Source organism: Mesocricetus auratus, unplaced genomic scaffold (genome assembly GCF_017639785.1).
Source record: "Mesocricetus auratus isolate SY011 unplaced genomic scaffold, BCM_Maur_2.0 Super-Scaffold_100004, whole genome shotgun sequence".
Lineage (NCBI taxonomy): Eukaryota > Metazoa > Chordata > Mammalia > Rodentia > Cricetidae > Mesocricetus > Mesocricetus auratus.
In genome coordinates, this window is record NW_024429189.1 from 87,694,500 (window position 1) to 87,981,224 (window position 286,725).

The window sequence follows — 286,725 nt, forward strand, 5'->3', positions numbered from 1 at the left end:
GAAGAGAAAGTAATGATTACTGGAGGTGAAGGAGATGAGAGCAAGGAGTGAATTTGTTGCTACTGCTTAGTTATCACAACAAAGCAACAGTGAGCTGCTAAAGCCTGTCTTTGCTTGACCTCTCTGGCAAATCACACTGCTGTATGGATACCATAGAATCCCTGGGTGCTGAAGAGTCCTGGCAAGTTTGCAAACAGACCAGTACTTGGCTATCTCCAGTATCTCCATCGCTGCTGATGTCAGAGTCTATAAAGCCTTTAGTTTAAAATCTACAGGACCAGCATATCTCAGAGTTTATTTTTCTTTAAAAAATTTAGATTATTTATTTTTACTGTATGTGTATGAATGCATCCGGGCTCCCCGCCCCCATATGTGTTGATTGGATCCCCTGGAACTGGGATTACAGATGGTGATGAGCTGGAAAATCTAACCCAAGTCCTTTGCAAAAGCAACCCATGGTCTCAACTGCGGAACTACCTCCCAGACCTGTTTATAAGCCAATGTCAACATACACATTCCTGTAACCTTTGATGTCTTTAAACTTATTGCTCCTCAGATTAGCTTGGATCTGCCTTTGGCCACTCTTGAAAGGGACAGTCTTCAGAGTGATGCTGGCTTTGTGATGGGGTTTGAGGACTCCAATGCTGCAACAGAGAATGGAGAATGTCAGAAAATCCTTTCCTCCTTGCTTCCTGAACTCTGCTCTCCGATGTCCTGAGTCCGCCTAGCCTGATAATGCTGAAGGCAAGATACAATGGTAGGGGAGTCTGGGTGTTCCCCATACTTACAGAACTCTCTGCTGCTTCTTAAAGAGGCCACTTCCTTCCAAGGTCAGCACACAGTCCTCAACTGGCTCTGAGAGTGGGTTTGAAAAGACTACCTGGACAGTGAGTGGCTGGTTCACAAAGGCTGCTCCTAGAACCTAAACAGAGACCCAGGAAGGGAAAGAAGCAAGAGATCAATCATCATCTCCAATTCACAGGATGTTAGGACACAGTGTTGTTTTGTTTTGTAGGGTGTCAGAATATACCATCCTGAAATACGTCACTTTGACCTCAGGATTATTTTGAGTTGAAGCAATAAGAAGAAACAGACCCAAGAAATGCTCTCTGGCCTCTGTCCACTTACCTAAAGGCATACATTTACAAAGGTGTCTCCCTTCCCCTTCCTTTTACCTGGAAGGTCATCACTGAGACACTGGTCCCTGTGCTGGTTGTTTGTTTGTTGGCTTTTTTGTCAACTTGATAAAAGTTAGAGTGTTCTGAGAAAAGGAATATGAATTGAGGAGTTTTTTTCATCATTGGGCTGTGGGCAAGTCTGTGGTAGCATCTTCTTGGCTGATATGGGAGGGCTTAGCTCACTGTGAGAGGTACCACCCCTAGGCAGGTGTTCCTGGTTGTATAAGAAAGCAAGATGAGCAAGCCATGGGGGACAAGCCAGTAAGCAGCACCCCTTCTTGGTTCCTGATTCTATGTGAGTTCCTTCCCTGAGTTCCCTCAATGATCAAAATACCTTTTCCTCCCCAGGTTGGTTTTGGCCAGTGTTTTAGGGCACTGAGGAATCTACATGACACAGTTCCTCCCAGACCCTTGCCTCCCTTGGGTTCCCATCTATTTGCTTCTCATAATTTGCTACACCTAGAAACTCAAGGCCCTTCCCATCTCTTCTCACTTCTCTCATAATGTATTGCTGCTTTGCTAAGATGCTCAAGACTTTCAAATGCTATCAAGAGGGCCTCATAGCCTCACTTGGTAGGGATCCAGGAGATGGGTTAGACCCTGAGACAGCACTACAAAGAAAGAACCCTGAACACTTCCTCCTCAGAAAGGCACAGAACTTCAGAGGCCCTGTCATCTCGTCTCCTCCTTCAGCACTTCAAGAAGCAGAGGCCCAGAGGATTTGCTCAAGCACACACAGCCAGAAAATGGCAAATCAAACCCGATCTGGCCCTGAGGTGGACACTTCTCTCCACTGCTTCTCTCTCATCTGGACTGTTCCTCATGTTTGCCCCTGGAAGGCCAACACAGGAAGCAGCACAAGAAAGGACCTCAGAGCCTATGGCCTGAGCTTAAGAATTTACACTGTAGCAGTTTGAATGTAATTGGCCCCCATAAGCTCATAGGGAGTGGCAAGTATGGCTTTGTTGGAGGAGGTGTGGCCTTGTTGGAGGAAGTGTGTCACTGTGGAGGCAGACTTTGAGGGCTCATCTATATTTAAGCCACACCCAGTGAGACAGACTACTTCCTGTTGCCTTCACAAGATGCAGAACTCTCAGCTACCTCTCCAGCACCATGTCTGCCTGCATGCTGCCATGTCCCATCATGATGACAATGGACTGAACCTCTGAATGGTGAGCCACCCAATTAAATGTTGTCCTTTATAAGTTCTGCCATGGTCATGGTGTCTCTTCACAACAACAGAACCCCTAACACACACACACACACACACACACACACACACACACACACACACACACACACACACACACACGGCCTCTAATAGTACCAGTAGATGAGGACCTCTCAATAAACTGCTCCCTTCTGGGGGTACCAGAGTAAGCAAAGAAGGGATGTCCTCCTGAACAGGCCCGGCTGCCTCTCATTCAGAGCTCAGTGCCCCAAGACCATTTTTAAGGGCCTATTTATTTTTTTTTGCCTACATTAATCACGATGCCTGGGAAAGTCAGGGTGATGATCTTGTTCACCAGAATTTTCTCAGGACTGCTCTTCTCTTCACCCAGGGCACTGATGCGGATTAGCTTGTCTGTTGACAGATACTGGCTGTACTGGGAGTAGAGGATTTTGCAAGGGTAGGTCTTTTCTAGGGAGAGAGGACAAGAGGAAGTGAGAATGGCTGAGAAAGCCAACTGGGCCTGAGTTGGATCTGATGGCTCTTCTGTCGGGAAGAGGGAGTCAATGTTCACCATGGTCTGCTGGAGCAGAAACTAACTTTTCAGATGGAAAACTGCAGTTAAGAAAAGCAAAGCAAGCTGGGCATTGGTGGTGCACTCGGATGGCAGAGGCAGGCGGATCTCTGTGAGTTCGAGGCCATCCTGGTCTACAGAGTGAGTTCCAGGACAGCCAGGCTACACAGAGAAACCCTGCCTCGAATGAAATACCAAAAAAAAAAAATCAACATGGGTTTCCCAGAATCATTCCTAGGTCCAAAGTCTTGATGACTCCAAAGCTCAGGTTTTTACCAATAACTGGGCTACTTTCCTCAGGGGTCACAGGAGGAGGAAGAAGGGTGGGAGAGAGAAGTAGGAGGAGGGAAGAGAGAAGGGCGGCAGGAGAACTACACAAGTACCTTCTTGAGGGAACAGTGTGATGAATGCTACATCCTGCCAGAATGGGGCCAGGGGGCTGCCGTCGTGCAGCAAAGACTGGGCACTCAAATTGAGTTTGAGATCCTTGAACTGAGGTGACATGTTGACAGCCAACAGGACAAAGTTTATGTCTTGGCCCATGTTGGGTGGGTCAAGCAGCTCAAACTTCAGAGCAACCTGGATAACATCACTGGGTCGAAGGGAAGGCGTATCCAGGCTGCCAGAACTGTCTTGCCTTGGTGGCACAGAGCTGAAGGGATTCACATCTCCTTGGTGGGGCCCTTGAGACCTGACAGACTTTAGCTTTTGTAGAGCCTTCAGAAATACCTGTCTCTCTTGAAGGGAACCTGGAAGGATAGATAGGATACAGTATCAACATGGGCCATGCTGACCCTGGCTTCAAAATATATACAGGGGCTGTATCAGTGACTCAGCAGTGAAGACCCTGATTATGGTCCTCAGGGCTGGATATCTTTGCTTGACTTCCTAGAAGTTCCAGGAGTTCATCTACACCAGATAACATGGTCTCTCCTTTGACCTTGCTGACTTGGATAAGAAGCCCCTGACAGGACTGTTACCTCAGCATCACCCTCTGGTTCTGCTGGCTCCATGGATGAGTATGAGAGTGAACATTGGCCTTAATAATTCTGAGTGCTGGCTGGTGATCTGGCCTGTCTCCTAAACCCTAAACCAAACACAAATAACTAAGCCAGTGGAAGAGAGTTTACTAAGGTGACTGCCATCTTCAGTTGAAGGCTTGCGGGAAACTCGGAGAACTCATATTCTGTTGACAGGATGTCTGTAAATGACTGGCCAGTAGATATGAACACCCTCACTGCCTTACTTTCCCTTTCCACCTTTACCCCACATCCTATGGGCCAGAGACCTCCCTCCACATGCCCTCTGACTCCCTGGGCTATGGTGGGGATGGTACCCTGAACTTGGGCTCTCAGGAAGGTTGCTCGGCTGTACCTTCTTCATACTTGTAGCTCTCTGTGATGTCATCCCGTTCATCACTCTGGATGCTCTTAGTACTGATAAAATTCCCGACAGTAGCTGTGTCCCGGTGAAGTTTCTGCTCCTTCCCTCCATAGACAAGCCAGGACACACAGTCAGCATTCACCATAGAGAACGCAAAGCGTGTGTCATAGTTTAGATCCACTTCTCCCTCTTTGATTGCTTTGACAGAAGCAGGGCCACAGCAGTAGAGGCCTAAAGGGAAATGGGGAGGAAAGCTCTGGTGGTTAGTATGTGGTAGACAAGACAGAAGCTGGGGCTGGTCTGCGGGAGTGGGTCCTGACTCCTCTCTCGAGAGCCTCACCATTGCTGGTCTCCTGGGGTGTAGCATCCAGCACCTGCCAACCTCCGTATCCAGGAGGGAGGTCCTTGCGTGCCATCCAGCACTCATTCCACACATGGTAATTCCTAAGAAGCCGGGGGAGTCAGCGTTAAACACACCTAAGGCAGGGGGCTATCCTACTTGATTCCTTTCTAGACCAACAAGGATAAGCAAGTGAATTGGCTACAGAAAGACAGACTCACAGGGCTTAAGCATCTTTGGGGAAGGAGTGACAGGCCTTCCTTCTGTGGGCCTCAGTTTGTCTGCAGAAAAGAGAATCCCTCTGCAGACTGTGTGGACGGAGTGAAGACTTCCAGTTTACAGAAGTTAAAATTCCTTCAGGCTCTCTCAAAGGGGGCCTCATGGCTCCTTTCTTCTGTGTCTGTGTCTGTCTGTCTCTGTGTGTGCCCATGTGTCCATGTGTGTGTGTGTGTGTGTGTGTGTGTGTGTGTGTGTGTGTGTATGTTTGTGTTTGTGTTCCACACAGGCAGCCCTAGTCTTTGCCATGTTCACAAGTGAGATGTCAGGCCTCTGTGGACAGACCCTTAGGCTATTAGAAGAAGGTGACAAAGGAGTACTTCAACCCCAGTACAATAGCTTTGATGATGTGAGGAGTCTAAAACCACATCTGTTTTCCGTTCTGCTTTTTCTCAGCCCCAGGATAGGAATCAGGAGGATGTGGGGGCAAAGGCTATGAGCACAATCCTGCCCTACATCATGTTTGTGGTTTTGGCTCAGATCTGTGGTTCAAGAAATAGACTGAGAGGTTGTCTCTCACCAGACAGTATCCTTCTTCATATTCTCCAAAATTCTGCCCGAGTTGTCATAATACTCATCTATGATCAGGTTCCCATCTGTGTCATGGCCGGAGTCAAAGTTGGTGATCACACGGGTGGGGATCCCCAGGCACCTCAACACTGCAGGAAAACAGAGAAACCACCAGGGTGCTGTAGATCCTGAAACCATCCAGTGGGCTTCCTGGATCTAGTGAAAGCATCCAGGGATCTGTAGGACCAGATAGGGACTGTTTAGGACACTGGGCTAATAACAACTCCATCTCTCTTCCCATGTCCTGAGCTCATGGGATGACTGCTGCAAAGGTTAGGCTGACCTGGCAGATTGTGCTGCAGCCAAGAGAGAGTCTAGCAAGTTGTCATAGCTGCTGTTTAGGCCAACAGGGTGGGGCAGGCACACCTCTCTATTGGCAAGTCTCGGAGACCTGACTCAGCCTCACTCCTGTCCTGGCCTCAAGTCTCCCATCTTCAAACAAAAGCCTGGGATTCTGTCAGTAGGATTATTGCTGAGACCATCGTATTGCCAGGCAAAGGTTTCTGCGGCTTGGAGTTCCCTTTTATTCTTGGCAATATTATGTCAGAAACCTCTCTAGGAAAAGAAGGGCAATACAAGCAATGCAAGCTTAGAAAAAGTGAGTGTGTACCTGGTAAAATAATTCTTGGAAAGAGGTAGAATGTTGTCTTTATTCCCCTGGGGTGTCCATTTCCTTGGCCAGCTAATTCTCCTTTTCTGCTGCAACCCCATTCTGTGCTCTTTCAAGTGGGTGAAACTTCATCCCAGCTCGCCTCTAACTACTCTGAGGATGCCTGTCCCCTGGTACCCAGCGGTGCTGACCTGCCTAGTTCAAGACTAATAATAATTGCTAGTAACAGCAGCAAGGCTCTGGGCTGCCTGTCTCACCTTACTGTTCTCAAGAGAGCTCTGTTTAGTATCTGCTGTTATTATTTACATTCTGATGATAGAGGAATTCTCTCTTGACTGGCATACCTGAACACAGCCAAAATAAACTCGTGCAACAGTGGGCAGTCCTGATAAGTGGGTGGAATGTGGGGGTTACACAGGATACCCTCAGGAAGAAATGAGATAGAAATGTGGCAAGAAGGGAACACTGTGTGGGCACATTATGCTAAAAGTGTGGTCAGGAAGGCGGTTGCCACTCACAGTAGCAAAAGAACCTGCCAAGGCAGGGCAGCAGGCAGAGAGCGAAAAGCAGCCTCTGCCCTTTCCCACTCTGACCGATGAGTCCGGCAATAACCACTCAAAGTGTCAGTGCTGGTCCTGATAGCTGTGGCCTGGTGGGCCCTTTCCTATCCTAACACAAGGTTTGTAATGATTTGGTTACGAGTCTGCCTTCCTAAGGGCAAAGATTATGCTACTCATCTTTACCATTGCACAACCATTAACAATACAGGGCAAGGCCTTACATGTGGATACTTGTTGCATGGATGGATGGATGGATGGATGGATGGATGGATGGATGGATGATGCCCACTCTAATGATTTCTGACTTCAACACATACTGTCATAATGGCTATGTGTATACCCTGGGCACCAAACTTGCTTGAACTTATCATGGCCTATGAGAGGACTGAGAAGGGGGCTAGGTTATGGTAGAGGGACAGAATGAAGACAGAGAGGGGCAAGAATAGTTTCTCATCCTCCTCACCCTCCTCCTGCTCCCCTCCCTGAGTAAAGGGTTACCACACATGCTCCTGTCATCTTAGAAAGGTTCATACTTTCAGTTTGGATCTTTTATTGCCTACAGATCTTAGTTTAGTCTCTTTGGGCTGGGCTTGCAGGTATCGGTCATCAAATCTAGTGGTGCTGCAGACAAATCCAGGGCTGTCCTCCTCCTCTTATTGTAGTGCTAGGGACTGAGCTCAGAGCTTCATGCATGCTGGACAAGTGCTCTGCCACTGAGCTATAGACATGGCGCCTTCTTTATGGGCCTGGGTTCTGCCCTGTCCTTCTTCTCCTTGCCATGTGACCTCACCTCCTTAAGTATAAGGTATGGTTGCCTTTAAAGCCTACAAAAGCATACGGTCCTGGAGAGGATTAAGTGAGATGATGCTTACACTGTGCTTGACCTCATGGTCAACACCGACAGTGAAGACGCTGTGCCTTACTAAACAGATAGGTATATGGGGGAGGCTTAAAGACAGCTCAACTATAGGTGTGTTTAGTGACAGCGAGGACTCCATACAGGCACAAGATTCAAATCAGGAGCCCTGGGCAAGGACTTCTCTTCTTCCTGTGGTGTTGGGGTTGAACCTGGGGCTTTGCCTATACTAGACAAGTGTGCTATCACTAAGCTACAGCTCTGCCTCCTTATTTTATTTTTGTTGGGGTAGGGAAGTTGTTTTTTTTTTTTTTTTGAGGCAGTGTCTCACTTTATAGCCCAGGTTGACCTTATGCCTCTAGCAATCCTCTTGCCTCAGTCTCCTGAGTGCTGGGATTATAAATGGCAGCCACCATGCTGGCAAGAAGGGTTGCTTACATAGAGCAGGAAACACAAGAAGATGCACCTGAAGCTTGGAGGTGAAGTCATAGGGAGAAGAGTCGGCCAGGACTTGGGCTCGTGCTTCCCTTATCTCTTCCTTGCTCTAACTACAGGTTCTACCCTTGCCACTTCACTGGGCATCCCAGCCACCTGTGATCTCAGTACACCTTCGTCTTTGAAGTTTCTCTGACTGCTCTAGGTCACGTTAACCTCCTATTTATGCTATCAACATCATTCCAACCACCTACACGTTTTAGCACTTGATTAAGCGCTCTGTAATTTACCGTCTCTGCCTTATCTCGTTGGCCAGATTACAAATAACCTCAAAGTGAGGCGTCTTTCAGCTTCTTCACTCGCATTTCTTCATTCCTAGCACAGTGCAGAGAACAAAACATGCTCATTCATTTCTGTTCAACAAATTGCCTTCAGCTTGTGAACCAGACTGTCTATACACTGTCATTTCTGGCAACTCAAAATCTGATATGACATTTGGGTGTTTCTTTCAGTGACAAACTTGAGGGATTTGAATACCACACAAAAGAGGCCTATGTGGGCATTTTGTGTGCACACACATGCACATACCTGCATACTCAGGCAATGGCAAAGTACATTACAGCACACTCCAAATTGTTACTGAGAACTCTGATCAAAGCTTCTATGCAGTCAAAGTGGTTACATTTAAATGTTCTGACCTCTGTCACCTTTTCATTTCTGTCTGGATGCTTTCAGTTTCCAAATGATAAAAATATTACTCCCAACAACTCCTCTCAATTGTCCTTCATACCACAATGATTGCATAGCTTTGGCCTTTTAGATAATACTTTCATATGGTCATCATTCAACTATTCTCTTCTACTAACAATGGTAACAGAAGAATATAATATTTGTTTCCTTATTTATACTGGAATTTGAGCTAACATTTTTGTTGCTTTCTTTGGGGTTTTTGTTTGTTTTGTGGCTAAATTTGTTGTCCCAGAGTCTGTGGTATCACTGGATGCCAACTACTGGGCTCAGGTGAGCCTCTTGTGTTAGCCTCTTGAGTAACCCAAACTGTCATGTGCTTAAAACTCTTCCTGGTATCTGTTACATGTACAGGCATGTAATCTATTTTTTATGTTAGTACCACAGTCTTCTAGTCTTGCATTAGAGCCATACCCTACCAAATTACTATTTTTTAATTTTCTTGTTTACTTACTTGTGTGTGTGGTATATGTCTGTATGCATGTAGGTTTGTGTGTACATGTGGTGGCATATGCATGCCTGTACACATGCATGGAGGCTAGCAAGGGTATCAGGCATCCTCTTCTACCACTCTCTGCCTATTCTTTTGAGGCAGGGTCTCTCCCTGAACCCTGGAATCACATTTTCTCATCAAGGCTGGAAGCTAGCAAGCCCTAGTGACCTTCCTTTCTTAATCAAATAAGGGGTTCCAGGAGTGCACAGGAAACATCTGGGTTCTAATGTGGGCATTGGGAGGCATGCTCTAACTCTCAGGGCTACACAGGAAGCATTGTTAACTGCGGCACCATCTCTCTAGCTTCCCAAATATTCTTTTTCAAATTTAAGAACCTGATTTAAAAAAAATTTATGTGTATCATTATTTACCTGGATGCATGCATGTGCATCATGTGTGTGCCTGGTACCTGAGGGGGCCAGAAGAAAACTCTGGATGCCCTGGACCCAGAGCTACAGATGATTATGGTTCGACACGTGGGGCTGAGGATTAAACTGTGCAAGAGCAGCAAATGCTCTTAAACCCTGAGCCATCTCTCCATCCCCCACTTTTACTTTTCGATAGAAAGATGGAATTCCAACTAAATTGTGGTCCTTGAGATCCATCTGCTATTCAAGAAAAACAGGTGAACACTATTTATGGGAAAACAGGTCATGTTCTAAGAGGCTGAGAACAGAGTACGGAACCTATATAAGGTGAATTATGTATTAGGCAGAAATGGCAGCCCATGTAAAAGGATGGTATTTAGTAGTGCCCATGGGGCTAAGGCTACTCCATGTGGCTCCTTGGGGGAAATCTTACATGGTAAAAGAGACATCTTCATGGTGTCTGCCCTCTCTGTTTTCACAGAACTCAATATCGAAAGGACAGAAACTCTGGCTCCTCCTGTGAGTGTGGAAAATCAGAAGTCTGCTTGCAAAGGAGCTGCCTTTTCTCACCCCACGGCCCTAGCTGGGTAGGATACCTGCCTAGCATGCACATAGCTCTAGACTTGATGCCCCGCACCAGAAAAGGAACAGCCCCTAGTCAAAATGCTCAATTTGACACTTTACTTCTTTATGTCTAACTTCTGATGACAAAGCAAGGAACAGAGGCCCAAGAAGACCCACAGTAAAGTGAAGCCCTCAGGTGAATACAAAAGGCCACATATTAAAAAACAAATCTTTTCTAGATTAAATGAGACAGGCCTAAAGCATAGTTCTGTATTAGATTCTTGTCTGTGCAAACAAATTGTAAAAAATAATAATAATAATAATAATAAAGTATCCCTACTCCTGCCACCTCATAGCAGCAAAGGGCAAACCACCTTGACCAGGTATCAAGGTCAACGTCAACAATGATAAACTGCACTGGTGATATGATCCCCTGGTGGATGTGATGACAACGATACCCTCCTTTTTCAGTCTTTCTCCCCTGGATGCAACCATTTAACTCAATCATGAAAAAAATATCAGACCATCCCAACTGAGACATATCCTACAAGTAGCTTCCAGTCCATAGGGCAGGAAAGAGAACTAAGCAGAGTTCAAGGGATGAGATGGCAGTTCAGGGAAGGGAAGGCGGCTAGAACGTGTGGGGTAGCATATGACAAAAGAAGGACAGAGCTGAAGAGAGCTCTTTCAAGCCCTGCAGAGGAGTCCCTTCAGTGTGAGAACAAAGTTCCAGAAGGCTGGATGAAGTGACAGAATGGAGCACTCAGGAGCATGCTCAGAAGAGTCATGACCTAGAAATACAAGTTCAAACAGACCTAACAACTGTTCTGGACCCATCAAAACAAAGATGAATGCAAACATCCAAAGGCTGAAATTGATATACAAAAACATTATTGTTGTACCACAGCATAATCCCTTAATTGATAAAACAACAGTCAGTTCAACAATATAGTTCAATGACCAGGGTCCATTCAAAAATGAAGCAAAAGTACTGAGCCCAATTCCTGGAATCCAGTTGTAGAAAGGGAGGAGTGATGAGCAAAGGGGTCAAGGCCAGGCTGGAGAAACCCACAGAAACAGCTGAACAAGGGAGAGCTCATGGACCCCAGACTGACAGCTGGGAAACTAGCATAGGACTGATCCAGACCTCCTGAACATGGGTGTCAGTGAAGAAAACTGGGTAGCCTATGGGTCCTCTGGTAGTGGAACAGTATTTACCCCTAGTGTACAAATGGACATTGGGAGCCTATTCCATAAAGAGGGATACTCTCTCAGCCTAGACACACAGGGTAGGGCCTAAACCCTGTTCCAAATGATGTGACAGACTTTGAAGTTTCCCTGTGGAAGGCCTCACCCTCCCTGGGAGCAGAAGGGGGTTGGATAAGGAGGTTGGTGGGGGGGCAGAGGAGAACGGAGGGAGAGGGAACTGGGATTGACATGCAAAGAAATATTGTTTGCAATTTAAATAAAAATATATAAAAATTGAAGCAAACAGAAAGAAAGATGCAGCCTGTAACCAGGAAGAATAGAGACAGACCCAGAAACCATAGTGGAATTAACAGCCAAGGATCCAAAAAGTCAGTTTAAAATATTATAAAATATGCTCAAGAGAATACAGAGAAAACAGGAACACAAATGAAGGGAAACAGAAGTAGAAGAATAGGCCCACTAGCATTTCTAAAGAAAAATACAACACGTGACACGAAAACCATATTGAATAAAAGTTGTACCTAGATAGGGGGCTGGAAAGACAGCTCAGTGGCCAAGAACTCTTGCTGCTCTTGCAGAGCATCTGGGGTCAGCTCCCAGAACCTGCATGGTGGCTCACAAGCATGCTAACTCCAGTTCCCAGGAATCTAACACTCTTTTGACTTCTGCACCGCCACCTGGCATGCGCATGATGCACAAACACACACGCAGGCAAAGCGGTCATACACGTAAAACAAAATCTTAAGAATTTTAAGATAAAATGCACATTGATAATAATATATATATATATACATTTTTTTGGTTTTACGAGACAGGGTTTCTCTGTATTATTTTGGAGGCTGTCGGTCCAGCCTGGCCTCGAACTCACAGAGATCTGCCTGCCTCTGCCTCCCGAGTGCTGGGATTAAAGGCGTGCGCCACCACTGCCCGGCGATAATAATATATTTTTTGTGAGAATATTTTTCACTACAGGGCTGCATGTCACACAAATGAAGGTGTTTTGTGGGTAGGTACTCCCTGAAAGTGAGGTATTAGATAAAAGGAGAAAAGTAAGTGGTAGCTTTTAGGGCAGAAGCAGACCAATTATGATAATGCTGTAAAGTGAGGAATGTGGTCAGTTGCAACCTTAAATATATCAAGAAAGAGAGGAAGAAGATAAGGTGGGAGCATGGAGGACAGGATATGGAACTGGAGTTTGGAAATGGATGGAGAGTTCTTTAAACAAGACCCAGGCAAACCACTGAAGTCCAAGAAGGAAGCTTAAATCAGTATCCCAATTAAGACAGCAAATGCTTGTGTAAAGCTATGTGCCAGGCTTCTTTCCAAATAGGTGGTTATCTGTAAACCAACAATGCTATGAGGGAACATTCCATACAATGTCCATGCTCGTAAATCAATGGAAAATAACGGTAGATAAGTGTTCCAGCCAGGGCATTGTGCAAGTTTGGACTGAGATCCAAAGAAAGGTTGGGGGGAAAAAAAGTGTCAGGCCCTTGGATGAGGCTCCTGCATGGAGACTCAGTACTCAGTGGAAAGAACGGGAACAAGAGTTGTATTGAAATTACGATGAGATGCTTTGTAGAGATCCATACATAGTTAAGTTAGAACACACCTTAAAAAGCATTGAGCTGGGAGGGGTTCAAAAAGCTTTAAACAGAAGACACTGTTGCAAGTTTTCTCAAGGTAGAATCCAATCAATTAAAGACATACAAGTGGGGTTTCTGTGGTTGAAGAGAGGAGGACCCAGCCCCAGCCCACATCTCTCACATCAGCCCCTGCCTTGTCTTCTCAATGAGGTTCCCAAGGCTTAGGGCTCCATTTTTTATAGGCAGGGACAAGCTCCACAGACCGGGTCCATTTCAGTGCCTTTCTGCCCATGCTACTGCTGCCCCACCCACCCCAAATTCATATGGGTATGGAAAAAAGCAGGCAGGGCTATTTCCAGGATGCTTGGATTTTTTCTCAAGCAGCTTTCTTAAGATAAAACTCATTTATACTTAAGGTATAACTCATATGCTATAGTTCACCTTTGTCAGTTCACCAGTTGGTACTATTTGGACAAATTGTGCAACAATCTAAGCTCTTTAATTCTAGAACATTTCATCATCACCTCAGAAAGAAAGCCTGCTGAAGCTAAGCATGGTGGCATATATGTATGTAATACTAGCACTTGGGAGGCCAAGGGAGGAGGAGGAGTTCAAGGAATGCCTGGGCTACAGAGTGAGTCTCAAAAACAACAATTAACAGCACGAAACAAAACATGCCTACCCACTAGCAGGCATAGTATAAAACCACATAACCACCTGGCTTCTGGGGAGCGTTTTCAGACAGCAGAACCCCACTGTCCCTTCTGGTACCTTGTTATAGTGCAAGGCATCCAGGCTACTATTCAGACCCCACTAAAGGGCTGAGGGTGCTAATATTTTCTAGAAGAGAGGCCTAAAGAGAAAGATTCCAATGCCCTAGAGGTCTCTGGATCCAGGCCCTGGGCTCAGAAGTGTGGGCCAGGAATTTCCTTTTTTTTCCAGGAATTTTTCTTTAATTACCAAGTAACCACCTACAAATGGATGCCAAAGAAAACTCTATGATGTATGCATACCTTTGATGAAAACAAAGCCTCCTTTTGTAGTTTTTCTACAGGTAATTAAAATTATTATGTTTGATAATCAAAAGGACAACCTTGGGTCAGAGGGCAGTAGAGGGGAGAGATTACCCTTGTTTGGTTGTACTGTCTAACCTAAGATTCTGTCAAGAGGTACAACCCCAGTTTAAGAATGAATTTTAGGCCTGGCATGGTGGTGCACACCTTTAATCTCAGCACTTGAGACAGCAATATCTCCTTGAGTTCGAGGCCAGTCCTGTGCTACATAAAGACACCATCTCAAGAAAAACGAAAGGAAGTGTTTCTGACTCATTCATGGGGCACATGGTTACAAGCTCTAATGATATCTGCTTCACTGCTGGTGAGGAGGATTGGAAACATTAAAAGGTGTCCAGGGTGCTGGGCAATCAGCAACAGCTAGCCGTGCTCCTGGGCAGACAGCCTGGAGTTGAATCACAGCCTACCGTGCCAGCAGACTGGAGGGTGAGTCAGGCTTGAGCACTCCACTTCATTTGGCAGATGGAGAAGATGAAAAAGAAACAAGTCATTTGGGGAATCAACCAAGACACCCCTAGCTAATACTGAATACTCACTCTAGCCAGTCATTTTTCATGGGTGAACTTACACAGTCTTTTCAGCAACTCTTGGCAGACAAGGAAATCAGCATTTTTTGGCAAATGGACAGCATTGGAAATAAACTAGCCCCAGAAAGACAAATGCTGTATGCTTTCTCTTTTATGTGGAGCTCAACAGGCACTCACATGTGGGAGCTCGCGCGCGCGCGCGCACACACACACACACACACAGGCACACAAATGGAAAACAGAGGGTGACTCGTTAGGAAGAGGAAGGGGACAGAAGGAAGGACAGGAGAGGTAAGGACAGTGAATATAGTTAAGTACATGACATACTTCACACATCAAATATACACAAATAAAACTTAAAATAAATAAAATAAATAGCACCAGTTATGGTGCAAAGAATAGGGACAACAGATGAAGAATAAACCCTTTCTGGGGCTCTCACGTGATAATTTGTACAATTTCTTAGAGAATGTCTTATTAACTAATCTCTAAAATAGCATCTATGGAGAATAAGCCTAGGCCTCAGGTACCACTAATTTCCTTACCACATATCTGAGTAAACAGAGACACTAGGGACTTGCCTGAGGTTACTCAGATAGTTGATAATAGTGTTTTAGTATTTACACTCATGGTTCAATTATATATATACATATATATTTGAATATATTCAATAATATATTTCAATTTCTGAGGTTTCAGTTATTTCCAGTCAGAATGAAATTGCATAAATAACTATTTCATTAGATTTAAATCTGTATTTTTTTGAGCACACAATGGAATCATGTGCCATCCTGCCCACAACATGAATCATCCCTCTGTCTAGAGTGTCCGTGCTGTATACACTACCTGCTTGTTAGTCACTTCTAGGTCATCAGATCACCTGCTATTGTAGTGCTAGGCTCAAGTAGCCCACATTTTATTTAATAATTGCCCAAAGTTCAAGAGTAATATTGCTGGCAATTTTATTATAGTATAATGTTCTAACTAACTTGAGTTTATTTTAGTTATTATTCCCAATTTCTTGCTGTGCCTAGTTAACAAACTAAACTTTACCATAGGTAAATATTTATAAGAAAACACAGGCTTTGGTACTAGCTGAGTTTCAGGTACCTTTGGGGGTTTTGAACTATAATCTCTGTGGAGATAGGGACTGCAGAAACTCCAAGGAGTCTGCTCCTAGAGTTCACATGCTTCTCTTTCACCTCCCTTTGCCAAGGTTTTAACACAGTCCCTGGCACAAAGGAAATGCCCATTATCATTACAACAGCCTTGGAATAATAATGAGATAATTGTTTATGTGAGTGGCAGCTGTGTTGGCATCATTACTTTGGCTAAACCTTTATCTTTCTCTTTAGTGAGGAACTAAAGTGGCTGGGTCTTTTCCATCTTTATATCCAAGAATACGTATAACATGGCATCCAACACAGAGGATTCCTCTATGTATTGTTGGATGAATAGATAGGCTGTTCAGACTGGATATTTACCAACACATGACATGTTGGCCCTTTCAGGGATATCTGATTGGGCTATAGCTGGACTTGGCCACATTTGATCAATTGCCTCTTTGTTTGTAAGGTCATTGAAGGGTCATGATTCTCATAAACATTTTAATTGCTCTGTTGCCATTGCATTACCCCATCCACTGTCTCCACCTGTTTCATCACCCATTCCAGACAGCCACTCCCAAACCCAGCTCTCTCCTCTGCACACAAACTCAGTTTTTCCACACTGGAAGTTTCCTCCTTTATCTTACACAAGATCCATTCTGCTCTTCCATCTTGTGTGTGTGTGTGGGGGGGATCACTCTGCCTGTAGTCCAGGCTGGCCTAAAACTCCTTCCCTTCTATAGTCCAGGCTGAACTTGAACGCCCAGTGATCTTCCTGCCTCATCCTAAGTGCAGAGACTGGAGTTCTTAAGTCACTCAGACCGGTTTTCTGCCCAGCAGTCTTGCATCTGCTTCCTGGATGATTCAGACCCCCCATGTCATCCTGATCACCTTTGCCATCAAAGCTGTTGAATTATTTATGTCTTATCACTGGGCCATCAAAGCATCCAACTCAGGATCAGCAGAAGAGACAGGTACTAAGTAAGTACTAAAGACGCTATCACAATCTGTCAGCATTGACAGAGAGCTCCGTGTGCCCTTAGACTGAAGCCTGGTGCTGAATTCATCGGCCTCTCTGGCCTTCACAATTTGTCTGGAGTCTGGCCCAGCATACATGCCTGTCACAGGGAATTTCTACACAGGAGACTTAAACCTTCAACAAACACCAAGTTACTAGCAGCTCTGGCATTCCTGTATCCTACTAGAGTCCTGTGAGTGAAAGCCTGACTTGGCCTGTCTCTCTGGCTGGCAGGAATGATGACTAACTTATTGAGAGCAACTCATGGACATGGGCATGCATAACAAGAGGCTGAGAGTGGGCAGAGAGAGGGTGGGGATCAAGAGGAGGAGAGTGGCCCAGGGTAAGGCGAGGTCTTGCCTCACCACCTCCAGACTTCCTTCCTTTCTTCCTTCCTTCCTTCCTTCCTTCCTTCCTTCCTTCCTTCTTCCTTCCCTTCCCTTCCCTTCCCTTCCTTTCCCTCCTCCTCCTCCTCCTTCTCCTCCTCCTTCTCCTCTTCCTCCTCCTCTTCCTTCTCCTCCTCCTCCTTCTCTCTTTTTGTCTTTTGAGGCAGGGTTTCTTTGTGTAACAGCCCTGGCTGACCTGAACTTTCTTTGTAGACCAGGATGGCCTCGAACTCACAGAAATCGGCCTGCCTCTGTCTGTAGGATTAAAGGCATGTGACACCGTCACCCAGCCCAGATGTTACTTTTTTTAAAATTTCCTCCCCATCTATTTCTGCTTTGCCTACTTGCCACATACAAACCAATACTCTTCCATCTTCCTTTTTCACATTCATTCTCTTAGGTCCTCTTCTGTTGATGTGATTGATGTGATGACTAGTTCTATCTAAAAACTGATTTTCTATTTCTTCCCCATTCCTTAACTCTCTGTCCCAAGTTAGACCCCTAATGCCCTCTGAGCCTGTGGCAACACTAAAACCAAGGTCACTCTACTTGGGTTGCCTTGTTGCTATAGCCTTAAAGGTTGGGTGTTTATATCCCCTCTTTGTCCATATTCACATTAAGTCAGAAATGGCCCAATCTGTTTTTGTTCTATTTAATCATTTAGTATTTCATCTCAAGTCTCTCTTGGACCTGGACCATTCTCATTCTTGTGGGAACATTCTATTAGACTGCATGAGCTTAGAGGGCAGGATGCTCAGTCTTGATGTATATGATCTCTTCTTCAAAACCACTGTCTGATATGAGCCCAAACTGGTGAGGTTGGTGATGAGATCTCTTTGCAGGAAACAGCTGCCTTCCACGTGTTCCTTGGCATGAACTGTGAGACTGAGACAAAAATGGTTCCAAGAGCTCTTACACAGCTGCTCTAGTGTCCCCTGGGGCCTGTGTCATCTCCTACCTGTGCACATGACAGCAGCAAAGACCCAGCATTGCCCATATCGCACTGGTTGGCAGCCCGTGGCATGCCACTGCTTTAGGATGGCCACACTGCCAGTCCACTCTGCAGGGTTGGCACCATCCAAGTAATTCTCACTCCAATTGCCATTGAGCACCCCGTTGTCATCATTGCTGTTTATCTAAAGAGAAGCCATGTATAGAAGTGTTAGAAACACCTGTTCCCTCCACAGGATGTTATGTGGGGGGTGCTGATGGGAAGGCCCACCAGCCTGAGATGCAGAGAAAACCTTTGACCTCTGTACCTGGGCCCCTCCAGACCTGCTTGGGAGAGTCGAGGGTGGGAGGCCAGCTATTCTGACTTTGGTTTTTATCAATTCAGTATTCTATTTCAATCTCCTCTGGGGCAGGGGCTTGACTCTGAGAACAGTGAAAACACATTCAAACCAAAGAAACCTAGAAGCAATGAGATCATTCTCAAACTCAGTGACATTTGGCCTTTCCCCAAAAACATGCGATTTGAATTAGTAGAGGCAACGTAACACACCAGCTACTTCAGGGTTTAGTTGAGATAACTCATTTCCCACAATCTGCTGTCAGTCTCATTTAAAATGGTTGAGTTCTCAGGCAGTCCCTGTCTCTTGACTCCTCATCCTCCTATTGCAGGGAACAGCTGTGAGAAGGTGGGGGTCCCCCTACACAACTTCTTTCCTCCCAGGGCAGGACACACCAGGGACCTCACCATGGCGCACACAACTCTGCTGGTGTAGACGGGGCTTCCCCGCAGGGCACAGTCTGTGGATGGGTCAACCTGGAAGTTCAGACTCTTCTCTAGCAGCTCCAAGCAGATGTCTATGATATTCTCCTCAAACTGCAGGACATGAAGAGAAAGGAGGTACCACATACTTGGTGTGTAGACAAATAAATATACAACCTATACTGCTCAGCTTCCCAGTAGTGTGTGTCTGTAGAATACAACAACTCCTTTGCAAGGTAGTTGTCAATCAAAACAGCCATGAACAGCATCCCAGGAAGGTGCATGGTTTCAAAACTATGGTATCACAACCCACTTGGCACATATGTTCTACAACCAATTATCTCATCATTCATTTAAAGTGACTGTTGCTACTGAGTTATTTTCCCCCCAATGAGTTTACCTCATTGAAAAATCTATTTCTGCCTCTTCCCTTTCCATTTCTACAATCCTGGGGCCTTTAAGATGTTCTTAATAAAGCCATGTTTCCTATCCTTTCACACTTACTAATGACCCAACTTATCATTAGCAGCATATTGAAGGGAGAGCACCAACCTGTCTTGAAACTCACAACTCTGGGGTTCTGGACTGACTAATCATATGTGAGTTCTGGAACACTGTCCCCTATGGGTATGTCCCCTCTGGTTGTTAAACTTGGTTATACACTGTATTTAAGGCCCATCTTTCCTGCCTGAGTGTACACTCTGTCAATCCAGTTCTCTTTATAACACTCAAACCTGGACCTGGCATAGAGCTTGGTACATAGAAGAAACTCCACCTGTCTTTGTCAAATGAATATAAACAAACACACTTATTCTCATGGAACAATGGCCAGTAAGTAAAATTAGGCTTCTCTGGCATGCCTTTTTTAGGGAAATCTCTTTTCTAGTTTACAATGTTCAAAGGGCCCTATAACTTAAAAAATCAAGGTTAAGGCCTCCTTGAGGTGCCCTTCAAATCCCTCTCAGATCTGACTGTTGTATAGCTGTTTCCTCTGAGATTAAAACCTTAACCCTTCCCTCATAAAGGGAAGCTTCTTATGACACAGGATGTTAAATGAGAGGTAAAATATTAGATCCTACAGAGAAACCTAGGAAGTAAACAACTCAAAGGTTTCATGAAGTCCTTGAAATGGACCAGATTCACTAGGTCCCTCTTTCCCTAAGCATATATAAGCAATAAGGACTACTGATAGATAATCTTAGATCAGCTGAACTGCCTAGAAAGAAAAAGAGCAGCAAAGCTACCTGGAAAGCCACTCTCTCACCTCCCCAGGTTTCTTGTGAACCGTCACCCATACTGGGGTGGGCTTTTGTTGATACGGTGATTTTTTGGTCATTTTTGTTCCTATAAGTAACTCGTCACTACTAAGTAACCCCAATAAAATTATTTGGCTACTGAGTTAGACTTTGGTGATATCTATACTTTGGTCTGTCATGGGTTCCCCATCTATGATGAGTAGAAGTTTGTTCTCATCTTCCCAGCAATAGTGTCTTATAACAGAACCCCTTCTGCTTCTCCAGCGTCTTACCCTGACAAGCTCCCATTCCTGGCATTTTGCTCCAGCTATACCAAATTTCTGTAATATCTGCAACGACTCCGGTCCGCCCACCTTTGCTGATCCTTGGCCTTTGCTTGACTAATGCGGCTCAAGCATAGCACCTTCTCTCCTAGGAAGCTTCCTCAGGGTCTCTTGCCAAACCAAGAGCCTTCCTCCTGGTTCCCAGAACTTTCTGCCTCTGTCTCTCAGTCTCACGGTCCTATTATATGATAGCAACTGTTTATGTGACTCTCAGGGACAGTGCCTGACACCTCTAACACTCACCTCTGCCTGGTACTGAACCAGGCAGTATATGCTTGCTGGAGAAACGGAAAGTATATGCTTGCTGGAGAAACGGAAAGGGAGGGAGTCAGAGCCCCCCAAACAGCAACACCTCACTTCTGCTTCTCACTGATGACAACACTCCTATACGCCCACACTGAGTGAGGAGTCAGGATCAGTTCAGACTGCTGTATTTTCTCTGGGCTGCAGCTACCTTGGTGGTGAGTGAGCTTGAAATGCATGTGTACTTGGAGTTCTATTTAGGTAGGACCTGTTGAGGAGTTTTTATCCAAGTGACCCAGGGCTCCATGAGGACCCCCATATTGTCCTGGCTGTCACCTCTTCTGGGTGGCTAAAGGCGTATCCTCTCCCTCCCTCAGTGCTCCTAGCACTGGGATCAGCTTAGAGAAGCTCTCCCCTTCCTCATCTTGAACTTCCTGGAGCACCTACTGGAGCTAAACTTTAACCAGGAGGCAGGTTTTTCAGATAGACAAGGGTTGTCAAGCATTGCAGTGAGCTTAGATGTTTTACATACAAAGTCACTAGGGAATGTGTAGGTAACAAAGTCAAGAGGAATCAAGCTGGTAGTGGTGTTTACAATAACCTTCATGTTCTGGGTGTCCACTTTTGAAATGTTTCTTTGCAAAGGTTTTGTAATTTTTAAAAATATATTTGGTTGGTTTTGTTTTGTTTTCCAGACAGGATCTCCTGTGGCCTAGCGTATGTAGTGAAGGATGACCCTGAACTTCCGATCCTCCTGAGTTCTGGGATTACAGGGATATACCACAATGCCCTGTTCATGTGGTGCTGGGAAATCAAACCCAGGGCTTTGTACATGTCAAGTAAGTGTTCTCCCAACTGAGGTGTATCCTCAGCTCTGTTTCCCGAAAGGGTTTTCCTATGCATTGCAGGCTGACTGCAAACTTCAAATCCTCTCGCCTCAGGTCCTCAATCACTGGTATCACAGGCATGCACCACCACCACACCTTTGCAATGCTTTTTGAAAAATCAATTATATATTGCTAATAATAGAAAAGTCTATTGTCAAAACAAACAAACAAATAAAAAAGAATTGGCATAGGGTCAGGGAAGACTATTGTGTTCATCAGTCCTGTTTCTGGGAGAGATACTCAGGGGCACATACATACTGTGTAAGCATCAATATGACAGATCTGGTGTCAGGGTTCAGCACCAGGGGTTGTCAGGATAAAGTGAGAGAGCAAGATAAGACCTCACTGAAGACTCAGTCTGAAGCATATTTATATGTCAGGTGCACAATTTCCATTGTGACTGTGCCCCCACTCCGTCCTCAGGCAAATCTATGGCTGGGCTGCCTATAGCTGCCCTTTCCCTTAAGTCCCATTCAAGTCAGATGTGACCAGCAAGTAACACTCCCTCCTCCTTCCAGTGGCAGCTTCCTTAGCAACCCAAGATGCTTCTCATACGTGCTCTTTAGCTAGCTAGCATCATTTGTTGCCCTGTTCTGGCTCCCCTTTCCCTGTGAGTTTGGGGCTTGTGTGGTCTGGGACTCACCTGCCCATAGTTCCAGGGACATGGGAGGATCCAGCTCTTGCTTCCTTGGTAGATGAAGCCATAATCATTCATAACATACTCTTGCCTCTGGGGCTCACTGTCCAAGTAGACTGCATCCCCTGGGAACCAAATTGGCAGAAAGGTCACTTGCTCACTCCTGTCCCACAGTTCTATAGACTCTGGGATCTGGAGAGGCAACTAGACAAGTTCTGAAGGGCAGAGAGTGAGTGTTGGGACACCGCACTCCCAACACAGCTCAATATGAACATGGGGTAAAACAGTATTTTATGTATTATTATAAAGTTACCTAGGGTTCTTGATCCCATGTTAAAGTCAAAGAAATGAGCTCGGAGTGAAAGCAGCTTTCCAAACTAAATTTAATTACAGATCTGGAATTTGCACACAGAGTCAAGCAACTCAATAGTCTGAGCTTTATGCTTCACCCAACTAGTCTAGTTGCAAAAGAGCAAATTGGAGTGTAAGGTTTGGCACTGACTTCATCATCCTTGCGATCAGGATCTCATCTAAGCATTTCAGTTGTGCACAAGTTCCAGACTCTAAGCTTCTATCTGACCACTGTGTTTATTGTGGAAATAACTAGTATGCCACTTGAGAGGACTGGCTTACAAGCTTCCGGGTGTCTCCAGCACGGAATTTTGTATGGTATCAATGTAAGGTGGCAAATTGTATTGATGTACATGGATCCCTATGTATGATATAGTAAATTCAAACACACTGTAAAACGAGGATAGCATGAGTTAACTTCATTAATAACATATGTGTATACAAGTACAGGATTCTGAAGCTTTTCCTATAGTAACTGCTTATGTTCTTTTGTCTTGCTGATTGATATTTGGACACTTGTCACTTTTATGACCTAAGCATTACCTTTTAAAATAAACTTAAGCAAATCAAAGACTTTGGGGCAGGTGTCCTGGACCTGTCTGGAAGGCCCAGCAGATCCTGAGGTGAGAGCCCAAGTTGGTACAGGAAGGATCCCATGCCCAGGTAGGTTCTATCCAAGGTTTGGACCAGTGTGGTGAACAGTCATAGGTTCATGATGGAGGAGCCCATCATCCTGACCCTGTGATGCAGTAGCTGTTTACCTTGATGGCACCTGATACCTGCATCCATCCTAATGTTTGTCTTCTGTGGGATATGGGTACAAACTCAGGTTAGAAGCCATGTGGTCCTCCTGCCACTCAGACAGACCCTGTGTTTCTGTGTTCAAGTCTAAAGCCCAGTCTTGGAGGCCAAAAGTGTGTGTGTGTGTGTGTGTGTGTGTGTGTGTGTGTGTGTGTGTGTGTGTGGTGTGTGATGTGTGGTATGTGTGTGATGTGTGTGTGGTGTGTGTGTATGGTATGTGTGTGTGTGGTATGTGTGTGATGTGTGTGATGTGTGTGTGTGTATGATGTGTGTGTGTGTGGTTTATGTGTATTATGGTAGGAAGGGGGTGAGAGGGTGTCTGATGTGTGGAGTACATGTGCATGTGTGTGTGTGTGGTGTGTTACAGAGAAAGAAACTTAGAGACACAGAGACATACATGCATGGAAGACAGACAGTTTGCCCTCCATGATCCAGGGCAGGCAACATCACCCAGCAGGTGGATGACAGTCCTGAGAAACCAATGACAAGGAAGTAGGAGCTGGTGTGACACACACAGCCCAGCATTCTCGCCAGGATAAAACTGGAGATGAAAGTGGAGCAAGAGGCAACGCAGCAGGGCTCACTGTTCAGGCCAGGGGCGAGGCTTGGCTGGTTCGGCCTCTGCCTGAGCATGCCAGCCTCATTCCCACTCCCAGAACTCCCCAGCTTCTTCCAGGGTGCTCTGTCTAGCCTGTGCTGCATTCTACCCATACCACTTCCTCGCAGCTGCCTGTCTCCACCTTTAGAGTAGATTTAGAGAGAAGATGGTGTGGGGATATTTGCCATGGCTTTATTCAAGAGAAAAACCAGAAAAAGCTAAAACTAGCCTTCAGCAATGGGGGCTAGCTAGAAATGCTTGGAATGACAAAACAACTGTTAAGAAAGGTGTTCCGATAGGAAACCACATCCAAAGTTGGTACATCTGTTTTGACAGGGTCTCATTCAGTAGCTGAGTCTGGTATGGAACTCACTATGCGGTCCGGGCTGGTCTCAGACTCACAGTGATCCTCTTGCTTCAGCCTCCCAAGTACTGGCGCAGATGTGTATTTCAAAGATAAGTGCAAATTGGAGACTGGTATGTATAATCACACTCAGATATATGTCATAGAATCAACAACAAATAGACATGTTCAAACGTGTGCATATTTAAACATAAGATAGTTCTGTAAGGCTGTGCAAAGAACAGTAACAAGGTTTCCACTGAGAAAATGGAACTTAGAAATTGGCAGGTCTTATACCATCCAGTTCTTCCTTTCCTTCCTCCCTCCCTCCACTCCTCCCTCTCCTTTCTTCTTTTCTCCCTTTACCCTCTCATTGTCTTTCACTTTTATCGTTTACTTCTTTATGCAAATGTTCAAAATAGTGTACATTTACTTTTTTAAATGAAGAAGTCCAAATTAACTTCAAAGCAGATAATGAAGGAAGATGTTAATGATGGTTAAACTTAATAAGAGTTTTCTATTTAAGTTCAGACATAATTTTAAAATTCTGAATAAGTAAATAAACATCAAGGTCTCTCCAACCTGGTTGTTGGGGGTCAAGGGTTTGGGGGGCTTGTGATGGCCAAGGATCAGGGGCTGGAAACATTTGAGCTGGGATCTCTGGTAGTACTGGCAGAAGTGGAATAGCCCAAGTGGGTGCCCGCCTCACCTGGACACCAGGGATTGAAGAGCAGGATGAACTCCCCAAGCTGGTAGGCCGTGACAGAACCCTGGTAGGAGTCGATGCGAATCTTCAGGAGGTATCTACCCACGGCTGCCATGGGAGGGGCACACAGGCTCACTTCCAGGGAGGTGGCCCTATTGGCCTCCAGGGAAGCAATCCAGGGGCTTGGGCCACCACTGCCTGTGAGGCTAAACACTGCCCGTGTCCCTTTGGCCAGATCTGGCAAGGGTCCTAGGAGAGAAGAATAACTAAGGCTCTTTTTGGTGGTCTTCCATTCCTCTAAGATCCTGCTCAATGAGTATGCTTGTACACATACATGCTCACTTCACACACTTGCGCACACACATACACACACACACACACCACACACACACTCCACTTCACATGTACATATATACATGCATGTGCTCACACACATGCTCCACTTTACACACACACACATGTTCCATTTCACACATAACACACACATATCACACCCTACCCTACACATGCACACAAATACCACACTAAACATGCTCCACTTCACACGTACATACACACACACATGTATCACACAATGCTTCACTTTACACACACACATACATACTGTACTTCATGTACACACACACAAAGTGCACGCACATACACTCTCTACACACACATATGTTCCACTTCATATGTACATACATGCACACATATACACATTCTACTTTACATACACACACCACACCCTACATATACACACACATACACACACCACATACACACACACACACATTTGTGGGCCAATTCCTCACCAGTCTCAGTCACAAAGATGATACTGTCCATGCCTGGCTGGAAGCCCCGGTTCTTAAAGTAGAGGGTGATGCTGAAGGCCTGGCCACGGCGGACAACAAGGCGGTCAACACTGATCTCCTCCGTGCGGTGCCGCACATTGTTCCGGGAGCTCTGGAGGTCTGTGAGGGCCACCTCTAGCCCTGTGATGGGGCAGCCTGGAACAGACAAAAATCAGGGTTGTGAAGCCGAGTCCAGGCTTGTTCATTGCTCACCAGTTGTGTAAACTCAAGCAGGTAATTTGGCAATTGTGCTTGAGTGTCCATGCTGGTTGAATGCAGTCTATAACACTATAACAATAAGTGTGGTTTAAGGATTATGTGAGATGCCACGCACTGGGATTCCTCTTCCTCCCCTACTTCCACCACTCTCTACCACCTCCTTCCCTGAACACTTCTAGAGACACATGAGTTTTCTGACTGGCTTCTTGTGTAGACCTGCCTGGGTTTGATGCTCTCTTCAGCCCAGCATGCCTTCAGATGCATCCTGATTCCCACTTTTTTTTTCTGTTTTTTTTTTTTTTTGGTCTTTTGACACAGGGTTTCTCTCTGTAGCCCTGACTGTCCTACAACTCACTTGGTAGACCAGGCTGACCTTGAACTCACAGAGATACATCTGCCTCTGCTCTTGAGTGCTGGGATTAAAGGCATGCACCACCAATGCCCAGTTTGACCCCCACTTTCTGGGATTCAAGTTAACAGTCTCATTTGTCCTTGTAACAACCTGCAAACCTGAGGGCAAGCTTCTGGTTGGCTGCTCCTAGCACAGCTGCCCCACTTTTAGCAATATGCTGGCTCTCTCCCACCACCAGTTTGGATACTGAAAGTCAGAAAAGACACCCCCAGCCTTCAGGCTCTTCTGCTAACACACAGATTAAATACATTGTTCTCTAGCATGCCTCTCCCAGAAGTACTGTATCTGGCTTCCTGTTTGACCATGGTCTTTGACCCGGTCACCTGAGGGTGACTTACAACCCTTAAATTACTACAGGCTCACACACCTCCTCCTCAATGTGTGTCAGTTCATATGTAACCAAGTCCTTTCAGTCATTCCTTTACACTTTCACTGAGGTTGGTTGTCCCTTTCCAAGTGCCTATAATTTTCTACTGTCCTTGTCTCACCCTTAGTGACTATAACAGGCTCCAATAATTCTCCTGCCTCTAGTGTCTCTCCCCTTAACATACCATCCACCTTCCCTCAAAACAGTTTGATCATACCGTCTCGTTTTGCCTTAAATGTTCTAAGACAGTCTGCAGTCTGTGACACGTAGAATACTTGTTTACCCAACACATGACCCTGGTATCCAGTGTTAACTTCCAATAGCATTCTCACCACACCCAGCATCATCATTTACTCCAGGAAGTCTACATATTTTGTTTCTGCTATAGCCTCCGTTCAGAACATCTCCTGTCATAGTTAGTTTTTGTCAACTTGACACAAGCCTAGACATACCTGGGAAGAATGAATATTAATTGAGGAATTGCCACCATCAGATTGGCCTGTGGACATGTCTGTGGGGCATTTTCTTGATTGCTGATTGAGTTGTAAGGGCCCAGCCCACCATGGGTGGTACCATCTCTGGGCAGATGGTCCTAGGTAATATAAGAAAAGCAGGCTGAGCAAGCCAGGAGAAGCAAGGCAGCAAGCAAACTCCTCCATGGCTTTTGCTTCAGTTCCAGCCTCCAGGTTCCTGCCTTGACTTTCCTCAGTGATGGACTATAATCTGATAAGTCAAAGAAACCCTGTCCTCCCCTAAGTTGCTTTTGGTCAGTGATTTATTAGAGCAACAGAGAACAAACCAGAGTATCCCTCACTATTTAGTTAAATCCTACCTGTTGTAGGTATTTGTACACTGTGTGAAAATGTATTGCTGCGATTGGTGTAATAAAAGATGAATGGCCAATAGCTAGCTAGGATGGAGGTATAGTCAGGATTTCTGAGCAGAGAGAGAGAGAGAGAGAGAGAGAGAGAGAGAGAGAGAGAGAGAGAGAGAGAGAGAGAGCACAAAAACTATGGGAAGAAGAAGGTGGGGTGGCCAGCAAGATGCAGACAAAGCATGAGCAGTGTGGAGAGATGAGGTAATGAGTCACTGGATAAAAATGTAGATTAAAATAAATGGGTTAATTTAAGTTATAAGAGCTAGTGGACAAGCCTAAGCTAAGGCCAAGCTTTCATAATTAATAACTAGTCTCCATGTCATTATTTGGGAGCTGGCAGTACAGAGGAAGACTTGCTACACCTACCTGTCCCCCAGACCTCTCTCCCTCATGAAACCTGCCCCAGGTGGCCACTCTTCTTCACATTTTGTAGTGCTCTACAGCATTGAAATGAATTACTCTTAATCTTAACTGCTCACATGGACCAGTTAATGTGTGTATATGTTCATCTACATTGATACATTTATCCTGGGGTCCTACTCTTCTCAGCCTCAGCATAGGAATTCAAATGTTCTTTGTTCTTTCTTGTTGTGTCTACTTCTCCAGATCAGGCTGGCTGCAGACTCTTGATCCCCCTTGCTCAGTCCCTGGGGTTCTGGGACAGCAGGTTTGTGCCACCACACCCAGCGCTTAGCTACTTTTTTGTCTATATTCCAACACTAGATGTATGCTGAGAAGGACAGAAACCTACCTGCTTTGTCTTGGCTGTGCATTGACTAAAAAAATTAATTAATCAAATCATTTGGCAAAGACTAACACCCTTTCATGCTAAAAAAATTAAACAAGTAAGGAGGGAGTCCCTTATCATGATAAATGGTCTCTATAAAAACCCACAGCTAATCCTATTTAATAGTGAAACACTGGATGCTTTCCTGCTAAGATAAGGAGCAAAATAAAGACTGGTGTTCTTGCCTGCTCTTGTCTCCTTAAAGACAAAGTGTACTGGAGTTTCCAGCTAGGGCCAGTAGGCAAGGAAAAGAGATCAAAGACATTCAGATTAAAAATGAGTAAAGTCACCTCTATTCACACATGGCATAAGAATAATAATACTCAGTAATTAGAATTAACAACTACAGAAAGATTTCAGGATGGATGCAATACCAATAAGCAAATTCAACTGTATTTTCTTACATCACAATGAATAATCTGAGAAAAATATGTAAAAGTAATTCCACTTAGAGTAGCAAGACTGAAATAATTAGTAACATATTCACAACAGAATGCAAAACTTTTACCACAAAATGTCATTTAAAGAAATTCACTTAAATAATGGAAAAATATCCCATATTTATGGGTTAAAAGATGGTATCATTCAAATGACAACTAACAATAGTATCATTTTAATGGTTCTAGACTCAACACAATACTGACCAAACACCCGACTGCCCAGGGAAAATCATGAAAGAGAGGAGAGACTGTAAGAGCCAGAGGACCAGGATGTCTGCTGCTGTATTGTGTCTTGTAGATATGACAGGAAAGCTGTTCCCATGAAATCTCAACATTCCATTGCCTAAACAAGACCTGCATAATGAACAATGAACTGCTGTAGACATGACAGTGTGGATGGGGAAAACTTCACAAGGTTCTATCCTGAGATGAGCATGTACAGGCAATCAATGGCTGCAGAGAGAGGGAGAGGGAGAGGGAGAGGGAGAGGGAGAGGGAGAGGGAGAGGGAGAGGGAGAGGGAGAGGGAGAGGGAGAGAGAGAGAGAGAGAGAGAGAGAGAGAGAGAGAGAGAGAGAGAGAGAGAGAGTGATTGCTTAGTCAAACCCAAGTGGTCAACCCTAAACACATGTATATCCAAACAACACTAAATGGATTCAGAAGGTTTTATACATATGTTTATGTGTGCGTGACAATAACAATTAAAGAAGAGGTCATGGATTTGAGAGGGATGGGGGGCATGGGTGAAGTTGGAGGGGGATAAAATTCTCAAACTGGGAGGTGGTAGAAAGGAAGAGATAGGGGATGGGAAACATGAGGGATCAAGAAGACCAAGTTGGAGGAGGGACAGAGGGGGAGAACAATTAAAGATATCTTAATGGAGGGAGCCATTGTGGGTTTTGGGAGAAATCTGGTACTAGAGAAATTTTTAGGAATCCAGAAGGATGACCCAGCTAAGACTCCTAGCAATAATGGAGAAGGTATCTGAATGGGTATTCACCTTTAATCAGATCAGTGACTGCCCTAATTGTCATCATAGAACCTACATCCAGTAACTGATACCAGTTGCAGTGACCCACAGCAAGCACTGGGCTGAGCTCCTGGAGTTGAACAGAGGGACGAGGGATCTTATGAACAAAGATCATGATGGGAAAAGCCACAGAGACAGCTGACCCGAGCTAGTGTGAGCTCATGAACTATGGACTGACAGCTGGGGAACCTGCATGGGACCCAGGCAGACCCTCTGAGTGTGAGTGACAGTTATGTGACTTGGTCTGTAGGAGGAGCCTGGCAGTGGCACCAGGACCTAACCCAGGGGCATGAATGAGCTTTTTGGAGCCCATTCGCTGTGGTGGGATCGCTTGCTCAGCCTTGACACAGTATGGAGGGCCTTGGTATGCTAGATTTTGGACTCTCCTAGGAAGACCTTACCTCCTATGAGGAGTGGGTGGGGGTGGGAAGAGGGGAAATGGAGCAGGGGAGTAGGGGAGTGAGGGAACTGGAGTTGCTATGTAAACTGAAAATAAAACAATTTTTAGTCAAAACTTTTAAGCACAATTGCCATTTTGCAAAAATTGACAAGTGGATCATAAAATTAATAGCAAAGAAGAAAGGATCCATAGTAATCAAAGCAATCTTTTTTATTTCTTTTTTTGAGGGGAAGGATAACACAGTATCTTGCTATGTAGCCAGAAACTCATGGCAGTCCTCCTGCCTCGGCCTCTAGTGTGTTGGGAATATAGGCATGGCCCATGTCCAGCCCTAAGATAATCGACATCTTAAATCAGAAGGCTTGCACTTCTAAGTTTACTATGAAACTAGTAATCAAGGCAATTTGGGGTAGCATCAGCACAGACACAAATCAGCGGGCTAAACCTGAGAGTCTTAGAAAAAGAGGTCTCACATTGTACAAGACGCAGTGCCAAAATCACTCAGTAGGTTTTATATTTGTGTGTTTAACAATAAAAATGTAAGACGAGGCCATGAATTTGAGAGAGATGTAACAACATGAGATGTAAGCTAAGGATAGAGACCTACCACTTTTCTTGGCTGTGTTTTGATAAAGAAGAAAGGAGGAGGAAGATATCCACATGTAAAAAAATGAAGTGGTCTGGGCTGGAGCAACGGCTCAGCAGATGAGAGCACAGGCTGCTCTTGGAGAGGACCCAGGTTCAGTTTCCAGCATCTTCATGGCTGCTCACAACGGCCTGTAACTCCTGGTCTCAGAGATCTGATACCAACTTCTGACTTCTTTGGGCACCAAGCATGCACATGGTGAACATACAAATATGCAGACAAAGCACCAATACATATAAATAAATATTTAAAAATTAATGAAAAAGAATGAGATTGGTTGCCTACTTCACATGATATTAACTCAAAATGGATCAAAGATCTAAAACATGAGAGCTAAAACATAAAACTCAGAAGAAAACAGGTACATCTTCTTCTTGAAGTAGGCAATGATTTTTTAGACATGAAGGGAGAAGAAGAATCCGTGGGAAACCCCAAGTAAATTGGACCTCATCAAAACTAATGGTATTTCTTCTTCAAGGACATAATAAAGAGTGTAAAAATACCAGATGGATGGATGGATGTTCAACCCTACAACAAAAACAAGGAGCCAAAATGGAAACTTGGGTAACTGAAGCTACCGAGACAGCTCAGTAGGTAAAACACTTGTTGCATAGGCCTGACAACCTAAATTCAGACCCTGGGACCCATGTGATAGAAGGCAAAACCAACCCTACAAGATTGTCCTATGACCCCTACATGCTCATTATGCATGTCTCCCACCCAACATGGATAACTGATTTGAATAGATCTTACTCTAAACAAAATAAGAAAAAGACAATAAGCATATGGAAGGATGCTCAGGTCACTAGGAAAACACACATGAACTGTTACTTCACACCCATGAGGATGCAGTGCTGGTAGGATGCAGCGCTGTAGGGCACTCAGACCTTGCTGGTGGGTTTATAAAATGGTACAGCACTTTGGGGAACACTAGAGAACACAGAGTTAAATGTGATTCAACCCCTTGTTGTGTACCACCAAACAATGAATGCATATCCTCACAGAAAGTCAAAAGAATGGGTTTGTGTAAACTGAGCACATTACAGCATGAATGGACCTTGAAAAATTACTGTTAGTGAAAGGAGTCAGATGCAAGAGAACACATTTTGTATGACGCCATTTCTATGAAATGTCTAAGTAGTCAAGTCCATAGAGATTGAAAGTAGATTAGGGACTGCCAGGGACCAGAGAAAGGTGGAATGGGACCTGAGTGCTGCTGCTTCTCCTTCTCCTTCTTCCTCTTCCTCCACTTTCTCTTCTTCCCCTTCCTCTTCTTTTCTTCCTGTCCCTCTTCCTCCTCCCCCTCTTTTCTCCTCCTCCTTTTCCTCCTCTTCTTCTTCTTCCTCTTTCTCCTCCTTCTTCTCAACATAGCTGCATAACCCTGGCTGTCCTGGAACTCACTCTGTAAACTAGGCTGGCTTCAAACTCCCAGAGTTTGCCTCTGTTGCCTGAGTGCTGGGATTAAAAGTGTGCACAACCACACCTGGCTCTGACTGCTTCTTTTTGAGGTGATAAGAGTGTTTTGGAACTAGATAGTAGTGACACTTTCAGAACTATATGAATACACTTAACTGTATACCTCAAATGGATGGCCTTTATTATGTTTCAATAAAGCTGTTAGAAATAAATGTGACTCAAATCACTCATATAAAAGTTATCAAAATGAACATCAGTCTTTATCTTCTGTTTTAAAGAGTCAGACCACAATCACACAGGCTCACAATCATGCAGGGTAGCCTGAAACCACCAGGCTAACCACATGCACCATCCTGCCTCAGCATCCCAAGTTCTAGTATGTAGGCATATGCCACCACATTCAGCCCCAGCTTTGTCTTCCAACCCTCTCTAGATTATTTTGTTTACTGTTAACACAGTAACACATTAGGTAGTTGTTTATTGTTGTTGTTGTTAATGAATCACAAGAGTAACCATCAGCATATACAGATTTTACGGACATGGTCACTGTTTGACGAATTCTTTATCTTATGCAAAACCACTTCCACTTATTTCAAGTTTTAGATTATCTCAACACTTTATCTGGGTCATGTTTACTATTTAACTTTTACCAGAATCTTGAATAGATGAAATATCATGTCATCTACACCTAGGGGGAGAAAACAGAGCTTCTGATAGACAGAGAGGGTTTTGTCTCATGTTAAACTCAGATTTGTGACTCAAGTCAGGAGTTCTTCCTTGGCCCAACAGTGGCTGTCCATTACTAGCTTTTACTTATGTTCAGAAAGGACACTCCAACCCTGCTACTTGGGAAAGAACTTGAATTTTTCCTAATAATAAAAAAAAAAGAACCGGGCAGTGGTTACACATGCCTTTGATCCTATCACTTAGGAGGCAGAGGCAGGTGGATCTCTGTGAGTTCGAGGACAGCCAGGTCTACAGAATGAGTTCCAGGACAGCCATGGCTACACAGAGAAACTCTGTGTTGAAAAACAAACAACAAAAAAACCCAAAAGGCAGCAGTTCATCCTTTCAGAGACCAGTTGACTAGGCAGAGAGCACTAACTGACTCAGGTCTGGCGTGACTAAGGCTACCCAACAGGCCGGGCAACATTTGACTGATGGAAGCGCTTCAAATATATCCTACCCTCCAGAGATACCATGGGTCATGTCAACCTCCTCCCATGACACATGCATGCTTCCTTTTCAGGATCAAACAATATTCTGTTGTTTTGATATACTATGTTTAGTCCATCTATATTCAAATAGGATGTTCAATTTCAGAGTATTTCTTCCTGAAGGAGAGAATGAGGAAACTAGCAAGGGGGTGGTGGGAAGAACTCAGAAAGTGACCTCAGCATCTGTCCTAGGGAGACATTCCTTCACAAGTGCCAGAAGCATGCATAAGAATGCCAGCTGTAAGATTGCTTGTCTATCTTTAAAAAGGGAAGGACTTAAGTATCTATTAGAAGAGAGATGAACAAATCACACACTGTAGAATACCATGCACAATGAAAAATATTGAAGTAGGTGAAGAAATATTAAGTTGATATTTATAGTATGAGAGTATCTGGATTTATAACGACACATGCTGATCCAATCAATTACATTCAGCATATATATATATACTAATGTATAGACCAAAGACTAAAAACAATGGTTACTCAACATGACGTTGGGGTACTTAGAGTTTTATCTGCAATTATTGCTGTATTTTACTCCAAATGGATTTTCATATACTTCCTTTGTAATTAAAATTAGGTCTGGCAATGGTGGTGCACGCCTTTAATCTCAGCACTCGGGAGGCAGAGGAAGGCGGATCTCTGAGAGTTTGAGACCAGCCTGGTCTACAAGAGCTAGTTCCAGGACAGTCTCCAAAGCCACAGAGAAGCCCTGTCTTGAAAAACCAAGAACAAGAATAAAATTATATATAATTTATATAAAATTAAGGAAATAGTAAAATATTATATTACTTATAGTAAATAAAGGTTACGATATCACATGTGTAGAGTAAGTTTAAAAAAGCCCATCCCCTATAGATGGTGTCATCTAATCATTTCATCTTCGGAGTGGCTCTTTATCTAGAGAGGATGATGTCTACAGAAGATGACGATGATGACTTCCAAAGTTAAGCAGAAGAGAAAATATGAAGATTCAGAGAACTTCAGCACTGTAAGGAACCTTCAAGACTATGATTCAAATCCTTCTGGTTTTCAGGTACGGGAAGCAGAAACTAGAGAAATGAGTTGGCCAATGTAAAAAAGTTAGCTAGTGTCAGAGGACAGGAATCCCAGTGCCCTAATCCCTTGCCCTGCCCATCCCACCCTACTGTGGAGGCGTCACGGTAGCATGTTTATTTCCACCCTGCCTCTTGGTTCTCAGGGGACCAATGAATCCTGAGAGTTCTTGACTTCCTAGAGCAGCTCTGTCTTACTCCTTTCTCCCTCTGAATCACTCTCCTGCCCTCGGTGTCTCTGGGTCTTCATTGTCCCCATTTTCTTGCCACCCCATGTGGCTTCCCTACCTTGGGCCATGGTGGCTGTTTCTGGCTCCAGGGCTGCTCCCCCACAGACAGCTGGATGGACTGGAGCTTCAGGAAACTGATCCTGGAGTTTCTGCCTCCCTTTCCATCCCAAGGCTCCAGGAGACACTGGGGGTGGTGCCAGCTGCTGTGCTGCCACCTCTGACGGGGCAGATCACAACTGGTTTTCTCACTTGCCCTCTGGTTTTTCTTGGCAGTGTTGCTCAGCTGAGAGAGGTGTGGAGGCTGTGGAACCATCAGGGCCTTTGTGCTATTGGGCCTTTGATAGCTCTTAGGCAATAGGACTATGGTAAGGGAGCCAGGAGAATCTGGTGAATTGATGGGGCCTCCAGAGGGATGGAGGGCACTGTGATCCTTCAGCTAAGAGCATCAGGGTCCTAGACTATTGCTCACAACTAAGAGCCTCAGTGAGCCCTTGCAACTGAGACCTCTCTTTCTGGAGTTTAAGTGCAAACAGAACACACTCTGGACCATCCTTAATGACTTTTTTCTGGCAGTGACACTGTTTTAAGTGAGACCTTCCAAGCCCTCAATGAATCTCAAATAAAATTAGCAGATGTGGTGCTGTATAGAAGGCCCAGAAGTTAAGAGCATGGGCTACTGTTCCAAAGGACCTGAATTTGAGTCCTAGCACCTACGTGGGGGACTCACAACTGTCTTTAAGGCCAGTTCCATGGAATCTGATGCCCTCTTCTGGGTTCCTGCAGGCACCAGGCATGTACATGGTGCCAGACAAGCATGCAGGCATTCATACATACACATAAAAAGAAAAAGGCAAGATGATAGTGTAGCTTCATGGTAGAACAATTGCCCAGCAATACTAAGGGGGGTGGGTTGTGCTAAGGAGCAGGGCAGAGAGGCAGAAGGATCTTGTGTGAATAGTGTCTAGGAAACTCGTCCAATCTGTCTTCCCCACTGTGAGTTACTTTTTCCTGCATCCCTGATTTCTAGGTCCTCTGAGGAACCCATTCACTCATGTCATCTTCTTATGTTTTCAATTCTCTGGTAGCTTTCATAGTGTACAGGCGCACAATTATGGTTCTCTAAGGTTGCTGGTTCTTTGCTGTGCTGGAGAGTGAACCCAGGACCTCAAGCATGCTAAATGAACTCCTTACCACTGAGGCACACCTATGGCCCCAACTCACTAACACATCGGCACTTACCTTCAGTCCTCAACCTCATTAACTGATTGGCCCCTGCAGCTCTGACCATTTTTCCCAGTTCCATTTGCTCAATTCTCCAGTCTACGGCTTTGTTCCTCACCACTCTTCACCTCCACTCCATCTACTTTCCCTCCCTCCCCAGGCTCCCTGACACCGTTCTCATCTACTTCCTCTGAAGGCCAGGAACCCTTCCCTACTCTTATCTTGAGGAACCTTCTACAACTCAATACACATGCAGGCTCTTCTCTCTTGTTTAAGAAATTCCCCTTCTCTTTCTCTCCACCTCCCGACTCTTCTGTTCCCTCACTCCTCTTTCAACTCTCTTTTATTCTCCTACTGCCTGATCCAGTCTGCCATTTTCTTCTCAGACCCTGTGCAGGCTCCCTCCACTCCCATGCTGGTGCTTTCCAGGGGTGTGCCCGCGGCTCACCTATTCTCTCCCCACTCACCCCAGCATGGACTGAGGTGGTCCCCAGAACTGTGGCCTGCAGGCCCTGCTTCTCTGACAGCTGTTGACACTCCACACCCATTGTGCCCAAATGACTGCCTCTCCCCTTCCTCTCAGCATACATGCCTTTCCTCCTGTGTGAGGGAGGATATGGCACCCAGGCCACCAAGGTAGAATCTGGACCATTTCTTCTCTTCTTACCTCCCTCTAGCTCATCAGTCCAGCCCAAACCTTGATTAGCACCTAAAACTGGCTCTTCCTCTCTGTGTCCCTCAGCTCTACCCTCACTGAAACTCCAGCTTGTCTACATAACAACTCCTAACCAGCCTCCCACCCTCCTTTCTCCAAATTTAGCACTACTGATTTTTCAACATTTTTAAAATTATAATTACTTTATTTCTTTCCTTTCTCCAACTCTTCCCATATACTCCTCTGTCCCAACTTGCTCTGTCCTAAATCCAGGGCCTCTAAGTCTTACCACTGATTTTTCTGAAGAGCCAATTCAAACAAATAGTTCCCCTGGTAAGGATTCAACAGTGTGTGAAGCCTGAACTTCTCAAATCACCCTGAAAGTCTTTGAGGGTCTCCTTTCACCCCACCTGGAGCCCAGTTCTCTCTCTCTCTCTCTCTCTCTCTCTCTCTCTCTCTCTCTCTCTCTCTCTCTCTCTCTCTCTCTCTGTGTGTGTGTGTGTGTGTGTCTTTCTGTCTCTGTCTCTCTCTTCTCAATGATGAAATGTTCTCTCTCTGTCTACTTGTCTCCAGGCTAGAACATCATCCTGCTAGGAAGACTTCCCAACACTCTCCACCACCAAACTGGGAATTAGGGTCTTACTCCACTGGTCATCTCTATTAACCAAAACATTTCCCCATATCATGATACCATTGCCAGTGATTAATGGCAGTATACAATAGTAGTAATAATACCACTAATATAATCATTTTGGTGCTATATATTAAATTCTTGTGTTCATTATCTCTCACATCTCTGTGAATCAGGAGGGTTTTTTATAGTTTGATTGGTTGGTTGGTTGGTTGATTGATTTACTTGAGACAAGGTCCCACTATGTAGCACTGGCTGACCCCTTACTATGTAGACTAGGCTGGCTTCAAACTTAACAGAAATCCTTCTGCCTCTGCCTCCAGGGCTGGAATTAAAGACTGGATACACGCCTCTATGTCCCATCCAAAGATGTATCTATTTTAATGTGCATGAATGTTTTGCCTACATGTATATCTGTGTATTACAAGTATGAAGTGTCTATGCAGGCCAAGAGAGGGTTTCAGATTCCCTGGATCTGTAGTTACAGCTGGTTGTGAGACACCATGTGGTTGCTGGGAACTGAACATGGGTCCTCTGGAATAGCAGCAAGTGATCTTAACTGTTGAGATCCCCTGTCTCAGTCCCCTGTGAATTAGGAGTTCTTGCTGGTTTTATATGACAGATAAGGAAATCAAGACATTTGTTTTCCCAAAACCCTTGCAAAGAACTACTAGGCTAGCCTTGGAATGCAGCAGAGCTCCAGAGCTTTATAACTCTAAATATTTAATTCAGTATCTAAACTTGTATGTTTATTTTCAGAACTCACCATTTGGTATTAGAGAACCAATTGGTTAGTTTTTCTTAAGGAAAACTATTTCCCCCACTCTCAGCATTTCTTGGTTGTGTGTAGCTCCTTATTTAGCGTTGAGACCTGTGGACCTGTGTTCTAGCTCCTCACTCTGTCATGCTCCCCTCTCCATTTTGGCTGTCTTTTGTTGTTGCCCTTGTTCAGCTGATGTTTTAAAATAAGTATGTATGCATAGCTAAGCAGTTCCAAGCAAGGTGTGGTCACATTGTCTCCATTCCAAGTCTTTCCAGCAGGCTGTCAGAACTGTGTGAAATCTCTTTCCTCACTGGCTGGTGCCAGGATTCAACCTTCTCTTTCTCCCAGCATAGGATTCCTGGAGAAAGTCCAATTCCTTGAATTCATTTCTTCAAAGATCTGATAACCAAAGACATATCTGATTCTGTCTTTTAGAATATCTTCATTCCTGCTAGGACAGTTATAATCCCAGGAGCAGAGGACAGGGCATCCACACCGTCCTCCCCTAGGGACCTGTCATGGTCAAGGGACGCTCTAGACTGCTGTCTAGAGCACCCCCTGGAAGGAAAGGGGGTGAAAGTACAGTTGAGCAACTTTCTCAAGACTTCTCCCTGCTGCAGAGAGCTGTTCCTTTGCTTCTCAATAAATTTTGCTATGTGCCCTTCTAGAAAAGAAGAAAATCAACAAAAGATAAAAAGGGGGGGCCCTGGAGAGGTAGACAGTAAAAGAGCACTGGCTGCTCTTCCAGAGGACTCAGGTTCGGTTCCCAGCACCCACGTGGTGTCTCACAACCAGCTGTAACTCCAATCCCAAGAGATCTGATGTCCTCCTCTGGATTTGGCATCCACATAGTGCACAGGCATACATGCAGGCAACATACCCTCACACATACAACTGAAAAAATAAAAATAAAAGAAAGAAGGAAAGAAGGAAGGAAAAAAAGAAAAAAGAAGGAAAGAAAAGAAGGAATAGACCCACAAGGGCACAAGGCCCATTTGGGACCAGGAAACCAATATTGACTCTTTTGCCTCGACCTTGGTATCTGAATAAGACCTGGGATCTGAGCCTGAGGAGGTGACTTGTAGGTTTGGTCTTCCATTAGATTCTAGCAAATCATTAGTCACAGGGTGTGGGGAGGCAGGAAGGCAGCCCTGATCACAACAGGATCCCCTTGTTCAGAGAAGCTGGGCAAGATCACTGAGCATCGTCTTACTTTCCTATCAGGATTGAAGCAGGGCTGTGACCTCAGTAGAAGAGCACAAGGAAATTACTCACCTGTCACCCCCAAGGAACATGCCAACTCAAACTGAGTGGTACTGGGGAAGCTCCAGACCCTCCTAAGATCCACTGAGGCTGGGGAACTGACTCCAGCCCTGCCAGGAATTTCTGGTATGCCCCTGAGAAAGTCCTGGTCTCTTTGTAGCTCCTGGTGTAACACCCTTGTCCCCAGTCTAGGGAAGATGGTGCTGAGGGTCCTACAAAAAACCACAAAATCATCCAGAACCAGACAATCCAAGCAGAGCTTTCTGCTCCCTCCCCCTGCCACCCCTCAGAAATGGAGGCACCAAGAAAGAAAAGGGTACCTAACACTTTACAAAACACAATTGAATCCACTTTCCCATTTGACTTTCACAGCAACCTATGGCTGTCACTGTCACTTCACATACGGGGTTTCTAGGGTCTATCCATGGAATCAGGAACAAGTGCTTTGGTTTATTTGACACATTGCTGCTAGGTATCATGGACCCCAAACCTCTCAGTCCAAATGTCTCCAGTATGACATTCTGTGCACCTTGTAGGGACAGGAAGATTAGAGTCTGGAGCTATGCTACTGACCTGACTTGTGACAACTCTTTGCTCTATTGTCTGGGCCCACAGGAGTCCCTGCCTAGCTTCCTTGGTTGACTATACTGGGTTGCGGTGAAGGAAGGAGATGAACTCCCAAGACTCTGATTTCTGGGTACACCATGCAGTGGGATGAACCTCCTATTCTGGGACTAGGGGATGACACACCAGAAAGGATCTTTGAGATGACCTAGCTCACAGGACCAAGGAGAGGAAACAAAACCAGAGGGCCTGAAAACAAACAAACAAAAACCCTTTAAAACACACCAATGAGTATGACTTTGAAAGCCACTTTCTAGGTGAGAAGAAGGAAGTCATCTGAGACGCAGCCTAGGAAGACAGAAATGACTAGGATACAAACAGACCCCTTGGAGTCACAGCAAGAAGGACGCCTGGCTATACCAGTGATGCAGCCAGGAGAAGAGTGACCAAACCAAGAAAGACATCGGAAGAGAAGCCAAGTATTACATTTCTGAAAAAGTCAGGACAGGTGATTCTGTCCAGAGGTTAGGTGATACTCAGAACTCAGCAGTTATGAAGTAGTGACAGACATGCTCAGGGATGCTCATGGGGACAGGTACAGCTGGCACACTGGGTGGAGTAGGACATGTAGGCTCCTACTCTTGCACCAAGCAGCTGGGTGTGGGTGGAGCTGGGGAGATAAGGCCTGGGGGCCAGCCTGAGACTAAAAACATATCTGACAATGACTTAGGAGAGCAAATAAGCAAAAGAAGTAGATGCGGAGGATGTTGGTGAGAGGAGCCAAATGAGGACCCGGATTCCTAGATGTTTAAAAAAATTGCCTATTAGGGAGATAATAGCATGTAAAGGGGGAGGGGAGAGAGAAGGGGGAGGGAGGGAGGGAAGAAGGGAGGGAGGGAGGAAGGAAGGAAGGGAGAGGATTAGAGAGTGCCAGAAAGGTATATTGTAAAATGTTAGCAGAGATCTTCCCCTGAGTTGGGGAAGCTGGGTTTTTTGTTGTTGTTGTTGTTGTTTGTTTGTTTAATTTCTACTTTCCTGTTCTTTCCACATTATCAAGGATAAGCATAGGTGATCTTAATAACTACAGTGGGGAATGCAAAATGCTTGCCGCCTCTGTCCTAAAAATAACAAAGATGTAAAGGAAGAGACTGTAGAGAGCTAGGGTAGCAAGAAAGGATGGAACATGGCTGTGTTTGCAGAGTGCCTGCCACGCTAGGAGCTCTCAGAATGGCGACAGGGAAATTCTGCCTGGCAGCTTCTGGTAACTGGCCCTGCATTTGCTACCTTCTCAGGCTCCCCCTCAGCTCTGCCTCTGGACTCACTTAAGGGCATGTAAGTGGAGAGACCTGGCATTAGAAAGGATCCTGGAAGGCTTAACAGAAGAAAGAGAAGTCAGGGAGAGCAGAGAGGGCCCGCCCCACCACATGGTGAGCAGCCAGGCCAAAGGGAACAGTAAGTGCTTCTTAGCACAGGAGACAGCTAATGCATCTTTATTGTTTCTTCCCATGATGCACAGCGGTTCTACAGAGTTTCATTTGCCCCCACTATAGAGGTTGAACAAAGACAACACTTGAGAAGTAGAAAGCAGGCTATGCTGGGGATAGGAAGGGGAACTGGGATGGGGAACTGAGAAGGAGACTTGGGGGGGGGGCGCATTGGGAAGACCGGGCTCAGAAGCCTGGAGCTGCAGCAATGAAGACGTCCTTGTAGCCTTTGATCTCCTTGACTTCGCTACTGCTGATGAGGACTTGTAGCTGGTGGGGCCCAGCTTTGATGGGGTAGAGCTCCATCTGAATTTGGATGGTGTGTCCGGTCATCAGAGTCCCAAGGCTGAAAGTCAAAAGGAGCCTGTTGGAGCCTGGAGGATTGACTGCTTGGATGGGCAATGGGGCAGGGGGACCTACTTTAGTGAGTAGCACTCCCCTGTACCACCAACCCCCAGCTTTCCTGAGACTAGGAAAGTGGGGGCCAGAAGGTGACATCTGGAGACTGAGAAAGATCCAGTGGTCCCATGAGACACAGCTCTTCAGAGACCAACACCAGAGGAAGATTGATAAGAGTTCAATGGAAGCATTACTTACTCTTTTGTTATCTGCCCATTGATAAGGCCGCTTCCCTCCAGAACCATGGTGCAGTTATTCAGAGCCACCATTAGGGTGTTGGTGAGGGTGATATAGATGTTCAGGGCCTTGCCCACCTCAGCCCTTTCAAACACCTGTGTGGGAGGAAGACAGAGGTGCCCTAGGCCCCTGGCCACGCTGCCATTTCCCACTCAGTAAACTCCTGTGACCGCCAGGGACTGCTTAGAACTTAGGTGCCCCTAATGGTGGAGGCTAGCTCAAACTAACATATATGTTGATCTGTTTTAGAAGATCAGGACACTCTAGCAAGCTGCCACCTGTCAAGAATGGGCATAAGAGTTTCCCTTCCTATCATCTATTTGAAGATGCCTACTGAATTTAATTGATGTAATGGTCTCAAAAGGTTAGCAGTGTCTACCATGTGTGAGGTAGGATTCCAAGCACAAGTCCAGTCACTTATAGTTGATTAGTAGTGTCTAACCCATTCAGAGGACTAAGAAGGAGTGTCATGTGTGTCTTCTATGTGCCATTGATGATATTATTCCACAAAAAAAAGAATGATGAAGCCAAGATCCCATGACGGATTAACGACAACAAGGACCTAACTAAGGGCCTCGGATCCTAGCCCAGGATCTTTCTCCCATCCTATTGTATCCTCTCAGGTATCAGCAGAACATACTCGGTTTTCCCCATCTGTGGTCAGTGCTTCACTCTTGAGGTCTGTGCCATAGGGCAGCATGGCCTTAGCCTGTAATGGGAGGCATGGATCCCGTCCTCACTCCTGGAGCCTAGGACAGTGCCATATGGATGACGGGCATCTGTAAATGATTATTGAACCTAAATGAGCTGTCCACACAGACCACAACTGGGGGCATGTTCTAGCCTGGCCAGAGAACTGAAGAGGAAGAACACACCCTTACTTACCTAGAACTCAAGAAAAAGAACCAAGTCTCCAAAGAGGGTGTCAAAGTTAAATGGGTGAAAATAACTCTGGAACCCAGCACAATGACATTAATCACTCACAGGTCTTATAGCCACGGGGGCCATGCACAGCCTGCTGACACATGCTATGTTGTTTCGGGATCCCATGACAACCAGGACGCTGCTCTGGGTAACAAGTGGGGCCTTGGCTCAGCACCAAGCTTGTGTCTACACTTGCAGCTCTGCCCCACTGTTTGCCCACACAGAAGGCATCCATCACCATACTTGAGAACCTGAGAGTGTGCCCAGGTGAAAACCACAAATGTATCAGCTGACTTGCATCCAATATGGAACCATCCAATCATTGTTCTGCTGGCTAGTGCCAGGCATGCTGTTAACCAGGCTTCCAGGCATAGAGCTGGTCTTGGGGTAGGCAGTGGAAAAGTCTTTGGGAGAGGAAGGGAAAAGTGGGGAAGAAGCCTTTGGGGACGGACAACTCAGGTGACAGGAGATGGGGAGGACATGTGCTCTCTCCTCTATGGGGCTTTCTTAATGCCTTTCTTCTGTAAAAGCAACCAAGCCACTCTGGCATTGACTTTCTATGTCTGAAGTTCATTTCTTGTTCTTATTTCCTGTGTCACTCCACATCTTATCAGTGGTCATCTTTTGAACTTGACTGTATGCTCTGTCTTAAATCTGTCTCTTCCACTCAACATCCCAAATCATTGCCTCTTTATCTCTCCCTTTGTGAAGGGATCTCCTTACTTAATACACCTCCACAATAACATGCCTTCATCTGTTCTCGGCAGAGCACCTTCCTCAGCATCCTCTACAAAATGTGACTTCGGGAGATGCCTTCATGCCCCACCCTTTGTTTTATGCAGAACACCAGAGCCCACTACTTCTCAGCTTGTTGATTATGGCTGAGTAAAGTCTCAGAGACTGTACTGCCATCATGTATGACAGGGCACGGTACCGCCACCCCCCCCCCATGAAAAGAACATCTTAGAGTCTGTGGGTCCCCATCTCTGTGTAGAGACCTCACCTCAATTGATAACTGGGGAGGCTCCAGAGAGAAATCTTTTAGGATCAGAATGAACCGCCCTGTCTCTTCAACCTCAGCGATGCCAGACACATGGATCAGCTTTTCATCTGTCAGCTTGTTCCTGTAATTGCTGTAGGGCAGCAGGAGTGGCCACTGTAACTCTGAACATAGGCAAAAACATCATCTTGAGTCCAAGGAATGGGTTAGAAAAGGAATACTGCACTCAGAGGTCACTGATGTCTGATGTGTCAGGATGACGTCACAAGTACTGCACTAGCATCCAACTGTCCAGTGACACCATCTTCCCAGACTGGGATGTGAGAGTCTCCCTGTGATTTGGCTAGTGCAGGCCAGCCTGATTCACAGACCTAAAGCTCCACTGTCTACAGGTGCCTTCTCAAGCCTGCTACATACTCACCCTTCTCAATGTCCATATTCAAGTGTACCGCATGTCTCCAGAAGGGTTTCCGAGTGCTGCCCCCATGCAGCAGGGCCTGTGCACAAAAGCGTACCGTCAGTCCAATGGGGTCCTGACTATGGGCTCTGTCTGGAACCCTCTGGACATGTAGTGTGAGCATCAGGTCCTGGCCCCACATGGGTTCCCTAGCCAGGCGGAGTTGCAGCTGCACAGGCTTATCCTTAAAGCCCTCAGACCCTAGGAGATCCAGGAGGGATGAAGAGTCCCTTCTTGGTTCCAGCAATTTCCGGGAAGCCTTAATGAATACAGACCGCTCCTCAGAGGATCCTGGCAGAACAGATCCACACAGAACAAAGACATCAGTGGGGCAGAGCAGAGAGAACCAATAGCCTTCTTGGGAAAACAAATGCAGCTGCCAGCCAGAAGCCATGACAGTGAATAGCCACACAGACAGTCACGCAGCATCATGGCTCAGATGGGAATGGTGTTGCTCAGTGCACAGTCTCTTTGGCTCTCAGTGTTCAGTTCTGTCTTATGAAACTCAGGGACGATACTGGGTTGCCCAGAGTTACTGCAAAGTTAGGTCATGTAATTTCTGAGTGTAAGATTCAGTGTGGTCCTTTGCCACCAGTATCACCATTATCACCACCACCACCATCATGACTGTCACATTATCATCATCATCAAACCCAAAGGCCTCTCTTCCCTGCCTACATTCTCTCTCCTAAAATACAGATTCAAGTCTTTTAGATAGAACTTCACCTCTTTCTCTTAGGAATAATTCAACATCTGGGCTTAAAACCCAACCTTGCTCCAGGCTGTGGACTCCTCTAGAATACTTACTATGTTTCCAGTGAGTTCTGCACTCTAGCTCCTTTGAGGAGAGATATCTCATTTCACTGATAAGGAAGTAGAGGCAAGGGAAGAAGGTTCATACCCATCTACAGCACATCAGAGCATTGCGTAGTTTTCCAGTGGCCACAGTCCACCAAATCTCCCCATAGGACGGTCTACTCCCTTCCACAGGCTCAGAGCCCTCTCTCTCCCAAGTGTCCATCCCTCCCCTTGCTGCTACCCCTACTGTGATGGACATAGAGAGACAGATATGTGACCCTGATAGAGTTACTAAATAAAATTCAGGACCTCCAATTAAATTTGAATTTAAGATAAGCAAATAATCTTTATTGTAAATTACATGCAATATTTGGAACACATTTACACTAAAAACTATACCCAGTTAATTTGAAATTCAGATAAATAGTGAATTATTTGGAGACATACTAAAAATTACACCCAATTAATTTGAATTTCAGATGATCAGTGAATTATTTTTAACAGAAAGATGTCACCACATAGGGCTAGCATGATGGCTTAATGAAAAAGACATCTGTTGCCAAGCTTGACAACGTGAGTTCAATGTTCCTATGAAGGAAGGAGTTGTCCTCTGACAGACACACACACACACACAACGATACATGTTCCCACACACATTCATGCGCATGCATATATACATACACACAATAAATAAATGTAATAGAAAAAATTAAAGATGGAACATATTTAAAATAATGTATTTGTCTTAACTTATCTGGAATTCAAATTTAATTGAGCATCCTGTATTCTTATTTGCTAAATCTAAGCAAATCTATCCCAGGATCAAGTACCCAGGACCTAAAATCGCCCCCTGGGAGTTTTTCATAAGAGGGGGATGGTGTTGTTTTGACATGGGCCATCCAATGCTTACACCCACTCCCTCCCAAATCCAAGGCCCAGGCACCTTCTGGGTACTTGTAGGAACTGGTGATGTCCAGGCGCTGATCTGACCCTACCATCTTGGTACTGATTGCCTTCCCAATGTAATTGGTATTATGGGCCAGGATTTCTTGGACCTGGCCACCCTCAAAAAGCCAAATGACCTCGTCAGCATTCACCTCCGCAAACACAAAAGGGGTGTCGTAGGGCAAGTGGACATCCCCTTCCTTGATGGCTTTCACAGAGGCTGGACCACAGCAGAACAACCCTGTGGAGGAAACAGGAATCATGGGATGTAGATGAAGATATATGGGCCCAAGGCAGCTGGCAGCATTGGGAGGTGATGAGAAATGACGGGCAGTGGCAATAATGCCCCTCACACCTGGGCTTTCTCCAGTTTACCAAGCACACTGGTGTGGTTTATTTATCTGATCCTCACAGTCACCCCATTGGTGTGGCTGTTGTCAACACCATCTTCCTGACTTCACAGGAAAGAACAAAGAGACTTGTTATTCCAGGTGATCCCATTGTCAGTGGCAAAGTTATAGCTGCGATCTAACACTGTTTATACTACGTCCCTGGAAAGAGGGGGAAGTGGGCGACTACTGCACCTTTCTGGCCTGCTAGAGAGCCTGGCCCCTGCCACATACGCCCCACGCACCACTGCTGGTTTGCTGGGGGGTGGGGTCCAGAACTTGCCAGCCATTGTACCCTGGTGGAAGGTCTTTCCGGATCATCCAGCACTCATTCCAGACATGGAAGTTCCTGCAGAATGGAGGAAGAAGCCAGGGCTTATATCTCCTGATGGTTTTTTTTAGGTGCCAGACACTGTGCAGAATGTTTTATGCCTTTGTTCATAATTCTATTTTCCTCTAATTTGTATTAGAAAGTAATTATAATAGAGAAAGCTATCAAGGAGTCAGCCTTGGTGGTGCATGCATTTAATCCCAGCACTTGGGAGGCAGAGGCAGGCAGATCTCTGTGAGTTAGAGTCCAACGTGGTCTACATAGAGAGTTCCAGGACAGCCAGGACTATAATAGAGACATTGTCTGATTCAGTCTCGGCTATCATGATTTGTCCTCTACCTGGAACAGTGCTGAGTTTTTACAGACAAGAAAACCTCTTACCAGATTTTGTCTGGCTTCTGAGTTGGCAGCATTTCTGCAGTTCGGTCATAGTAGGTGTCAATGGTCAAGTTCCCATCTGTGTTGTGTGCAGAATGGAAATTGGAAACGACTCTTGTTGGAACGCCTAAGCATCTCATTACTACAGAGAAGAAGAGATGACTAAGATCATTTCAAGCAAAATTATTACTTTTTCATGCATAGTTTCTGACCTTCAAACTTGCAGCAAATCTTCTTGCAGAAGCTTCTGCTTACCTGCCCATCAGTGGTACCCATTCACAAAGTGGAAGACATCATTTGTGAGCCTCTTAAAACAATAATAAACATCCTTTCTGGCTCTTTTCTTTTTCCCAACAGCTCTCCAAGTTAAAAGCAAAGAGACTGAAATGCATGAGAATTCAAAAGAAGGGAAAATGGGTGGCCAGCTTCAAAAGAGAACTGTGTGACTTAACTGTGTGGCTTAACTTCTCTGGGTTAGTCCTGTGAGTAAGAAAGTGAAGAGTTAAAGTGGATGGCTTTCGGTTCTAAAATTCTGATTCTGCCGTTCTACTTAAAGACACAGGTTGAGAGAAAGAAGAAAATTAGAGGGCTGAGGATGTAGCTCAGTGGTAGAGGGCTTGCCCAGAGTACAAGGTTCTGAGTTCATTCCTCAGCACTGCAACATATACTAATAACTAAAGAAACAAACAAACAAGAGAAAGGCTATTCCATTGTAGAGACAGTGGGTGACTTACTGTCTTTGAAAAGGCAGCAGCTCCCTCTTGTGGATCCTCAGCATGGTAAAGCTAAGATTTCACAGGCACATTCACTCAAAGCAGGCATTATACCATGCTTACACACATACACAAACTAACTGCCTACAACCAGGTGTAATCAAGACCAGGCATGTCTTGGGACTAGGTCCTCACCTCTATCAACGCACTCAGAAGAGGTCTCTCCCACCCACTCTTCCTCAGAAGGAAAGCAGAGTTTACAGAGGGAAGGTCACAGTGCTTTTAAAAGTAAACTGAGTAGGAGTCCTTCTGTCTCCAGGCACTGTAGAGCCTACAGCAGGGCCCGATGTGGGTAGTTAGCTGTCTGATCCAGCACTGCACCTGGGCTTTCTACACATCTGCAGAGGGCGTGGGACTAAGACCTGGGCTGCAGGTGGCCAAAGGTAGCTTAGCAGTCACAGTGCTCTCCACTCAACAGTCCCGACACCCTGTGAAGTATGAAGATGGAAGGCTTGGGGAGGGGGCCAAGCCATGGATCTAGCCCTTTTCCTGTTCATCCTAGGATCTGAAGGTTCAAGGTGATCTCCATAATGCCCACCTGGCTACCCCTGGAGACTCCAGGCCAAGGTAGGACAGGACTACAGGAGGCCAGAATAGCCACAGCCCCACCTCATAAGTAAGCTGATGAGGTCACATTATGTGCACTCAAATTTAAATCTCTGCACCTGAGGCCCCTGAATATAGCTTTAAGACTGTGATTTCCCTCAAAGAGTAAAAGGCAGAAGCATGTTCTCACCTATGTCCCGTCCCCCTTCTCCAGTGGAATTTACCTGTTACTTCAGTAAATACCTAGGACACAATGTGACCAGGCAGGTGTGCTTTGCATGGGGGAGGCAGGCAACACTCCAGTAAGCTAGGTTCTTCAGCGTCCCAGACACTTGGGCCAAGAATTTAGCACTGAATTGTAAACAGTTGCGTATGTATTCAACGGAGTCAAGTGTCCATTCTCCTCAAGGGTAGTTAGCAAGGTAGCAAAGCTCTAATTGTAAGTCAAGTCTCTCAGGAAAGTCTATGTGTGAGGTCAGGCTATCCCAGAGTGTCTACTTAGTCCTCCTGCCTCCACCTTTGGCCCACTGCACAGGCTGGAAGAAGTGTTCTGCCTTTTGTGGGGACTACAAGTTGCTCTCTCCAAATGGCCACCTTTCTCTCTGTCTGTCTGTCTCTTAAGACAAGATCTTATCAAGTGCAGGTTAGTCTAACTCCCTATGTAGCCAAGTAAACTCCTGATCCAACTGCCTCCACTTCTCAAATGTTGTTATTAGAGGCATGCCCCACTGTGCCCAGCTCAGGTGCCCACTATTAATGTTCTTCATCAAAGAGACTGTGGAGTAATTGCAAAGCTCATCTCCTGGAGGCTGAGTAGTGTACAGGTTAAGAACTCATGTGCACACTGATCCTAACCATGGACCATTGAAAGCTCTGGGCCCTTCATGAGCTACAGTGGATTCTGAGAGTAGGGATTGTCGTGGTCTGACATGAAGGGGAAACCAGAAAGAGTCAGTGGGTAAGACTTCACTCACCTGTGCACATAACAGAGGCAAAGACCCAGCACTGTCCATATTTCACAGGCTGCCCACCCCTGGCCGACCACTGCCGCAAGATGGCCACACTGCCGTTCCATTCCAGAGGGCTGATGCCCTGGGAGTAGTCCTCTCCCCAGTTCCCCTGAAGCACACCACTGTCGTCATTGCTGTTGATCTGCAAAGAGCAGGCAGGTGGGTTTCCACAACACTCTGGAGATTCTCAAGCCGTCCTCGGGCAGAGGCAAGCTGTAGCTCTTACCATGGCACTCACCACCCTGCATACGTACACCACGTCGCTCCTCTGAGAATGGTCTCTGGACGGGTTCCTTAGAAAATAGAGGCTCTTGTTCAGGATCTCAAAGCAGATATCAACGATGTCCTCTTCGAACTTACAAGGTATTTGAAGGGAGAAATCAGAGAAAAGCAAAAATGTGTTGAGTCTAGAAACTTGGACGCTAACAAGTTTTTTTTAAGGGGTGATGTGTTTGTGAAGGGAGGGTAGCAGGATTTAACCATATGACAAGATCCTGTGTTGGATGTAAATCAAGTTGGAAATGCATTCGAATCAGAACTGTTTAAAAAACCAAGCTGTGTGGTTCTTGACAAAAAAAAATGCGAAGATTTGAGAGAATGGGAGAGAAGGTTTTTGAAACCCCAGCTTTAAAATGATAGCACAAACAGGAAGAGGAGCATGGAGACATTTCCCCGAGGTGTTTTAGCACAGTGGGTCCCAGGGGCCTACGTCATCTATATGCAGGACTTGCAGAAACAGGTAAGATCATATGGATGAGTATTTGCATGATCTCATATTTACATGTGAGGTCAGCATTTCAGAAGAGGGAGACACTGAAGGAGAGAACTGGAGTCAGGGGTAATGTTGCATGCTGCAAAAACCAGGGTAGGCTCATAAGACAACATGTGTCTGTGACAAATGTTGACCCTCTGGCTGTCAAATGCTACTTCCCATATCAGCTTCAGCAGTTGGGGGATGGGAGAGTGTGAGCTTCCTCAGCAAAACTCCCAGCATCTCCCACCCCTTAGAATAACAGGAAGGGAGAGACCATGTGGGGTCACAATCAGTGGCTGAGAGTGGAAAAATCATCCACAGCCAAAGTCCCTGTCCCCTCCCTCCTGCACTCAGTAATGGGGCTGCACTGTAACTGCATATTTGATGTTATTAAAGAGTTGCTGCTCACCTTTTCAGTTGTGATCATGAGTTGTGATAATGATTCTATGACTATATTGTGACATGTTACTGGATCAAATGATACGCTCTGTAATTTCTTCCCCAAAGTCCTGAGGGGATGAGAAGGGGAAGAGAGGTGCCTAGAGCGAGGCTGGTTACACCTTCCTGTAAAGGGTGGGTAGCAAGGATCTCACTCACCCTGGAAGCCCATAGGCTCTGCCTCAACTCTCCTCCCATTAAGCATAAAAGCCTTAGACACCAGCTATGTGAAGGAACATGTCTGAGTCCCGTGGGATGCTATTTGAGGATACTAAAGTCTAAACTTCACATACTGTCTAAAGCCTCAAAATAGTATTCCTTTAAAATTCTTCCCTACAGTTTTAAAGCATGAAAAGTATCTTTCACGGTGAGTCATACAAAAGCAGTAGAGTTGCAGCACAGAGGCAAGGGGATTTCAAGTTTAAGGCAGTCTGAGTTCCATAGGGCATTAAAGGCGAACCTGTGAAATCAAGTCAGTGAGAACCTGCCTTTAAAATCATTAACGAAAACCCTACACCAGGGTGGGATGGGTCAATGTGAGAAAGTGCCTCCCATAGAACCAAATGACAAGAATCCAATCCCAGGGCCCATATGGTGGATGGAGGGAAATGACTTCCTGGAGTTGTCTTCTGGTTTCCATATGTGCCATGGCATGCATGCACGAATACATATGTGCACACATGAATACATGAAATTAATTTAATTTCTAAAAATGAAAGCATTAGGAGAGGGATGGCCCCAGTGTTAGGAACACTACCTGCTCTTCCAGAGAACCTGAGTTTGATTCCCAGCACCTGCATGGTGACTCAGAATCTTCTGTAAATATAGTCACAGGGAATTATCACCCTCTTCTGGTCTCCTTGGGTACCAGTCACACACATGGTGCACAGATATACACATAGGCAAAATGTTCTCATAACAAAAAAAATTTTTTCAAATGAAGTGATAGGAGACATTGGCCCATGGGCTGTTGCTTTCAAATTATGGAAGAATGAAAGGCTTGTCACAAATCGGTCCCTAGTGGGGTTGGTAACTTGACATAGAAGTTTATTACAGTTGTTGGTAATTCTCTACTCTTCTTTCCTTCTCTCTCTCTCTCTCTCTCTCTCTCTCTCTCTCTCTCTCTCTCTCTCTCTCTCTCTCTCTCTCTCTCTTGTTTTGTTTTTTTGAGATAGGGTTTTTCTGTATTGCTTTGGAGTCTGTCCTGGAACTCGCTCTGTAGACCAGGCTGGCCTCCAACTCACAGAGATCTGCCTGCCTCTGCCTCCCAAGTGCTGGGATTAAAAGAGTGTGCCACCAACACCCAGTTCTTCTCTTTTCTTAATACAGCATAAAAACCTTGAAAACAAAGCAATATTTTCTTTGCTTGCCCTCTCATTGGAAGGGAAGTTGGCCAGCACCTCACACAGCCCCCAACAAGCCCATCCCAGGCCCACCTCCAGAAGGCCGTGTTACCTGCCCATAGTTCCAAGGCCTGGAGGTAATGGAATTTTCTTGACCCTTGTAAACAAAGCCGTAATCGCTCATGATATACTCCTGCAGCAGTGTTTCACTAGGCAGGTAGACATCATCCTCTGAGCAGTAAAGAGTATCAGAGAGATAAAGAAAATCACAAGGCAAACAACAAGCATGAAATTAAAAAACAGCAGAAAAGAAACATCATTCTGGAAACAGGAAGAAGAGTCAATGGATGACTGAGGTCAACAGAAATTAAGACTGGGTCTTCGTAAAAGTTAGACATGTGCTTTTCCAGAGACCAGCAACAAAATCTATGCTATAAAAATTATAGATTATGAAAATTATAAGATTATTTTAGAGTTTTGGAAAATATAGGAAAAAACTCAATCATTCCCAGTACTCAGAAATGCCCACTGTAACATTGTCTTTTTACTGTAGCATATGCATAAATAGTTAGAATCAAATTGAATTCACTTGCTAAATTATCTCACTTAACATCACAGTATGAATATTTTCATCATGTTATTAGGGGCTGGAGAGATGGCTCAGTGGTTAAGAGCACTGTTCTTCCAGAGGACCTGGGTTCAATTTCCAGCACCTACATGACAGTTCATATCTGTAACTCCAATTCCAGGGGATCTGATACAGACACATACACAGGCAAAACCCAAAGCCACATAAAATAAAAATAAATAAATAATTTTTAAGAATTCTTTGTGGGAGCCAGGCACTGGTGGCACACACCTTTAATCACAACACTCAGGAGGCAAAAGCAGGCAAATCTCTGTGAGTTCAAGGCCAGTCTGGTCTACAGAGTGAGTGCCAGGATAGCCAGAGCTACACAGAGAAACCCTGTCTCCAAAAAAAACAAAAAACAAAAAAGAAAAAAAGAATTCTTTGTGGGTCCAGGTGTGGTGTTGTACACTTTATCCCAGCATTCTGGAGGCAGAGGCAAGTGGATCTCTGTGAGTTTGAAACCAACCTGGTCCACAAAGTGAGTTCCAGAGTATGTCTCAAAACAATTACAAAACCAAAAAGTGAATTAGGGTGTAGTGGTGCATGCCTATAATCCCAACACTCCAGAGGCCGAGACAGAGGATCATGAATTCAAGACCAGTGTAGACAATGCAGCAAAACCCAGCTAACAAAAGGAAAAATATTAAATAAATATGTTTAAGGCTGGTGAGAGGATTGAGAAAGTAAAGGAACTTATGGCTAACCCTGGTAACCTGAGGTCGATCCCTGGGATCCACATGCTGGAAGGAGAGAACCAAGGCCCACAAAATGACGTTCACCCATGTAGGTGAACACACACACACACACACACACACACACACACACACACACACGAAAAGTTAATTTTTTTTGTTTCAGCACAAGGTAATATGTTGTACCGATATGCAATGATTATCAACCAGGCTTTGCCACAAGAACCTAAAAGAACCAATGCATCAAATTAACACTACAATCTGGGGGCAAGTTCTACCTGTACTCCATGGGTTAAAAAGCAAGATGAAATTGCCCAGTGGGTAAGTCACACCAGGACCCTGGTCCCGAGAAATCTCTGTCTTCAGTGTGTAATGGCCAATGACTGCGCTGGCTGGTGTGAAAATCGAAACTTGGAGAGAGTTGCTGTCAATAATGAAGTCAGAAGCACTCCAGACATTCCCAGGCCGGGTCTGAAGGAGCAAGAAAGTGGCTCGGGTCCCCAGAAGCTCTGTGGGCTCTGGTCCTGAGTAAGAGAGAAAGAAGATCCCAGAGGAGGGCTTAAAACTCTTATGTGATGGAGCTGAGGCATGATGACTCAGTGGTTAAACATGTATACTGCTCTTACAGAGAGAGGACTGCAGTTTGGTTCCCAGAACTCATGTAAGGCTACTCAAAATTACCTGTAACTTCAGCTCCAGGGGATGATCTGATGCCCATTTTAGCCTCTCAGTATGTGTGCGCGCACACACACACACTTAAAAATAATAAGATAAATGTGGTATGTAACTCCCTGTGGCCTGGCAGACTCCCCACCATCTCCCAACATTTGCTAAAGCCTTTTGTTTCAAGGCTTTTACTAACGTTTAAGCTCTTTGGGCCTCTGATTTTTTTTTTTCATTTCCAGTCTGTAAAACGAGAGCCTGGTGGTACCACCTTAAAGTCTTCCGTGAGAACTAAAAGGAGGTCACGTCTGGCGAGTTTTACTACTATGCCTGTGTACTTGTAAGTTGGCTGTTGTGACTAAAACATCAGTTTGATGACCTGGCCAAATACTTTCTTAGTAGACCTAACGGTACTGGTATGAGGATCCTGGAGGGGTTCCAGAAGAGGGGAGGACAGCTCAGAGACCGGTGACAAGAGCCCTTCCCCAGGTGAACTTTCCTAACTTTCTGTTTTGGGGGAACCAGAGAGGGCAGGACAAGCTCACCTGTCTCAGCCACAAAGGTGAGCTGGTCCTTCTGGGGCTGGAAGGGTTGATTGAAGGTCAAGGTTAAGCTGAAGTTCTGGCCACGGCGCAGGATGAGCTTCGTCAAGCCCATCTCCTGAGTGTGGTGGTTCTTGTTGTTCCTGGGGATCTGCAGTTCCACAGACCTGAGCTCCAAGGCTGCCACTTGGGGAGGGAGGACAGGTCACTGCCCCGCTGAGACTTGGCATCATTTTGATTAATCTGACTGATGTTAGCCTTGCTGCCCCCCTCCCCTGTGCCTCCTGATTTCACGACAACCTCAACGGGCAATGCAGCAGGTCCTAGCCAGGGATGGAGAGGGCTATTAGTCCTTGAAGCATCAGAGCTGGAGGATTAGTGTCCCAGAGGGCAAAACAAATTCCAGATAATGACAAGTCCCTCTATCATCTTGCTGGTTTAAGAATAAACACATTGGAATTTTGTATGAATGAAGCCAAGCTGTCTGGAGGCTGGACAATTGCTATAAGGCAAGTCCCTGATCTCAGTTAGCAGGACTATTTGGATTTACTTTCTGGTTCTCAGTTTTGTTTCAAGCCTATGCAGAAGGTATTCTCGACACACATCTAGTGTATGCTTGTAAGATTCCCCTAGCACAGTAAAATGTGTAAAGATTCTAGAGTGACTCGGCCCTAGGTCATCATCACCCTGGCAAGTTGCTTGAAAGACCTTGAATAGCCCTAGACATTAGTTTGTTCATCTAAAAAGTAAGGAGATGATCATGTTCCTACTTCATACGGTTTACATAGGCCTCCAGGAAGGAGGCCTACATGAAAACCTCTGGGCTAGGTCACACACAGAGAAAGTCCCTGGTATTTCTTAGTTACTCGAGTAGCAGCGATCATGAACTTGCTTTGCTGTTCTTGCTGACAATGTTCACTCACTAGGTCTTTCCTCTAACAAGTCTAACCTATTAGTACGTTGTGAGTGACTACCTCCAAGCCATCCTAGGGCATTCAGCTGTGCCTGCTAACAAAAGGATTATCCCAGCTGGGCTTTATTGACTGTTTACACCCGCTGTGGAAAAATGAGGAGGTCAGGAGATCCATACCTGGCAACTGCTTTATGCAACTCTGCTTTACTTGCATGCGACCTCCAGAAAGGTTACAGTGTATAAGTGAAGGAGACTGGCAGCAGGGTTCCATCTATGCAGTCAAGGGGAAGGCCCTGCTCAGTAAAGGCATTTCCAGGTACAGTCTGTTCAAGGAGGAACACCCTCACCCTGCAAGCATCCCTCCCCTGTGCTCTGTAAGGAAGCCCAATAAATTCACTTTTCCCCAGGATGAACTTTGTCAGAATCACTCCTCTGTTTGTCGTTGGGACTTTAGTTTTAGGAGAAGGGTGGATGTAGCTTATGTCTTATGCTGCTGGGAAGGAATTTTAGCAGCATAGATTATGGGACCTACTGTATGGAAGGTAAAAAGGCTCAAGAGACTGCTGCCCACCCAGGTAAGACCCCAGGGACCTACATGCTAGAGAGAACAAACTGACCCCCTAAAAGCTATCCTCTGACTCTGACATGTATGCTTAATATTAAAGTCACACACACACAAATACAATTTTAAAAGGTGACCAATAAGAGAAACAAAATAGACAATATCACAAAGCATGGAACACTGGAAAAGCAAGGACAATTTTATGTGTAAATGAGTCATAGTGTGAATTATGGGTCATGATAAAAAGTCTGAAAGCAGTTGGCCTAGATCCTGTTGAAAGGTGACCACATCTCGTATTTTCAGGGGCCTGAAATGTCCATACCAAGACCACTGAGTTTCCCGGGAAGGCGCTCTGCCCTACACATGCCTTCCAGAGGCCAGCCTCCCTTGAAAGCACCTGTACCCTGAAGAAGAGTGAAGGGCTCTGGGAGTCATCGTGTGTGCAGCACAGGAGAGAAGAGGCAAACTTTCCTGGCTGCTGTGCACTGCTGGAGCCCAGCTGGCTCCCTTTCTCCAGGCTTCTTCCTTCAGTTTAGGAAGCAAAGGAGAGGCAGGGATGTTGCCTTCTCTCAAGCCCAAGGCTGCGTGCCTGCCGAGATACAGTCACCATCAGACACTTAGGCTTTCTTTTTACTCCACTTAATGTAATGATGTGTTGGCTCACCCAAGAGCTTTTCATGTCAAGGAGACATGACTTATAATAAAGGAAAGGCTTCCAATGAAGCCAGAAAGGGAAGCTGAGGAAGCAGGAAGAAGCTCAACAATGCAGGAAATCCAGTAGAATCAACTAGAAAAACACGTCAGCACCCACAAGGCCTGACTTGGATGTGGTCCCACAGGAGGTGATGGTGTGAGTAAGAGAGAGGCGAGCCTCAGACACAAGACTCCTGGCGCTTACCTGATTAACACAATGACAAGGGTATAAAAGGATGAAATTATATCCGGGTATATTATCAGCCTTATAAAGGGGTGGGAGGAGACATTGAAACAGTTGCCTGCCTAGGAGGAATCCTCTGAGAAACCAAAACCTGAGATAGCCTTGCTCTCAGGCGGGGCTCCATCCCATCCCTCCACTTGGGTCTTGGTTCTGAGGGTATCACAATCATGTGTGGGACTTTCTTTAGCCACCAAAGATGCCTTACACCATGAGTTTTTGCTTTTACAACACCTTTAATTTTCTACAGAGCATTGGATAGCACCTAGAGTTAGCCCCACAAAAGCAGGTCATCTTGAACCTGGATTCCCCCATGTCCAGAATCAAGCACTTTCGAAAATCATGCTTGTGTTCAGAGAATTCCTACTACAAGCCAGTCCACTATCCATGTCCCAAATCATTTATTTTCTCACAAGTACTCTGAAATACAGTGTTACTATTGTTCCTGACAGGAAGGAGGGTTCTGGTCAGAACTAGGATTCAAGCCCAAGCAGGCTGGTTCTAATCTTCACCATCTCCTGCCTTTCCCAATAGGCAGGTGCTAAATAATGTTCACTAAATGGACAGGTGCATGTGCACAAAACTTCAAGGAATGGGGGCATCAGGACAGTCAAGGGGGCCACAGGAGTTCAAAACTTATAAAAGTGACTATAAAAATTAAGAACAGGAGTGGGCAGTGGTGACACACGCCCTTAATACCAGCACTTGGGAGGCAGAGACAGGCGGATCTCTGTGAGTTTGATGCCAGAGCAAGGTCTAGAACATCAGGGAGGGACTACACAGAAAAACCTGGTCTCAAAAAACAAAAATAAATAAAAAGACTAGAGCTTTACTGAGATCACGATTAAATACAAAACAACGAGATCCATATTTGATCTACTAAAATATTAAAATTAATGACAATACCCGATTTGTTGAAGGCATGTGGAAATAGATTGCCTCATATACAACAATAGAAGTATAGAATTCATACAGATACGGACCTTTTAGAGACAGGACCCTTGGAACAAGCTGGCTAGACCGTCTAGCTGAATCAACAAGTTCAGTGTGAAACCCTGCCTTAATATATGAGGTGGAGACTGGTCAACAAAAACACCCAATTTCACAGTCTAGCCTTTGACTATCTATGCATAGACATGAGTACAACGTATGTGTAACACACACACACACACACACACACACACACATGATCAAAGAATAAGGAGAACTCATTCCCTAGATGCCAAAAGTAAAACAAAAGGTACTGAAAATTATAGGAGAGGTTTCATCAAGTTTTCTAGTTTATCGAGTCTTTGTTTTGAACAGACGTTTCTTGTCTATAATGGGGTAGTGTTATTTTGATTGAGGACGGGTTTTTGAACAGGAGTGGCTCATCAAAGCTATACTTTGAAATGAATTTAGCTGTGGTGTTTAACCCAGACCAGAGTGGCAGAGACGGCAGTGACACTTCTGTTGCAATACTCTAAATCAAAGGCTAGTGGGAACTCAAAGACAGGTGATGGTAAGAGCCTGAGAGGGGCCACCCATGTGTTCCAGGGACCAGCCTCTATGGGCACACGGCTGCTAATAAATATGTGTTGCAATAATGTGATTTGCAGAGCTTCCTAAGTCCCCTGCAGGTGTAGGTGAAGATCAGAGCCAGCAACGGAATCCATCACCAAGGCCTGGGACACCTCACATAGACACACCAAAGGTGAGTTACATGTGGTACAACCAGCAAGGGAATTGGCCTCTGCCATCAAATTCCAGCCGAATGCAGAGCCTCCTTTCTGCCTCGCACTGCATTTGTGTTAGCTTTCTCCCTCTCCCCACTTATTATACCATCATCACTATTATTATTTGAGGACTTTGATACATACTTCATTCCTTTTCATTTCTTCAGTTTAAAAAACGAGAAAGATTACATTCTGTGCAAAAGTTTATGAAATGATTCCTATGTGGCGAGATTGCCAGAGTGTTCTGTAGGTATTTAAGTTTGAGAAAACAAAAATTTCTCATAACTCAAAAGCTTAAATCCAAACTCTTCCAAAGTGTGGGTCCAACATATTCCTATCTTATCTCCCAGGTACTCTTAAAATAACTCTGACTCTCTCACACTGTCCTCCAAATGGACCATGCCCATGTCTAGACAGCCCCAACCCTCCCTTAAGCCTTCTGTGTCTCCACAACACAAGTTTTCCAAGCAAAATTCAGCACCCACCTTCCTGAAATCCTTCAAAAGTACTTTGCTTTAGAACATGGGACCTGCCACAATATTTGTGCCTATAGCTCTGTAGCTGATATTTGGTGAGTGTTAAGAAGGCCCAGGCTTTCTGTACATTACCTCCTTTTATCCCTACAACTATCCCATGAGCTATTATCAACTCCATGTGACAGATAAGCAGAAAGATGATTAGTAAGGGGAAATGACTTGCCCAGTGTTACCTACTTATTGCCATTTAAATTTAGTTTGACTCATGCACCTGGAAGGTGGTCCTAGAGCAACAATTCCTGACCTTCCAGACAGCCATCTACATTTTTTGTGTTTTTTGGGAGTAAAGAAATAGACAGACCTAAGAGGAGTTGCTCTACTAAAAGAACTGGGGAGCCATCCTCCAGTCTAGGCTTCTCCATAGGACCCGAGGTGGGGGGCAAACAACAATGAAAAACCACAGCTCTATTTCCAATGCATCATTCAAAGGTACCAAAGAGTGTAGAAACTGGGACATTAGATGCGGCTCAAATAATAGAGCACCTGCCTTAATGTACACAGAGCCCTAGGTTCAATTTCCAGCACCAGTAGGGTATGGTGGTATGAACCTGTAATCATAGAACTTCAGAGGTGTAGGCAGTAAGATCAGGAGTTCTAGGTCATCCTCAGATACATAGTAAGTGTGAGACTAGCCTGGGCTACCTAAGACCCTGTCCCAAATGACAAATAAGACAAAAACAAACAACAACAACAAAACACAAAAAGTACAGATGCCCTCAGGTAGCTTAGGAGATTGGAACAGAACCAGCCCCAAGGCTTACCTGATCTCTTTCCATACTCTGCAATTCCTTAGGCTCAGAATCACCTATTTTTCAATTAATCACTTAGTGACAACTATACTACTTCCTTGAAATATTTTTGCTTAATAGTGTCTATATGACTAATTAAATGTTCACACCCCAAGCCCAGTAGTTTTAATAGCTGCTATCAAGCAGAAAGTAGTTCCTGGGTTGACTGCACAGGTTAAATCATTAAGTCTTTTGGCTCATGTATAAAAGAAGCTATAAATATTAGTCATAATCATAAAATTCAAGCTAAGACAATAATGAGACCCATAACTGCTTGAAATAACAATAACCTATTTTGTTCAAAGCATATGGAAACTCAATGCCTCATATAGTGAGAGTGGGATTATATACTCATACAGACTTAAAGTCAGCTGATGCCCATCAAAACTTAAAGTGGCTATTGCCCTTTCTCCAACATTTATTCTTTTAGAAATTTTGCATATAAAATACTTCTGTAATCTCTACTAAGTTTTACCAACACGGTCACCCATTGCAGCATGACTAGTAAGCATGAATACTAAGAGATGAATGGCCACCAGTAAGAGACAGTAACCAATTAAAGTGTTTACTAACTAAGCTGTGCTCGTATGTTCTACTTGGACTTTCTAAAGCCATTCCAACTTCAGATTTTAAAGGCTAGATAGTCTACAGCTTCAGGAAAGAAAATGAATGACTGTATGATATGTGCTCCAAGATCCAAATGAAGGTGGAGAAACAGGAGGAAGGAGACAGATTGCACAGTGAACCATCCACTGCCGGTATAGGCTCTCTGGTCTTCTCTGTACTCCTCCCCTCTCAAGCTTACTCCCTCTATTGACTTAACACCTCGTAAAAGTTAAATATATTGCCAGTACTCACCGGGATCCATCTCCCTCAGGTCAGTCAAGGCTCTTTAAGTGGCCAGCATTAGGATTCTGGTCCTGATGCCTCCCAGAGTGCTAGAGTCCTCCTGCCATCATGGAGTCGGGTGGGGCTGCCTTCCTCCTCCTCCCACGCCTTCCCTGAAATTTCCCGTTGTTCCAGGTGCCTTCTAGCTTAAGGAAAGAAGCCCTGCCTTAAGCCTTTAAAATGCTTGCTGAGGGGTTTGTTTCTGTGGCCTTCTGTTAAGCTGTGCCGCGCCCAAGTGACATGGAGGGCAAGGCTCCAGTCTGTCCATGAGCTCTTCTGTCACGTCAGGACTCGGGATCACATCATTCTAAACCCTCTAGACTGGCATCACCCAACAGAGTCAGTGTTGACACAGGAATGACTGGAAAACATGGCTCAGGTATATAACAGACATAGACAACGGGACGGTGCGGCCCACTAGGACTCATGCTGAACTTTGTATACTGAAGAAAAACAAGGCATAGTCAAACAGTGAATTGTCCACTAGATAAAGTGAAACTACTGACATTTCCAGTGCAGGGGACAAGCATATCTGACAAGTTGTTAACTAATAGGAGTAGGATATAAAAATGGAGCCGAGCGGTGGTGGCGCACGCCTTTAATCCCAGCACTTGGGAGGCAGAGGCAGGCGGATCTCTGTGAGTTTGAGTCTGGGCTGGACTGACAGCCTCCAAAACAATACAGAGAAACCCTGTCTTGTAAAAAAACAAACAAAAACAAAAAAAAGAAACACTAGGTCAATGAGATAGCTCAGTAGGGAAGAACTGAGGTTAATCCCCAGGACCCACAAGGCAAAAGAATAGAAGTAACTCCTATAGGTCATCCTGTATCCCTCATGTACACCAAATAAATAAATCTAAGAAAACTTAAAAATAAGAAAGCTTAGCAGGAAAAAGCTTGTGCAGCCAAGCCTTGCAATCTGAGTTAGATCTCAAGACCCACATGATGTGAAGAGAATCAGCTCTCACAAGTTGTCCTCTGACCTCCTCCAATGTCACCCACAGGCCTCCATTCACATGTTCACACATCAAATGAGTGAATAAATGAGGAAAAGAAGAAGGAAAAAATAATTTAAGAGAAAGTAATAGGTAAAAAGGCCATGGCAGGAGATCCAGGTGTGTGTGCGTGTACAAGACTAGTAATTTTTTAGGGTTTTTTTGTTTTTGTTTTTGTTTTTAGACAGGGTTTCTCTGTGGTTTTGGAGGCTGTCCTGGAACTAGCTCTTGTGCACCAGGCTGGTCTAGAACTCAGAGATTGACCTGCGGCTGCCTCCCAAGTGCTGTAATTAAAGGTGTGTGCCACCACCGCCTGTAGACTAGCAGTTTTTTAAAAAAAATCAAATTCCATTAAACACTTCAGGGGATTAAATTGGTCAAAGAATAAGCATTGTGAGAAAACAAAGACTTCACACATTTACTCACTATTGTCAAAGGTGTGTAAGAGGTTAATTTGTGTGACTCATTGAAAAGTCCTACACCTATTTAATCCCAGCTTCCTGGCATGTTCCCTGCCTGTTTTAATATGTAAAGTGTATTGAGAGAATAGTTCCCAATCAGATTTGTTAAAATCACTCACAACTAAGCATTTTTTGAGCATCCATAGGCTTTATTTTGTCAAAATTGCTCTACTTTGACTCAAAAGAATAGTTAGTTACTGGTGTCAAGAATACCTCCCCCCTCATCAGAGAAGGGGTATGGATTCTTTCTGAAACTCATTATGTAGCCAAGGCTAGCCTCAAACTCACACTTCCTATGTCTCAGTCTCCAAGTCTTGGGGTTACAGGGATGTGCCACTGCTCCCAACTTTAAGAATATTTTCAGCCAGGTGGTGGTGGCCCATGCCTTAATCACAGTACTTGGGTGGCAGAGGCAGGTAGATCTCTGTGAGTTCAAGGCCAGCCTGATCTACAGAGTGAGTTCCAGGACAATCAATGTTATGCAGATAAACCCTGTCTCAACAAAACATACTATTTTGAGGAAGACAGACTTTTTATATATAATTTTGTAATAAAATCCTCAATTCATAGTAAAGTTACTTTTTGAATGTGTGTTTGTATGTACAAGCTGGTGTGTGCACACAGTGTGTGTGTGTGTGTGTGTGTGTGTGTGTGTGTGTGTGTGTAAGGTTGGGACTCTGCACAATGCTCACCAGCAGGAAGAGCCTCACTAGGCAAACACCCAACCCTGCATCACCCACTCTGGAAATGAAAGCTGAATAAATCTCCAGGATTTCTATATTTCTCAGTTTGTCAAATTCAGTTACTGAAACAACAGCAACAACAAATGGACTGAGACAGAGGGGAATAAAGGTTTCTCTATGTCTAAATTATCTGTATAAGTTGGAGAATTTCCATTTGGTCAACCCTAAAGGCTCCATTATAAGACTGAGTGTCTTAGTTTCCACTACTATAGTGCCCACAGGTCCTATAACCTTGGATTCAGCCAGATACAGATGTTGGAGAGTGGGGAGGAGCTCCTGGAAGGTGCTGCTGTCTGTAGTGTACCTCTGGAAGGGGATTAGGAGAATTTTAAAGAAGAGAGGTGGAGTGAGAAAGGTCTTCCAGGCCGGAGGTGTAGTGTAAGCAAGGTCAGGAAAGTGCTAACAGCTGGGGATTCTTTTGAACCCGGCACAAGAGATGCCACAGCAATAAACACTCACTCCATACAGCCAGTGTTTCCATAGGAAAAGAGCTGCAGACTGCAAAGTCAGCACTATCTTTCTTTCTCTGTTTAGACCTCAGAGTTCTATAGCTGCAGATGACAAAAGAAATCAAGCTTTTGCAAACCTTTAGATGGGGAAGGTGCCACCAGCCCACACTAGTGTCTTACATGTCAGTTTTCTCTACCTGGCACTCAACTGGTCAGTTACATGGGAGAACTACTTTTTAACTGAGTTGGGATCAACTAAATTATGCTCAATACTCATAGCAGTAAAAATCCTGTTTTCCATTTTCAGTGCTAAAGATTGAACCCTTATGCATGCTATACCCCCAACCCCTCAAATCTTGTTCTTTAACAGATCATGTCATATGCAGTTTGCTCAATACATTTCCCCCCTAAGACAACACATGCCATGGGACTAGAGAGATGGCTCAGTGGTTAAGAGCTCTTGCTCATCTTGCTAGGGTTGTTCCCAGCACCCACATGGTGGCCCACAGTCCTCTGTAATTCCAGGCTGCTTTGATACCCTCTTCTGGCCTCTTTGAGCACTGCATGCACATACATGCCTGCAAAATACATACACACAAAAATAAATAACTCTTTTTAATGCCTCATTCGATAGCATTTTAAATTAGCTTCCAGATAAAAAGGGCCATCTACTACAGAATCATCACTATGTGGCTAGTGTTCATCTCTGCTAAGTTAACTAATCCACTAGGCTTTCAACAAAACAAGACAGCATGCTCTGTCTTGCATAGCTACACTGAAATCCTTCTCTAACTCCACACCCTAACACCCATTCCATGTACCTCCACTTCAAGATCCCACAGTCATTTCCAATCCAGAAAGTTCAGAATCAAACTCATTAGTTCTACTCACTAACCCAAATGTATGTATTCCTTACCACTGTAAATATTGTAAAAGTCCACTGGCTGAGTGGAACCTACTATTTGATGGTAATATGGTCAGGGGATCAGAGTAGAAGTTTGTGAATTAGAGAGCCTGGTTCAGGATCTTTCTCTGGCTTCTCTGAGCTAAAGTACTTAATTGATCTTAAGCATGTTAGTCTCACCAAGCCCCACTTTACCATACAAAATGAAGCTAATACCAATACCTTATTCATGGAGTTGCTTTAAACACCAAATAATATCAGAGCCCTGAAGTGTTATCTGGATACTAAGCACTTCCATTAGGAATAAAGGCTGGATTGGAACTGGAGAAATGGTTCAGTGGTTAAAAGAACATACTGAGCTTGGCAGAGGACCCAAGTTCGCTTCCCAGCATCCATCTCAGATAGCTCACAACTGCCTGTAACTCCAGTTCCAGATCAGATGCCTCTGGCCTCCTCAGGCACCTGAACTCATTGCACATACCCCCTTCATACATATAATAAAAAATTAAAAAATAAATAATAAAGGTAAGATTTATGATCCTATGCATTGTGAGATTCATATTGTGTTAGAGAATTCTTCAAAAGTTGTTGCCAGCTGCCCCCAAAGACACTCGTATCCAAGGAGAATTTGATGTAGTCCAGAGCCCAGCCTCCTGCTTGTTACTGTTCTCAGGAGATTGAAACTATCCTATTCTACCTAAATGCATGCGCTAACAGCCCTGCTCACAGCACTGCATTGCTCCAGTGTCCAAACTTAACTCAGCCCACAGGTTCTGCCACCTTCCCTAATCCTGACCACATCTCTAGCCACATTGCCCTTAATTTTATCTCTCATTAGCTTGCAGACGTCGGTTAAACTTCAAAACTGAAGTCTCTCCCAAGCCATTCCCTTCCCTGTCTCGTCGTTATCACAGAAGCTTTCTCTGGATAACGCAGGGCTGGCCCAGGTGCCCATATTGCCTTTCTTGGAGCACCACCATCCTTCTTGTCAGGCTCTGAAGAGCCTCCATTTATATGGTTTATCTTCCCCTCCAACCTCCTGTATGTTCATTCAGCTGATCTCATCCGAACAAGCTCAGCTGTCTACAAAACAAAGCCAGCTTTTTATGCCATCTGAGTTATAACACTACCAATCTTTATCCTGTAGAATTAGCTAGAAGTCAGTGGTTCCCAGGGTCCCTTCCTGGAAGTCCCAGAGAACCCTATGGTTGCTTACTTTTGTTTGCTGGCCAGTCTTGTTTTCACAACAACTGATTGGAGAACAAAACCTCAACCCCACTCTTCAAGGATGAGTTAGCTCGCTCCAGTAGGTTGGTCCTCAGCCAAGTCCACAAACCTGGGAGGTTTACAGTTATATAGACAGGAGACCAAGCAGGAGGAGCGTTCATATGAAACTAGCCACACCCTTTACCTAAGATGAGTGCCTGTGCCCCTGTAGTTGACTCTTGGGTTCTATTCCAGAAGTTCTTTCCTCATATGTGCCTGTACCTATCCTGACTTTGCCTTGCTGATGTCAGTTTGGACTATACAGTCCAAACTTTTTTTAATAACCAGTACCCAAGAACAATAGTTGTGTTTCACCTCCATTATCTTCCTCACTGTTGTCTTTTCTACTGGAAATTTTTAAAGGCAGGTTCTCTCTATGTAGCCAGGCTGTCCTCATACTCATAAATTCTCCTGAGTTATTCTTTTGAATGCTTAGATTGTAGATGTTCACCCTTCTAAGGATGTTGTTTTGCCTTTGAAAATGATGGAGGAAGAATATTGGAATTTTTTCAAGTTTCTGCATCTAAATCCTAGGATAGAAGTCAGTTCAGTTTTACTACCAAAAGCCTCATGAGCTTGCCTTGACAAGTATTCTCATACTTCCCATGCATTTCATTCATTGATTCCACAAACACTTATTGTATACTTGTCGTGCACCGAGTATAATGGAAAATGTGGTTTACATGGTATGCCTACAATTTTGTCTTTGGGAATGCCCTTGGAGAACATCTCAAGGAGAGAGACGGCCATCGTCAGAACATTGAAGATGGCAGGTACAGTGAGCAGCTGTAAGGGCTCAGGAGAAAAGAGATATGACTTGTGAGCTGCAATGAACTGGAGTGAAGTGCAGCTTCAGATTGGGGGCTCACACTAGTGAGTCCTTATTTGAGACCTCTCTGCTCATAGCCCTAGAGCTAAATATTCTAATGGTTATTCAGTAGCAATAGTAATGTCGCTGTTCTCAGAGGTTAAACTCTGCTACACTTGGGAGTTCCTGGAGCAACCTAGTTACTAATAAGGCCCCAGAAAGCCTTTCATGTATGTATTCAACAACTATTTTTATCAACTCTTCCCAGGGGCTGGGCTCTGAAGATGTGGTAGTAAATAAGAGGTGGGATCCCTCTGCACAGGGAACTGGCATTCTATCAAGGGAGATGGGTATCTCACAGTTAATTCCCTTCCAACTGAGTAAGTACAGGGTGATTTGAAACTATGTGTTTCAAAGCCCAGTGAATTCTGGGGGTGGAGGATTGAGATAAGATGCCTCTTTGAGCAAATGTTTTAAAAGATAATTGGAGATTCTGAGAATGGGAAATTGATGTTGAGTGGTAAGGATCTCCTGTAGCCAAGCAAACAGCTGCTCAAATGAACCAGAATGGAAAGACAGATGAAGGGACTTAAGGCACACCTCAGATTTCATTTTGGGTATTTTTCTAAGATCAATGGGAAACTCCTACAGGTTTTTAAATAAAGATTTATTTATATTATTTTATGTACGTATGTTGCGAACATACACCATGTACATGCCTGCCCACAGAGGCCAGATGAGGGTGTCTGATGTCCTGGAGCTGGAGTTATGGATGTTTGTAAGCCATCATGTGGGGTTGGGAACTGAACCAGGTGCTCTTAACCTGCAAGCCAGCTCTTTAGTCCCAGTAAGTGTTTAGAGAAGGATCATAAAGTGAGATTTCTTTTGAAAAGATCATCCTGGGATTAATGTGGAGGATGAATGGGGAGGCAGACAAGGTGGGGAAGAGATCCACTGGAGACTCTGAAGTAATCCAGGTGACATGAGGGAGACTCAGACCAGTGCAGCAGCTTTAGAGACATTCTCAGTGAAGGATTCTAGAGGCATTGTAAGCGAAACTGGCAAGCCATGGTGAGGCAGTCAGTTAGAGTTTGGAGCCCATGGATGAGCTTCTTCTGTGGGTGAATTTTCATCTTCTCTTTCCCATTGTAGGCAAACAATAGTCATCTCTCCTGGACAGTGAACTGTCTAGCTGTTCTCAAGGACATGTTTTTTTTACTCTTTGCCTTTGTGCTTTTTTCTTCCCTCCCTGTCACAGAGTTAGGGGTCTACCCCATCCCCAGACAAGGGCCCTTGGAGACAGCACGCTTGGGTCTAAATGTTGGTGGGGGAAACCCCAATTCCAGAGTCAACTTCTTGGTGAACTCAAACAACACGTAGCAATTAACCAAAAATACTGGATATTACAAAAGGATTTCCTTATTGTCCCTTTATTTTCAGTACTGGGTGTGGAGCTTAGTAATAGAACAATTGCCTAGCATGTTTCAGGCCCTGGTTTCAATCCCCAGGACTACAAAATCAACACAAACCAAAGGACACCAGGATTTAGCCACCACATGCCTCTGTTTCTGCCTTCTCTGAATGAAATATCGGGGCCTGCCTGCCTGCCTTCCTTTCTCTTTCATTATTTTTCACTCTCTTTTATTCTTTCTTTTCTAAATGTCCATATCAATATGGATCTCTGTATAGAAGAAAAGACACTCAGGGTTTCTCACACTGGGTGATTCAGTCAAAGAAGAACTAAGGTGCAAGTGCTTGGCCTGAACTCTGTCCTGGACCTGAACCCTTTGTCCTTCCTGTGGGCGGGGCCTGAACCCTGTGTCCTTCTTGTGGGCGGGTCTTTCACTGCTTTACATCTCTAATACACGAGAGCAAGTTGGCATGATTCTGATAGAACTTTCTCACTCACATTCTGAAGCATTCCATTTACTTTCTCACATTCTGAAGCATTCCATTTTTTGAAACAAGAGAAATAGCTTCTGAGAAGATGCAGTAAATAATTTGCTGTTGTTTCTTCTATTTTTCCCCCAAAGAAATAGGGGAAAAAAGCTCTTCCCTAGATGCTGAAAACCAGGAGAACTTCAGTCATATAAGGAAGAATTTAGTCAACCCAATCAACACTTCTTTCAAGTTTGGTTGAAGGAAGGATAGGACCTGAAGTATCCAAACAAGGGATCTTTCCTTAGTGGCTCATGATGACCTTCTGATAAGAAAGAATGAGAGAAGGAATAATTCATGGACCTCAAACTGAAATTTCAAGGGGGTAGCTAGGTAACACACATAATGGAGCAGCAGACTGGGAGGCACAGGCTCAAGGTGAGGGGAGTCCTGGGAAGGGAGTGACACAACTATTTTGGAGTGTGGATTGTGGCGTTAGCCAACAATTATAAAATTATTCACTATTCCAGTTAATTTTACCTGTGAAGAAAATGAGAAATGGGGTATCTAGGCCTCCAGAGAAAGGTGCCCCTCTGGGAGGGAGGAAAACAATCCCTCTGTCTGATAAGAGGAAAAGTGATGGAGAGTGCCAGACAGTAGAGGTTAGCAGCAGGGATTTGAGGATTTCTGACTTAATGACTTCTAGTTTGCCATCAAAGCAGAAGAGCAGGCAATCTCGGACTGTCAGGTTAGAAGTGAAGTGTAGATACTTGAGCAGGATGGTGGAAGTTTGATAGAATTACAAGAGAGAATGCACAAATAAATCAACGAGAAAAGGGCATCAGGATTCTTAGTATCTCCGGCCGTACTGTGGTCAGGAATTGTGCTTAAGACAGAAAAACAAAACAAATAGCAGCTCAAATCAAATTTATGACTCTTTCACATGCAAGAATTCTGGAAGTAAGATGGGATGACTTTTGACTACATCAAAGCTTGAAATTTTTTTCTGCTCCAGAATTTTTGCCTGTGATTTACATCTTCCAAGGTCATGTCATGGCTCCAGGTGGCCTCATAGATGCTGCACAACAAGAACCAAATCAACAGAAAGCCAACTGCTGAGCCAGTTCTCTCTCAGCAACCCCAAGCCTTCTTCCTCATTTGGTGAAACTTAATCAAATCATCTCACCTGCAGAGCAGGGCACCTGGGATGCATTCATAGCCTTTCACTCTACAACAATGTATACAGCTAGACAGAAAAGTCCTTGTGTTGAAGAAAGCATTTGGGTGAAGGGGTTGGTTTGTCAAGACAAGGTTTCTCTGTGTAGCTTTGGAGCCTGTCCTGGAACTCACTTTGTAGACCAGGCTGGCCTCGAACTCGCAGAGATTCACCTGCCTCTGCCTCCCAAGTGCTGCAACTCTTAGAAGAAAAGCATTTAATTGGGGTGGCTCGATTACAGTTCCAGAGGTTGAGATCCCACAACCCGGTGACCATGGCAACACTTATAAGGAAAACATTTAATTGGGTGGCTTAGAGATCAGAGGTTCAGCCCATTATCAACATGCTGGGACATGGTGGCATGCAGGCAGACATGGTGCTGGAGAAGAAGCTACTACATGTCAACTTTCAGGCAACAGGAAATGGTCTGAGACACTGGGTATGGCTTGAGCATAAATAAGACCTTAAAACTTACTTCCGCAGTGCACACTTCCTCCAACAAAACCACACCTACTCCAATAAAGTCACACCTCCTACTAATGCCACTCCCTTTGGGGCCATTTTCTTTCAAATCTCCGCATGTATATTGCAGTTACAGAAATTTGAGCAACTTGACATCACGATAAAGAGCAAGAGAACACACTTCAAACAAACCTCTTTAAAAGACACAAGGCAATGGCCCTTGAATCCAAGTGAACATCGGGGAGTGACAACCACTTCCTTGTCTATGTATCTGTGCCTGTAGAATTGGGAGAAGAGGATGTATTGTGTCTGACCTTTGTCGTACCTTAACTATAACTATGATCTGAAAGCACACTTTCATCAGGAATATCTCATGTTCTTCTACAGGACTCTAACCTTCTAGGCATTTGCACATGTTCAGACTTAGAAAGGAGAGAGAGAATATTGGCAGAGCATAAGAGCCTACTCCTGAACTCCCTGCTGTAAGGAGGTGAAGGCAGGAGGATTAAGAATTCAAGGTCAGACTGAGCTATGTAGGAAGATGATTCAAGAACCTACAAAAGTATAAGCACGGATTTATTAAGGGGTACAATGAAAAGACAAACTCACAGATGCAGTGCAAAGCAGACATGGCTGCTGATCCTGTTGCCTTTGTCCTGATGCTGTTCTGCCCAGGGGCCAAGAGCACCACCCACACTGCCTCTCCTCTGCCTGATCTCCCACCACTCCAAGCGCTATTGAGAGCAAGACAGCAAGAGACCCTTCCCCTCAGCTTATCAGTAGTCTCAAAGCAGACAAAACCACACCCTGGAGCTGATACCCCAAGGCTATGGGCTGAATGAATTCCTATAACAGGAAGATCCTGTTCCCCCCATTTTAAAAATCCCCCATAAAAAAGTAAAGGAAATTGACACACACACACCTATGAGCAAAACTTAGCCACTGGCATCCAAGATTTGTTGGTAAATACTTTACTGGCCTCCTTTAGGGAAGCCATTCTGAAATTTGTTTTACCTGACTCCTCAAAGATCCTCAGGGGACTGGACTCCACATGCCCATAGCAGTGATCAGCTTGAGGACACATTTATTGTGCTAACACAAAACATAAAACTTATCTTAATAAAAAGAGACACATCAATAGAGGGAGCCACTATAGATTTAAGGAGAAATCTGGCACTAGGGAATTATACAGAGATCCAAAAGGATGATCCCAACTAGGACTCTAAGCAATAGTGGAGAAGCTACCTTAAATGCCTGTCCCCTATAATGAGAATGATGACTACCTTAAATAACATCCTAGAGCCTTCACCCAGCAGCTGATGGAAGCAGAAGCAAAGATCCACAGCCAAGCACTTAGCCATGGACCCCAATCTGACAGCTGGGGAGCCAACATAGAACCAAACCAGGCCACCTTAACGTGGGTGTCAGTTAGGAGCACTGGGAAGTCTATGGGGCCTCTGGCAGTGGAACCAGGATGTATCCCTAGTGCACGAACAAACTCCAGGAGCCCATTCCCTATGGAGGGATACTCTCTTAGCCTAGATACACTGGGGAGGGCCTAGGCCCTGTCACAAATGACTTGACATATTTTAATGATCCCTCATGGAAGGCCTCACCCTCCCTGGGGAGTGGATGGGGAGGGATGGGGAGGGGTCCTTGGGGGTATGGGAGGATGGGAGGGAGATGGAACTGGGATTGATATGTAAAATAAGATTGTTTCTAATTTCAACAAAATTTATATTAAAAAAGAAAAGGGGAAAAAGGAAAGGAAAAATTTATCTTAATAAACTACTAATTTGTGTCTAGAGCTATGAATTTGCCATTTTGATACTACAAACAAGTGGAATCACGTAATATATGCCTTACAGAAGGGGAGTCAAATCAGGCCTCAAGGCAGAGGCCTGGAGGTGGAAACTGAAGGACTGCTGCTTAGTAGCTTGCTCCCTGAGGCTTGTTCAGCATCCTTTCTCACAGATTCCTGGACCACTTGCCCAGGGATAACACTGTCCACATCGGACTGAACTCTCCTGTATCAATCATTAATCAAGAAAATACCCCACACACTTAACTTGCCTTCAGGCCAACCTGATGGAGACATTTTCTCAAATGAAGATACCTCTTCCCACATCAACCTAGCTTGTGTCAAGTTGACAAAAACTGTCATACCTATTTTTCAGATTAAAAAAAAAACTATCCAAGGAGTGTGTAGCTTATCTCCAGTCACACAGTTGGGTCTGGGTTCTTGAATATATAGTTTTTTAATCTTCCATGTGACTGCCTTGAAGGGTCTTACCCATTCTCCACAAGAAATATGGCTCTCTGACCTCCTCCCTGTTTGACATTACTAAAGCAATAGCTTCCAGTTGCCTTCAAAGTATTCATACTTACACCCATAGGTAAGTGCAGCTCTCACCCCTCCTAGGAGAAGTTTCTTTCTGCAGCTGACAGAGACAAGAGAGAGCCACAACTGGTTAAAAATGCAGAGCACGAGTGATAGCGGGCTGCCCAGTCCCCTGTGGGCCATTGTAACACATCTGAGGCTCAGGACACATCATGGAACTGTGGAGCAGGACTGCTGAATGACAGTGTCTTCTGGGCAAGGATGCTGTTCCCATGGCTGCCTGTGTAAGACCTGCAAAGGACACACCAGACAACCTGCCAACATGGATGGAGATTTTCCCCAGAGGAAGAGGTACAGGCAGTCAGTAACTGTTGAGAGAGGGAGAACCAGTTCTTTGCTCGTTGTTTTCTGTGCTAAGATCTCAATGCTAAGTGGTTATTTCTAAATATATGCAAATAAGAATGATACTAATTGGATTCAGTGAGCTGCGTACATAAGACAAAAAATAAATAAGAAAAGATCGTAAAGTCAGAAGGGGTGGTTAGGGGAGGGATAGAGGAAGAATTGAACAGTAGAGGGGAGGGTAAACCTTCAAATATGGTACACTCGTGTATGAACTCCTCAAATTACAAAAAGGAAAATAATAAAACAAAATGTATAGGAAAAAAGAAGCACGTCTCTCTGATCGTCTTGCTGGTTGCCAAGTATATCCTCTAACTAAAGAACAGTAAACAAGGTATTTCTGTGATTAGACTTTGTCTGGGACCAAACGCCCCACTGATCCCTTCACAGGCAAATGGAATTTCCTTCCCTGACTCCCATCCCACGGCTCCAGGCTTCCTAAGTCCTTGTCACAGGCCTGAGACTCCGCCAGCGTCTGACAGTCCCCAGCCTATTGTTTGGAGATGGTTCGGCTCACCTGCGGAATGAACCCAAGCAACTGCCAGAACAACTTTTAAGCTAGAAGAAAAGCGTTCAGACTCTAGGTGATGGAAAGTTTATTCAGAGCCTGACAGGAAATCAGGTTGAGATCATTGTGAGTCAGCTTTCAACATTGTTAATGATTATTCTGGCTGGGATTTTTGTTGGTCGGAAGAGACTGTGCAAAAATCATTAAGCTGAGGTGTGGTTGTTAACCTAGGCTAACAAAACCCCTGTCCTAGGCAAGAGGCCAGGGCAGCATTTAAAGATGGATACATGGCTGTGCCACTGTTTCAAAACTTACCAGAGGCTCCAAGTGAGCGATGGTTTTGTCCCTGTTGTTTGGAGTGCAGAAGAACTTCACATCTTCAACAAACATCTTGGTCTAGTTTTGAGCCTTCGTCTTTCCCACTGTCCATTCATAACCCCATAAATAATTACAAATGAAGTAGTTAAGTGGAACCTCCATAGAGGGAGAAAGTCAAGATATTTTAAAAGACTTACTCTCATTGTTTTTAATTGTATGTAGATGTGCACGGGCATGTGAGTGCAAGTGAGGCAGGAAACTTCCCTGGAGCTGAAATTATGGGCAGCTGTGAGCCACACACCATGGGTGTTAGGAACCGAGCTCTGGAAGAGCAGCAAGTGCTTAACCACTGTGTGCCATCTCTCCAGGCCAAGAGTCCAGGTTTGTATCGGAGGGAGGGGAATGAGACATCTCATTTCTTTGTAAACAGTATCCTGAAAGTAAACTGGGCAGCTGTGATGGTCGGTGTACTAGAATAAGAAAAGGTGCTAGGAATGCCCTGTGACGGTTTCAGCAATGCTTCCAGGCGAGGGGTAGCCAGGTTCTGGGCCCTGTAGCATCATTAAGCAAACTTTCAAGTTTCAAAACAGAAGCTGCTTCTGCTCCACCCCAGGCTAGAGATTCACTCAGCTCCTCCGAAAAGGATACTGTTGTCTTGAGTTTCACTACTGAGACAGATGTCATTTCTTCCATGTGGACGGTCACCTCAGGATCTGAAAGTCAGGGTCTGTTCTTCACTTCTGACCTACAGCAAATGAAATTATCAATGTAAGACAGAGGCTTCAAGAAGTCTGATTTCTGAATCACTTGGTAAGACAATAGTGGCATGTCCAGATGAGGTAAATGTGGTGATATCTTATTTATATTGTAACAAAGCTTGCCTGAAGATCAGAGGGTAGAGCTAGCCACTAGTTAACCATGGAGGTTTGGAGATCAATACAGACAGACAGGAAGTGATATGACTGGGCAAAGAGAGGAAGTGATAAGGCATGTGGAAACAGGAGCTCACTCTCTTTTCGGCTGAGAAGTTGAGTAGGTAAGGTGGCTGTGGTTTTACTCCTTAGTCTGTCTGATCTCTCAGCATTTTCCCCACATCTGACCCAGGGCTTTTATTAAGACCTATTAGAACTTGTATTGGGTGCCACACATAGTTGAATGTCTTTTTCTGTTCCTCTGGTCTTCCTGGACCAGTTTCTCTCCAGCTTGTGGGTTCCCACAACTTCTTATGAAATAATCAGTCAGAGGCTAATATTAAATATAATTGGTTGGCCAATGGCTCAGGATTATTACGGGCTAGCTCTCTATTTTAAATTAACCTATTTTTAATAATCTGTGTGTCACCATATGGCTATGGCTTACTAGTAATGTTCTGACATTTTACCCCTTCAGCAGTGGCTACATGCATCTCTCCAACTCAACTTTTTTCCTCTCCATAACTCTGTTTCGATTTCCCACCTAGCTATATCCTACCTGGCCATTGGACGAACAGCTTTATTAGTCAATCAGTAAAAGCAACACATATTCACAGCATACAGGACATCCCATATCAGAATAACTCTCAGGGCAAATCATTTCTCAGTACAAACCTTCAAACTTTGTCAGCCTAGTCTCTCTCTCTCTCTCTCTCTCTCTCTCTCTCTCTCTCTCTCTCTCTCTGTCTCTGTCTCTCTCTCTCTCTCTCTCTCGTGTGTGTGTGTGTGTGTGTGTGTGTGTGTGTGTGTGTGTGCATGTGGAGGGGAGAGACTGGGGTCAGGAATCATCTTTAATGACTCTCCACCTTATTGCTTAAGGCAGGGTCTCTCATGTGAACCCTGTTGCCTTCTGAGTACTGGAATTGTGCACCATGTTCATATAGCACTTACATAGGTCTAGAGATCTAAACTCTGGGCCTCGTACTTGGCAGCAAGCACAAATATCTAAAGAACTATTCATCCACCCCACCCCACACCACTAGTTTTTAAGTTAAGATGCAGGCAGGACACCCAGAGTGACACCAACCTCAAGAAATACTACAAATTTCTATCATAGTTCCATGCTTAGGTAGTTGTTCTGAACAAAAGAACAATGGTTCTCTGATGGCCATGACAGAAACTGCTGACAGAACCAGTGCCTTATTATTTGATTAGTATTGCATGACATTCTGTCTTTCTAAAGCAGTAGAAACAATAAAGCATTTTATGAGGTTTAGTTCTGGAAGTGGGTTTCAGGTTGCTGGATTGGCAATGCAGAGAAAGGAGTTTGGGATTTTCAAGGGCAGGGTTGATGCTGCCAGTATGGCGAGTTTGACCAGCAGCACATTCCAGAGGTTATTTTCCTCATGTGTCAGCTTGACTCTTCCAGCTTGTGAAATGTAGCAGTGGCTGCCCTTACAGAAAATTTAAATATAATGTGTTTGGACTGAATCCACAACTCAGAGCTGGTGTGGAATATTACTTTATGTAAAGATGTGTCACATTTGTTAATGCTGCAGAATGTTACTTTAACTAACCATGTAAAGATGTGTTACATTCGTTTATACTGCATTTGTTAAACGATGTAAAGACGTGTTGCTTTGCCTGTCTAAGGCACCTGATTGGTAGAATAAAAAGCTTAATAGTCAATAGCTATGCAGAAGAGGGAAAGGAAGGAATGGCAGGCAGAAAGAATAAGTATGAGGAAGAATTTAGGCTTGAGAGATAAGAGAATGGAGGAGAAAGAGAGGGAGATGCCTGGGACCAGACAGGAGCTGCCAGACAGACAGACATGGAGAAAACAGTGAAAGCAGGACATACAGGGCAGAACCACCTGAGGCCTGGGGACTGCACACTGTGCATCCAATCCTGATGGGGTCCAGCACGCCCAGAGACTGCCATCATCTTAGTCCCTTTCTCCACCCACAGGACTAGGTAAGCATGGGCCTCTTTCAGACCTGTCTTCCAGAGCCCTCCTTGGAGCCAGCTGAGGCCTGGGGACTACACACTGCAGATCCAATCCCACCAGAGTTCAGCCCACCCTGAGATGGCCAAGGCCCCGGTACTAGGACTGCCACCAGAGTATTGGACCTGCCTGCACCCACCAGAAGGGAACCTTGGTCCTGTACCTACCAAGAGAGGAAGAGACTCCTTCTGTGTGGCGAGCTGGCGGTGTCATGGCTACAGAGCTACACTACTTCACAACTATCTGAGGCAAAGGGCTAAGGATGTAAATGAAGACAAAGACAGTGGCTCATTCTTACAAGAAGAACGGCATTTATTTAAAAAAAAAAAAAAAAAGGCAGGTATGGAAAGGCAGGTATGGTGGAAAAACACCGAGGTCAGGAGCCTATGTTTCCAGGGTCCTCCAGCAAAGGGTGGGCCAAAAACAGGAATTAGCAGTTAGACAATAAGGATGGGCAGAAAACAGGACCTCACATGCAGGCCTTACTGGGAGGAGGGGACAAGAAGTGTTTTGCTAAACTGGGCGGTGGTGGCGCACACCTTTAATCCCAGCATTCTGGAGGCAGAGGCAGGTGGATCTCTGTGAGTTCGAGGCTGGGCTGGACCGATAGCCTCCAAAACAATACAGAGAAACCCTGTCTCATAAAAAAGAAGTGTTTTGCTAAAAGCTCCTAGTAACAAGCAGTCAACAGACCCCCATAGGGTAAGGGTGCAACACTTCTGCACCCACTGGAAGGAGGAATGGGAAGGAAACAATATAAAAACACACTCAGCAACAGAAAAACCAATATGATACTGCTGGAGTCTAGAGACTCTATACCAGCAAACCTGAACATCCCAACACAGATGAAGCAGAAGAGAATGACCTTAAAAACAACGTCATGAAAATGGTAGAGGCCCTCAAATAGGATATGAGAAATACCTTAAAGAAATGGAAGAAAAAACAACCCAAAAAATACAAGAAATCAACAAATCTGTTAAAGAAAGAAAGGAAAGCCAAGAAAAAACAATCAAACAGATGAAGGAAACAATTTAAACAGTTCAAGACATGAAAACTGAAATAGAGACAATAAAGATAACACAAACTGAGGGAATTCTGGAAGTAGAAAAGCTGGGTAAAACATCACGAACTACAGATGCAAGCATAACCAACAGAATACAAGAGATGGAAAAGAGAATTTCAGGCGTCGAAGATACACTAGGAGAAATAGATTCATCAACCAAAGAAAATCTTAAGTCCAACAAATCCCTGATACAAAATATCTAGGAAATATGGGACACCGTAAAAAGACCAAACCTAAGAATAATAGATATAGAAGAAGGTGAAGAAACCCACCTTAAAGGGGTAGAAAACATATTCAACAAAATCATAGAATAAAACTTTCCCAACCTAAAGAAAGACATGCCAATGAAAGTACAAGAAGCCTATAGAACACCAAATAGAGTGGACCACAAAAAAATTCCCTCACCACATAATAATCAAAACCCAAAACATACAGAATAAAAAAAAGAATATTAAGAGCAGCTAAGGAAAAGTGTCAAGTAACATATAAAGGCAAACTGATCAGAATTACACATTACTTCTCCATGAAAAATATGAAAGCCAGAAGGTCCTGGATAGATATTCTACCAACACTAAGAGACCATGGATGACAGCCCAGACTACTATACCCAGCAAAGCTTTCAATCACTATAGATGGAGAAAACAATATATTCAATGCAATTCCCATCTAAAATCCCAACACAATTCTTCACCGACCCTTAAAGAACAATTCTCAACTTTGTATGGAAAAACAAAAGACCCAGGATAGCCAAAACAACCCAGGCATCACCATCCCTGACTTCAAGCTCTATTATGGAGCTATAGTCCTGAAAACAGCTTGGCATTGGCACAAAAATAGACAGGTAGACCAATGGAATTGAACTGAACACTCTGATATTAATTAACCCACACACCTACAGACACCTGATTTTTGACAAAGAAGCTAAAATTATACAATGGAAAAAGAAAGCATCTTCAACAAGTGGTGCTGGGATAACTGAATGCTGACATGTAGAAGACTGCAGATAGACCCATATCTATTGCCATGCACAAAACTTAAGTCCAAATGGATCAAAGACCTCAACATAAATCCAGCCACACTGAACCTCTTAGAAGAGGAGGTAGGTGGTACCCTTGAATGAATTGGTACAGGAGACCACTTCCTGAACATAACACCAGTAGCACAGACACTGAGATTGACAATTAATAAATGGGACCTCCTGAAACTGAGAAGCTTCTGTAAGACAAATGACACAGTCAACAAGTCAAAACGGCAGCCCACAGAATGAGAAAAGATATTCACCAACCCCACATCTCACAGAGGGTTGATTTCCAAAATATACAAAGAACTCAAGAACTCCTCACCAAAATACCAAATAATCCAGTTAAAAAGTGGGGTATAGAACTAAATAGAGAATTCTCAGCCGAGGAATCGAAAATGGCTGAGAGACTCATAAGAAAGTGCTCAACATCCCAATCAGGGAATGCAAATCAAAATAATTCTGAGATACCATCTTACTCCTGTCAGAATGGCTAAAATCAAAAACACCAATGACATTTTATGCTGGAGAGGATGTGGAGAAAGGGGAGCACTCTCCACTGCTGGTAGGAGTGAAAACTCATACAGTCACTTTGGAAATCAGTATGGTGGTTCCTCAGTAAAATGGGAATCAGTCTACCTCAAGATGGAGAAATTCCTCTCTTAGGCATATATCCAAAAGATTCACACTCATACAACAAGGACATCTGTTCAACCAAGTTCATAACAGCATTATTTGTAATAACCAGAACCTGGAAGCACCCTAGATGCCCATCAACTGAAGAGTATAGATAGAGAAAATGTGGTACATTTACACAATGGAGTACTACTCAGTGGGAAAAAAAACCAATGGAATCTTGAAATTCACAGGCAAATGGATAGAACTAGAAGAAACCATCCTGAGCAAGGTAAATCAGTCATAAAAAGACAAAAATGGTATGTATTCATTCATATATGGATTAGACATAGGGCAAAGGACTACCAACGTACAATCCACACTGCCATAGAAGCTAGGAAACAAGGAGGACCCTAAGAGAGACAGACATACTTGGTCCCCTGGAGAAGGGGAAAGGAACAAGATCTCCTGAGCTAATTGGGAACATGGGGGGGGGACAGGGAGTTAGAAGAAAGAGAAGGGGAGTAGAGGAGGGGAGAGGAGGACAGGAGAGAGCAGGTAGATAGAGTCAGAGGAAGAATAGAGGAGAGCAAGAAAAAAGATACCATAATAGAGGAAGCCATTTAAATCTGGCACTAGGGAAATGTTCAGAAATCTACAAGATTGACCCCAAATAACAGTCTAAGCAATAGCTGAGAGGCTACCTTAAATGCCCCTATAATGAGATTGATGACTGCCTTATATGCCATTCTGGAACCTTCATTCAGCAGCTGATGGAAGCAGAAGCAGACACCCACAGCTAAACACTGAGTTGAACTCTGGAATCCAGTTGTAGAGAGGGAGGAGTAATGAGCAAATTGGTCGAGACCAGGCTGGAGAAACCCACAGAAACAGCTGATCTGAACAAGGGGGAGTTCATGGACCTCAGACTGATAGGGAAAACATCAAAGTTAAGATACCAAACCAAAAAAAAAAAAAAGATACCAAACCAAAAGAACACTGACCAGATAATCAAGTGAGATGGTGTTCAGCGTGGGGCTGGCACATGCTTAGTCCTGGGTGCAGTCTTTTGATGATTTTATTATTACAAATGCCTGGAGTATGTTCCTTCCTTTGTTTTTTATTGCCACAGCTCTTTCAGCTGTTACCTTTAGCCTGGGTTACATACACTGCTGCTTACTGTTCTGTTTTGCTTTTTGACGCTTCTCAATCCATCCTGCACTGTACTTCCTAAAACACCATGGAAGTCTAGAAATCAGAGTCCACAATGGTTCCCTTCTTACAGCTACGGTGTCCAACCTGCATTTTCCCAAGCTTTTGAGAATTCACCCTGCCCAGCATCTGTCTGTAGTGTGGTGTTAGAGGACACAGGCTCTGGGACTCTGTTTGCTAACTATGTAACCTATCTGTCTGTCACTGTATACCATTGTTAGTTCAGAAACTCTATCCTGGGTACTTTTGTACTTTCAAGACTACTTTCCACTCATTGTTGTCTTCCTAAGATGGGTTTTAAGCATAAAGGGAGCTTACACACCCTCATATGCACAAAGGGCACAGTTCTTTGGCTCCTCTCTGGTCTTGGATATCATGTGTCTGGTTTGATACTACTGTGTGTCCTGTGTTAGTTTCTACTGAGATTTGGGCATTCCATTTTTTTTTGTGAATGTTGTACTGGATCCCTCTTTCTTCCACCAAAGCCTATGATCCCCCTCTGCATCTTTCCTTGGCCTGACTCTAGGCCTCTGCTGTCCACATATCTGATATCTCAGTACTTTTGTGATAGTCTCCTTTATTAAAGAACTTCTGTTTCTTGTCACACGCCAGCTATGGTGCTGTGCAGAACTATGGTGCTAGTTCATATCTTTATGTCCTTAGCAACTTGTACTAGACTATATCTTGGGCAAGCAAAATGATTCAGTGCGTAAAAGGGCTTGCTGTGTAAGCCTGATGACCTAAATTCAATCCCTACAATTAATTCTGGAAGTCGAGAACCAAAGTTGTTTTCTGACTTCTACATACTTGTGGCACACACACACACACACACACACACACACACACACTCACACACTCACACACACCAAACACATACATTCACACATATACATCAAACACATACGTAGACACAATAATGATTTTTGTTTTTCGAGACAGGGTTTCTCTGTACTGCTTTGGAGGATGTCCTGGAACTTGCTCTGTAGACCACGCTGGCCTCAAACTCACAGAGAACCATCTGCCTCTGCCTCCCGAGCACTGGGATTAAAGGCATGTGCCACCAATGCCTGGATTTAATTTTTTAAACCTCTGATTTCTTCTAACTCTAGGACCATATGTCCATACCAGCTGTTCTTGTTAAGTCAGGGCATTGTTAGATTGTAAGCTTCATGTGTTCTTGTGTGTAGAGACCATACTTCCTCCTACTGACCCAACAAAATTTTAAATAGTCATTGAATACTGTATGGACTGGCTAAACTTTGGGACAAAGCATTTGAGAGAGGTTGGAGACTATCCCTCACATTGTGTTAAATAGTATATTCACATTATCTTAAACAATTTCCTCGTCATTTTATAATTATTATTATCATTGTGTCCCTTTGGCAGATTTAGGAACTGAATTAGAGAGATAAGTAATTTCCTCAAGAATCAACTAGGAATCCAACCTAGGTCACATGATTCTAAAATACTCCTTTCACAGTTACTATTGTCTCAGCTGTTCCGTGTGAGTTTCTCAGTTCTTTCTAGTTAGATCTTCAAGACGCACAAACATTGGTTGAGGCTGTAGGTGACTATACCTCACCCATTCGTCTCAAGTTTATATATTCACTTCTTTTCTACCCAAAGTAGCTGTGCTTCCTTCCATTCATCACACATGAATATACACAAACACATAGCTCAGAGGACAATCTGTGGGAGTTAGTTCTCTCCCTCTACCATGTGAAAACTGGGGATCACACAGCATAGTCCAAGCTGGCTTTGAACTCTCTATCCTCCTCCTTTAGGCTTCTAAGTACTAGGATTACAGATAGATGCTGGTATGCCTAGATCCATGCTTAATTTCAGGGATTACATGAAAAAGGAGCAGGGCATGGTGGCACACATCTTTAATCCCAGCACTCAGAAGTCAGAGGCAGGCAGATTTCTGCATCTGAGGTTCACCTAGTCTACATATTGAGATTCAGGACTACCAGGACTACACCAGAAAACCCTGTCTCAACAAACAAACATCAAAACCCAACAACAACAACAAAAGAAAAAACCATATCTCCAAGAAAGAGGCAAATCACAATCTAAATGATCAGGGCCTTCAAGACGACTCTGAATAAAAGTGCTTGCCACCAAGCCTGAGGAGAGGGCGGTAGAGTCAGGAGTCCCCAGCCAGACACAGAGGGAACAGGAGATGAATATTCCATGCTAATAAAGGTACTGCCATATGGCAGAGTGTAAAAAAGGGAAGAGGCTAACTTGAAATGTAAGAGCTAGTTAGTAATAAGCCTGAGCTATTGGCTGAGCATTTGCAATTAATATAAGCCTCTGAATGATTATTTGAGAGAGGCTGCAGGAGAGGAAAACTCCACTTACACACACTATCTTAAAATGAGAAGTGGGGAAATGAGAGATTACCACCTGAAAATAAAAATAGTGAGCATGTTAGTCTCAAATTTACTGTGTAGCAGAGGTTGGTTAATTTTTAACTTCTGATCTTTCTGCCTCTATCTTCACTGCCTACATGCTGGGATGATGATGTGTGCTACCACTTCTGAGTCTTATGTGGTGTTGAAAATAGAATCCAGGCTTTGTATATGCTAAGCAAGCAATCTACCAACTGATCTGCATGCCCAGCCCAAGGGTCTTTTGTTTTGTTTTGAAAGAGTCTTGCAAAGTTTCCCAGACTAATCTCAAATTTATAATCCTTATGCCTTAGCCTAGGGTTGTAGCATGTACAATCATGCCCAGATATAATATCTGCTTTAAAAATTATAATTTACTGTTAATTCATTACTGATTTTAGCTTAACTAAACCACATAACCATTTTTGGGATTAAAATTTTAGCACACTTATTATGCTATGCTCTAGTAATAAAAATTTTGTACTTGTAAATGTAAATTTGATAAATTGAGGTGTGGATTCTACTTTTTTGTTTGATTTTCAAGACAGAGTTTCTTTGTGTAGCCTTGGCTGTCATGGAACTCTCTCTGTAGACCAGGCTGGCCTTGAACTCACAGGGATCTCCCTGCCTCTGCCTCCTGAGTGCTGGGATTAAATGTGTGTGTCACCAGTGCTTAGCTAGATTCTACTTTTTTAATTAAGTATTTGGGGGAGGAATCAAGAAGTTGGCTCATTTTTTCCTTAAATATAAGCCAAGTCTCGCCGGGCGGTGGTGGCGCACGCCTTTAATCCCAGCACTCGGGAGGCAGAGGCAGGCGGATCTCTGTGCATTCGAGGCCAGGCTGGACCGATAGCCTCCGAAACAATACAGAGAAACCCTGTCTCGTAAAAACCAAAATACACACACACACACACACATATATATATATGCCAAGTCTCTAATTTATTCATAAACAAGAATGATCATCTTGGCTAGCTTTCTGTCAGGTAGTAGATATAAATCTAAGATTGGAACTCTGATGGAAACCTAAAAATGTGAATAAACTAAGAAACAAGAGATACAGAGGGTTGTGAAATATCTCAAAATCATTCTTATTACAATTTAGTAGCTTTGATCTTCTTGTTAGGTAGCAAATGACTGCACAGAGAAATGAGGACAAGTCTTTCCTCTATTAAACTTACATTGAGAATTACATACCAGGTCATGCCCAGTGAAGCACCACAGCAATCTGGGGAGCTCCTGCATGTGCTCACAGGCATCTCTAATTGCATGTTCCTGGTCTTTCAGATTAGTTTTGTGGCCAAGTTAACTCATTTCATCTCTAAAGGATATGGGGTAACCATGGACCAATTGTTAAGCAAAGGAGGCTGAGATCAGCCAGAGACTGCAACCCAGGAGGACTGGATCCACTCTATAAAGCTAGGAGTGGCTGGTGAGATGGATCAGAGAGTAAAGGCATTTGTTGCCAAGCCTGATAACATATTCAGCCCTTGGAATCCATATCGCAGAAGGAGAAACAATTGTTTCAAGTTGTCCTCTGACCTCCACACCATGGCATTCCTATGTGTGGGTACACACACACCCAAACACACCCACACCCACACCACCCCACACACAAATTAATAAAGCTAGGAGTGACACCAGGCTAAGGAAGTTGACTTTGAAGAATTGGGGCTTGGGGAGATGGTGCAGTAGGTAAAGTGTATGAAAACCTACAGAAAGCCTGGCCCTGCAGTGCACATCTCTAGCCCCAGTGCTCTTACAGTAAGGTTGGAGGTGAAGGCAGAAGACTCCCAAGAGGCTCACAGGCCAGCTAGCCTGACATACACAGCATCAAAGAACAAAGAGATTGTCTTAAACTGGAAAGTGAGGCGATGCTTTTCCTGTGTGGGCACTTTGGGGTCGCCAGTGCTCTGTAAGGCCAGCTAGCCTGACATACACAGCATCAAAGAACAAAGAGATTGTCTTAAACTGGAAAGTGCGGCGATGATTTTCCTGTGTAGGTGCTTTGGGGGTCGCCAGTGCTCTGTAAGTAAGCCCCATAAACTCATTGGTTCCCAAGGTGAAATCTTTGGGCTTGTACTTTGATTTATCATTAGGACCTTAGGAGCAAGGTGAAAACATCATTCACATCTCCCCCAGGAAAGCAGTTTTCATAATAGTAAGGTTTATATTTGTTGTTTCTTTTGAGACTGGGGTTTCAATGTGTAACTGCCTTGTCTAGAATTTGTCACAATCCACCTGTCTCAATCTCCCAACTGCTTGGATTACCATCACACCCAACAAGCTTACTGTAGCCTTGATATCAAACTAGACATTGCTGGATAGTGCCTATGGTTAGGAATCCAACCAGTAACTAATTCTCAGAGTCATCAAATCTCCACAGAAAATATACTTCTCTTAAATATGGAGAGAGATTGGTTACATTTGGGGGGCACCTCATGGAATGAGCTAGAGAGTAAGCATGGGGCAATGAAGGTTGAGTTTGTGGCCACAAAATGCATGGATAATAAATGAGGACTTTGAGGTCTGAAAAAGATCATCAAAGAGATACCTGTGGAACAGATGCCTGGGAACATATCTGAGCCATCTTCCTAACCACTCAGAAGGATTAAAGCTGTAGAAAGATGAAAGGTGGGCTGGCCTGGACCAGTAGGTCATTCCTCAGTGACAGGGTCCTGAATGATGGCCAGGAGGTGAGAAGTTAAAGAAGATAGAAAAGTTTGACAGCAGGCAGGCTTGGACAAGCTGATGACTTGCAAACCTTAGTCAGAAGTATGGCATCTTATATGCTATTTCCAGGGGGAGAAATGGGACAGAGTGGCAGAAAATATCATATAGTGGGACAAAGTCAGCAGGAAGTTAATCAAGCAATGTTGCACAAAGGGAACACAGGGTATTTCAAGAGCATTACAGACCTAGCAAACAGCAGCCTTGAGACTGACTGACAGATAACTCTAGTCTCTTCAGGGGGAAAAACCAAGTTCCCAGGGAACTGAAACCTTAACTCCTTCGAGGCCCTGGCCACCAGCCCCAAACTGACCTTGCTGAGTCTGCTCTTCGACAAAGACACAGAACTAAATTCCTTTTGTCATTTCATTAGGGCCTCTGTGGGCCTGGCTCTCAATAATGGACATTAGTTGAAAACCTCAGAAGGCAGACAAAGAAGTGTTAGCTTAACCTCTGAAGAACGTATCTAAGAACAGTTGTGAGTTTTAGTGTTTGTTTTTCTAAAACTTCACAAATTTTCTTGTCATCCTTGCACAGGACCCATGCTTATCTTCTCTGGATCATTCCAATTTTAATGCATGAGCTACCAAAGTCAGCAGTAGAGCGGTTGTTCTTAGTCTTTTCTTCTTTGGAAAGAAAAATGTAAATGGGTGTTTTGCCCGCTTGTGTGTCTGTGCACATGTGCTCCTGATGCCTTTGGAGGTCAGAAGAGGGCATCGGGTTCTCTGCAACTGCAGTTACAGGTGGTTGTGAGCTCCCATATGGGTGCTTTGAACCAAACCTGGATCTTCAGTCCTCTTAACTGCTGAGCCATCTCTCCAGCCTCAAACCTTGTTTTCTTATTCTAATATGGTATACTGTTTATGAGACCCAGAGTAAAGATTCTTTTCTTTCCTTAATAGCTTTTCTGGTTTGGAAGGAAAGGAGAAAAGGAAAATCATGAAAAGAGGAAAGAATCACTAAAATTAATTCTCAAAACTACCAGAAAGCCTGGTGGCAGAATTTTAAAATTACAAAAAAAAAAAAACCCCAAAAATCAAAGACAGAAGCAGAAGTTATCATCCAATTCTAGTTCTCATGTGATCCATCTCACCAATTGCTGCGGGATGCCATTCATGAAACTAGCCCAGCACCTATGTTTAACCAGTACATACAGAGTCCTGCTCCAAAGCCATGGAGCAAATGCTCTGGTAAAACTACTAGGTGTTCTAATTAAGAAGAGTTTAGCTAAGCATGTTGCAAAAATACGGTTGAAGTTGGAAAGCATGCTAAATCTTGTAATTACTTCCAGAAAACACAGGTTAGTTCTGTTGAAGGAACAAGCCCAAACCTAATTACTCATAAAGAGCTGCCCGGCAGTGTTCAGCTTTGGTTCTGGCACACACCAGCATTCTCTTGATGACCTTCCTGCACCGTCTTATATGCACAGTAATGAAATTATAATGACTGATGACATACTAGCAGAATGGAATGGGTCTGTAGTCAGGGCTCTGGTTCTATCTGCTTCACACTGAGAACACTAATTTGATAGTATTCTCCTTTGGCTTGTTCCTGAAAGCTGGAGGTAGGCTGCAGTAAACTTACAAACAAGAAACATTCCAATCATGCTGCTGTCAATCATCTAGCACTTGGCACACTGAGAGCCACTTTGCCAGATGTGGGCGGCCCTGTATTCCAAGACTCATGCCTGGCCACAAACAATAACCTTTCCAGAAAGTTCCATTATAAAGTCTCATGTTAATTTAACATAAAGTTTATGTTAAGTTACAAACCTACTCAGTTTTAATACCAAGTACCCTTCACATCCATTTTATGTGCAGTCAGCAAAAAAACCTTTAACGAAAAGGGACTCCAAGTCATGAAGTTCATTGAGAAGTTAATATTAATGGTTAATAATAATCAGTTGGACACTTACAGAATCTCAAGACACTACCACATCCAGGATCACACTGGTCTAACAGTTCTATGAAGACACCAACCACCTCCTAGTTATGAAGATCATGTTATAACATACATGACAGATTGTCTCAAAATTTAAGAAAGGCCATTAATCTATTCAAAACTCAATAGAAACAGATTGTCCCATCTTTTTAGGGATAACTGAGGCAAGTTTAATAACTGTATATTATAAAATACACTACAATCCCAATATTTAATGTTTTTAAATCGTCACAAATTGCTAATTGCTACTTGTGATCCTTTGAATGAGAATAGGCTCATGAATTTGAAGACTTAGTCCCCAGATGGTGGTGCTGTTTGGGGAAGTTTAAGAGGGGTGTCCTTGCTAAAGGAAATGCATCATAGGCTGGGAATGGGTGCAGTGGGGGGGTGCGGCACTGTGCTTTGAGATCTCAAGGTCTCTGCCTATTTGCAAGCTGCTCTCCGCTTTGTGCTTATGGTAAAGGATATGAGTTATCAGCATTCTTGCTTTCAGCCACTTCACCATGATGGACTCTTGTCTCTAGGACCAAAAACCCAAATAAACCCTGCCTTCTGTAAGTTGCCTTGGTTATAGTGTTTCTTCATAGCAAAAGAAATATAAGTAACTAATATACTACATTGGGGATTGCAGCTCAGTTCCAACAAGGAGCAAGGACGTCTCCTAGGTCTGAACAAGTTGGGGAAAGGAACGATTCCTAAAACCTGAAGCAATGCAGTATTAGTGCTCTGCTTAATTAGTTACCGCATAGGTAACATGACAGCAGCTATGGCCTTGACAGAATGCACCATGTCAACCTGCAGACTGGCAGAGGAAGAGTCACACTGCTGTGGTTCACTTCCTGCTCCCCCTCCTTTCTTATAGTTCTCCTGACCTGTGGAACTCAACCAGAAACAAGAAGAGAGCTGACAATGCTGCCTATAAATCTAAGCTTCTTGGGGCTCAGAACAGTGATGGCTGGCCGAGAGAGATCTGGCAGGGACAAAATTAATTAAGGCATTAAATGTCTGGTTTATTAACATAAAACATTAACAGAAAAGCGATCAAAAGCACAATTTTCAAGTTGTACTTTTTCTCGTTGTTAAAGCTGGCCCTGTGTTCAAACTGAAAGCTTAAGTCTTTAAACTGCAGGGTTCATTTCAGATTTATACACACAGCAACAGGTCAATGCTGTATTCCTGATCTGTATTCAATCTTGTATTCTTACCAAGGATCTGTGGGAAACTTTTCCCAAAATATAATCTAGGTCACAGACCCAGGTTTGGGAAGTGTTTTACTTAGGCTAGAGGTTGTTGTGATTCAATAAATGGCTAAGATTTGAAAATTGGCAGAAACTCAATAAACTGGACACATGACACTGAGGCCCCTAGGAAGTATAGATACTCCTTTATTTTTGTACTATTTCATTGTTGGTATTTATTTTAGTGACCTTTTTCATGTTCTACACTCAATAGTGTGGTAAGAAAGGTGTGTATTGGGGCAGGGGTGTGGCAGTAGCTACAACCAAATTCCTTCTTAGGCCCTGAATATATCAAGAGTCCAGTCTTTACTGCCCTGTACTTAAGGAAGAAAGATCTAATGCCACTGTGTGGGGGTTGAAGTAAGTACCAAAGGAAAAGCAGTTCCCTCCACCTCCAGTGAGCAGGACCTGCTGCTCTTCAGGAAGGAGGACACTGCTGTGGCTGTGCAACAGTAGCGGCCACGGCACTGAAGTTGAGTCAAGCTGATACTCGGAGCTCGACCCTGTCGCCAAATTGATAACAGTCACTCCAGGAACTGAGGGGGAATGAATCCAGACCCCTCCAACCAGAAGCAGCTTTCCATTAAACACATGAGCGGTGTGAGAGTACCTTGGGGTAATGGGGGGCTGGATATCTACTGATTCCCAGAGGAATCCAGAGGGCTTTGGTCTGAGAAAGAGTACAGAGCTCAACGGTTCCTCAGAAGCCCCAAGACCTCCAGCGATAAGTGCGCCTCCTTGCCAACTGCAGGCACCATGGGAATGCCGACCCTCCGGGGCTGCCCCTTCTACTGGGATTCTGACCCAGGCCATTGTCTCTACATGAAGGAAACGGCAGTCACTTAGTACAGGTTCTACTACACTTCGGCCACCATACACAAATAAGTATCTTTGATTCTGATAGTATACTTCTGTTGTTGAATGCCGCCAACGTGACATGGGACCGTCTTCCAAGGCAGCTTTTGTAACTGTCACATTCTGACTCTCAGGGCAGTTATCCTCACTTGTGTATAAATCAAGTTGGAGAGCCCCGGAAGCTGGACTTACTGGCGACAGTCTCCCTCCGAGAACCAGAACCTGAGTATCTGAAAGCCTTGTCATAGTGCAATAAAGGCGTCCATCCCACTGGCCTCCGGTCCCCAAAGTACTTATTTGGCTGCCTTTCCATTCAGAGTCACAGCATCTTGAGAGCAAGTGGAACGTGCTCACTCGGCAGTGTCGTCCCTCTTGTTCTCCAAAGCCTCCTGCACTGAAAATAATGCCAGGGCTCAAGAGGATGGAGGTGTGGCCATATCTCTTCAGGCTTGAGTGCTGGTGGTCACTAGTGACTACTCTGGCAGGAAAAAACCCTGAAGTCGAAGCAGGATCTATCCGAAAAGATGCCTCTGAGGGTGGAAACACGGGAGTATCCGACAGAGTGTCTCCCCTAGATGCAGCCAGGATGAAATAGTGGGCACACTTCAGATGCCACTCCTCAAACTCATCAAAGGGCTCGAGGGTCTCGACCCGCTGACGCTCCTCTGCGGGAAGAAAGCGGCGATAGAACTCGTTCAGGTCCAGGGCGCTGCAGGCAGTCCAGCCAGCTTGAAGGAAGCGCTGTACCTGGGCCTCCACGTCGGGAAAGAGTTCCAGGCCGTGCAGGGGAGAGTGCAGCCGCCGAAAGTGCTGCAGCATGATTTGCCCAAAGGCGTCTCGCGGCTTCATCTGTTCATAGATTACGAAAAGGGCGTCGGGAAAACGCTGAGCGGCCCAGGCGATGAGGGCTGCGGCACCGGCGGGCTCCAGGTAGGTCAGCACGGCTTCGGCCAGGAGCAGCGTGGGTGAGGCGGCATCCAGGCCGGCGCAGTCCAGGACCTCGCCTAATCGTGGGAGCTCGCGCAGGTCCGCGCCCAGGATGCGGTAGTCCGAGCTCTCAAAGCACAGAGCGGACGCTGAGTCCCCGATCTGGAAAGGGCCGGTCAGCGAGCACAGCTCCGGGACGTCCCTGATCCTCTCCGCCTTGCGCCGAGACACGTCCGGGAAGTCCACCTCCCAGACGGCAGTCCGGGCTAGGAGGCCGGCAGCTTTCAGTCGAAAGTACAGCGAGTCCGAGCCTGCACCCAAAGATAGGATCTGTGCCCGGGTCGGGGCCGGGAGCGCGCCCGTGCGCTGGAGGAAGGCGCGCACGCAGTGACGCACGGCGCGCGCGCGCACGTAGTAGCCGCGGTGGATGAGCGGCGTGCGCCGCACAGGTCCGGGAGCCAGCAACGCCGCGAAGGCGTCGCTCACGTATCCGTGTGCGGCCAGCGATCGCTTGCTGAGGGCGCTGCTGTCGTTGGTGCTCTGGACCGTTCCCGCCCGGCGCTCGCGGCTTCGCGGGCCCATGACCAGAAGAGGCTCCGCAATACTACACAAGAAACACTCACCAGGCTGATGCTCATCCGCTTCCGGGTGCTAGTGTGCGTCACTTCCGAGCAGAGCGCGCTTTGCGAAAACCCGCGAGAGGCCTTTTGATTTTTTTTTTTCCCCCAAATCACTTTTTCTCGCGAACACGCGCTCTGCTTAGAGTGTGGGGACCTCGTTACTACTTTTCTATAGACATTTCGGCGTGAGGGAAAAAGTCCTGTAGGGTTTTGTATTTGAGAACATTTTAAGGCGGGTCCCGGCCTGACAACCTGACTCCCTGCAAAGGACCAGCACCGCGGATCTTTAGCAGGCAAGAACAGATTGTTCCTTGCACGAAAGTAATAGTTTCTTTCCGGCGGTGGTGGTGCACCCTTCAATCCCACACTCGGGAGGCAGAGAGAGGCGGATCTTTGTGAGTTCAAGGTCAGCCTGGTCTACAGAGGGAATTCCCGGACAGCCAGGAGGACTACACAGAATACTCCTTTATTGAATGTTCTCATTGCGAAGGAGAACTCGTTCACATCTTAAATTAGACCTTTACAGATAATTACTGGTAATTTAGTCCCCTGCAGTCATACATGCTATTGATTGTCACGTATTCACAGTTCTGTGCTAGGTCTACGGTGAGTAAAGTAGTCACACTCTCCCTTTAGCTATAAAAGGACACATTCTGTGATTCTTACGTGGTGTTGAGTATGTCTGCTGAAAATAGCTATGAAAGAGATGCAATTATTCCCTGTGACATGTTGCGCCCTCCCATCCCCCTTTCTAAAGAGAGCAACGCAGGTTGGAGTTTAAAATGAAGTTTCTACATTGGGTGCCTAGGAGTTATCAGTAAAAAAAAGCATCCCAGAGGTATGTAGAAACGTTATCACTTACTAATGTTGTGTCTGGCTGAATTAGGGAAGGAAAGCAGAATGATTTTAAGAATGCTTAACCCAGAGCAGTGGTATGCAACAACTAAGTATGAGTTTTGAAAATGTTAAATTTTGGTGTTCAGGAGTTCATTAGTGATCTTAGGGGAGCAGTTTCTATGGCAGAATAACTCGGTGAGTGCAAGGTATATTAATGGAGGCATTAGTACCTAGAGGAGAAGTTCAAGCCTCCATCCAGAGGATCTGGGCCCAAATCAGATTCTGGACAGTCCTAGCCCATTTAAGGAAGGTGTTGTTGCAGCATGAATGTGAAATAAAGAGTATTTTCTTGTGAAAGCAAATGCATGCTACATGTGCACGTTAACCTGACATTATCCAGTTGATAAGAAGTGAAAGGAACAAACAGGTAAGAAGTGAGATCCTCAGAGGCAGGTGGATCTCTGTGAGTTCGAGGCCAGCCTGGTCTACAAAGTGAGTTCCAGGACAGCCTCCAAAGCCACAGAGAAACCATGTCTCAAAAAAAAAAAAAAAAAAAAAAAGTGAGATCCTGACCTTTGATTAACTTTGAACATTAACACACCCCTTACTAGCTTGAATACTTTTTATTTTTTGTGCATATTCTTTACTAGTCATTTCCCCACTTCAGAAACACCTAAGATTAGCTGGGAAGAGGGTGGAAAAATAAAATAGCAGTGGTGTTTCTTTGTTTATATGTTAGCATCTGAAAATATTTACATCCATTAATATAGGTGAAATTGTAAAGTAATCTGAAGGAAGTCCAGGACCTCAGAAATTCTGACTTAAGTGTATTGTCCAAGCCAAGAGAGTGAAGAGAAATCTTTGCCTCCTACTAAAAGGATGGAGGCAGAAGGACAGAAGTGGCCGTGGAAGACAGACTTTTACGTGGAATTGCCAAAAGTGGTAAGAATTGACTTCAGAATTCTTGTTACATGATGACTTTCGTATTGTTTTCCACAAAAGAAAAGTAAATTTTATGGGTAGATACTGTAGAAAGGGCATAGCTAAATCAGATAGCTTGCCTAGAACAAACTACAACCAACCAACCCCTGGTATGGGACTGTGAATCTAATGGATACTTGGTAAGTTTTTACTGATTATATATTCTCTTGTTTCAGGAGCTTCATGCCCACTTGAATGGCTCCATTAGTTCCAATACCATGAAGAAATTAATAGCCAAGAAGCCACATCTCCAAGTTCATGATCACATGACCATGATTGACAAGGGAAAGAAAAGGACTTTAGAAGAGTGAGTTTGGGGAGGTCCTGAGAATTTTTGTCTGTCAATATTTTGAGATTGTAATATATAAGGATCAGATTTTAATACTTAAATAAAGTAGACATCTGGCATGGGAAGTACAGCCTAACATACAGCATTTTTCCAGCTGTCAGACTACTGAGAGTACTTGTAATGATTCATGTTGTTTGTTAAGTTATACTATATTGAGTTGCTTCTTAGATTTGACAATAAAGGCATATGGATTTTTCCCTATTTGCTGTTGCTGGAGGATTAGAGAATGGGAATTATAATTTCATACTTTGAAATATGAATAAATAATATCTTATTTTTAGCTATTAAATTGACTTTCTAGATCATTGGAATTTTTAAAAAGAATCTATCCTATAGTTCTTTGTAAATCTAATTATGTACTCTAAATTAACCTAAAACTTAGTAATTAGTTCCACGCAGGGAGTTGTTCTTAAGTACCAAGTTTTTGTTGACTAAAGTGTATTTAAACGTTTTGTTCATTTGTAGATGTTTCCAGATGTTCCGAGTTATTCACCAGCTTACTACCAGTCCTGAAGATATTCTAATGGTGAGACATGGGAGGGGTTTTAGGATGGTGAATTTTGAAGTAATGAACATCTCTCATTGCATATAATTTTTTGCTTCCATTAGGGCTCTGATGAAAATGTTTTCTTTTTTCCCTCCCAGTTTCTTTCCATTAATTTTTAGATTTTTTGTAATGATGATTGTTTTAAAAATCAATGTAAGACATTGGCCTAAGAGCTAGTGTAAAGTCTGTTATTGTTAAAGAAATGAGGAAGGGAATGAAAGGGAAAAAGGAAGTAGTGAGTAAAGAGCCAAGGTCAGCTTGTTCTGTTGGATACAGAATAATATAGACAGGAAAGCCTGGTCCTGTTTTCCATATATGACAAATCATAAGAAATATTTGAGAGCCAAAGAGGACACAGATTTGATTCCCAGAACCTATGTTGTAGCTCACAACCCTCTCACTTCAGTTCCAGGGGATCTGACATCCTCAGGCCACATGGTGCAGGAAAAACATTTGTACACATAAAATAAAAATAAACCTTCAAAAAGAGAAATATTTACCTGGGCTGTGGTGGTGCACGCCTTTAACACCAGCATTCTGGTGGCAGAGACAGGCGGATCTCCGTGAGTTAGAGACCAGCCTAGTCTGCAAGAGCTAGTTCTAAGACAGCATCCAAAGCCACAGAGAAACCCTGTCTTGAACCCCAATGCACACAAAAATATTTGACCTCAAATGGGTATTAGGTTATTCTCATTTCTCTCTCTCTCTCTCTCTCTCTCTCTCTCTCTCTCTCTCTCTCTCTCTCTCTCTCTCTCTCTCTTTTCATATAGCTCAGACTGGTCTCATGCATTCTCTGTAGTTGAGGCTGGCCTTATACTTCTAGTTTTTCTGCCTCCACCTTTCAAGTACTGGGATTACAGGTGTTTACCAGGTCATTAAGGAAAAATGTGACACGTGCTTGTAATTCAACTCTCAAGAGGATCGCAAATTCAAGGTCAGCCTGTACTGCATAGTAAGACTGACACCTCATCCCCACCCTCCCCACCCCCACCCCCACACGTGCACACACACACACACACACACACACACACACACACACACACACACACACAGAGGGAGAGAGAGAGGGAGGGAGAGAGAGAGAGAGAGGGAGAGAGAGAGGGAGGGAGAGAGAGGGAGAGAGGGAGAGAGAGAGAGAGAGAGAGAGAGAGAGAGGGAGGGAGAGAGAAGGAGAGAGGGAGAGAGAGGCATGCACAGGAAAGGAGGGAAGGAAAAAGACAGATACAAAAAATAAAAGGAAAAAATGGGTAGGTGAGTAGTTCAGTGGTAGAGGGCTTGCCAAGTATGAAAGAGACCCTGGGTTTGAAATCACCATACCTGCATGTGGGGGCAGAAAAGAAAAAGGCAAAAAATACAATGTAGGTTCTGGAGAATTAACCTTTGAACTAGTGTATTTCTTCCTTTTTGGAATAAGCATGCTAATTGTATTGATTCCCTTTTAAAGAAGAATTAACTTTAATAATTTGGTTCACCAAAAGTTTACTGTGTGCCCCCAATGTTCTAGGCACTATACCAAATACTTGGGGGCTATAAAGAGGTACAGATACAATCCCTGCTTTTGGGGGGTTTATAGGATGTTGGAGAAATAGTCCTGCCAGTAGATAGATTTATATAATATGGTAAGCTCTCTGTTGGGGACATGCACAGGCATTTATAGTTATCTAAAAGGATGTGATATTATTAGCTGTTCAGCAGATAGCAGAGAACACTGCTACAGTGTCTACCACTAAGGCTCAGATCTTATTTTATTAGTGGATATTGCAGAGCAAATAATGAGCTTAATACATCATTGTTAGAGTAGTGCTATGTTCGCCGACTTCATTTTGTTTCAGAATGAAAGTTGGTGAAAAGCTCTTAAATGCCAATATAATGATTCTATGCATTATGTTTAGTGCTACTGGTGTGAGCATCTACAAGTGATGACATTGAAGTAGCCATATAGACATATCTGGAAAGAGGGAATCTTTTTTTCCCACTGAGACAGGTTTTTAATGTGTAACAGTTCTGGCAGTCCCATAACTTGCTTTGTAGACCAAGCTTGCCTCAAACTCAGATTCACCTGCTTCTGCCTCACCAGTTTTGGGATTAAAGGTGTGCCCCAACATGCCTGGCTAAAAGAGAGAATCTTGATTGATAAAATGCCTCCATAAGATTGGTCTGTAGGTAAGTCTGTTAGGCATTTTTTGATTAATGATTCATATAGCAGGACTCAGCACTCTGGGCAGTGTATTCCTGCTAAGCAAGCCAGTAGGCAGCATTCCTCCATTGCTTCTACTTCAGGTTCCTGCCCTGACTTCTGTCAGTGTTGGAGTGTGACTTAAGAGTTGTAAGCTCCTCACATGGACCCCAGTCATAAAGCTGGAGAACCAACATTGAACTAAACAAGCCCTCTGAATGTGGGTGCCAGTTAGGAGGCCTGGACAGTCTATGGGACCTCTAATAGTGGAAGCAGTATTTTTCCCTAGTGCACAAATCAACTTTGGGAGCCCATTCCCTATGGAGGGATATATTTCAGCCCAGATACATGGAGGAAGGCCTAGGCCCTCCCCCAAATGATGTGACAGACTTTGATGATCCCCCATGGAAGGCCTCACTATCCTTGGAGAGTGGGTGGAGGGTGGGTTGGGGGAGTCAGTGGGGAGGATGGGAGGGAGAGGGAAGGAGGGATTGATATGTAAAATAAGATTGTTTCTAAATTTTAAAAAATTGTGGGGCTGGAGAGATGGCTCAGAGGTTAAGAGCACTGATTGCATTTCCAGGGGTCCCGAGTTCAATTCCCAGCAACCACATTGTGACTCTCAACCATCTGTAATAAGATCTGGTGCCCTCTTCTGGCCTGCAGGCATACATGCAGACAGAACACTGTATACATAATAAAGAAATCTTCAAAAAAAAAAGTCTCAATTCTTTAAAAAAAATTATAAAGAAAAGCTCCCCAAGTTGCTTTTAGTCATGATGTTTTGTCACAGCAGTAGAAACCCTAACATGGGGCTCACTTAAACTCTAGTCAAGATGAACTATATATAATATGATAATCAGGCACCACAAGGGCCACATATGATGGCCTACACCTTTAGTCTTAGCATTTGAGTGGCAGAGGCAGGTGGGTGTTTGTGAATTTGAAGCCAGCCTGGTCTATACAGTGAGTTCCAAAACAACTAGGACTTTGTACAGAGACTTTGTCTCAAAAACGCAAAACATAAAAGAGATTAAAAGTAACCTGGGATTGCAGCCCACTGGTACCCAGCTTGCATGGTGCCCTGTATTTACTTCCCAGCACTCTTCACCAGAAAAAGCAAGAAGAGAGAAATGAGATGTAGCTTACCAGAAGCCACACACAGTGACAGAATAGTGTCTCTTCCAGAGCCTGCATACTTTTCTCTGCGGGAATTTAACTGATTGGACTGTGTTCTGTCCAGAGCAAGAATCGGGGCAGATGAGAGAGCCAGCCCCTAACACAGCTGCTCTTAGCATCTGGTTTTCCTGTCGGTCTCAGGGGAATAGGGTAAGTTGGCCCTTCCTGGTTGTAGTTCTGGGAAATGATGAGATCCAGTTTTCTCAGCCTGCAAAGATGAGGTCGCACTTCATTATGGAAGAGGCAGCAAGTTGGTGTTCTTGGGAGTAGTCCCCAGAGGGTCCAGTGTCAATAGTGCTAGAAGTTCCAGTTCATACTCTGGTGAGGCAGCAGTGGCATCTTGTGTTATCTATGAATAACATGATTTTGAATACTTTAGTGTTTTCTTGAGCAGTGTAGTCTCTGTCTGATATTCCAGCCTGTGTTGTGAATCTGAACTATCCATTGTATTATTAAAAATTTCTTTTCCGGAGCTGGGCAGTGGTGGCATGAGCCTTTAATTCCAGCACTCATCTAAATTTGGTGTTTCTTAGGACTGGTGGCAGAAAAGAAAAATCTGCTTGTAGCAACTTTGGGATTTTTAGATTTGTACTGTATTAGATAGTTTTATTTATCACACACTTTCTTTGCCTAAGGGGAATTTTCCCAAATAGCTCAGAGAAAGAGATGGCCCTGCTAGAATTTGGTGGAAAATACAAGGCAGTCCTACATAACTTGTATAAGAACTATAAGCTTCGACCTTAGCTAACATACAGGTAATGTCTAATCATTACATCAGGAGAGCTGTGTACTTCTTTCTGGATATTTCCCAACACCATGCAAATGTTGCGTGACTCCAATGGCTTTGACTCATTTCTCTGTTTTATCTACTATATTATAAACATTAGGAAGTCAAGGAATGCTTTAAAGAAGGGAGAGGAAGCCAGGTGTACCACAAGGCTCACCTAGACTACCTGTCTTGAAAATTAAAAAAAAAAAATGCCAGGCAGTGGTGGCTCATGCCTTAATGCCAGCACTCAGGAGCCAGAGGCAGGTGGATCTCTGAGTTCGAGACCAGCATGGTCTAGAAGAATGAGTTCCAGGACAGCCTCCAAAGCCACAGAGAAACCCTGTCTAGAAAAACCAAAAAAAAAAAAAAAAAAAAAAAAATCAAAAAACAAAACAAAAAGTATGGCTAATATGCAGACTTAGTTTTCACATGGGAATGAGATCATGGGAACTGTTGCTGAACTGATATGGTCTGCATTAGGGATGACAAAGCAGGCAATCCCTACTACCTGGGAGATTTCCTACAGTATTTGCCAGTCAAGTTTAATAAGTGAAATCAAACTGTAGCACTTGTCCCTTTCACTAGGTACCTTTTTCTAGCATTGTCAACATTGTGTGCATTGCCTTTATTATCAGGTCACAAAAGATGTCATTAAAGAATTTGCAGATGATGGTGTCAAGTACCTGGAGCTGAGGAGCACACCCAGAGAAGAAAATGCTACTGGTAGAATTTAATTACTTCTCAGTGAATGTATTGTCCTGTTGCAGTGTGTTCTGATCACCCAAGTTTCATGTTTGCTTCCATTACTCAGCAAAAAAAAAAAAAAAAAGATGTACATTAGTGATGCTGAAAATGGCTTTTAAAAAATATATGTGATGGTGTTGAGTTTCAAGTCCAGGATCTCACATATTGTAAGCAAGTGATGTACTCCTGAGCCATAGTGATGCTCATTGTTTAGAAGTTATTCTTAAACGTAGAAAGCCCACTTGCGTACTCTGATAAAGAAGGGGAAGTAGCATTTCTTTTATCTTCTAATCCTCCTGGTTTAGGGTTTTGTTTTTGTCTCCTTCAAGAAAAGGACAACATGAGTAAAGTACTTGTCTTGTAAGCATAAGGGTCAGAGTTCAAGACCAAAAAGCGATATAAAAAGGCTGGGTACAGTGCTCTTACAGTCTCAGTACTGGAGAGGTGGAGACAGGCAAATTCCTGAGATTTGATGTGCAGCCAGTCAGCAGGTAAGCCCTTTGCTAGTGAGAATCCGTCTCAAAACGCAAGGTGAAACCCCTGAGGAGGAATAGCGAGGGGCGGCCTCCAGCCTCATCACAGATTTGCACATATCACCTTTGTACTGTCATCAGTAAAGGCTGTTCTTGTTCCTGAATTTGTGAAATTATGTCACTAAGTGGTTATGGAATACAATTTCATCGCTGTCATTGAAATGTCAAATATTCAGTGACTCCTTAGAGACTGATAGTATTAGGTTGGGAACAAGTTGTAAAATGTTAAGCCCTTTGGGGATAGAGTTGAGCTGGATATGGTTTGCAGATTTCATAGAACCTTCCTAAGAGCTGTATCAGGCCAGGCATAGTGCCTCACACCTGTAACACTCTAAAGACAGAAATGAGAGAATAGTATGTTTCTGCCTGCCCTTGGCTACATATGGCCAGGATCTCAGGGGCAGGGGGATTTGTTTTGTTTTGTAATCAGGAGATGTCATATGTTATCATTGAGTCCTTCTTGACCCGTAGAGACCTAGGTTATATTATACCAAAACCTGTATAGCTAGTTAAGAACTATTTGAAACTCCTAAATGTAAAAATGGGAAAAGGAGATTCTTATCTCACAGTTTTAAACTAGAATCAGTTCCAAGTTATACAATGTGGCATGTCCATGCCCATGTGTGGGAACACACACACGAAACACAAATAAATAAACTAAGAAAACATATTTGCAGCCAGATGTCGTGACACATCCCTTAATGAAACCCTATCTCAAAAAAAAATGTGTTTGCAAAGACACTTCCAGGTGGAATTTCCTAATGCAGTGTTAAATTACTGAACATATAAAGCTAGTGGCATTTCAGCTGGGTGTTGGTGACTCTGCCTTTAATCTCAGCACTCAGTAGACAGAGGTAGGTGGATCTCTTGAGTTCAAGGGCAGCCTGGTCTACAGAGTGAGTTCCAGGACAGCCTCCAAAGCAATACAGAGAAACTCTGTCTCAAAAAACCAAAATTAAATAAAATAAAACTAGTGGCAGTTCATCTGCTAAACATATGCATGTGTACACAGTAGTAAATAAGATGTATTGGTAGGGGGTTGTGGTTACTTTTTATTTATAATTTTCTATTATACTAAAAGTTTTCCATTAAAAAAAAAGCATGACAAGAATTGAGCGCTCTAAACTTTGAATGACTTCTTTGAGACCATGGATGAGAGGCACATCCTAAGCAGGGTTGAGGGAAAGGAACTTGGATTTGGTTTCTTGGTTTTTGGTTTTTTTCCTACAATAGAAGAAAAATATCCTGCTAAGGTAAAAAAAATCTTTTTACTTACTTATTTGGTTATTTTGAAACAGGGACTTTGTAGGCTGTGCTGGCCTAGAACTTCAGATCTTCCTGCCTCAGCCCTCCCCCCCATGCCAAGCTTAAGGTAGCACTACCGTGACTGGCTCTTGCTCATTTGTATGAGGAGTATGCCATAGCACACATGTGGGAGTCAGGACAAAGACTAATTTTCATTTGGGCTTGTATTGCTCATCATTTTGGTCTTTATTTTCTATCTTTTATTACTTTTATGTTTGTTCTGAACATTTTTTATAAAGTACTTATTATTCCTAAAGTTGCTTTTGCTTTTTTTCATGTTTTAAACTGTCTTTTAGTTTTCCTGAAGTCCATTCGTTAACTGACTTGGCCTGTTGTGATAGCACATAATGGTAGGATATTCTGAAGAGGTCATGTAGAAGCTGAAGGATCATGAATTTGAGGCCAGCCTGAGCCACATTGTTTAGGAATAAGAATGTGACTCAGTGGTAGAGCATTTGCCTAGCATACATGATGGCTTAAATTCAGTCTCCAGGTCCATCACAGATGAAAAATCCTATACTTAAACGTTCCGCCTTGGGGCCAGAGAGATGGCTCACCCAGAGGACCAATTTGGTACTCAGCATCCTTATCAAGTGGCTCACCACAACCTGTAATTCCAGTTCCAGAGGACTCTGGGTACTCATACACATGTGTGCATATGCGTGCACACACACAAGATAAAATATTGAAAAAAAGAGTTTCACTAAAGGCCAGGCTTTATTCACCTTTAAGCAGGCCCTAGCATAGCATAGAGTGGTGCTGTTTGAAGGGTGGAATAAATGATAATGTTTTTCTGTATGCTTCTCCTCATTCTTTCCAGGAATGACGAAGAAGACTTATGTGGAATCCATACTTGAAGGCATAAAACAATGCAAACAAGAAAACTTAGATATTGATGTTAGGTAAGAAGATGGTGCGTTAGTAATAGTTATCCTTTCAAAAAGCAGAGTGTGATGTTTTACTGTCTCCTAAAGGTGATGGATTTTGTAAAAATCAACTATTATCTGATTTTTACCTACAATAGAAAAAATAAGAATCAAGTCCCATGTTGTTTAAGGTGAGAATACAATTCTGAATTTAGTCACCTCCAAGTACAATTCTTTTATTTTTGCTTAGGTGAGTGTGGCTTCTTAATGCTGTTAAGCTGAAGGACTTCTAATAGCTACCCACATAGTCCCACATGATGTGGCTGCTCTCTCTCATATAGGCTAAGGCTATCCATCTCAGTGCCTTGCACTTACTGGTACTTATGACTTCCACCATACCCTTACACATCTACCTTCTTATTTTTCGGGTCTCAATTTGGCTGTTATTTTCTCAAAGAGACCAGTCTGTCCAACATGTTCCTGACCCCCAAATCCCTCCTCACCCATGTTCCTCTATGGCATTAGTTTGTATTGTCATGGAGTATGCACGACTGTTGACTGGAGTGTAAGTTTAGAGAGGCCAGAGTCCTTGTTGATTCACCAATACATCTTCAGTACTTTGAACAAAGCCAGCTTTTTGAGACAGAGTCCAGTAGCCCAGGCTGGCCAGGAACTTGCTATATACACAAGGTTGACCTTGAACTCCTGATCCTCCTGCCTTTACCACCCAGATGCTGGGATTATGGGCATGTGCCATGATGCCTGGCTTCATCACCTATTTATTCTTGTCAAAAAATTAATCTAGACTAGATCCAATTAATCAGTGTATTGAAAATACAAGAGGAGGCCAGGCAGTGGTGGCGCACTCCTTTAATCCCAGTACTGGGGAGGCAGAGGCAAGCGGATCTCTGTGAGTTCAAGGCTAGCCTGGTCTATAGAGTGAGTTCCAGGACAGCCTCCAAAGCTACACAGAGAAACCCTGTCTCAAAAAAAAAAAAAAAAAAAAAAAAAGAAGAAGAAGAAGAAAAAAAAGAGAAAAGAAAGAAATACAATAGGACATGTTCACATAGGGATGCAATAAACAGAATCTAAGCTTTGTAGGGCAAACAACAAATAAATTATAAGAAAAGAGGTTGGAAAGAAATGAGAATGGGAGAGAAGTGAATAGGAATAGATTAAAAGAGACTTATGGGGTTTGGGAGATAGCTCAGTTGGTAAAGCACTAGCCTAGCAAGTGTGAGGACATGAGTTCAAATCCCCAGAGCCCCCGTAAAAAGTCAGGTGTTCGTGCTATCATACTAGCGATGGTGAGACAGGAGGTGACAACAAGCAGATCCCTAGCTTGGCCTGCATGAGGAGGCTCAGGCCAATGGGAGACTGTCTCAGACAAAAGATGGAGGGTGCTTGAGGACCCGCACCTGGTTGTCCTCTGACCTTCACATTCTCAACACCCTACCTGTACTTTCATCGCTTACAAATAATCACTCACACCCACACACAAAATACACTGTAAGAAAAAAGCGAGATTAGAGATAAAGTGCCTAATGAAAACTACACACTTCATTTAGATCCTGAGTCAAACTAAAAACAAAGACAACACCCAAAGATACAAACAGAAAGGTGAGATTATTGGAAATTTGAACAGACTAGATACTCGTGCTACTTTGACATTCATGTAGCAAAGTACAGTGTCATGTTTAGACCCAGTGCCTTTCAGAGTAAGCTATATTCCAAGTAGCCAGCCACTTTTCCCCAGCAACATTCAGAATTGCCTTTTTTTGTGTGCATCATAGTTTTTCAAATGTTTGGTTGATGTTTTTTGTTTTTCCATTTTGTTTGAGACAGGGTCTAGACATGGTCTAATGTGGCTCAGGCTGACCTCAAACTCCACCCATTCTCAGATCTTTTTGTGGTTCTAAATTGCTCTTATTCTCTGGTGGCTTTGTACCTAGTAGCCTCAATGAACCAGCTAAGTTCGTGAGGAAAAGGCATGTGATTATAGGTAGCCCTTTCTGGGATTAGTTGATTTTAAATTAGTGGAGGTTTTTTGTTTTGGTTCTTCTGAGACAGGTCTCATGCATCCCAGACTGGCCTTAAACTCACTTTATAGCCCAGGATGGTCTTCCTACCTCCACCTTCCAGATGCTCTGATTATAGGCACATATGTACCCATTCCTGGATCCTACTGTGATCATCATAGCTTCCTGCCAGGTTAGTATTAACTGTGTTTTTCTTTTTTTATATTAAAGGTATTTGATGGCAATTGACAGAAGAGGTGGCCTGACAGTAGCCAAGGAGACTGTTGAACTTGCTAAAGAGTTCTTCCTTTCTACTGAGGATACCATTCTTGGCCTTGACCTCAGTGGAGACCCTACTGTAAGTTACTGTATTCTATCTCTTAGTGGCAGAATCGGTTAGTGGGTGAGGATTAGTTTGGAGCCTTATGCATTAGGGTCCCGCAGATACCTAATGAAGCCCTATTCTGCCCTATATCACCAGAATACATAGCATAGTGTTTCTTGAACAAATACTGTTAAAAAATTATAGATATTATTAGAAATAACCACTCTCTCCACTTCTTCTAAATATAGTATACAACTAGTAACAGTCTCTGTTCCAGAAGTTAATTCCATTATGTATGATGGATAGATAGGGGTTTAAGACTATAATTATACCCTAAAAAACCCCTAGAAAGAAAGATTGCATCAGTTTCTGAGTGAAAGATTCAAACAAGTCTTGACTTGTTATTTGGCCAAATAATTCTTTGCTGTGGATTATTCTCTGATTTTTGTCTGTTTTTGTGAGGTTTGTTTTGTATGTGTTTGTGTGCGCGCGTGCTTATGTGCTTCCTAACCTAAATGAGTTCACCGTAATACTAAACATCTGTGTGAAATAAAAATTTTGCCCCATCATACTCAACTTGCTTATTGACCTGAGCTCACTGGTACTGGACTTAAGATTCAAGGTCACGGATAGCTTTTCCATGGTGGATTCCTTAAAGTGTTCAGCTCATTAAAGACTCTCTATAAACAAGAGGTTTAAATGAAGCCAATCTGACATCATTTTATCTCTGATTGGGGCAGAACACCAAATCCCTTAGTTTGCTCAGTATTCTCATGCATACTCATTTTACCTTCAAGATAGGACAAGCAAAAGACTTCTTGGAACCTCTTTTAGAAGCTAAAAGAGCAGGCCTGAAGTTGGCGTTGCATCTTGCAGAGGTAAATAATACTGTCATAGAGTGGAGAGGGCAGATTATAATTTTTAAAAGTTGTTTGTAAATAACTAGTAGAAATAGACTTACCTTGGGGAAATCTTTTTTTTGAGACAGGGTTTCATGTAACCCAGACTGGCCTGGAATTCACTTTGTATCCAAGGATGTCCATGAACTTCTGATCCTTCTGTCCCCACTTCCCAAGTACTAGGGGTTGGAGTCTGGTGAAGTTAAATTTTCACTCTTACCCCCACCATCTCAGATTGTAAACAGTGTTTTCAAAAACATTTTATGTTTTTAACTAAAAATGTTATATACCAATAGAAATTTCAAGTATAAGGGATTGTAGCACTGAAAGAAAAGGATGTGGCCGGGCGGTGGTGGCGCACGCCTTTAGTCCCAGCACTCGGGAGGCAGAGGCAGGCGGATCTCTGTGAGTTCGAGGCCAGGCTGGGCCGACAGCCTCCAAAACAATACAGAGAAACCTTGTCTCGTAAAACCAAAAAGAAAAAAGAAAAGGATGTAAAGTCCTGCCAAGAGGCCATATTAAATAATAAAATATATGCTTCTCTACTTTTTTCTATTATGTGTGAACACATGTACATACACACATATAAAATTAATGGGTTTGTTTTGCCTGTGGAATTAAACTTTTCTTACTTTTTGTTTGCTTGTTTTTCAAGACAGGGTTTTTCTGTGTAGATCCAGCTGTCCTAGAACTCACTCTGTAAACCAGGTGGTACTTGAACTCACAGAGGTCTGCCTGCTTCTGCCTCCTGAGTGCTGTGATTTAAAGGGTGTGCCACCACTGGCCAGCTAGCTTTTACTTCTTTATGTTCATAATTCATGAGATTATTATTGGGCTGTAAAGGGTTGATAGATCTGAGGAGGTTTGAGAAGGTTTTTTTGTTTGTTTGTTTTTTGAGACAGGGTTTCTCTGTATTGTTTTGGAAGCTGTCCTGGCACTCACTCTGTAGACCAGGCTGGCCTCGAACTCACAGAGATCCACCTGCCTCTGCCTCTGGAGTGCTGGGATTAAAGGGTTGGTCACCAACGCCCGGCTGAGGTTTGAGAAGGTTTAAATAATTATATTTTCTATAAATGTTGGCATTCACTACTGAGGGCAGATTATAATACCTCAGTTCCTGACAGAGGCCAGTGATCCCCTCTTCTCACTTTTCTGAAGATTCCAGATAAGAAGAAAGAAACACAAATGCTGCTGGATCTGCTTCCTGACAGGATCGGGCACGGGACATTCCTCAACTCCCCTGAGGGAGGATCCCTGGGCCAGGTGGATTTTGTGAGGCAACACCAGATACCTCTGGGTAAGACTTAGAATTTCATGTCACCCAGACAGCCCTCTTGCCCTTCCTCCAGCACCCAGATTGCAAAATTTATGTGGAAAAGTGCTGTTCTAAAATTCAGATATTTACAAATTAAGACACAGTGTGTGCCCTTTCTGGGTCTCATTTACGTGCTGAAAGTTTTAGCTTCTACTAGAAGGTTTGTTTCACTGTGGCAGGGCTTTCTGTTTCTTATTCTGACTGTGTCCATCTTCCTTTACTGACTGCTACAGTACCTCATGCTGGGAACTTAGTCTGTTGTTGTTGTTTACTTAAGAAATAAAGGTCATTTAGAATTTTGAAGATGACTATAATAAAATTAACACATGGGTCCAATGAGGTGGTTCATAGGTAGAGATGTATACTGCCAACCATGTTGACCTGAGTTCTATCTGAGTGACTCACAGGGTCCTCTGATTCATTCTCTCTCTGTCTCTCTGTGTCTCTGTCTCTGTCCCTCTCCTTTCCCCTCCTTCCCTCCCTCTATGTAAATGTATAACATTTACTTAAAAACTAAGAATTGCAGCCAGGCATGGTGGCACAGGCCTATATTCCTACCATATGGGAGGCTGAGACAGGAGTGTTACTAGTTTAAAACTAGCTTAGATTACTCAAGGAAACCTGTCTCAAAAATTAGGAAAATTGGGGCTAGAGAGATGGTTGAACAGTTAAGAGCAATGGGTGTTCTTCTAGAAGACCATCACAAGGATGCTTACAACTGTGTCTAACCTCAGTTCCAGTGGATTTGACACTGTTTTCTGAACTCCCTCCTCAGGCACTAGGTGGACTGTAGTTGTTTTTTTTTTGTTGTTGTTGTTTCACTCTTTGGGGGCCTGCCACCCAGCTCCCAAATAAATGAACAGACATACTTATGAATGCAGGACCTTAGCTTGGCTTATTTCTAGCCAGCTTTTCTAACTTAAATAATCCCATTTCTCTTAATTATATTTTGCCTCTGGGCTTTTTACCTTTCTTTATCCTATATATCTTTCTTTCCTCCTTACTCTGTGGCTTGCAGGAAAGCCCCTGGTGTCCTCCTCTCTTTCTCCTTTTCTCGCTCTTCCTCACTGACTTCTCTAGACTTCACCTCCTATTCTCTCTGCTGCCTAGCTATTGGTCGTTCAGCTCTTTATTAGACCAATCAGGAGTTTCAGGCAGGCAAAGTAACACAGTCATTAAGCAAATGCAACATAAAAGAATGTAACATACCTTTGCATCATTAAACAAATATTCCACAGTACAAACAAATGTAACATATCTTAAATGAATATTCCACAACAGCGTACAAGTAGCACATAGACATACACAGGCAAAACATCCATAAGCATAAAATAAAAATTAAGAAACATGTTTAAAAATTAGGGAAATCTCCAGGCATTGGTGGCTCATTCCTTTAATCCCAGCACTGGGGAGGCAGAGGCAGGCGGATCTCTGTGAGTTTGAGGCCAGCCTGGTCTACAGAGCGAGTTCCAGGACAAGCTCCAAAGCAATACAGAGAAATCCTGTCTTGAAAATCCAAACAAACAAACAAACAAAAACCATTAGGGAAATGGTAAACCTATTTTTATATCCTGACTGACCATTGTACACTTGATTGTGCATGTGCTTATAAAGTGACTACTTTGTTGTTGTCATTACAGCATTTGCAGAGAATGGAGCAGTAAATCAAGTAGGCACTCTTCTCCTTACGGAGCTCATCAGAAGACAACAAATGTATCCCAAAAAATCAGTATCAGGCCAGGCATGATAGTGCATTCCTTTAATCTTAGCAGTACATAGGCAGAGGAAGGTAGATCTCTGAGTTCAAGGCTAGCCTAGTATACATAATAAGTTCCAGGCCAGCCAGGGCTACATAGTGAGACCTTGTCTTAAAACAACATCAATGGGTGTGAAGCTCTATAAAGGAATGTGACAGGCTCATTGTATTCTAGGCCTGTAGTCTTTTCTCTCATCTTGGTAAAGCAAGGGAAGCCCATCATTGTGAAGAAAGCAGTAACTCCTTGCCTGACACAGCTACTATCACAGCGATGACAGGTATCTTTGTACAAGTACATTATCTGAACTGCAGCTTGTGTGTTTGTGTGTAGTGGTGGAAGTGAGTGCAGAGGCTTGCACTGTGGGACAGGCTCTCTGCTAAGCTACACCCAAGATGGGAACTCTTTCACATTACAGATAGTGAGCAGTAGATTTTGTGGAGCAATGAAACTGCTTAAATCTCCTGAGTTTGGAAAGTTTTCTAGTTAGTCTGCGTGGTGCTTGCTTTTAATAGAAGGATTTTTCCCCTTTCATCTAGAACTTTGTTTGACTTCAAACATCAAAAGCCAGACAGTTCCCTCTTATGAGCAGCATCACTTTGGATTCTGGTACAGCATTGCTCATCCTTCTGTGATCTGTGTAAGAAGTATTCTATTCCTTTTTTAGATGCTACATTGAATTAAATCATGCTTATTATCTTGCCTACTGCCTTGAGTTCCTGAAGGAAATGCTCCAGTAGGAGAGCTCGAGGGGGATGGGGAAACTACAAAGGGCTCAGGTGATAACTGCTTTGGTTTTGAGAAGTAGTAAGCCAGTATCTGAGAAGGCTTTAAAAAAAAAAAACAATGCTAGTGCCCAGTACCCATCCAGTAGGACCCTGCTTTATTTGATCAGGGATGCGTTCTGGGCATGGATGTGCTTTAAAGCTCTTTATGTGCTTGTAATGTGCGGCTGGGGTTAAGTACTCTGGGCTTTTTGTTTTTAAGTATAAACAAGTTTGTTATAGATGCGCATTTATATGTTCCTTTTCATTATTTAAAAAAATCATGGGAAAATAGATTCTGAACAAAAAAGCCTGGTGGTGGTGGTGGTGGTGGTGGTGGTGGTGGTGGTGGTTGGTGGTGGTGGTGGTGGTGCATGCCCTTAACCCCAGTGCTCTCAAGGCACAGCTAGGTGGATCTCTGTGAGTTCAAGGCCAGCCTGGTCTACATAGTGAGTTCCAGGCTGTCTTAAAAAACAAAACAAAAAAGTTGATTTTTGCAAAGCACTTCTTTGTTTCATTTGAACTGTTCTTGTTTACATTGGCAGACCGATGATAAGGGTGTTTTTGCGACACACCTTTCTCAAGAATATCAGCTGGCAGCGGAAACATTTAATTTGACCCCATCTCAGGTGTGGGATCTGTCCTATGAATCCATCAGTTACATCTTCGCTTCTGACAGTACCAGATCTGAACTGAGAAAGAGGTGGGATCGCCTGAAGCCCAAAGTGTTACACTTTTAAGCTGTGATGAGGTGGACTACTTTGGATTGTATGTTGTAGCCAAGATCTTCTGCTATTTCCCACTCAGTGAAGTGTCCACTACTTCCCTTGAGGCTCAGTACCAAGTACTTGTGGGGTCTTGACACCAGCACCTTACATATGGTAAGTGTGCAGTAGTATCTAGACTAAGAGCCCTGGGGCCTTGCATGCTTCACCGACATGCTGTCTGCTGGAGGCTGGAGGGTCAGTAACTAAATCCCTCACCCTACTATTGACTTTCTTTTTAAATTAGCACACCTTCCTCCCTAGTGGTCATAAAACTTCTGAGAAGTTGAAGCTGTTTGTCTTCAGGAAGACCTCTATGTTTTGTTAGCTTTAATCAGAATCACTCCATTTCCTTTAACTCTTTCAAGTATTATTTCTCAAGACTGTTGATGCCAGGCCACATTGCACACCAAAACCATTTGTGTGGGTGCCTAGTTGTCAGCTGACTCGGATGACAAAGCTAGAATCTGGCTTTGCCCTTCTTGTAATATCTTTAGAAATATATAAAGGGAATTAAAGTAATTACTTCAGTTTAACAAAAAGGAAAGAGTTGCTGCCTCGAACTGAAAAAAGACAAAGCTGGAGCTTCCATTTTAAAATTAGCTTCTGTTTAGCTTTCTTTGTGGAAGCTGCCAGAACTTCCACAGTACCAGGATTCAGTTAAAAGGTCTTTCTAGCAATGGTAGCATTGTGGCTTCTAGGATTCTTAGATCTCTTATAAGCTCATGCCCACGTGATAGCCCACAGGCACAGGCTTACATAAATGGATACCATGGCCACTTTCACCAAAGACAAGGGACAACTAAGATTGACTCTGCATGGTAAGAAAAAGACTTTAACAGATAACAAATGCCCTGGTTAGTTTTTTTCAACTTGACACAAACTAGAGTCATTTGGGAAGAAAGACCCTCAACTGAGAAAATGCTCACACCAGACTGGCCTAATCAGTTGGTTGGCACATCCCCCAGAGGGTGATGCCACCTCAGGCAGGTGGTTCTGAGTGGAATAAGAAAGGAAGTTGAGCAAGCCACAAGGAGTAAGCTCTCCTCCACTGCTTCAGCTCCAGTTCCTGCCTCAACTTTCTAGGATGATGGACCACAAAATAAAAGAGACAATAAAATTCTTTCTTCCTCATATTGCTTTTGGTTATGGTGTTTTATCACAGCATTAAAACTCCTAAAACAGTAAAGTATGCTTGAATTGATCTCCTTCTTTGAACAGTTTTCCTGATCTCAGAGAAGCCTGATAATACCCTTAATTACTAAGGTTGAGATTTCTGTGTGTGTTTTAGGGTACACAGCAGAGGGAAGTACTTAAACTTTTGAAGTTCTTAGATATGTGTTTTATAACCTCACATTTCTAACTATATCCAGTTACACAGATTTTTTTGTTTTGTTTTGTTTTTTGAGACAGGGTTTTCTCTGTATTGTTTTGGAGGCTGTCTGGAACTCGCTCGGTAGACCAGGCTGGTATCAAACTCAGAGATCGACTGCCTCTGCCTCCCAAGTGCTGGGATTAAAGGCATGCGCCACCAACACCCAGCCCAGATTTTTTTTAAATCCATGAAATGTAATCTTTTTCCCCCAACATATTTTTATTGATTATTTGGTAGTTTCACATAACGTACTTTAATCACATTCACCTGTCTTCCTAGGTCCAGCTCCCTTTTGACCTCCCCCAAAGAAAAGGAAAAAAAAATACCAAGTCTGATTTATGTTGCCCATATACTACTCACTGGAACATGATCAAACTTCCAGTAGCCAGCCTCGTAAAGAAAACTAAGTCCTTCCTTATCCCACCTCTGCTAGAAGCCATCAACTGTGGAAACCATACCTCAGAATCCCTATCACAGTTTTTTTAAGAGTTCTCTTCAGTGGCTTCCTGTCTAGACTGGGGTGGGGGTGGGGGAAAGGTCACAGAAACCTGTCTCTCATTCTCAACTGAGTCTGCGTCATCAATTCCACTACAAAAAGAAGCTTCGTTGTGTTACAATGGAAGCTTCACCCCAGCCTAGCATCCATACTCAAAGTGTCTGGGATGTTATGGTGGAAGTTCCACCCAAGCCCCCTGTTTTCTCTCTCCAAACCCTGCTGCCATCTCAGAAAGACAGCCAAATGATGAACCCTCAAGAAATGTTCAAGACCACTCTCACAGGGTAAACTGCCTCCCAGAAAATAGACTTGTGGTTTTTCCAGTCTTCTTTTCCCGAATCCTCTCTGGGGGATTAGAAGGCTATCTGGGAGTATTATATATATTAAATGTGGGCTTTTTCTAATTCAGTTTGATTTGGATTGCTATGTCAGTGGAGAGGCTTACTGGGGTGTAGAAAATTTTCACCTTGTCAGTGGCAGCACAGATCATGGACATCTACAAGGACTCCTCTGGTAACATACACCATGGACACCATTATGGCCCTCAGCAGCAGTATTGGCTTGGGATATCAACATGGCCTTGGGCAGCACAGACTGCTGGGGAATTGAATACAGAGTCTTGCACATGCTAGGCAAGCACTTTCCCACCAAGCTACATCTTCACCCTCAAAGTAGGTATTTTATACCCTTTAAAAATGTTATAGGCTAAAAATGAACATAAAATTAAGTGTGTATAATATATTAAATGAGAAAATATGGGAAAGTAGTTAACAGTGCTAAGAAAACATGAAAGCAGGTCAGTCACTGTCATGTCTACTAAAGGCTGTAGTCTAATTAAAGGGTTAGAGGCCTACACCTCTTGCTTTCCTTAGTGTTTTCTCTTAGGCTTACTTTTGCTTCTGTCTACCCTCAGCAATGGCAGACTGGGCAGTATTTGTGAAGTAGTTTGCAATGGACTGGGTCTTCCTCTAGTAATGAGAGTTCACCCTGTTCCTTTTATCATGTCTCCTCATTTGGAAGTTGAAGGGTCCTGTGTAATTTAAAACCTGACTCATATTCCTTGCCCAGTCATTTTGATGTGATTGTAATTTGTTCCTTTGCCTACAATGTAAAATTTCAGGCAGGTAACATAACAAGAAGGGTGGTGGTGGTGGTGGGGGGAATCAGAGAATTTATTTTTACCATCTACGATTTGGTCATAACAATTTATGACCAAGCTAATACTTTATTTATATAATTTGGTCATATAAAATTCACACTGAAATGCCTGAAGAAACACAGAGAGCATTGTGGACATAACTTTTATTAGCATAATCCCTGAGAGGCAGACTTGGTGTAAACATTACTCTGTTTCACAGGAAGAGAAACAGCAGTTTAACATACACACAAGACATTTGGATCCATGTTTACTAATACCCTTATGCCTTTCCCACAGTACTATACACAGATTAATGCTAAAGACAATAATCCCCATTTTCCTTGACATTGAGTTCACTTCCAAAGCCATCTCAGACCCTGAGGACCTGCTTTAGACAGGGGTTTCTTATATCTTCCTGCTTGCTTAGGCAGCATAATTAAGATACCATATTCCCTTAATTTTTAGTTCTTTTAGGATTCCTTAATACCAGGACCTTAGTTAATTATTCATCCTAATACATCTTTTAAGTCTTATCTCCTTACTACTACCTCAGATGTTAATCTAGTTATGGGTATCTAATAAAAGTAAAACATGAAAGTTAGTTATTCCAGATCTCGGCCATCTTTTCTCTGACCTGCTCGTCAAAAGTATCTTCAATAGATGCTAATTTCTGATGTTTGTCTCTCAAAGGAGCTAGTCTAAAACTCATTTTCCTCTGAGCCAAGCTGCTGTCCTGTCTTCAGTAAGCACAGTACAGGGTCTCACTCTAGCACTCCCTGTCTCTGCTGATTCTCTGCCTACTGTACAGCTGTATCATACACTTATTAGGTTTTTCCTGCTTCAAGCTTTAGTCCTTTGCTTCGATGTCTTCCCACATCTTACCCACCTAGCACCAATTTTACAACTCGTTTTACAAAGTCTATCTCACTATAATTTATCTGCTTTTCTTCATTTCAATGCTACTGTTTTCTGAAAAAGTGCTTTCCAGGTTTTTCTCAGAGCAAGCTATGTTAAAACCTATCATGGTGAGTAATACAAACCTAACACTTTGAAGACTGAGGCAGCCAAATCTCTGTGAGTTCAGGGCTAGTGTAATCTCCATAGTGAGTTCCAGGTCAGCCAGTGAGACCCCGTCTTTAAAAAATAAATGATGAAACTATATATTTGTACTTATCTGTCCATGTACTATCTGTTTTCCAGTATAAGGACAAGGGTAGGGACTGTTCTGCTTATATAGGGTTTATCATAAGTCTATGAATATGTGGAAATTAATTCAAACCACCTAATTTTGAAAATCCATCAGCCATGGGTTGGGGCACAAACCTCTAATCCCATCACTCCGGAGGCAAAGGCAGGTGGATCTCTGAGTTCAAGGTTAGCCTGGTCTATAGAGTGAGTTCCAGGACAGCTAGAACTGTTTCACAGAAAAACCCTGTCTTGAAAAACCAAAACAAACAAGCAAAAAAGAAAGCCATAATTACTTTTGTATTTAAATAGATACTTTTATTTGTATAGTTGAGTGAGTATGTGTGTGTGTGTGTGTGTGTGCAGATTGATAGCTCCACCATCTTCCCTGTCATTTAGGGTAAAGTATATTTGACCTATATATGGGAATGTGGCAGTGGTTCTGCTCCTTGCAATTAGTATTGAGCACCTATAGGCTGATGTGGAATATGTATGTGGAGTGTAGGAAAAATAGACAATTGGTAGCTTTAAGTGCTCTTTCTGTCACCACATCCATCTAGTGTGCTCTTTTGGCTTTTAGTCCATAAGGGACAGATGAAATTTAGATGAAGAGGAGGAAAAGAGAAAATCAAACAAGATGCTATAAATACAGTATATTCTATTACAACCCATGTAGAATCTAGAAGAAACTAAGAAATTCAGTGTTTATAAAAGGCTTACAGTGTTTCCCTGATTCAACCTCTGTCTCTCTGTCTCTGTGTGTTACTCAGGATTGAACCCAGGACCTTGTGCATACTAGGCAAGTGCTCTACCACTAAACTACATCCCTAGCCCCAGATTCTTGGAAAAAGATAGAACCAAGAAGGACTTTAAACTCTCCTTAAAGATAAATGAAGAGTATTCTCACAAGTGTAAGTGAGCAGGATGGCCCCAATTAATGAGCATTCTCACAACTTTGACAAAGTGCTGAGATGCATTTTCCAGCTGAAGTGCACTGAATGACAGGAGTGATAGAAGACACACACAGGATATACTATCATATCTCTCAAAGGGAACAGCACAGGCACCTCGAGGGAAGACGTCATTACCATCAGTTCATCTTTAAACCCTGACATCTGACTCGGCTACATTTGGGAAGCGTAGGAACAGACAATGGCAGAAACCCTGAGAAGTGCCTCCTGAGCCAGTTGAGCACAGACAGGAGAGGCCTTGCCTCAGGAGCTCACTTACTGGGACAGCAGCTTTTCCCGTGTATGGATCTCTCCGTGTTTATTAAGGGCAGAGCTCTTACTGAAGCACTTGCCACAATCGTGGCACTCATAAGGTTTCTCTCCTGTGTGGGTTCTGTGATGTGCACGTAAGTCAGAGCTCTTACTAAAACACTTACCACAGTCAGGACACACATGGGGTCTCTCTCCTGTGTGTGTCCTCCTATGTGCATTGAAATGGGAACTGTTATTGAAACTTTTCCCACACTCTTCACACTGGTAAGGCTTTTCTCCTGTGTGGGTTCTCTGGTGAATTATAAGGCTTGAGCTCTGATTGAAGCGTTTCCCACATTCACCACACTGATAAGGCTTTTCTCCTGTGTGGATTCTCCGATGGGTAATGAAATTGGAACTGTCACGGAAACCTTTCCCACAGTCAAGACACTTATAAGGTTTTTCTCCAGTGTGGATTCTTCGGTGTCTGATGAGGCGTGCACTCCGACTGAAGCTTTTCCCACAGTCAGCACATTTATATGGATTCTCTACCTGATGAGACACTTGATACAGGAGATGGGAGTTTGGGCCAAAGCTTTTGCCATATCTGAGATATTTATAGGGTCTGTCTCCCAAGCCTGGTCTCTGATAAGTCAGGACTGTACCTATACTCTTCTCTGGGAGTGCCAGTTTTCTTTTTTTTTCTCTTTGAGTCTTTTCCCACTGGTTTGCTGATAAACATTCATTCTTACTAGCTTTACCTTGATTAACATGACGGGAAATTTTCCTTTCAGATCTTGCAATTAATGTCCTATGCAGCTGTACTTCCTCAGAAATATCTCGTTTTAGATTCTCTGCATTACCAAATCCAGCCTCAAAACCTAATACAAGAACACAATTTGAAGAGTCATTCATTTCCTTAATTATATGACCACAACAAAGCAAACCTGGGAGGAACAAGTATTACATTAGATGATTACAAATAAATCGTTAGTGAATTCCACATTTTGAATTTGTAAGTTCATTCTATTTAAAAAAAAAGTATGGGGTGGGGGCAAAATGGTTTAGCAGGTAGAGGTACTAGCTGATCAGCCTGATGACCTGAGTTCAGTTCCTGGAACCCACACAAGGGAATGGGCGAACCAACTCCATGAGTTGTCCCTCTGACCTCCAAACGTGTGCCATGGTATATGTGACCCTAAATAAAGAAACAAAAGTAGAAAACATGGGAGAGCTAGAGAGATGGTTCTGAAGTCAAGGGCATACACTGCTTTATACAGAGGACCTGAGTTCAGTTCCCAGCACCAACATCAGGTGGGCTCACAACCACCTGTTGTAACTCTAGCTCCAGGAAATCTGATTCCTCTGGCCTCCTTGGGTACTGTACTCACATGTGCATAGCCCACACATGCACAGACATAATTCTTTTAAAGTATTTAAAAATATTTTTAAATTGGGTATTATAGTATACACTTTTAATCCTAGCACTTGACAGGAAGAAGAGGAAGAGAAAATATATAAAGAACAAAGGTCCTCAAAAAAGGAAAGTTTCACTTGAAATTCTCTCTCCAAAACCTTAATGTTGCAAAAACACTGTAATTTAGTCCAATGAGACAACTTTTTAACATCCTAAAAAGCAAAATGCCAGCCTTTCAACCTAGGCTATGAGAAATTGCACTTATTTGAGTGTTTCAGGTTAACTCTGGATCCTGAATTCCCCGGAATACTGAGTGAGTCAGTATATATTCCCTTAAAACTTACACTTGTAAGGTGGTCCATAAGAGATTTGCTAAATTGACTTATTGAATACCTACTATGTGCCTTGCACTGTGTTGAGTGCTTCATATTACATCAACCATGTAATGTAGTTTTCCTTTCATTTTCAATGTAAATGATTAACCCAGAGCCTGGAGTATGTTCCAGCAAGCACTCTACCACTAAACTACAACCCCAGCCTAAGGCCTTAATGCATATGCAAATTTAGGGGTTAAATAACTTGCACTAAATCACTTGACTAATATTGAAGATTGGCATACACATAACTAAACATGTATGACTCCAAAGTAACAATTCTTCTTACAAGGAGGGAAACCATATTGGAATTTTTTTCCTTATGCAGCAGAGATTCAGTCAGTTCCACAGAAACCTGCAGATAAAAGTTTATCTGAAGGGGCTGGAGACAGACACATCTCAGTGGTGCTCTTACAGAGAACCTGGATTTGGTTCCCAGCATCTACATTACTGGGATCACAATTGCCTGTATCTCCAGTTCTAGTAAATACAACACACTCCTCTGGCCCTGAAGGACACTAAACACACGCTGCATATACATCCACTCGGGTCCATACACACACATAAGATAAAAATATCTTATAAAAAATATATCTGGGGCTGGAAAGATGGCTCAGAGGTTAAGAGCACTGTTTAATTCCCAGCACCCACATGGCAGCTTACAACTGTCTATAATTCTGGTTCCAGGGGATCTGACACCTTCATACCAATGCAAATAAAATAAAGTTAAATAAATTTATACGTGTGTGTGTGTGTTATCAAGTTTCTACATAGCCCTATAGTTGACAAACAAGCTAAAACTAGAAGAAAAACGTAAGCATGAACTATAAAAATAAATTTCCTTCTATAGAATATGTGACATACTACTTGGAAAATGCTTCCATTTAGATTAGCTGCTGTGAAAACTGACTAGAAACCTAGCAGCACATGAAAGTGGTAGCAAATCTACAATGTTTGCAACCAAGTGATGCTACAGTGTGCTGAAGGAAGCCACATTAATAATTTGCAGCTTTTGGAGCTGGAGAGATGGCTCAGCGGTTAAGGACCTGAGTTCAATTCCCAGCAACCACATGTGGCTCACAACCACCTTGAATGAGATCTGGTGTCCTCTGCTGGCATGCAGAAGACTGTATAATAAATAAATAAAATATTAAAAAAATAATTTGCAGCTTTTAACTGAGCTGTTTTAATAGATAGGAAACACGGGGAAGAAAGATAAGAACTCAGGAAAGAGGTATAGAGGTCAACTCTTAATCGCATGGTTTTTCTCCTAAATTGTATAGCCTCCCTTTTGCTATTTACACCAAAGAACTGAAAGAATCTTAGCTGGGCATGGAGGCACACACCTGCAATACAACCACTTAGGAAGTAGACTCAGGATGACCAGGAGTTTAAGGCCATCCTTGGCCATGCTGTGAGTTCAAGGTCAATCTTAGCTACATAGACCCTCTCTCAAAAAGTAAAAATAAAGAACCTTACCACTGGGGCTCTGGAATAAGACTGGGGCACGGGTTGCAACAGCCCCAGGGGGTATCTCAGTATCATCTTCATCATCTGAATCTTCTTCTGTGTCCTCGGCTTGCTTCTCAGCTTCAGCTTCACTGGTTTCCTGGAGGTAGCAAGAAGCTGTTTCTTTTTCCTGGTCATCACTAGGTGGGACAGCAGCTCGGGCACTGACCAGAGCATCCATTTCTTCAAAGAAGGGGCAGGTTTCTGGTGATTGACCATTCTTGACTTTCCGATAGCTGGTTTGTAGGCTTTTAAATTTGGTCCGACATTGCTCTGGGGTCCTAAGGAAGCCATATTCCCATAATCTCTCAGCAACTGCTCCATATAACTGGCTATTGCGGTGACAGTTCTGAAGGGCTTCATAGAACTGAGTCTCACTAAGGATTGCAAGGTAAGTCTTGGTTTCTTCATAGCCCCAGTGAACACCTGCACCAGAAGAGAAATGTCAGCATCACTTAACCCAGAGCTTTAGAGTCTCAACTCTTAAGTCTTACTGCATGTTTCAAAGAAACCCACATAAACTGGAGACATTAGCTCAGAGTATACCTTAAGCATGCATGAGGCCTGGGGTTCAGTTTATAGGCAAAGAAAAAAGGGAGAGAGGGAGGGAGGCCACCTAAGCTCAGGTTCCTAGATTTAAAATGTTCATGTTTCCCAAACTTTCACATGCATTATAGGTTGTTTTGTTTCTGTATCCTTTAGCAATTTCACAGAGAACTTTATTAGTAAGGTTCAGCCTTTCCACATGACTACTGGGACAGTCATTATGCACTGTGATGGTTAATCTTCATTATCAACTGGACATGTCCGTGAGGGTGTTTCCAGAAAGGTTTAGCTAAGGAAAGACCTACCCTGAATGTGGGTGACAGCATCCCATGGGCTGGGGTCCCACACTGAATGAAAAGATAGAAAGGAGAAAGCGAACAACACCAGCATGCATCCCTCTTTCTGCTCCCTGACTACAGACGCAGCCTAACCAGCTACTTCTGCTCCCACTGGCACACTGAGAGCAGCTCTTACCACCACATCTTCCCCAGAATGATGGACATACTCCAACTGGGAGTCAAAACAATCCCTTCCTTCCTTAAGTTGCCATTGTCTGGTATTTTGTCACAGTAACAAGAACAACTAAGTATAGACAGACTAAGTATGTGTATAGAGTGCATTTCTCTTCCATCTACTAATTTTTCTGGAATTCTGATTCAACTAGAAAAATCACTGGTCAGGAAAAAAAAGACCCACAATGCTGTCAGCCACAATTCACCATCCCTAACTTCTCTGATAAATTTTCTCTATACCTATTTTCTTCCTTCCTCTAGAATGATTTAAGATTTGATAGTCAAAGTGTAAAATCCAACGTGAAGCTTCATGGCTTCAGAATCAATATTCAAACTCATCTGGTTAATTTTGGTGGGTTTTTGTTTTGTTTTGAATTTACAAGTTTTTTACATAACATTTGTAAAAATTTAGATAATTAAAAAAAAAGAATGACTTAAAACTCCAAGGAGCTGCCTCTTTCAGAATCATACTGTTAGCAAACTCCTCTCTGGGCCTATCTTCATCTGTTACTATCTCCATTAAGCAACCCCAGCAAGAGCAAAGACCTGCAGGTCTTATAGTCATGTGCTTTATCTTTGGGTGGAGGACTGCGGAGGCCAGAACCAGGAAAGGAGCAAAGAAGACATGCTGCACTGCAGGTCTCACTTCCCTGCTTCTAGGAAAGACCAGAGGGCGGTAGACCAGGCTACTGTCTGAAGTATCCAAGGAAAGAGGAAAGTTTCACACGGTCCTCTCCCACGTACTGGGAGTAAAGGAGAACAGGAAAGAACAAAAAGATGGGAGGAAAAGTGGAGAGGCAGGAAAAGATGAGAAGAACAAAGATAATGAAAAGCATTTTGCTTCAGCCATGATTTATCCACATTTTTAAAAATTCATTGTTTAAAAAGGAATAAAACAACAAAGTGTCGTTTTTTTCAGTGAACCTGCTTTATAAACAGGAAAAGTATTTTTAAAATAATCATCCCCTTTGAAGATATTTGGATTATTTGAGTGTATTTCTTTGAAAAATCTTAAGTCTGAAGTTTGAGACATAACTTAATGGTATAGTGTTTGCCTAGCATGTGTGTAAGGCCCCAGGCATTAAAAAGAAAGAAAAACAAAAAACTCTATCCTTTAGTATTATCCCATTTGCTCCCAGAAAGGAATAAAATATACAGAGTTAAGAAGCACCTCTGTTCCCTAATAAAGTGGCCAAGCTAGCAAGCGACTGGCTGACTCCACGCCCAGCTTCACTGCTTCTCATACCTAATCCCAAAAGCCCAAGAAAAGCTTCTTACCACTTGGGCTTCGGAAGAGGACAGATGCAGGTGGGTTGTCAGTGTCCTGGGGGACTGCCTTCAGGTCATTACTGTCAGACCCTTCAGCCACCGTCTCTTCTCCATCCTCATGCTGCCAGACCCTCTGTCCTGGCTCCTCAGTCTCAGTGTCTGTCTGGCCAGATTGGAAAGTGGCCTCTTCCATGCTACTAATAGGCAATGCAATGACCTGGGCACTCATCAGGGCTTCCATCTCCTCAAAGAAGGGACATGTTTCAGGTGTATGACCACTCTTGACTTTCCTGTAGCTTTTCTGAAGGCCTTTGAACTTGGTCCGGCACTGTTCCAGGGTCCTGAGGAAGCCATACTCACGCAGCTTCTCAGCTACAGCCTCATACACTTGGCTGTTCCTATGGCAGTTTTGGAGAGCTTCATAAAATTCAGTCTGACTGAGAATTGCAAGGAGTGTTCTAGTCTCTTCATAGCCCCAGTGAACTCCCACCACCTTCTCATCATCAAAGCCCCAGTGATCCTGTTCTACCCAGTTACTTTTATCTCTCCTAGATAGTAATGGATCAGGATAAACTTGTTTGTCTCCTGTGCTGTTGCTTTTTGGGACATCTTTTTCCTTGGAGCTGAGCAGATCTGGGATCCATGGCCCTCCTTGATCCAACCTGGAGACTACATCAGATTTAGGAAATGGAAATCCTGTTTGTAGGGAAGAAACCAAAGTATCACAGTTTAGAATGATCATAAAAACAACAAAAAGAACTTTTAAATCAGCCCTGCCTATTTATTTATCAATTACATATTTACTTATTTATTATGTATACAGTGATGTATCCCTGCAGGCCAGAAGAGGGCACCAGATCTCATTACAGATGTTTGTTAAGTCACCATGTGGTTCCTGGGAATTGAACTCATGTCCTCTGGGAGAGCAGTCAGTGCTCTTAACCTCTGAACTATTTCTCTAGCCCCCAGCCCTGCCTCTTTCACCCAAAAGATTTTATCTTTTGTTTGAAATGGGGTCTCATATTGCCCAGGCTAGCCTGAATGAGACTATGTAGTGGAGGATGACCTTGAACTTCTGATCTTCCTACTACTACCTAATGCTGGGATTACAAGTGTGCAACACCATGCTGAGTTTTATGGAGTGCTGGGATCAAATGAGGCCTTGTGCACACTGTACTCTACCAACTGAGCTACATTCACAGCCTCTATCTAAAGATTATAAAGGAAATGTTTTCAGAAACCTCAAAGGATGAGAAAGAATCTGATTTCAATTCTGAGTTCAGCCTTTAATGGCTGAGCTATCCCTCCAGCCCGGGAAGAAAATATTGCATTGTATGTTTAGAGCAAGTATCTCAGTTCCAGGGGCTCCTAGCGTCCACACTGCTTGTGTGCAGGTGGCAGCACTTCTCCGTTAGTCACTCCTGTCTCTGTTTTTTTCACTTGAGTCCTGAGAATTAAATTCAGTGATTTCAAGAGATTGTGTGTCGGGGTGGGGGGCCGGGATCTGTCTTCAGCTTGACTCTGCTTCACTCAGTCACCAAATTCTAAGTGTTTCCTTCAGCACATCTTCCTTTCCATCCAAGTGCAGACCCTTAGTCCTCCCATAGCTGGTACCACAGTAGTCACTGTCTTCCTAGCTCTCAGCTCACGTCTATGCTGCTGAACCTTAACTGTGGTGTCTAGTAAGTTCCATCCACACCTCCTCTCTTCAGAACACGGTACATTTTATTCACCTCAGTGCCTCCCTTCCTCCTGTCCACACTCACCCATCCTTTTGGAAGCCCCTAGCTAACACCATCAGGTGTTCCCTACAGCCACATCCCATGGCTACACTGCCAAACCCTTATAGAACAACTGAACAAGCCCTTAACACTGTTTTCAGACAGCTGAGTTCAGTAATACTCATTAATTCACCGTGTGTGCAGGATACACACGGGAGTGCCTGAGCTATAGTCACTGGAGGTTGAGGACAACTTCGTGCGCTTTCGTCTACTCAGGTCACCAGGCTTGTGCAGCAAGGACAATTATCAGCTGAGCCAGCTCACTGGCCAGCAGTACCTTTTCTCACTGCAGTGGACATACCTGCAGCACGTGATAGGTGTTTAAAACCTGGTTAATCTGCAGGTTCGTAGGTTGAGGTTGAGGTATTTCTGATGGATGACTAATTACCAAACTAACTGAGAATGTTATTACTGGTCATCTTGGATGATAAGATCAGAATTCAAAACAACCTCAACAAGTTTTAACAATAAATACAAAATGTAGTTCTATACAAACCAAAGAAGAAAAACAAGTTCTAAAAAATCAAGTAGAAGTGACTGGGCCCAAAGGCACTGGACTCCAGGGGTTAGCACATGAACCATTATATAATCATATGCTGGGCTTTACTCTGCAAGATGTTACAAAATTCTAAAGTAAAATTCTTACTGTTTTTTATATAACAGAGCTCACAGAAACAATACAGATATAATTTCATCCTCCACAAATAACATATTTAGAGAACTTCCAAATTCCAATGGAGAGAATAACAATAATTTAGGTCGGGCGCCTTTAATGCCAGCACTCGGAAGGCAGAGGCAGATGGATCTCTGTGAGTTCGAGACCAGCCTAGTCTACAAGAGTGAGTTCCAGGACAGCCTCCAAAGCCACAGAGAAACCCTATCTTGAACCCCCCCAAAATAGATAATAGAAAAGAAAAACAACTAAAAGATATCTTGAGTATAGAAAAGAATTTATATCTAGAAAATAAGCATCTGCCACCAAGAAATAAGAGTATTCTAATTATAACAAGAACTGAGCAGCTGTTCTCTGGCAGAATTGTCAAAAGAAGAACTATAAGAATACGTACTGTACTAAAGGGTTGAACTACCTGTCTTCAGAAGGTCACAACAACCACATATTCAACAGTTTCCACTATTTCTGAAATCCCTTTCCCACTCACTACTCCCAACCCTACTTCCCAACTTAGAATGGCTCTATCTCCCCACATGAGTCTGCTCCTCACCGCTCCTTTGAAAAGGTCTGAGATTCTCCTTTGGGTTCATCTGCTCCTGTAGTCCCAGGGCTGGGCTTCTTGCCCCCTCTTTCTTGGATACACCCCTGGGCTGGGGTTCCACTGACTCTTGAAGAACACTTAATAACTGCTGTGATGATTTCAGGGGTGTCATCTTCTCCGAGTGCATTTCCTGCCCCTTCACAGAGACTGTGACCTAGAAATAACCCCCCATTAATTTTCAAGGTCATAACAAGGGGCATAACCAGGGGGAGATTTAGTATCTCCAAAGAGACCATCCTTTTGAGGCAAGGACGAAGTGGTAGGGGTGGGGAGACAGGACAAACAAGTGTTTATTCCATTATCATTACCTTACAGTGACTGGAACTACAGGAAGATCAAATAGAAACCCAAATACCAGCGGGGGAGGCGGGGAGAGAGAGAAACAACTTACCATTTCTTTTCTAATAAGAAACTGAATCCCAGCACTTGAGAGGCAGAGGCAGGCAGATCTGTGTGAGTTCAAAGCCAGCCTGGTCTACAAAGTGAGTTCTAGGACAGCCAGGGCTGTTCCACAGAGAAACCCTGTTCCCCCCCCCCAAAAAAAAAAACAATAAAAGAAAGAAAGTTGAAGTGAGATATGTACTGAAATAATAGAGTAGGCAGAGGCACACTCAAATGGCATCTCCAGACAAACCCTCCTGAAAAAGTCCCTTCCAGTCAGGAAAGCACAACAATCACCAAACCTCTTTACGCCTGGCTGATCTTAAGCCGCCCCTCCCCGGCCACAGGCCTCTGAATTTCCCTCCTTCTCACCGAATGTCCAGGTCGGCCAGGCTCTCTTTCTAAGTCTTCCACCAGTGTCACTGCCTCCTCTCCATTCTCTGGACATTGCTTTTGTACCCAGTTCTGGATCTCCCCAGGCAGCACAGTCAGGAACTGCTCTAGCACCAACAATTCCACAATCTGCGCCTTGGAGCGCGCCTCTGGCCTTAGCCATCCACAGCACAGTTCCCATAGTTGGCTGAAAGCCTCCCGTGGTCCGGCCACCTCTTGGTAAAGGAATCCCCTGAAGCGCTGTCGTAAGCATTCAGAGTTAGTGCCGTTTCCTCTCAGAGTGGGTTTGGCCATCCTTCACAGCAGAAAGCAGTCTCTCTCTTCTTAGTGTCTGGATTCCAGACTTAGTTCGCTATCTCCCCATACCCTTGCAAAGACATCTATCTGCAGATGAGTCTCTCTGTAAAAAAGGAGTTTCTTCCTAAAGAGAAACGGGAATATCTTCACATGTTTAAAGTCTTGCCAGAGCCGGCCTGAACTTCCCATATGTTCCAAGTGGTCTTCTGAGGTAGTGCCATTTCAGGACAGCAAATCAATGAGCAAGGAGAAAGTGACCTTTCAAAAGCTCCATTTCTGTGGGCGACTAGAGCATTCCCAGGAAGTCGCGGAGAATAGGAGACAATCCCATCTGCCTCACGCTCACCTCACCTAAATAAATCTGATCTTTAGCGTCCCAGATCAAAGTTGTAGAGTGGATTCGAACGGTATGGGACATCTAATGGATTCTAAAGGTAAGTCAACATTTGGCTGAAGACACAAAAGCCTGTCCAGCGGTGGCCGCTAATCTTCCCCAGAGCCTCTGCTGTCTGCCCCGCCCCCTTGAACGCCAAATTAAGATTTTCCAGCCCCAACCAAGGTCAAGTGCTGAATTTTGGGTCTCCTGTTTACTCCTCCCAGACGAAGCAAGAACTCAGCAAGAGTTCGGGAGAGACGGGAATTCATGCACCGGGGAAGCTGACTTGGGCGTCTAAACGCAAGTGGGCTTGGGGAAGAGTCACAGGACTTGGTGAAGCAAGGGAGCCCGAGAGGAGGCAGCAGCGGGTCTCCTGAGAACGAAGCCAGTGCTGGCCAGTGCTGCGAGCTCAAAATGGGCTCCTAGCGCTGCTCCACAGCGGCGGCTGCCAAGTAAAGTTCCGGCCTCTTTGTCCCCTCCGGCCGGGTCGCTCTGGGAGATGTCGTGCAGTCGGTAAAAATGCCACACACCCTGCTAACGCGTCCCGAGGACTTCACCGGTCCATCCCTGGCCGCGTCTCTCTCAGCCTGCCTGTCAACTCACTCGCATCCCGGCCTCAACCACTCCAGTCCGGCTAAGACCAGTCTTGCCCGCCGGCAGCCCCAGTCCGGCTCTCAAGCCGGAAGTCAGAGCGGGCCACTCCGGGCACAGAAGACGCATGCGCGATGGCACCTCTGTGGCCTCCCCTGCGCTCCGCGGCGGGAGCGATCGAGTGGGCGCCTGTGAGCCGCGCGCACTTCCGGGACGCGGCACGCAGCCCGGTGACGGCTCCGCGCGCGCTCAGCTGCGGGGTTTCTGGGCGAGCGACCCTGTTGGGTGTGAGTTGGCGCCCGCAGAGGCGCTGAAAGAGAAGGTGGTAGGTCTGGGAACTCCGAGGCAGCCCCAGAAATGATTCACGAACTGCTCTTGGCTCTGAGTGGGTACCCAGGGTCCATTTTCACCTGGAACAAGCGGAGTGGCCTGCAGGTACGGAGGCGGTCAGAGGCTGGGACGCTGCAGCGCAGCGGAGCACCTGAGCTGCCGCGGAGGGGCGGGACACCGGGGGAGCCGACTGACTGAGCCCGAGAGCGGTGATAAACCGAGGGCCAACCCCACATAGCTCCGCCTTTGGTGGTGGTGGTGGTGGTGAGGACCCGGCCCTGCAGTCCCCGACTCCAGGCTAGGGAACCACTGGGAGTGGGTAGAACTATACTTTTTTTTAAAAAACTGCATATAAAGTTACTATTAAACTGTGAATCCCTAAATATGTATCTGGAATTAGATAATAGTTTATTATTAAAAAGGGAATATGGCACCCCTGTGTATTTACGATTGCATTATTTTCAAACTGACTTTTGAAAATAGTGGATATATATATATATATATATATATATATATATAGCTCAAGACACTGTAAACACTCAGAAAGTTGTGTTAGATGAAAAAATGAATTTGTAAGCGTATGGCGTTTCCCTCCTTTCTTCAGAAACTTATGTACTGGGTTAAGATAATCAGAAAAGTATGTAATCCCAGCTGTGAGAAGCTGAGGCCGGATGATTGCTGTGATTCAAGGTCAACCTATGCTGCAGTATATGACATTCATATTCTCTCTCTCTTTTCTCTCCTCTCTCTCTCTCTTCTCTCTCTCCCTCCTCTCTCTCTCTCTCTCTCTCAAAAAGAGAGAGGGAAGGGAACAGAGGGCAGAGAAGGGCAGAGGAGAAAAGAAAGACTTAACTACAAATTTGGTCCTGTGTTACATACAGGAAATATGAAAACTTCAAAGTATAGTTTACTATTTCAGGGTAATTAAGCTTAAACTGGAATTTTCTTTTTTATCTTGTTTTATTTTATCTTATTTATTTATTTGTTTTTGTTTTTCGAGTTGGTTTCTCTTTGGCTTTGGAGGCTGTCCTGGAACTAACTCTTGTGGACCAGGCTGGTCTCAAACTCACAGAGATCCACCTGCCTCTGTCTCCTGAGTGCTGATATTAAAGGCATGCGCCACCACGGCTCAGCAATTTTCTTTTTTAAAGGTTTGTTTACTGTGTATACATTGTTCTGCCTGCATGCCAGAAGAGGGCACGGATCTCATCATAGATGGTTGTGAGCCACCATGTGGTTGCTGGGAATTGGACTCTTGTACCTTTATGAGGGTTCCAGGGATTGAACTCGGGTCTTCAGGTTTGTGTAGCAAACACTTGACCCTTTGAACCATCTCAGTGGCCCTAAACCTAGGCCAACAACAAGTATTCAGAGATGTCACTTGATAACTGTGTAGAAACGTCTTGTTAGTAATATGAGGCACATATATGTATTGAGCACTTACTGTGGGGTTAACACATGTGCTTTATATGATCTAATTATCACAGTTATCTCCACTTTTTATATATGAAAACTAAGACTTTAAGAAGTACATAACTTGCCTAAGCTTTCAAGCAAGACATAGTTTTGAGAATACAGGTTAAGGGAGTCTCTGTTTTTCCCCCACCTCCTCGTTTGTCTGTCTCTGTGTGTACATAGGTCAGAGGACAGCTTGGAGGAATATCCTGCTATGTGAGTCCTAGAACTGAACTCAGGCTGCCAGGTGGCAAGCACCTTTACACGCTGAGCCGTCTCCCAGCCCTTACCATGTGAATTCTTCACTATGGTTGTCTATTTTAATAGCCCGGTGTCGGTGGCACACACCTTTAATCCCAGCACTCGGGAGGCAGGGGCAGGCGGATCTCTGTGAGTTCGAGGCCAGCCTGGTCTACAGAGTGAGTGCCATGACAGCCTCCAAAACAATACAGAGAAACCCTGTCTGGAAAAACAAACAAGCAAAAAGAGCAAGTAGTTACATCTGGATAAGGAACACTACTGTGTAGTGGTGAAACTATATTGTTACCAGAGTTGCCAACCCAGTCACAAGGAAAGTTAAAGCTAAGTAAAACCCTGACAACTTAAGGAGAGAAATGGGAGGAAGAACAAAAGAGCCTGGGCTGTGACTAGCAGGTGTCAGCTTTCTTTATGACTGTCCCTCTTGCAGGTTTCCCAGGACTTCCCATTCCTTCACCCCAGTGAGACTAGTGTCCTGAATCGACTCTGCCGGCTTGGCACAGACTACATGCGATTCACTGAGTTCATCGAGCAGTACACGGGCCATGTGCAGCAACAGGTGGGATGCTATTCTCTGGAAATGTACTTATATAGGGCAAAAGTGTTCTCAGGCTCTCGAGTGAATTCGGTCATAAAGTGAGTTAGGAATTTCTGAAATACTCTTGAATTTATGAATCACTGGAAATGCTCAAGGGAGGGTAAGATCTCTTATTGCTTTTTCTTGGATAAGAACAACAAAAATTCTGTCCTCTATTCATGAGTCTTTTTTTTTTTTTTTTTTTTTTTTTTGGTTTTTCGAGACAGGGTTTCTCTGTGGCTTTGGAGGCTGTCCTGGAACTCGCTCTGTAGACCAGGCTGGCCTCGAACTCACAAAGATCCTCCTGCCTCTGCCTCCCGAGTGCTGGGATTAAAGGCGTGCGCCACCAACGCCCGGCTATTCATGAGTCTTACGCAGATTTTATCTTACCTGTCATAAGAATTCCCACTTCTTAAGTTCTAAAGGAAGTCCTAATAGTGCCTTTCTTTTCCCTTTTTTTTTTAAAGTAAAATAGGAGCAACCCCAAAACTCTTTTTCATTTTGTGAAGGATGAAGATTCATTCCAGTTTTCTTTCTTTTTTTTTTTAATTTTTAAAAAATTTTCAAGATAGTGTTTCTTTGTGTAACAGCCCTGGCTGTCCTGGGACTTGCTTTGTAGACCAGCCTGGTCTCAAACTCATAGAGATCTGCCTGCCTCTGCCTCCCAAGCACCACCACTACCTGGTTCATTCTAGTTTTCTGTAATTCCATATGATCAGAACAAAATTGGCTGGTTTGTAAACCAGTCGGTTCATGTCCATGGTATGAATATTTCTCTTTGAGAACATCAGGATCCTTCTGGAATTCTTGTGAATGGCTACACTGTGCTTTCTAACCCCTGAACCCAAGCTTCCTTAGCACATTTGAGGCTGAATTCTGTACTCCTGCTACCACTCTCCGTCTGGTTACCCAGATTCTTACCTAGCCAAAGGAGCTGAGCATCTGCTATAGCCTCTAGCTGACTTACTGTAGAATAATCCTTGTGTACACTGTGAATATATATTACTCTCATTGGTTAATAAAAAGCTGACAGGCCTATAACTGGGCAGGAAGTTAGGCAGGAAAGCCAAATTGAGAATGATGGGAAGAAGGAGGCGGAGTCGAGAGAGATGCCGGCCAGCCACCCAGGAAGCAAGACATGCTAGAGGACAGGTAAAGCCACTAGCCACATGGCAATACATGGATTAATAGAAATGGGTTAATTTAAATGTAAGAGTTAGCTAGTAACAAGCCTGAGCTATTGGCCTAGCATTTATAATTCATATTCAGCCTCTGAGTCGGTTTTTTGGGATTGGGCAATAAGGACAGGAAATGTCTGTTTACACTAACTTAACTATTAATTCCTCATATAAAACTACATGAAAAGTATTATATGAAACTGACCAGATTCACTAGGCCCCTTCTTCCAAAGAATAAGGAATAAAAACTACTGAAAGTCGCTTTCAGACAATCCCAGCTGCCTGGAAAGCAGCAGGGACCAGCCATATAACTTGAAGGGTTCCTGAAAGGCAAGTCATATTTTATATAACCCTTCAGTAAGAGTCTCACAACCCCCAGATTGGCTCTCAGATTCACACTTGTCTTCGGATTTTTTTTAAATTTATTTTTCAGTTTAAATTTAGATAAAAAACAAGGTTGCTTCACAAGTCAGTTCCAGGTCCCTCTCCCTTTCCCTCCCCTCCTCCCGTGCCCTCCCCCCAACCCCCCCATTATCCCCTCATTTCCCCAGGGAGGGTGAGGCCCTACATGAGGGTGTCCATAGTCTGTCATTTCATATAGGGCAGGGCCTAGACCCTCCCCCAAGAGTTCAGGGTGAGAGTGCACCTCACATTGTTGGATGGGAGTCCAAAGTCCGTGTGTATACTCGGGATGAGTACTGATCTACTGCCCAAGGCTCAATAGATTACCTAGGCCTCCTCACTGACACCCCCAGTCAGGGGGTCTTGATCAGTCCCATGCTGGATTCCCAGGCTGATGCCTGGGATTCAAGAGTTAACCTTTGTCAGGTCAGCGGATTTTTTAAAGATTTTTAGCCAGCCTTGGTGGCACATGCCTTTAATCTCGGCCCTTGGGAGGCAGAGGCAGGTGGATCTCTGTGAGTCCAGCCTGGTCTAGAGTGAGTTCCAAGACAGCCAGGGCTACACAGAGAAATTCTGTCTGGAAAAACCAAAAAGAAAAAAAGATTTATTTCATGTGTATGAGTTCTGCTTGTTGCACATATGTGCACAATGTGCATGCCTGTTCCTGCCCAGGCGAGAAGGAATGGATACCTTGAAGTAGGAATTACAGGTGGTTATGAGCTACCATGAGAAGTATCTTTTTTTTTTTTTTTTTTTTTTGGTTTTTACGAGACAGGGTTTCTCTGTATTGTTTTGGAGGCTGTCGGTCCAGCCTGGCCTCGAACTCACAGAGAACCCACATGAGCCACTACTGCCCGGCTGAGTTGTTGACTTTCTGTCTTAAGATACTTCTTCTAGACGGGCGGTGGTGGCGCTCACCTTTAATCCCAGCACTCGGGAGGCAGAGGCAGGCGGATCTCTGTGAGTTCGAGGCCAGGCTGGACCGACAGCATCCAAAACAACACAGAGAAACCCTGTCTTGTAAAACCAAAAAAAAAAAAAAAAAAAAAAAAAAAGAAAGTCAACAACTCAGAATAACTCCAGGAAGTCCCTGAACCAGATTCACTATGCCCTCCTCTGAAGCAGCCAGAAAGAAGCAGAAAACAGCTGAGCTGCCTAGAAGAGGTTCAGAGCAACTGAACTATCTGGACATGATGCTCCAACCTGTTGAGCTGCCTGTTAGGTTGTGGAGTGTGCTCCAGGTTCTCACCTTTGTGTCACCCGTGGTGGTGTGGGGTTTGGTGATACAGCTGTCTTTGACATTTCTGTTCCTATAAGTAATCTCTCACTCACATTTCTGTAAATAACTCCATGAAACTGATTGGTTCATCAAGGCAGACTTCAGTGGTATCTTCTGTACTTTGGTTTGTCATGGGTTCCCTGACCTGAGTGAGTAGATGGTGTGTGTGTGTGTGTGTGTGTGTTCTATCACACACAGATGCTGGGAACCAAACCCTACAGTAAAGACCAATCATATCAGTGTTTCCTTACCCTCTTACTAACACACTGCTTTGATACAGAATTGTGTAAGTATAAGTACTAATAATACACGAGAATGTCTTTCTCAGGCTCAGGTTCTCTTTGTTTACAGGATCACCATCCATCCCAGCAAGGTCAAGGTGGGCTACATGGTATCTACCTGAGGGCCTTCTGCACAGGGCTGGATTCAGTTTTGCAGCCTTATCGCCAAGCCCTGCTTGACCTGGAACAAGAGGTGAGAAGGAGGTAATATAGAAAACAGTATCTTTGGGGGACTGCAGATTAGAGCATGTTCTTGACTCGGAAGTGGCCTTTGATAAGGTCAAGTAGTTAAAAGTAAGCTCTTTCCTGTGTGGCTGAAGGGTACAGTAGCTAAAGTGGCTCCAAAGTAGATTTGTAGAGCCCTGGTTTGGGCTTATTATCTAAAAAGTAAATCTATCATCTATTAGCTCTGCAGAGTTTAAAGCAAACACTGAGCTGATTGTCACATTGTCTCCTAATTTATGTAGAGCAAATTAATTCAAGTTATTTTGTGTGGAATTCTGATGACTGTGCTTTTATTACAGTTCCTGGCTGACCCACATCTCTCCATATCACATGTCAATTACTCCTTAGATCAGGTATGCGTTAGAATGCTAAAATGATTTAAATTCTGTTGCTGTCCCAATTTGTAGCACTATATTAAAGCTTTTTACCCTATGGTGTTATAGCCCAATAAATATATTTTGCATGTTTTATTGCTAGATGAGAACTTTTAAGAGTGTGGTGTATGCCGGGTAGTGGTGGCACACGTCTTTAATCCCAATACTTGGGAGACAGAGACAGGTGGATCTCTGAGTTTGAGGCCAGCCTAGTCTACAAGAGCTAGTTCCAGGACAGCCAGAACTGTTACACAAAGAAACCCTGTCTTGAAAAACAAAACAAAACAAACAAACAAAAAAGGTGTAGTATGTATAGCATCTGCCTGTCATCTCAGTACTCAGGAGGAAGGGGCTAATCTGGTGAGTTCTGGGTTGGCAAAAAAAAAAAAACCTCAAACAGCAAAAAGTTCCACATTTAATTAGCTCTTAAGTAATGTGAGTGTTCTCCATTGATATGAATATTGACAATTACACCAGACTCAAAAGTAGAAATTGCTTCTGTCCTGCATTTCCTGTTTGCACCCAATCCTGATGTCAGATTGCCTAGGGTACTGGGTCTTTGTGTTGCTATTTTACCCTGGAAACAAGTGTTTCTTGAGTTGATCTTTATTTAATACTGTGTTTGATTCATACATACCCTTTCCTCTGCTTTTCAGTTCCAGCTCCTTTTTCCCTCTGTGATGGTTGTAGTGGAACAAATTAAAAGCCAAAAGGTGAGAACTTTCTGCTCTGATAAACATCAGGAAAAACTAACATTGCTGCTTTACAGTCTTTCTCAGGAAGATGCTCGATTTTAATAGTCTTGTTTGTTTGTTTGTTTGTTTTCTGTTTTAATTCATTCAGGGTTATACCTTTGCTTATCATATAAAATGTAAGAAATGCACAAACAGGACATTATTCTTTATTTAAACACCTTGTGATTAGGAAAGCAGAGTAGCCAAGTGGCGGTCGCAGCCGGACACACCTTTAATCCCAACACTCAGGAGGCAGAGGCAGGTGGATCTCTGTGAGTTCGAGGTCAGTCTTGTCTACAGAGTAAGTTCCAGGACAGTGGGGCTACAAAGAGAAATCCTGTCTCAAAACAACAATAAAAAAAAAAAAAACAGAGTAAGTGGATCTACCTAAGAATGTGGCTAAGGTTGGAGAAAATACTTTGGATGTTTGGAGGTGAGGGTTGACTGCACCGAGGGTTTGGAACCAGTAGTTTTGGATATGGACAGGGTTACTGGGCAAAATCCATCTTGTTGTACTCATTCAAGATACCAATTGTCATAAGTTTCACCACACATTGAATAAAGAGTCCCCTATGTCAGAAGATTGTCTTTTCTAGGTAGAATTAATATCTACGAAGAAAAAAATGCTTAGAGATTTCTACAATATGAGAGTTATTTTCTTTTGTTTACCCATTATTGAACTAAGACAAATTAAGCATGCTCAGCTTAGTTCTCCATTATTTTTGGATATCGGATCTATGCCTTAGAGGGTTATTTGGTGAGTGTAGATACCCCGTAGTTGCCTTACTTTTTCAGTGAGTACAGAAATTTAAAGCTCTACTACATTGATTGTCTGCTGCCAAAGCCAGTAGGAAAGGGCTTCAGAGCTGACCATCTATTGCTTTGTACCATACACTGTGCTAAGGGTTTACATACGTGATTACATATGCTCATGGTCACAAAGCAAAGTGAATGACAGAGTCTGTGTAACTCAAAGACCATCTCTTAACCCCTATATTAAATTCACAAAATGGGAGGGAACCTTCTACATGAATGGAATTAATAGTGAGGGCACAGAATTCTACCCCTAACTGCATATCTCTATTGACTTTCAGCTTCCATTGACTACAGGAAGAATGGGGAACAAATAGAGGGACTCAGATGAGAAAACTTTCCTATCTAGCCAGGTAGTGATAGGGAAACTAGTGTGCTAGTGCTCCACAGTTAAAAACTAGGGTGGTTGAGAGCAAGAGCTGAGGGGAAGAATGGCCGTGGATTGCAAATAGACTCACCTATGGGGGTTGTTTTTTTTGTTGTTGTTGTTTTTTTTTTTGTTTGTTTGTTTTTTTATTGAGACAGGGTTTCTCTGTGAAGTCCTAGCCATCATGGAACTCACTCTGTAGACTAGGCTGGCCTCAAACTCAGATCCACCTGCCTCTGCCTCCTGAGTGCTAGGATTAAAGGTATGTGCCACCACCGCCCAGTGTATAGTGCAGCCTTCCTGCCAGCCTGGTTCCAGAGCCACATCAGACCCAAATATACACACAGGAGGCTATATTAATTATGAAGCTGTTGGCAGTTTGCTTGGTTTTTTACTGGCTATCTCTGACTTAAGTATTTACCCCATAATTGTTAATCTAAGTATTTCTCTTACCAGAGAAAGGGTCCGGACCCCTTACTTCTATGGCGGCTACATTGTGGCTCCCTGTGTCTCTCTTTCCCAGAATCCTCCTCAACTCCTAGTCCCACCTATCTTACTTCCCTATTGGCCAACAGTGCTTTATTGACATATACACAGAACTTCCCCATCAGCCCAGCTTGGGAATTGTTTTAGAATGGAATATTGTAAAATTGGATTATAGAGACGATTGTGTAACACTGTAAATTTACTAAAGTACTTAAATAATACACTTAAGATACACATGTAAATTCAGGGCATACAAATTATACCTTGGAGTGATTTGAAAGAAAAGCCTGGAGCACACAGAGACCCCAAATTAGGGGCAAAGTCAGACTACTAATATAAGACTTGTGTCTTATCATGAAAGAAAGGCCTTTCCTTGATTTTGAAATGTCAATTCCCCATGAATCTTGTTTCTTCAGTGAATTGGCTCTCAAACCATTGTATATATTAGAATTAACTGGAGTGCTTGTTAAACCACAGGTATCTGGGCTTTATGTCCCAACATTTACATTTCTGTCACCTTTCTGGGTATCCTGGTTATTTACTTGTTTATTTTGGCTTATTTGACAAAAGCTAGAGTCATTTGGGAAAAGGAACCTCAATTAAGAAAACGCCTTCTTCAGATGAGCTGTAGGTAAATCTCTCATGCATTTTCTTGGTTAATGATTGATATGGGAGGGCCCAGCTCACTGCAGACAGTGCCAACCTGGGCAGGTGGTACTGGATGATAAAGCAGGCCAAGCAAGCCATGGAAGGTGGGCAGTAAGCAACATTCCTCCATGCCTTTGCTTTAATTCCGCCTTGAGTTCCTGCCCCTACTTGCCTTTGTGATGGCCTATAAAGTATAAGCTGACATAAACCCTTTCCCCAACAAATTGCTTTTAATCATGGTGTTTTATCACAGCATTAGAAACCTATTTAAGGGCCTGGAGAGATGGCTCAACAGTCAAGAGCACTGGCTGCTCTTCCAAAGGTCCTGAATTCAATTCCCAGCAACCACAACCATCTATGATGAGATTTGGTGCCCTCTTCTGGCATACAGGCATACATCCAGGCAGTACATTACATACATATAAATAAATAAATTTGGGGGAGAGGAAATATCTAGCTAAGATGCTGAAGGAAAGGGAGTCTGTCTTTGTGCCTAACTATATAGAAATCTTGTGAGAGACCATATCAGCCTTCTCTATTGGACTGTGTGTGCTTTCTTTTTCTTTTTGGTTTTTCAAGACAGGGTTTCTCTATAGCTTTGGAGGCTGTCCTGGAACTCGCTCTGTAGACTAGGCTGGTCTTGAACTCAAAGAGATCCGCCTGCCTCTGCCTCCCAAGTGCTGGGATCAAAGGCGTGCACCACCTACACCCGGCCCTGTGTGTGCTTTCGTGCTTGGTATAGGATATGAGTTTATGTAACCTAGAGTGACAAGGCTATATTTTCCACAGATTCATGGCTGTCAAATCCTGGAAACAGTTTACAAACATAGCTGTGGGGGTTTGCCTCCAGTACGAAGTGCATTGGAAAAGTAAGTCATGGCTTCCATAATATTGGAGTACAGGTTGGGGTCAAATGATTTGATTTGTCATGTTTTATTTTCAGGTCATATCAGGTTTCCTTATGGGAAAATTTTAACTAGGATAGAAAAGCCCCAGGGCTGGGAGATGTTTTAGTAAGTAAACCCCCTTGCCATGCAAGTATGAAGACTTAAATGGATCCCTAGCACCCATTTAAAAAGCCAGGCTTGCAACTGTAATCCCAGCACTGGGGAAGTAGGAACAGGGTGTCTGGGGGCTTGCTGGCCTGCCAGGCTAACCGAATTGACAAGTTCCAAGTACAATGAAAGATGTTGTTTCAAAAAATAAGGTGGAGAATCACTGAGGAAGATTCCCAACATCAGCCTCTGGCCTACACATGTGCACACACATACCCTATATATGCACACAAAAGCCCTAGGAGTCACCAGACATGATGGTATATGCCTGTAATCCTAATACTTGGAAGGTAGAAGCAGGAAGATAAGGGCTTCAAGATTATTCACAGGTATGTAGAAAGTTTAGGAGGCCTGGGTTGAAAACTAAGAAGGTAAAAGAGAGGAGAGGAATGGAGAGGGAGGGCCAGGTAAAGTGGTGGTGTGGGTAGGAAGAAGAGCCAGTATTTTTCACATCATAGTCCTTAAAATAGTTATACTTGATAGCCTACAATGCCACACACTTAGAAATTTTAACATAACCAAAGCACTTACTGTGTGTGATGTAGTCTCTGCTTTTATATGCTTGTGTGCAGATACATGTGCCCTAAGTGGCTATTGGAGAATATCTAGTGTATCTATCACTCAGCAATATATTCCCTTAAAATAGGGTCCCTCACTGAGCCTAGCTAACCAACCAGTGGACTCCCAGGGTCTGTTTGCCTGTCTCCGTTCACCGGTGTTGAGGTGAAGTCATGCACAGCCATGCACAGCTTTTACATAAGTGTAGGGAATTAAAACTCAAGTCCTATGCTTGTCTAGTAAACGTTCTTACCCATTGAACCATCTCCCCAGACCAATAGGAAAATAATGTAAAAGAAGAAAATAATTATTCACAAGCATACTCATGCTGTGTTGTCTATCAGGAAATTAGAAAAATTGCAGTAGTATAAAGAAAACTAGGGTTGTTGAGATAGCTCAGCTGATAAAGGTGTTGACTATCAAGCCTGACAACCTACATTGTGTCCCTGGAACCCATATGGTAGAGAAAGAGAACAGCTGCAAATTGTGCTCTGACCTCCTCATAGATACAAGGTAAAGATGTGTCAGCACACATGTACATGTACGTATACACACACACACACAAATAAAAAATTTTAAACTAAATATTCACTCAAAAGACTATAAAGCCATTAAAATTGTAAATGCCACAATATATGAAATATTCTGTAATGATGAAAAGTGATATTAAATTTTATTTGTCTTATGATTACCACTGTGTGAAAATATACAAGGAGGGGTTCAGCATATATAACTCAGTAGTAGGATACTTGTCTATCATGGGCCCTGGTACCATTGTCATCCTGTCAAGAGAGTAGAGTCTGATCAAAGGCTGCCCATATATTCTTATGTCATTTTCTTCATAGTTAAAAAAGAAAGTATAGCATTGTGATAGTTTGAAAGAAAATGGCCCTCAAAGGCAGTTGTACTATTAGGAGGTGTGGCCTTGTTGGAATAGGTGTGGTTTTGTTGGAAGAAGTGTATCACTGTGGAGTCAGGCTTTGAGGTCTTATATATACTCAAGCCATGCCCAGTGTCTCAGTTCACTTCCTGTTGCCTGCAAAATATAGGACTCAACTACTTCTCCAGCACCATGTCTGCCTGCATGCTGTCATATCCATATCTCATCATGATGATAATGGACTGAAGCTCTGAACTGTAAGCCACCCAATTAAGTATTTTCCTTTATGAGAGTTGCCATGGTCATGGTGTATCTTCATAGCAATAGAAACCCTAACTAGAACAAATAGTCATTACAAAATTGTGGTAAATGGACTCTGAGGCTTTTCACACCCCCTTTCCTTTCTTCTTTATGTAGGCATCAAATTGACTTCTCCATGTTCAGTGAGTTGTATAGGTGTTATCTTCAGCAATGGAGCTTTGATGTCAGTTTGTAGTGAGCAGTCTATAGTCTTGGCAACAACCTGGGTTTGGGGATTCCCATGGGATTCTTTTGGCCAATGACTCAATTAGATGTAACCCAGTCCCAATACTGAAAGCTTCATTTGGTGACCAGAGATGTCTCCCCCAATATTTAGCTGTTAGTTACTAGTATGAAATCTCTCCATTTTTTTTAATGTAAGCACTTAGTGTTATGAACTTGCCTTTTGTGTCCCATTCTAGAAAATCTTTTTCTTGACCCATTTTTCATTCAGTAGTGCGTTGTTTAGTCTATGAGTTTGTAAGCTTTCTGTTGTTTATGTTATTGTTGATGTCCTGTTTTAATCTGTAGTGGTCAGATAGGTTGCAGGGTTTTATTTCAATTTTCTTTTATCTGTTGAGACTTGCTTTGTGTCCAAGTATGTGGTCAATTTTGGAGAAAATTCCATGAGATGCTCAGAAGAAAGCATATTCTTGTGCTTGGATGAAATATTATGTAAATATATGTTAAATGCATTTGGTGTATAACATCGTTTAGCTCCAGTATTTTTGTTTAGTTTTTGTCCGGATGGCCTGTTTATTAATGAGAGTGAAGTATTGATGTTTTTGCACTATTGGCATGTGAGGGTCAATATGTGATTTAACCTGTAGTCATGTTTCTTTTATGAACCTGGATGCCCTTGTGTTTGGTTCATAGATGTTAAAAATACAGTGTCTTCTTAGAAGAATTACTCTTTGATGGGTACTTAGTGTCCTTCCCTATCAATTCTGATTAGTTCTGGTTTCTTTTTTTTTTCATAAATTTTATTTAAATTAGAAACAATCTTATTTTACATATCAATCCCAGTTCCCTCTCCCTCCCATCCTCCTATGCCCCCCACTGACTTCCCCATCCACTTCCCATGGAGGGTGAGACCTTCCATGAGGGATCATCAAAATCTGTCAAGTCATTTGGGGCAGGACCTAGGGCCTCCCCTGTGTATCTAGGCTAAGAGAGTATCCCTCCATGGAAAATGGGCTCCCGAAATTTGTTGGTGCACTAGGAATACATCCTGGTTCCACTGCCAGAGGCCCCATAGATGCCCAGTGCTCCTGGCTGACACCCATGTTTAGGGGGCCTGGTTTGGTCCTATGTTGGTTCCCCAGCTGTCAGACTGGGTAGTTTTGATTTCTGATTAGTTTTGGTTTTTGTGTTGTTGTTGTTGTTTTGTTTTTCAAGACAGGATTTCTCTGTGGCTTTGGAGGCTGTCCTGGAATTAGCTCTTGTAGACCAGGCTGGCCTCGAACTCAGAGATCCTCGTGCCTCTGCTTCCCGAGTGCTGGGATTAAAGGCATGTGCCACCAATGCCGGCTTCTGATTAGTTTTAGTATCTATTTTTTGTCAGATATTAAAATGTTCACACCAGCGTACTTCTTAGGTCCATTTGCTTGGAATACCTTTTCCCTCTTTTTACCCTTAGGTGATGTCTATCCTTGGTATAGCAGAAGGATGGATCCTGTTTTCACATTTGTTCTGTTAATCTGCCCTTTTATTGAGGAATCAAGACAACTGATGTTGAGAGATTGTCAATGAACAATATTTGTTGATTCTTGTTATGTGGTCTTTGGTTGTGGTGGCGGGGTGTGTGTGTGTGTGTGTGTGTGTGTGTGTGTGTGTGTGTGTGTGTGTGTGTGTTCTTGGGTGTAGTTAGCCTCTAGGTTGGAGTTTTTCCTCCTAGCTCTGTCTATTAAGGCAGGATTTGTAGGTAGATATTATATAAATTTGGTTTCATCATAGACTTTTTTATTTTCTCCATCTATGGTGATTGAAAGTTTTGCTGTGTATAGTGGTCTGGACTGGCATCTGCCCAGGCCCTTCTAGCATTTAGAGTCTCCTTTGAGAAGTCAGGTATATAATTCTAATAGGTCAGCCTTTATGTTATTTGTTCTTTTTCTATTGTAGCTTTTTAACACTCTTCTTTGTTCTGTATGTTTAGTGTTTTGATTATTGTGTGCTGAGTGGACTTTATTTTCTGGTTTAGTCTATTTGGTGTTCTGTATACTTATTTTGTTGTTTTGTTTTTGTTGTTATTTGTTTTAAGATAGGGTTTCTCTGTGTATAGCAGGTGTCCTGGAACTCATTCTGTAGACCAGGCTGGCCTCCAACTCACAGATATCTGCCTGTCTCTGCCTCCCGAGTGTTAGGCTTACAGGCGTAAGCCACCATTGCCCCACTATCTCTATATTTCTTGTACCTTGATAGGTATCTTCTTTAGGTTAGGGAAATTTCCTTTATAATTTTGTTGAAAATATTTTCTGTGCATTTAATCTGGGTTACTTCCCCTTCTTCTATTCCTATTATTCTTAGATTTGAATTCTTCATGGTGTCCTAGATTCCTGGATGTTTTGTGCCACTTTTTTAGATTTAACATTTTCTTTGACCAAGGTTTCTATTTCTTCTACTATGTCTTCAATGCCTGAGATTCTCTTCCATCTCTTAGCTTCTAAATTTCTCGTTTCTAGATTTACTTCTGTTTATTGTTTCCACTTTCATGTCTTGCATGGTTTTATTCATTTCTACTGTTTGTGTTTTCATAGGTATCTTTAAGGGATTATTCATTTCCTCTTTAATGACCTCTATCATATTCATAAAGCCTATTTTAAGGTTCATATATATTGTAATGCTCAGGGCCTGCTGTGGTGGGCTGTAGAAGAGATACACTGTCCTGGCTGTTACTTTGTTTTCATGCTGGCCTCCTGTCAAACCATCTCAATGTCCATTCTCCAACTACCTTCCTGCATTTCATTTTGATTTCTTCATTTTACTGAATTATAATACATTATTCTCTCAACTTGATATTCACATATTGAATCTTATGCACTTTCAAGAAGAAAATTCAAGGCTGTGTTAAGCAAAATGTGACTCCACTACATCCGCTTATATAACTCATCAGTTTTGAAACTTACACTAAAACCAAAAATTTTTGTACTAAACATTCTGTGAGCTTAATTAAGTATATACTATAGGTTGGACTTACTCATCTGTCTCTAAACAGTTAAATTAGCAGTTATTTTTACCTTGTTTCATCCATGACTCATTAAATTCTCAAGCTTCTGTCTGTCCTGTCAGAATTTCAAGCATGATCTCTGGCATTCTTTTAAGTAGATTGGTAAGGCTCTTGCTTCCTTCTCTCCTCAGAATCCTGGCTGTATGCCATGGAGTCATGTATAAACAGCTCTCGGCCTGGATGCTACATGGACTCCTCTTGGACCAGCATGAAGAGTTTTTTATAAAACAGGGTCCATCTTCTGGTAATATCAGTGCCCAGGCTGAAGAGGATGAAGAGGATCTGGGTATTGGAGGACTGACAGGAAAACAACTCAGAGAACTGCAGGACCTGGTGAGGGCACAGCAGGAAGCCCAGGGCAGACTGCCTTCCTTGAATGGTTTATTTAGAAACACTGGGCTTCCTCTTATTAGAGACTACAAAACAGAAAGTGATTTTGAAATCTTTATTTCTCCTTTCTACATTACATGCATTTATAAGTTGAGTGATAAGTTTTATCTCTGCAAATATGAGCTTCCCTGTAGCTTTTCATGTAGTTTGGAGTTGTAGACTCCTCAGACTTGTATTGTTCACATTCATTTGTTCATCCGGTGGTTCATTTATCTTGTTATATTCATTGAATGTCTGTTCCATGCAGGGAACTCATATTAGGTGCCCAACTCCATAAACAAAATGTAGTTCTTATCCTTAAGAAGCATATAATGGAGCCAGGCGTTGGTGGCACACGCCTTTAATCCCAGCACTTGGGAGGCAGAGGCAGGCGAATCTCTGTGAGTTCGAGGCCAGCCTGGTCTATAAGAGCTAGTTCCAGGACAGCCTCCAAAGCCACAGAGAAACCCTGTCTCGAAAAACCAAAAAAAAAAAAAAAAAAGAAGCGTATAATGATGGAAAATAGAGAAAAGTAACCAATTACATTGCTCTGCAAAAGAGTGCAGCTGTTCTTGGAAGGTCTGAAGTAGGGTTTTAAATTAGAGAAGACTTTTCAGTGGAATTTGGTAAGATGCATCACAGCATGTCCAGGGATTGTATATAATGGTATAGGCTATTAAGAGCAAGGCTCATTGGAAGAACCATTTAAATTTCAGCTGAAATGGTCAGGTAAAGGTAAAGTAGTGTGTGTGTGTGTGTGTGTGTGTGTGTGTGTGTGTGTGTGTGTGTGTAGGATTAAGGGAGGTAGCAGTAGATGAAGGTGCTGAGTGAATCAGCAGCAAATCCTGACGGTCCTTGTGAACAAAAAGAAAGAATTTAGACTGAACGTGAAAAAAAGTTAAGAAAGAACAATTGGGTAATCCCAGGGAAGGAGTGACAGACTTTATGATGTCATTTTAGGTGCTATGTGGGAATCATTTCTTAAAAACCAAGATCAGGAGCTGAGCATAGTGGTGCACATCTGTTACCTCAGTTTCTTATAGGACAGGCTAAAGTTGGGGGGAGGGAAGCACCATTAGTGTAAGGCCAGCTTGGCCAACAGATGAAACCCTGACTCACCCTGCCCCAAGTAACAACAAAAACATGTAATCTCAATACCCAGGAATCAGGGGCAGAAGAATTACTCCAAGTTTGAAGCCACCCCTGTCCACATAGGGAGTTCTGTAGCCAGCTTGAGCTACAGAGTAAGACCCTGTCACCAAAACAAAAATCAAGAGTAGAGGCAAGTATACTAGTCAATAGAGGCCTAGGGATTCTTAGGTGAAAAATAATAATTCCAAGAATGGTAACAGTGAATTTGGAGGCAGATAGAGAAGCCTGAAAGGATGGAATCCATAGTCCTTTAGGGGCTGGCTGTGAGTCAAGAGGAAAGTTGCAGCCTTTAGCAGTGAGGCACTAGGTGAGTAGTGACGATAGGCAATATGTGTTGCTGGTGTTCATTGTTGTGGCCATCAAAACTGAGGCCAGGCAAGTACTCTTCCGTTGAGCTATATCCCGCCCAAGGTCCAATATGGGATGTGTTGAGTTTAAGCAGCCTGTGGAAAATGTCCATTGGGTTCAACCTGGAGGAGTGGTATAGCTTTCTCTGAAGCTAAGTATGGAGTAATCAGCAGCAACTTAGAAGTTTTTAATCTGTGGCCCATGGGAAGCTGCAAGAGGTTCTCTGTACAGTGTCTAGGAGAAGGTCCTCAGCATTTATATTTGCAGGCCTGTTAAAACAATCTGTTATGATGCCCAGTGAAGCCTTGTAAGATGTTTTCTCTATAAAATGTATAACAAGAGAGAAGAGTCTGGGATAGGCCTTGACAGAGCAGACAGGCAGGTAGGTAGGTAGGTGACAGATAGATAGATAGATAGATAGATAGATAGATAGATAGATAGATAGATAGAGCGAGCTATACCAACTCTTAGAATTGTGCAAAGGAGAAAGCTGATTGATTATCTATCCACCTGACACAGTAGTAAAGCCTTATATTTAAAACTCAATGTTAGGCTGAGGGAATGACTCCATAGGTTAAAGTGATTGTACAAGTGTGAGGACCCATGTTAAAGTCAGATGCTATAGTGTGAGCATCTCCAATGTCAGTGCTCCTGCAGTGAGATAGGCAGAAACACAGGAGAATCCCTGGAAGCCTGAAGGCCAGCTAGCTTAGCATACACAGTTAAACAAGCAGACCTTGTTCTCAAGGAAGAAGGTAAGGACCATGGCCTGCAGTTGTCCTCTGACCTCCACATGTACACTGTGGCCCATGTGTGCCCACACTGACCTGCATTGTATACACACATACACAAAAGTAAATTAAAAAATAAAAACTCAGTGCTTTCTATCATGCCATTGTCCATGAATATGGAGTACATTTCCAGAGATGATGATGCAAGAATTGTATAACTTCAGATTTATACCCTGCTTGCCAGTCATGAGTTGGGAATGCTAAGACCTATCTTCATACTTCAAGTGACTGGTTATTTTCTTGACTAGCGCCTAATTGAGGAAGAGAACATGCTGGCCCCATCTCTGAAGCAGTTTTCTCTGCGGGTAGAGATTTTACCATCCTACATTCCAGTGAGGGTTGCTGAAAAAATCCTCTTTGTTGGAGAATCTGTTCAGATGTTTGAGAATCAAAATGTGAACCTGACGAGAAAAGGTAAGAATCCCCTTGTTCTGTTGGCCACATCTCAGAGATCTGTAACAGTGGCCCAAAGCATGCTGGGTTAGAGTGGCTGGTGACAGATGAATTGTTGCGGCACAATAGTTCTGAGAGGTTGGCTTGGGCAGCTGTGGCCCCTCCACCCCGTCTAATGACACCTGTCTGACAAGAGTGCCTTGTCCTCCACAGGGTCCATCTTGAAGAACCAGGAGGACACTTTTGCTGCAGAGCTACATCGGCTCAAGCAGCAGCCACTCTTCAGCCTCGTGGATTTTGAGCAGGTGGTGGATCGAATTCGTAGCACTGTGGCTGAGGTATGTCTTCTGTCTAACATTGTTCCAGAAGAAACGAGTTTGGAGAGGATTAAAGGGGGAGGGAGGGAGAAAGGAGGGGAGAGAGAGAGAGAGAGAGAGAGAGAGAGAGAGAGAGAGAGAGAGAGAGAGAGAGAGAGAGAGAGAGAGAGAGAGAGAGAGAGAGAGAGAATCTTTCCCTCTGGCTGTCTTCCAGCATTGGGCTATAGACATGCGCCATTATGCCCTGCTTTTGCATATGTGCTAGAGATCTGAACTCAGATCCATGTGCTTGTTTAGCAAGCTCTTTCTCACCAACCATCTCACTAGCCCCAGTTTTTCTCATTATTGTTCTGTGTTTTTAGGCTTCTATTAATAGTAATAAACTAATTAGAACTACCTTTTGTTTATTTTCCCTTGATTTATAAATTCTTTAGGTAATTTTTACTTTTTTTCTTCTATCTTATTTAAATATTAAGATATACTAACTTGTACATAATAACAAATTAATATAAATGGAAAATCATGTAGTATTTCAGCATTTTTAAATTTTATTTTTATTATGTACATTGGTGTTTTCCCCTGGGTCCCAGAATTATAGACAGTTCCATGTGGGTCCTGGGAATTGAACACAGGTTCTCTGGAATAGCAGTCAGTGCTCTTAACCACTGAGCCCTCTCTCCAACCTCTGATATAGTATTTCAATGCATGTATAAGTTGTAGGATTTTTTTTTTAACTGTGTGGGTGTTATGCCTGCATTATATATGTGCCTGCCTGGTGTCCTTGGAGGCCAGATGAGGATGCCAGACTCCCTGGAACTGGAGTTAAGAGGTGGCTATAAGCCATCTGATGTGTGCTGGGAATCAAACCCATGTCCACTAGAAGAGCTTCAGTGTTCTTAACTGCTAAGCCATCTCTCTAGTCCTTAAAAAAAATAGGATTTTGCTATATAAACAAGGTTGGCCTGGAACTAGGTCATCTTCCTGCTATAGTCTCCCAATACTGGGATAACAGGCATGTGCTACCAAGCCAAGTGGTGACCCACACCTTTGATCTCAGCACTCAGGAGGCAGAGGAATCTCTGTGAGTTCAAAGCCAGCCTGGTCTACAAAGTGAGTTTCAGGACAGCCAGGGCTATACTGAGAAACCCCGTCTTGAAAAAATAAAATAAGAAAATTGTATTCAACCCAGTGGTTTTTAATTTTACAGTTGTTTTTGCAGCTATTACTGCTAAGTTCGGGACATTTTAATCTTGCATAGGTTTTTGTTACATCTGTTCATTCCTAGGACTAGCTGAACTTGGGTTTACTGTAATGAACTTAAGGTTTTTTGTTTGTTTGTTTGTTTAACTCTTATCACAGCACCTCTGGAAGCTAATGGTAGAGGAGTCAGACTTATTGGGTCAGCTGAAGGTAATAACTGATTTCTTTTAAATCTTGAAATGATTATGGAAAGCACTCTTGCCTAGACTTCCACAGTAGGCTTATTGTTCTTACTCAGGTGAGGAAATTATATTTGATGCTATAAAGCTTCTGAACTCTATAAAGATTCAAGTTTACTTTCTTCTGTTATGATCCAAAACACAAAGAGTTCTCATGTTTTGAAGGGCTTCTCTGTATGCATCTTTAAAATAATAAGCCTGTTTATTTCAGACTGATAATCTATGTATCTAATTCTCTTGGGGAGTAAGACTCCAGGCTCTGATTTACTGAACTGTACATTGAAACTCTTTCCTCAGATCATTAAAGACTTTTACCTTCTGGGACGAGGAGAACTGTTCCAGGCCTTCATTGACACAGCTCAACACATGTTAAAAACACCACCCACTGCAGTAACAGAGCATGGTAATTGTCCTGTGGCCCTGAGAATAAACAGCTTACTCAGTTGCAGGGTGTTTCTCGGCTGATGTGTGTGTTGTATGTTTGCCTGGACAAGCCAGAAGAATGAGTCACAAGTTTATGAGCTGCCATGTGGATGTGTGGAAAGGAACCTCGGTCCTCTGCAGAAGCAGCCAGTGCTCTTAACTATCAGTGCTCTAGCTACCACTACCTATTTTTAATCTTATAAGTAATAATGGAAGCTGGGCGGTGATGGTGCATGCCTTTAATACCAGCCCTTGGGAATTCGAAGCCAGCATGGTCTACTGTGCAAGTTCCAGGACAGACCCCAAAGCTACAGAGAAACCCTGTCTCAAAAAACAAAAGAACTAAAACCAACAAAAATGGAAACCTAACCTGGGAAAGCCTAGTTATAGCTAAAGCTCCCTTGTGCTTATGGTATAACTGGCTGTCAGGACAAGTAAAGCAAAGGTCTTTAGTACTGTTAAGACTTTTCTCCTTACCTTTGATGCCCCCCACACAAAGCAACCTAGCCTGGTTTCTAGCAGCAAATTAAAGAAGTCTAGTGACGTGCTTTGTTTTAATTGGCCCTCTCCAGGTCACATGGCTATCACTAACAATGAAGTGAGGCATTAGGATATGTCTCATTCAGCAAAGTGTCTTCCCCTTGGCCAGTTAATGGCTGCTTCCACCCAGACACAAGAAGAGAATGTAGTAAGGATCCAAGCCAAGTAACAAGGATAGAATTTATTGATTCTCATAATCTCAGATGTGATGGTTTTAGGTAAAACCTAATTATCTTTGTCTTCTTGGCCAGCAGGACAGGTTCTAGTCCAGTGGTTTTCAACCTTCCTAATGCTGTGATGCCCAGTCTTAAAATTACTTTTGTTGCTGCTTCATAACTAATTTTGCTATTGTTATGAAGCATAATGTCAATATCTGATATGTAGGATATCTGATTTGCAACCCCTGTGAAAGGGTTGCTCAATCCCCAGCTGCTGCTCTTGCCAGATTTGTATGTTTCTAAAACTGACCTCAGAAGAACTACATTTTTACAGAGTCTGAAGACAGCCTCTGGGTTGGCCTGGATCAGATCAAGTCTACAAACAAAACAGCCAAAAGGTCAGCTGTCATGACCCATTGATCATGCTGCCTCCCCAAGAATTGGGTGTTGCCAACCCCGCTGACACTACAGGATCTGTACTGAGCAGGGGTGATGCTCTCAGTGTTGTTAATAAGGACAAGGAGAAATTAATGCTGTTCAGAAAGAAGTCACATATGTCCTGGCCCTGCTGAGCCCTACTGTTGCTTTCCTGTGCTCTTTCTTGCAGATGTGAACGTGGCCTTTCAACAGTCCGCACACAAGGTGCTGCTAGATGATGACAACCTTCTCCCTCTGTTGCACTTGACAATTGAGTATCATGGAAAGGACCACAAAGGTTTGTTAATCTCCAATTGCCTCCACTCTGCATCTTCTGGTTTTCATCATCTCCCTCCACAGAAACTGTAGTTTTGGACCTTAGGGATCACCTAGACTAGGTCTCTAATTTTGTACAAGAACAAATATAGTTCCAGAAAGGTTCAGGAACTCTGTCCATAGATTGTTTTTGAAATTGCATCTATATTTTTAAGACACCTTTCAGCAAAGCTCTCACAGGAAGGTCCTCCCCTTTGCCTCTCAGTGCACCACTGGTGTCTCATTTGATGTGTGCAGTTCATCTTGCTATCATGCTGGTTCTAATTAACCAAGTTATTTTTCATTATCTTATCCACAGCAGATGCCACCCAGCCAAGAGAAGGGCCTTCTCGGGAAACGTCTCCCCGGGAAGCCCCTGCTTCCGGCTGGGCTGCTCTAGGTCTCTCCTACAAAGTACAGTGGCCACTGCATATTCTCTTTACCCCAGCCGTCTTGGAAAAGTGAGTAGTTCTGAGTTTCTCCCACTAAATGAACGGGAATAAGATTGGTGGACGCAACCCGCCATCCGCCATCCAGCTGGTTTCTGTACTAGTAAGCCAGAGAGTGCAGACTCACCCGTCTTCAGGAGCTAGACAGGGGTTCTAGTTTGTTTTCTGTTGCGATGAAAATGAGTATGATGAAAAATCTATGTGGGAGGAAAGGACTTATTTGGTGTGTATGTCCAGATAACAGTTCTTCATTGAGGGAAGTCAGAGTAGGGATTCATGCAGGAACAGAGGCAGAAACCATAGAGGAATGCTTCTTACCCAACTTCTCAGTTTTCTTTCTTACACATCCCAGACCCACCTGTCCAGGTGTGGCATCACCCACATCAATCATCAATCAAGAGCATACTCCACAGATTTGCCCACAGGGAAATCCAGTGAAGGCAGTTCCTTAACTGAAACTCCCTCTTCCTAGGTAACTCCAGCTTGTGTCAAGTTGACCAAAAATAAAAACAAATAAGCAGCTCACATTAATAAATGAGTGATAGCCATGAAACAATAGGGAATGGTAAGCAACTGAATGAATGGGAAGGCATATAGCTACTTAGAATCATCAGACTAGGCTGCAGAAATGGCTGTGAGTAAAGGTAAGGACCGGAGTTCAAATCCCCAATGAAGCATGTGTCCATGCCTGTAGTCCCAGAATTTCTACTATGAGATAGGAGGTAGAGGAGAATATCAGTAAGTTCACAAGCAAACCAGGTTAGCATAAACAGAGGCAAGCAGCAAAAATACCCTGTCTCAAACAAGGTGTAGGGGGTGTCCAGTTTGGCATTCACATGATTTCCAAGGCATATGTCCACCTGAATTCACTCACTCACACACAAAATGACACTTAAGATTTTTTAAAATGTGTTTGTGCATATGCATGCTGGTTTCCATGGAGGCCAGAACTGGAGATGGTGCAGTTGTGAGGCACCCAGTATCAGTGCTAGCAACTGAATCCGGTCTCTGAAAGAGCCACAAGTGCTCTTAACCACTGAGACAGGGTTTCTACACATAACCCTGGCTGTCCTGGGGTTCACTATGCAGACCAGCTGGGCCTCAAACTCACAGAGGTCTGCTTGCCTCTGTTTCCCAAGCACTGAGATTAAAGGTATACACCACCATGCCTGGCACAGATTTCTCTTGTTAGTTGACAAGTAGTAAGCAATAGTAGACTTATTACTTGTAGATTAGTTTGTGGTCTCAAATATGAAGTCTCAGGTAGCACACTGAGTTCTGTCACTTGCTTATTCCATCAGTCCTTAGAAGCTCCCCCTTGATTTTCATGATTTGCTGCTGATGTTAATTTATGTGAGACCCTTTTATATTTCTGTTGCTGTGATAAAGACTATGACCAAAAGCAAAGGGTTTTATTTCAGCTTGTAGCATAGCATCAGGAAGGAAAGAGAGCAGGAACCTGGGGGCAGAAATCATGGAGGAATACTGCTTACTGGCTTGCTGCTCATGGCTCATTCAGCTTCCTTTTTATACAACTCAGGACCTCACACAGATGGTACCAACCGCTGTGGCCCCCACAGACTTGCCTATACATCACTCTAAGAAGACATTTTCTTATAGGTGGATTTTTCTGTCCTTCCTGCCAGCTCCCATTCATGACAAGGAGACTTAATTATAAATAACTTAGGCTTGTTTCTAACTAGGTCTTATAACTAAATCAACCCATTTCTATTAATTTACTTTCTACCTCATGGCTCTATTACCTTTACTCTGCCCATGTTGCTTTCTTCCTTCCTCTTGTGTCTAGCTGGCGACTCCTCACAACTCTGCCCTTCTCTCCAGTGCTCTCTGCCCTGAAAATCCTGCCTGGCTATTGGACCTTCAGCTTTTTATTAAACCAATCAGAGTGACAAATCTTCACAGTGTACAAAAAGATTATTCCACATTTCTTAATTGAGACGACCCTGGGTTGTGTCAGTTGAACTAAAAATGAATGATCCCCTTACCTACATGGGGAAACAGCCGAGCTAGGGTGATGGAATGAGGGGGCTGGACCATGATATGATGCATTGATTGCAGTCTTGTGGGACCTTGTAGGACCCAGAAAGGAGAAGAGAGAAGCACAGTGCACCCTCAGAAAGGGTGAGGAAACCATTCCTCCTGTGGCTATAGGAGTGAGGAAAGACCATCTTTCAGCTTTCTCACCCTGTCTTCCTTGTTCTTCATAGCATGCCTACTGTTTTAGAATATACAGAAGCTGGGCAGAAATGATGAGGCTGCTGCAGGGAGACTTCTCCAGCAGGTTCAGAGGTCACAGCCCAGCTAGACAAGTTACACAGACCTTGTCCAGAGACTCGAACATGGGACTACTTTAGATGCCCACAGTTCATAAATATTGTTTTAAGATTAATGTTTGTGATATTTAATAAAATTTAAATATTCTAATATTTAAACTTTAAAATATTTGATTTTTAGTACTTAATATTTAATGTTTAATTTTTGAAATGTATGTACATGCTTGTGATGCTTGTGGGATGTGTGTGATGTGAGTGGCTGCAGGATCAAAAGAGGACACTGGATATCCTCTCTCATCATGCTCCTTATTCCTTTGTGACAGGCTCTCTTACTGAGGCTTAGTTATTTTGTTGTTTAACTGAAATTCATTTCATTTTCTCTTTTACTATATAAAAATGCTTATTCTCACCATTCTTCTAACCTGCCTACCTTTGGAGGGAGAGGGGGAACCCTTGTGTGTGTTGTGTGGAGGGGTGTTAAAGTGAGGTCCATATATCACTGATGCTTCTGTTGCAGGTACAATGTTGTTTTCAAGTACTTACTGAGTGTGCGTCGTGTCCAAGCTGAACTGCAGCACTGCTGGGCCCTCCAGATGCAGCGCAAACACCTCAAATCTAACCAGACAGATGCAGTCAAGTGGCGCCTAAGAAATCATATGGCCTTCTTAGTAGATAATCTTCAGTACTATCTCCAGGTATGTTCTGTGCGATGCGTGGAAGAGGTGGGAAAAGGAGCCTGGAAAACACTAAGAATGGTCTGCAATTCTCTATTTGGTAAAATGCTGCAGTTGGAGAAAATTCAGGAGTTATATCACTAGGTATATTCCTTGAAATTTTAAAGGGAAATGGAAATCCATGGATAAAGGGATTTAGACCTTCAGGATACTTGTTTGTCAGACATTCTGGAATTATCAGGCATGTCCAATCTTTTGACATTGTGGCATGACATTGTCATTTACAAAGTTCAGGAAGCATGCAACAATTACCACCAACCACCCCCTCCAAAGAATCTCATTTTAGAATTGTGTTGCTCCAGACTATGTGTAGCCCATACCTATCCTTCTTGGATAAGCCTGCTATTGCTAACCAAGTTGGTCAGTGGAAGGGATGAGGCATGAGTGAATTAGGCTGGGGTAGGGGAGAGTAGTCTGCAAAGACATTTGAAACTATTAAGAATTACACGTCCATGGAGCTGGAAAGATAGCTTAGCAGTTAAGAATGCTGACTGCATTTGCAGAGGACCCAGGTTTGGTTCTTAGCACCCACATGGTGCTCACAACCATGAGTAACTAATCCAGTAACTCTAGTCCCAGAGGATCTGACACCCTCTTCTGCCCTCTGTGGGCACCAGGTGTGCATGTGGTGCACATACACACATAGTTTTTCTTTGAATTGCATAACCATGAATGAGAACGTAGCTCAATTGGTAGAGTACTTACATAGCATACAGGAAGGGTTTGAGCCCCAGCCACTGCAAAATGTCAGGTGTGGTGGCACTCACTAGTCTGTAATTCCAGCACTTGAGAGGTAGAATCAAGAGGATCAGAAGTTCAAGATCATCTGTGGCTATACAGTGAGTTTGAGGCCAGTCTGAGCTATATGAGACCCTGTCTCAAAAACAGAAATTATACAATCAAACCTATTGAGACACAACTGTAACATCCACACTGGGAAGTGCCAGGAAGGAGAATAGTAAAGTCTGGGCTAAAGCAAGACCCTGTGTCAAAAGAAACAAATGACAAGGAACGTAGCTCTGTGCTATAGCCTCCCCTTGCATACTCAAGGCCCCAGCAACACATACACTTTACAAGGCTCAGCAACTGAAGCATGTCTTTGGTCAGCCTAAAGTGGTTAGAAGGAAGATGAGAGCTGGTAAAGGTGATTCAGTAGGCGAAGGCTAGAGCTACCAAGCCTGATGACCAGACCCTGGAAAATTGTCCTTTGCCCTCCACATGTAAACTGCAGCATGAACAATTCATACACACCCTCCCTCCCTCCCTCTCAGAGATGAGACCCATAAAATAGAGCACTCAGAATGTGCTAGGTGCTAAAATATTATCTGTCTATCAGGTAGATGTGCTGGAGTCTCAGTTCTCACAGCTTCTTCATCAGATCAATTCTACGAGGGACTTTGAAAGCATCCGATTGGCCCATGATCACTTCCTAAGCAATTTGCTGGCCCAGTCCTTTATTTTGCTGAAACCTGTAAGTAGGAGTAGTCTGTTTCCTTAGCCTGCTTCTAATAGCCCCGTTAGGCTCTAGGAATTGCTAAGATATGAAACTTATTAAGCTCTTCTTCAGTTCTGTTTTTACTTTTTTGACAACTCAAAGCAAAATAAAAAGGGAAGTGGAGTGTTGAATCATAGAGTGTGGTGAACAGGTATAGATAAAAGAACTATGTATTTGGGGCCTGGAAAGATGCTTAGAGATTAAGAGCACAGGCTGCTCTTCCAGATATCCTGAATTCAGTTCCCAGAAACCACATGGTAGCTCAACCATCTATGAGATCTGGTGCCTTCTTCTGGTGTGCAGGCATACATGCAGACAGATACATGCATGATTGATAGATAGATAGATAGATAGATAGATAGATAGATAGATAGATAGATAGATGATAGATAGATAGATAGGTAGGTAGATAGATAGATAGATAGATAGATAGATAGATAGATAGATAGATAGATAGATAGGCAGGCAGGCAGGCAGGCAAATAAACCTTAAAAAAAAAAAACTATGCACTTAACCCCCAGAAGAAATGACTTACTCGAAATTCAGAAATTTCCCTGACTCTTCAGGAAAACAGAATGCACATTCTTAGAAATCTGTTGGACCAGGATCAACCTATAATTTGAAAGTTGTTTTCATAAGCACATAGTGTCTGTCACTCTGGACATGTGTTCATCTGCAAGTATACATACACATTTGGAAGCTCTCATCCCTGACTACATACTGGAGTCATATGTAACATTGTGAAAATCTAAGACCAGACACTCAAGTCAAACACAGATTGGGGTCTAGGCACCAGTAATTTTTAAAGCACACAAGCTGGTTCCAATCCCAAAATGAAAAGTGAGAGACTGAAATAATCCTGTACTATATAGTGTTTATACTTTAATCTCCGCAGTGACCAAGTTGTACTGCTCAGGGCACCAACCATAAATAGTATAGGCTTCTTGCTGTTGTTTGGGGCTGTTACTTGCCAAATCAAGGAAGAATGACTTAAATGCCCACCATCCTAAAGGGGTCTGTGAATTGAAGAAAAAAAAAATGCAGTGGTAGACCACCGTTCTCACACTGCATGGGTGTACATATCCTTGAGAAAAGCAGAACATCAGAAGAGGTCATCATAACTGAAGTCTTTATTGAGTGCAAGGCACTGGGGATACAAAGAGGTATAAGTCATGGCTCTGCCCTTAAGGAGCTCACAATCTAGTTGGAAAAACAAGATGTACATACAAAAGTCAGCAACAGCACAGGTGGCCTGGACAGTTCCCAGTCAACAACACAGATACTACAGCAGAAAGTTCACTAGAGGCTGCAGTGGGGAAGGACATTTCACAGAATGGGGCCTAGATTGGTGCTAAAGAGAAGAGACATCTCAGGGAACAGTGTTCATATATCAAAGGCAAGAGCACACTCAGTGGGTCAAATAAAGGATGATGAGCTAATAGCGACTGAAGTGGAGCTTTGTGTAGGGAACAGAGAAGAATGCAGCTGTCCCAGGAAGGGATATTCATCCTGCCCATGTTGCTGGGGAGGGCCAGGCAGCCTTGAAGGTAATGGTGTCTATGCAGAGTTCAGACAGGGAGGTCAGCTGTTAGACTATTTTCCCAAACCTTGCATTTTCAGAAGTTTCTTTCTTCATTTCCTGACACCAGCTGTATTTTTGGGTAGGTGTTTCACTGCCTGAATGAAATCCTAGATCTCTGTCACAGTTTTTGTTCGCTGGTCAGTCAAAACCTGGGTCCACTGGATGAGCGAGGCGCTGCCCAGCTGAGCATTCTCGTGAAGGTGAGTCTGCCCGGCCACTGGAAATACAAACTCCCACCCCCACACTAGGGAGCAAACAGCCTTTGCTCTAAGTCAATAAAGTATATCCCAGAACAGACAGACAACAAGATAAAAAGATAAAAAGCATTGGTATCAGTGGATTTTGAAGATTAATGTGCTGCCTCACAGTGTTCAGAAATAGTTCAGCCCCAAATAGTTTATTCAACCCACCAAGCATGCATTGGCTTTGTGCTCATTTTCTCACATCCCACTTCCTTCCCTGAACCAGCCTCCCATCTCACTTGTAAATAAATCTGAAATTATATTTATCTCCGTAACAAAGCAAGCTCACTGCAATCCCAGTATGTGATAGAATATATTAATCTGAAATGAGCTGTTAAATTCCTACTAATGAGAAAGTACTTTCTCTATAGAAGTCATGCATTTCACAGACACAGTACTAAGTCATTTTAGGAGCTGATAGTAATAGGAATGTGGTCGGTCCTACAGAAATTTAAGCAAGGCTTTTCCAAAGACACCAGGCGCCTAGCGCTCTGAATGGCAGGGACAGCTCAAGTCTCTCAACAGGGCTTTAGTCGCCAGTCTTCACTCCTGTTCAAGATTCTTTCCAGTGTTCGCAATCACCAGATCAACTCAGATTTGGCTCAACTACTGCTCCGGCTAGATTATAACAAGTATTATACCCAGGCTGGTGGAACTCTGGGCAGGTAAGAGCAATCCTTGAGGAATTCATCAGATTTGGGGGAGGGGGGTTAATGAGTTATAGAAGTCCAAAATGGAACTTTAGCCTTCATCTACAAATGCCCTCATTTTATAAGCAAGGCTCAGATGTGGGAAGGTGCTGGGGGTGAGGGAATGTTTCATAATTTTATTGGAGACTATATTCTGGGAAAAAGTTATCAGCATGGTGAGACACTACAGCTGAAGGTCAGTTCTGTGCTAGGTTACGTACTGTGTGTTCTAAGGGACAGTGTGGCTTGCACAACCTGCTCTGACATGTACTGGCAGCGTAGCTGTGGCACCATGCTTCATTGACCACTGCTTTCTCAGTAAAATTGGCCACTGACTCTTCTAAACTTCTTTAAATCTAATAATGAGATCCAGTGGTAGTTGGCTTCTTAGAGGTCTGTGTCATTACCATTTGGAAAAGCATTTCATTGCCCTTCTTCCTTTCTAAGATATCCACAAACAATCTAACTAGTTTTAACAGAAGCCAAACATCTTTGAGTATCAGGGTAACATCAGCTGTATCTTGAGAAAGCATATTTAATGAAACTTTTTTCCCCCTTTTTATAGTTTTGGTATGTGAAAACTGGTTCATAAAATGAAGTAACAGTTCATCCTACCACGTTCTGATGTCTGTAACACACCTCCCTAATTATTAAACATCAGAGATGCCTGCAAACTGATGAAAGGATGCTACCTTCTCTTCTAGAAGAGGTATAAACCCTTCCTACAATTCCTGTGAGGAATGGACCAGCTATGTCTCTGCTGACCACTCAAAGGCTTTTGCTCCTTTACACTAAGACATCTGTTGGGTGGGTTCATTTGTGCAATAGTGGTGTATTGAGCATTTACTATATCCATATGGACTCATCAAGGTACGGAAGATACCACAGAAAACAATCAGGATCAGTAAAACATGTTTAGGTTTGGCTCATGTAAGAAAAGAATCAAGCATCTAGATGTTACCACCAAGTTAGAAAAGACTTAAGGCTTTCAAACCTCCTCTGTACCATGTAATTTATTATCAATATTATCCTTCAGAAATTTCAGATTTGAGAGCCTCCCTCCTTTAAGAGTACTCAAAACCTGATCTCAAGAATTCAGCCAGTAGGTTCTCTTTCTTTCAGACTGGTAAAAGGGACAGTTCCAGCTAAAGATGATAGAGGTCAAATTGTCCAGATTTTAGATACTGAAAATTGCAAACTTAATTTTCCCACCTTAGACTAACCATGAGTTAAGGTTATGCTCAGATAGTGCAGTCACAAATGTTCACCATAAACAAAGGAAATATCCCATTAATATACCTTCCCTCCAAGCTGGACAAGAATGCAGTGTTTAGGCCTGTTTGTAGTCACTGAATGTTCTCTTCACCTACATTTTGTGCTACCCACTATGAAAGCCTGTACATGTCAACTACAGAGGATCCCTTCCATTGTTACCTCTACGAGCAAAGCGTGGCAGATAGTGGACTACTGCTTGTTTTTGTAAATAAAGTATTATTCAAACAGCCACACATACTATTTTACCTAATGTCTATGATTGCTTTCATCTTATAGCAAAAGACAGGAAATTGTGACAGACAAAATGGCCACAAAGCCTAAAGTGTTTACTGTTTGGCTCTTCATAGAAAAAAACAGAATGAGAAGCTGTTTGTTAGTGGGGATGATGTTGGGTTCGAGGAAGGAATAGCATCCAGCAGCTGTGACAGTTAACTTACAGAAAACTGTCCTATCAAGCTTATTGTCAGTCACTGTCCATTCAAACCCTTTCAGCTTTGAGTACCACAGATCAGCTGTGGTCTTGATACCCAGAGCTCTCCCCAGTCCCATTCAATTTTGGCACGACTTTCACCTAGGCCCTCATGTACTTTAAGCTGAGTTTTTAGAAACAATTCTGTATCACCTTGGATAACCTTTTGACATTGATAGTGGGGCCACAAAATACATTTCATTCCTATATGTCTTTATCTTTTATTTGCTGTACTGCTAAAGTGACAAGACTGCTGGGAAACTTCAGAGAGGATCCTATGTTCTGAGATTAAGCTCAAAGAAACAGATAAAGAAATCTCAGTTACTACAACCAAAGAGAGTCGACATTTATTTTATCATAAAAGTCCAGCAAATAAAACTATGTACAAGATCCATGCAAAGAATACAATTACACACAAGACACACTTAAAACCTGATTAAAACACAATCTCCACAATAGCAGGAATAAAACCAGTAAGACCAAGTATCTTTAGTGAGAAACATAGTCATGTTTATATTTTGGATGCTGCTTGAATCCAATTCTCTCCCCAACAATGAGGCACTGGATCACCCACTCTTGTGACACCACAGGCAGCTGCAAGGCTTCAGCACACTTGAGCACCGAGGCTGGGCATGAGGGGTCTGTCACCACCACATCAAATACCCCTAAAGCAATGTCTGCAAGAAGTAGGGAGAAGTGAACGAGGGAAAAAACACTCAGTTTAGCTCTTCTTTAAAAGAACAGATGTGCCTTATAGCCAGTACTCCCTACTAAAGCCCTCTTTTACAGATACTGTATGTTTGCAACCTAAAATAAAAGTTGTAATCACCACTTACTGACCTTGTAGAATACTGAATAGAAATGCCACTGGAGACTATAGAAGCAGGGACAGCTCTGTCCTTCACTTACACCAACCCATCCTTTTTGAAGGTGGGGCTTCTCTTAAGGACTGAGACTTGAACACACAGGCTAACCCTGTTGAGTCTAAAGACATCCCTGGAATGACAATGAATACACGCTTTCCAGGTACCTTTGTTATGGGCACTTGAATGGTGCTGCTTCACAGAGGCTGCCCCTCCAGTCATGAGGATCTCAGACCAGAGCTCCAGGAAGTTCTGCTGTTGATCTGACACCAAGAGTACCTTCAGATTCTGGAAAGGGTTTTCACGAGGTTGCCTACAAAGGAGTTGGAGACAGTGTTTGGGAACTGAAAAGAACCTTAGTAGGACCCGCCATATCTAACAATTAGCTCATCTGCAAAGAACTCCTGCACATCTGAATGCTTTCCAAACTAAACCATGTACTCTCTTCTGATGAGGTATGTACTCTGGGATCCCAGACTCTGCTCCTGAGTCTCCCTCCCTCCTTTTTTAAGTTTAATGATAGAAAGTTAATTCAAATTGCAGTGCTTCCCCTAATTGGGGATACTGACCCCATTCTTTCCACATCTTCAGAAGGTTCCAGGCCAGTGTAGATTGAGAATTTAGAAATAAAGTACTTGACTACCACAATCATTTCAAATTCTTAGTCTTACAGACATTTCAGTTTCTAGTAACACTTGGTTTTCTCAACTAGACTTTCCTCCCAAAACTTAGTCTGCCTGATGGACTCTTAAACACTCACCAATCCAGAATTCTCTGCTCCTCAAGGCTATACCCAGCAGGCAACAGATAATTACGATAGTTTTGGAGCTGGTTGGCATGGCAACTATCATGGACCCAGACATGAGACACACAAGGAATTCCACTGGCAAGGCACAGGAAGTACTTCCGAGTTCGACAATGCTGATCAGCAATTAGGAGACACTGGTAGGCTGTGTTACACTAGAAGAAAAGGAACCCAGTTGATAGGTCTGGTGGTGTCTAGAGAAACCTTTCCTGATTAGCTATACCTTATAAGCCATGGAGAGCAGATGTGAAGACTTCTGTTTTGATACTTAACACTGTGTTGCTCACTGAGACATTTTCTGTATCTCACCTTCAGCTTTTGGAACGCCTAAATCTCAAGGGTCAACCACACCAGGTACCCAATCTTTCAGGCTAAGGAATCGGAAACACCAATAGGCTTTCTATTAAATACAATTCAATGTTGCTTTCTCAAACAGAGCCACTACCACCTAACCCCAGGTTCTAGCTTCTCTTCCTTGTGTACAACAAAAATGCTAGACTGAGGTTGCATAGTGGCACAGTACCCAGAATTCAGCCAACCTCTGAAAGCCTCTTGGACCTTTTCTCAATATAGAAAGTGTGTAGCCGAAACAATTCCTCACCTGGGCTTCATTGAAGTCTTCAAGGATATACCCAGCTCCTGCTCGAAGCTGGCATTCTGTATACTGCTTGTTGAAAGGAGGGATTTCTAAAAATTCTATATATACATAAAAAAACAAGATTATTTTTAACATAGTGTAATTTAATAATAGTTGGCTTCATAGGTGCTACTTTAATACCTATTTGTAACTGCTTCCTTTTCTGCAGCTATCTGTTAGGGCTTAGACAGGCACTGAACAGCCTACATCTCCCATTGTTCAGTGTCAGCTTTCTGAGCTATATAGCACCAAGCAACAAGCACCTATATGGAACTGCTTTGTGAAGTCTAGGTTGTTAAAGCAACACTGGAAAAGCAAAAAGAAGGCAAAGAGAGCAAACCATCTTTTACGTAATGCCAGACAGCTGCAGGGAATCCTCAAGGGACTAATACTGAGATCAGGCTAGGCTAGGCCACGGCTAGCATACTTTTTCTTCTACGGTACCTATCTGAACTCTGTTTGATCCCCTGGGACCCTTTATGGTAGGAGGAAAAAGAACTGACTCTTCCAAGTTGTCCTGTGCTTTCCACACGTTCACACATACATACACACCCATGTATAACTCTATATAGATATCTGAGTGTGTACCTATGTCTACGTAGTATGTGAATTAACAGGAAAAAAAAAATCTACCAGCTGCTTACCAAGACTATCTTGAGAACCACTCACTAAAAATTTTTTTTGTGGAAATCTACAGATCACAAGTAGAGTACAAGTGAATTTTACTTACCTGACCAGAATCACAGTTAACACTGGCCCACTGACCACAAAGGAAATGGAAAGCCAGTGCATGGATCAGCACCCCTGAGAACTTACCCTCATCTTCTTCACTGCTTCCTGTAGGACCATCTAGCAGTTTAGAACGGCTGGCCAGCTTGTCATTGGTTGTGGCCATGGTAAGGAGAAAGGCATAGCCCAGAAACAAGGTCTTGTTGAGGGGCAAAGGCCCTCTCGGCTCTTCTAGGACAGAAGGTTCACCTGTGTTGTCTCCACTCTCACAGGCGCTCACAAATTCTCCTGCCCCCACTGTACCTAGCAAGACAAAGCACTAAAATGACACACACAGACCACTGCCTGGACAAAGGCCCAGCACCAAGGATGACATGATAGGCCATGTCCTGATGAGCTTTGTAAGATATGACCCGAAGATCATTAATACAGCCAATCATTCTAAATGGCTGACAACCTAGGCCCAAATTCACAATGAAGACAAAATGATATTTAAATCTAACTTGACCATTACTGTCAGCAGTCTATTTTAATATATGGAAATCAACTGGTACTACTTCTATAACATCAAATACAACCGAAGCCACCAGAAATCAAAGGTGGCTCCAGAACAGAAAAGTATAGTATTTTGAAGTCTTCAACCCACTTTCACTACTCCCAGGTCTCTGATTTCCCCAGAATATGTGACATTTTGGAGCAACTTTTAAAGGACAAGCAAAACAAAACTGTCCCACTCTATCTTGGACTCTCACCAGGATAGTGCAGTGAGTTCTGAGTGAAAAAGTGTCTTTACACAGAATCTACATCAAAATACCCCTCCTCAACACCTGGGAAGGTTAAGTGAGCCACCATTCCAGAACACCCATGCTAAAATGTGCCCCCATAAGTCCTCCAGAAGGAAATGGGTACCTACTGAAGAAGCCGAATCAGGTTCAGTAGGAGGCTAAGATGACAGCAGGTCATGCATGCCTCCCTGAAATAAAACCAACATCAAGAATAGTCTCAGAGGCAGGGATGCTATGTGTATGACACTGGATTTTAGGATCAGTCTTGCCCAAGTCTGAGTTCTGGCTTATTCTGTCACAATGAGAAAGTTACCTAACTTAAATTTCTCAAAAATATAGAAAACTAATTCTAGCACATATACCTTAAGGGATTATATATGAAGGAATATGGATAAAACACCTGGGCCACATGCCACACCGAGTAAATATTTAATAAAGGTTAACTATTACTGGTTTTAAATACCCTGAAATACACAGCATTGGTGTTGGGTAGGTAAGCAGACAACACAAACAAGAAAAAAAAAAAAGCTCCTGTAAATGATCTGAGGTAACTTGTGAAGATGGTTCGTTACTCTCTCGATCCAGAAAACCCTACAAAACCATGCAAGTCAAGAGGTTCAAATCTCTAGGTTCACTTAAAGATTATCTGTGAAACTGTCCCGGCCATCAAGGGTATGCATATCTGAAAAGCCACCAAATACCTGAAAGACATCACTTTGAAGAAGCAATGTGTGCCATTCCGGCGGTACAATGGTGGAGTCGACAGGTGTGACCAGGCCAAACAGTGGGGCTGGATACAGGGTTGGCAGTCAAAAAAGAGTGCTGAATTTTTGCTGCACATGCTTAAAAATGCAGAGAGTAATGCTGAGCTTAAGGGTCTAGACATAGATTCTCTGGTCACCGAACACATCCAGGTGAACAAAGCACCTAAGGTACGTAGACAAACTTTCATAGCTCACGAGCCAAACTTTCATAGCTCACGAGCGGATTAACCACACATGAGCTCCCCTGCCACATGGAGATGATCCTCATGGAAAAGGAACAGATTGTTCCAAAGCCAGAAGAGGAGGTTGCACAGCAGAAAACGATATCCCAGAAGAAACTGAAGAGACAAAAACTTATGGCATGGGAATAAATTCCCCATAAAATAAGTGCAGATAAAAGAAAAAAAAAAAAAAAAGATCTGGTGCCAGGGCAAGGAACCATGGAATGCCATCAACAAGCTAGCCTGTGAGAGCCCTACCCAACAGTGACAGGACTTTACCTCTGTCTACAGAAGCCACCACAACCAGGTCTAGGTCACAGCAGACAACGAACAAATGGCTGAATTTTCTCCACACTGAATAGTGTGACTGGGAAGGGGTAGGAGGGAAAGAGTGGCCATTCAGGCTGAAGCACGGCTTTCCAATAGGAAACGAAGGAGCCCGAGCACAAGACAGTCTCCCAGGAAGCAGATGGCACAGGCAGAGGACACAATGGAAGGAAAAGAGTTTTGAGTCTGCTTAAACCATACTTAAATTCCCCCAAAAAGCTCACATAGGAATCTGTGATAAAGTCCTGCCCTCCTGTCTACACTGCTGGGCTCTGAACAGGATAAGGAACAGAGCTTCTACCTGTATCACCTGTAGGCTTGTGGATGCCAGTCTGACCAACATAGAAAGAACATCCATGTACTAGGCTTCCATCTTACCAGGTTTCACGGTGGCAGACTTGCGGCCTCGCTTAGCAGGGGATCGTTCCTCTTCAGAAGTGATGAGCTTCCTTTTGCCTGATGGAACTGCCGTGGAAGCACGGGGACTCTCTGTGGTTTTACGGGTGGGTGTTGTGCTGCTGCTGCTGCTGCTGGAGGCAGTGGGGGTGGCTGGGGAGCTGATGTTACTGCGACGTTTCCGCTTTCCTTCCACCAAATTATCTGATAGATAAGGCAAAGGTTGGCAAGATCCATGGTCTCAACTCAAATCTGACATAGACAACACTATACTTTTGTCACCTCCACAATCAAGGAGCCTCTTTTTTAAGCCATACATTTTATGTTCTAATCAGACATGTTTGCTCCCCTGTAAAACAAGGAAGGCCAGAAAAACTGCATACTTCTCGATTGCTACTTGGAAGGAAACAGGTGTAGCAGTAGTTCTGGAGAACCACCACCATCATCATCTAATAAACCACAAGACAAGTCAGGTAACCACTCCTGGCTGCTCTAGAAACTGTCCTCCCTTCTTTAAGCAAAGTACAGACCTACAGGTAGTTGTCCAGAAAAGTCTTACCTAGGCTGATATCTGCTGCCTTTGTGAGGGGTGTAACAGCTTCATACGGGCCAAGCCCATATTGCTCTCTCAGTCTGTTTCCTTGTTCCAAGGACAGGATGACTGCCATACGCTTATACCACTTCCTTTGGCCTTCTTTTTCAATGCTGTAGTACAGCTCCCCAGACTCCTTCCTGTGTCCTTTGACAACTCCTAGGGATGACATCAAAATGATACCACAATTGTAGGCTGCTTAGCACCCTCAAAAGGGTTCTACAAAAGCAGGCCTGAGACAGGCAGGAAACACACAGAGCCAACAACAGTGGACTGATCCAGGCCTTTACGAAGTTATACCTGTCCATCCCAAATGGTTTACAACACTTGGGACTTATGTAGCTACTACACTGGGATTAGACAAGGTTTTCTGAGAGAAATCAACCTTTAGTTATACAATAAAGCTTTCCAATGCTGGACTTAGGGATTGTTAATGGCTCAAATGGGACCCCTGAAGTAAATGGCATGGTTTCTTAACAATCTTTGTAGCAATTTCCCATTGTAGTTTCTTTGAAGAATGAGTTAGAGTTCTAAATTACAGGTGAAAATGACAGTTCTGAGAGAATGTATGTACATGATGCTTGTCTATTGTGCAACAGAGCCAGGATGAAGAGAACAAAGAAAGGAGAAAAAACCCTGCTCCTTCTATCTGACTCCCTGCTCCTGCACTGAGGCACAACTGTGGACGGCTGTTAGGTTAGGGACGCGGTGTGGAGCAAACAAGGAAACAAAGAACTCAAGTCACCTGAGCTTAGGCAAGATCTATTTCCAGTTCAAAGGAAAAAAAAAAAAAAAACCAAAACACTCCATGCTTTCTATCAACCAATAAACATTTATCTCACACGCGACATAAAAAGGCGTACCACTGCTGATACTTTTCATTCCTATGAACAGAAGGGAACACTTCAGTCTCCATTAGCTTGTCTTTAATGAAGGACTAAGGAACCCTACCAGGTAAAACCAGGGAGGAGGAGGCAGGTCCTAGTCCTCCTCCTCTGCCATATAATCACTTCCTTTACTCATCTCCTAAGTTAAATCTATCCCCAAATAAATCAGGAAGACCACCTCAATTTTACAAGCCCAAGGCCACAGACTCACCACTAAGGAAGAACTGCTACAACTAGAAGCAGTGTGGTGTGCCATTGGTAAACAGCCTCAGCAAGTGGAAGGCTCAGTCCCCACCCTTTCATGTACATTTACCACTGATACAAAAATGCCTTCAAAGGGCCAAACGTGAACCTCTAAGATGGCTTTACACCTAGATGCCCCTCAACTGAACAATGGATAGAGAAAATGTGGTACATTTACACAATGGAGTATTATTCAGCAGAAAAAAACAATAGAATCTTAAAATTTGCAGGTAAATGGATGGCACTAGAAGAAACCATCCTGAGTGAGGTAACCCAGACACAAAAAGACAAACATGGTATGTACTCACTCATATAAGGATTTTAGACATGGATCAGGATAGTGACAGTCTGCACTTCCACTGACAGAGAGTCCAGGAAACAGGAAAGAACCTAAGAGATATGCATGGTACCCAAGAGAAGAGGAATGAGGCAAGATCCTCTGAACAGATGCGAACACGGCGAGAGGTGGGGGGAAGTGGGAGCTGGGAAGAAGAGAGGGGGGAAAAGAGGAAGACTGGTCATGGGGGAACAGGAAGGTTGAGTGGGAGTAGAATAGGGGGAAGAGGGAATCATAGGTTAGAAGACAGATCAGGCACCAGTGTGACCTCAAGTGATCTAAAGGGATGACACCAACTGGCAAGCTAAGCAATAGTGGAGAGACCACCTCGAATGCCCATTCCTGATAATGAACTTGATGTCCATAACCATCCTGGAGCCTTCATCCAGTGACTGATGGAAGCAGAGGCAAACACCCACAGTTAAACACTAAACTGAACCCAAGGAACCCAGCGACAGAGAGAGAGGAGCGATGAGCAAATTGGCAAAGAATGGGCTGGCAAAACCAGCAGAGACAGCTGATCCGAACAGAGGAGAGCTTTTGGACCCCAGACCGACAGCTGGGAGGCCAGCATGGGACTGATCCAGACCCCCTGAATGTGAGAGTAAGTGAGGAGCACACATAAATTCCTCACATTACCAACACTGGCTACTACAAAAAGAAAGGCAGTGACATAAGAGCATCTTGGGGAAAAAAAGGCGGGGCAGGGAGCATCATTCTTCAAACGAGAAAGTGATTAACATGCCGCTAACAGTTCTTCCTGTTAATCCATCTCAGTGTAGTATCAGTTTCCAGCTAAGTTCTTACTGATGCAGGCAGTGAGTCTGAAAGTCAGAAGTGAAGGAAGACAGAATATAGAAAGGGAAAACACTAATGCTGAAGTGGAGAGACCTGGAAAAGACCACCTGAGCTAGTGACAGATTCACATCACCAGTGATGTAATGTGATGTCACATACCTCCCTCAACCCCGTAGATGCTAGCTAGGAAGGGTGCTTCATCTCTATGACATTCATAAAAGTGAACTCCAGTCTAGTGAGAAAACATCAGACCTGATTTGACAGACATTCTGTAAAACACATGAATATCATTCCTCAAAACTGGCAAGGTTGTGGAAAAACAAAAGACAGAAATTGCCACAAACCAGAGGAGACCAAATGAAACATGATGATTAAATGTAAATTGATTTCCTCAACTGGATCCTGAAACAGAAAATAAAAAAGATGGTAAAATCCAAATTAAGTTTGGAGCTACCAGTAAGAAATCAAGATTGGCTTCTTGGTTTGGATAAACATATCAGACTAATTTAGAATGCTACACATAAGGAATGCCAGGTGAGGACACAGGAATCCTCTCCCCTAACACCATTCTGTACTTGGCAAATTTTTCCTTAATTCTATAGTTATTCCAAAATATGTTTACTGAAAACCAAACTGTAAACAGAAAAAAAAATCAATGGCAAAGGTAACCAATGTAATAGGAATAGAATCTGTGACTCTTAGAGATCCAGAAAAATGGTAAGGCTGGGGAAGGATGTCTTGGTAATTCCTGACAGGATGGACCAATTGGCACAGTACATCAGAAGGGACTCTGCTTGATTACCTGCACTGAAATACTCATCTTCTGAGAGGGCTGTCACTTCAGTGTCCAGGGGTATGGGGTCACACAGGAGAATGTCTTTGCCCAGCACATCACATTCATACCCATCATCGAAGAGCAGCTTATACTTCCCAGCTCCAACATCCCGTGTGATTTTCCCAGAGTAAAAGTAGCCATTGGATGACCACTTGGCTACAACACGGAGCCCCACAAAGCTATTTCCTGGAGATGAGGCATCCAACCCATCAGAAGACCCAGTAGCAGTCTGAAAAGGAATCTCTGGGGAATCACTCCGCTTCAAAACAGTAGAACCAGCATCCATTCGTTTGGTAGAGTCTGGCACACGGGGCATGATTCTGGTGAAGGACTTGTCATCTGGTGACATGCTAGGTGAAATGTCTTCTATACCCAACGGACCAGACACAACTGTTTCTCTAAAGACGGATAAGAGAAGGAAGTGAGAACAAGAAAGGACCTAGCTACCAAACCCACTCTTTTACCTACAGATCTCAACCCATTCTTTACCAATCCCATCACAGGCATTAGCCCAAACTCAGGGGCCTCCCTCAGTCAGTGTGGGCCCATCCTCTCCCTCTGGTACCCCACATATTCTCTATTCTCTTCTCTCTACTCCCCATTATTTTCAACACTACCCAGGTACCTTGTTCCAGTGGTCCGAGAAGGTGGGCGGCCCCTTCGACCACGCCCACGAGGTGTGACTGGAGCTTTCCCTCCTTGTCTAATGCCAAGGCCTGCATCACCATCTTCCTCACACACTGGTGTCCCTGTCTGATTGATCCCTTTTCTAGGACTAGAGAATGTACACAGGTTAGTTTGACAGCAGCTGCTAATATGAATACATCCTTAACATTTCCCCAGTAGCACTATATGCCAAGCAATTTGTGCTACTCCACCAGGGCAAAAGAAAGCTGGTTCACACCCATCAATACCAGTCAACAAGACCTCAGCCAGGGAGCAAGGGGGAAACGGGATAAAAGGACCTCTTCCTGTGTGAAAGCCTATTTCCTCCTGACATAGTTTCCTGCTGCTGCTATTTAAGATGCCACACCCATTTCTGCCCTGCCTTCTCCTCTACTTCAGGCTCTGGATACCCAAAGAGCAGATCAAAAACCAAGGAGATACAGAACAATGGGGGCCCACTTCAATGTCCTGTATTCCCAGCCAAAATATAGATAAGCTGCCTATATAGGGACAGCAGAACATGTATCCAGCATCCCCACCATCCCCTAAGGAGCTCCTTTGCCCACAGGGCTCCTCCTCCAGCAACCCCAAACAGAGAGAAAGAGGCACTGATTTATAATGGCTTGAGGTGGGGCATCCCCCATTACTTCTTCCCCCTGCCTGTGGGGTCTACTGGAGACCATGTCTGCACCTCAGTTTTCCTGGCCCTCCTCTGGAACTGGGTAAGGCAAAATCTGCAGGTTCTGTCCCGCTGGTTTTCCCTTTGAGTGGCCCGGCTCCTCGTCCTGAGCTGCCACTGCTGTGCATGGCGGAGAGATTCGTCCCACTTGATGTGTGGTGTGAGCTGGATGCTTTGGAGGAGAAGGAGCTGATGTCCCCCAGGTCTCCAGAAGAGCCTCCAGTCTGGGAAGGGGAAACCTCTGTTTCACATTCCTGACATTCTACGATTGGTTCTTCAGTCTCCTACAGGAAGAAACAGACAAGAAGCTAGAAGAAACCACGCTAACATAAGATTAAGTGATGACTGGGAAATCCTAGAGACTGCAGGAAACTTCACTGGAATCAGAAGGGAATGTACTGAAGCAGTGGAAATATTCCGCTTGTCTGAGGGCATGGTTACATAAAAACTTTCAAAGAACAGCCAGGTATGATGGATGGCACACACCTTTAATCCTAGTACTTGGAAGTAGAGGCAGGTGGGCTGCAAGTTTGAGACCAGCTGATCTACATACCAAATTTCAGGCCAGCCAGGGACACACAGTAAGTCCCTTTCTCAAAATTAAGTAATTAAATAAATAATAATAATAAAAAACTTGTTCAAAACTACTGAACCAAACATTTAACATCTGTTACATGTAGCAAAAAAAGTAAAAGTAAAGAAAACTTCCTGTGGCTTCTGATGGGAAGTTGTCTTTTTACTGAGCAAGCTCACAAGTGTTGACTGCTAACAAGGATTTTAACCCAGAAGGCAGAAGCCATTTCCCAGTCAGAAGAGAGCTAAGGAGGATGGTGAAAAGCAGTGGTCAGGAGCCATTCTGGAGACCTTATTAACACTAGTTCTTTTGTAATACCTTTCAGAAGTGACCAAGATGCCAGGCGGTGGTGGCGCACACCTCTAATCCCAGCACTCGGGAGGCTGAAAGATCTCTCCTTTTGGGCCACTTCTTCTGAGGCTGACTACTAAGGCTCAGCTACCAAAGTATTAAATGAAGTCCAGCAATCAAACGCCTCCTTTGGCTGCCCTAATTCACATGTGTAATCAGAATTAAACACCTCATCCTAACACAGGGTTTCTTTCTCCTTTGACCTTTATAAACCACCTTTTGCCTATGGGTCAATCAGTGTCTTTTTCCTCTCCATCCAGAGGCAGTCCTTTGTCCTCAAGGACAAATACCCTTCCCCTCCTTCCTTGTTCCCTCTCTCCTTTGTCCTCTGTCTCCTGCCTTTGTCTCCTATCTCAGACCTCTGTCCCTCTGAGCCAATAAATCTTTGTGATGAGAACTTGGTCTTGGGGTTCCTGAACTGATACTGGGCCCTCCACAAACAGTTCCAAGCCCATCCAGCATACGTAGAGGGGGCACACATTCTAATGAAAGTGGTGGCACATACCTTTAATCCCAGTACTTGGAAGCAGAGGCAGGTGGATCTCTTTTAGTTCAAGGTCAGCCTGGTCTACATGCCAAGTTCCAAGACAGACAAGTCTACATAATGAGACCCCCATCTCAAAAAAGTTAATAATAACAAGGAATTTCTGATAGGTACAAACCAACCTGGTTTCTCCTTATATGCACACTTGGGTGCTAGCTAGAGTTCAGCTGTGTGGCAGCTAGTGAGACTGACCCCCAGGCACAGTAGAAAAAGGATCTGGGACTAAGACATCACATCCTCGGCAGACACAGCAGAGGGAAATGGACATACATGATAGTTGTCTTCCTTCTCATTTCTCACTTCTGGAAAATTACTCCTCTAAGAGCCCATGGTTGGGGGAAGTGCAAGGATAGACAAGATGGCTCATTATATGTCTGGTGACCCAAGTCTGATAGCCCAGGACCACAGGAAGCAGAGAGAAAGCTGATAATAAAGCTGTCCTCTGACCACCACACATAGGCCACGGCACACACCCACACAAAATGAATAAATGTTAAAGTGAAAAGAATCCACAGGGTTGGGGTATAGCTCCAGTTGGTAGAATGCTCCCCTCACATATATGTGGCCCTAGGTTTGTCATAACACAAACTAAGACAGAGACAGAAAGATCCAAAGTTCAAGACTAGTTGCATAAGAAATTAAGAGGCTTGAGCCACACAAGCAAAACCTTGTCTAAAGAAAAAACAAACCAGCTGAGCAGTGGTGATCCACGCCTTTAATCCCAGCACTCAGGCAGAGGCAGGTGGATCTCTGTGAGTTCAAGGTCAGCCTGATCTACAGAGTGAGTTCTAGGATAGCCAGCCATGGATATACATACAGAGGAGCCCTGTCTCAAGCAACCAAGAGAGAAAAGAAAGGAGGGAGGGAGGGAGGGAGGGAGGGAGGGAGGGAGGGAGGGAGGGAGGGAGGGAGGTAGGGAGGGAGGGAGGGAGGGAGGGAGGGAGGGAGGGAGGGAGGGAGGGAGGGAGCCAGCCTCAGGAAGGTAGTGGCTCACACCTTTAATCCCAGCACTAGGGAGGCAGAGGCAGGCAGATCTTTGTGAGTTTGAAGGCAACCTGGTCTACAGAGTGAGTTCCAGGACAGTCAGAAAGAAAGAACTAAAGGAAAATTGTCAGTGCTAGTGGCACGGGAAAGGCTGAAAAAGGGAAGAGGAGAAGGAAAGAGGGAGGAAGAAGAGAAAAAAAGGAGGGGAAAGGGACTGGAGGAGGAAAGAGGAAGTGGAAGGAAAGGAAGAGGAAGTAGGTGGGCCCAGGTATTACCTCAGTTACTTTCCTTTCCACTTCTGTCCCATCCACATAGTAAACATCTGTGATGACACGGGTGACAAGTGTCCGAACTTCACGAATCGTTCTCATGTGACGATGCAAGACATGGCCATGTGGAGGCTGGGGCATTTCAAATTCTTCTTCTCCCTACAACAAAGGACAGACCACAGTAAGAAGAGAACCAAGAGAGCCAAGGCAGCCACAGCTCTCATGGAAACTGCCAGATGCACTTCAGAGAACTCATGGGTCTACTGTAATCAGTATTCCATTTACTCACAGATAACAATGAGGAAGAGCCTGGAGGAAGCTCAATCACAGTGTCTAACACACTAGTTTCTTTGCACAGTTCAGACTTAGCTTCAACTCACTATGAACACCAAGATGTTCTCTCCAACTTGTGATCCTCCTGCCTCAGCCTGATAAGTACGTGTCACCACACCCAGCCATTCCTTCCAATTCTCATGACAACAGTGGTTTATCTAAACAGTGGTTTATCTAAAAAGCAGGTGCTTGCCGGGCGGTGGTGGTGCACGCCTCGAAGGAAGGATCCTCAATTAAGAAAACACCAAGGCTGGAGAGATGGCTCAGCGGTTAAGAGCATGGATGCTTTTCCAGAAGTCCTGAGTTCATTCCCAGCAAACACATGGTAGCTCACAACCATCTAGAATAGGATCTGGTGCCCTCTTTTGGCCACCTGAAGTCACAGTGGTGAGCTGCCCAGCTCTTCCTCTGGAAGAGCAACAAGTGGCTCTTAATCCAGCCCCTGACAATTCTCCATCTCTCCAGCCCCTAACACCTTTCTTAGCAGGAGAAACTTGCTCTTAAACGCATTCTGTGTGACACTGTAATAATATCTGTCAACAATGGTTGCTTAATTAATAATAGGTAGGAGCTAGAGAGAAGGCTCAGTGGTTAAGAGTACACACTACTCTTACAGAGAACCAAGGTCAGCTCCCAACACTCACACTGGGTAACTCAGAAACTCCATTAAGTCTACCATCATGGATACAACACCCTCTTCTGGATTCCCCATCACACTACTGCACACACACACACACACACACACACACACACACACACACACACACACACACAGAAATGTTAAAATAAAATAAATCTTAAATGGGGGGGTAGTGCTGCAGAGATAGGTTATCAGTTCTCTTGCAGAGAACCTAGGTTTGACTCCCAGCACCAACATGTCAGCTCACAATTGTCTATAACTCCAGTCACAGAGGATCTGATACCCTCTTCTGGTCCTTAAGGGCACTTGCACTCACATGGCATACAACAACAAACACACACACACACACACACAGACACACACAGACACACACACACACACAGACACACACACACAGACACACACACACACAGACACACACACACACAGACACACACACACAGACACACACAGACACACACACACACACACACAGACACACACACACACACACAGACACACACAGACACACACACACACACAGACACACACACACAGACACACACACACAGACACACACACACAGACACACACACACACACAGACACACACACACACAGACACACACACACACAGACACACACACACAGACACACACACACACAGACACACACACACACACAGACACACACACACAGACACACACACAGACACACACACACACAGACACACACACACACAGACACACACACACACAGACACACACAGACACACACAGACACACACACACACACACACAGAGTAAAGTAAATGAATCTAAAAAGAAAATCACTAGTCAACAGCATCCACCAGTATCTTCAGACATGCCAGCTATGAGTGCTTTATCCCTCAGCCCTTGAAGCATCTCCATTCAGCAGCTAACCCTGGTCCTTACCTGCTCACTACCTGAGATACATCATCACCATCATCCGGAGATACATGGTAATTCCCGTCTACAGAACATCAACACTAGGATAATCCTACCAATACCTGCCACCTCTACAACAGAAGCAATCCTACACAGCATGCCTTATCCCTACTCAACTCCTCTGTCAATCTTTTTAATTAAAAAATTATTGGCTGGGCATGGTGACACACACCCTTAATCCCATCACTTGGGAGGTAGAGGCAGAAGGATCTTTTTTTTAGTCCAAGGCAAGCCTGGTCTACAGTGTTCCAGGCTAGCCAAGACTATACAGTGAGACTGACCCTGCCTCAAAAACAACAAGATTAAAAAAAAAAATCAGCAAAAACAAAAAAGAAATGTCAATGGAGCTGGGGAGATGGCTTAGTCAGTAAAGTGTCTGCCACACACGCATTAAGATTTTAGATTAGCCAGGCGTTGGTGGCGCATGCCTTTAATCCCAGCACTCGGGAGGCAGAGGCAGGTGGATCTCTGTGAGTTCCAGGCCAGCCTGGTCTACAGAGCTAGTTCCAGGACAGCCTCCAAAACAATACAGAGAAACCCTGTCTGGAAAAACCAAAAAAAAAGAAAAAAGAAAAAAAGAAGATTTTAGATTGCCAGAACCAAAGCTCAGGACAGTGGAACACATCTGTAATTTCCAGCAGTAGTGAGGCGGGAAGAGACACAACTTCTGACTCACAGACCAGAGGAAAGTTTACAACCAATGAGAGACTGTCTCAAACAAAAAGATGGAAGACACCTGAGGACCAACTCCTGAGGTTGTCTTCTGACTCACACACACAACCATAAGATTGTTATTGGAGGCACTAAACTGAGACCCTCAGAGTCTGTAGTAGGGCCCCTGGAGCACCCAGTCTGTACACACCTGGCTGTGGAGGGACTCTGTATCGTCCACAGGAGCCTGTTTCTCACCACTCCCCCTCTCCGTCTGCACAGTGGCATCTTGTTTCCCAGAGTTCTGCTCCACTGTACTGGTTCCCTGTTCACACACACTCTTCACAGTCTGGGTTGCCGCTGAAACAGTTTCTGGGGCACACAGGGAATGGTCCATGGTCTGGATTCCTATGTTACTCTGGGTGGGTCTTTCCATCAAGACCTTACATGGTTTTTCCTGGTTAGCACTCAGTCCTTCCAGCAGGTCTGTTTCCATCACTTCTCCTTGAGGGCTGAATGACCCCTGTGTGGCTCTCTGCTGGGAAACAGAAGAAGCAGAGTCCTCAGAAGCAGCAGCATCCTTGACCAGCCCAACAGGCCTCATAGGCTGTTCACTCTGCCTGAGCTTTGGGGCACCATCCATTTTTTCTTTGTCCTCTTCTTCAACACTTGGGAAATGGAGCAAGTTTGCCCTGAAAATGAAACAAGGACATCATGTATCGTGGTCTGAATACAGCTTATTCCTCTGAGCCAGTACCAGGCACACATCTATAATCCTAGCACCCAGGAGGATGAGGATCATAGGACAACGAGGGCTATAATACAATACTGTTCCAAGCATAAAACAATAAAAGTAATCCCTATTGTGATAAAGTATTAAAAGAATAAAAGCTAAATCCAGCTGTGTACAGTATTTCAGAGTTAGACCTCTGGGAGGTAATTAAGACCTGACAAGGTCACCAGGGTAACATATTCACAAATGAATACTGGTGACTTCGTTTGAAAAAAAAAAAAGATCTGCAGGGTATGTTGGCACGTGCCTTTAATCCCAGTAGTCAGGAGGCAAAAGCAGGTAGATCTCCATGATTTCCATGTCAGCCAGGGCTACACAGTGAGACCCTGTCTCAAAAGAAAGACATGCATGTCCTCTCTTACTACAAGACACCCCGCACTGTCTTGGAAGTCCACCATTGAGAAAGTCATCACCGAATGCAGCCCTTAATCTTTAAGCAAAACTGTGGGTCAAAATGAACCTTCTTTCCTCATGGTTTCCCCCAGCTGTGGCACTATCATTAGCAACAGAAAAATGGGCCAAGTGAATTCTAAAACTGCACACAAGTAAACAAGGTCAGTAACAAGATACAAAACCCTTACAGAGCCCCAAGCAATCCAAGGAACTTTACAGTACACTTCAAAGGCCATAAGCAGGACATTTAATCACTGCACACAGGATTAAATGGACCCTGAGTTCCTGTTCAGCCTGATCTACACCACGAGTCAGAGACAGCCAGAGATACATAATGAGACTCTGTCTCAAAAAAAAAAAAAAAAGAAAGAAAGAAAGAAAAAAGATCATGAAGTCTCTAGCTCTAACATTCTTTACTGACTCCACACTATGCATGAGGTCTGCTCTCTCCTGAACAGTAATATAGAAGAAGAAAACAATCTTCAAAGAAGACAAGTTGCAGGTAAGAGTCTGGTCTTCCCAGGTCAAAGGCCATGTGGTGAGAGCACCTGTCCAGGTTCAGGGGTGAGCTCCCTGGGCACAGTTATACCTAACCACCTCAGAACACCTGCAAGAGAGTGCTTAAGATAGGGGCCCAGCTCTTCATTAGTCTTTCCATTTGGGAACCAGTGAGTCTTAATTAGCTTTGTATTGCTGTGACAAAAACCATGACCAAACAACTTGGGGGAGCAAAGTGTTTTTCTGGCCTACAAATTACAGTTTATCATCAAGGGAAGCCAGGGCAGGAACTCCCAGCAGAAACCTGGACACAGGAACTGGAGCCAAGACCAAAGAAGGAATGCTGCTTATTTGGCTAGCTCCCCATGGCCCAGCCTGGTTTCTAGTAGAACCCAAGACCCACCTGTTGAGGAGTGGCCCCACCCACAGTGAGTGGGCCTTTCCACATAAATCACTAATCAAGAAAATGCCAACACAGACAAGTCTACAGACTAACAGAGGCAGTCCCTCAGTTTAGATTCCTTCTTCAGATATGTCTACATTTATGAAGAAAAAAACCCAGCACACCCTTGACTGACTTGTTTATCCTTTAAGCATTGCCTGAATGTTGCCTATAAGCCAACTACCATAGTTTCCAAAGTGACTGGGGATTTTATTTTTTTGTTTGTTTGGTTTTTTTGGTTTTTCGAGACAGGGTTTCTCTGTGGCTTTGGAGGCTGTCCTGGAACTCGCTCTGTAGTCCAGGCTGGCCTCGAACTCACAGAGATCCGCCTGCCTCTGCCTCCCAAGTGCTGGGATTAAAGGCATGCGCCACCAACGCCCGGCTCGTGACTGGAGATTTTAAATGTTGACAGTTCTCTAGAATAAGGCTAAAACTGGTGGTAGTGCACACCTTTAATCCCAGCACTCAGGAGGTAGAGACAGATGGGTCTCTCAGTTCCACACCATCCTGATCTACAGAGTGAGTTCCAGAACATCTAGTCTGTCCTGGAAACATAGTCTCAAAAAAGAATCCTAGTTTAAAAAAAAAAAAAAAACAGGCTAGCTCTAAGCAGGTTACACATAAAATTGTCTTTCTTTATATCTGAAATGCTAAACAAAAAGCTTGACAGAATACAGGTTATCTTAGTTTGGTTTCTATTGCTGTGATAAAATACTGACCAAAAGCAACTTGGGGTTATGAAGAGATTTATTTGACTTACAAATTTCAGTCCATCACCAAGGGAAGCCGGGGCAGGAACTCACCGGAGGACCAGGAGGCAGGAAGTGAAGCAGAGACCATGGAGGAATGGCTTCCTCTGGGCTGCCCAACCTTTCTTATACAACCCAGACACATCTGCCTAAAAATGGTTCCAACCACAGTGACCTGGGTCCTCCAATTACTATTAAGAAAATGCTTTACAGACATGGCCACAGGTCTATCTCATCTGGAAAATTCTTCAGTTGAGGTGTGATGGCTCACACCTGTAATCCCAGCCCTCAGGAAGATTGCTGCAACTTTAAGGCCTGCCTGACCTACACAGATGAGTTCAAGGTCTGCTTGAGACTTTCTAAAGACTTTCTTTGAAAAAAAATCTGAACGGACAATGTCCTAGCCCTTGAAGACTATATCATGGTTATGAGGGGCTTGGAAACCATGCTGTATCATTACCACGTGTTCTGGGTGGATATAAAGAGCTGGTTAGAGCTCTTCCTGCTGGGGTCATGAGTAAAGAAGAGAAGGTAGGCTTCACAGGGTTCTGTCACTCAGCACCGAATACTAATAGGCGTTGGACTTCAACCACCTTCTACCTAAAAGGAGCATCTTGGTTATTGGAGTCTGTGCCCTATTTGTCAGGAAGACTGGCTGAATGAGGGTCCATGGAAGAAGAGGACAGAACACACTACCAGGAAACACATGAGTAGCAGTTAAAATCTTCATGAGATTTATGATCATAAAATGTGAAAGAGCTGAGCACAGCAGATATATAATCACACCCAGATGCATAAAACAAAGCTGTGAAACAACTCACCTTCACATTCGTGTTTAACCGTTAAGACCACTAACACACAAGGAAACAAGCTCCTGTGAAGGCCAACAGGCCTCAGCTGCTACCACTGTTTCCCATCCTTAAACAAGCTTACACATTTTACCTCACACTATAGAATGAATCCCCGAGGCTGCAAAACTCATAAACCCTAATCCCCAGGAGACGGCACAGAGAGGTGCAGCCTTTGGGGAACTATCACAACATGAAGGTAGAACCCCCTTGCAGGGAATGACCCTCCTCCACCAAGCAGGTCCACCAGCATTAATGTAAGACAGTGGGGACTGTCCTGACCCCACAAACGTTAAGAAAGAAACTTTTGTGGTTCCTAGCCTCCCCAGAGTACAACAGTAATGGTCAAGGAAACTAAGACACCCCAGAAACTAAGTATTCAGGGCACAGCCTCTGAATAGAATTTTACTTCTAAAGCAAAGTTCTGTTTTGTTTGGGAATTTTTCCTCTGCCTCCTGAGTGCTGTGATTAAATGTGTGCACCACCAAGTCCAGCTGGGACTGTTGATTCTTCAAAGACAAAAGTCATCACCAGGCATGGTGAGACATACCTACAGTCCCAGCAGGGGAGGTCAATCTGTGTAAGTTTGAGACCAGCATGGTTTACAGAGTCTAAATAGTGAGTTCCAAGCCAGGACTACACAGTGATACCCTGTCTCAAAAAAAAAAAAAAAAGAAAGCCGGGGTGGAAAGGCGGGCAATGACTCATTACAGTATTAGTAGTATTAGCAGATTCCTACCAAACACCAGAAATTTGGTATTTCTCATTTTCCTCTGAGCACTGGACAAATGATTAATGCTAAAATTGTAGTCATAAATACTTCATTTTGGTTGACAAGCCTGTGTCAATAATTCCTGTGCTCAGGGTAGGGTAATGATGGAAATATGAGGATCCTTGAGCTCAATGGTCAGCAAATCTGGCCAATCTTTGAGCTCCAGGTTCAGAGAGACACACCGTCTCAAAGAATAGGGAGGAGGCTGGAGAGAGGTCACCAGGGTCAATGGTGAATACCACACGGAAGAGGATCCCAGGTCAGCACCCTCCACTCAGTTCACCATGAGCCACCTGGAACTCCAGCTCCAGAGCACTCAACACCTCGGACACCCATGAGAACTGTACCCTTGTACACATTCACATAATTAAAAACAAAGGAAGAGGCCAGGCTTGGTGGCACACACCTTTAATTCCAGCACTGAGGAGAGAAAGGCAGTCAGATCTCTATTAGTTCAATGTCAGTTTGGTCTACATAGTGAGTTCCAGGCCAGTGAAGGCTACATACTGAAACCCAGTCTCAAAAAAACAAAACTAATTAAAATTTAAAAAATAATAAAAGAAAGGAGCAAAGTGACTAAGGAAGACATGCGTGCTCACTCACCCGTGCACATGGACAAACACACAAATGATTATCTTACAAATAAATAAGCTTGATGTGAGGTACAGTGTCAAGCATCTATGATTCTCACCTACTCAGGAAGCTGAAGCAAGAGCAATGCTTAAGCCAGCCAAACAACACAGATCAATATAATCTAGCCATAAATAAACAAGCAAATAAACATACAACATAACCCAGCCATGAATGAATAAATAAGTAGCCAATTTCACAGAACAGTGGCAATCAATACCATGAAATGGAATCAACTACAGAATGAATGAATGCAGCTTAAAATAAGCCAGGAGTGGTAGCACATGCCTTTAATCCCATCAGTCAAAATGCAGAGGCAGGCAGATCTCCGTGAGTTCAAGCCCAGTCAGGACTACTAAATGAAACCTTGTCTCAAAAAGAGAAACAGAAAATGTTTACCTGATGGGTACAGAGGGAGGATCCTCACTCCAAGTCTCCTTCTCTTGCCTGTAGCTAAACACAGGCACCGTCTTCTGGGGACTAAAATAATAAAGCAATGCAGCTTGCCAGTTTCAAATGGAAAATAACTCTGGAGGGCACCTTCTTTACACACAGAGTTCCTCTACATCTCAAACTCCAATCCATTATTATCCCCAAAAGCCAACTCTTGATGTTTCAAGTTAATACAATAAAAAACTTTGAAGTATAGGGACTAAGTTAAGAGCACTGGCTGCTCTTCCAGAGAACCCCAGTTCAATTCCCAGCACCCATGTGGCAGCTCACAACCATCTGTAACTCCAGTTCCAGGGGATCTGACACCCTCTTCTGGTCTCCACAGGCACCAGGTGCATATGTGCTGTACAGACACAGGTGCAGACAAAACACCAATACACAAAAAACCTTCAGTGAGGCCACTGAAGGAAAAGTAGGAGACTTATTAAATACTAAAGCGATTTAAAGAAAAAAAATCCAGGATGTAAAAAACAAAATAGGACAAACAACCTAGTACCTTTTGAAGATAATTTGGAAAAGGAACAGAAAAAAAAAAAAAAAGAGGAACAAATACTACGATTTAAAAAACAAACAAAAGCCGGGCGTTGGTGGCGCATGCCTTTAATCTCGGCACTCGGGAGGCAGAGGCAGGCGGATCTCTGTGAGTTCGAGGCCAGCCTGGTCTACAAAGTGAGTTCCAGGACAGCCTCCAAAACAATACAGAGAAACCCTGTCTCGAAAAACCAAAAATAAATAAATAAATAAATAAAAACAAAAAGCTGTGTGGTGGTAGCACCTGCCTTTAATTTCAGGGGAGGCAGAGACAGGCAGATATCTGTGAGTTCGAGGCCAGCCTGGTCTACAAAGCGAGTTCCAGGACAGGCTCCAAAGCTACAGAAAAACAAACAAACATACAAAACTAAATGTATCAGATATGATTTGTGGATTAGGGATTTTGATTATTATTCAGAATAGGGTTTCTCTGTAAGACAGTCCTGACTGGCCTCGAACTCTCTGAGATCTACCTGGCTCTGCCTCCCAAGTGTTAGGGTTAAAGGTGTGCGCCATCACCGCTTGGCTGGGGATCTTGATTCTAACTAGAAAATATTACAAAGCAGGGAAATAGAAACACCAAATACTTTATAGCATTAAGGAATCACTATCTCTTTTCAGAAGTAACAATATGGTCAATTGTAAAATAAGAATCCTTATCTTTTAGAGTTAGTATCAAGATATTACATAAAATGATATGAAGCTGGAATCATCTTCAAAACAACCCACTGGTAGAAGGGGGTGCTCCAAGATTTTATAATCAGACTGGCACTTACAGTGCATAGTACACTACTCTCTTGGCTACACTCTAGTCTTCCCACAGCAAGATGATTAGAAACTAAGGTGGCATCAAGTGCTCTGAACACAGCCTAACTGTTTTCCACACTCAAATGCTTCACCTAAATGCAGAGGATGTAACAATCATTTACAAATAAATCTTATTTTAAATGACTTCTTTCTTTTAACATTTTGTTTTTATTTATTTTACCATTTTGTGTACATGGGTGTTTTGCCTGCATGTATGTCTGTGTACCACATACATGCCTAGTGCTCTCCAAGGCCAAAGGAGGCAGAGGTCATCTGGAACTGGAGTTACAGACAGTTGTGAGCTGCCACGAACCCAGGTGCTCTCAAAGAGCATGCAGTGCTCCTAACCACTGATCCAAGTTCATCCCCTTTAAGTGATTTCTTAGGATGAACCCAAAGATCAAAAATGTTAACATACAGATTCTCATGCACAGGCAGTGGTGTCAGTGCACACTTTAATCCCAACACTCAGGAGGCAGAGGCAGGTGGATCTCCATGAGTTCAAGGCCAGCCTGGTCTACAGAGCAAGTTCCAGGACAACCAGAGGTACACAGAGAGACCCTATCTCGGAGAAAAAAAAAAAAAAAAAAAAAAAAAAAGTTCAGAAACCCAAGAAGGTTGAATTTAGTCAGCAGGCACATTATCTTTTTTAAAAACTTAAAATTCTCTTCAAAAGCTTGAATCCTTTTTTTTTTTTTTTTTTGGTTTTTCGAGACAGGGTTTCTCTGTGGCTTTGGAGGCTGTCCTGGGTCTAGCTCTTGTAGACCAGGCTGGCCTCGAACTCACAGAGATCCGCCTGCCTCTGCCTCCCAAGTGCTGAGATTAAAGGCGTGCGCCACCAACGCCCGGCTTGAATCCTTTTTTTAAAATTGTCACTTACTTATTAATTTATCATAGTACAGGACTGAACAAAGCCTTCACACTTAGGCAAGCGCTGCAACTGGGCTCTAGCCCAGCAAGCTCCATCAAAACTGATGACCACTGGCACAGGCAGTGCCCTCTCAAATGGGACACAAATCCAGCTGTCACCCTCAGCCTTCTTCATCCAGCCTTCATACATGGTGCCTGCCTGTGCTGACTTCAGAGTCTGCACTTGTATGTCACCAACTGCTCATCACCAACTGCTCTCTAGGGCTCTCATGCTGGGGTGACTCGTGCCAGAAACAATCAACCAATCCTAGTCTGACAGCCACAGCAAAGCGTTGACACCAATACCTAAGTATCCCGGCATACGTCACTGACAGCAATGCAGCATTCATGACAAAGCAAAAACAACTCAACATAGTAGTTCACTTGGCAAGGAAAGTCAAAATGTCCTAGGGTTGTAGCTGAGTACTAGACACAGAAGGACAATGTGTCTAGAGTCATCTCCTTTGTCTTCTCACTCAGTCATCCACAGAAAAGGAACAGAAAAAGGACACTCATATGAATGGGGGGCAACCTACCAGGTATTCTTAACATTAAGGACAGCAAAAGTTTTGTTAGACTTTCAATTACTAAAAAAGCCTACAATTCAACACATTGCTGACTCATTTATGCTGGATTTTCTGTGTTTGAATGTTTTCCTGTGCTGCTATATTATCTTCCTCTCTTCAAGCTGTACCTTTGTATTCAACTCCTCTAAATAACAAAGAGCCCTGGTTACCTGGCAACAGGCTCAGCAACAGCAGTTGATCCATTTTTTCTCTCAGCAGTAGCAGGCTCTGGACAAAAACAAAAGCAACGAGAGAAAGGGAAGAGAAGCAGAGTTCAGTTAGCACCACATCTAAAGCCTCTCTCGCTGCACCAGCAACAAAAAGAAACAGAATAAGGCAACCAGCAATCAACAGCAAGGGCTGCTGCAGCAGCACGAGTCTTTCTCATCTCTACCATTTAATCTGATCTCAAATTTCCTGTAGAACACATGTCTGCTTAGCCAGAACTGTAAATCTGCAGTATCTGTAAGTGAAAACTAAACCACCTGAATCACAATTCACCTCCCCATAAAAGAAATACAAAATTCACATGAGAAAATACAAAAGAAAACCTAAAAACATTTTTTAAAAGACGTTAGAAAAGCCTGGCAGTTGTGGCGCACACCTTTCATCCCAGCACTCAGGAGGTGGATCTCTGCGAGTTCAAGACCAGCCAGCCTGATCTACGGGGCGAGTTCCAGGACAGCCTCCAAAGCTATAGAGAGAAACCCTGTCTCAAAAAACAAATGAACAAAATGTTAAAAGAATTTTTTGAAACAGGGTCTCTCCTAATGTAGACCAAGTTGACTTCAAATTCACAGAGACCTATCAGTCTCTGCTTCCCAAGAGCTGGAATTAAAGGTGTATGTCACCATGCTGTGCTAAAATTTTATTTAAAAAAGAAAATGAAAAGCAAAAAATGAATAAACTATATGACAAGCCAAGGGTAGCATGATACACCCTTGTAATCTCAATATTTGGGAGGCTCAAGCAAAAGGATCTCAAGTTCAAGGCCATCCTGTACTATTCAGTACTTCTAGAACAGCCTAGGCTACATAGTGAAACTCTATCTCAAAATAAATAGATGGATAGATAGATGGATGGATGGATGGATGAACAGACAGATAAATAAATGTATAGGAAAATATTTTTAAGCTAATATATAAATTCAATGATTCATTTGAGAAACACATGTTAAAAAGCACCTAAGACCTTGCCAAAAGGCTTTAAGAGCACTGGCTGCACTTGTAAACCCTGGTTCAGTTTCCAGCACTCACAAGGTGACTCACAACCATCTGTAACTCCAGCCCCAGGGGATCTGATGCCCTTTTCTGACCTTCACAGACTCCAGGCAAATACATGGTACACATGCATACGTGCAGGCAAAATACTCATACACATAAAAATAAAGTAAGTTAAAAATGTTTTTAAGAACAGGTTTTTAGCCGGGCGGTGGTGGCGCACACCTTTAATCCCAGCACTCAGGAGGCAGAGGCAGGCAGATCTCTGTGAGTTCAAGGCTACTAGGCTAGACTGACAGCCTCCAAAATAATACAGAGAAACCCTGTCTCGTAAAACAAAAAAAAAAAAACAAAAAAAAAAAAAACAAAAAAAAAAAAGAACAGGTTTTTAAGGACACAAAAGAGCCCCAGCAAGAACATGGTGTTTTCTTAACAGTGTCCCTGTCAAAGGATTAAATTGTGCTCATTTCATTTGCAATTTATCCCAGTCTCAGAAAAAAATAGCTTTTAAATTCTTTCAAACATTCACAAACACTCATGACTTAGTGTTTATTCTACAGTGCATCAAGCTCAATAGTTAGAGCCTTGTTCAGGAAAGGTGGCTAGAGGCAGGCTCTTGAGCTTAGGCAGCCTAGGGTAAAATGCTTTGTCATTCTGAATTGCAGTTTCCTAGTTTGTAGCAGATAAAACAAGACCAACTTCACCAGCTGCTATGAGGAGGAAATAATGTCAATGAATCTGTGACCTAGGGCCTGATGCTACTACCTTCCTAGTAGTAAGAAATATAAAATGGGAGGTACTGTTTACCAATGTGACTGATGAACCATACTGTCAGCAGCATCTAGGTCTTCCCAGTCAGAATTTCAGTGCTAACATGTTTCCACCATTCTCTCTTCCTCTCTCACCCCTCCCCCACCTTCTCAGCTCAAAATGGCCAGGAGTTGAAGTCCTCCTGTTCCAGTATCTCAAAAGCCACCATCAGCAAATCTCTCTTGATAAGCCCTTTTTTAATCTCAAAGACAGCAATAAAGGTGAAATCATGGAATACTTTAACTCCCATTTTCAGTCTAAATTCCAGTCCATAAGCCCTGAGTACTGTCTGGTCTGGAGAATGGTCTATGCTAGTCATGTCTTCACAGTTTCAAATGAGTGAGGTTATTAAATAGTGACCGGCAGCAGCTAGAAAACATCATGCAATCAGGTGCATCCAGCAGAAACCATGCAGCAGTCCTGTGGAGGCAGCTAGCAAGGGTCCCTCTGGGGGTTTTGGACAGACAGACACAGCATTCTCTCCCGGGGGAGCTTGCCTGCCTCTTCTCTTTCCTACTGAAGGAACTTCCATGCCCTGGGGTGAGCAATGGCACACTCACCTTCTAGCTATTCCTAAGGCTACAATGGTTTTAACACCCTTAGCTGCTTGCTGCTTCCTTTCTCCCTGTTACATACTCCGGGAAGACACATGACATGAGCATGCTTGGATCTGCACTAGATCTGCCTCCAGAACCAGCTTCTCAGGGAGGTCAAACAGCATATGGGAATTTACTAATATAATGTACATTACACCCTGAGAAACAAAACAGAATTACAGTTTGAGAACCACAATGCCAACATCTAATTCCCAGGCTATGCTTCCTCGCCTGCAAAATAAGGTTGGACAACAATAAATGGGACCTATTTCCTAAGCCATGAGATTTAATGTGTATACACAAGTTCAGAATCACGAGCTAAAATTGGTCTCATGAAGTCCAAACCTACTAGGTTTTTAAACTGCCCCTCCCACCTCCTTCAACACCTTCACCTTAATTAACCCATCCCTTCATCTTTAACCCATCCCTCATTTCTTGTTGTTGTTGCTGCTGTTTTTCGAGACAGGGGTTCCCTGTATAGTCCTGGCTGTCCTAGAACTCACTCTGTAGACCAGGCTGGCCTCGAACTCACAGAGATCCACCTGCCTCTGCCTCCCGAGTGCTGGGATTAAAGCCATGTGCCACCACTGCCTGGCTTCTACCCCTCACTTCTAAAAAGCAATTTAACTACATTTTTGTCTTCATGTCTCAGTGTGTGTGTGTGTGTGGTCAGAGGACAGTTCTGGAGTCAGTTCTCTTCCACATGGGTCCCAGAGATGGAGCTCAGGCTGTCAGGGTTGGGGACAGGCGCCTTCATCTGCAGTCATCTCACCGGAGCTCCCTGATTTTGAGCCTCTCTTTCAGTCTATGAACTTCCCCAGGCCTCTCCAGTCTAGAAACAACAAACCTTTCTTTCATCAACCCTTCCCTTTCTCGGGCTTGTCAGGATTTCCTCTCCTTTCCCATACACTTTTCATCAGTGCAATCTGTTGCTGTCTCCACTTGAACCCACTCCTCCTCAATTACCTTCAGTATAGCTCCCATCCCACACGGAAATGGGTTTTACTACATGGATACCAATTTGCACAATCCAACTTACCCATTTTATTCTTCTCTGGTGATAATCGGTTAACTGCTAGCAGCCCACAGTCAGCACTACACTCTATGAAGCAGGCGATGGTCAGGGCCATTCCAGGGGGACTGTTTACTCATCTGTGCTGTAGACGTCTCATTTCCCCTGCCACTCAACGTGTTTCTGCACAGGCTGGAGCTCTATCCTATGCTTGCTATCCTCATGCTGCGCTGCTTCCAGGCTGCCAGCTGTCTGTCCTCTCTCTCTGGGCCAAGCCGAAGCTTCACGCTAGCATGACGCCCACTGCCAGGTGCCAAACCATATCCCACTGCACCTCGGCTCCTGTCATCCGACACTGTCACTTTCTTCTCACAGGCTTCCACGGCTTAACCCTACTTCCCAAGTTCCCCTCTCCGTTCCTTTACAAACCCTTTTATAAGAACGCTTTCTGGGAAGGGAGGGGGCTGAAGAGTCAGCAGTCAGGAGCACTTGTTCTTCCAGAGAACCCAGGTGTGAGTCCCAGCACCCACATGGCAGCTCACACAGCCCCAGGGGATCCGACGCCCTCGTTTTACTCTAACCACACTAAACAACTTGTGTGTCGTCTGGAAAAGTGTCAACCTCAATGTATAATGTAATTCACAATCCTACTCCCCTCCAGACTCTTTTATTTAAATTAAGTATATATACAGAGATTGGATATGTTATACCAGAGGAATCATCATGGATCTGGAATTACAGATATTTGGAGCCCTTGATGTGGGTGCTGGGAACAGAACTTGGCTCCTGGAAAAGCAGTACAAGCTCTTAGCCACTGAGACATTTCTGAAGCCCTAAACTCTTCCTGAATGTAAAAAACAATTACTCAGTATGGGAGAGGTACAAGCAACAAATACCATAAAATAACAGAATACCTCATCTTCAGTAACATCACAGGGACTCGCCAAAAGTCAAAGATGAAATGTGAGAATAAGCTTTAACAAATACATTTACAATGACAGAAGTATCCCTCATTAGAAATAGAAGACAATTAGTACTTCCTAGATAGCCTGGAGTAACTAATTACCCAATACTAATATAAAGTAAAACTTACTTTCCAGGCTAAACTGCAAAGATTCTTCACTGGCCTCTGTCTCGGGACTAACCAGTTTCATTTTCAGATACAGTTTTCCTTCCACTTCTGGGGCAGACTCAGAATCTCCTTTTTCACTCCCAAGTAGAGGATCATTGATCTCCACCATGCTTTCAGACATGACATCACTGGTTGCTATGGTGCTTTCTGGATAGTTGCCAATCCCTGAAAGGGGGGCAGGGAGGAAGAAAGAAAGAACACTAAAATACAAACATGAAAAACAGCAATCTGAAATGATCAATTTGCCTGTCTGGCTCCACCACTCTGCAGGATTCAAGAGGGTCCCTAGGACAGATCCTGTCACATTATTGACAACTACCAACTAGTGTTGACACCTGGTCTTAAGAGGAGCAACAGGATCAGTTCCACTTCTGCATCTGGACAAAGGATGCTGCATGAGCCCTCAGCCAACCCACATCAGCCAGCATCAGGCATAGGTAGCAGGAGACTCCAGGCGGCATGACTGTTACCTCCCAGCACTGACTAGAGAAAACAGATAGGTTAATGTAGAAATCTACCTGCTGCCCCAAGGGTAGAGGATCTAAATCTTCTTGCCCTGTCAAGCAGCAGACTGACCAGCCAGTGCACTGAGCACACACAGCACTTCTCCATGCTTCTGTCTCTTCTTGCAAAACAGTTCCATACCCCAGCTTGGTTCTCCAGTTCTACCAGTGATATGACAAAACTTTGCACTCTTCCCTCGACCCTCTCTTGGTCCTCTTACCGCCTCTCATCGCCTAGCAGTAAAATCATACCCTGCTCCTCCAAACCGAGCATTAGCCTTCTCAGTCAGGCCAACTCCTCAGATCTAAAGTATCACTTGCATAAAGAATGGAACTTTAGAAGGTCTTTAAGTAGCGTTTATTTTAATGCCTTAAATATCTTTTTTATAAATCACTCACCAATAGGAGTACTATGTCTGTTGCGATCCAATTTTAGGTGCCCAATATGAGGTGGGGTTGCACCAGTCAATGGTGGGATAATATCACCTTCTTTAGGCAAAGTGAAATGAAATGGGGTTTCTGAAATAAACAAAAATGAAAACACAATAATGAAAAAAAAACACTGAAGTAATCGTTACACAAAAATAAGGAACTACAAAAAAAAAAAAACTTCAGTTGTTCTTTTCCCAAATTCTTATTTCTATCACCTTCACCAGCCATCCAAACCAATTCCCTGCTGGCGCTAGAAAAAACAGCAACTTTACAGCCATCATCAGCCCTAATAACAAGGCACCACCAGAGAATAGGCAAAAAAAGAAACTGGCCTGAGCAACACTGGCTCATCTACTTCCAAAACATTGTACCCAAACAACCAAACAACACAGGTCTGGATACTTTGAGTCTAGAAGCATAATTTAGTAAATGCAACCAAGAAAGTTCCTTTCTTAGCTCTGTGTTCCACAGGACTTCTAAAGCAAAGTCTGATGTTACATACAGTCTGTTCTGAAAGGTGACAAAGGATCTCCGGGGCCAAAAAGGACTTCAAAGTAGTCATTGGTTCTAACAATCAAATCTGAGGCTTTCCTTCAACTGTTCTGAACAGCACTCATTCCAGATATAAAAATAGGGTGACAATATTCAAACTCCATTTCTGCATCATGGTAAATCCCCATAAGAGGCATCCCCACGCATGTTTAGTTGGTTGCTATTAAATTATTACAAACATTAAAAACTTTTGAAGACATAAAAGTAAGTACTTCTCAGTCAGATGTGAAAGCACACACCTTCACTCCCACCACTCAAAGGCAGAGGCAGGCAAACTAATGGACATTCAAACTTAACAGTAAGTGTCTTATTGTGGAAACTGTTCCTTGGTGCAAGATTCCTTTGCACAATACTAGGCACAACTTACTAAAAATAATTTAAGACCATCTCATTGCATCAATATAATAGAGACTTGAAATGTTTTCAGGCCCTAGGGACAGCACTGCTGATACCTTCATCTAGTCTTCAATGCCTCAGTCCTGGATAGCACAGCCTATCAATCATTTTCTCTACATACAGTAGCCCTTTTCCCCAACTCCAGTTCTTTCAACAGTGTAACCAGAGATAAGCTGGATAACATGGCTTTCGATAAACTGGCTTAGAAATCCTTTGAGGTTTTCAATAAAAGGGAAATTCCCAACCCTCTGGCCTATACAGACAGTTTAAGCAGTTGAAAGAACCCTGTAGAGGACCCAAATTGGGTTCCCAGAACCAACATGGTAGTACACAACCATCCATAACTCCAGCTGCAAGGGATCTGATGCCCTCTCTAGCTTCTGTGAGCATCAAGCATGCACATGGTCCTCATACATACATGTAGGCAAAACATTCATACACATAAAATAAGTCTAAAAATACTTTTAAGTCCTAAACTTTAGTCAGTGCGCAGTTAACTGGGAGCAGCCAAGTAAGTCTCCAGTTTTTCTTAATTATTCATGTTCAATCCTCCAAATGCTGTACTTATTCAGTCATCTGAAAATCACCATTAATAAGTTAGATTACTGCTAGGCAGTGATGGTGCAAACCTTTAACCCCAGGACTCTGCAGGCAGAGGCTGGACGATCTCTGCTGAGTTCGAGGCCAGCCTGGTCTACAGAGCGAGTTCCAGGACAGCCTCCAAAACAATACAGAGAAACCCTGCCTCAAAAAAACCAAAAACAAGCCGGGCGTTGGTGGCGCACACCTTTAATCCCAGCACTCGGGAGGCAGAGGCAGGCGGATCACTGTGAGTTCGAGACCAGCCTGGACTACCAAGCGAGTTTCAGGACAGCCTCCAAAGCCAGAGAAACCCTGTCTCAAAAAAACAAAAACAAAAAAAAACAAAAACAAAAACAAAAAACCCAAAAACAAACAAACAAAAAAGATTTATCAGCCGGGCGGTACCTTTAATTCCAGTACTTGGGAGGCAGAGGCAGGCAAATCTCTGTGAGTTCCGGGGCCAGCCTGACCTACAGAGCAAGTTACAGGACAGCTAGTGCTATTACACAAAGAAGCTCTGTCTCAAAAAAAAAAACCACAAAAAAAATTTCAGATTATCACCAAATTCTGCAAAATAAGTTGTCATATTTTATCCTATTAAGTTAACTGGAATTTTCTACATTTTGGTTCTCTCATGTTGAGACCATTATTTAAATTATCACATCTTTTCTTCTTTACCAGATTATCATAGGCGATCCTATTGCATATCAGCATATCAACAAACGAAGACACAATAGAGGCAAAAGGAAACCACCTGTGTAGAAAGTTTAGTCTTATTTCTAAGAAATTCACAGGGTTCATTACTTCAAAGCAATATTTAAAACTCTTTATAGTGTGGGGGGTGGTAAGACAGGGTCTAATAGGGAGCCCTAACAGGCTGTAATTATGTATGTACATCAATCAGGATAGCCTTCAACATGCATCATTCCTCCTGTCTCTGCCTCCCGAGGACTAGATATAGACATGAGCTACCGCACTCACCCTCAAAGTTTCTCCAGTTTGCATTTAATTCCCCCTTGGGAATTTCATAAAAGATAGAAACAGATAGTTATTAAAGAAGAGAAAAGCACCCCCCCCCCCAAGAATGGGAGAGGGCTGGTGAGTGAGGACAGGTCTGAAACCCAAAAGCCCTAGTCTTTAAAGATGCAACGCAAGCAAGGTCTCCCCTAACTGGGCTATGCTGCAAAGCAGCTTCCGTCTGTCTTCACACATAATTAAAAGAACTGCTCACATCTTACACTGATGAAAAGCCATCTAACTAAAAACATAAGGTGGCCGGGCGGTGGTGGCGCATACCTTTAATCCCAGCACTCGGGAGGCAGAGGCAGGCGGATCTCTGTGAGTTCGAGGCTGGGCTGGACCGACAGCCTCCAAAACAATACAGAGAAACCCTGTCTCATAAAACAAAACAACAACAACAACAACAACAAAAACATAAGGTGGAATATAACAGGGAGTGCCTGTTATCCCAGCACTCAGGAGGCATAGGTACTAAGTTTGAAGCTAGCCTGAGCTACTGAGTACGCACTTGGCCCATCAGGGCTAAAATAAATAAGACAGTCTCAGAAAAAAAAGAAGTAAACAAAAGAAATTTCTACACTGTGACGCTGTGCATAATAATCTATGAATTGGTTTGTGATACAATCCCAGGTAGGATGACAGTCCATCAAGCAAACCAACAGAGGTGACAGCTTCATCTTAAACACAGATGCAGTGTCTCTCTGGCCATGAGTAACCCAAGGAAGGAACTTCAATGAACGTAGCTTTTCACATGAGCAACCAGGAACTTGCTAACAGAGCGGGAGCTGTCCAGCACAGCCTTGTCAGGGACACCCTCCACAGACGGGTGTGTGGAGACGCCGCCCGCCACACTGCTAGCAGTGACAGCAATCCGACGTGGAAGGACTCAGACTGGCTGCCTCTCTATTCTTCCCTGCTCTCTCTCATCTATCCCCTTTTCAGTGCCAATCTCACTTTGCTTGAACAATATGTGTGCTTTTTCTTACTTTAGCACTATTAGGGCTGGGATGTAGCTCAGCAGGTCACGTGCTTGTCTGGTGTGTACGAAGCCACCTCAGACCCTGGCACCACATACACTGTCCTTGAAGAACACAAGTAGTGTCAGCACTTGGGAGTGGAGACAGAAGGATCAAAAAAAACTTCAGTGTCAGCCTCAGCTACATACAGTTAAGAGACCTTCTTTTTAAAAACAACAAAAAGTCTTCACGCCAGGTAGACAGATCTGTAACTGAGGCCAACAGCACAACTGCTGTGGGGCACAGAGAGAACCTGTCACTAAAATTGACAAAGAGCCAGGCAGTTGTAGCAAACACCTTTAATCACAGCACTCAGGAGGCAGCCTGGTCTGTGAGTTCAAGGCCAGCCTGGTCTACAGAGTGAGTTCCAGGACAGCCTCCAAAACTTCAGAGAAACAGTCTTGAAAAAACAAAAGAAGAAAGAAAGAACAGAAAAAAGAAAGAAAAAGGACAAAAGGAAGGAAGGGAGAAAGGGAGGGATGGAGGGAGGGAGGGAGGGAGGGAGGGAGGGAGGGAGGGAGCGAAAAGCCAACCTCCCTATCAATGAGCTACACATCCAACTCATCCATAAGCTGTATTTCTCTGTTTCTTCTGCATAAAAAACTATTATTCTTCCTGTTCTAATTTCTAAATAAAACTTTTGTTTTCTTTTTTAAATATTTTTAACTCCTGTCCCAAGATACAAGTATAGACTCCAGCTGTTTGAGGACAATGATGCCATTGTTTATTTTGAGCTAGATACTGGGCTGACTTAGTCCCAGGGGCTTTTTCATACATGACATAAACTAAATCAGGCCTATCCTTAACTAAAATTCCTAAATCTTTTTATTTTTATTGATTTTTTATTACTTTTTTTTTTAAAAAAAGCTTGCTTCCCGCCGGGCGGTGGTGGCGCACGCCTTTAATCCCAGCACTCGGGAGGCAGAGGCAGGTGGATCTCTGTGAGTTCGAGGCCGGGCTGGACCGATAGCCTCCGAAACAATACAGAGAAACCCTGTCTTGTAAAAAACAAAAACAAAAAAACAAAACAAAAAAAAACTTGCTTCCCACGTCAATCCCAGCTCCCTCCTTCCCCTCCTCCTGCACCCCCCCAGTCCACCCAGCCACCTACCCTATCCCCACTCCCTTCCCTATAGAGAATATCCAGAGTCTGTCATTTCATTCAGGACAGGGTCCAAGCACTCCCCCAAGATTCCAGGCTGAGAGAGCATCCCTCTTGTGGTATGGACACACAAGTCCATTTGTATGCTAAGGATAAATACTGATCTACTCTGCCCAGGGACCCATATGTTGTCCAGGCCTCTTCACTGACACCCACATTCAGGGGGTCTGGATCAGTCCCATGCTGGCCTCCCAACTGTCGGTCTGGGGTCCAAGAGCTCCCCCTTGTTCAGGTCAGCTGTTTCTGTGGGTTCACCAGTCCATTCTTTACCCCTTTGCTCATCACTCCTCCCTCTCTGTCACTGGGTTCCAGGGGTTCAGTTCAGTATTTAGCTATGGGTGTTTGCCTCTACCTAGATCTTTTTTTTTAAAGACATTTATTTTTATTTTGTGCATGGGTGTTGTACCTCACACATGACTGTGCCCCATGTGTGGGTCTAGTGACTGCAGAGGCCAGAAAACGGCATCAGATCCTCTGAAGCTACAGTTACAGGCATTTGTAAGGTACAGGAAACGAAATTCTGGTAAACAGCCTCAACCACTGAGCCATTCTCCAGCTACAACCTTTAATCCCTTAACTTTTCATAAATACAATTTTCCAACCATTATTTTCATTGCTTTTTTTCTATCCAATAAATTGATGCATAGATGTGAGACAAATACATATATGCAGACAAAACGCCCATGCACATAAAACTTGTTTGTGGTGATGTCTTATTTATAATCTAACAAAGTTTATTTATTGAAGATCAGAAGGCAGAGCTAGCCACTAGTTAGCCATGAGGTTAGAGGTCTGTACAGACAGACAGGAAGTGATATGGCTGGGTGGAGGAGGAATGTAAGATGAGAAGAGACAGGAGCTCACCTCCTTTCGGTCTGAGGGTTTCACAGAGGTGAGAGCTCTAGTGGCCGCTCTGCTTCTCTGATCTTGCAGCTTTCACCCCTAATATCTGGCTCCGGGTTTTTATTATTAAAACCAATTAGAATATTGTGCTACACTTTTTTTTAAGACAACTATTTTTTTTCTTTCATTTTCTTTCCCTCCCTACTCCTTCCAGTGCCGGAGACTGGATTCAAGGCTCTACCACCAAGCTACATCCCCAACCCTACAGGGAATCACTTCTTAAGAAGAAAAGGGAGGGACCCACTTTCAGGATACCTCCCCAGTGCAGGGAGCATACACTGAACTTCTTAGCCAAATGAGAGAGGAGGGAGGGAGGGAGGGAGGGAGGGAGGGAGGGAGGGAGGGAGGGAGGGAGGGAGTCGAAGGGAGTCGAAGGGAGTCGAAGGGAGTCGAAGGGAGGAGGAAGGGAGTTCCGGAGCAGGGAGGAGGAGGAGTTAAGGGAAAGGGAAGGAGGGAAGTAGAAGGGTGTGGGGCAGTTAGGAAAGGAAGGAGAGGGGGCAGAGGGGTGAAGGGAGAGGCAAGGAGAAGAGAAACAAATAGTTTTCCAGCATTTTCATGTATCCAGACTAATATTAGCAAAATAAATTTTAATATGGCAGTGTCAATGACAAAAAACAATTCATCCTGGCAACTAACTGCATAAGCTGTTATAGTACTCATGAAGAATACAATTATAACTAATATTTCAGTATCTCAGAATATTCTTTTGCATACAACTATAAAAAGTAATTAAAAGGTATTCTGGCAGGCATGATGGCACACTGCTGCAACCCCAGCACCTGAGACATGCAGACAGAAAAATAAAACATTTGAAGGCATGGTAACTATAACCTTGTCAAAAGCCCGTGACTAGGGAGATCAGAGGTCACAGCTGGGAATGTACTGTTATATTACATGTCAAGCTGTAAATCTGCCATCTAAACATTTATGTTTCTACCTATAGGTGTATGTTGCTCTCAACCGTGGTCAGAAAAGCTTCTTTCCACAGTGGGCAACAGTTACTGCAGACTCCTATCTAGTCAAGTTACAGGAACAAGTAAGTGACCATGAGTGCTCTCAGCTGGGGTAAATCATGTCCATTAACTGCCCCATCCAAGGCTTTAGAGAGGCGGAAAGCATCAGAGCTGGTGGAGGAGGGGAGAGCTGTGAGATGCTGACTTCTGGACACGGCACGGCTGCTACACACATCAACTCTTAGCACCTACAGTCACCTGCAGTGGATCTGCACAAGACCAAACCATCAAGCTCCTAGCATGGTTGCTGAGAGAGGACGCGCCTTTGTGGATACAGCCACAGGTAGGTTACACATGCCCCAGTGGATGGCCTCACAATCATGCATGTATGGGTAACACTCATTGGACCCAGGGGTGGAAGTTTAATAACATAAAAGAAGGACATGAAGTTGGGAGGGTAATGGGGTCAGGGGCACCAGGAGTTTAGAGGAAGGTAATGGTGGATGGATATAATCAAAATACAATGTGTAAATCTATGAAATTTCCAAAAAATAAATTTAAAATATTGTCTTAAAGTAAAAGTGTTAAAAATCAGGAAAATAGAAAATGTGAGGCCAGTCTGAACTGTAAAAATGAAACCTTGAACCAAAAAAGGCAAAGATAGATACATAGATAGATAGACACACAGAGAGAGACAGACAGAGAGACACAGAAATAGATAGGATAAGATAGACAGAAAAAGAAAGGAATCTGTACTTGTTAGGGATACAGGTATGGATCACTGGTGGTACCTGCAGAGCTCACATGAGGTTAACCAAGGGGTGCCAGGGGAGCCTCAAGGGCAGGACCTAAGTAGAAAAAATTAAACTGGTACAATTCCTAACTACACATAATGACTACTACTGAATTACGATCCTGATATATCTCAAATGCTCACTGGTCATACAAATAATTATAACTATAAAAGAAAACTACAAACACTAATCTCAAATTTCCCAAGTACCAAGTATTTATTCCCTCAAGCTAATGCAGTTCTGACACAGAGCAAGAACTCTCCTACCTTCCTTTCCAAACAGGAACCTGGCTGGACAGCTCAAAATGAATCTACCATCACTCACCACTAGAACTCTCACAGAAACTTTGAGAGTCGCGGGCAGGGGCCTTCACAAGTTCCTGGGATGCTCCCTCTGACCCCAGCTGCTTGGCATCAGCCACTTTTACATCTATGGTCTCTGGGTTCTCTTTCTCCTGAAGCTGGGGCTGCTGCATCTCCTGGTCGGGTCTGGGAGGCTCATCTCTCACTGAAGGCAAAGGAGGCTGTGGAGAGGCTTCCTCTACAGAGTCCTTTGCTGTGGTCTCTGCTTTCACATCTCCGTCACAGTCTACAGTTTTTTCCTTGGGAGTGTCCACTCTATTCGCAGCACATGGTTCCACCTCTGGCGTAACATCCTCCCAGGAGTGGGAATCTGAGCATTTCTCCACTCCCTCCAAAGGTTCGCAGGGCACAACTCTTGGCGAGGGCTCCTTCACATCAACGATAACAACACTGGAGTCCTCAGAAGCGGCTTCTTCCCAGGCTTCTGGCTCCTTATGCTCTGACTCCTGGTCGAGTACCAGCAGCTTCTGAGGGGAGTCAACACTAATCACAGCAGGGTCTACTTCCATGGCCTCTGGGCATTCTTCTTTGGGCACTTCCTTCTGAAGACACAATGCCTGGGACTGGGTTTCAGTCAGAGAAAGGTGCAGTGGGATACTCTCCATTGTTTCTTCCTGGGGCTCCTCTCTGTGACTTTCACAGGGAGTCTCAGGGACTTCCTCAACCTCAGATCCTGAAAATCCCTCCTCTGGATGCTGTTCTTTAATTTCCATAGCCTCCTCCTGATCTAAGACACTAGAAAGTGCCTCGGATCGAGTAGCTGGAGACGGAACTGCCTGACTTCCAGAATCACACGTGAGATCAATGCAAACATCTTCAGCAACAGTGTCTTCTCTGCCTTTACTACCAGCAGCTAAAACACCATCATCAGCTCTGTTCTCTGTGTCACCCCCTTCTATTTTGTCATCATTCTGATTCATTTCTTCATGGTCATCCTGTGCTGGATTCATCAGGATATCATCAGTTTCAGCGGGAAGTTTAGAATTGGTAACTGGAGACAACGGTTCAATGTCCTCAATCTGTGTGTTCTCTCCATCTCCCTCACTCTTGGGAGAAGCCAAGCTCTCCATCTTTGAGGACTGACTATACTCACTTGTAGAAAGCATCAGTTTGCAAGACTCCCCTGTCAAGGAGAGCCCAAGGTCATCAGTGAAATTCTTTGGTTCACTCTCTGAAGTCTTAGAACACTCCACAGTCAAAGATGAGCTATGCAAATCGTCACCTTTCTTCCCATCACTTGATGGTTCTTCCAAACTTGGTGATGGAATGAAAATATCCTAAGGAAGGATAAAATAAAGTTAGGCTATCAGTTGTCCAGATCATGTTTCTTTTATATCTAATTCACCTACATTTCTAAATCAATTATTCAAAAATTAAAGAAATGCAGTGAGGGCTGTAATTCCAGAACTCAAACCTTACAACCTGTCTTTCAACTACACCAGTCACTCTGTTCAGTGAATTTCTTATAAAGTCTCTGGCAAAGAAAATAAGCACAATCCAAAACAAAACCTAAAAGTACCAGCTTACCAAGCACAAGAATATTCAAACGTGTCAGGCAGAGAGGCAGAAGCAAGAAAAATCTCTGTGAGTTTTAAAGTCTACATAGAAAATTCCAGGACAGTCAAGATTATGTAGAGAAGCCTGTCTCAAAAACCAAAAACAAAACAACAAAAAACCCAAGCAGGCTGCAGTAGCACATGCCTTTAATCCCAACACTGGAGAGGCAGAAGCAAGTGGATCTCCACGAATTCGCTCTATGAATTCGAGGGCAGCTTGGTCTACAGAGTGAGTTACAGGATAGCCAGAGCTGTTACACAGAGAAACCCTGTCTTAAAAAACAAACAAAAAACAACCAAAAATTCAAAACTTACACAAAGCCCCAGGCACTGTGGAATATGCCAGTAATCCTAGAGCTTGGGAGGCAAAGGTGAGAGACTGCTATAAATTCTAGGTCATCTACAAAGTGGGATCCTATCACAATATGCACAAGCACACACTCGGCTAAGGCATGCACCTTTAATTTCAGCACTTGGAAGAAAAAGACAAGTGGATCTCTATGAGTACAAGGCCGGCCCAGTCTACATAGTGAGGTCCAGGGCAGTCAAGACCACACTGTAAGAATTTGTCTCAAAAAAAAAAAAAATAGTGTGAGTATGTGTGTACACAGAGCATTGTTCCTAACATAAACACTATTTGGAGGTCAGAGGACAACTTTTGAGAATCAATTCTCTCTTTCCATTTTTGTTTCATTATTCTGGTGAATAAACTCAGGCTCTCAGGCTTTTGCTGCAAATACCTACCAAGCACCAAGCCATCCTATTGTTTGTTTTTCTTTTTTTCCTTTGAAGGGGTGGGGTAGGGTAAAGGTTAAAACAAGAACTCACTGTAGCCCAGGTTGTTGTTGAATGCCTGTTCTTCCTGCTTCTACCACACATGTGCTATAATTATAGGCATGTGCCTCCATGTTTTGCTTTAAATTAACCCGATTTATGTATTCATTCACTCATTCATTCATTTGGGTTTTTGTTTTTTTTTCCGAGACAGGGTTTCTCTGTGTAACAACCCTGGCCGTCCTCGAACTCAACCAAGCTAGCCCCAAATTTACAGAGATAAAGCTGCCTCTGTCTCTTGAGTTCTGAAATTAAAGGCATGTGTCACCACTGCCTGGCATTTTATTTATTTTTAACTTGTTATTTGATGGTGTTAGTGATGTTGGTGGTGGGGTGTGTGTGTGTGTGTGTGTGTGTATTTGTATATACACACAGTATGTGCATATGAGCATGGGTATCACAGCATGTGTCAATCAGCAAAACTCTTATTAGTCAACTCTTGTCTTTCTACCTTTAAGAATAAAGGCTGGAGAGATGGCTCAGAGGTTAAGAGCACTGACTGCTCTTCCAGGGGTCCTGAGTTCAATTCCCAGCAACCACATGGTGGCTCATAACCATCTACAATTCAATCCGGTGTCCTCTTCTGGCATATAGGCAGAACACTATATACGTAATAAATAAACAAATCTTAAAAAAAAAAGAATCTTACAATTAAAAAAAAAAAGAATAACATGTAGAAATTTGGCACACAGTAAAAACAAAAAAAACAAGGTAACATTCAAATTAAAATGGTAGATTCAGCGGGGCATTGGTGGCGCACGCCTTTAATCCCAGCACTCGGGAGGCAGAGGCAGGGGCAGGCTGATCTCTGTAAGTTTGAGACCAGCCTGGTCTACAAGGTGAGTTCTAGGACAGCCTCCAAAACAATACAGAGAAACCCTGTCTCAAAAAACAAAACAACAAATAAAGGGTAGATGCAACAATATCATTTTTATTATTTCTGAAACCATGCTAAACAATGGTAAAAGTATTTTTATCTAATGTGCATAATTCTCAAGAAAGAAAAAAAAAAGAGAGAACTACACACAAACGTGGTGTGTGTGTGTGAGTGTGTGTTGTGGAAGAGTGACAATCTACTTGGTAGACAAGTAATTACAAGGCCAAATAAGAGAAAGTCAACAAGTTACCAGGGTAACAACATGCCCATGCCCCCTCTCCCCGAAAAGGCTTTACTTAGGACTTGGCAGTAGTATCAGCTAATTCTAAAAGTCATGGTAAGGGTGCTGCTAAAACAGGACGAGGGCTGCCTGGAAGTCTATTTAAGAAGCAGTTCAACGCCCATATCCTCTTTCCCTGCCCCTCCTCTGCCCTGAGAAAATAAAACACAATGCCCTGGACTGGAGAACAGGCGGCCCAGGTATAAGAGTACCATCCTGAAGTTAGAGGGATTAAACAAAATCTACAGACTGAGCAGAACCTATCCCTATGTGTCATCACCTTCATCCCAAACCTTCTTCCTTTAAAGGACTTATTAATACCAACAAGCTCTGTACCCAGCAGGCAGGGGATTGCACTTTTCTAGGGACCAACCCAAGACACTAAGGATTCTGACATTAAGGCACACCTGACAAAATGTACCCAGCAGATCACACTCAATGAGGACCAAAACAAGAAGTTCCAACTATCACCTCAGAACTATTAACCCAGAGTTTTGCTTTCTCACTCTTAAATATCAGCAGATAAGGGAAAGTCCACATTAAAAGATGGTTCAGATATGAAGAGCACTGTCTACTCTTCCAGAGCACCTGGGTTCAATTCCCAGCACCCACATGACAGCTTGCAACTGTCTGTAACTCTAGTTTCAAAGGATCTGACACCTTCATACAGACATACATGCAGTCAAAACAGCAATGCACATAAAATAAAAATAAGTCATGAAGAAGGAGGAGTGCTGGAGAAATGGCTTAGAGGTTTAAGAGCACTGGTTGCTCTTCCAGAGGTCCTGAGTTCAATTCCCAGCAATCACAAGGTGGCTTGCAGTCATCTGTAATGAGATCTGGTGCCCTCTTCTGGCGTGCACGCATGCATAATATATAAATAAATATTTACAATAAATAAATAAGGGCTGGAGAGATGGCTTAGGGGTTAAGAGCACTGGCTGGTCTTGCAGAGGTCCTAAGTTCAATTCCCAGCAACCACATGGTGACTCACAACCATCTGTAATGAGATCCAGAACCCTCTCGTGGCTTGCAAGCATACACGCAGACAGAACACTGAATACATAATAAATAAATAAATCTTAAGAATAAATAAGTAAATAAAAGACAAGCGGACAGTGATAGAACACGCCTTTAAAGCCAGCACTCAGGAGGCAGAGGCAGGCCGATCTATCTCTGTGAGTTCGAGACCAGCCTGGTCTACAAAAGCTAGTTCCAGGACAGGCTCCAAAACTACATAGAGAAACCCTGCCTCAAAAACAGATAGATAGATAGATAGATAGATAGATAGATAGATAGATAGATAGATAGATATGTGGATAGATAGATAGATAAATAAATTAATTAATAAATAAATGACAGAGCTATGGCCAGCAAGATGGCTCAGTAGTCATGGTGGTCTGAATAGAAATGGCAGCCCCATAGACTCTACATTTAAATGCTTAGCTGTCAAGAAGTGGTAGTATTTGAAAGGATTAGAAGTATGGCCCTGGAGGGAATGTGTCACTGGGTGTGGAATTTGAGGTTTTAATGAGGTTTTAAAAGCCCACATCAAGTCCTCCTTCCCTCCCTCCCTCCCTCCCTCCCTCACTCCCTCACTCCCACCCTCCCTTCCTCCCTCCCTCCTTCCCTTTCTCTCTGCCTACTGATCATGATATAGCTCTGAGCTACTGCTACAGTGCCTGCCTGCATGCTTCCATGCTCCCCATCATGGTGATAAAGGACTATACCTCTGAAACTGTAAGCAAATCCCCAATTAAATGCTTTCTCTTATAATAGTAGCCATGGCCATAGTGTCTCTTCACAGCAATCGAACAATGATTAAGATAGAAAGTAAAAGCACTTGCTTGTCAAGTCTGTTGACTGAATTTGGTTTCCAGACCCACAAGACAGAACCAATACATTCAAGTTGTCTTCTGACCTCACACATGTACTAGGCCACACATGTGAACATGAGCACACACACATACACTCCAAATGAATTAAATGTAAAAGACATCAAAACAAGTTGGAGATATAGCTCAGTTGGAAGAGTTCGTGTCTAGCATGCACAAAGCCCTAGGTTCCAGCCCTAGTATTAATAATATTACTCAACAAGCTGGGTAGTGGTGGCACATGCCCTTAATTCCAGCACTCGGGAGGCAGAGGCAGCAGATCTCTGTGAGTTCGAGGCCAGCCTGGTCTACAGAATGAGTTCCAGGACAGCCTCCAAAACAATACAGAGAAACCCTGTCTCAAAAAAACAAAAAACATGTGGCAGAGTACTGCCTGCAATTCCACCACTCAGGATGCTGAGGCAGGAGATCAGAAATTCCATGTCATCCTCAGTTACACAGTGAGTAGCTTATGATACCACTTGACACTACCTCAAAAAAAAAAAAAAAAAAAAGGGAAACAGAATTGGTCTTTGGTCTAACCTATTGGTAAAGCACATACATGTCATTCACCAGGCCTATGGTATGGTTCCCAAACAGCAAACAAGTATAGCATGGTGACACATGCTGTGATCCCAAAAGCTAGGAGACCAAGGCTGGAGGATAACAAGTAAGGCTAGACTGGGTTACAAAGCAGTGCTCTGTCTCAAAAACAAGTAAGAACTGATGCTTAGTTGGAGAGCATTCATTTGCACAGCATGCTTGAGGCTGTGGGTTCTGTCCCTAGCACCCCTTAAATAAATGCATTATAAAGCCTACTTAAAACTGTGACCCCTCTGCAGAAGAGAAAACTTTCAAAATAATCATTACCATTAAAGAAAATATATACATAAAGCAAGACAAAAATTATTCAGAGAAAAAGACAGCAAAAATTCAAAACAAAAGCACAGAAATTAGTAACTCCAAGGATTAAAATAGAAGATGCCCAGCAACTGCACCCCCAGTTTACATAAGAGAAATAAAACATATCTTCACACAAGTCTGTGCATCAGCTTTCATGGTAGCAATGATTCACAGACACAAAAAGAAAAGCAGTCCCAACGTTCATCAACTGAACTAAAGAGTCAATGTCTTACATCCACAACAGTATCAGTCATAGTAAAACGGACTGAAATTCTGTTCCATGCAGTAACACAGATGAACCCTGAAATCATGCTGTCATAGTTAGCTTCAGCTGTCAACCTGACACACCCAGAGACATCTGGGGTTGGGGAGTACAGACACTGGGACAAGAGAAAATCCTACAGGATTATAATTTTAAAACACACACACACACACACACACACACACACACACACACAAAACAGGTCACAGGCCCAAAGCAAGATCAGATTTGCCTTATAATATCCAATAGATGCACCAGAAACACAAAATCAAGAGTGTAAGGCCTTGAAAATTGGTATCACCAATTACCTATAATTCCATAACCTACAGACTATAAAATAAGGTAGAAAAGGGATCTAAGAAAAATGCCCCCTAACCTGCATGAGAAACTAGATCAGTGGTTCTCAACCTGTGGGTCATGACCCCTGTCACAGGGGTTCCATATCAGATACCCTGTATAGCATATATTTACATTATGATTCATAACAGTAACAAATTACACTTTTTTTTGTTTTTTGTTTTTTCAAGACAGGATTTCTTTGTGTAGCCTTGGTTGCCCTGGAACTCACTCTGTAGGCCTGGCTGGCCTCGAACTCAGAGAACCACCTGTCTCTACCACCTGAGTGTTGTGATTAAAGGCGTACACTACCACCCCCTGAGCAAAATTACAATTATTAAGTAGCAACAAAAGGAATTTTATGGTTGGGGGTCATCACAACATGAGGTTGTATTAGGAAGGCTGAGAACCACTGACCTTGACCAAACAAGCCATCAGGCAAAGGTGGGGGTTCAGAAAAGCAGGAGAAGTGATGCCAAAGTCACCCTCACACCTCTACACATGCATGCCATGCACACACGCACAAACAAGAAAACACTTTTGCTTGCTTTTCAAAACACAGTTTCTCTGTGTAGCTCTTGCGGCCCTGGAACTCACTCAGTAGACCAGACTGGCCTCAAACTCAGAGATCTGCCTGACTCTGCCTCCCAAGTGATGGGATTAAAGGTGTGTGACACCACCAGATGGCTCAGCCATTAAAGGGTAGACTTACAAAACCAAAAAATAGCATACTTAAGATTAGTCTAGATATGTAGCTCAGTGGCAAAGCACTTGCCTAGAACCAGTGTGTGGTGGTTTGAATAGGTATGGCCCCCATGGACTCGTGTGTTTAAATGTTTGGCCCATAGGAGTGCTAATATTAAAGGGCGTGGCCTTGATGGAATAGGTGTGATCTTGATAGAGGAAGTGTGTCTCTGTGGAGGCAGGCTTTGAGGTCTCATATGTGCTCAAACTGTAGGGTATAAGGGTTAGCCAAAGAAGCTACCCTGGCCCTGAAACCAGAACTAGTGAACCGAACATGATACCAAAGATCCCTGAGCACAAAATCTAGCACGCTGATCCTGAACCCAGAACCAAAGAAACACATCCTGACTCTGAAACCAGAGCCAAAGAAACACTTTGGTCCAAGAACCAGAGCCAGTGAAAGAAATATGCCTTAGCCCCGAAAATAGAGCCGAAAGGCTAAAAAAGAGCCAGTAAAAGAAACACAGTTTGAAAAGCTGGGCGTTGGTGGCGCATGCCTTTAATCCCAGCACTCGGGAGGCAGAGGCAGGCGGATCTCTGTGAGTTCGAGGCCAGGCTGGACCGACAGCCTCCAAAACAGAGAAACCCTGTCTCGTAAAACCAAAAAAAAAAAAAAAAAAGAAAGAAACACAGTTTGGCCCTGAAACCAGAGCAATTCTGACCCTGACCAACTAAGCCAACCAATCCTTAAGCAGGAAATCTAACCAATCCCTGAGCAGAAAATCTCTCTGGGAAAACTCCGCCCCCCCATAAGTGCTATATAAGCCCCTCTGCCTGTTCAGTTGCTGGCTGTCCTTTCCTACCCTGGCAGAGGCAGCCAATCTTCTAGACTCCTTCTTCCTTTCAAATAAATCTTTCTTAACAGAGTTTTGGATGAAGATCTTCTTTCTCCAGTGCAGAAAAAAGAGCCTTTGCTGAGAGGCTCCCTTGGAGGGGCTGAGCAGAAAAAAGCAGAAGAAGCAGTTACATCTGCTGAAAAACTCCTTAGGAGTAGAGCAGGAAGGAGAGTGCGACATTCCTGCAGGGGTTTCCCCTTTAGCAATGAAGCTGACGTACATCTTGGGACTGAGCTGAGCAAAGCAGAAGAAATGGATAACTCTGCTAGGACATTCCCAAGAGGAGCAAGATTGCTACATCCTGCAAGGGAGACCATCCCCCATGGCACCCCAGCTTCAGGTATCACCTGACTTCCTGACAAGTGAGGCTACCCTTCCCTCCAGAGCTGTCTTATTACAGCTTATAGCCTGACCTTCCAACAAGTCAAAGTAAGCTCCAGACTCCAAAGCTGTTCCTTTGCAGCTCCAGATACAGCCTGACTCCCCAACAAGTTAGGATACCTTTCCCTCTAGAGCTGTAACACTCGCAGGCACACGTCATGTCCAGTGTCACAGTCTCCTGCTGCCTGCAGACTAAGATGTAGAACTCTCAGCTCCTTCAGCACCATGTCTGCCTACACACCTCCATGTCCCACCATGAAATGTTTTCCATGGTCATGGTGCCTCTTCACAGCAACAGAAACTCTAAGACACTGTATCCTTAGGTTCAAATCCCTGAAGCACAAAGTAAAGAGGGAAGCTCTGAGTTTGAGACCAGCATGGTCTACAAAACAAGTTCCAGGACAGCCAGAGCTAATACACAGAGAAACCCTATGGTGAAAACAAACAACAACAAAAAGTAAGGAGGGAAGCAAAGGCATCAGGAGGAGGAGACTGTCCCTTCAACACTCACATGAGAAAACTCAGGCTGGGACGGGATGGGAAGAGAGCCCGGAGTGAAGACAGGTGCGCTCTGAGACACTGGTGTTGACACTTGTGGTGATACTGCGGGCTGAGACGGGACATGAGGCTTTTCTATCTCCACTGCTTCGCCATCCTGAAGCTTCTGGAAAGTCTCCCCTCCTTCTTCAGGCATCACTGACATATCCAAGGGCTCATCTGATTCCACACAGGAAAAATGAATTAAGAAATTATCACTCACCAATGTTAGTCATGCTCCAATACTAAGCAGCAATTATGTCACAGAAATTTCCATTTCTAAAACAAGTGTCCTAATTTTCAGAAAACTAACATGATAGGTTGTGTCGCATCAATCCTTCCCATGCATGTGCACACATAAGGAACTCAGACGACACCTTTCAGGAGTGGTTTTTCGACTTCCACTATTGGCTCCAGGGACAACACTCAGATTGTCAGGCTTTCTAGTCAAGCATTTTTAATCATCTCACTAGGCCACATCTATTTTTAGATACAGAATTAAAATGGTGTTTCATCTGAGCATATCTGCCCCACCCATAGTAAACGGAAATTACATTGTCTCCTCTAAACCCTCTCAGATTATCATAGCTCGTTCTCACATCTTCTGTAGGAATAGTCAGATTAATTTTTGTCATGTGTTTGTGTATATGGTGTGCATGTGTATGAATGTGTACATGTGTGTGGGTGCAAGTGTGTATGCACGTGTTGGGGGTGTCTGTGGAGGCCCAAGGTTGATGTCACCAATCTTACTTAACTCTTCCTAGTGTTGCAAACCAGCTTTGCTCCATGGATCCCATCTCCACCTTCTGAAGTTGGATTAACCAGTAGGCCATCATGCTCTCCCAGCATTTACATGGGTTCTAAGGATTCCATCAACTCCAGCAAGCACTCTGACTGCTGAGCCACCTCCCCAGCACTTAATGCCACCTAATTTAACTATCACACATTCTGCCCCAGGCCTGGAAAGACAATGAATTTGTTCATCACTCCGAGTCAGTTATCTTATATGTGAACTTATTATAGGTGCAGTATGTAATGCTAAGTGCAGAGACTGATGCCAGAACAAGTACAGAGCTACCAATGCCAGTCAACACTGATTTACCTCAGAACCAAGACACTGATCGCAACACAAACTGCTCAGGGGAAACACACAGAAAGAACACAAAACACTGCCCCTGGGGCTGGGGAGATGGAGATGACTCAGAGGTTGTTCTTCCAAACAAGCCAGGTTTGATTCTCAGCACTTATATGGTATCTTATAGCCATCTGCAACTCAAATTCCAGGGGATACAATACCCCATCCTAGCCTTAGAGGGCGCCAGATATCCAAGTGGTGTACAAACATACATGTAGCTAAAACACCCATGTACATAAAATCTAAAAAAAAAACAAACCACTAAGCCGGGCGGTGGTGGCGCACGCCTTTAATCCCAGCACTCGGGAGGCAGAGGCAGGCAGATCTCTGTGAGTTTGAGGCTGGGCTGGACAGACAGCCTCCAAAACAAATCAGAGAAACCCTGTCTCGTAAAAACCAAAAAGCAAACAAACAAACAAACAAACCACTGTTTTTACATAATATCCTACCTACCTTAAGGCTACCAAGTCCATTGTCAGAGATAGCCTAGCTAGCTGTTAAATTCATCAGGCTTTTGAGCCCTAAACTACAATCTGATCCCAGCCACACCAGTCATAAACTACTTACTCCATTTAGTTTTCCCCAGTTTACATTCATATTACCTACTGCCTACAATCCAAATTCAGTGCCTACCCTTGCTGCTTGGTTGGCCTCACCCTTACATGCCAATCTGATGAGATTTTTAGGATCCAGTGCTACAAACTTTGATTTAGTAATCTAAGATAGATGACAAAACAAACATCTAAAAAGCATTTGAAACTTCACAAACATGGATACACATATTAAGCAAATGTGTTAAATACAGCTGATGCAATGTTACATGGAAAAGAAAATTGAATCAGATATATAATGATGCCAACTGCATAAAAATACTTTTTCATATGTATAGAGAAACTATGAAAAACACATCCAAATACTAACTATGACTAAATCTGGATTGTGGTCCCTCAGATGATGTTTTTATTTTCTTCATATTACTCTCCTATTACTTTCCCAAATTTTCTACAGTGAGTACTGATTATAAACATGGAGAAGAAAAAGCATTTTTCATACAATCCCTTTTATATGTTCACATTACAGATAGAAGAAATCAAGAAATTAACTTAACCATCTGAATAGGGTTTTTGTAAAATGAAATCTCATCATTTTCCCTAAAGATGTCACCAATTACACCACCAGTTAGAATGCTATTGTTCTACTCTGTTCCCTACAACTGAGAAAACAAACACAGAGAAGAAACAGAGGCTAAGCTTGTCCATGTAGTACTTCTCCATGCTCACAGGACTCAGCAGCAGACAGCAGGCTGGCACAGGAGAACATATGTCAGATAAAAACAAGAGTTTCAGAGGCAAGTCCCTGAGTTCAGATCCTAACTATACTACTAGTTATGAAATCTGTGACTCCATTGTCTAATGGGCAACATGGGGATAAAAGTAACCACTACTTAGGATTTTCTCTGGGAGGGAAAAAAAAACAGAAATACCTGAGTAAATGAAAAGCAGCTATGATAGCACCTGGCATAAACTAAGTGTTTAATAATAATGTGAGTTATTGTTGTCATATCAGTGTGTGAATAAAGAATGCCAAGGATGGTGTTACAAAGCTGAAAGCCCAGCACTCAGGATGGAGAGGGAGAGGATCTTTAGGTGATCTTGGGCCACACAGCAAGACCTCTGTCTCAAATACAAGACAAAACAGAAGGAAAAGAAGAAACTGATAGAATCCACAGATGTTTAGAAATAAGTGGGCTTGGGTAGAATGCTTGCCTACCACACCCAAAGCCCACGATCAGATCCCCAACACCCCCTAAACCAAGGCAGAGCAGCACACATCCATAATTCCAACACTCAAGAGGTACACAGCGGGTTCAAAGTTCAAGGGCATGCTCAGCTACTGAGGGAATTTGAGGAGAGCCTGGGATACATGAGACCATCTCTGGGGGCGGGGTTACTAAGTCCTCAAAGGAGAAAGTAGGTTAAAATTGTTATCAACCCCTTCAAGCCACCCTCTTATTATTTTTATAAAAGCAAAAATAAAGAGCCCAAGAAACTGTGGATTTCTCTCACTAGAAACATGTTAGCATGTTACTAGAAGGTACTAGGTAATTAATTAATAACCAATCCAGTACTTCCCCATACTTACTTACTTAGGTTCAATTTTAGAAACATAAAAATTCTTACCAGAGCATTTTTGTCAAAATTAAAAGTGGAAAAATCTTTGAAGGCTCTGTGCTTAAAAGCAAAGAGCTGAGAGTGGGCTGTCCTGGGCCATGTCCAGAAGATGAAGGACACAGGTGTCAGGAGCAGTGTTGCAAAGTGCACAGAAGCGTGCATTTGGTGAGACAGGAGGGCTCTGCCTCTCCTGGGCTGAGATGGACAGACACATCACGACAGCTCACCTTTTCTCCCTCCTTGCTCTGTGGGACTGCTAGGAACGATAAAAGGGGTAGGTCTGAAAGCATCAGGGGAAGGAGCAACAAGATCTGAGGAATTCCTTTATATAAAGAGAGAATCACAGGTTATTTTACTGCAGCCAAGGGTTTGACATTTGCTTTGACTTCTTAACAAAAATATCCAACTCACACACTTAACAGCATATATATTTAATAGCATTTCTCCTGAATAACAACCTGAGACTCACGCAATTCTCAAACCCTGAGTTTTTTCAAAAGTAAGGGTAAAGTGAATGACTAGACACAAGGACATCATGATTAAGAAACAGGACAACCAAAAGCTGAAAACTAATTCACAGATCTGAGACATAAAAAACTTTACTTCAGTTTTACATAATATGAAGAATGTGCACATTTTTATTTAAAAACAAAAACAAACACAAAAATAAAAAGCAAACCTCTTTGCCCTAGTCACTGCAGCAGCCTACTGTCTCTCCTATACTGCTAGTGACAGAAATGCTAAAAATGGAGGAGCAAATGATTGGTTCTGATGTAGTACATTTCTAAATAACAAGGCATTTCATTGCCCAGCTTCCACCATAAAGCCTCCAACGGGAGAATACATACACACACTTCAAACAGTTCCCTGAGTTCCCACCCCAAAACTCCTAAGGCCTGGAGTCTAGCTTTTAGCTTTGAAAGGAATTCTGGTCTGAGAGGCACCCTGGCTCTCCAGGCCGTTTCAGGCTTACTTACGTGGAAAGACTGTCCTGGACAAGGGGCCTCTGACCAGACAGCTGCAGGAGCTGCAGGGTGGTGGCGGGTGTGGAAACCGGAGAACACCCACCTTCCTCCCTTGAAGGAGTAGAACAACCATCAGAAGCTAGTGGGGGAGAAAAGTTAAGAACTGTATTTACTTCTCAGACTGACATCATTGAGTGGGGGACCTACTGAGTGCTGAAAGACAGCAATACCCAGTCTGTTACACTTCAGAGGGCAGAAGTCCTTTCAGTGGTAGCACAAGTCAATGGGTATCACCAGAATGCAAACTGCGAGTCAACAGTAACCCCACTCCACATCCCCGTTTCAGGTTTCTTTAATAAAAAACTAGTTAAAAGAGCCCCTTGGTCCTTTCTACCATAATCTAAGCTTAGAGACAATAATGGTTAGAAACACACCTCTGGGCATGTCTGTGAAGTGCTTATCTGATATTCTATCACAGTAATAAGAAAAATAATCCTGGAAATTGGTACCCAGAATTAGGGCCCAGCCTGTCATGAATCTGACATGTGGATTCCAGGCCTTTGAAGGTGGTTTATATGGGAAATGTAGAAGAGTTTGAAGATGTAAGCTGAGTTTAGCAGGCCATTCTAGGTGAGTCTAGAAGACCAAAATGCATAAAAAAAAGAGAGGCCTGGCTCTCAGTTGTGGAAGGGAACAAAGACTCTACTGGGAACTGAGCCACTGGTGATATATTCTAGAACTCAACTATAAGGCACTGGAAATATATTCTAGGATTCAATTATAAGCCAGCCATATATTCTAGAACTCAACTATGAGCCACTGATGATATATTCTAGAATTCAACTATGAGCCACTGATGATATATTCTAGAACTCAACTCTAAGCCACTGGTGAAATATTCTAGAACTCAACTATGAGTCACCAGTGATATATTCTAGAACTCAACTATAAACCACTCATGGTATAGTCTAGAACTCAACTATAATCCACCAGTGATGTATTCTAGAACTCAACCATGAGCCACCAGTAATATGTTCTGTAAAAGATCTGATTGCATTGTACCCATATCCTAAGAACTCAAGGCTGAATTCATAAGCAATGGACTGCCTGAGTGTGGTAGCACATGCCTTTAATTTCAGCATGTGATAGGCAGAGGCAGATGGATCTCTTTGGCCAGCCTGGTCTACATAGCAAGTTCCAGGACAGCCAGGGCTACAAAGTGAAGAACCTGTCTTTAGGGAAATGAAAAAATGTGATGGACTAGTTTGCTTGCCAGAAGAAATTACATATCAGGAAAGCACTCTGCTCACTATACCGATTCATATCAACAGTAAGAGAACAGAAAGGTATGAAAACAGTGCAGTGAATTTAAAATTATAGACCGAGTACAGGGAAAGTATCTGTGAGTCTTAAATCATGCCATTAAAGAGAAACCTCTTCATGCTTTTCAATAGGACAACAGCAGGGAATACCCCACTCACTCATTTGAAAGGAAAAGAACATAAACTAACAATGCCACCACATGGGTTCCCTGCTGCAAATGGCTACCTAGGGAAGTACTTCTCCAAGGGCACCCTCAAAGACACAGAGGCCACTGCAACTGTGATCCAAGAGGGACAGGCTACATCTCAAGCCAGCAGAACTGGGAATACCATCCACATAGTACTGTTTTCGTGGCATGAAAGATGTAAAAGCAAGAGGGTCACTGAATCTGGCACCAAAGTTTCAGAAAGCTGCTGAGTTCAGGCACTATGTGGAGTCCCTGCAACAAGGCTCTTCAAGACCATGCATAAAGCTGAGAAGGTAAAGCCTAAGTTGCAATAGTAAAGTTCAGAGAAGCCAAAACCATAGAACATCTGCCAAACAAAGCTGCAGTGGAGCTAACCCAAGAGAGAGGTCACATACATCGAAGGCATCAGAGCAGGAGGAGGGAGTGCCCAAGGCTGTTGGAGCCCAGATGACAACATCACAAACCCAATCACATGGAGCTATGGGCTTGGTGTTTGCCTTGCTGGGTCTCAGTCTTGCTTTGCCTCCCATCCTTCTTTTTTGGACTTGGAATATTGGCATTATATTTGAAGTCCATAACCTGCTTTTGCTGTTTTTTGGGGTTTTGTTTTTGTTTTTGTTTTCTGGCTTTATAGTGGCTTGTAGTTAGGAGATACAATCTCAGAAGATATTTAGACTTTCAAACAAAATTGGGGTTGTTATGGTCTATGGGGACTTTTGAAACAACTAAATGCAGTTGCATTATGAAATGAAAATGAGACTTTAGGAGTTGGGGTATAATGTTATGATTTAAAGTGATATGTTGGTGTCAAGCTGACAGAGGGTGGAGTTGTCATGGTTAATTTTATCATCTTGGCCGCATTTAAAAATTACCATGGAAACACACCTCTATGTGTGTCTATGAGGGTATTTCCAGAAAGGCTTAGCTGAGCAATGGCACCCCCACATACACACCAAATGTAGGCAGCCAAAATTCCAACCCCATGGGCTAGAATCCTAGACTGAATAAAAGGTAAGGGAGCTGAGCAGCAATGTCAGCTCTGCTTCTTAAGCATGGCCACTGTGACCTGTTTCTCTCTGTCCTACAGCCACAGCCTCCCTGACATGGTGACTAGAACTCTCAACCTGTGAGACCAAAAAACAAAACAAAAAACAAAAAAACTTTTGTTTTTAAATTACTTGTTTATTTGTTGTATTTATGTGAATGTGTGTGTGCCGACAAAAGTTTTTTTAATCCCAGCACTCAGGAGGCAGAGACGGGTGGATCTCTGTGAGTTCGAGGTCAGCATGGTCTATAAAGCGAGTTCCAGAGACAGCTTCCAAGACAATACAGAGAAACCCTGTCTCGAAAAATCAAAAAAAAATTTTTTTTTATACTGCTACATGCCTGCAGGTACCCATAAAGGCCAGAAGAAAGCATCGGATCCCTGGAGCTGGGGTTCCAGTTGATTGTGAGGGGCCATGTGGATGCTGGGAACTGAACCTCTGCAAGAGCAGTAAGTGCCCTTACCCACTGAGCCATCTCTCCAGCCCCCAAACCTTCCTTCTTTCAACTGTTTTTGTCAGATTTTTTTTTTTTTGGGTCACAGAATGATACAAATAATTACTATAGAGAGGAAAAGCCAGAATCCTTATACCTCTGCTTGGCTGCTCTTCTTTCTTGTGATGCTTCTATAATAAAACAGCAAGCGAGCCTTTTATTCCAAGGTCTACCTAAGGTGAAGTAAAGCTCATGCCATGATGCAGATGGGAGAAGTCAAAACAATGCGCATGACACCTGATGGTATGAATGCAGCAATTTTCATGATTAGAACTTGAGCCTCCTCAGAGGAGACAGAAAATACCAAGTGCTAATTTTAAAGTATATGAGCAGCCATAGTGACTAACATTACTAAGTTCTCTATCGGCCCTTTCTTCTTACATGGAGAATAACAACTTAGATTGAACATCAACTATATTATCCCTAAGTGAAAAGAAATGCCTTAAATACACCCTGATAGCTTTAGTGGGTGCCTACTAATGTCTCACACACCAAGTACGACACAGACTACAAGGGAACAGAGCCTTCTTCCCTCCCTGCTTTCCCTGGAGCATTCTTGCTTTCTGAGACTGTGGAATACAGGAGAGGATTACAGGAGCATGAAACAAATTCCTTTCTACACTCTAAGCACTGTGTCCTTTCCTCTGGACCTTAATTTGCCTTTTGTGTCAACTAATAGTTAAGTCAATGCTACCCAAATAAGTAAGAAAAACATCATAGTAAATGTGACAGAAGAAGAAATGGCAACTCTGTCCATAAAACCCAGTTTTACTACATTCGCCACTATTTCCAATACCTCAGTTACCGAAAGGGGAAATTTACATAAAATTTAGACTAATATTTTTTTGAAAGCCCTCCTCACTGACAAGCTCGGAATATATTTTTCTTCCATATCATACCTACAAAAAAGTGTTTTCCTAACTTAAACAGCAGCCTCAGAGCTAAGATAAACACTGACAACAGTAAGAAGAGGAGTGAAGAAAGTCAACCAGCTTACCTGTTTTACTGCTCTGCTCAAACAGGTCCTCTTGAGTGGACGAGACCTCGGGCTCCGAGGACATCTGAACCTGCAGCGCCCCTTCTGGAAGCTCTTGGGCAGGCACCTGTTCCTTTGTTTCCACAGCTGCAACAGAGGCTTGAGGACTAGAAGGCAGATCCTCTGGCCTGTGAGATCAATACCACCAAGGATAAAGATCGCTAAGTTCAAATGTTTCCCTCTTCCAACAAAACTTTTGCTTCAATCTAACAATTCTAACAGCTCTAATCTACATGACCCACTAAAAGTCCTCAGGCATTTCAAAGCCTGTCTCCATCCCCCACAGCCAAACCTCTTTTCAGTTTTGTGTCTGTTCCAACACTCCAGACAAGTGACTGAGAACTGCTACAAACGTCCTCATACAGAACTGATGTGGATTTTCTCTTCACTGGTGGCACAATAATTATCTATTTTCTGCTGACCTTTTCCGGGACTCCTTTACACATTCTGTCCAGCCAGGGAAGACTCACAGTTTTGGTCCTTCCCTAGACTTTTACTTACTCTACTATACCCAAGAAAAATGGAAAAGCAAGACTAACAGGAAAGCCAGGCCTGTGGGCTGTATCTGTAATCAAAGTGTTTCAAAGGCTAAAGTGGAAGGATTGTGAGTTGAAGGCCAACCTGAGCTACATAGTAAGTCTGAAGAAAGCCTGAAAGCCTGAACTACAGAGTAAGACAGTATTTAAATAATAATAATAAAGTAAAAATTTAACTGAAGTAAGAACTTTCTAAGCCAGGTGGTGTCAGCTCCAGAGAAACCCTGGGGGGGGGGGAACACGACTTTCTAAAGAAAAGCCTTAGTTGAGCATCAGTGGGACACACACCTACAATCCTACCACTAAGAAAGTTGAGGTAGGAAGATTCTTTCAAGTTCAAGGCTAGCCTGGGCCACACAGCAAAACACTGTCTACATCCCCATCCCTACCAAACTAAAAGCCAGGAACACTTGGAAAAATCCCTGCACCTAGCTACACAATAAATTAACAGAAGGATGATACATAACAACCCAAAGCAATCTGGGTGCTCAAGAATACTAACAGGTTGGCGGGGGGGGGTACACACCTTTAATGCCAGCACTCAGGAGGCAGAGGCAGATGGATCTCTGTGAGTTCAAGACTAGCCTGGTCTACAAGAATTAGTTCCAGGACAGCCTCCAAAGCCACAGAGAAACCCTGTCTCTAAAACCAAAACCAAACAAACAACAAAACAAAACAAAAGAATACTAACAAGTATCCAATATAACATCCACCTGTATCTTTTTCTTTCTTTCTTTCTTTCTTTTTTTTTTTTTTTTTGGTTTTGATTTTCAAGACACGGTTTCTCTGTGTAGCTTTGGAGCCTGTCCTGGAACTCGCTCTGTAGACCAGGTTGGCCTCAAACTAAACTCACAGAGATCCAACTGCCTCCTAAGTGCTGGAATTAAAAGCATGTGCCACCCTGCCTGGCACATTTACATCTTTATTGGCCCCAGAGATGCAAAAAGGATCTCCTACAAATAGAAAGTGCCTCTGATTACCCAGAAGAGTGTCAACCCAAGGTTAAGGATTATAGTTACAAAATAATGCACTTTTGTAATAGGCCTGATTTATAATGAAAAAAGCACACACCATAAGACTGCATCATAAGCAATACAGATTTATAATCAATATTTCTATTGGACAAAAACAAGATGGCAAATAACTATAAAATGTGAGAAGGGGAATCAGCAATTTCTAATACTGCTTCTATGTATAGCCAAAATGAACTTACTATAGCCCCACAGTAAAATCCCACAGACACCTTTAGAGAGAGCATGGCTTGCTTACCTTGCAGGTGATATATTTTGCTCGTCTACCACAGGGATACCTTTATTGTGCTGAACTGTAACAGGGATGTCTTTGTTAGGTTGTTCTGCCATGGAGGTATCTTCAGTGGACTGTTCTTCACATTTAACTGCTTAATACACAAGAAGAAGAAAAAAGATACAAAACAGATATTTAACTTGTCAAAGTATTCAAGGCAGCCCCGAATGATTCTCAAAAAGTAAAAATCTTAACTATCTAACTTTAAAATATCAAAAGTTAGGGGGCAGGCTGGAGAGATGGCCCAGAGGTTAAGAGTACTGGCTGCTCTTCCAGAGGTCCTGAGTTCAATTCCCAGAAACCACAGGGTGAGTAGCTCACAACCATCTATAATGAGATCTGGTGCCCTCTTCTGGTGTGCAGAAGTACATGCAGAGAATGCTGTATACATAATAAATAAATTAAAAAATAAAGAAGAATCCCTTGCAGATGCCAAGGGACAAGAGCTCTTCTGGTGTGCAGACAGAACACTGCATACATAATAAATCAATAAATCTTTTAAAAAAATATCAAAAGCTATATAACAGAGGAATAATACCCAACTAGACACCATACATTACCAAATAAAACTCCAATATCAGAAATGGGTGACCACTTTCTAGAGTTGTTGGCTAATGGGTCCCATAGACCTCCCAAACATTACAGTCTATTGCCAAAACCATCAATTGTCCTCCAAAATTTAAGGATAAGACCCTATCACTGAAGACACCACACACTTGAGTCATAAAACATGGGGGAAAAAATCTAACTAGTACTCAACTAGAAGGTTCATTCCTACTGGCTAGTATTCATACAATGTTAGAAGGTGCTATGGATGCTACTGAAGAAAAAAAGTAATCATTAATCTCACTCAGTCATGACCCTCTGAGTTACAACAACAACCTGCCTGGAAAGTTATGGCCAATGGTGCAATAATGGCATGAATGCCACAGGAGTAACCAATTACTTTTTTAAAAGTTGGATTTAAGGCCCATTACATGAGATGAATCCATACTTGACACTGTCAATCTGTCAATGAGGCCAAGAACCTGAAGCTAGACAGGTCATGGGTCATAGGGAAAAATCTATTACTCTACTATATGGATAAGCAATAAAGTGACTCCTAATGACATCTCACTATACCAATAGATCAATGAATCACTCAATCCTCACCAAAGAAGGTTCTTCTAATAGTATATGACAATTAACAGAGTAAGCCACAACTGGTCAACATACAGCAAATAAGAAGCTTTGGAATTCTCAGTCCTAAATGGGTTATCTACAACATGCCCCTCCCCTCAAAACTCAGGGATCAATACAGAAGAGGGGGTAAAACTTGTAAGAGGCAGAGATGGTAGATGACTTCAAGGAAACAGTGTTTCCCAAACACAACAGGGAAAACATATATACAGACTCACAGGGACTGTGAGAGCATACACAAGTTCTGCATAAGCTTAAACCAGACAAAATCTTAGAAAGGTAAACATGACATTCCACCCCAGGAAAGGAGCTACAGGTGTCTGATTGCTACCAGGAGAGGGAAAGTCTGTTTTCCTTAGTGGCATGACACCTAAAATACAAACCACCCTCCAGGGCACGCCATATGCCCAGGAAGAGTCAGTTAACAGAAACTGGACTACATAGGTTTTTTTGGGTTTTGTTTTGTTTTGTTTAAAAAGGGGGAGATCATGAAGTTGGATAGAGTCCTAGGAGTTGGACAAATATAATCAAAGAATATTGTATGGAAATCCTAAAGAATAAAAATGTAACTTAAATATATATACGTACATACACATAGAGACAGACAGATACAGACACAGACACAGACACAGACACACACACACACACCTGCAGAAATGGCTCAGAGGTTAGAGTACTTGCTGCTCTTTCAGAGGATAAGAATTCAATTCCCAGCACCCATGTTAAGTAGCTGACAAACACATGTAAGTCCAGCTCCAGGAGATCTGACACCTTGTGGCCTCAAAAACACCATATACATATACATATACATAAATTTAATTTTTAAAACATACAGGTATCGTCCCAAAAAAGAAAGTAACCAATGATCTACCTAGAGAAAAAAAATATCAATCTGCAAGTCATCATTTGACAAGACTTACTGCTTACTCTGCAAACTTACATGAATCTGGATAGCTTTAATCCCAGCACTTGGGAGGCAGAGGCAGGTGGATCTCTGAGTGCAAGGCCAGCCTAGTCTAAAAGGTGAGTTCCAGAACAGCCAGGGCTGTAAAGAGAAATCCTGTCTTGAAAAAGTCAAAAACAAACAAACAAACAAACAAAAACCCCAGCTTATTGGAGGTGGTGATGCAGGAGACACAACTCAACAACGAAGAGCACTTGTTGTCCTCACAGATGACCCAGGTTTCATTCCTAGCACCCACTTAGTGGCTCCCAACAGTCTGTACTACAGCTCAGGGAATCTGATGCCCTCTTCTGACCTTTGTGGGTACCAGGTAAACATGTTGTATAATATATACACAAAAGCAAAACACCCACACACATAAAAATGAAAAAATGAACCTAAAATTATCTCTAAATTATTCTTTCTAACCCTAAAGAGAAAGCTGGTGAATCTCTATGAGTTCAAGACAATCCTGGTCTACATAGCAAGATCCAGACCACCAGAGTTACTGGTTCTAGATAAAAAGAAAAAAACCTTATAATCAACACCACAGTAAGAAAACACATTTCATACCAGTATTTGCATCCATGTCAGACAGCTGGGAAGAACCCGAGTTGGTGGTAACCAACTGCATATGTTCAGGGTTGACATCATATGACACTGTATGTTCTTCAACATCCTGGCTCTGGGACAGTTCCAGGACCCCAAAGCCCAACTGTGATGAAGCAGAATCTAGGAACAAAACTCCAAAAAATCAGATACCATCCCACAATATTTTCAATGTGCAAATTGCTATCTTATAAAGAGGATCATGTTTAAAACCTATTTTTTTTGCATTTATGTGTGTGTCTGTGCACACCACACACACACACACCACCCAGCTGAAGTATGCAGGTCAGAGGTCAACTTGCAGGAGTCAGTTCTCTCCTTCCACAATGTGGATTCTAGAGACAGAACTCAAAACATCAGGCTTGGCTCACAAGTACTCATATCTACCTAGCCATCTTTCTAGTTCCAAGGATCACATTAAATGCTCCAAATCAAAGCCATATCATACATAATTTCTACAAAACAATACAAATGAAAGGATGGGCATGGGTACCACAAGAAAAGAGGTGGGGAAAGTCAAGAATAAAATTATTAGACTGGGTGTGATAGCAAACACATATAACAAATACCAGCACAGGGAAAGTAGAAACTGAAATCAAAAGCTCAGGGCCATCCTTAGCTACACAGTGAACTTACAGCCATTCTGGACTATGTAAGACCATACTGTAAAAATAAATTAGTAAATAAATTTAAAATAAGGGGGAGGGACCAGCTAAATGGCCCAGAAGGTAAAGGCTCCTTTTGCCAAGCCCAGCATGACAATCTGAGTTTGATTCCCTGGGATCTATGTGGTAGAAAGAGAACCAACCCCCACAAGTTGTGGTTCCACAGAATGTGCATTGCATGCCCATACACATATCATTAAATTAGTAATAAATATAGTTTTTAAAGGGGGTGTGTACCAAAGCAAAACTTAGGTACCACAAAGCCTTATAAGCATTTAAAATGAAAAAATATGTCAATAATCTGTAGATACAGCCAAAACCACACCCAAAGGTACTTGAAAAATAAATGCAAAAGGAGAAGGAAACAAAATGCAGAAAGGGGGCTAGTCAATGAGTAATGACTCATTGGTTTGTTTCTTTGTTTTGAGAGGTCATGCTATAAAGCCACACCTGGCCTTGAACTTCTAATGCTCCTGCCTCAGCCTCCCTGAGTGCTAGAATTCTAGGTATGCATGCGTACATTATCATGCCCAGTTTACTGCTATGTTGGGGTCTTTAATGTTTTCCAGAGGCATGAATTAAAAGCTTAGTCATTGCATGGGGTGCCAGTATGAGGTGGTGGAATTTTTTTTTATTGTCTTGTTTTTGAAGTAGGGTCTCACTCTGTAGCCTAGGCTGGCTGCAAACGCAAGGCTCTTCTCTACTCCTAACTGCTAAGATCATAGACGAGCACCACACCAGGTGCTGGAACCTTGAAGAAGAGGCCTAGTGGGAAGGAATTAGGTTATTAGGGCTTGAGCAGCCCCATCTCCCCTTCTTTCTCCCTTGTTTCCTATCTCCTGTGAGGTAAAACAGCTTTGCCCCACGTGCACCCAACCATAATCGTCTGTTTGCCACCCACTCAAAGCAATGGCAAACATTTCCAAAACTGTTTATTTTCTGGGGTACTCTATCATGGCTTTGGAAGGCTGCTTAACAGAGAAAATTAGTCATCAAATTAAGTGAGACACCTTAAATTACTAGGTAAATTCCTTAGTGATTCTTAGCTTAATCATGAGAAATCTATTACCTGCTAAAGAGAAAGTTAGCTAGCTGTGTGTTCACAGTAAAGGGGCATGGGAAGAATCTATTATTCTGAAAGGGCACAGCTACCTTCAGCACCAAGGGAGCCCGGAGCAGCATCAGCAGCATCTGCTCCCACCTCTTCCTTCTCCTCTTCTAGCTCTTCCTCCTTCTCCTCCTCTGGAAGAGAAGCAGCTTCTACTGTCACCTCCAGAGCACTGCAGTAAAAGAGCACAGACATGTGATGCTCCCAGACAGAGGAGGCTCTGTTCACAGCACACTGAATTCTACTGTGGCTGCCCTCGCATGCCAATCATCTTTTAACCAGATTAGACACATAAACAGATCTCATGGCTTTAGTGCTGCCTGTAGAAAGTACCTGGAAGCTTCATGATTCAAAACACTGTACCAAGTTTGGTAGCAAAACTAAGCAGAAGGAAAGCATAAAGACATTGAAATTTTATCTTCTTATGATGGCTCTTGGGGTAATGGTGCTTGCCACCCAGCCTGACTACTTGGGTTCATTCTCTGAAACTACACAGTGAAAGGAACAACCTTTCATATGGTGAGAGGAAAAGCTTCAACAAATGCACGCCATGACATACACATGTGCGCACACACACACACACACACACACACACACACACACACACACAGAAATAAAATATCATTTTTTTTAAAAGTTAAAGAAAGAGACCATTGAAAAACACACACTGAGCCAAGCGGTGGTTACCCACGCCTTTAATTCCAGAGGCAAGCAGGCAGATCTCTTTGAGTTCGAGGCCAGCCTGATCTACAGATAGAGTTCAAGGACAGCCTCCAAAGCTACAAAGAGAAACCCTGTCTCAAAAAAACAAAACAAAACCAACAAAAAAAGAAAACCACACACCTGGCCTTCTGTCTGTCAAGGGGTCTTCCTTATGTCCCTGACATCTAAGTGGAGGTGTGTTCAATTAGCCCTTAGACCTCTTCTCCAGCTGTATTCAACCTTTTACTCAGACTCAGGTTTGAATTGTCTTTTTTTTTTTTTTATTAAGTCTCAATCTGCATAGCCCGGGCTAGCCTAGAACTCAGTATGTAGTTTTCAGGCTGACTCTGAACTCACCACGATTCTACTGCCTCAGCTCATGCCTGTGCACCACCATCCCCAGCTCCCAAAGCTTTGGATTCTGCACTGTCCATGACTCTACAACATCACTCTCCTGCCAGCATATGAACCAACCACCTGTTCACCATCTCCACTCCTAATGGGTAGCTCAGACTCAACCCATCTATAGTTGAGCTATTTCTCCTCAGTCTTCTCCATCTCAAACAACCACTCTATTCTTCCAGCTACTCAAACCAAACCTGGAATTGTTACTTCCTCCTTCCTGCTGATGCTCTAGATGTGATCCGTCTTCAAATCCTACTTTCTGATCTCAGAATCTCACCAACTTCTCATCTCCTGCTACCCTGTACTTTTGTTTTGTTTTGGTTTGGTTTTTCAAGACAGGTTTTCTTTATGTAGCCCTGGCTGTCCTGGAACTCAATCTGTAGACCAGGCTGGGCTCAAACTCACAGAGACCCACGAGTACTGGGATTAAAGGTGTGTGCCACCACTGCCCAGCTTATCTTGAACTTTTTAAAATAAACTAGGCATGTTATCCTATTGAAAAATACTTTTAAAATGTCATAAAAATTTAAAATTTGTGAAAAATCTTATGGAGAGATGAAAAGACATGCTATAGGAGAACAAGGTATTAGGGGTGGGGAGGCAGGAAAGATGGCTAAGCGATCAAGAGCACTGTCTGCTCATCCAGAGGCCTCCTGGAATTCAATTTCTAGCAATCACATGGTGTCTCACAACCAGCATAGAGGGATCTGATGCCCTCTTCTGGCATAAATTCGTACATGCAGATAGAGCACTCATATACATTTAAAAAAAGAAAAAAAAAAAACAAGCTACACAGTGAAAATATTTACAAACCAAACCACACTGCTACAAAGGATTACACCCAGAATTTACAAAGCACTCTCAAGACATGACAGGGCTAGAGACATAGCCCAGCAGTAGAAAACTTGACTCTCATGCCCAGGCACCAAGTTCAACTCCTAGGACAGGAAAGAAAAAAAGAAAAAAGCAGGTGAAAAATAAAATAAATGGTTCAAATTAAAAATGAGCAAAAGAAGCCAGGCGATAATAGTGCACATCTTTAATCCCAAGCACTCAGGAAGCAGAGGCAGGTGGATCTCTGTGAGTTCCAGGCCAGCCTGGTCTACAAAGTGAGTTCCAGGACAGCCAAATCTGTTACATAGAAAAACTGTGCCTCGAAATAAATTAATTAGTAATAGGCAAAAGACACAAACAGACATTTCCCTGAAAAGGAGGGCCGATGGCAAACAAGCACACAAGAGATTCAACCTCGTTTGCCATTAGGAAAATGAAAAAAAAAATCAAACCACAATGAGATATTACTTTACACTTATCAGAATGGCTCAAATAAAAGCAGTGAAGAGCGCTGGCTCAGTTGGCAAAGTGCTTACCTAGAGAGCATGAGACTACGGAATCCATCCTCAGTACCACATAGCAGAGTCGGGTGGTGCATGCCTTATTTCCAGTAATTGTGGGTAGAGGTCAGAGCATCAAAAGCTCAAGGTCATCTCAGTTACAGTGAACGGGAAGTTTGAGGCTGGCCTCTCAAAAACATTTTCTTTTCTTTCTTTCTTTCTTTTTTTTTCCAAGACAGGGTTTCTCTGTAGCTTTGGAGGCTGTCCTAGAACTAGCTCTTGTAGACCAAGCTGGTCTGGAACTCACATAGATTCGCCTGCCTCTGCTTCCCAAGTGCTGGGAATAAAGGTGTGCACCACCAACGCCCAGCTAAAAATATTTTCTTAATTTGTATATTTATGATTTATAAATAGTGAAAGGGCTGGTAATATAACCTGGTCACAGAACACTACTAAGCATGACTGAGGCCTCAAATTCAACCCTGAGCACCACAAAAGATAAAAACAGTGAAAAAAAACTAGCAGCTGGTGAGAACAGAAATTACAACACTTCCACATTGCCAGATGACAGAGACTAGAACCATCCGTCAGTTTCTTTAAAAAAAAAACTAAACATGCAACTACCATACAGCCAAGCAATTAAAAACCTGGGCATTATTAAAGAATTCAAAGTTTATATTCACATAAAATATTTACACAAGGTTGGGTATTGGTGGCACACACTTTTAATCCCAGCACTCGGGAGGCAGAGGCAGGCAGATCTCTGAGTTCAAGGACAGCCTAGTCTACAGAGCGAGTTCCAGGACAGCCTCCAAAACAATACAGAGAAACCCTGTCTCAAAAAACTAACAAACAAACAAAAACCAACAATTTACACAAGGTGCCAGGCAGAGCAGCCACACCTTAAAGCCAGGACTCAGGAGGCAAAAGCAGGCAGATCTGTGAGTTAGAGGCCACCCCGGACTACATAGCAAGTTCCAGGTCAGCATTGTGAGATGCTGACTCTCAAAAAATAAAATAAAAATAAATGTTTACAATTAAAAAAAAAACAAAAAATTGTATGTAGGAACCTTTATCTGCTGAGCAATCTCCCTGGTCTTTGTGTAAATGCACATATATATTTATGTGCACGCATTGAACTTGACAACAACCTGCATTCAATCCCAGGACCCACTTGGTGGAAGAAGAAAATCAAGCTGTCCTCTGACCTCCACATACACACCCACACACATACACAAGACATAAACAATTTTAATTTGCACAAACACTTGTAACAGTTTTATTCACAATAGTTAAAATCTTAAAAGAGAAAGATTTGCTTCAACCTATGAGTACTGGCGTATCTGACATCCTCTGAAAAGACTACTCAGATTGGAATAAATGACTGATTCATGGAGCCACTTTGATGGATCTCCCAGGAGTTATGCTGATATACACTTGCATATCTGTATAGTATTTTGAAGTAAATTTTACAAATGATTACTAAAGGCTCGGGTACAGCAGACAAAGGGAGGTGACCATAGATAGAATACCAGACATCCCTGTGCACGACTGTTCAGTCCCTTGACTATAATGGCAGACCATGAATCCACAAATGATAAACTAGAAACACAATACCCACCCACAATGTAACAGGAAATGCTGAATCTCACCAGTATCCTGGCTGTATTACAGGTTTGCACTGGGCAAAGTATACTCAGGCTCTCCCTTATTCTTTCTGTTTGTTTTTAGTTTTGTTTGTTGAGATAGTTTGATTATGTATCCTAGGTTATTCTTGAATCCACTATGTAGTCCAAGTTAGCAACAAACTCCAAAGTGGTCACCCTGCCTCAGCCTCCCGAGTACTAAAATTACAGGCATGTGCCCCACAATGAGCTCTGCATTATTTCCTGCAACAGCATGTGAGTATACAATTATCTCAATTTGAGTAAGTATGTTTCATGGGGGCTTCAGATATGGCTCAGTGGCAGACAGCCTGCCTAGGATACACAAATGAAATATGAAAATAAATATGTAAGACTGGGGAGATGACTCCACATTTAAGAGCACTGACCGCTCTTCCAGAGGACTGGGCTCAATTCCAAGCATCCACGTGACAGCTCATAACCATTTGTACCTCCAGTTCCAGAGAATCCAACACCCTCTCCTGGCCTCATCACACTCACTACACGCATGTGGTGGTGCACAGACATACACACAGGCAAAATATCGACTGCATGGAAAATAAAATAAATAAAACCTTCAAAAGGTATTTAAATGAATACATTAAAAAATGAACTTTTCTGTTTTGTTTTGCTTTGGTTTTGTTTTTTGTTATTGTGTTTCAAGACAGGGTTTCTGTGTAGCCCTGACTGTCCTGGAACTCGCTCTGTAGACCAGGCTGGCCTCAAAGTGCCTGCCTCTGTCACCAGGCATAAAAATGAATCTTTAAAATGACAATATTGGGGGCCAATAAGATGATTCAGTCAGTAAAGACACTTGCTACCAAGCCTGTTTACCTGAGTCCCAAAATCCACATGGTGGAAGAAAAGTACTGATCCATGCCCCCATAAATTGCCCTCTGGCCTCCATAGTTCATGTGTGCATCTGCCCCCCACTCACACACAAAAAATATAAAAATAATTTTAAATATCTGATAAAAATATATAACTATCCTTTCCATATTACATTATAGGACAGACCCTACTTAGAAACATCAGTTTACAGCTGCGTGGTGGTGGTGCACGCTTTTAATCCCAGCACTTGGGAGGCAGAGGCAGGTGGATCTCTCTCTTTTTTTTTTTTTTTTTTTTTTTTTTTTTTCCGAGACAGGGTTTCTCTGTATTGTTTTGGAGGCCGTCGGTCCAGCCCAGCCTCGAACTCACAGAGATCCGCCTGCCTCTGCCTCCCGAGTGCTGGGATTAAAGGCGTGCGCCACCACCGCCCGGCCAGGTGGATCTCTTTTTGAGGCCAGCCTGGTCTAGAGTGCAAGCTCCAGGACAGACTCCAAAGCTACAGAGAAACCCTGTCTCAAAAAGCAAACAAACAAACAAACAAACATCAGTTTATATCATCAGAACACAAGGAAAAACAAGAAGAGTTTTTGGAATTATTTTTTAAGCTATATTTCTTTATTTTATATGAATGCTCTGTCTACATGTATACCTTTATGCCAGAAGAGGGCATCAGATCTCACTACAGATGCTGAGAGCCACCGTGTGGGTGCTGGAAACAGAACTCAGGACCTCTGGAAGAGCAGCCAGTGTTCTTAACTGCTGAGATATCTCTCCAGGCCCCTGGATTTTTATGATAAGCAGATTTTGTTGTTTCAAGATATGTGTCTGTGTGTGAGTGTGTGTTCTAAAGAACGTCCATTCTTTTGGAATTGACCTCAAATTCTCCCCACCTTCGAGGCCTTTACACATGAAATTTACTACCTGGAAAGATCTTTCTCTCACAGTGCAGCTTCTCCTCAGCCCCTTAATTGTGACTAACACATCTGTATTTATTATTTAGACTACATTCCTCAAAGACATATTCCTTTATTCCCGGCTAGATTATTTGTATTTTGTTCTCTTTGTAATGATCATAATTGTAACTTAGGACTGAGATAAAGACGAGGTCTCGGCCGGGCGTTGGTGGCGCACGCCTTTAATCCCAGCACTCAGGAGGCAGAGGCAGGTGGATCTCTGTGAGTTCGAGGCCAGCCTGGTCTACAGAGCGAGTTCCAGGATAGCCTCCAAACCTCCAAACCTCCAAAACAATACAGAGAAACCCTGTCTGGAAAAAAAAAAAAAATAGGTCTCCCTATTCAGTTACAAACCCCATGAAAACAAAGCCCCTTTAAAGTTCATGGGGACTGCACATTTATTGAACATGATAAAATCTGTATTTACATAAAGAGCAATGACTCAACAAGGAAAAGAGCATGGAACGGCCCAGATACCACTACTGTTTTACAATGGAGTATGCCCACTTCTTGTCCCTACCATGCACCCCATCTTATAAGCCGTAACAGCACACCTGAGCCAGGCAAATATTCCTCAAAGACACTATAAGCCAAAGCAAGGACAACTAACAGATGAGTGACACCAGACATGGTGGCTCACCCCTGTAGTCTCAGCAACCGAGAAGCTGAGACGGGAGGATCACCATGATTAGAGGTCAAATTAGACTACATGGTGAGTTCTGAAACAGCTTGGACTACAGAATGAGACCCTGTCTCCAAAACTAAACAAATAAACGGCATCACAGATAAGTGAAGCAGCTGGATATAGGAACTGGCACTGTGGCAAATGGCAAGTAACACCTGGCAGAGGTGGCCAACTGTAAGAGTGACTCCCAAGGACTACAGCAAACTGTGGTCACTGAGGACTAGCAATCTCAAAAACCAGAAGTGCAAGCTTTACGAGAAATTACCTCCTCCTTTTTTATTAACTTTTTTGGGGGGTGAGGATGGGGGACAGGGCCCTGGCCGATCTCAAAGTCTACTTGTAGACCAGGCTGACCTTTAACTCACATAGATCCACCTGCTCCTGCCCCAGTAGCACCGGAATTAAAGTTATACAAGACCACACCAGGCTCCAATTTTTAAATTCAAACCCCTTCAAATATATTTTACCATTATGAGCCTAATAAAACTTATCCACTGGTCAAGATAAGCCCGCTGGCTGGCACATTGCTTAAAAGCTTCCATTTCCACTTGAGAGAAAAACTTAAGTGCAAATACAATATAAAACACACCCCAGGAAAAGCACTTTGTTTTCAGATAAAGTCACAGTTGTAACCATGTCAAGCTAACATCCCTGTCTCTCAGCTATCTATGCTCTCAGTCTAATGCCTCAAGACACCTGAAGTTGCCTGTGTTCTTTGACCTTACAAGAACTAGGACAGAGGCCTGAGAAACCCTGAACAGTAAGAGCGAGGAGTAGAACTAGAAGGAGCAGCTCACTCAGGAACACAGTCACACAAGTCCTTCAATGTCTCTCTGCCCATCAGCTTCCCGTGGAATGGAGACACTGCATTTACTGAACAGTTGCTTAAGGGTAGAACTGAGATTATGTCAGAAGTCAGTACTGAACCTAACACAGGGGACACCATCACGACATACGTAAGACACAGTAGTAACTGAACACTCTTTAGGGTGTACATTACAATTTGAATACTGTAGTTACACAAACTATTACTTCACCAAAGAGATCCCAGATCTCCAAAACATTATCTAGGTAATCCCCAAATCCCATTCCCTAATTCACAGAAACACGATGAATCTCTTTCTCCTTGGAATGAGTCTACAGATACAGAGAAGAGTTGATTGGATAATAAGTTGAAATCAATTCCTTCAGACAGTAGTTAGTATACCTGCTTGTCCTGTTTGGCTGAGGCAACTGTTCTATGATCTGACTGATGGAATCACACGTGCCCAAATGAGAGGAATCCACAGGGTCTGAAAAAAAAATCATAATAGTAACTGGATAGTACACAAAAGACATTTGCCACCAAACTTTAACGCAAAGTCAGGAATTTAGGCAACACCAATCTAACCTACACATTAAGACATCGTGAGTTTCTGAAGGCTTACTGAACAGTAGGTTACACACTAGGCTTCCTTACACACATCATCCTGTATGTTGAAATTATGCTCCAACCTTAAACACTGCAAAAGAGATTGGAGCCTTAAACTACTCACCTGCAGAAGCTTTGTTTTCCTTCAGATGTTTGAAGGAGCTATTATTGTCTCCTTGCTCTTCTGCAGCTGCTTGGTCCGGATTCGACACAATATCCTAGAAAATACACATAGGTTTAAGATCCTCACAGATTACGACGAAGCAGTACAAAATGGACTTTGTGTATGTGCACGGGTACATGTTGATTTTATTTTGTTCCACCAACTTTACCTAAAAGATAGTGACCTCCTACACACTAAGTTTTCTGGGTTAGTTTGGATTAGGGGGCAAAAAATAAGACCTCAACTTTGTTCAACCATTTTCAAATACAGCATCACTCACCAACACGGGGTTCTCTTTGTGTATCTGCAGATTGGGAAGGTGTCGAGACAGCACACTAAAGTGAGAGCCAGCATCTTCTTCCAGAACCTGGCTTTCAGGCTGAGAATCTTCAATTATCAGGCAAGGAGTATCTTGCTGAGAGAAATCTGAATCCAACTGACTTCCAGTAGGGTCCATCTGCTCCCCTGGAGTGGAATAACAAAAGATCAGTTCTGAGAGTCACACTACGAGCCTTCCTCACACAATCCAAGACCAAATAATAGGGCGGAAGTGCGAGAGCTAGGATGGGGCCAGTCTAGATGAAGGTCCTCTAAGTAGCAAGCATTTGCAATCGCTGGAAGCACTGTCCCAGCTCCCTCTTCACCCCTCGTTTCTCCGTTATTTACAATGAGTCTCTGGATCTTTCGGTCCCTCCCTCCCTCCTTTCTCTTCACCTTCCCGCAGACACCCTTCCCTCCTTCCTCACCTCTTCTCCCCGCCCCTTTCCATCCCCCCACAACTCTCCCCGCGTCTTCCCTCCTCTGGGCCCCAGGAAGACCTCTTTGCAACCTCGGCCAGGCGGGAAACCGCTGTCCTCACGCGGCCTCAGGACCACCTCGACGGCCGCCTCCCCACCCCCTCCCCGGGCCCTCCAACCCGGTCCCCGTCACCGCCGCCATGCTTGCCACCCCGCCCCCTCCGGGCAGCCAGCCCTTCATGCCCGCCACCTGGACCTCTGCGGCCAGCTCGCCCCGCTTCGCTCCCAGCATTACCTGGCATCCCGGCGGGAGGTCCCTCACGCTGGATCTAGAGATCTCTGCACGCTTCCCAGGCCCCTCCAGGTCGATCCCCAGGTCGCCACTGTCGCCACCGCCGCCACCAGCCGCGAGCTCCCCCTTTTCCCGTCACGTCACTCAGTATCGGACCGTCCATTCGCTGCTGAGGCTCGCCACTCAGAAAAGCCTGTTGATGATAGGTGCCTGGAACGGAGTGCCCGCCCCCCGCGTAAGAAAAGGAACACGGCGGCGCGTTTCCATGGCAGCATGGACGTCTCAGGCCCTCCCCCTAAAACAACCAGAATGACAGTATCCTTGAACCAAAGGGACATTGAGAAAGCATGAAAAAGATAACCCTGCCTGCAGGACAGGGTTACTCACGACTTACATTTGAAAGTATTAACCCCTTTGCTGACTTCCATGGAAAAGGAGAGCCTCGGGATTTTCAAAGAAAGGCCAAAAAGAAGGATTGAGAACAACTAGAATTTCAGAGATGGTGAAATGGAAGAGCAACACTCCACGGGGATTGCCAGTGTCGATCAGGATGCTCTCTGTAGACCTCTGCCTGAATTCAAAGGGCCTCAGTTTTCCCACTCTATGCCTCTTCCAGTTTTGGTTTTGTTGTTATTTTTCATTGTCTGAAGGCCCCAGCAAGTCGTCTTGTTCCCACTCCCTTTCAAGCTTCCTATTTGTGTCTCTCTGCCCTTTCTTTTATAGAATGGCAGCAGCCTCAGACGCTTTGCACCTCTCCTTGAAAGAACTGAGCATTGTGGCTCTCAAACTAGTAGCAAAGAGAACAGCTGTCGCCCCTACTAACGAAATGACCTAAAAGATCCAAGCCCAGAGATTTAATTATCCTAATTATGGTGTCAGGGTCTTATAAAGGGTGTGGCAGCTGTGACAACTATTAATGAACTGAGCCCAAGAGACATACGTGGTTTCATTGTCATTTTAATTTAAATTGCCCTTGGATCTGGGCTAGAATTCTAACCAAGCAGCTGTCAGTAGGGAAAGCATCTAACACAATGCCAAGAACATACATAGTAGGCATTAAATAGGAGGTAGTTTCTCTACTCCAGACTCAATTATTTAGGCACAGCCCATACATGATCCTCAACTTCTATAAATGCCCAGTTCAGCCCTTGAAACCAGCTAAGCTTAGAGAGGTGCTTCCTACCCGCCAATCTTCTCTCTGCTGCTATAAATAACAGTGATCATCTTTTCATAACCCAAAAATCAAAACATGCTGTCTTCATATACATTACTTGTGGGGACAAAAGGATTGGCTTAAATGAAAATGTTCTGAAAAATCTAAGTTCTAGAACTGTTATAACTAGAATTCCTGCCCTAGAATGTTTTACAAGTAGAGCAAAAATGGCCCAGATCACATTGACACATCTCACTTGCTTACTCTAAAACCATTCATAATTGACTCCTGTGTTCCTCTGCTTCTGATGCTACTGAGTATTAGAAATCCTTAAAAAAATCCATAGGGTTGGAGAGCGGGCTCAGTGATTAAGAACACTTACTGCTCTTCCAAAGGTCCTGAGTTCAATTCCCAGCACGCACGTGGCAGCTCACAACTGTCTGATGCCTTCTTCTGGTGTGCAGATGTACATGCAGGCAAAGATAAAATACATGAATAAAAATGCTCTTTTAAAAAATTCCACATCGCCGGGCGTTGGTGGCGCACGCCTTTAATCCCAGCACTCGGGAGGCAGAGGCAGGCAGATCTCTGTAAGTTCGAGACCAGCCTGGACTACCAAGCGAGTTCCAGGTCAGCCTCCAAAGCCACAGAGAAACCCTGTCTCGAAAAACCAAAAAAAAAAAAAAAATTCCACATCAGGCCAACAACAACTTTACCAGAGCACTAAGAAAATCCATCTGCTCAACTTGAGAGGGAAGAAACCAACTAGGTCTAGAAATAGGCAAAATAATGTTAGTTCCCATAGAGACCTCTACAGGGTCACCATGGGGTTCTCTCCAACTTGATGTTGCATCTTCTTCCCCTACTGAGACATATGCACAGGTCTTTCTGCTTACTTTGATGTTTAAAAAATTGTGTTTGTCAAAACTCATAAAACTAGGGACTGGTGAGATGCTCAGCAGAGAGATGCTCAGCAGTTACGGGCACTGGTTGCTTTTCCAGAGGAGCCAGGTTCTACTCCCACCACCCACATAGTGGTTCACAAGTCTAGGCCTCCATGGACTCTGCATGTACATACATGCAAGCAAAAGCCCACATAAATCAAATGGAAATAAGCCTTAAAAAATTTCAACTCATAAAACTAAGAAAAATATATTAAAATTCAATAAACATGATTAAGTAAATGAACCTGAACCATTCCCACTACTAAATAAATCAAGAGGTTTAAAAAAGAAAAAAGAAAAACTGTGAATTCCTTGTTAGGCAGTGTGGCAATTAAATCAATCATTAAGTTATCCCAGAAGATCAGAAAGTACAGGCAGGATGGTTAGTCACTGGAGCTACAGCTGATTATTCCTAGATGAACACGAACTTTGACAGGCCCCTTTGAAGAGAATCAGCACCTCTATTTGCAGGTACATTTTTACTTGGGCCACCTGGCACACAGAGTTAATCTCTCAAGCTCTCCCTGAGAAGAAAATTTCACACCCTATGTTAACTTGCTTTAAAGTTTAAGATGCCTCATTGTCAGAAAATATTTCTTCCAAATAACTCAGCTAAATCCTGTCTTCCAAAGCTTAAAGTCATTTCCTCTCAGGCTACCTTCAAGTGATATCTTGAAAATCTACAGAGGATCTGTCAAGTCAGGACCATCCCATTGGGTCCTACAATCCCTGATATAAACGTGGTCTGTCTCGGTTTGTCAAGTCTTTTTCTCACGTTTCCTCACAGAATTCTCCAAACAAAAGAACCCCTGCCTATTTGACCCTCACTGACCATCCTTGAGATGTGCTTCATGGTTGCCCAGGGGAAACATAGCTTTGGACCTCAGTGGCAGAGAATTCCATTGAGCATCTCACAAGCACTTAATTTAAAATAGGACACAGTTATACATCCCTATGCTTCGAGAGTAAAGTATTCCAAGCTGACTTATAATTAATCTGTCATCGATTCTAAGCCTTAGGCTGCCTTCTGCAGTGTTTGAACCTACAAAATCATAGCCAGTTACATACCAGTGTTATAATTAATAGCAAGTGTTGGGCTGCTAAACATAATCTCACCTAATAGCATCATACTCTATGAGAGTACAGATGAACAAACCAAGCCTGGAAGAGATTTTTAAAAATGCTACAAAGTCTCTGAGTTAATAAGTGTTACCATATGAAACCAGTCTGTATAGTTACAGAGGTTAGCAATGACAAATTGCTAAATAATTAACATATAACCTTTGTTTTGTTTCAGAATGTATTTTCACTCAAATACTGACTATAGGTATTCCTGATGGGGGATTCCTAATTAAACTAGAGTGAAGAAAGCAGGAAAAACCAAAACATTGTCAATACTGCATCACTAGGGAGAAGTTAAGGGAACAAAAAGGTGATGACAAGAACAAGATGTGAAAATACCAAGATGACCAGTCTGAGGTCATTCACGAGCTTGGCTAATCTGTCTTTAGGATAATCCTACCAATACCTGCAACCCCTACACCAGAAGCAATCCTAGACAGCACGACTTATCCCTACTCAACTCCTCTGTCAATATGTTTAATTTAAACTGGGCGGTAGTGGCACACGCCTTTAATCCCAGCACTCGGGAGGCAGAGGCAGGCAGATCTCTGTGAGTTGGAGACCAGCCTGGTCTACAGAGCGAATTCCAGGACAGCCTCCAAAGCCACAGAGAATTTTGGTCTCGAAAAACCAAAAATAAAAAATAAAAAAATTTTAATTTAAAATATTATTAGCCAAGTATAGTGGCATGTACCTTTAATCCTAGCACTTACAAGGCAGAGGCAGGAGGATCTCTCTGAGTTTGAGGCCAGTGTGGTCTACGGAGTGAGTTTTAGGAAAGCCAGGGCTACAGAGAGGCCTTGTCTTAAAAAAAGAAACAAATGAAAAGTTAATTTTAAAAAATTACAAAATTCAGGGGCTGGAGAAATGGCTCAGTGGTTTAAGAGCACTGACTGCTCTTCCAGAGAACCCGGGTTCAAATCCCAGCACCCACATGGCAGCTCACAACTGTCTGTAACTCCAAGATCTAATAGCCTCACACAGACACACATATAGGTAAAACACCAATGCAAATAAATTTTTTAAAAATGATTTTAAAAATATACAACACATCTGTTGTAGTTATTAGAAAAAAAATTACAAAATTCAGGAGGCAAAGGCAGGCAGATCTCTGTGAGTTCTAGGCCAGTCTGGCCTACAGAGCAAGTTCCAGGACAGCCTCCAAAGCTACAGAGAAACCCTATCATGGGGAGAAAAAAAATTACAGAATGAAGTCGGGCAGTGGTGGCACATGCTTTTAATCCCAGCACTCTGGGAAGCAGTGGCACGCGGAGTCTGTGAGGCCAGCATGGTCTACAGAGGGAATTCCAGGACAAGCTTCAAAGCTACTCAGAGAAACCCTGTCTCAGAAAACCAAAAAAGGCAATGAACTACCAGTAAACCTAGACATTTTAACCTTCTTTAGGTGTATATATATAGCTGGTTAGCAGTGGCACACTCACACTGTATAGTACAATCATTACCTTCACCTGTATGCTTTTCATTTTTATAACTATCCTCATTAAGGAGCTGGAGAGCCAAGTGTTGGTGGCGCACGCCTTTAATCCCAGCACTTGGGAGGCAGAGGCAGGCGAATCTCTGTGAGTTTGAGACCAGCCTGGTCTACAGAGCTAGTTCCAGGACAGCCACAGAGAAACCCTGTCTTGAAAAAAAGAAAGAAAGAAGGAAAAAGAAAGGGGGGCTGGAGAGATGGCTCAGCAGTTAAGAGCACTGGGTGCTCTTTCAGAGGACCTGGGTTCAATTCCCAGCAACCACATGGTAGCTCATAGCCATCTGTAATGAGATCTGGTGCCCTTTCCTGGCCTGCAGACTTACATGCAGCCAGAATTGCATACATAAATAAGTAAATAAATCTTTTTTTTAAAAAAAAACTATCCCCATTAAATGCTCACTCCTCATCCTCCTCTCCTGAAACCCCAGGCAATCACTATTCATTCTCTGTCACTAAGGATTTTCTTGCTATTGGTACCTTATAAGTCAATGTCTAATCTGTCTTGTCTGGCATATTTCTTTTTTCTTTTCTTTTCTTTTTTTTTTTTTTTTTTTTTTTTTTTTTTGGTTTTTCGAGACAGGGTTTCTCTGTGGTTTTGGAAGCTGCCCTGGAACTAGCTTTTGTAGACCAGGCTGGTCTCAAACTGACAGAAATCTGCTTGCCTCTGCCTCCCGAGTGCTGGGATTAAAGGCGTGCGCCACCACCGCCCAGCCACATTTTTCTTTTTTATAGTTTAGACTGGCCTCAAATTTGAACTCCTGATCTTCCTTCATTGATCTCCCAAGCACTGGGATTAGTGGCATGTGCTATCCTTAGCCTGGCTTCCAAGATCAAGTTTAACTATGATTAGCTGCAGTTTTCTCCCTTGCATTGTGTGTGTGTGTGGTGTGTGTGTGTGTGTGTGTGTGTGTGTGTGTGTGTGTGTGTGTGTGTGTGTGTGTGTGTGTGTTTGTGTGTGTAAGGATGTATATGGAAGTCAGAGGACAACCCCAGGCATTGTTCCTCCTCAGGTGCCATCCAACCCTGTTCTCACTGGCCTGGGGCTCACTCAATAAGGCTGAATACAAAGCTACAGGGATCCAAACTACTCAGCCTCCAAAAGTCTGGCCTAGTACCAGCCTTACATGGGGCTGGGGATCAAGCTAGAGAAGCAAGCCCCTTACTGGTTGAGGTTTGCCCATCCCTCCTTTCCACTTTTTCCATCCCTTAGCCTAAACTAGAAATTGTATACACCTATAATCAAACCTTTGAGTATAGGCTGGGCTATATCGGAAGACTGAGAGAGAGAGAGAGAGAGAGAGAGAGAGAGAGAGAGAGAGAGAGAGAGAGAGAGAGAGAGAGAGAGAGAGAGAGAAAAGTTAAATTAAATATCCAGACCAAACAACTGGACAACTGGGCTCTACCTGTATTTACTTACCTAGAAACAGAAAGGCAGAAACAAACACACATGCTAATAAATAAATAAATAAAAGCTGGGTATAATAGCTATAATACCAGCAATTGGAAGGTAAAGGCACCAGATCCGGTCAGCGTTGGCTATTTGTTTTTGTTATTTTGGGGGGGGGGTGTTTCTTTGTTTGTTTGGTTGGTTTTTTTCAGACAGGGTTTCTCTGTTTGCTTTGGAGCCTGCCCTGGAACTTACTCTGTAGACCAGCCTAGCCTCAAACTCACAGAGATCCACTTGCCTCTGCCTCCTGAGTCCTGGGATTAAAAGCATGTGCCACCAATGCCCTGCTCAGCCTTGGCTATATAGTGAATTCAAGACCAGTTTGAGCTACATGAAACCCAGTTTCATGAAAAGAATAGGAGGAAGAAGAACAAGGATGATGGAAAGGGAGTAGGAGGAGACAATTTCAGTGTCCTTAAGCTATTAAATGTTTGCCCATCTTCTGAGGGTGTGTGTGTGTGTATGTGTGTCCTACTTCCCATCTCCTCACTAACCTCTTTGCTCTACTAAGCCACATCATCAATTCTGTAGTCCTTGAATCTCGGGAAGCAGGTCAGAGGTAGCATGCTTGCCTAGCACGTGTGAGGCTCCTGAGCACACTCAGTACACAGAAGGAAGTGAGGACCATCATGAAAAAATTTACTGTTGTTGTTTGGTTTGTGGGGCATTTTTGATGTTGTGACAGAATTTCTTGTATTCCAGGCTGTCCTCAACTGTGAAGTTGAGGATGGCCTCAAATTTTCATCCTCCTGCCTCCACCTCCAGATGCTGAAATTTCTAGGAATATGGTACAAGGTAGAACCTTTAGTGGGTCTTGAGACTGGTTAGGGATAAATGATGGGGGAGAAACAGAGACCTACAGACAGAAAGAGAGAAAAGAGAGGGGGAAGAGACAGAGAAACATAGAGAGCTGCCTGCTCAGAGAAACAGCAGAGAGAGAGAGAGAGAGAGAGAGAGAGAGAGAGAGAGAGAGAGAATGGTAGAGTTTTTCTCTTAAAGAGACTTTCACAACTGCATACGGAAACAGGCATTTGCCACCACATCCAATTTACAAAAGTCTTTCAATTGGGATGGGGGAACAAAACTAGCCAGGTATAGTGGTATACATCCTACTACCTCAAAAACAAAAGGAAAGGGGTCTTTGCCTAGACTGTTTAACTCTTGTTGTATAATCTGGACATGTAGGACCCACAGAAAAGTCACTACTGAATTTGGACAGTCTTAAAGGCTTAAAGGGTTCCTGCTTCATGGAAGAGTCTGCCAGACTTTCTGGAGGACACAGAAAAATGACTGATGGACTGCCAATGCAGATGGACAGCTTGAAATTTCCTGCTTTGCTGAGAAGTCTTCCAGACTCACTGTGGCCTATGGGCTGAAGATGGATGCCCCAATGTTACAGAGGAACTTCAGTGACTGTCTAGGTAGCAAGATGTCTCTGTCAATTCTAGTGTTTATATATTATCCTTCTGTGGTCTTTGATGGAGTTGAAGACAGATAGTTGTAGTTTCAGTTTTCCTTAGTTATAATAAAAGATAAGTAATATATAAGACTTTAGACCCAGACAGATAGGATAGATGACAAGATACTTTATTTAAATCTTACTAAATGTTAATGAACAAAATATTGTAACTATAGTTCTTGCTTGATAACTGTTCTGTTATATATAATTTGACTATGTTAAAGTTAAAACCTTTTTATTTAGACAGAGAAGAGATGATGGGAGATGTCATTCTGTAAATCTGTCTCTCTTATTGGTTGTTGAATAAAGCACTGTTGGCTAACAGGGAAGCAAGATAGGTGGGACTAGGAGTCAAGGAGGATTCTGGGAAAGAGAGGCAGAGTCAGACACCATGTAGACCAACAGAGTAAGAGGTCTGCACCCTTTTCTCCAGTAAGAGAAATACTTAAATTAACAATTATGGGGTAAATACTTAAGTCAGAGAAAGCCAGTAAGAAACCAAGAAAACGGCCGACAGCTTTATAATTAATATAGTGTTCTATGTGTTATTTGGGGGCTGAAACTGAAGCAGGGCCCAGGTGGCTGGTGGGGAATACTATATGTTACAAATAGGGGGTGAATATGAGTTGGACAGAGCTAGGGAGCAAATATGTGGCAAAAAAGTAATATGTGTTGGCCATGCTCATTTGTACTTCCCTCAGAGACTCTGATGAACATGCCAGAGGAAGTAAAAAACTCAACCTCTGACCAAAAGTTTCTCCACAAGCTCACATTAATTAATTTCAATTTGCTTACATACAAGGTACTATTTTTACTTCTTATAGTGGTAGAGGGAGAATGAAGTAAAAGACATCTTCAAGGAATGTATGGTCTATAGGACACACGAAACTGGTTGTGGTAGTACATACCTGCAAACGCGGTTCCTGGGGTAGAAAAGGCAGGAGGATCAGGAGGTCAAGACCAGCCTTGGATATGTATTAAATTCAAGGCCACTCTGGATTACATGAGACCCTACTTGCTGGGGGCAGGATAATTCACAAATCAACAAAAGTACCACAAGAAGGCTAGCAAGATGGCTCCTCAGGTAAGGGTACTTGCCAGCAAGTTTGAAGATCTGAATTCACTTCCAGGCACCTGCATGATACAAGAAGAGAACAGACTTCAACAGACTGTCCTCTGACCCCTATCTGGGCATTATGGTACTGGCATACAACCCCATATACAAATTAATAAATGTAATAAAAACTTTTAAAGACATGTTTTTTGGGAGGTTATTGTTTGGTTTGTTAGCTTTGGTTTTGTTTTGTTTTGTTTTTTTTTTTTTTGGTTTTACGAGTCAGGGTTTCTCTGTATTGTTTTGGAGGCTGTTGGTCCAGCCTGGCCTCGAACTCACAGAGATTCGCCTGCCTCTGCCTCCCGAGTGCTGGGATTAAATGCATGTGCCACCACCGTCTGGCTGGTTTTGGTTTTTTTGAAACAAGATTTTTTTTGTGTAGACCTGACTGTCCTGGAATTTGCTCTATAGATCAAGTTGGCCTCCAAACCCACAGAGATCTACCTGCTTTTGCCTCTTAAGTGCTGAGACTAAGAGTGTGTGCCCAGCTTAAATACACATATCTATCTATCTATCTATCTACCTACCTATCTATCTATCTATCTTGTTTTTTGAGATAGGGTTTCTCTGTGTAACAACCCTAGATGTTCTGAACCTAGCTCTGTAGACTAGGCTGACCTCCAACTCACAGAGATCTGCCTGCCTCTGCCTCCTGAGTGCTGGGATTAAAGGCGTGCACCACCAACGCCCGGCTTATAATAAATTTTATATGCTTCATGCATCTGGTTTTGAAGGACAGGAGATTAATGCTACTAGTTCCATAAATCTACTCTTCTTTGAGACATGGGTTACCAACAAGGACTCTGACTGGGTGCATTGGCAACAGTGTAAGAGTGAGAAACCTTGACTACTAACTAATGTCTACCACAGAGACACTGGTGCTCTTATAGCATTTGGCATTGTCCCTTTGGAAACTTAGGGTGTTTGGGGAAGGTAGAAATCAACTTGAACAGGTGTGGGAGAACAATAAAAAAAGCCCTGGGCTAAGTAAAGGCTAAAATCATCCTTAGAGTGCCTCTGCCTTCTTTCCACTGTGTGAATCCATATGTGTTCCACAAGTTCCTATGTCCTAATTTCCATCTTACATTGCTTCCTTGATCTCATCCAGCCTTATTGCTATACATACACTCATACCATTATATGTTAATAACTCCCAACTTATTATCTTTATCCTATACCTTTTCCCCATTTTCCAAACTGAAATATGTAACTCCTTACTCAATATCTTCATTTGGATGTCCGGTTGACATCCAAAGTCAACATGTTTAAATTAAACTCACCTCTTCTACTAATGTGCTCCACCAGCAAATGCCAACTTTATCCATACAGATGTCTTTTTAAGGGTAGAAGAATACTATTATTGTTGTTGTTATGTTTTTTGTTTGTTTTGCTGGTTTGGGGTTTTTTGATTGTTTGTTTTTTGAGAGCCTGGCCAGTTTGAAATTTACTGTGTAGCATTGGCTGACCCTAAACTTTTGGTGATCCATCAGCTCAGTCTCCTGAGTTCTGGAATTATATCTGTATGTCACCACATCCAGCTCAGACATTGTGTGTGTGTGTGTGTGTGTGTGTGTGTTTGAGACAGGGTCTTATATAATGGAGGCTGGCTTCAAGTCACTATCCTGCTAAGGCTGGCCTTGAAACTTGGCCCTCCTCTCTGCCTCCTGAGTGTTAAGATTACTATGGTTCACAGTAATTTTTTAAAGAGATTTATTTATTTGTGCATATGAATGTTATATATATATATATTACGTACATGCCTGGTGCCTTTGGAGGCCAAGACATCAGAGTCCCCAGAACTAGAGTTTACAGGCAGTTGTGAGCCACCATATCAGTCCTGGGAACAGAATCTGGTCCTTTGCAAGAAGAACAAGTGTTCTTGCTATGCCCAGATCATAGAGTCCCCCCAAAACCCAACAAGGAGTCCAAATCCCATAGGCAAAAGCAAAGAGCCTTTATTCAAGTTCCAGCTTTAATCCTCTGTGTATCCAACCCATTGGCACAACATTGGCACGATCGTAGATCTTGAGCTCATTTGGGGTGAGGTTTTTATCAGAGCAGAGTTTGGGGTGAGGAGATTTCTAAGGTTCAGGGCCCCCAGTTGGCTGACATTTGTCTAGGGGTGTCTTGGTAAAAGGGAAAGTGTGTGTGTTGGGCTAAGGAATACCTAGTGATCCTATCTACAAAGGTTGGGACTTTAGGTATTTTCCTCTTGGATGCTGATTGGTTTATTTTTGGGTGGTGCCTGGATGGTCTTAGTTTGTGGTCTTTCCTGGAGTCAGGTTTTGCCTTAGGGTAAACTGAAACTCAAGCCTACTTTCTGGCTGGTCTCTATTGAGCCTGTCATGGCAGCAATGTGGTCCTACGTTCCCCCCTTGACAAGTACCAATAACAGGACCCAATCATGGGTCCTGCCTAACTAGGAACTCAAGAGGGTAGTATTGGGACCTAAGAGCCATTAGTTAACAGAGTTTTCTAGGGTAGTGACATTTGCATCTATTGTCATTTTTTTTGTTTGTTTTTTGTTGTTTTTCAAGACAGGGTTTCTCTGTACAACAGCTCTGGTTGTCCTGGAACTCACTCTGTAGACCAGGCTGACCTTGAATGCACAAAGATCTGCCTGCCTCTGCCTCCCGAGTGCTGGGATTACAGGCATGAGCCACCACCTCCCAGCTATTCTTAAGGCCCTATTGTTCTGATCTTTGAGTATAACCAGATTATAGAAATAATTTTTAGGCCATATAATATCTCTTCGATTCTGCATAAAGAAGGTCAAGTGTCTTATCATATGGCAAAACTATTTTAGTTGGTAAATTCATCAGTTGACAACTCTGGGCCTATTTTCTTGGTATGTCAAAGGGCATTATAGGTAGCCACTTTGTCCCCTATGTAAGGGAGTTTCCTTTTGACTCAGCATTTCAACCAGGAAGCATGAAATGATATACTTTTTTCTGTAAATACTTTGGGACATTGCTGACGGGTCCAAGAAGGCTGAAATGCAAGTCAAAAGCAAGGAGGTAATTCAGGCAATGGGGTAGTTATCAAAAGCATCTGGTTCACAGACTCTGTTGAAGACACAGTGAGCTTTCACAGTGGCTGGACTGGCCCACAACAGCTTTCACCAAGTGCCAAGTTCAAAGTCATTCAGAGCAGGTTGTAGTTAGCAACTGATGCTTGGATGTATCTGCCGGCCAAGTGGAGACCTATTGAGACAAGTTCAATCTAGGAACAGAAGTTAAACTTTATGTACTTTTTTAGAACCATAGTCTTAGTAATTGGGAAGGGCCGGAGTTGCAAGACCAAGAGAAAGAAAAATCCCATCCTCAGGAATAGACAGGTGGGGAAAACTTACTTAGGCTGTACTTATTTGGAGTCCTTTTTTTTTTTTCCGAGACAAGGTTTCTCTGTATTGTTTTGGAGGCTGTCCTGGAACTCACTCTGTAGACCAAGCTGGCCTCAAACTCACAGAGATTCACCTGCCTCAGTCTCCCAAGTGCTGGGATTAAAGGTGTGTGCCACCAACGCCCAGCTGGAGTCCTTTTGACCTATGAGATGTGGGTTCAAGCTTTATGACATTCTGAAGACTATATGAATTTTTATTTTACAAAAGAACATTAAAGTTCTAGATATATTAGTATCACCAATCCATACTGAAATCCATACTGTAGAAAAAGTGGTTAATGGGTATCTGTAAAACAGCAGGAATAGACTCATACCTTTGAGTCCTAGCAAAAACTTCAGATTTGGATTAGAATCATGTACATTTTTCTTCTGTCCAGAGAGCAAGGTACAGATTGGACAGAGATGTCTTTGACCTGATAAGAAGCACTTTAAGCCTCTGACCAATTTCTCCAGTCCCTAAAATATTTATTTTTATTATTTTTACATGCATGCATGGTGTGTAAACAAAGGTCATATCTGTTCACACTTGCAGAGGCCAGAAAAAGGCATCAGATCTCCTGGAGCTGAAGTAACAGGCAATTGTGAGCCTGACTTGGGTGCTAGGCACCAAACTCCAGTCCTCTGGGAGAGCATCAAACTCCCTTAACTACTGAGCCATCTTTCATAGAAAAAAATGTTAAAATAACTTACTATGTATCATCTAGTTTCTACAACGATCAATAAATGCCCAATATGAATATTTTGCAAGTCTGGGAATTAAACCCAGGTCTTTGCCAAAGCATTCTGCCACTGAGATATACCCATTCTTATCTCATCTATATTCTAACTTATTACCCCCAGCTGATTATTCCTAAGCAAATCCCATACATCATGTAATTTCATTTGTAAACATTGTATGTGTATTTAAAATACAGAAAAATGTTTTAAACATTGTATTTTAGCTGGGCACACTCCTTTAATCCTAGCACTCAGGAGGCAGAGGCAGGCGGATCTCTGTTAGTTCAAGGACAGCCTGGTCTACAAAGTGAGTTCTAGGACAGCCAGGGCTGTTACACAGAGAAAGCCTGTTTTGAAAAACAAAACAAAACAAAACAGAAAAATTACATTTTTGACTTTGTTGTACTTTGCTCATTTATAGAAGTTTGCCAGGTAGAATTTGCCTAAGAGGCACAGCTATACTACAATTGACTTAATTTTCCTATTGGCTGCCAGTGACTTGGTAACCACAGCTGCAATGTTGCAAGCCGCAAGCAGATCTCCTGCTCAAAGTGAGGTGAGTTGCCTGAATTGGCAACCTGCAGAGGGGTTCTGGAAAACCCTTGGAATGCAGGAAATTAGGCCAAAAAGGTTGTGGAAAGGTGGGCACCCCCACCAGATGGCAGAGCGGTGGGGTGGGTGGACTTGCCTGGAACACAGAACACTGCACCTAAACACACGACTTTCGCGGGTTTAGCAACGCCCTATGTTGGGCGCCTGCAGATTAATGTTTTCTTTACTGTTTACTAAAAAACAAAATCCAAGCACAAATAATAAAGAACAAAAGGAGAGTCTGATCCACATCACAAGCCACCGCTACCACCCACCTTCACTGGCTTCTCATTCTGAAAGGGGACCGAGCACTCCTCAGCTCTGCCTCTTTTTTTTTGGAGGGGGGCGGGTTTCGAGACAGGGTTCTCTGTATTGTTTTGGAGGCTGTCCTGGAACTTGCTCTGTAGACCAGGCTGGTCCCAAACTCATTGAGATCCGCCTGCCTCTGCCTCCCGAGTGCTGGGATTAAAGCATGCGCCACCAACGCCCGGCTCAGCTCTGCCTCTTGGTCATGCCCACCGACCAAAACACTTCTCTCAATTGGCTAGCGTACTAGGTGACAAGAGTTCCCATAACAACTTTGTGTTCAGCTTTTTTTCTTGTTTGTTTTTTCAAGACAGGGTTTCTCTGTATAATAGCCCTGGCTGTCCTGGAAGTCACTCTGTAGACCAGGCTGACCTTGAGCTCACAGAGATCCTCCTGCCTCTGCCTCCCCAGTGCTGGGAATAAAGGTGTGCGCCACCACCACTGGGCTAATATTTTTTTTCTTTTTAAATAGAATTGGAGTTTATTAACAGACATTTTGGGAGCTGGAGACATTACTCAGCAGCTAAGAGCACTTGCTGCACTTGCATAGAACCCAGATAGAAGGTATTGGATAGCTATTCTAGCTAAACCATTGAGCTCTAGGTTCAGAGAAAGTCCATGTCTCAAAAAATAAGGTAGAGGGTGTCAGAAAGAGACACCCAATGCTGGCCTCTCTATACACCAAGTATGGGTAAACCCCTACCCTATGCAACATCACATACACACACACACACACACACACACACACACACACACACACACACAGAGAGAGGGGGGGGAGAGAAACATGCATTCTTCCTGGCAGCCTGATCCCAGAGCTGCATCAGTCCCATCAGGCCCTGAACATGCAGGACTCTATTAGTTACAATGCTGTCGGCCAATGTCCAGGGCTTCTCATTGGCTAGTTCTATCTTAAGTATTAACCCATGACTATATATATATGTATATATATACATATATATATTTCTATTATGGATTTATCTTTCCGGGGATGCCATACTGACACATCCTCTCTTCCCAGGATCACATTGACTACATTTTCCAGAATTGGCCAACAGTGCTTTATTTACCAACCAATCAGACAAACATATACACAAAAGGACTTCTCTCTCTCTCTCTCTCTCTCTCTCTCTCTCTCTCTCTCTTTCAAAAAGACATTTTATGCCTGGATGCCTGGTGGTAGTGGCACATGCCTTTAATACCATCACTTGGGAGGCAGAGGGAGGCAAAGTCATTTTTTAATTTTATGTGAATGAGTTTTGCTTGCATGGATGTATGTGTACCACAGGCAGGCCTGCACCTGCTAAGGTCAAAAGAGGGTGTTAGATGCCCTGGAACTGGAATTACAGTCAACTGTGGACCACCATGTGAGTGCTGGGAATCAAACTGGTGGTCAGCTCTGTAAGAGCAACCGGAGCGCTCAACCACTGAGCCAACTCCTCAGCCCCAGGCGGGGGCTTCTTAAGAGAAAGCCGCCCAGCTTCAATTTTCTCCACTTCACAATCTGTTTCCTAATTCCATATGAAGTACACACTGCACTGGGTGATAGTTATTTTTATCCTTTAAAATCTATAAGTATTCTTTCTTATTTCTTTTTCTCCCCATAGGGTTAAAGGTCAAACCTAGGGCTTTGCAAGTTCTCTACCAATGAGCTACACGCTAGCCCATTGTTTTCTTTGTTTTATTGTTGTTCTCTTACATTTGTGTTTCATTTATTGGATTTATATGTGTGTGTGGGGGGGAACCCATGCACACCATGGTGCATGTGTAGAGGTCAGAGTACAACTTGTAGACAGGAGTCTCTCCTTCCGTATATGGCATCAGATAGCAAACAAAAGCCGTCAGGCTTGGACCCAGGCTCCTTTGCCCACTGAATCTTTTTTCTTTTTAAAAATTCCTTATAGGGGGCTGGAGAGGTGGCTCAGAGATTAAGAGCTCTGGCTGCTCTTCCAGAGGTCCTGAGTTCAATTCCCAGCAACTACATGGTGGTTCACAACCATCTGTAATGAGATCTGGTGCCCTCTTCTGGCATGTAGACAGAACAACTTAATAATAAATAAATAAAATAAAAAAGAGCTGTTTAATTAAAAAAAAAACCTATTATAAAGTGGTTGTTGTTGGTAGATGCCTTTAATTCCAGCACTTGGGAGGCAGAGACAGGAGGATCTCTGTGAGTTCAAGGCCAGACTGATCTATCTATAGGGCTACAAAAAGAAAACCTGTCACAAACAAACAAACAAAAATCCTATAATGTGTTTATTTCTTGATAAAATTATGCCATTTATTCTATAAAATTTTCCACATAGCAAATTGCCACAAAATAATATCTACTGTGTTTCTTTGAGATAGGGTCTCAATGTATGTAGCCCTAGCTGGCCTGGAACTTGCTAAAGGTATAAATTGGAAAACAATAAAAAAGGTCCTTGGCAGCCTGGCAGTGGTAGCACACTTTATGAATATACCACCAAGACAGCCCTTAAGAGTGCCCTGTGTAGCCGGGCAGTGTGATGGCACACACCTTTAATTCAGAAGACAGAGGTGTTTGACACTAGCCTGGTCTACAGAATGAGTTTTAGAACAGCCAAGGCTGTTATATAGAGAGACCCTGGCTCAAAAAAACAAACGAAAAAAACAGATAAACAAAAAGAAGAGTGCCCTGTGTAAGAAACAGCTTTTCTCAAACTAAAGGAGAAGATGGAAACAGGCATTTTGGCTGAAGCCTGCAATTGTATCATTAGAAAGGCAGAGAGGCAAGGGGCTCATTAATTCAAGTCTAGCCTGGGCTACATGGCAAAATCCTGTCTCAACAGCAACAATAACAAAAAACAAACAAACAAACAAAAGTCGGGGTAGGGTGGGGAGATGTTGCAATGGGTAAACTGATCACCATGCAAGCATACAGACCTGAATCTACATATCCAGAACTCACACAAACCCAGACAGGGTAGAATGTCTCTTTAATTCCACAACACGCATGGTGAAGTGGACGGTAGCAGCCAGCGAGTCCCCAGAAACTCACAGGCTAGCTAGCCTGGCATATGCAGCAGCAGCAAGAATCCTGCTTCAAACAAGATAGCAAGTGAGGAAACACACACACACACACACACACACACACACACACACACACACACACACACACACACAGAGTTATCCCAGCCCCTTCAGAATGGCTATGGTGTGTTTGTGTTTGTGCTTAGAAGGGCTGATATGCTGTTGGTGGGAATGTAAATTACCTAGCAACTATAAAAATCACTATGTAACCAGTAGTTTCCAGGCGCTGCTGGGTGGCTGGGACTGAGTGGTGCTGAGGCTGTGGCTATGGCTTGGGAGCTGGTAGGTGCAATAAGTCAGCTGATGGCCGAGTGGGGTGAGGGAGACCCACAATGGATTGTGGAGGAGTGGGCAGACACCACCAACGTCAACAACTGACACTGGACAGAAAGGGATGCCTCAAAGTGGTCCACAGAAAAGCTGAAAACTGTTGCTGGCAGTTTGAGTAGAAAATGAGGAGGCAAGTGTGAGGTGACGGAAGTGAACAAGCTTGTTGGAGAGGCGCCCATTAACGACCGGAAAGGCAACCGGGCATTGGTGGCACACACCTTTAATCCTAGCACTGGGGAGGCAGAGGCAGGCGGATCTCTGTGAGTTCCAGGCCAGCATGGTCTACAGAGCAAATATCAGGACAGCCTCCAAAACAATACAGAGAAACCCTGTCTCAAAAAAACAAAAACAGAAACAAAAACAAAAACAAAAAAACCTGACAGGCACCTCTAAGTCAGGAGTGCAATACAAAGGACATGTGGAAATCCCAATTTGTTTGATGAAAACAGTGTGGAGATTAGTGTGAACCTTGCCAAAGACAAGCCTGACACAAATCTCGTGGCCTTAACAAAGGAAGAAGGGGTGAAACTTTTAAGAGAAGCACTCTCAAGACAGAGTTCGCTCAGGGCATGATCTTGCCCACCGTGAATGGAGAGTCAATAGACCCAGTGGTCAACCAGCACTAAAAGCTGAGGTGTGCAAGGCACAGTCTGCTCCTTCAGAGCAAACCTGTTGGTGTCAAAATCCCCACCTGTGAGATCTCCCTTAGAGAGACCTTCCTGAAGTCCCCAGAGGAGCTCTAAGTGTTTACCACCCGGGAGCTGGTTCAGACCTTTACCCATGCTCCTGTGGCCGTAGAAGCAGACAAAGGTGGGAAGTTTTACATGGTTGCTGGCAACATCACTGGAAAGTTTACCGATCTGGTTCGTGGCCCAAGGGACACTTTGCTACCATCCCCTTGACCTTCATTGACAAGGATGGGGAGACAGAGTTGTACCTGGAAGGTCGTGGCATCCCCACTCCTGAGGAAGAGTGGACGTGGCAAGGCTGGCAGCGGTACTACTTTGAGAGCATCAAACAGACCTCTAGCTATGGCACTCGCTTGCTTTAGGGCCAGCAGCAGAGATTGCAGCCTGTTTGACACTTCAGTCCAGCCTGCTCATGATGGGCTTGTGATTCACAGGATTGCACCATCCCAACTGCTAACTTGGGGCTGGGGCCCCTCCCTTCCACATATACCTTGGGTTTGTGCATGTTTTCTGTTGGGTGGGACCTGAGGGTGAATTCTCTTTTATGTGTACATACGCTAAATAAACAGAATTTTAAAAGCAAAAAACAATCAATATGTAGATTCCCCCCCAAAGATTATATGATCCTATAACACTCATGCAGGGAAAGAGGAAAGGGAAATGTCTTCATTTTTTTTTCTTCTTCACAATGCTCTGGAAGAAAAAGAGAAACTTAGTGTTCTACCTATACACTTATATAAGCAAGTCATGATTAGGAAAATTATTCAGTAAATATTTATTATGGGTCTTGTTCTGGTGGGAGCTTCACCTCAGTCCCTGGCATCCGAATACCCAAAAAGTCTGGGATGTTATGGTGGAAGTTCCACCCCAAACCCCCTCCCCTCTCTCTCTCCAAAGCCAGCAGCATCTCAGAAAGCCAGCCAAATGATGACCCCTCCCCCAGAGATGCTCGAGACCCTTCTTACAGGGTATTTAAAACTGTCCCCCCAGGAAATGGTTTTCTGGTCTCTCTTTCCCATCTTCTGGGGGGGGGCTGGAAAAATCATCCCAGAATGTTGTATCCATTAAATGTGGGTTTTGCTGAGTGTTATTGGCACAAGCCTTTAATCCCAGCACTTGGGAGGCAGAGGCAGGTGGATCTCTGTGAGTTTGAGACCAGCCTGGTCTACAGAGTGAGTTCCAGGACAGCCTCCAAAACAATACAGAGAAACCCTGCCTCGAAAAAACCAAAAAACAAACAAACAAACAAGCAAAACAAAACAAAACAAAAAAACGTGGGTTTTTAAATTTATTTTTCATTTTACATGCCAACTCCAGTTCTCCCTCCGTCCCCTTCTCCTGTCCCCCACTCCCCATCCACTCTTCAGAAGGGGTAAAGCCTTCCTTGGGGAGTCAACAAAGTTTGGCATACAAAGTTGAGGCAGAACCAAGCCCCTCCCGCTGCATCAATGCTGAGCAAGGTATCCCATCAAAGGGATGTGGGCTTTTTTTTAATTCGGTTTAATTTGGTCTAATTTAATTGATTCATCAAGCAGAAAGGCTTATTGGAGTTCAGAAATTTTTCAGGTCTACTCTTGGGACCATTCATAGGAGTAAATGCAAAGTTTCCCTTTAACCCCAGCACTTGGGAGGCAGAGGCAGACAGATCTCTGTGCATTTGAGGCCAGCCTGGTTTACAGAGTGAGTTGCAGGACAGCCAGGGCTACACAGAGAAACCCTGTCTCAAAAGCCAAAAACCAAAAAAAAAAAAAAAAAAAAAAAAAAAAGTAAAGCAAAGCAAAGCAAAAGCCAAGTTTCTCCTCACTCAATCTGTCAGAGGTTAACTTGGGCCTTTTTTAGGGTTTGACTTCAGGTTGTTAGAGATGAGCCATCTGTTCATGCTAGAAGGTGACCCTGTGACTGCTGGCATGCATTATGATCATGGTATTTTTCCCCAATGCCAAGGATAAGCCTCTGACACAGCAATCCTGTAATCCGACACGGCTCTCTCTGTAGAAAGAATGCTTTCCAGGCAGAACCAAACCCAGCACAGGGTGGGAATCTGAGCTCCCTTTGGATATTTTGGTTATAAAACCATGCAACCTAGCACAGCAGGCTGAAGTTCTGCCCCATGAGCTCAAGTCCCAGAACAACTGATGACACTCACTAGGCGGGAAGTCAGAGAGAAGCAGGCATCTGTCATATAGGAATTACCGGAACTGGCTTCAGTCTCGTGGAGACCTTAAGCTTGGACTTGTGTTTTTCTTTCTCACCAACACACACAATTCAGGCTGAGTCTAATTAATTAGAATAAAGTCCCATTTTTCCTCATGAGGGCAACTTCAATATCTTAACTACCATGCATGAGATTATTTCCAGAAAAACCTTAGTAAGATGCCCCTCCTCCCATCTTGCTTGATTTACCTATCAATTAAGTCATCACTATGCATTGGTATATGATGGAGGCCTGAGCTGTGATTTCCCTAATTGGTTTAAACACACCCAAAGTAATAATAGCTTTCATGGAACTTATTCTGTGTGATACATGTATGTATGTCCTGGTGGATGTGAATATGTTCACATGTGTGAAGACCAGAGGTTAACCTCAGGTGCTGTTCCTGAGGACTGAAAAAACACCACATCCACAAGCAACTTGAGGAGAAGAGGGTTGTTTGTTTGTTTGTTTGTTTGAGTTTATAGTTGCAAATCACTGCCCATCATCGAGGGAAGTCAGACAGGAACTCAAAACAGGGCAGGAACCTGGAGGCAGCAGCTCATGCAGAAGCCATGGAGAAGTACTGCTTACTAGCTTGCTCAGCCTGCTTTCTTACATAGCCCAAGATCATCTGCTCAGGGACAGCACCACCCACAATTGGCTGGGCCCTCCCATATCAATCCCTAATTAAGACAATGCACCAAAGACTTGTCTACAGAGAAATTTGATGAAGGCATTTTCTTAATTGAGAATCCTTCCCAAATCACTCTAGCTTATATAAAATTGACATAAAACTACTCAGGAACGAACTGTTGTCTATCTTGTTTGTTTGTTTTTAATTTATCTATCTAGTATGTATGTCTGCATGCATGTCTATACAGTATGTGCAAGTCTGGTGCCCACAGAGGCTAGAAAAGGGTGTTGGTCCCCTGAAGTTACAGATAGAATCATTATGTAGATGCTTACAATTGAACCCTGGTTCTGTGGAAGATTACTCAGTCAGCTGACCCTTGGGCTATCTCTACAGACACCCCCCAATACCTTTTTGTTTTGATTTGATTTGTTTTAATGACAGTGTCTCACTGGGACATGGAACTCACCAATTAAGTCAAGCTGATTGGCCAGAAAAATGCAAGGATCCTGCATCTCTGCCTCCTTTTTTTTTTTTTTTTTTTTTGGTTTTACGAGACAGGGTTTCTCTGTATTGTTTTGGAGGCTATCGGTCCAGCCTGGCCTCGAAGTCACAGAGATCCCCCTGCCTCTGCCTCCCGAGTGCTGGGTTTAAAGGCGTGCACCACCACCATCCGGCCTATCTCTGCCTCCTTACATGCTGGGATTACAGGCATAGTCCACCACGTTGGGCGTTTTATGCGTGTTCTGGAGAGTAAACTCTGATTCTCATGCCACCACTACACCCAGCTTTTAAAACATCTTCTGGTACTGTAATGATGATAATGGAAGTATCACCCAGATGTGGATGACGAAGAGACACCTGGAGCCAATCTTTCTGTGACATTGTCTGCCTTTGGCAAAGGGACTCACTGCGTACTTATCTAGAACATGTGCTGTTAGCACCATCACAATTTGCATTTGCAGGCATAATTACTGAGACTTGATTCTAACAGGGTATGAAATCAGAGTCCTAAGAGTCTTCCCTACCATCTAATCTGTGTGTAATCCCTCCTGTACCATTTGCATCTATTGTCTAACCTCTGTTAGACTTAATGGAAGCCGACTCTGTACTTAACTGCGGCTGGCCTTTATATAGAGACCCTCTGCTAGTTAAAAGCCTCATCTCTACAGTTGCTATGGAAACTGTCCCCTTCCTCTCCCTACAATCCATTCTGGCTCCCTGCTCCATGTGCTACTCTTTACAATTGTAGTAGAAAAGGACTGCACATTTTCCCGTGTTGTTTTCCAGATTCAGGTCTGCAACTGGCGATGTGTGAAGAGGCACCCTACCATCTGATGTCCTGACAGTACTGTTTTCATGTCTCTGCCACAGAAAGGATTTTCACAGCTATGCCTAAAGATCTGCAGTATGAGCTGGCTGGTTAGCTATGTTTCCTGGTAGGGCCAGGATTTTTGTGAGGTACTTCACAATCAGAGCGTGGCTCACTGGCAGCCTTGTTGCATCAGGTATTATCACTCTTTTCTATGTTTGTGGGGAGTGGGATCTCACGTGTGTACACGCACAACTTGAGTGTTGTTTCTCAGACACCCCCTACTTTGTTTAATATAGCAGGGTCTCTCATTGACCCACAACTTCACCAGGAAGGCTAGGCTAGCTGGCCAGCAAGTTTGCAAGGAGCTGTCTGTCTCTGCCTCCCACCATCCCTGGGATTACGAGGGCACACTACTGTGCTTGGCCCTAGAGTTCTGAGAATCTCAACTCAGGTCCTCATGCTTGTGCAAGGGGAGGACTTTACCAACTGAACCGTCTCACCCACCCCTCTTGTCTTTTACCAAAAGTGCAAGGTAAACGGAAGAAAAAAACAAGTACTGAGGGAGCCTAGAGACAGGCCTTCTGTCTGGCACAACAGAATGAATCAGGAAAAGACAGGCTGCAGTGGTAGGGACGTTTTTGAGGAATGGAGGTGGTGTGGGGGAAAGGGAGAGATGGAGAGGGAAAGAGAGAATATTAATTCAGTCTGTACAATAATTGCACTCCTCCTAAGGTTATCCACTCTGTCACATCCCTAGTAGTTGGGAAGTTCTTTCCTGGGTTTTACTCAAATCCTCCTTACTGCAGTCTGAGCTCATTGCACTCAGCAGAGATGGAGACTAGCCAACTACTATCCTTGGAATAACAACTCACTAGGGACTCAGGACAGGAAGGTCATTCTGTCCCCTCCACTACTGCGCCGCCTGCCTGACCACGCCCAGAACTCGGGGCAAGGACAGGAAACCCAGGTTGGCTACCTGACGGGCAGCGAAGTGGGGGGTGAGGGTGGAATCCAGACAACGATAATACCCAGATAGAGACCACTATAGAAACTCCGAGACAGCAAGGGGCAAGATGGCTCCTTGAGGTTGGGGCGAGGCTGCGGAACTGCCACACACTGCTCATTTCAGACGCAGCCTAACTAGGTACTGTTCTGGCGCGGAGGCCGTGGACTCCGCCCTCTGTTGGGCTCCGCATAGCCCGTACCTCAGCTCAAGTCGGAGGGAGCAACTTGGTCTGGAAAACTGCAGGTGGATGACTGCGGGCGCCACCCCACCGCGGAGCCGAGCGCAGAGCCAGCCTGTATCCCCGCCCCGCCCTTGCGGCGCTTTGGCTCCGCCCCCAGACAGACAGCGACCAATGAGCTGCTCCTGCCGCCGGGCTTTAAGAACCACGCGCACTCTCCCCGCAGCGGACGCAGCCAGCCTAGCACTCCGCGGGAGTTTCCATGGCGACCGAGGCCCAGACCGCACGGCCTGGCAGTGTTGCCATGGAGACAACTCGGGAGCTGGGGCTCCGGAGCCCCGGCGCATCGCCGGCTCAGAACCCCGCGGAGGCACTGTGCAAAGCCGGTGCCGCGGTGGCGGCGGCGCGCTGGGATCTGCGGAAATACTCCTTGCTCATCGTGATCGGCGATATTGGTACAGAAAGTCAGCTGAGGGCCGTGCGGGCCCACCTTGAACAAGGTGAGCCGCTATCCTGGTTGTCCTGCAGCACTCCATCCGTACCTTTCCGCCATCTGCATTCATAATCCAGTGCACACTTCTGTAGTCTCCATTTCTATGTGCACTTCCCGAGACCTGTGCCCCTGTCATCTGCATGATCTCCACGCGCCTTTGTCCTCTCGAGCTGCCAACATCTTGTTTGCCCATCCTTCTCGCATACCCCAAGCTATTCCGCAGTCTCCTGCCCGGGGCAGACCCTGGAGTCCCTCTGGTCACACCCCTTTCCCGCAGTGTCTCAACAAGATGTAGGAAAGCCCTCACCAGACCCTGAAAAGTCCAAATCCCTACCTTACAGTTTCTTCTTAAGGGGAGCTTCCTGAACGCAGGGTACCCATCACGAACCTCTGAATCCTGGCAGTCAAGTTGAGGGAGGGACTGACCTTCGTGGCTCCTCAGTTGTGCCTGTGGCGCAGCGCTGCGGAGCCGCCTGCGGGAGAAAGCAAGCCTCTTAGGAGGGGTGGGGGTGAGGGGGCCATAGAAAGAGAAGCTAGAATCCAATTTAGCTAGAGGAATCATTATGAAAACTAGCAGTATGTGGGAAATAGACCCTTGGCTGTCACTTCTACCATAACTGGACAGCCTTGTAAAACAAAACAAAAACTACAAGCTCATCTCTTATTATTAAATTCAGTCTAAACCCTGCTCTTTGCCCTCTGGCTCCCACAAAGGGGAAAGAGGAGTTGAGAGATGCGCACAGGTACTTGCTATCCTCCTCGGAGGATAGCTCCTCCTCTTCCAGGAGCTTGACAGTGCTCTCTGCAGTCCTGACTTTGCCTAGAACCCTCTCTCTCTCTTTTCTTCCACAGGAATTCTCTCCTGGAACATTGACTTATCATCCTTTGACTTGAACCAACAGTTGAGACTCTTCATTACCCGGCACCTAGCTCACTTCTCCTCAGAGGTCAAAGGTTAGGACTAGGGTCATTTGTCTCAGTCCTTTGGGTGTGGGCTGGAAGAAGAGAAGTCCAGGAGCCAGGGCAGACCTGGCCTTGTGGGAGGTTTGGGCAGCAGAGAAGGGAGGGACTTTGTGGCTTCACAGCTATACCTACCTACCCAGTATACTCTTCAAACGCACGATGTCAGAGCATAATTTTTCCAAGGAGAGCATTGTTTGTAGACAGCAGCTGACAAGCGCTGCTAAGAAAGTGACCAGATCACTTGCAGGCAAAAACCCAGGCTTTTCTTCTGTGTTCCCTTTCTGCATACCTCAGCCTCCCTGTTCCCCTTTATAAACATTCCAGAACGCCTCACTTACCTTCCTAGTCCCCTGCTTCTCACAGCCCACCGTTCAGGATTGTTTGTTTCCTCTTCGCTTAGCCAGCAGATCTGCAGAGCAGAACAGAATGCTGCTAGCAAAGGCTAAGCAGGTTAACAACATCAGATCAAGGCTGGAATAAAAGTCTCCTGGATTTCTTGGGGGCTTGGTTCCGAGATCAGTTCTGCTGGGTGGCAGAAATAGTCTAGAAGTGTGAGATAGATTTTAGGAATTAGCATTCTATGACAGATGTCTACTGAGTACAGGAAGTCCTACATCCCTTGATAGAGGTGTTGGAGATCTGATCATATTATTGTTAATGTTGACACACCAATCCATGCAACTTTCTTTTTTAAAAAACAGGGCCTTACTATATAGTCCAAGATGACCTTGAGCTTGACATACAGTCTAGGATGGTATCACACTTGTTGTGCTGTCTCTACTTCCCGAGTGCTAGGACTGTAGGCATGCGCCACCAGACCTTCCATGTAGTTTTATAGTATGTGAATTCCATTTAGCTCAGTCGTCCTTGCCATCAAATAACAGAATTAGTACATCAATAATTCTCATCTGTCTAGTGCAGCAGACAGTTGACTCTTGCTGCTCCTCCAGACTGGTAGATCCTTGGTCATTTCCTTATTGATAGTTTTTCATGAGCTGCTGAGAAGTTGGAGAAAACTAGGTTAACATGACTAAAAACAAATGAAACGTGAGGCTGGAATCTTCCTGATGGGACTAGCAACACAGCCACTCGTTTTGAGAATGCCTTCCATTGAGAATCGCCCATGTTGGGACATCCTCCACTATTCCCAGTGACCAAAGACAAATTTACCACTTAACACTCCTAGAAACAAGTCTGAATAAAGGGTTGGCAGGGATTAAACTAATTACTGATGTTTGGGGTTATTTCCTATTAGGAATTCACAACAAATTCTCTAGCCTTGTCCTTTTGGCCAGAGACTTTGAGTAATGTAAGAAATGAACGGAACGTAAGACAACATCCTTAGCTGTTCTTCAGATTAAGATGCAGGGAATGCTTGGGAAATGGTTTGCAGGGAGATGCATCCTCAGGCACCTCTTGGAAACAAGCATTGGTGTAGAAATACCTACTGAATTCTTCAGAGTTTTGCTATGGTGTCCTCAAGAGGTTTGGGCCCACCCACCCAAGAACAGGGCTTACTTTTAACATACAGATTTTGTTTTAGGTTTAGACATTTTCATGGTGGTTTTTGTCCCTGGAGAACAGTGGAGAATTTCCTGGGGGAAAAAAAAACCCACAGAACTTAAGGCAGCCACAGCCCCACCCCTGCTGGCTTCTCTTTCAGCTGTCCCTGAAAAGTCTGCCCAAAGCAGCTGCAGGCACCGCCTTCTCCTTCAGCCTCCCTTGGTTGACTAGACTAAGGTAATCAGGAGCTGGGGTGAACTCAAGGAGATACACTAAATGCCTCATGGCTTGACCTTTTGTCCTACTCCATAGGGGAGACAACCGTTTCTTCACACTCTAGGCCAAAATCATGAAGGAACAAACTATATCTTACAGTGACAGGAAGAATGCAATTATTACCAGGGTTCAACCTCTCTACATTTACAATTCCGCGCCCCACCACATGCAGGAAAAAAAAAAAAAAAGGGACCCTCACATAGTCAGTGGCCCAGCTCCTTCTAGTGGTCAAGTCTGGTAAAACACTTTAAAGGGTAGTTTACATATCATGTGGTCTTCAGTAGAGATTTTGGGGGCCTTCCTTTACAGTTTCTACCCCCTACCCTAAAAATCCCTGAAGCTTCTAAGCATTTTTAACCCTTAGAAAAACGTAGGATAATTGAAAACTACCTTAAGGCCTGGGGTGCATGTTGGTGGTAGAGTGCCCACTAAACATGTACCTTGGCAGCAGAGTGCCCACCTAACATATAGCTTGGTGGTAGAGTGCTCACTTAACATGTACTTTGGCAGCAGAATGCCCATGTAGCATGCAGAAGGCCTGAAGCCACAGGGGATAGGGATAAGGAAGGAGATAAGGAATGGTGGGCCAACACACCGACACATCACTATTGAGTTTCAATAAAACTCTGATACCTCTACTGTTGAACTCCTATAAGAAAGGGAGGATTGATAATCTAAGACTTGAAGACTACAGGCTAGCTTGGTGTGGTGGTGCAGCCCTGTAATCCCAACACTGGGGAGGTAGAGGCAGAGGATCATCTTGACTACATATCGAGTCCATGTCCCGTCTGGGCTGCTTGAGACTCCAGAGAGCTGGACAGAGGTGAGAGGGTGGAGAAGGGAAGGCTGAAGAACCCCTTTGAGCCTTTCTGTCTGACTCTGTTTCCATCTGTGCGTTCAGAGGATCCTGAAGTAGAGGTTTTCATTGTTAGCTGAAATCGGAAGGCAGAGAGAGATATGAATAGAAGCCAAGCCTCATTCTGTAAGCATCTCCAGTTTGGGCTCTGCCTGAGATTTACCCCAGTTTACCTAGTTTACCCTATACTAATCTTGTCTGGGATTCTGGTTTAGGATCTGAAATCTTCTACAAAGACAGAAATACTCAGTCATGTTTGTGCATCTCAAGGTTGAGAGGAAAAGGATCTTTGTCAGGCGATGCAGTCCTCACAACATGGCTGAAGGATGATGCTAGTATACTCATTTGCTAGTCGAGAAAGCAAACTCTGAGACTGTTTAACTGACTCCATTGGTGGTGTGATTCAGAGTGGCATCAGGTATGAAATCAGGGGATGCTCAAACCTCTCTCTCACCATTTCACTGCAGGAGAGAGGGTTAAGGGTTAAGGGTTCACTGTCACAAGTGGCTGCTTAGAGATGGGGAGAGGAGGAAAACCAACTGTGACTTGGAACTGTGTCCAAGGTGCGGTGTAGAGGTATGTGGCTTCGAACAGAGGTGGACTCTGCTTTCAGTTGGGAAGTGTCAATTTGTTCCCAAGTCCAATGTCTACTAAAGTGCCCCCTAAGACTGAGAGAGCCCTAAAAATCAGAGAGAAGACAGGAGGTTGGAGGCAGGATGAAATAAGAGCAATGAAATTGAGAAGGCGGTGGGTACTACTCCATGTTGCTCAGGACTGAGCTTGGTTTATACAGCGTGTGTCTGTCTACACAGATGGCCTCTCCTATCCAAATGGGGATATGGTCATGTTGCTGCTTTGCATTCCGGATCTGAGCAAGGGTTCTTCTCCTTCTGTTCCCCAGTTCCCCAGAGGACCAGTGACTCAGCTACTCCTCTCCTGTGGCTGAAGCTAAAGGGGGTGGGGGTTGCTGAGAGCAAAGACTATTTTGGCTTTTCTGACCTTCAAAAGCAGTCCTTGGCAGCCTGGAGCAAGGGTGGGGCTGGGGCTGGCCAGTGAGTGGGCGGAAGGAGCTGACCACACCCAGGGAGGGCTAATGAAGAGAGGGCAGGGATTTAAGAGTAAGACCATCACAGTGATGGGCAAAATAAGTGTTTGCTCCGACACTCCAGATCTTTCCTTTGAATCCCAGAGCACTTAGCTGAGTCTGAGGCAGAGGCTGAGACTAAGGGCACAAGGTCAACATAAGAAGGTTCAAGATCAAGAAAGACAGACACAGCGAAGCAACAGAGATAGGGAACAGAGACTAGGAGGAATCTGGACCCAAACACCTTACAAAGAGTAGCTTATATTGAACTTGTCTATAGCAAGAAAAGCTTTGACTGACCCTGGGCTCCGGGTGATGCTCCTTGGTCCTTCACTGAAAGGCAGAAGCCTCCCTTACCCTTCAGAGACAGCCTCCTGACAGCCAGGACTCAGAAACCTGCTTGTGTGGGTGCTTGAAGCCATGCTGCTTTAGCAGGGACCTGCATGCAGCTCCCAGGGTCCCTGTGCCCCACCCCAATGGGCTGGGGACTGTGTCTGCTCCAGAATCTCACACTAGCCTCCAATCCTCCCCAGTTTTCTGTTGATGTGGTGAGAACAGTGTCCAGCTTATGCAGGGTCCAATTTACCACATCACTCACCACCCCCACACTGCTTCCCCTCCACTTACGGCCCCCCAGCCTCTGTCTCCTGCTCTTGCAGTGACTGAAGGTCACTCTCTGGGCCCATCTGAGGGGAGAGGCAGCAGATGGTTTCTAAGAGGAAGGGGGAGGGCCCATGTGGCCCTTGCCTCCTACAGCTGGCTCTGTACCCCAGTGCGTGAGGCTCTGGTCCTTTGGTTGATGCTGAGAGAGTATTTCTTAACCAAACAGGATTTGGGGAGAAGGTACTCAGAGCCGAAGGAGAGACCTATCTGGCTCTTTGAACTGCTAGACAACACCTTGGATCCCTCCCCCTTCCCCGTAGCCAAGCAGAAGCACCAGGAACTCTGACACTGTAAAGGCTAAGAAACAGTTAAGTCTCCAGTGCCTCGTCACAGACCAGCCCCTCTTCCCCGCCCTGGCACCGCCCTCCCCGGCAAGCAGCCCCCCCTCACTCCCACCCCAAGTGCCGCAGACTCTTCCCTGAAGCCACCCGGCTAAGGCCGGAGCTGATGCCTCCATGAGGGGCTCCCTCCCACACCCCAGGGTAAGAGCCTTACGCAGCATGGCAGAGGGATGGGGGTGCTGCGATAGGGACTCAGGATGGGGAGCAGCTGATACCTTGTAAATCTGCTGCATCTGGACCTGGGGGGCTTGGTGGGGAGACTGCTTGAGATGGAGAGAGGAGGTGACCATTACTGACTGGGTTTCAGCTGGATCCAGAGCCTGTGGAACCAACAGAGGCTGTGACAGTCCACCTCTGTACTAGGTGGGGGTGGGGACCATCAGCTGAGAGGCAGCAACAGAGGGTGGTGCCACAGGCTTTGCCTGGCAGCCAGGGCACAGGAGGAATTTGGGGGCTGTTATGGAATGTACCTACTGGGAGGGTTCTTGGGTTATCAGCTACTAGACTGGTCCTATTCTGGGGTGAGTGGGGCAGCCGAGCTTTTGCCAAGTAAGGGAGGGTGGGTAACACGCTGGAAGAGAGGGAGGAATGGGTCACTAAGACGTGGCATGCGCCTCCTCACAGGCTAACTGGTTTGTTTTGGCTCCCCTCACCCCATTCCCTGTGGCGAGTTTGAGTGAGCCCGGGGCTTTAAGCCCCCGTTTGCGGCCTCTCTGAGGCCACTCGGGAGCTTGAGAGCCCTGGCTCCTCTGCAGCTGCCTTGCATTCCGGGTCCTGTCAACCCCATGGGTTCCCTGTCTCGGTCCCACCCTCACCACATCTGTGCTTTTCTTCCCAAGATGGGGGCTCTCCAACAGAGAAGCCAGTCTCTTCTCCCTGTCTGTGTGCACCCCATCCCCACCCCACCCCCCCATGCAGAGGCAGCCAAGAAAATGACTTGTCATGCTGGGGTGGGGGGTGGGGGCGGAGCTGGAGGCTGAGCTCAGCGCGCACACTCACACACTGCGGCAAACTGCAGCTGCCTGAGCACCCCCTTCTGCCTCACTGCAGAGACACCTGCCCTCCTGCCCACTCAGCTTCACACCGAAGCCCACCCTCGACCCTAGTGCTGGTCACGAGAAGTGCCCCAGCCTCTCAAGATGGTCCTCTGCAAAGAAAAAAACAAACAAACAAAAAAAAGAACAAAAAAAAAACAAGGCAGTCCCCTTGATCGGCAGAGCCGGGGAACAGAAAAGAGAAACACGGCTGTCCCCTAGGCCGGACGGGGATTCGGGGATTTGGGACATAATGGACTTGCTCCCCAGGGCTAGGGCTGAGGTCTTGTGTCAGAACAGGAAGGGGTCAGAGGTCTAGTGAGGATACACTGGGGACCACGGAGCTGCTGCTGGAGTGGAGATGTAGCTGGAGAGGAAATCTCTTTCTGTTCCATCTAGATTGAAAGTGTGACCTTGTTTGTGTTGGGGGAGTCCTGGCTTTCCTAAATCTGAACTACTTAAGACTGGCAAAGGATGTTGACACCCTAGCTGCTTAAGCCCTGCCCCTGCCTGCCTCTCAGGTAGTGCTCATCATTGGAAGTGACCTCAAGTTCATAGAAAAGGACCCTTGAACTCCTTGGGCCCAATATGCCTGGTTTAGGATTTGAGTCTCCAACACCCTCGTCTGCCCCCGCCTCTGCCCCCGCCCCCATGCATTGCAGCCCTCTGCTGCCTAGGTCTGCTTGATCCTTGGCATCAGGCTCTTCCTCTTAACAAAAGCCCTGGCCCCAGTCACCCTTGTCCCCACCTCAGAAAAGGGGGTTGGAGTCACAGAAGAGGGCTCCGGGAACAGACTATGAGCCTCCCCTCCCCTCCCCAGTATCCTCCAGCTGTTTGAGTCTCAGCCTCTAAGGTTAACCCTATGGTGGCTGCGACTGAGATGGAAGTGGAGGACAGCAAGAGCCTGGAAGGTCACATCCTCCTGTAATCGTCTCTCTCATAGCTTAGCGCTTTGTGTGAGTCTGGAAAAAGAGTATTAGGGAGAAGATATGGGGATGTCATCGTTTTCCTGTCCTGAGCAATACCTTGACTCTCTCCTTGTTTCTTGGTTGTTGTTGTTGATGATGATGATGATATTGTTTTTTGTTTGCTTTGGTTTTTTGGAACAGAATTCTCTATGTAGCTCTGGCTGTCCTGGAACTTAGCTGGTCTTGAATTCATAGAGATCCACCTGCCTTTGCATTCTGAGTAAAGGTGTATGCCGCCATGCCTAGCTTGCTGTTTTTATCTTTGGGGAACATGTGTGCATGCATGTACAGCTTGCAGGAGTCCTGGGAAGGCATCACTGGCCCCGTGCCTTGATTTTGAACCAACCCAAGCACTTACTTCCAGTATCCATAGGATGAGCTGGCAGTGAGATAGGCGGCTCTGAAGCCTGGGCACAGGAGAGGGTGCAGAGGGAGAGGGAGCTGAGAAACTCTTGAGAATGGTATGCATGAGTCTGACTGAAGGTTTGGCAGAGTCAGAAAACAGAATTGCAAGTTAGAATTCTCTGTTCACTCCTTAAATTAGAAAACTCCAAGAACCAAGTTGACACATGTCTCCCAAATCTTCTGCAACAGGAATTCTGTCCTTGGATGGGGCAGAGGGTGTGGAAAGGATGGGGAAATCTGCAGAGATGAAGCTCCCGTCTCCTCACTACGGGCCAAGGGCAATAGCAGAGAAATCTCTGTAAAGATGGCATCCCAAGAGCCCTCCCTCCAGCCCTCCCCCCAATTCCCCAGGCAGCACCAGGAACTTAGTGCTCCAGAGGAGACAAAAGCTTCTTGTCCACAGGGCAGTCTGGGGCTGAAGTTCTAGGCAAAGGGGCAGGGCCTGGGCAGCAGAGGGTGTGGCAGATGGAGGGAAGGGAGATGTCAGCTATGTGGGGGAGCAGAGGGAGAAAGCATGAGAGGAGGGGCTGGAGGAAGCGGTTCCTAGACCTTACGTAGTGGTATCCTAGATGGCAGGGTCTGAGGCTAGCCAGGACTCATTTCCCCTGTACCCTACTTTCTGATCATTTGCTTTTTCCTCTCCTGCCTCTCACAGTAATTCTCACTTTAAGTTAATGCCTACTAATTTCATTACAAATGCTACATCTCTCCCTCAGGCCAGAGGACCCTCTGCCACCAGAGTGAGATCCTAGAGACCATCATCCTAGTCAACCCCAGTGCAGACAGCATCAGCTCAGAGGTAAGGCCAGGGCAGATGCCTTGCTCCAACCCACCCTTTGCGGTGGTACTCCATCTTGTGTGCTATCCCAGCTGACACGGTCCTCAGCACCACTCTGGGGTATTATATTACTGAAGGAGGGACCAGGGATTTCAGTGCCTCCCCTGGGTCCCCAATACCATCCTGCCCTTCTTCCATTTCAGGTTCACCATCTTCTTAGTACTCCATCTGCTCACAAACTACTAATCTTGAGTGGACAGACTTTAGAGCCTGAGGGAGACCTTATCCTGCAGAGTGGTACTTACTCCTACCAGAACTTTGCCCGGGTCCTTCACAGTCCTGAGGTAAGCCTCCTGTTGGGTGTCTGGGAAGAAGGGAACAAGGAGCAGTATTTAAACTGTGGTGAGAAAGCAAGGAAGGGGAACCCTGACAGGAGCTAGGCATTTACCTCAGAAACAGGCAAAGATTAGGGGACTGAATCTGAGTCAGACTAAAACAACCTCAGTGACCTGATCGGCTTCTATCTCCCATTCCTCTAGATTGCCCAATTGCTCAGCAATAGAGACCCTGGGATCCAGGCCTTCCTCACTGTTTCCTGCTTAGGGGAGGGTGATTGGAGCCACCTGGGACTGTACAGTTCCCAAGAGACCTTGCACCTCCAGCTAAATCCTGAGCCTGTGTTACCCACCATGGATGGTGTGGCTGAGTTCTCCGAGTATGTCTCTGAGACTGTGGATGTGCCATCCCCCTTTGACCTGCTTGAACCCCCCACCTCAGGAGGCTTCCTCAAGCTCTCCAAGCCTTGCTGCTATATCTTTCCTGGTGGCCGTGGGGACTCTGCCCTCTTTGCTGTCAATGGTTTTAACATCCTGGTGGACGGTGGTTCTGACCGTAAGTCCTGCTTCTGGAAGCTGGTGCGGCATCTGGACCGCATTGACTCAGTGCTGCTCACACACATTGGGGCTGACAATCTGCCAGGCATCAATGGACTCCTGCAGCGCAAAGTGGCAGAGCTGGAGGAGGAGCAGTCCCAGGGCTCTAGCAGCTACAGCGACTGGGTGAAGAACCTCATCTCCCCTGAGCTTGGAGTTGTGTTCTTCAATGTGCCCGATAAGCTTCGGCTGCCAGATGCCTCCCGGAAGGCCAAGCGCAGCATTGAGGAGGCCTGTCTCACTCTTCAGCACCTAAACCGCCTAGGCATCCAAGCTGAGCCCTTGTATCGTGTGGTCAGCAACACCATTGAGCCGCTGACCCTCTTCCACAAAATGGGTGTGGGTCGGTTGGACATGTATGTCCTCAACCCTGTCAAGGACAGTAAAGAGATGCAGTTCCTCATGCAGAAGTGGGCAGGTAATAGTAAAGCCAAGACAGGCATTGTGCTGGCCAATGGGAAGGAGGCGGAGATCTCTGTCCCCTACCTGACCTCCATTACCGCTCTGGTGGTCTGGCTCCCAGCCAACCCTACGGAGAAGATTGTGCGTGTGCTTTTCCCAGGAAATGCTCCCCAGAACAAGATCTTGGAGGGCTTGGAAAAGCTCCGGCACCTGGACTTCCTGCGCTACCCTGTGGCAACGCAGAAGGACCTGGCTGCTGGGGCCATGCCTGCCAATTTGAAACCCAGCAAAATCAAACATAGGGCTGACAGCAAGGAGAGCCTCAAAGCTGCTCCCAAGACAGCAGTGAGCAAACTGGCTAAACGTGAGGAAGTGTTAGAGGAGGGAGCCAAGGAGGCCCGCTCAGAGCTGGCCAAGGAGTTAACCAAGACAGAAAAGAAAGCAAAAGAAGCATCTGAGAAGGCCCCGGAAAAGCCCTCCAAGCCTGACAGGGTGAGGATGGAATCGAGTGAGGCACTGAAGGCTGAGAAGCGAAAGCTGATCAAGGACAAAGTGGGGAAGAAGCACCTGAAAGAAAAGATATCAAAGCTGGAGGAGAAAAAGGACAAGGAGAAAAAGGAGATCAAGAAGGAAAGGAAGGAACTCAAGAAGGAGGAAGGAAGGAAGGAAGAGAAAAAGGATGCCAGGAAGGACGAGAAGAGGAAAGATAACAAAACGGAAGTGAAGAAATTTTCCAAGCCAGACCTGAAGCCTTTCACCCCTGAGGTCCGCAAGACCCTCTATAAAGCCAAGGCCCCTGGGAGAATCAAGACAGACAAAGGCCGAGTTGCCCGTGGGGAAAAAGAGTTGTCTTCTGAGCCCCGGACACCCCCAGCCCAGAGGGGGCCTGCACCACTCCCAACTGTCAGCGGGCACAGAGAGTTGACCTTGTCCTCACCAGAGGACCTCACACAGGACTTCGAGGAGTTGAAGCGTGAGGAGAGAGAACAAAGGGACATAGTACTAGGCGAGAAACCACTCCATGTAGATGCTACAGAGCTGGAACACCCAAGCACAGCCATCCAGGAAGGACATCCCTCTGTCTCAGGGCTGGACCAAGAAGAACATGTGATAATAGAGAAGGAGGTTGTCCCAGACTTTCTTGAGGATAAAGGGAGCAAGAACAGAGGCCTGGACTCAGGGATTGAGACAGAGAAAGAGAAAGAAACCTGGGAGGAGAAGCAGCAGAGAGAAGCCGAGAAGATTCCGGAGAACGCTGAGACCAGGGAGGAAAGTGAACCTGAGGTAAAGGAAGATGTGATAGAGAAGGCTGAGTTAGAAGAAATGGAGGAGGCCCACCCTTCAGATGAGGATGAGGAGGAGACAAAAGCTGAGAGTTTTTATCAAAAACATATGCAGGAAGCCTTAAAGGTAACCCCAAAGAACAGAGGGGCTCTTGGAGGCCGGGAGCTGGGATCCCAGGATAAAGCGCCCGAGAAGGAGACCTCATCGCTCCTCAGCAGCTTGGCCACACCTGCAGGAGCCATTGAGCATGTCTCTTACATCCAGGATGAGACAATCCCTGGCTACTCAGAGACGGAGCAGACTATCTCAGATGAGGAGATCCACGATGAGCCAGAGGAACGCCCAGCCCCACCCAGATTTCCTACAAGTACCTATGACCTCTCTGGGCCTGAAGGTCCTGGCTCCTTTGAAGCCAGCCAGCCCGCAGATAGCACTGTTCCTGCCACCTCGAGCAAAACTTATGGGGCATCTGAGCCTGAACTCACCTACCCTCCCAACATGGTGGCCGCCCCTTTGGCTGAAGAGGAACATGTATCTTCAGCTACATCAATCACCGAGTGTGACAAACTCTCTTCCTTTGCTACATCGGTGGCTGAGGACCAATCCGTGGCTTCACTCACAGCTCCCCAGACAGAGGAGACAGGCAAGAGCTCTTTGTTGCTTGACACAGTCACAAGTATCCCCTCCTCCCGCACTGAAGCTACTCAGGGCTTGGACTATGTGCCATCAGCTGGTACCATCTCACCCACCTCTTCATTGGAAGAAGATAAGGGCTTCAAGTCCCCACCCTGTGAGGATTTCTCTGTGACTGGGGAGTTGGAGAAGAAAGGAGAGGCTGTAGGAAGGGGCTTGGCTGGGGAGAAAGCTGTGGAAAAGAAAGAGGAGACAAATGTAACAGCATCTGAGAAACTTCCCAGTCAGTATGTTGCTGTGTTTGGTGCCCCTGGTCATGCCCTACATCCAGGGGAACCAACCCTTGGAGAAGTGGAGGAACGGTGCCTCAGCCCCGATGACAGCACAGTGAAAATGGCGTCTCCTCCACCATCTGGTCCACCCAGTGCCACCCACACACCCTTTCATCAGTCCCCAGTGGAAGAGAAGTCTGAGCCTCAAGACTTTCAAGAAGATTCCTGGGGAGGCAAGCATACTCCAGGTGCAGGCAAGGCAGATGCTGAAAAGCAGACAGTCAAGCCAGAGCCTGAAGAGGGCATACTAGGAGAGGGGACAGCACCTCTTCCCAGGAGCCCCCACGCCCAGGAAGCCCCTGTCAGCATTGCCAGGGGTCAGACTGGCTACACTATTCAACTGTTACCAGAACAAGATAAAGCGATAGTGTTTGAGACTGGAGAGGCAGGTTCAACACTAGGAGCAGAAGCCCTTCCTAGAGAGGTGAAGGAACTACTGGAAGAACACCACGAACCACAGAGAGATGAGGTGCTTCGGTTTACTGACCAAAGCCTTTCCCCTGAAGATGCAGAGTCCCTGTCTGTCCTCAGTGTGGTCTCCCCAGACACTGCCAAACAAGAGGCCACCTCCAGGTCTCCCTGTAGCCCGAAAGAGCAGCACCTACACAAAGACCTTTGGCCAATGGTGTCTCCAGAGGACACCCAGTCACTGTCGTTCTCAGAAGAGAGTCCTAGCAAGGAGACTTCTCTGGATATCTCTTCTAAGCAGCTCTCCCCAGAAAGCCTTGGCACCCTCCAGTTTGGAGAACTAAGCCTAGGAAAGGAAGAAAGGGGGCCTATGATAAAGGGGGAAGACTCCTCCTGCCACCTAGCTCCTGTGTCTGTTCCAGAGTCCCACATAGCCACAGTGCCACCTCCCACAGATGAGACTGCTGGAGAGGCAGGTGTCACAGATGAGAGCCCTGCTGGAAAATTACCTGTCAGTTCTCTCTCTCACTCTGCACTGTCAGGCGACAGGAAACACTCACCTGGGGAGGTCACTGGCCCTGGTGAACACGTTATGACATCTGACAGCTCCCTCACCAAGAGTCCTGAGTCTTTGTCAAGCCCTGCCATGGAGGACCTTGGCATGGAGTGGGAAGGTAAAGCTCCATTCTTGAAAGACAGAGCTGCTGAGCAGAAGGAAGAGGAGCTCAAGCTCAAAGATGAAATCCTCCAGCACAAAGACAGAGTTCTGCACGAGAAGGTTGCTGTTGCCCAGCAGGGCGCAGTCATGCATCAGATAGACAAGGCTCTAGATGAGAAGAACAAGCCTGGAGAACAGCTGGATAAGACTTCAGAGCAGAAGGGCAGAGACTTGGACCAAAAGGAGGCAGCCGTAGGGCTGGCCAAGACTCCAGAACCCAAAGACAAAGACTTGGAACAGAAGGACCAGGTCCCAGCAGAGGACAAGAACTCAGAACAAAAGGGCACAGCCCTGCAACAGACCCAGGCCACTGAACCAAAAGACAGAGAACAAGAACACAGAGATTTAGAACAAAAAGACAAGGTCTTAGAGCCAAAAGACAAGACCCCAGAAGAGAAAGATAGAACCTTAGGACAGAAAGACAGGGCTCCAGAGAGCAGTGTCCCTGAACCGAGACAGACAGACAGTACTCCTGAGCAGAAAAGCAAGGCTAATAAAGAACAGAAGGGTGAGGCCTCAGAAGAGAAAGACCTGGCCTTAGAACTGAAAGACTGGGCCCCGGGAAAGAAGAGTGATACCCTGGACCAAGACATCAGGGCCACTGAACAGAAAGACGGGACCCTAAAAGAGGAGGACAAAGCTCAGGGGCAAAAGAGCTCTTTCCTGGAAGATAAAACCACAACACTGAAAGAGACAACCCTTGACCGAAAGTCTCCAGAAAAGGCCAAGGCTGTGGAACAGAAGGATGATGCTGTTGTAGAGAGGACCAGAGCCCTGGGTGGGGAAGAGAGCATAGTACAGGTGGGCAAGGCCCAAGAGCAGGAAGAGAAATACTGGAAGGACCAGGACTTGGTCCAGGGATGGCGAGAAACATCTCCAACCAGAGGAGAGCCCGTTGGAGAACAGAAAGAGCCTGCCCCAGCCTGGGAGGGCAAGTCCCCTGAACAAGAAGTTAGAGCTTGGAGGGACAGAAACATGGCCCTGCAGCAGGACACATACTGGGGGGAGCTGAGCTGTGACAGGAAGGTCTGGTTCCCTCATGAGCTCGATGGCCAAGGAGCCCGTTCAAGGTACTGTGAGGAACGTGAAAGCACTTTTCTTGATGAGGTGGCAGATGAACAAGAGGTGGCCCGGCTGCAGCACACTCCCCGGAGTCCCTGGACCTCAGATTTCAAGGATTTCCAGGAGCCCCTGCCACAGAAGGGGCTGGAGGTGGAGCGCTGGCTTGCAGAGTCACCAGTTGGCCTGCCACCAGAGGAAGAGGACAAGCTGACTCGCTCTCCTTTTGAGATTATCTCTCCTCCATCCTCCCCACCTGAGATGACTGGACAGAGGGTTCCTCCAGCCCCAGGGCAAGAAAGCCCTGTCCCAGACACTAAGCCAGCACCACCCTCAAGGAATGAACCTACCACCCCTTCATGGCTAGCCGAGATCCCACCATGGGTACCTAAGGATAGACCCCTGCCCCCTGCACCCCTCTCTCCAGCTCCAGCTCCTCCCACGCCTGCCCCAGTACCACAGACTCCCGTACCCTTCTCCTGGGGCATAGCTGAGTATGACAGTGTGGTGGCCGCAGTGCAGGAGGGAGCAGCTGAGTTGGAAGGTGGACCATACTCCCCTCTGGGGAAGGACTATAGAAAAGCTGAAGGGGAACGGGAAGGAGAGGGTGGGCCTGGGGCTCCTGACCACAGACCCTGCAGTTCAAAGGTCCCAGAGGCTGGCGAGAGCCACACCGCCAGGGATCCTGAGCAGACTGAGCCAGAGCAGAGAGAGCCCACACCCTATCCTGACGAGAGGAGCTTTCAGTATGCAGACATCTACGAGCAGATGATGCTTACTGGGCTGGGCCCGGCTTGCCCCACTCGGGAGCCTCCACTGGGGGCATCCGGGGATTGGCCACCAAGCCTCTCAAGCAAGGAGGAGGCTGCTAGCTGCAATACATCTGCAGAGAAGGAGTCTTCCTCCCCTGTCTCACCCCCAAACCTCCAAGCAGACACTTCAACTTTCAGCTATGCAGCTCTGGCAGGACCCGCTGTACCTCCCAGGCAAGAGCCTGAGCCAGGACCCAATGTGGATCCCAGCCTCATCCCGCCAGCAGTGCCGCCCCGTGCCCCTGTCTCCCTGAGCAAAGGCCCAAGCCCCCCTCTCAATGGAAGCACAGTGAGCTGTAGCCCAGGCAGGAGGATCCCATCCCCAAAAGACCTGGGCCCGGGTCACTGGGATGATAGCACTAGTGACTCAGACCTGGAGAAGGGGGCTGGAGAACAGCCAGAGAAAGAGGCCCAGTCCCCAAGTCCCCATCACCCCATGCCTGTGGGCCACCCCTCGGTGTGGCCTGAAACTGAGGTGCACACCAGCCTTTCCTCAGACTCACACCTAGGACCTGCCCGACCAAGTCTGGACTTCCCTGCTTCAGCCTTCGGCTTCTCCTCCTTGCAGCCTGCTCCCCCTCAGCTGCCCTCTCCAGCTGAACCCCGATCTGCACCCTGTGGCTCTCTTGCCTTCTCTGGGGACCGAGCACTGGCCCTGGTTCCAGGAACTCCAACCAGAACCAGACATGATGAGTACCTGGAAGTGACCAAGGCACCCAGCCTGGATTCCTCACTACCCCAACTTCCATCACCCAGCTCTCCTGGGGCCCCTCTCCTCTCCAATCTGCCACGACCTGCCTCACCTGCCCTGTCTGAAGGGTCCTCTTCTGAGGCCACCACACCTGTAATTTCAAGTGTGGCCGAACGCTTCCCTCCTGGCTTATTGCCTTCTGAACAAGGCGCTGGAGAATTGGGCCCAGGACTGGAGCCTGCTCCCCACAGCCTCTGGGACCTCGCTCCCCGGAGCCCAGCACCCTTACCCTCACTGGACTTGGCTCCAGCTCCAGCTCCAGCTCCAAGCCTGCCTGGAGACATGGATGATGGTATGCTGCCCTGCCGCCTGGAGTGCTCAGGGGAATTCACCAAGAAGCCAAGCCCCTTCCAGAGCCCCTCTGGAGATCAGGCAGCCAATGGCCTAGCAGAAGCCAGTCCCAATCCACCAGGGCTTGCCACGGCCAAGGCTGAAAAAGAAGAGGTCGAGGCCTGTCCTGCTTGGGAACGAGGGTCCTGGCCTGAGGGAGCTGAGAGGAGCTCCCGGCCAGACACACTTCTTTCCTCTGAGCAGCTACGCCCTGGGAAGAGCCCCGGGGCCCCACCCTGCAGTCTTTCTCCTGAAGTTGAAGCTGGACCGCAGGGATGTACTTCAGAGCCCCGCCCCCACTGTGGGGAGCTTTCTCCCTCATTCCTGAACCCACCTCTGCCCCCATTCACAGATGACAGTGACCTTTCAACTGAAGAAGCTCGGCTGGTAGGAAAAGGGGGGCGGCGCCGGGCAGGGAGGCCAGGGGCCACAGGGGGCCCCTGCCCTGTGGTTGATGAGACACCTCCCACATCAGCCAGCGACTCAGGCTCCTCACAGTCAGATTCTGATGTCCCTCCAGAAACTGAGGAGTGTCCGTCCATCACAGCCGAGGCAGCCCTCGACTCAGATGAAGACGGAGACTTCTTGCCTGTGGACAAAGCTGGGGGAGTTAGTGGCACTCACCACCCCAGGCCTGGCCATGACCCACCCCCAGTACCCCAGCCAGACCCCCGCCCATCCCCTCCCCGACCGGATGTTTGCATGGCTGACCCTGAGGGGCTCAGCTCAGAGTCCGGGAGAGTCGAGAGACTACGAGAAAAGGAGAAGGTGCAGGGGCGACTAGGGCGCAGGGCCCCAACCCGGGCCAAGCCAGCATCTCCTGCACGGCGTCTGGATATTCGGGGAAAACGGTCACCTACCCCTGGAAAAGGGCCTTCAGACCGAACATCTCGGACCCTACCCCGACCACGCAGCACTCCCAGCCAGGTCACCCCAGCAGAAGAAAAGGATGGCCACAGTCCCATGTCCAAAGGCTTGGTCAACGGACTCAGGGCAGGATCCAGTGAGTAGGGCAGGAGAGTAGGAATAGGAATACTGTGGGTTGGAGGAGGTGTGGGCTAGTTAAAGGCTCCAGTGTGGGGATGTGGCCAGGTAGTCTTTTCTTTTTTTTCGGTTTTTCGAGACAGGGTTTCTCTGTGGCTTTGGAGGCTGTCCTGGAACTAGCTCTTGTAGACCAGGCTGGCCTCGAACTCACAGAGATCCGCCTGCCTCTGCCTCCCTAGTGCTGGGATTAAAGGCATGCGCCACTAACGCCCGGCCCCAGGTAGTCTTTTTGCTTTGTGTTTGTTTTTCGAGACAGGGTTTGTGTTGTCCTGGAACTTACTTTGTAGACCAGGCTGGCCTTGAACTCACAGAGATCCACTGCCTCTGCCTCCTGAGCTCTGGGATTAAAGGTGTGCAGCACTGTTGCTGAACTCTTTTTAAACAATGCATTCTGCTTGTCTCTACAGCAGCCTTGGGCTCCAAGGGTGGTTCTGGCCCTCCTGTGTATGTGGATCTTGCCTATATCCCAAATCACTGCAGCGGCAAGACTGCCGATCTGGACTTCTTCCGCCGAGTGCGTGCATCCTACTATGTGGTCAGTGGGAATGACCCTGCCAATGGCGAGCCAAGCAGGGCTGTGCTGGATGCCCTGCTGGAAGGCAAGGCCCAGTGGGGGGAGAACCTTCAGGTAAGTAGCAAGAGATACAAAGGACGGAGTCTGGTCAAAGCTCTATCAGAGGCATCCATAGGACAGCCCCATTCACAAAAGGACAAGGCCCGCCCTTTGGCAGCAGGTTCATGTCTGAGACCTTCATTTGTCTCTCCTTCACAGTCTCACCTGGGCATGTCTTCTTCCTCTCAGGTGACTCTGATCCCAACTCACGACACGGAGGTGACTCGTGAGTGGTACCAGCAGACACATGAACAACAGCAGCAGCTGAACGTCTTGGTCCTGGCTAGCAGCAGCACCGTGGTGATGCAGGACGAGTCCTTTCCAGCCTGCAAGATTGAGTTCTGAGTAGACCCACCCTCCCTTCCCCAAGGATCCACTCCAGCTCATTTAGAGAATGTCCACTGCTGAGTCCTGTGGGGTTGAGGGAAATGGAGCTGGGTAGGGGGCGAGGTCATGTGTGAGGATGTGGGCTACGTGGGAGGTGCTGTCCTTCCCCTCATCTGTTCCTGGGGCTTCAAAACCAAAGGTAATAGGGGGTTACAAAATTATGAAAATTCACCGATGCCTGAAACCCTCTCCCAGCACTGCCAAATGTTGGTCTTGGATGAGGAGGGTGGGTTTCAGAGAACACACTCCTCCGTCTTAGAAGGAGATCAACACCCCCCCCCACCTCGTTATTTATTTGGCATGCCAGAAAGGATTGCCAATAATTTATGTGATGTAGGGAAGGCCACTGTTAGTAAGGTACCCAGAGCTGTGCCCTTTCCTCCATCTCCATGCCCTAGCCACCAGGGTCTGGGTTTCCAGCAGGGACCCGAGGGCAGGTGGCTGCTATACTGTCTTATTGCTTCTTGCAATATCTGAATGTCTCAATCCAAAACTTGAAGCTCTTTAGACCAAGAACAAGGGAGAGGAAAACGGATCTCATCTCCCAGCCCCAGCTTCATGCCATTTATGACCTAGGGCTGTGCCCAGACCAGGCCCCCTGGGCAGTGCAAAGGGCAAGAAGAGTCCCAACCCCAGTTCCTCCAAGCTCCCTGATCATTTAGTCTTCACCTGCCCATTCCAACAGTCCGGACGGATCCCTTCTCATCCCCTGCTTGGCTTCTCTGCATGTGGTCATCTGCTATGGCCTGGTGTGTTATGGGTTAAAAATAAGCCACTGCCTGACACCCTTACATCTGACATTCTAGCCGTGTGACTACCCCAACATTCCAATCCTCTACCATCCTGCAGCCGAAATGGGAATGCTGGCTGCCTCTCTAAACCCAAACTCTTAGACAGAGGTTCCGGAAGGTGGAGGCTGGTCTAGAGAACTTGGGGAAAACGGGAAAGGAGGGGAAAGAAGAGAGGAAGCAGAGCTATAGCTTAACTCCTCCAGAGAGAGGTGAAGACAGGCTGAGCCTTCCACTACAGGACAAGACCTCGACCCAAGCAAACCAGTCAGCAGCCCTGCGACACCCTGCTGGACTGAGAAACCCAGATGCTGGTAGTCCCCGAGGCTTGCTTTCTTGGCCCAGTCAACGGGAAGTCAATAGGAGCCTGTCCCATGCTCTTCCTAGCTCCCTTCTCCCGAGGCTGTGCTCTGCTCCTCCCCACACTTCCCTGCTACAGTTCCCAGCTGCTGTAACAGAGCACCTTCAAGTCTAACAATAAATCAAGTTCATTGCAGATGGTGTAGTGCTGCTTAGACTTTTCCAGACTCCATACGTAACTCAGTTGTCCTGGTCTCCATCTCTGCTTCAGTCAACATTATCATCTATCTGGGAAGACTCCTGATTAGTCACACCCGTTTCAGGACTTCGGGGAGCCAGAGAACACATGGGTGACAGGAGGAAGAGATGTGGGAACCATTACATTTCTGCAAAGAAGCAGGGTGTGATGGAATATGCCTGTGATCTTAGCACTCAGGGTAGAAGTAGGAGAATCAGGAGCTGGAGGGAAGCCTCAGCTATATAGTGAGTCAGCCCTTGTCTCAAAAACAAAACACCAAAAATCCAAGGGGCCGGAGAGGTGTCTCAGTGGTTAGAACACTGGCTCTTCTTCCAGAGGACTGAAGCCTATCCTCGCACCCACATGGCAGCTCACAATTCTCAAAAACTCCAGTTCCAGTGACTCCTATGCCAGTTCTGGCCTCTGTGGACACCAGGCATGCATGCAACCAAAACACCCATACACATAAAGCAAAAATAAATAAAAATTTTTTAAAAAGCACACAAAATAATCTGAAAATGGTTTTAAAATGTGAGTATATACATTTGTTTAGGGAATGGGATCTGCATTCTATGGGGTGGAAAGCAGTCACTGTATTCCCCAGAAAACTCTGAGCCTTTTCATTTACTGTCCAATAGGTAAAAGCTAGATTTACCCCCCACCCCAGCAAAATCCTCTATAGTTTTAGATATGTACTGAGTGGTCAGGTTATAAATGGATATATAGAAAAGAGACATTCTAGTCCTTCCAGTGTCCTGAGCTTTCCCAATGTAAAGATGTTAGTGGAACAGAGGCCAGGTATCACCTCTGCATGTTGACTCCCCCCCTCCAAGACATGTTTCTCGGGAGCTAGTGAGAAGGCAGATGGCCTCTTCTGCTTCACAGAGCTCCGATCTCTAATCCCACTGCCCAACATTCTTCTCAATGAAGACATTTGGGACAATAGACTGACCACTACAGGGAGATGCCAGACTTGTATGTTTTTAAAGCCAATCCCTGCTCAACTACAATAGTTTTTTTACAGATTCAATCACAGACACAATTGACTTCCATATTCACTATTGAATTCACAAAGGCAACACCCATCAGCATTCTCATTATTTCATATTTATTGAGCACTCGTCATGTTCCGGCCCCTGACTCCAATGACTGCATTACCCACACCCACTCCCATCCCTAGGTCTTTGGGAAAAAGCTTCATAATCACATATGGTCCTAAAGACATGATATAAGGACAAACCTCTTGGGGACCCTGGAGTGTTTGATCTTTGGCCAGTCTGTCCCTGGCAAACTACAGAAATATATATGTTTATATATATATATATTAAATCTTTGCTCATGTCTGTACATTGATCTCTGCTAATTGCTTAAAATAGAACTTGATTCTCTCTGTATACTATAACATCTTCTAAGCCCAATGGCCTCACAACAACCGGAGACCTAGCTTCATAGACTGATCCAAATCTCCAAAGCGAAGTAGTCACTTTGAAGTTGCATGGCAATCTAATATCTATTTTTCTCTTTAGTCACTGTCCAGAGGAGCAGGACTAGGGCAGAGGGAGCACTTGGCAATTATACGGAAACACCCATAAGCCCAGTCTAAACCATGAGTGGCCACGACAGATGTTTGGGAGAAGGGAACTCTATTTTGCAGACATCTGAGGTGGCTATCCTGGGCCTGACTGTGATAGTGAAGACAAGAGCTTCCTTGAATGCACATATGGTCTGATGGTACCTTAAGAAGTTGTGAATATTTCCTTCAACAAGCAGAAACCCTGCTGCCTTCCATTTTATATTTGCTATTCTCTCAATGGTATCTACAATAGTTAAGTAGCATTTCATTGAACAATCTACAATTTCCCACCCCATGGCTAAGTGAAGAGCTAATAGCTGCTCTGCACATAAATTAGCTCTTCCTTAGGCATAAGCTCTGGCCAAAGCATGTTTCCTGTCAGAAGGCCTACTTCCTCAGATACCCCTGGTGTGAGCCTAGGCCTTGCTCTGGCTAGTGTATTAGCCAACAGAAAGGCTACTGGTTCAAATGGCTGGTAGAATGTGACACCAATGAGAAAGCAACTAATTATACATTGCTGGTGGGAGGGAAAAGTGCTGGCCATGGGCCAGAGACTGGCTTTCAGTGTTTACATCACTAGACAGACACTGGCCTTGGGGGATATCATCACTAGGCAGCTCATCAACCACCTCAGGGACCACCCTGGAGTCCTGATCAATCTCCTCAGAGACCTCCTGAGCCTGAAGACCAGTCTCCTCAGTGAGCTCTTGAGATGGATCATCAGCCTCAAGGATGCCTTGAGACAACTCGATGATAGCAGGGACCTCCTGAGCCAGCATGCCAACCTCCACAGAGAACTCTTGGAATGGTGGGCCCATCCCTTCAGGGATCTCTTGGGTTGGCCTGCCAATTTCTATAAAGGTTTCTTGGACCATACTATCAATGTTTACAGGGAATCCATGGGCCATCCTGCCCAGCTCCACAGGGACCTCCTGGCACAGCTGATTATTCTCCTCAGGGTTGTCTTGACAAAGTTGGTAAACTTCCCGAGACAGTTGGCTAGCCTTCTGGCATGGCTGACAAGTATTGGTAGCAGTGTCAAGGTTCTTCAGGAACAGCTGGCTGATGTCAGGAACTTCCTGGTTATGCTGGCCGACCTCCTCAAGGATGTCATGGCATGTCTGGGTGGTATCTGGGACTTCCTGGCATGTCTGGCTGACCTCAGCGACACCCTGACCTAGAGGGCTGATTTCCACAGATGGCTCTTGAGGGGACTGGTTTGACTCAATAAGCTCTTGCTGTCTTTCTATAGGGAACTCTTGCGTTCCATCTCCAGGAGTCTCCTGGAGCAACCCAAGGCCTTGGTTTTCTTCAGTCACATGTGTATCTACAGAGGACTGATCACTGAAGCCAAAATGTGAATTTCCATCCACCGTCGTAGGAGAGGAAGGGCCAGCACTGGACACGGTGCTGGAAGGGCCACTGCTGTCTAGAAAGCAAAGTTAGGAGGTCAAGTCAAACGAGCTGGAGGAGGAGGCTCTGCCCGTATGTGTGCATCAAATGCTAGAATACATCTGCTTTGCTGCTCATGGTTAGAAAGAAGGTCTAACTTCTTCCCAAGTGTGGCAGACATATAAGCTTGTTGGGTTCAGGAGCTATCACACTAGCCTAATGGAGACTATAAGAATGATGCCAAGGCTCATCTAAGAGTCAGGAGAATAAGGCTTACTTCATCTAGTTACTCACAAATACTCTCTGACCCAAACTCCTGCTTCATACTTTGGATGTATGTAAACACTCTGTCCTAATGGTTCACAATTACTGTTACACATCAAAAGTGTGGGGGCACTTAAATACTGATTATCAGGTTCCATCTCCAGAGTTTCTAATCTATAGGTATAGTGTAAAGATTATGGATAGGAAGAAGGGCAGAAGATGAGGAGAATATTATTCTGTTAAAATAGTCCCAGTTGAGGGGACTATGGGTGTGTGGTTCAGTGGTAGTGCCAACCTATTATGCACACGGCCCTGGGTTCAATATGCTGCACTGCACATATTGGAAAGGCGGTGCTACCTATAGTCTCAGCACCTGGTAGGTAGGAGGATCAGAAGCTCAAGGTCATTCTCAGCTATACATAGCAAGTCAAAGCGTAGCAGAGCTCTGTAATTACTGACCCCAGAACTGAAATGCAAAGCTCCACTTCACTCTCCCATGGAGGGCTTGTGTGGGCTCAGTCACTCCTGCAGGCAGGGTGATAAGGAGAGGGTCTGTTCCTCACTGGTGCCTGAGTACCACTGGTGTCTCCCTCGAGCCCTAAGAACTCCTTACAGTCCACCACTTATATTGTTCCCAAGAACAGTGACAGGCTAAAGATGACAGAGACAGAGGGTGTGTGTGGGAGCAGACACCAAGGTCACTGGAGCAGCAGGATCCAGGTGCTCTTTGGTTTTGTGCTTTGAGACTGAGTCTTGCTCCACGTAGCCCCTTTCTGGCCTCAAACCTTCAGTGACCTTCAGCCTCTGCCTCCATTAGCTAGAGTTACAGCATGTGTCAAGCCTGCTTGTGACTTGTGTTTCTTGCTCTTGGCTTTTCTATGTATGACTATATATTTAAGCTGTCGTCTAGTGGACATCAGCAAGGAGCTTAATATATAACTCAAGGTGGCCTAAAACTCACAATACTATCTCTGCCTTCTCAATGAACCACAGTACCCAGTCATTCATAGTCTTTTCTTCTTCTTTTTTTATTATTTGTAATTGTGCAAACACGCGTGCGTGCACATGTGTGTGCGCGTGCATAAGTGCACACACATACACGCACACTCAAGCACACACAAATCTGCAAGTGTCTGTAGAAGCCAGAAGTGTCAGATTCCATTGGAGCTGAAGTTACAGGCAGTTGTGAGCCACATGATGTAGGTGCTGGGAATCAAACTTGTGTCCTCTGGGAGAACACTATTTGCTTGTAACTGCTAAAGCTACTGAGCCACCTCTCCAGTCCCATTCCTAGTCCTTTAGCCCTCAGCTTCCTAGCTCCCATGGGTTAGATCTCTTATCTACCAACCCCTCCATCCCTCTTGGTTTTTGATTAAGCAACTAAAAAAGGTTGACTTACACCAAGGTGGCTTTTCCGAGCGATGTCGAAGTTGCAAGGGTGGCGAATGAAGAGCACGGGGTGGGGAAAATGGGCTATCTGAGGCCTGGTTGCTATGCATAGAGTCAAAGAGGGCTGTGTGGAGGAGGGGAGAAACATGAATAAGAGGCTCGTGACAAAGAATCCAGGCATCAAAGGCTGTCAACCTAAGTCAAGGTCACTTTACACTCCCTCTGGCTGAGAAGAAACATACCCTTGAAGCCTTGACTCAAACCCTTGGCATGTTTTTGATTATTTTCAAACATACAGTTATTCATTTGCTTGTATACAAAATAATCGGTTTAGTTATGACATTTTCATTTGCATTATTAAACTCTCTTCACATTTATCTGCTCCCCCATTACCATCCTGTTCCTGTCTCTCAGAATCCCACTCTCCAACAAAAAGTCACCCTTCTGCATTCCTGTCACAAACACATTGACATTTTTCTATTCTACATGAAAGAAAATATGATATCAAATCTATTTTCTAAGAAGTAGATGATGGCTCAGAGGATTAAGGCACCTGCTGCCAGGAGTGATGACCAGAGTTTGATCCTCAGGACCCACACGTGAAAGAAAGGAAAGAACTGATTCCTACAAGCTGTCCTCTGCCTGCTACAGGTGCATCATTGGGCCTCATGCCACAAATAGATACACGTAAAAACAAATTTTTGAAGTTGCTTTACAAATGAAAACTCGATTCTCTCTTGCTGCTTTCAAATTTTTCTGTCTTCTACAAGATGTGGTGGCAAATGCCTTTATGGGAGGCAGAGACAGAAGGATCTCTGTGAGTTCCAGAACAGTCAGGACTATACAGAGAGTCCCCATCTCCAAACAAACATTTTCTGTCTGTCTTCTGACAGTCTGAATACTCAGTATGGATCACTTTGCACATATCCTATAGGAACTAGTTGAACTATTTGGAAATAAAAATTCAGGTTTTTTATTAAATTTGAAAAGGTTTTTCTATTACTTTTCTAAGTATGTTTTATTCCCCCTTGTCTTTTCCTTTGAGACTAATCTGCTTGCTGTGCCTCTCTGGAATCAGAAACCATGGGCCCACGTGGAGAGCACAGGCTGTCATCTTTAAAATTACCACCAGGGGCTGAAAAGATGGCTCAGCAATTATGAGCTCTTGCTGCTCTTCCAGATGACACAAGGTCTATTCCTAGCTCACAACCACTGTACCTCCAGCTCCAGCGGATCTGATGCATATACCCCCCCAACCCATATATAAGTGAAACAACAACAAAAAACAAACCACAACCAAACTAGGGAGTGGAGGGTGAGCAAGAACAACAAAAGAGCTGCAACCCTTTTCATCCATTTCAGGTTACGATTCAATTTTTTAAAATTAATAATTAATCAGTTCTGTATGTGCTGCAAGGGACCCACATGCTAAACACGGGCTTTACCACTTAGCTACAGCCCAGTCTCCAGGCCACCTCTTACTTAATGTAGCACTTCCCTGCTGCCCATGAGCCTTTGAATATTTTCTGGAGTACTGAGAAAAGTTAATTCTAACAGTTTTTTCTCTGTGTGTGTGCGTGTGTTTGTGTGTGTGCACGTGTGCAAATAAGTATGTATGTTTGTGTGTATGCACGCATGTGGAGGTCAGAGGTTGGTGTTTTGCCTGCTTGTATCTCTGTGCACCATGCACATGCCTAGTGCCTCAAGACTTTCCTGGAATTGGAGTTACAGACAGTTGTGAGCTTCCATGTGGGTGCTGAAAATCAAACCCAGGTCCTCTGAAAGAGCAGCCAGTGTCCTTAACTGCTGAGGTATTCGTGTGCGTATGTGTGTGCACATGTGTGCATACATAACCCAAAGCATATGGGTGAAGGCCAGGAAACAACTTAGGGGAGCTGGTTCTCTCACATCATGTAGGTCCCAGGGATCAAATTCACATCATCAGGCATGACAGCAAGTACCTTTACCTGTTAAGCCATCTCATCAGCCTCAAAAATATATTGTTAAGAGTCATTTCTATGTCTCTGTGATTACTTAACTATGTTTTTTTCTTTTTTCTCACAAACTATTATTTACTTTCTTACACTTAAGTTTCATGGAAAAATAACAGCTAAGAAGTTCTGTCCTTTTGCCATCAATATCAATTATGTGGCTGATGCATAGTAGGAAGAGTGACATCTTAGGGCCAAGACCCATGCTATGGTCCAGCTCCAACAAGAATACGACACCAGCCAGCACCAGCCTTCCGACATGTGTATGTGTGTGTGTGTGTGTGTGTGTGTGTGTGTGTGTGTATTGTGCATGTATGTGTGTATGTGTGCATGTATGTATGTATGTATATATGTATGTATGTATGTGCATGTATGTATTATGAAGCTAGCAAACTAAGGAAATTAGCTGCTGGGTAGATTTTTTTTTGTTGTTTTGTTTGTTTTTTAAGGTTTTAAAATGAAGCCCAGATGATCTTGAAAACCATCCCCTTGACCTATTCTCCATTAAAAAGTTATATAGAACACATTCTTCCACTGCAATGGCTGCAACTATTTCCTCATAAAGCTCACTGTGTAGCTGCAAGAGGCTCTTCTGCCTCAAGATGTAAACAAAGGGGAGACATTAGTGCCTTCTGCAGAATATTCTGTCTATAAACTGCTGCTGGATGGGAAACACAGAATGAAAGAAGGAGGAGGGAAAGAGGGATAATTCAATTCTCACACTAAGCTTTATAAGCAGGTTTTTTTGTTTTCAGTGAAGAGCTGGGAAAAGATGAATTTGCTGTTTTATTTCAAGAAGCAGAAAGTGGGGGTTGGCGAGATGGTTCAGTGGGTAAAGGAACTTTCTGCCAAGCCTGACAATCGGAGTTTGATCTCTACAACCCACATGGTGGAACGAAAGAACCAACCAAGGTCAAGTTATCCTTTAACCTTGACATGAGTACCATAGCACACATACCTTCCTCCAACTCATAAAATAAGTAATAAAAATATCAGATGGTATGTGCTCTCAAAGCTCTATCTCTCCAGGATCACATGGTCTCTCTTAAAATGCAGGCTGTTTTCAATGGCAAATTCATTGATTCAAATTGAACCACGTGGCAGCCATGAGTCCAACTGGATCATGAACTTCAATACACTGCAAGTTAACTGCTTGTAAAGAGAAATGCTTCACGAGCAGCAGCGATGAAGTGAGGAGAGATGAGTCAGGATCTGTGTTCCTTAGTTTCCTGTCAACTTGACAGAGCTATGGCCATCTGGGAAGAGGGAACCTTAACCGAGGAAATGTCTCCGTCAGATGGGCCTGTAGGAAAGTTTGTGGGGCCTTTTCTTGATTAATGACTGATGTGGGGAGGGCTCAACTCACATTGGTAGCACCACCTCAGGGCAGGAGTCCTAGGAGGTACAAGGGTGTCTAAGGGATGGAGAGACAGAGGGTTCAGGGGATAAGACCACCTGTTGCTCTTACAGAGGCCTTGGATTCTGTTCTCAGCATCCATGTGGTGACTCACACCATCTATGACTCCAGTTCCAGAGGTCTGACCCTCTTTTCTGACCTCTACAGGCACCAGGCACACATAAGGTACACCTACAGACAAGCAGGCAAGCATTTCTTTTTTTTTTTTTTTGCAGGCAAGCATTTCTAATATACAAATCTAAATAAATAACAGAAAGGTAGCTGAATGTAAACCCAGAGAACAAGCCAATAATCAGCATCCTCCATGGTCTCTGCTTTGTTCCTGCTTCCAAGTTCCAGCCTTACCTTCTGCCCTGATCCCTTACTGAAATAGAAAGCAATCTAGGGTAGGATTATGTCACAGCTTACACAGGAAAACAGATGGAGGCCTCCAATATGATCAAGAAAATTCTGCCTATTTTGCTAGCTGAAGATTTTATTTTATGGCCGGGCGTTGGTGGCGCACGCCTTTAATCCCAGCACTCGGGAGGCAGAGGCAGGCATATCTTTGTGAGTTCGAGACCAGCCTGGTCTATAAGAGCTAGTTCCAGGACAGCCTCCAAAGCCACAGAGAAACCCTGTCTCGAAAAACCAAAAAAAAAAAAAAAAAAAAAAAAAGATTTTATTTTATGTGCATTGGTGTTTTGTCTGCATTCAAGTCTGTGTGAGGGTGTTCCCTGGAATTATAGTTACAGATAGTTATGAGCTGTCAGGTGGGTGCTGGGAATTGAACCTAGGTCCTCTGGAAGAACAGCCAGTGCCCTTACTGTCCTATTCCTCCAACCATCACTCTAGCCCCAATACCTGAAGTTCTAAAAGCCAAGTGACCATGCAATTTCTACTGCTGACAGCCATGTATTCTTCAGCTTGGGTCAATGTCCCTTGGCTTCATATTTAGTTCCTAGCCATCCATGTATATGTGTGAGTACATGTATATACATGCTTTTATGTATGTATGTATGTATGTATGTATGTATGTATGTGTGAGTATATGCATATACATGTTTTATGTATGTATATGTGTATGTATGTGTGTGCATGTATGTATGTGTGTGTGCATGTATGTATATGTGTATGTATGTATGTGTGTGAGTATATGTATATACATGATTTTACATATGTATGTGTGCATGTGTGTGTATGTATGTATGTGTGCATGCATGTATGTGTGTGTGAATGTATGTATGAATGTGTGTGTGTGCATGTATGTATGTGTGTGTGCATGTTGAGGCCAGAAGACAACCTTGGGTGTCCTTCTGTGGGTACCGTTAGCTCCTCCACTTTTTTTTTCTTTTTAAAACAGTTTCCTTCACTGGCTTGGAACTAGCCAAGTAGGTTTAATGACACAAGGACATGTGTATATCTGTCTACCTTGTGCTGGGTCTGTAGCTACGCCACCAGCACCCAGCATATTCTTAAGATTATTATTTTTTTAATTAAAAAATATGTCACTAGGCAGTAGTAGAGTATACTTTAAATCCCAGCACTCAGGAGGCAGTGGTGGTGGATCTCTGAGTTCAAGGCCACCCTGGTCTACAGAATGAGTGTAGGACCGCCAGATCTACACAGAGAAACCCTGTCTTGGAAAAAAAAAGTATGTGTATGTGTACCTTCTAATCTATATGTTCATCATGTGCATGAAATAGTCTGGGGAGGCCAGAAGGGGAGCCCATGGAACAGGAGTTATAGGAAGTTGTGAGATACTTGATGTGGGTGCTGGGAACTGAACCTGGGTCTTGTGCAAGAGCAGCAACTGCTCTTAACCACTAAGCCATTTCTCCAGCCCCTTATTTTATTTATTTATTATTATTATTATTATTTTGGTTTGGGTTTTTTTTTTGAGCCAGGGTTTCTCTGTGTAGCTTTGGAGCCTGTCCTGGAACTTGTTCTGTAGACCAGGCTGGCCTTGAACTCAGAGAGATCTGCCTGCTTCTGACTCCCAAGTTCTGGTATTAAAGGCGTGTGCCACCAGGCTGGCTCAGTGTTTTAAACTATGGGTTGCTCTGGGGATCAAACTTAGGTCCTTGTCCTTACTACACAAGCACTTTACTCATTGACATATCCTCCCAACTCTCTCTTGCTCTCTCTCTCTCTCTCTCTCTCTCTCTCTCTCTCTCTCTCTCTCTCTCTCTCTCTCTCTCTCTCATTTCCGGTGCTAAGGAAAGATCATAGGGCTTTGGGTTTGCTAAGTAAGTGCTCTATCACTTGAGTTAAATTCCCAACTTCCTAACTTTTAAGTTTATTTTACTTTGTCTTTATGTATGTGCACGTGTGTATGTGCATCTGTGTTTATATGTGCAGATGTGTTTCAGTGCCCATGGAGGCCGGAGTGCATGTCAGATTGCCTGGAGTTGGAGCTACAGGTGGCTAAGAATCACCTGATATGGTTGCTGCAAAGAGAGCTCTGGTCCTTTGCCAGAGCAGCAAGTGCCCTTACCTGCTGAACCACCACCACCCCATTTTAAATTCACTATTTCCTCATATTCTACTAATTATGAGTATGGAGGTAAGGTTAGAGACACAAACAGTACTTCCCCTACCTGCAGATGCCTGTGCATGGGCATCAGTGTGGCGCTGGCAGACTTTAGTCAAGAATTCACTCACTTGACGCAAGGAAAGGGCATTATGTAGTGTTTCCAAGGGGTAGATGGTAGGTACCATGGAGCACCCTTCAAATCCTGTTGGAAAAAGAGATGAACAAAGTCAATGTTATTCCCACCAGGTGTACTCCAATTGATCAAAGAAGGACAGAGGGTCCCTGAGAGCCATCAGGAGAGTCTATGGCTTTTGGAGTATGGGGTATCCAAAGTTTCCAGGAGAAGGAACTCTTTAGAGCCCTTCAGGAGTCTATTTACATCTCCAATTTTCCTAAACTGTCCACCTGCTAAAGCCTCCAGGCAGTCAAATCGCCTTCACCTATGGAGAGTACACAGTGTCCTTGGACTAACAAGAGCACTAACACTGCTCTTGTGCTTTCTGGGGCAAATAAAACACGGATCAAGAGGTAAGGGGTTGAAATTGTAGATCTAACATGAGGCATCGGTCATGGAGCTCAGAGGAACAGCAGATTCAGGTATCATGAAGAAAAGAAAAAAAACCAGATTAAGGAGAAGGGCGTGGAATCCTAGGAGAGGTTCATGCAAATTTAGGGAATGGGTTGAAGGGCTAGAGTACTTGGATGCAGACTGGAGAGCATGCAATACATGAAGCTCAGCTGAGGAAAACCACATGCATGAACAGGGTAGGGGATGGAAGTTCTTTCTTGGTCATTTCCATCACATCAAAGCTTTTTCCTTATGCTCTACCTGTGACATCCTGGGCTTGCTAGATTTTCTCTGTTCTACCAAGAAAATGAAACAACCCTCCACCCCCAAAATACCATGTAATACAGGTCTACAAGTCTTGGTAGCTCCAAAGGTAAACATCAATGAATAACCCTACTCCTAGGACTGTTAATGGGAAAAAATGTTCCCACTGAAGGATCAGGAACACATCCTAAGCACTGTCTCAGTCCCCAATCTCTCCAATGCTCTTCTCCTCAAAGGAACCAAGAACAGAGAAGGCAGCACCATCTACAAAAGACTGAGCCTCTTCTTCATCAATGAATAAGAGTCCTAGCTCAAAATTACCATACCTGATCAGCCTCTAACCTGCATTTTTGTTTGTCTTGATGTTTAGTTGATGTCCCTGTGCCTTGCTTTCCCCTTATAATCTAGTGGCAGGAGGGCAAAGGAGTCTCTAGCTCATCAGAGTGGTTAGAAAAACTGTGTTGGATTTGAAGATGATGGTAGTAGAAGATTAGAGAGATAAGAACACATTAAAAAATAAATAAAACAAAACACCAGATTCCAGGGCAAGAGATTATGCCTATGCTGAACAGAATGGGGAACATTAGGGGGAAGTAAAAAAGGAAACTAGAAGGGAGAGGAGCAGCCAATGCTATAGCTACCAGGCAGCCTGGCCCCAATCCCAATCAAGCAACTAATGCAAATCACATAACCTCAGGGGCTAGATAGGCTCTCCAGCCAGAAATGCAGTAAGCAAAGCAGTCAGTCCCAGCCAGGGTAGTGGCAGCAGTCAGCCTGTGGTGGGGGGGTACCGTAGAGGCACTCGGGATCATCCTGGCCTGAGCGCAGCCAGTTCCGGAAGAGGCGCAGGTGGTAGGAGCACTGGTGCAGGTGGTGCGCCAGCGTGGCATCCAAGGAGACTGGCCAGCCCCTGGGGCAGTCAGAGGAAAAAGTGCGCAGCAGCCGGACCACAGGGTGCTGGTCATCCAGCAGCTCTGCAGGGGACAGAGGGACCAAGATAGGAAGCACAGAGATAGAGAAAAGAAGAGGGAGAGACAGTGAGGAGGGCACTGACTGACAACATTACTGGGAGCAGGGGTCACTCAGACCCAAGGTAAACTAAGGAAGAAAGAAAGATGGTCAGAGGGACTGGTCATCCCTTACTTGGAAGAAGAATATTGGCACCACACAGTGAGACTCAAAGAAGCCATTAATGAGACCCCAGGCCCTCCCCTTCCTCAAGCACAATTTAGTCGGTGCCAGAGGAGCATTCTGGATAAGGGTGAGCTGCAAGTTCTGCAGCCGGGGAGCCTTGACTAGAGTTCCGGTCTCTGATCTATCTTAGATAAACCCTAGGGTCCACTTCTCAAACAAATGAATTTATGACACTGGGGCTGAGATGAAGAGATTCAAAGTCACTCAGAAAAGAAGGTCAAAATGATATTAGATGTTAAGATAACTCCAAAACTGAAAACGTTCCAGAAGGCTAAGGCCTGCTGCGATGCAGATTCTAGGATAGCCACAGATGGGACTGGTGCCAGGTGGCTGGCACAAAATCTTGGCAGAAAACCAGGAGTAGGACTCCTTTGAAACAATGCAGGTTAAAAAAATCAGACAGACTTGCTCTTTATAATACAAATATGACTAACTGCCCTTTACCTTACTCTTGTACAAATAAACACTTTAGTTTCAGAATATGGGTGGTAGTGGTGAAATGTCCCTCACTCAGGCCAAAAGTTATATCATTTTATGTTCTCTTTCCATGGATGATCAGTCTAACTGTTCTTTGTCCAGCTGGTGTGTGGAAGAGCTTTAATTCAGAATCCCTCATTGTTTTAGCCACTTGGTACATTCAGTGAATGTCTGGGATTCAGCAGCAAAACAGGTGAAGGCATCGAAAGGCATCAATGAGGGGTACAAGAGGACCAGCAGTGTCAGGCCTTGGAGGGAGTATATGGGGTTGAGACTGACATGAGGATGAGCCAGGACTTGATTCAGGAAGGGCAGGAGAATCAAAGCGGATGAAGATGACTGCTCAGAACTCCCAGATCAGAACCGTTTCACCTGCTGCTCCCATGAGACCACAGCTTCCAAAGAGCTTGGTTTTCAGTTCCTCTTGGACTAGTATAGTGAGGCCTGACTGTAGTAATGGTCACACAGCTTTGTGGGACGATAGACCATAAAAAGGCTAACAAATCCACTGGGTGCTCAGGCACTCTGGATGAGGATGAACCGCTGCCTCTTTCCCACTAGATTAATTCGCTTCAGTGACTTCAGCATTTAGTGATGTACCACACCCATGTGCTGGTTGTAGTCACAGGATATGATAGCTCATCAGACACAGGAGCAGGAATGTACGAGGGGCTGTTCTTCCATCAAAGTATGGAGACGGCATTGCCTTGTCTCTTGTCCAAAGCCAGGTCCAGTTTGTTTGTTCAGTTGTTTTTCAGCTGCTGTGTCAAAGCCAGATATCATGCAAGGAGAAGATGGTGTTGGATAGCAGGCTTGGCACACTGTTATGAAGAACGGTAAGCAACGGTAGACAGAACAACGGCTCTGTAGTTGCTGAGTCAGTAAAGCAGGACCTTGGCCAAGGGGTAGAGCTCTCATGTTGTCTTAAATGCTAAATTCCATCAAGATGATCTTCTCTGTCAAATACACTAGTTCCAAATTTCTTGTTACAACAGGTAGATCCCAGGTCCTGGCTTTGCAAGAATATTAACCTCCTAGCTCAAACACAAGAGAAGCGAGGAGCTAGAAGAACCCTGGGCAAATGTGTAAGATGCCAGAGACCTGGGTTGTTCTCCTACACTACACTTGCATTGTCCGGGCCTTTCTTCCCTTCCTCCTTACATCAGAATTCTTGTTTCTTCAGCTGCTGAGTCTGCCAACCAAGGCTTCAAATAACTGGAGATCAAGGTTTGAGGATTTGTTTTTATGAACCTGGGTTTTTCTCTTATGGCACCCAAGAAACTGGGAGATACATGATATATCTCTTATTTCAGGGTTCAAGCTCCTGTTTCTATATTATAGACTAAATCCAAGTCCTTGGCTTGGGGTCTGGGCATCAAGCTCTCCTCTAATGACAACCGTGATATGTGAGACTATATGAGTTACCACGGACATGTCATTACAGCTGGGGACTTTGGCCACAGGCAGAAAAGAGAGCCTGGAGGTGGAGATGAACTGAATGAATGCAGGGTCAACTTAAAGAGAGACTCCAGCAGTGTCTAGAGAATGAACATGACCTGACCAGACTAAGATCTAACACCTGCCACTGGTGAGGCAACTGATGGGGCGGGGCAGGAAATCAGAATAATTTAACTTCCTCTGAGAGTCTCAGCTCTTGAATAGAAGAAAACCATATCTAACAAAAGTGGATTTACTTAGGGAACAAGATACAACACAGAGAAAAAAAAGCAAACCAAAATAAAAGTTCAATAGGGAATAGGTCTCAGATTCTCTTGTCATAACCCACAAAAAAGACCTTAACCTTTCAGGGTACAATGTATACAGACTTAGTTCTTCTATATTCTTAAAATATTGCTTATTCCTGAGTCCTTCCAGGGTTCCCATCTCATGCCTTCATTTCCAGCTTCTCTGATTCAGTGTTTCCATAGGTATACCTGGCCTCACAGAAAGTCAAGACTCAAGATGAAGAGGCTGGAGCCTAGTTCAGTGGCAGAGCGCACAAATACCAGGGTTCACTTTCGGGCACAGACCACTCAGCCAAAGAGAAAAAAGGAAAAAGAAAAAGAAAGAAAGAAGCCTGAAGGCACAGTCCTTTCTCCTTACCTAGCACCTCCCATTCCTTTCTATTGTTTTTCTTTTATCCCAGAGAAATCTGGGCTCCTGTTCTCTAGGCTCAGGCACTAGGTTAGTAAAACATAAAGCAGATGTCAGGAACACAAGAGCCACACAAGTGCACAAAATGGCAGGAGACAGGACTATGGCAATGGGAGGTCACATGTCCAAACCAAAGCCCTAATAAGTAACTGTAGGGTTGGTCCAAAAGAGAACACACTCT

At 44.2% G+C, this 286,725-nt stretch overlaps 9 protein-coding genes, 1 long non-coding RNA gene, 1 other non-coding gene and 2 pseudogenes across 41 annotated transcripts in view; 5 read left to right on the plus strand and 8 right to left on the minus strand.

The window, feature by feature from the left end:
- Window positions 1-278: 278 nt before the first annotated feature.
- Tgm5 (transglutaminase 5) lies at window positions 279-35,031 on the minus strand. Its single transcript, XM_040744942.1, has 13 exons — window positions 34,875-35,031; window positions 25,681-25,875; window positions 24,890-25,135; window positions 22,094-22,212; window positions 18,727-18,855; window positions 17,989-18,166; window positions 5,443-5,581; window positions 4,647-4,750; window positions 4,298-4,537; window positions 3,307-3,672; window positions 2,660-2,820; window positions 789-922; window positions 279-644 (listed from the first exon to the last, which is right to left on the minus strand). Exons 1-13 carry the CDS (start codon window positions 34,882-34,884, stop codon window positions 491-493), a joined length of 2,175 nt encoding a protein of 724 aa, XP_040600876.1. The 5' UTR covers window positions 34,885-35,031; the 3' UTR covers window positions 279-490.
- A 6,356-nt stretch (window positions 35,032-41,387) lies between these two features.
- Window positions 41,388-55,399, minus strand: Tgm7 (transglutaminase 7). The gene is made up of 12 exons (XM_021226236.2): window positions 54,651-55,399; window positions 53,721-53,966; window positions 52,232-52,350; window positions 49,811-49,939; window positions 49,549-49,726; window positions 47,259-47,397; window positions 46,792-46,895; window positions 46,156-46,398; window positions 44,379-44,705; window positions 43,961-44,121; window positions 41,995-42,128; window positions 41,388-41,743 (listed from the first exon to the last, which is right to left on the minus strand). The coding sequence occupies exons 1-12, from the start codon at window positions 54,760-54,762 to the stop codon at window positions 41,584-41,586; spliced, it is 2,052 nt and encodes a 683-aa protein (XP_021081895.2). The 5' UTR covers window positions 54,763-55,399; the 3' UTR covers window positions 41,388-41,583.
- A 30,774-nt stretch (window positions 55,400-86,173) lies between these two features.
- On the minus strand, window positions 86,174-86,276 carry LOC121140646. Its single transcript, XR_005877563.1, has one exon. It is a non-coding gene; the product is annotated as a U6 spliceosomal RNA (small nuclear RNA).
- A 2,335-nt stretch (window positions 86,277-88,611) lies between these two features.
- On the minus strand, window positions 88,612-91,224 carry Lcmt2 (leucine carboxyl methyltransferase 2). The gene has a single exon (XM_005068509.4). The coding sequence runs from the start codon at window positions 91,222-91,224 to the stop codon at window positions 89,167-89,169; it is 2,058 nt and encodes a 685-aa protein (XP_005068566.1). The 3' UTR covers window positions 88,612-89,166.
- A 62-nt stretch (window positions 91,225-91,286) lies between these two features.
- Adal (adenosine deaminase like) lies at window positions 91,287-110,521 on the plus strand. Of its 8 annotated transcripts, none has more exons than XR_005877354.1 (12): window positions 91,287-91,555; window positions 92,870-93,041; window positions 93,257-93,387; window positions 93,895-93,955; window positions 97,341-97,481; window positions 98,736-98,823; window positions 101,503-101,584; window positions 103,798-103,924; window positions 104,689-104,769; window positions 105,949-106,087; window positions 108,037-108,499; window positions 109,169-109,217. XR_005877354.1 is itself a non-coding variant. In XM_013112378.3 (12 exons), exons 2-12 carry the CDS (start codon window positions 92,979-92,981, stop codon window positions 109,361-109,363), a joined length of 1,209 nt encoding a protein of 402 aa, XP_012967832.1. In that variant the 5' UTR covers window positions 91,287-91,668; window positions 92,870-92,978; the 3' UTR covers window positions 109,364-110,521. The 8 variants fall into 8 exon arrangements, 7 of the variants coding, with proteins under 7 accessions (XP_012967832.1, XP_040602082.1, XP_040602081.1 ...); XM_013112378.3 differs by having other exon boundaries at window positions 91,287-91,668; window positions 108,399-108,499; window positions 109,169-110,521; XM_040746148.1 differs by having other exon boundaries at window positions 91,287-91,657; window positions 108,399-108,499; window positions 109,169-110,521.
- Window positions 110,522-112,545: 2,024 nt separating this feature from the next.
- On the minus strand, window positions 112,546-124,547 carry Zscan29 (zinc finger and SCAN domain containing 29). 2 transcript variants are annotated; one of them, XM_005068510.4, is made up of 5 exons: window positions 124,219-124,547; window positions 123,415-123,619; window positions 120,420-121,106; window positions 118,054-118,509; window positions 112,546-115,664 (listed from the first exon to the last, which is right to left on the minus strand). In XM_005068510.4, exons 1-5 carry the CDS (start codon window positions 124,531-124,533, stop codon window positions 114,808-114,810), a joined length of 2,520 nt encoding a protein of 839 aa, XP_005068567.2. In that variant the 5' UTR covers window positions 124,534-124,547; the 3' UTR covers window positions 112,546-114,807. The 2 variants fall into 2 exon arrangements, with proteins under 2 accessions (XP_005068567.2, XP_012967772.2); XM_013112318.3 differs by lacking the exon at window positions 123,415-123,619 and having other exon boundaries at window positions 124,219-124,422.
- A 1,171-nt stretch (window positions 124,548-125,718) lies between these two features.
- Window positions 125,719-156,584, plus strand: Tubgcp4 (tubulin gamma complex associated protein 4). 2 transcript variants are annotated; one of them, XM_021226268.2, is made up of 18 exons: window positions 125,719-125,938; window positions 127,977-128,105; window positions 131,334-131,456; window positions 131,788-131,841; window positions 132,519-132,575; window positions 135,700-135,779; window positions 141,061-141,262; window positions 143,838-144,003; window positions 144,196-144,320; window positions 145,659-145,709; window positions 146,036-146,141; window positions 147,467-147,574; window positions 147,914-148,052; window positions 150,852-151,029; window positions 152,405-152,539; window positions 154,229-154,345; window positions 154,913-155,052; window positions 155,642-156,584. In XM_021226268.2, exons 1-18 carry the CDS (start codon window positions 125,861-125,863, stop codon window positions 155,652-155,654), a joined length of 2,001 nt encoding a protein of 666 aa, XP_021081927.1. In that variant the 5' UTR covers window positions 125,719-125,860; the 3' UTR covers window positions 155,655-156,584. The 2 variants fall into 2 exon arrangements, with proteins under 2 accessions (XP_021081927.1, XP_005068568.2); XM_005068511.4 differs by having other exon boundaries at window positions 125,813-125,938; window positions 147,911-148,052.
- Window positions 153,676-227,993, minus strand: Tp53bp1 (tumor protein p53 binding protein 1). Of its 5 annotated transcripts, none has more exons than XM_021226264.2 (28): window positions 227,814-227,992; window positions 227,062-227,246; window positions 226,743-226,836; window positions 226,415-226,499; window positions 218,678-218,805; window positions 216,825-216,983; window positions 214,094-214,223; window positions 212,250-212,416; window positions 208,216-208,342; window positions 207,466-207,560; window positions 203,907-204,112; window positions 194,475-195,789; window positions 186,740-186,859; window positions 185,799-186,002; window positions 181,238-181,295; window positions 178,201-178,281; window positions 172,888-173,368; window positions 170,113-170,265; window positions 167,397-167,668; window positions 166,665-166,814; window positions 166,007-166,437; window positions 162,907-163,098; window positions 162,330-162,551; window positions 159,942-160,157; window positions 159,090-159,184; window positions 158,444-158,643; window positions 157,851-157,996; window positions 153,676-157,497 (listed from the first exon to the last, which is right to left on the minus strand). In XM_021226264.2, exons 1-28 carry the CDS (start codon window positions 227,818-227,820, stop codon window positions 157,310-157,312), a joined length of 5,907 nt encoding a protein of 1,968 aa, XP_021081923.1. In that variant the 5' UTR covers window positions 227,821-227,992; the 3' UTR covers window positions 153,676-157,309. The 5 variants fall into 5 exon arrangements, with proteins under 5 accessions (XP_021081923.1, XP_021081924.1, XP_021081925.1 ...); XM_021226265.2 differs by having other exon boundaries at window positions 214,094-214,220; window positions 227,814-227,983; XM_021226266.2 differs by lacking the exon at window positions 178,201-178,281 and having other exon boundaries at window positions 227,814-227,983.
- LOC106021025 lies at window positions 160,816-161,850 on the plus strand (annotated as a pseudogene).
- A 16,523-nt stretch (window positions 227,994-244,516) lies between the features above and the next one.
- Window positions 244,517-245,989, plus strand: LOC101837317 (annotated as a pseudogene).
- A 5,224-nt stretch (window positions 245,990-251,213) lies between these two features.
- Window positions 251,214-271,304, plus strand: Map1a (microtubule associated protein 1A). 2 transcript variants are annotated; one of them, XM_005068513.4, is made up of 7 exons: window positions 251,214-251,451; window positions 252,297-252,398; window positions 260,254-260,336; window positions 260,519-260,659; window positions 260,855-268,979; window positions 269,428-269,648; window positions 269,823-271,304. In XM_005068513.4, the coding sequence occupies exons 1-7, from the start codon at window positions 251,214-251,216 to the stop codon at window positions 269,976-269,978; spliced, it is 9,066 nt and encodes a 3,021-aa protein (XP_005068570.1). In that variant the 3' UTR covers window positions 269,979-271,304. The 2 variants fall into 2 exon arrangements, with proteins under 2 accessions (XP_005068570.1, XP_021081922.1); XM_021226263.2 differs by having other exon boundaries at window positions 269,431-269,648.
- On the minus strand, window positions 251,390-253,910 carry LOC121140494. Its single transcript, XR_005877355.1, has 3 exons — window positions 252,746-253,910; window positions 251,779-251,917; window positions 251,390-251,504 (listed from the first exon to the last, which is right to left on the minus strand). It is a non-coding gene; the product is annotated as an uncharacterized LOC121140494 (long non-coding RNA).
- A 1,133-nt stretch (window positions 271,305-272,437) lies between the features above and the next one.
- The window catches only part of Ppip5k1 (diphosphoinositol pentakisphosphate kinase 1), a 42,037-nt gene continuing 27,749 nt past the window's right edge, over window positions 272,438-286,725 (minus strand). For 10 of the 17 annotated variants that reach the window (XM_040746142.1, XM_040746144.1, XM_040746143.1 and 7 more), the window contains 3 exons: window positions 281,952-282,089; window positions 275,975-276,088; window positions 272,438-274,348 (listed from right to left, as the gene is read on the minus strand). In XM_040746142.1, coding sequence (XP_040602076.1) covers window positions 273,423-274,348; window positions 275,975-276,088; window positions 281,952-282,089 — 1,178 coding nt within the window. In that variant the 3' untranslated portion in view covers window positions 272,438-273,422. Of the gene's footprint in view, window positions 274,349-275,974; window positions 276,089-281,951; window positions 282,090-283,510; window positions 283,694-286,725 lie in introns of all 17 variants that reach the window. The other 7 variants (XM_013112335.2, XM_021226269.2, XM_013112336.2 and 4 more) reach the window with 2 other exon arrangements.

What these genes read in the sequence shown, in the direction of transcription:
- Tgm5 (XM_040744942.1), bottom strand. An exon ending in GAGCTACAAGTATGAAGAAG is followed by an intron (nt 3,673 to 4,297) that starts GTACAGCCGAGC and finishes CTATCCTTCCAG; the next exon opens with GTTCCCTTCAAGAGAGACAG. An exon ending in AAGAAGCAGCAGAGAGTTCT is followed by an intron (nt 645 to 788) that starts GTAAGTATGGGG and finishes TCTCTGTTGCAG; the next exon opens with CATTGGAGTCCTCAAACCCC.
- Tgm7 (XM_021226236.2), bottom strand. Translation starts at nt 54,762, where the DNA reads ATGGGCTTGACGAAGCTCATCCTGCGCCGTGGCCAGAACTTCAGCTTA. An exon ending in GGCCTTGGAACTATGGGCAG is followed by an intron (nt 49,940 to 52,231) that starts GTAACACGGCCT and finishes ATACCTTGTAAG; the next exon opens with TTCGAAGAGGACATCGTTGA. An exon ending in GAATATGGACATTGAGAAGG is followed by an intron (nt 44,122 to 44,378) that starts GTGAGTATGTAG and finishes GCCTATGTTCAG; the next exon opens with AGTTACAGTGGCCACTCCTG.
- Lcmt2 (XM_005068509.4), bottom strand. Translation starts at nt 91,224, where the DNA reads ATGGGCCCGCGAAGCCGCGAGCGCCGGGCGGGAACGGTCCAGAGCACC.
- Adal (XM_013112378.3), top strand. Translation starts at nt 92,979, where the DNA reads ATGGAGGCAGAAGGACAGAAGTGGCCGTGGAAGACAGACTTTTACGTG. An exon ending in GTCCTGAAGATATTCTAATG is followed by an intron (nt 93,956 to 97,340) that starts GTGAGACATGGG and finishes TGTCTCTTCCAG; the next exon opens with AGCCTGCATACTTTTCTCTG. An exon ending in GCAACACCAGATACCTCTGG is followed by an intron (nt 106,088 to 108,398) that starts GTAAGACTTAGA and finishes CCTTTCATCTAG; the next exon opens with AACTTTGTTTGACTTCAAAC.
- Zscan29 (XM_005068510.4), bottom strand. Translation starts at nt 124,533, where the DNA reads ATGGCCAAACCCACTCTGAGAGGAAACGGCACTAACTCTGAATGCTTA. An exon ending in CTGGCCGACCTGGACATTCG is followed by an intron (nt 123,620 to 124,218) that starts GTGAGAAGGAGG and finishes GGTTATTTCTAG; the next exon opens with GTCACAGTCTCTGTGAAGGG. An exon ending in CTTATTCCAGAGCCCCAGTG is followed by an intron (nt 115,665 to 118,053) that starts GTAAGGTTCTTT and finishes TTCTTGTATTAG; the next exon opens with GTTTTGAGGCTGGATTTGGT.
- Tubgcp4 (XM_005068511.4), top strand. Translation starts at nt 125,861, where the DNA reads ATGATTCACGAACTGCTCTTGGCTCTGAGTGGGTACCCAGGGTCCATT. An exon ending in AACAAATTAAAAGCCAAAAG is followed by an intron (nt 132,576 to 135,699) that starts GTGAGAACTTTC and finishes TATTTTCCACAG; the next exon opens with ATTCATGGCTGTCAAATCCT. An exon ending in ACCCCAGCCGTCTTGGAAAA is followed by an intron (nt 148,053 to 150,851) that starts GTGAGTAGTTCT and finishes CTTCTGTTGCAG; the next exon opens with GTACAATGTTGTTTTCAAGT.
- Tp53bp1 (XM_021226264.2), bottom strand. An exon ending in GGAAAACAAAGCTTCTGCAG is followed by an intron (nt 226,500 to 226,742) that starts GTGAGTAGTTTA and finishes TTTTTTTTTCAG; the next exon opens with ACCCTGTGGATTCCTCTCAT. An exon ending in CCCAGCCTGAGTTTTCTCAT is followed by an intron (nt 195,790 to 203,906) that starts GTGAGTGTTGAA and finishes ATCCTTCCTTAG; the next exon opens with GATATTTTCATTCCATCACC.
- Map1a (XM_005068513.4), top strand. Translation starts at nt 251,214, where the DNA reads ATGGCGACCGAGGCCCAGACCGCACGGCCTGGCAGTGTTGCCATGGAG. An exon ending in GCGGGCCCACCTTGAACAAG is followed by an intron (nt 251,452 to 252,296) that starts GTGAGCCGCTAT and finishes TTTCTTCCACAG; the next exon opens with GAATTCTCTCCTGGAACATT. An exon ending in AGTGGGGGGAGAACCTTCAG is followed by an intron (nt 269,649 to 269,822) that starts GTAAGTAGCAAG and finishes TCTTCCTCTCAG; the next exon opens with GTGACTCTGATCCCAACTCA.